The sequence below is a fragment of the Erythrolamprus reginae genome, chromosome 5, assembly GCF_031021105.1.
Source record: "Erythrolamprus reginae isolate rEryReg1 chromosome 5, rEryReg1.hap1, whole genome shotgun sequence".
In the NCBI taxonomy this organism is placed as follows: Eukaryota; Metazoa; Chordata; class Lepidosauria; order Squamata; family Dipsadidae; genus Erythrolamprus; species Erythrolamprus reginae.
The window spans coordinates 50,632,504-50,920,861 of NC_091954.1; the positions used below are offsets into that span (position 1 = coordinate 50,632,504).

Here is a 288,358-nt window from a genome sequence, read left to right on the forward strand (position 1 = left end):
CTTTTGTTCAATAGAATGTGTGCCAAAATGTATCTTACTCTTTACTAGGATCCACAGCTCTGTTTATAGTTCCATTTTTCTCCACAAGTCAAACTGGCATGTTATCTGATCCACATACCTCTTTATAAAAGAATTCTGTGCTTCAGTTCAGGTGAAAGCATTTGTGTTTTATAAGTTTGTGTTGGCTGTTTGAGCTGGGGGATTCTTCCAGGAAACAAAACAAAAGACTGGTTCAGACTGGGTCTATTTTCACGGATCCATCTGAAAACATTTTCATAGCATCACTGTTTTGTATAGCAAATTTTACTGATACAGTGCTTGATTTCTCTAGGCACGGGAATAAATATTGATAAATGTAGCGATCTATAATACAGGTCTACAAAAAAATATTTTTGTAATCATCGCAGTTGACCTTGTACTTTTCTGATTCATTTTTTTGTTCTGGTTTCAAAAATGTATATAGTTTTTCTGTAGCAGGTATAGTTTCCATGGATCAGCACCCTTATTATAAGGCAGTGATGGCAAATCTTTTTTGGCTCAGGTGCCAAAAGGGTTTGTGTGTGATAGTGTGTGGGCAAGTTCCCACACTCATAATGTAATGCCCCATCCCTGCACATGCACACAGCGCCCACGCTCCCCCCAAGTGCATGTGCACAGGTTTCATTGAAGCCTCCAGACTTTCAGTTGGCCCGTTGGGCTGTTTTTCACTCTCCGCAGGGTTTAAGAAAGCCTCCTGAAGCCTGAAGGAGTGAAAAATGGCCCAACTGGCCAACCGTAGGTTTGTTTCTGAACTTCAGGAGGCTTTTCTGAACCCTGGGGAGAGTGAAAATGGCCAAAAAGGGCAAAAATCAACAGGCCAGCATGTGCATGCCCACCAAAACTGACTCAGGGCAATGCCTTGGGTGCCCTCACATATGGCTCCACATGCCACCTGTGGCATTTGGGCCATAGGTTCGCCATCACTGTTATAAGGTATAGGAAATATACTGGTGACATTAAGAAAACAGTAATTATCACATACATTGAAAATGTAGACATAATGTAATTACAAAAATCCTTCTATACAGGAAATGTGATAGAGCAAAATTAAGCATATTTTTGGAAACAGCACATCAAACTCCATAAAGCAGACATATTAACTCTGCTGATGAATTTTTTTTTGGTGTTGACTAGTGTAATCTTTTTATTCTGTTTTTGAGTTGCAACACTAAGAAAAGGATGACCAGTAGGGTTTTTTAAAGGAAGAAATATTGACTCTCTGAAAACTCAGTTTACTTTTGTTCAAAGACAGAACTTCACAAATTTCAGACAGGTAGTAACTCTGCATTGCTTTATTGCAAACAAGAATGTTGTCATATATATGCAGTACACAGAATTAGCATACTCTGTGTCTCCAGGTTTTAAATCTCCTCTTTCTTCTTCCGTTTTGAGTTAATGGAGTCTTCCGTTCTCTCTTCTCCTCTGATAGAGACAATTCCTCCAAGATTATACCACCATTCTTTGTGGCCTGAGAAATTTTGGTTCCTGTCCTATTAGCTTTAATTCTTACATGCAAGGTTCTTTAATTGTGATCCCCACCCCCTCAGACTATAACAAATGATAGTTAAGAGGAACATGAAGCTCTTTCATAATTTATTGGGTGATGAGATCACTGGATGAAAGATCAAACTCATGCTGTGCTAAAAATTATCTCTGGAGTTTATGCAGTCATTTTAATTCAATTTTTATGGTAAAGAAAATGACCTTGATTTTTTTTTTTAAAGGTAGAATTTTGGTGAAAACATAAGTGGTATTCAGATTCTCATATTTATTTACCTAGGTTATGCAATGGCCCAGATGTGGTTTGAGTGTTCTGTCTGGTATTGTCAATCATTTTTCTACTGGTTTTAAGTTTCCCTGGTCCCAAATTTCAAATTAAATTTCCAAAGAAAAATAATGAATGATTTATTTTTTATTTTATTTTTTTTATCAGTGAAGGCTTTGCTTTTTTTCAAAATGGATAAATTGATTCAGGAAATGAGATATGGTAACAATGAAAATCTAAATATTAGGAAAGTGTAACACTCTTCTCCATTTTGCAAATAAAATACGGTTGGAAAACCCCTAAAAAAAATAATGGAAACACATTGAGGGAAAGACAACTTTGAGGAAACTGCAGTTGATTTTCAGCAGCATTAAGTAATTAAATATTACACAATGGTATGCATTTGTTTTATCTTTCAATATTCTCTTACCAAAGTATTATGGCTTGTTGACAAAACAAATAAATACTTGACAAAACAAACAAATAAATAAAAATAAAATAAATAAAGTTTTATAATATTCTAGATTAGCAAACCCAGTTAATCTTTTAGCATGGGCAAGGAATGAGTAATGCCAAAAATTTTATTTACATTGGTTACAAGTATTACATACACATTCTTGCAATATTAGAATTGGTTCTTTAAAAGAATTACCTCCTTTATCCATTTCCTCAGAAATAATAGGATTAACGTTTTTCCAGTTAACCAAGGCTATTCTTATTGTTTCCTGTTCCTGTTTAGTCCAATACCAAACAAATCCAAGCTACTTTCTTCTACAGATGCCTAGAATATTTTTAACAGAGGCAAATAGATGGTTCTAAGAACCATACTTCCTAACAACAAATGGGTTACCTGAAAAAGGTTTGCTGGATGGTTCTCTGTTGACAAGCTTAAAAAGCAGATAAATAACTATGTTTTTTCTTCTCTTATCACCACAAGTTGGTCAGGCAGTGTCATATAGAATTATCTGCTTCGAGAGTGCTTTGGAAAACTAAGAAGCTCCCTCTTCTTGTCCTGCCCCCTAGGATTGATGCACCAGTCAAAATTAATCCATTTATTTATTCATTTATTCATTCATTTGTCCAATACACAAATACATAGGAAGAAAAATAGACATGTGGTAATTAACATTTATAAGGGTAAAAGTGAACTTAGAGGAGAGGATATATGAAAGGAAGAGAATATATATGATAGGTGAAAGAATGGAATTGGACAGGGGACGAAAGGCACACCAGTGCACTTATGCATGCCCCTTACTGGCCTCTTAGGAATCTGGAGAGGTCAATCGTGGAGAGTCTAAGGGAGAAATGTTGGGGGTTAGGGGTTGACACAATTGAGTCCGGTAATGAGTTCCACGCTTCGATAACTCGATTGTTGAAATCATATTTTTTACAGTCAAGTTTGGAGCGGTTTGTATTAAGTTTGAATCTGTTGCGTGCTCTTGTATTGTTGCAGTTGAAGCTGAAGTAGTCATTGACCGGTAGGTCAATTACAATTACATCTCCTCCACCATTCAGTCAAAAAGGTTGAAGCTTCTTGGATGAGAATTGAATTGACTTCAGGAAAAAAAACAAAGAAAGTCCAATCGCTTTTAGAAAAATCACCTTTGGGACAACCATGACCTGGATGACTGAGGACCTTCACAGACAGATTGATGTACCATGCAATGCTTCACAGAGCAATCTGATCTCAGGTCTTTATCATTTACTCATTCAATTCCCAAAATGCTACATGCCTATGGAGTAACCAGGAGTCAATCTTAAGTCAGGAGATGCTAAACTGTCAGTTTAAAATTTGTGATACATTAATGAAGATCAGTGGTTGGGGAGTTGAAGTCTAAAGAATCTTATTCTGAAGAAATAGTTTTGCAAATATTGGCTTTCAGAAGAGGGCAACAAATCATTCTGATTTCAGGTTCACCATTACTCTTGGTTTAGTACAGCAATAAGCAAAGTTGGCACTTCTATAACATGTGGACTTCGACTCCCAGAATTCCTGAGCTAGCATGATTGGCTCAGGAATTCTGGGAACTAAAGTCCACAAGTCATAGAAGAGTCAACTTTGCCTACCCCTGATTTAGTACATTAGACAAAGTCTTCTCTCATGTTGAATGAAGCTTATTAGAAAGGATGCTGAGGGGTTGGTATTAATATGTTGCAGAAAGAAACAGTTGTCTGAAAGAAAGAGCCACTTGTCTGAAATGGCATAAGATCTCTTGCTTGGGCATGGGGTTGGACTAGAAGACCTCCAAGGACTCTTCCATCTCTATTCTGATTGATTGATTGATTGATTGATTGATTGATTGATTGATTTTGAAGGAGAAAAGTTTTCAGACTAGATTGAATTAAGAATGAATCTAGGATAAGGCTTTATAGTAGATCTGAAATAAATATTCTTGATCTTCGAACCTGGTGCTATTAAATCATTAGAATATCCTCTTCTGACATATAACAAAAAGGGAAGGCATGACTACTACATCATGTTTCTAGACCATCCTTTCACCACGTCTGCTAGAAATTAAACTTTAAGAACATATTTTTCTATTAGAAACCAAACTATGCAAGCTACCTTTTGTTCTTTACTTTGGCAAAGCACTGTATATACATATACCATACTGTTTTCATAGACTAACTCAAAACAATTATTTCTAATTGATTTTCAGGCTTTGTAATGTTGGATCTTATGCAAGTCTCCTGTTTCCAATAATAAGAAAATCCTGTCAGTCTTAAGAATAAGAACAAGAAAATGAAAGGCAATATAAAGAATTGGAAAAATGCTACACTTAAGGTCTTTTACATAATACAATGCATAGCATAATTAAAAGAGTAGTAAAGAGTATTAGTTTCCACCAATCCCTAATACAGTGTTCCCTCGATTTTTGTGGGGGATGCGTTCTGAGACCGCCCGCGAAAATCGAATTTCCGCGAAGTAGGGATGCAGAAGTAAATACACTATTTTTGGCTATGAACAGTATCACAAGCCTTCCCTTAACACTTTAAACCCCTAAACTGCAATTTCTCATTCCCTTAGCAACCATTTAGATTATTATTCACCATGTTTATTTATTAAAGTTTATTAAAAAATTTTTTATTAAAAGCGGATGAAAGTTTGGCGATGACGTATGATGTCATCGGGCTGGAAAAACTGTGGTATAGGGGAAAAAACGCAAAGTATTTTTTAATTAATATTTTTGAAAAACCGTGGTATAGCTGTTTCGCGAAGTTCGAACCTGCGAAAATCGAGGGAACACTGTATATCTTTTTGGAGTTTGAAGCCATTTTTGAATTAAAACACTTATTATTAGATGTTTGGTCTGGTTTCTTTGAACTGAACTGTGATCAGGGAGATAAATGCATAGTTTAGATTTTATCCAAAGTAAAATCTCTAAATCAATACCAATTCAGATTCACTTACAGTGAAATCAATTTGGTTTGCAGTAATGATCAACAGTAATGTTTAAGAAAAGGACAGGGATTCATATATTTCTGTTGCAACAGATTGACAGATGCACAAAAAAGGTGAAAAACACTACAAACTTCATTTTCTGACAGTGACACCAGCAAGCAAGATTACTGAGAAAAGTAAGCTTTACCTCATTCCTTCCCAACAAAAGCATTTTACTATCCAGTTTTGGCTGCCGCAATGTAAAAAAGATGTTGAGATTCTAGAAAGAGTACAGAGAAGAGGAACAAAGATGATAAGGGACTGGAGGCTAAAACACATAAAGAGTTGGAAATGGTTATGTCTAGTTTGATGAAAAGGACTAGGGGAGACATGATAGCAGTTTTCCAATATCTCATGAGCTGACATAAACAAGAGGGAGTCAAGTTATTCTCTAAAGCATCTGAGGGCACCAGAAGAAGCAATGGATGGAAACCAGTCAAGGAGAGAAGCAACCTAGAATTAAGAATAAATTTTCTGACAGTTAGAACAATTAATCAGTGGAACAACTTGCCTCCCGAAGTTGTAAATGCTCCAACACTGGAAGTTTTTAAGAAGATATTGGATTACCACTTGTATGAAGTGGTATAAGGTTTTCTGTCTAAGCAGTGGGTTGGACTAGAACACCTCCAATATCCCTTCCAACTCTGTTATTCTATTCTATTCTAGTCTAGTCTAGTCTAGTCTAGTCTATTCTATTCTAGTCTAGTCTAGTCTTGTGTATTCTAATATTGAAATAAAAGTACTGTAACTGATAAAAGTACTGATAACAGCTGATAAAAGTACTGATAACAGCTATTAACATTCATCTATCTCCAAAAATGGAATTAAGAAGGCACATGTGTAAGAGTGTGTGATGAGGGGGAGGGAGGGGGGAGATGACCAGTGTGAGTGATGGGGACTGCAACAAACAAAGTCAAGCCTAAAGGAGAATATTTGTAATTCATGATTGAAATGAAGGGTACACACTTTATTACCCTAATGGTAATGTTAGGGTAATGAAACATCTACAAGAAAACAAGCAAGCTCAGAGAGCACCAAGGACCCCTCAAGTTCAACATTGTCATCCAGTACCCTATGCTTCCCAAAACCATCAAGAGATGAGAAAAAGATGCTTAGTCATAGAATTGTAAAAAAAAAAAAAAAGTATAGCTTTTACTATTGCCTGAATATATCCATGGTGGCACTTGTGTTGTTATTTTTCCTTTATTTCTTTTTCCATTACAACACTGGTTAATTAAAGGTGGAATAAAAATTTACTTTAGAGTGGGTGAGTAAATGAGATAGTGCTAGCTTGGTGTAATGGCTAGAGGCACTAGTTTAGAAACTGGGAGTCTGTGAGTTTTATTCCTCCTTAAGGCACTAAAGCATCTGGGTGACTCTTTCTCAGCCCTGCCAAGAAAGCAAAGACAAAGGCAAACCACCTCTGGCAAACCATGTCTGGCACCCTGATAAATCAGGCATCAATAGACACATTCACAACATCTTTAGACTATGCAAAAAAGACAATCAAGCCAAAGGCAAACAAAAGACTCCATCACCTCTCCACCAGTAATCAGCCACTAGATCAGCATAGATTAACTCTAAAGTTAACTTCAGACCAACAATCAAGTAAACAATACTCCAATCAAGAAACTACCAAAGAGCCACCAATAAATAGCCCAACCAAAGAATGGTTTAGGCCACTTCAGCCCACACAGAGAAGCAAGTCACCAGAACATAAACTGGCAGCAAACAACATTGCTTACTAGCATTGATGATGTTACCTAGTTAGGGTAATGAAAGTCTGCAAGAAAACAAGCAAGCTCAGAAACAGCAAGGACTCCTCATATTTATTTATTTATTTAATTTATGGGGGTTTTAGTGGGGATATATATATATATATATATATATATATATATATATATATATATATATATATATATATATACACACACACACACACACACACACACACACACACACATATATATACATGCACACACACACATAGTAAAATACATGATGAAGGTTATAAGAGGAGATACTCAAAGTAAAATATATCTATGAAGGAATAGAATAGAAGTTATAGGAATAGAACATATCAATGAAAGAATAGAAGAAGAGATATAGAAATAGAAGATAGGTATAGGAGATATAGGAGAGCAATAGGACAGGGGACGGAAGGCACTCTAGTGCACTTGTACTCGCCCCTTACTGACCTCTTAGGAATCTGGATAGGTCAACCATAGATAATCTAAGGGTAAATTGTTGGCGGTTTGGGGATCACACAATGGAATATGTCATATATATCATATCACTTTGAAATATGTTGCCAAGGAAACTGTATGGATTTTCCACCAAGAATCAAAACTAAACCACAAATTACCATGCCATATTTTAGTTTATTGCATTATATGAACTTGCCCTGTCTGGCTAGTTTGTGGTTCAATATCATAAAATCCTTGGTGCTCACTGAGCTTAATTATTTGCCTGGAGATTTTCATTCTTGACTAAGTAACATCATCAGTCCAACGAATCTCAACTTGGTTGCATATTGTCATATTTTCTTCTAATGATTCAGTATACTGCGTGACCGTGACCATGATTGAAATAGTTGTTGATGTACAATTTATACAAACACAGTCAGGACATCACAAAGGACATAGACCAGGGATATAAAACTCACAACAACATGTTGTCATCACATGACACATCACAACTCCCCCTCTTCGCTAAACTGCGGGTGGCATGGCCAATGCATGACGCATTCGACCCATGGGCTGCAGGTTTGATGCCCTTGACATAGACCATAAAATCTGGATTTTAAAATGTATTAATGGCTCCTTTGCCTTCTCTGATGACTATCATTGACACCTTTTTCCCTCTTACTCAACTGATCATCATATAATAGAAAAGCTAGTATTTACCTCTTGACCAAGTATATCGTATTAACTGGCTATTTTAGAAATTTAAATACATTTATTCTGAAAGGCTGCGTAGGCTGCTTATGTAGGCTAACTATTTTATTATCAGTATCTGTTTTGTTCTGTTTTTGATCTGCAACACAAAGAAAAAAAATGGCGTTCTTTTGGTTGATGGTATTATTCTTTTTTTAATTAAAAAAACAACACTTTAAAAATATTATTATTATCTTTATTGTTTCAATGTCATACTTACAAAGATGTATTTATGCTCCTTGTTTCTATATACTTCTCCCATCCTTAAAGCTTTTTTCATTTATGTACCACAATAGGTTTTAAAGTTTTTTTTCTTGATATTAATTATTAAGGCAGATATTCATTGCTTTCCTCTGGATCTGCTTCTGCTTGTATATATGTTATTTATTTTTTTAAATAAATATTTCACTATGTTTATTTATATCTCGCCTTTGTTGCTTTTATACATTTCTAAATTTAGTTTTTTAAATCTGTCCCAAGAAATTATGCACCCTATTAAACTTCATTTTGCAGAATTCCTTAAACTGAAAATAGTCCTGGAAACTCTCCAAAGTTAATTATCAATTAAATAAGAGAAAGATGAATAGTGGGTGGTTACATCTTGATAATGCTGAAATAATGGAAAGGGAGACAAGTTTGAAGAAATGGAGAATTTAAGGAGAGCAAAGAACATTGGAAGATTGAAAGACAAAATTACATAAGCATTTCACCCTGGTTTAACTGTACTAGATGTAATCAGGAAGTACTGTTTTTAAGAGCTGAAAATGCCAGAAATAAAACAACAACAACACTTTTTGCGTAGGAACTGCTAGAATACAAATGTCTAACTTATGAACTGTGGAAAAGGTATTTATAAATTTATTGTTTTGACTCATGTGATGAGAGTGGGAAATCAAGAACAGTTATTTAGTAAAGCTGTTTCTGCTACATTGATATCCTCCCTCCCTCCCTCCCTTTCTTCTTTCTTTCCTTCCTTCCTTCCCCCTCCTTCTCTCTCTCCCTATTTCTATGTATATGCAATGCATGCATGATCAAATCAAGACTAATAAAGACATCCCAGGTTACAATTAGATGAGGACATCAGACTAACATTCTTTTCATATGGCTGCAGGACGGAAGAATAAAGACCTCCATGAAAAAACAGAACTGACTGCAATTGTTGCTAAAAGAATTTGTTGAATGCATTTTGAAAGGCAATTGGATCATATTTCAGCTTTGGAGTTCTGACACATGTTGTGACAGCCTGTGGCAGATACGCCAAGAGCTTGTTCTATAAATCACATTTCGAGAAATGGAGGTAGCAGCAGTGGTGGCAGTTGGTGGCTTTTTTTCTTGGCCATTTCTCCTGGATGGCGTAGCCACTTAACCTGGCATCAGTAGAAGTTAAGGAGAAACCATGTGGCTTGTGAAAATTCCAGCTCTCCTCTTTCTTGTTAACTAAGGCTCAGTGCTTGTGAAGGCCTCCTTAAAAAAGAAAGAGAATTCCTGTGGTACTATGCACGATGCAAATATGGGGATTTAATGGAATGCTGTTTTCATTTAGTTTTCTGGCAGCGTTTTTAATATCTTTCTTTTTTTTTGCCTCCCAGATCAGGATGAAAATAGCACCAGTTTAAAAGAGGGGGGAAGCAAATATGATGAGAACATTAGCCTTATCATCTCAGATGCTTTTTTGCTGCAAGCATTTTGACAGATATGAGAGGAATAATATATTCACTGATATGTCTTTGTATGTCTAGCAATTTTGGGTCTGTCCAAGGGGAGAGGTTTTAAGATATTTCTATTGTTCTCTGGAAGGCTAGTTGCAGGACAAAGTTACAGGCAAGAAGAGGGATTGCTCCTCCTGTTACCTTCAGCTTATCGTTAAAGTTTTTCAAAGATGGCATAGATTTGGTTTTAATTAATTTTTTAAATTTAATTCATTTATTTTAAATAACCCTCTATGCATACAAAACATGCACTTCCGACACAAACCACAGAGGCTGGTAATGTATTCCAGGCATTGACCGCTCTATTGCTGAAGTCGTATTTTCTGCAATCAAGTTTGGAGCGGTTCATTTTAAGCTTGTATCTATTGTTGTGGTTGAAGCTGAAGTAGTCACTGACAGATAGGATATTGTAATGTTATGAACTACACCGAAGGCAGCGTAGTTCTAAGTTGTCAAAGCCCAGAATTTCAAATATGGTGGTATAGGGTATTCTGTTGCAAGCAGAGGAGTGGACTCTGGACACATTCAATTGTATTAATGCTGATATGCAGTGTGGGTTCCAGACAGATGAGTTGCATTTGAGAATTGATTTAGCAAATATTGGATATAGTCTGGTTAGTAGTGTAATATTACTGAAGAAAAAGATATGTAACATTTTTAATGCCTTTTTTTGTGATGTTGGTCCAGTGGGGTCAGGTCCACTCAGCTTGTATTTTGTGTTCTGATTCTTTTTGCCAATGTGTAAAATGGAGCATTTATTGGTTGAGGTTTGGAGTGACAGAAAGTCAAGGTCTTTTTGAAGATTAGCAGTATTCTCAGTGGTGCTAAATAGCCTTACACCACAATTGCTTATATTATGATTGCAAAGGTCAGTTATGCAGTTTATAAAGAGTGTTGGTCCTAGAACACTGCTTTGGGGGACACTCAGTGATGGGCTCCTATGGGAACGGTCAGGATCGCAGTTCCAGTAGCAAAATTTGGAGCTCCATCCCAGAGCACCCAATTTGCACTGAAAGATGTTGAAACAAAATGCATAAGCCACGCCCATAGTGTGGTAGTAAAAAATTTGGTAGCCCATCACTCGGGACACTGCTGTTAACATGTACACAATTTGATAAAATGCTTTCTATTTCACCACTTATTGTCTGCTTGACAGGACTGCAGTTATCCAATTATGTAGGGGTCCAGAGATGCCATAGGATTTTAGTTCTGTAGCTTGTCATGTACCACTGAATCAATATGGTTTTCAACCATAGATTGCCCTAAAACAAATTGCTGGAGAGATAGTAGGAGCACACAAAAGGATTGGTTTTACTAGAATTATTATCAGTACATTAAAGGAGAATATTTGTAGCTCAGGATTGAAATGAGGGGTTCTTGGTGCTCTCTGAGCTTGCTTGTTTTTTTGCAGACATTAGGTAACATCAGCAGTGCTACAAGAGAAGGGGATTTGTGGAGTGGAGGAGAAGGAGAAAGGGAGAAGAAGGGGGGAGGAAGAGGATGATTGTGGGGTACTTGGTACTCTTTGAGCTTGATTGTTTTCTTATAGAAGTTTCCTTACCCAAACTAGGTAACACCATCAGCTAGCACTGATGATGTTATCTAGTTTGAATAAGGAAATGTCTGCAAGAAAATAACCAAGCTCAGAAAGCACCAAAGACTCTTCATGTTCATAATTGTCTGCCAAAACTTTGGAACAAAAAGGCTGGATGAATTATCACCCTGTGTTGAATATAAGTGAAGGAAAGAATAGACCATCTCAGCAAGTATCTTTCCACTGAAAGTTTTATTCAGTCACAACAGCTCACTCAAAAATATTTTCCATTTCCTAATCCAGGAAAGATCAATATGTGTTACTTCAAATAATTAAATGAATGTGTGTCTTTATAAAAAGTAATAAAGTTAATATGTGTGAGATTAGATGTGATTTAAAACAGATTTATGATTGTCACCAAAACCGTGAACATTTAAGTATTTCAGACAAGGTATCTTCATCATTAATCTAACTGGCCCAAGATCCAAGGTTGTGGGCTTTTCACATTATCTCTGTTTTATTAGGCAAAAAGATTGGTCACATATTATATAAGATAGTTGAACAAAGAGATGAAGTTTCTATAGATCGTATTGTTTTATTAGCTCCCTTTACACATGAGCCATCAAAGAAAGAAAAAAAGAAAGGACAAAAGAAATTTAGTTACCATTATGTATTCCACAAATGGGAAATGGAGTTGCTATTATTGATTACTTCAAAAAATGCTTAGTAACAATCTTATGCAGGTTGGGGTCAGTAAATTAGTATGTACTTTTTCCTCTTCCTTCTCCTCCTCCTTGACAAAATGTTATAGTTATCATGAGCGATGATAGTAAGATACTGAGTCCATCTCCTGCTCTATGACTCATAGCATAGATAATTACCCAAGGTGATAATTTTTGCATGTCCTGGGAATAATTGCAAAATAATTTGTAACTGTTTCTGAGTCAAGGATCCAGCTTTGGATTGCTGCTGCTGATAATCCTTGTGTAAAACAACGAAGTCTGGGTTTTTTGGATGCACAACGGCATTATTTGAGATAGAAGAATGGGTATTTGGGTCACAATTGCAACTGGTAACCACTGAGTTAAATCATTAAAAGCTTGTAAGATCCAGGTCACCACGTAACAATCCAAACATTTGAATAAAATGTGCCTGAGCTCCAGCTTTATCATAAACCTCTGCCATTGAAAGGATTCCCTTTGTGGAAGAACCTTAGATCCCTGAAAATTAAATGAGTAACAGTTTTTCAGATTATAGAAAAGTGAAGCCTTTGTCTCACATATGAGGTGTTTAGGCTCTCTGAACCTTCAAGGCATGCAGTGAGTTAACTTTGCCTTGTGATACCATTTTCTGAGTTACAAGTCTGTGCCTCTGCCTCTCTGTATGAATGCCACCCACACAAAAGGGGAACGATTGTCAAGCCGCAACTTGCAGAAGGTAGTGTAAGACACACCTATGCAATCACTGCTTTGCTACTCTAGCAAACTCTTCTGTTCCCGAAGTCTCTGCATGAACAAATACAGGCCAGGTACTATTGAAGCTTCATTCTTTTTTGAATTGTACTTATATGGTTTTCTTTCTTTCTTTTTTTACGGCTGGATATATGGGAATACTGGGAGGGTATTTTAATCAATGAATTCTCTCTGTGTTCTTTGGATGGATTGAGCGGAAAAAGGACCCACGTGTTTATTAGGAACAACACGGCTACTGGCAAGGGTTGGAGTGGCTGATGCCTCTCTGTTTGTTATTTTCAAGACAAAATACTGCTACATTTTGTTTTGTGATTTGTTTTATTTGCAAGGATGTGGGCAGTGCAAGGATCATGTGAATTTCTTAGTGAGTTGTTGCTTGGGTAAGATACAGAGGAAAAATTGTCTGTAGCTCACAGAGCACTTTAGATGTGAAACCGTGAACAAAGCATTGACTAATTTTCATCCTAGCTTCCTTTGTAGCTTGTCCCATCTATAAATGTCCCTTCTATAAAATGTTTTTTGTTTGTGTGTGTGTGCATTTGTATGGGAACAAACAGTGGTGGGTACCACCAGAATAAATCAAATCTAATTGAAAACAGTGAAACAAGGCACAGACAGATAATGGCAAACATTCACTCGCTGTCAGTTACAAGCAAAGTTGTGTTATTTATAACATTTAGGGGAGGGAATCTTCAATAAGCATGCAACAACAAGAAAATATATCTGATTGCACATGCATGTACATATTTGTAAATGTGAACAAATTTATTTTTCAACTCTATTCTTTTCCATTGAATTAGATAGTTCAGCATTAACTATGGTAAGATAAATAAGAATCCATGCACGTTTTATGACAATGGGTTTTCTGGTATACAAATTTCACAGAGCTCCTTATCTGCTTTTTATGTTTGTTTATATTAGACAAGGGTGCAAAGACATTGTACGCTTTAGATATTTGTTAGGTCTAGCTTAATTGTTAGCATTTTCGGTTAGCAGTTGGAAGATCTTTATTTTAGATCTGCGACATATTCAAGTGCATTACTACTGGTTTAATCTAGGGCTGATAATGCAATGAGAAGGATTGGGAAACACTTAAAGTTAAATCAAAGTTGTCATCTTAGCAAAGAACCGGTATGTCTTCACTAGCCCTTTCTGAAAAGAATTTAAATGGTGTTGTTTAATGTTTATGTTTAAAACCTTGTGGATTAGCAGACCTAAGATTAGCCCTTAAAGGAATACCTGCTTTTGTATCTACCTGCCTGCCTTATTTTTTATCATCAGAGAATTTCCTTTAGGTATCCTTGCAATTTGATATAAAATTCCCCATAAATGCCTGGAGAAAAACAAGTTTTTCATTTGCAGAAGCCTGACTACAAAACACCAATGGGACCAAGATTCTTTCAACACTTTTTATCCTCCTGCACAAGTTCATTTAATGCTCTAACATGCTTTTATTTATTTATCAAATTTAGTTACTGCCCATCTTTCAGATGTTACTCTTAGATATGTTCAGGATTGTACAGTCAGTCCTGTTCTTTAAACTGAAAATGTAAATGCACAAATAATTCATGAAACTGCTGTTGTGTTATCTTTTCATCCAGCTGCAAACATTGAACGGTACTTTGTAAGGCTGTTGTGCTACATTTCTGCTTGTGTATCATTATTTTTGTAACTGCAACATGATACTGAAAGTGTGTAGCTCTTGTCTTGAAATATTTTATGAATTTGAACCAGGGGTGAAATGCTCTCGGTTTGCTCGAGCCTGTCAGTCATTGCAGAGCCGGTCACGAAGGGAATGCAAGGATCCGCCCACCCATCTGGACGTCACTATTTGGGTTCTTTTACCCTCTGCTCATTTACAGAATGCTTTGTGCATGCACAGAAGGTAAAAGAACCCCAATGGTGGTGTCTGGGCAAGGTGGGCGGAGCCTCACGCTTCTTTTGTGATTGGTTCTCCGATGACTGATAGGAACAAGCAAACCGGGAGCATTTTATCCCTGATTTGAACTGAAGAGTGGGTTCTAAGTGGACGAAATACATTGAGGTAGTCCTTGGCTTACAACAGTGGATTTAATGACTGTTTGAAGTTACAATGGCAATGAAAAATGTGACTTATGAACATTTCTCACACGTCCATTACAGCATTCCCTATGGCAGTGTTTCCCAACCTTGGCAACTTGAAGATATTTGGACTTCAACTCCCAGAATTCCCCAGCCAGCATTTGCTGGCTGGGGAATTCTGGGAGTTGAAGTCCAAATATCTTCAAGTTGCCAAGGTTGGGAAACACTGCCCTATGGTAACATTATTTACATTTGAATGCTTGGCAACTGTTTCGTATTTATGACAATCACAGTGCTCTGGAGTCATGTGATAACCTTCTGACAAGCAAAGTCAATTAGAAAGCCAGATTCACTTAACAACCGTGTTACTAACTGAACAGTTGCTGTGATTGACTTAAAAGAATGTGGCAAGAACAGTTGCAAAATGAGGCAAAACCTACTTAACAAATATTTCTCTTAGCAACATAAATTTTGGGCTCAATTGTGGTAATAGGTTGAGGACTACCCGTAGTTATAATTAATAACCGGGAAACCTATCTTCTTGCTCTATCTCTTCAGTGCATTCCTTCTTCTTCAAGAATTTTCCATCTGATTTTCATAAGCATCCTGCCTAATACAATTTCAGATAAATTACAGGGAAGACTATCAGGTATAGTATAAAGTCAAAAAGGAAGCAAATGAGCCATGTGCCGAGAAGGTCTCAAAGATAAATTTCACCCAAGGAAAAGGTAATGAGCAAAAAAAAACCCAAAACCTCATAGAGAAGGCTTATCTGTTCATTATAGAATACATTAGTCACACACCTCAACTTTGTGATTTTAGGTCATTCAACATACATACATACATACATACATACATACATACATACATACATACATTATATCATTTGAGAAAAGACAAGATTAGAACTAAGACGCCTTAAACAAGATCTAAGTATTGCCCACAAGATCATATGCTGCAACGTCCTGCCTGTCGGCGACTTTCAGCTTCAACCACAACAACACAAGAGCACACAACAGACTTAAACTTAATATTAACCGCTCCAAACCTGACTGTAAAAAATATGACTTCAGTAACCGAGTTGTCGAAGCGTGGAACTCATTACCGGACTCCATAGTGTCATCCCCAAACCCCCAACACTTTATCCTTAGATTATTTATGGTTGACCTATCCAGATTCCTAAGAGGTCAGTAAGGGGCGAGTACAAGTGCACTAGAGTACCTTCCGTCGCCTGTCCTATTGCTCTTCTATATCTCCTATACCTTTCTTCTATTCCTATATCTCTTCTTTTCTATTATTTCTTAGATATATTTTACCATGGGTATCTCCTCTATAACCTTCATCATGTATTTTACTATATGTATATAGATATACTAAAACCCTCATTGTGTATTGGACAAAATAAATAAATAAATGATAATTTAAAAAAGATCCTTATTTGAGATCCTCAGTTCTGGATGGGTAGGATAGGGTACTCTTCTATGATATATGGACTTGAGATTGTCCAACTTTGACATGACAGCTTTGAAACCATCTGTTCAGAGAGTCTAGGAAAACAAAGGTTGCTTGTTTACAGTAGTAACATATTAAAAATACTCACAATTTTTATGACTCACTAAGCTGAATATACCCATTAGCAATGTACTGTGCTTTGATTCCTACTTTTAAAGCACTGTATAGTCTCTTGCTGTAGCCTGTCTTCCATTAGATCTTTTATGTCAATGGAAGGAGCTTTTGCTTTCAATCTATGGGGTATTCATTTTCTTCCCTTCTCTCGTCATCCCTTGAAATGGGAGAAAAATCGTTTCTTGGAAAACTCCTCCCTCCGCTGACTTATGAAATGAAGCCAGCAAAACAGCAGTAATTTGACAGGGGAATGAGAACTCCTGTCTACATCAGGAGCTATTTCCCTGGCATAGCAATATATAAGAACATAGACATGAGATTAGCAGAAGATTTACACATAAAACTTGGACAGGTAAAACTAATTTTATTGCAGGCACCAAGGAAACTTAATTACAATGAAGAACCACTTTCAATTACAAGGAAGATCTACTGACCTAAGAATCTAGTTTTCTGTCTACATAAGATCCAATGTTTAAATACTGTGGGAAGAAATATTCTTCTGCGTTCAATTCCAAGTGGGGAGAAAAACACTGGAAATATGGAGAATGTAGTGGTTGTTTGGAAAGAGGGCTATAATGTTGGAAAGGATCACATGCCTTGAAGTTGTTGGGTGAAAGAAAAAAAGGGAAGAGATGCCAAGAGTGGCTGAGTTTTATACTCTCTCTGGGCTTTTGAATTTGAGCTTGTATTCTGATTGGTTGTCAGACTTCCATAGGGCCATGCAAGGGCAACCCTATAGGGTGTTCTGAGTCCCAAGCTTGGTTGAGCATGCTGGGTGATGTAATCTTCCCAGGTGCCATGTGGTGAGTTCTGTTGCTAGATGGGTAGAGGGTTATCCCTAACTTTGTTGGATCTTTGGTGAGGGCATTTGCCTAGGAATAGACCTTTCTATCCCTTTAAGTATAGACATCTGCTGTGGGCTATTGAGGATGGTGGAGACTATTAAAAGTGAGTCTGTTTCCTGTCTAAAATCTTATTTCTCCATTTTCCCATCCAGGGAAATATAATATTCTGCCTTTTTAATATTTCCTAGAATATTTCATTCTTCTTGTAGGGGCACTAGCTTCCTACAATAGTGAGTTTCTTTTTACTTTTGTTGTGAAGGAATAATTGTCTCTCATTTTTCACCAGGGCCCATAGATGGTATCCAGCTTGTTTTTTCACAAAACATTTTGGTTTTGTGGGTCTATACTCCCACTGTCCTATATCAGCCTGCCAGCTCAGACTTCAAGGTTTTAACATTTGACATCTTACATCTGAACAAAAACCTGCAGGTTTCAATCTGATGACTGAGGCAACCTTTGGCGAAAACTTGTAATGTGTTGTTTCCTCAAGCACTGACTGTTTCTTTAAAGTAGACATAAAAGGCAGGATTTATTTTATTGTGATCATATTTTCCTACTGGAAAAATGTCACGTATTTAAGTATTTGATGAACATCATATAATTTATAAAATCTCATAAGGCACATGCATTAGTTCCATTTCTGGGAAACCAGTAAAGAATCCCAGACCTAAAGGTTTGGCAGGGAAATAAATATTCTGGAAGTTGTGGCAAAATAATTCTGGGCTGCTGCCATATTGTTATATAGAGATGCCCATTAAAAATTCCAGAAGCTCCATTTAAAGTTAACTTTATTTATGTATTTATTCATTAATTAAATTTATATTCTTCCCATCTTGTCCAGAGATGACTTTGAATGGTTTACAAATATTAAAGTATACATTAAAATAATAAAGCAAACAATAAGAATAGTAATACAAATCAAATAAGTAAGTAAGTAAGTAAGTAAGTAAGTAAGTAAGTAAGTAAGTAAGTAAGTAAGTAAACAAACAAACAAACAAACAAACAAACAAACAAATAATATTATTAACATTTTTATTTCCAGAGATTGATAGTCTGGTGGAGAAAATGCTCGTCCGAGGTATCAGTATTACCAGCTGGCTCAGGCAGATTCTATTGAAGTTTGGTTTGTAACCAAATCTGATCTTCCAATTGGGACAGATGAGAGAGACTAAAAAAATGGAGGCTAAGAGGTTGAGAAGTGTCAGCAAGAGAACTGTTCTTACTTGTCAAGGGAATTAATGTTGGGAAGGCAAATTTTGCATCTTATGACATCATGAGTGAAAACGTGCACTTCCATCACAGTGTGGACTGATGGGGAAGGTAACTAGAACCCACCTCTGGTAGGCATCTTTAGGTATTCCATAAATCCCTGGGCAAAATGAGATGATAAGAGTGACCTTTTTCAATCTGCTGGAATGTTTGAGATTTGCCTATTTCTATGCTCAGTCTTTCAAGAAAGGTTAATAGCACAAAACTTTAAGTAGCCTCCGGGGATTGTACTGCAAAGTCATTGATGTTACACATCAAGAAGATCTCACTATACTAAGTGCTGGAGGGAACATAATTGTATTCTAAACCTACAACAGAACAAAATAATTTTGTGTGGACTTGTATCTCTGAATAATTAGCATTTTTTTCTAATGGGATTGCCTGTACTGTTGCAGATGGTAAAGGATTTGTCTTTCAATCTTTCCAATTAGACATGATTTTTTTTTATGCTGGGGCAGCTAGTTAAATGGGCAGACCACCTTACTGTTTTTTAAAGATACTTTGAGATCTAAAATTAACTTATTTTCTTTAATTAAAAATAAGCAGACACTGGAATTATCAGCAACCTAGTTAGTATACATCTGGAGGAGGGTGGTCCTATTTTTTTTGGTTTTCAATGTACTATGCATATTCCAAAATATTAAAGAGTTAGTAGCTATAAAATAACACTTTTAAGTGAAGTTTAGGTACTGTTCAAGCATGCAAACTGATTTGCAGTTTGGCTTTATCACCATAAGCTTACCTCTATTTATATTATAGAGGAACATTTTAGCAAGTGAAAATGAAGTGAAGACATTACACAAGTTGGTTAGAAGTGTTAGAATAGCCTTTAAAAAAAGACTAAAAAGAACTGTGTATATGTCTCTCTCTGTGTGTGTGTTAAAGTGTGCTGATGAGTAGACCTTTCTGGCTTTCTTATAAAGAGGAATCCCTGAGAAATTATTTATTTTACTTGTAGAAAATATGGCATAGTTTAATTCCACTGTAGGATTGGCTTCACTCCAAAAGCAAGCAGGATGTGGGTTTTATAAGTCTTTTAACGGAGAGTCTACTGTTTAGAATGGATTTGGATTTCGACTTCATGTTATCATTTGCTAGTGTTTGTTTATGAAATATACTATCTGAATTTCCGTGGTGGGATCTGGAGGCACTATAATTTCAGTTCAGCCTAAACATAAAGTTTAGCCTAAAGAAAAGATTGCAGAACTCTGGAATATTTTGAACAGAAAGAATAATATAATCAGCTGCTTTGGTTACTGCTTTGGATTAGTACGTTGTATGAACCCAGCTATTGAAGATAACTCAACAATTTGAGCCGCTTGGCTAAATCAAGTCATTGCTAAATATAATGTGGGCTAATTAGCCTGAATTTGGAATGCAATTGTAAGACTGCAGTGATGAAATCTTCCACTGAAAATTTTCTCCCAGGTTGCTATCCTGATTTATCATGAGCTAGATTTTCTCCTTGCAATAGACCAGTGAAAGAGAATTTTGATTTAATTCATGACTTACTTTTGGAACAACATTCTGACAGGATGTATTTCTGAAACTTGGGCCAGGGAGCATGATGTGGTTTAACAGAAAAGTTCCTTCCAAATTATGCATTGATGGATCAGCAAAAAGTTAAGGTTGGTTGTAATCATTTTCTCAGCCTTCTTACCAGACCTTACCATGCACCTGCATTTACAGTTGTCAATCCAAGACAAAACAAGGAGTCAATGAACATGCTGTTTAATCTGCCTAAACTGATGAATCTCTGGATCAATTAAAGAAAATGATTGTGTAGAATCTAACCAGTTTTGAAATGGTGCTGTTTTTGTCACTTTGAGGATCAGTTCATTGGAATCTCTTGGATACTTTATCAATGACTAAGATAATAGTTGTTGTTTTGATGGAATGGGGATTGGCAGAACTGTCTGAATTAATTGCGTTTATCCCTGACTGAGAGGGTTCAGAAAAAAATGGTACTTACACTGCTGATTTTCCCTCTACAGTGCTCCATGTTGATCTTATGTAATATTTCTATACAAAACTGCTAGGTGACCAGCATTTGAGACTAGATCTTAAGGGAGGGAGGAAAGCCATTGGAAAGATTGTAATTTAAAGATTAGTGAGCAATAAAAATTGTTTAGCAGCCTATCTTCACAATCCTCTGCTCCACACAAACTTTTTTTCATGGCCATGTTTTGTGATTAAAAAGAGCTTTTGTGAAAAAGAAATCCATAAATTATCCAATTAATTATATCATACTTAAGATTTAGATTTTCTCTAAATTTCCAAAGCTATGTTATCAGTTATCTGGATTGGAAGAAAGGGATGGTTCCAGAATGCAGTTGTAAAAGAGTCATTGCTGTAGCTTGGAGGCAGATGTATTGATTGGTATCAAATTCTTGCAATTAGATTTGAATACATTGCAGCTTCATACTGTCGCCATTCTTTGTTCACCTCACATAAGAAATGACCATTGTCTCAGCTATAGATAAGATGAGTATGGAAAAGAAAAGAATGTCATCAAGACAAGTTGAATTCCAATTACAGGAATTCCTGATGGCAGTTTTCCTGACAACACTATGAAAGTGGTTAACCATTGCATTTTGAGAGTTGCTTTTTAAGTTTTCACTGCAGCCTACAGCTGCTAATTATGTCCTATGTTACTTCAAAACACAGAGAGTTTAGAAAAAGACCTATTTGACTCTTTTTTCTATTTTTGTACAACGAAAAGGTTTGTCCGCCAATGGGTTTTGCACATTAATCAATGATGTTCTTTTATTTGGGTTTGCTTGTATTTGGTTTATTCAGGTCAGTTTGCATGTTTCTTTTCTTTCTAAAAGTATTAGGAGTATCAATCATTGGTTGATAGTTATCTCCAGGAATTTATGTCCCCCATTATAACCATTGGGATATGAAATCTGTGATTATATCTGCACTGGGCAAAAAAAATTTAAAAGATGAAATTTCAGTGGTCAAAAAGGAACACCCCCTATGAAAAAGTGCAAAGGTTGTAGCCCACCAGCATGTTTTTTTATAGTCACCTTTCTAACTGACCGGGTAATAAAGAAAACAAAAAAATATGGAGGGGCTTGTACTTTCAATTTTTTAAAGTGTAAAATGGATGCTTTAAACCTTGGTGCAAAACATAGAACATCCATTTCACTTATTAAAACAGCGGAACCCTCTAAAACATAACCCTCCCTGCACTTCGCAAAGCACTTTTAAAAATGCTGTGCAAACTTGGTGTTGCTCTTGAGTCAACGGAAGTTGCATTCCTCTGCAATATTGCAATGTACACCTGCACTGCAAGTGGAATTTGTGCAGTTGTAGAAGTTAAGGAGATGTGTCATTGTGAAGGTTATGTGTCATTTCCCTCTTTTGAAAAAATATTTTTCCTCATGCCGTCACTGTTGATTGAAGGGCCTATTAGAGTACTGGTCTAATATGCTAAGCATAGCTAATTTTCCAAGGCATATCTTGCAAATAAATTTTAAGAACACATGCAATTAATTCTTGGCCTTCCTCCACTTCAAAACTTGATATAGCATCATGAAAGATAGCCTAGTAAGCATTCTTCCCTTTTCATCTCTTCTGGTGATACAGACAACACTATGGCATTCAATGGGTGACTGGAATGGTGGGCAGGGAGTTGGTTTGAGCCAGGATGTGGTTTATTTAGTTGGCTTAAACAATGTGAGACAATTAAAGTTAGTCATTAAGTATTCCATATGTAAGCTTATCCTTCATTTTGCATCCTGAAACTCCATTACTGTGGACATATTGAATCAAATGTTGTATTCACATCAGGGGCTTCCAGTTTGCTTATGCCTATTAGTTGTCAGAGAACTGGTGAAGGGAAATTTAGATTTAGATTTGCCCACCTGCTTTGCCCACCTGCCCGGACGTCCCCATTTGGGTTCTTCTATCCTCTGCTCATGCACAGAATGCTTTGCACATGTGCAGAGGGTCAAATAACCCAAATGGTGGGCGGGTGGACCCTTGTGCTCCCTTTGCAACTGATTTGCCGATGACCGAGAGGCATGAGCGAATCAGGATCATTTCACCTTGATTAACATTGACAACATATTTCCATGTTTTAAATAATCAGAATAATTTAACCTTCTAAGTAGAACACATAGACAAAAAAAAAATGAAGGCAGAGGCTGCCATAGAATGATAAGAGCCCTCCCCCTTTTTACAGGCAATGCTCATAAATGGAGGAAACCTTTGATCATTTATTATAGTTGCCATCTTGACTGTTTGAAACATTGGAGAACATCCATTGTAACCCAGCTTTTGGAACTTTTCTACCACCTATCTATTTTAGTAGCTTTTTCAAAGAAAAATTCAAAATTTAGTATCTCTATTCTACTCTAAAGCATGTTAATGAAACATTTTACATCCTTTATGTCAAGGGTCTCAAACTGACAGCCCATGAGTCAGATGTGTCTCTTGCTGGCCACCCCACCTCCATTTTAGTGAAGGGGGGTAAAGTCACAAAACATCATGTGATAGCAACGTGACACTGTGAGTTTGACCCTCCCCTGCGTTATGTACTCTGCTTAAGGTTTTTATTTATTTTTGGTTGCATAATGAAGAATACTTCATTCTAATGAATGTCTCATGTATCCAGCAACCAGTCAGGTCCGTCAGAGTTGGCCTTCTACAGGTCCCGTCAGCCAGGCAATGCCATCTGGTGAGGCCTAGGGGAAGAGCCTTCTCTGTGATAGCTGTGGCCCTTTGGAATCAACTCCTTCCAGGGATTTGTACCACCCCCACCCTCCTGGCCTCCCGCAAGGCTCTAAAAACTCACCTTTGCTGGCAGGATTGGGGCTGTTGAGTGCTACATCTAGCTCTGGCTGATGATTAGGATGTATATGGGATAAATGTAGATATCTGTTTTAAAATGAACTGGGGTTTTAGGTTATATTTTAGTTTAGTTTTTTTATATATTCTATTTTTTTGTATTTATCTCTATTGTGAGCTACCCTGAGTCTGTGGAGAAGGGCGGCATAGAAATCAATCAATCGATCAATCAATCAATCAATCAATCAATCAATCAATCAATCAATCAATCAGACAGACAGACAGACAAACACACACACACAAATAAACAAACAAATAACAGTAATAATGAAACCTGGATGCGCATTGTCTACATAATGTATAAGTTCATTACAATTTTCACTCACTTTCTTAGCCTCCATCTCTTCACCAGATTTAAGAATATCAAAAAAGACATTGGTATATGATAGATAATCTTGATGGTAAAATTAAGTGATACACCACACAAATATGACCAAGGTACTTGGTGAATTTATAAACCTTAAAAATAAGATAGGAAAGGGGCAGGATTTTTTTTTAAAGATTCTCACGCTATTTTCTGTCTAGAGGAAAATCCTGTCCCAAGCTATTATTATGTAATTTTTGCTACCAAACATGTGATTTTTCAATCATATTGAAAAAAAATTGTTTAACTCCTTCCATTCAGGGCAACACTCTCATTTGATGCTAAGGCATCTGCAGTTGTTTTTAATTTACCCCACATATACACACACACCCATAAACATACACACACCCATAAACACATGCACAGCATGAACATAGAGCTATATGCACCAATAGTCCATTACAAATTCCACATATTGTATCTATCATGGATCTCCAATATCATGTCTTATTTGGCTTAAGGATGTTACATACTGTTGGGATCATTCAAAAAAGAGTAGTGAAAGAGAAATAAATCAACTATTTGTTCTGGCTTCAATCTAATAATATTTTCTTGTTATCAGTAGGCAATATTTATCAAATGTTATGCTGTTACTCTGATTTTTAGGGTGTTGGCATAAATACCATGAAAACACAATTGGAGTTACAACAGAGAACATATGTGCTATGGGTGCTTGAAGATTTCTTAACTATGGAAAGTGGATGAAGGAGATAGTGAGATTTACCGATAATGAACATGTCCTAGTTGCAAACTGCAGGTGATCCAATAAGGAAAGTGTTTTCTTTTGTCTGATTGTTCTCTTACATCCAAAACACCAATAATTTGTTCCTTGTTTTGATTGGGTTGGAAGGAAGGAAAAAGGAAGGAAGGAAGGAAGGAAGGAAGGACGGAGGAAGGAAGGAAGGAGGGAAGGAAAGAAGGAAAGAAAGAAAGAAGGAAGGAAGGAAGGAAGGAAAGAAAGAAAGAAAGAATAGAGAGAGGCAGAGAGACACACACAGAGAGACAGACAGAAAGACAGAGACAGAGAAGTATTTGAAGTATAGTGGTGTATACACACATTCCAATATGAGACAATATTATATGTAAAGACTAGCTTGTTTTTGCTGACTGAATTCACACAACATGGTTAGCTATAATATGGCTTATATGGTTTGGCTTAATGTGAGATCTCAGTCATTTTGGCTTGCCAAATAAATACAGTATGTGTGAACCATTATTTACCTCACAGAAGTTTATTTTTCCTAGAATCACTTCATTAATTTTTATATACAAATGTTTAGATGTTTTACATGTAGGCGTAATATTGAACTAAAAACAGAACGTGGACTTGAAAGTATAAAACTAGATCATAGGAAGTTGTGGAGAATAACTCTGGAATATAAAATGAGGTTTCATTCATTAGTGCCAGGTGTATCTAGCATGTTCAATGTAATGCATATGGTTGCCTCCAATTTACCTCAAAGTACTCTGAGGGACATTGGACAGAAAAAGAATTATGGAACGAAATCACACAGGGAGTTTCAATGGCGAAGGGTGACAGATGTGTTTCAAGTATTTCAAGGCTTGGTATGAAGGCACCTGATACAGCGGTGGGATGCTGAAACTAAGCACCAGCAATATTTTAGGCTTCTGGCTACAATTCAGAATATTGTTTTTGACCTTTAAAACCTTATAATATGCTTGGCTCCTAGGTATTTTCAGGACCATTTTCTATAGTCTGAATTGTCCTATACTCCCATCATGAGTGAGAATGTTGTGGGTTTTCATTCCCGGTGAAGTGAGGTCAATGGGGCTTTGGTAGTGGCTCCCAACACATAGAATATTCTCCTATCTCTTGTTTGCGGTCAGATCAGCAACAACTCTAGTTTAACTTAAGAAGGGAATAACGCTAGAGTTGCTACCAAGGGCTTTGACAGCTGAGATGGCTTATGTGGGCCTGTGTTATAATTTTCATAGAGGTTTTTATTTGCATTTTATTTACACTTTTATTGTTACACTTGGGATTCTGGTGGCATAGGGATGTGAATGACAACTTAAAAAAATATGTGAAACAACAATATAGGAATTTGTGGGCTTCTAATTTTTTTGTGGGGGATGTCAACAACTCCCTTTAGCCCATATAATTGGCCATGGTGGTTTATGGGAACTAGAGACCAGTATCACTTAGAGCAGTGATGACGAACCTATGGCACGGGTGCCAGAGGTGGCACGCGGAACCATATCTGCTGGCACGTGAGCCGTTGCCCTAGCTCAGCTCCAACATGCATGTGTGTGCTGGTCAGCCGATTTTTGGATCACACAGAGCATCTTGGAGGGCATTTTTGGCTTCCAGAGAGGGGATGGGAGGGCATTTTTATCGTCCCCTACCTCCAGGAAAGCCTTTGGAACCTGGGGAGGGTGAAAGAGGAGCCTACTGGGCCCACCAGAAGTTTGGAAACAGGCTGTTTCTGGCATCCAGAGGGCCTCCAGGGGGTGGGGGAAGTTGTTTTTGCCCTTCTCAAGCATTGAATGATGAGTGTGGGCACTCAGGCATGCATGATAGTGCACACACACACACACACACACACATACACATACACACTATTTCGGCACCTGAGGAAAAAAAGGTTCGCCATCATTGACTTAGAGCATCACAAGCTTCCTGCCTGCTAGTTCAGACCGAAATTAGATGGATGCAAACTAACTAGTTTCATGGCAAAAATAAAATAATCATGTAAATGCATTTGTGAACGGTGATCTTGTTAATTATTCTTTATTTCAATCCCTAAGCATAATATAAGCAAAATATAAGTCTAAATGCTAATAAATCACATGAAAAATGGCATACAAATTTCCAGAAGCAGTTTCAAAACCTTGTCTCCCCTATTGCTCATTAGTTGCAAGGGTCTCACATAATCTTGGCAATGTATAATATTGCCATCATTTGTATTGGGTGGAGGACTTGCATAGAGGCTGGAACACAATTTTCTTATTCAGTAATCTCTGTCCAGTGTATGTGCGGTATTAGGTAGTTCCAACTGTAAGAATCAATTTGTTTACAGATAATGTCAACGTAGCTGCTTCCAATTCTCTTACTCTTGACTCCCCAAACCTCTTTTCTTAGTAGACAATATCAATATCAACTTTATTTGATTAGTCAATCAACCATATCAAAGCAAGGAAAAGGACCACATCGGTCGTCATAAAACTGTGACTGGTTAAAATACAATAAAATTGGCTAAAATAGAGGGAATTTGAATAAATAATAAGTTAAAATGCAGTGTAATATGCTAAAATTGAGTAGTAAAACATGAGAATATAATCCTTTGCATGAATTATATTCTCATGTTTTACTACTCTTAGTAGACATTATCTGAGCTCCTTAAGGCTTTGAATATAACAAATACATTTATATGAGGAATAGAGAGCCAGCATAATATATGTACCATGGATTGTGCATCCAAATCCAGCAGATGATTTTGACCGTCCTAGAGCCCTATAACATAATCCTTGGGGAGAAAATAATATTTAACACCCAGACACGTCCTTCTTAGTAGATAAGATGAATTAAATACAACACTGATCAAAATGCTTTATTGCATATTCTTCATTCCCAGAGCCTTGGGCTCTATAAGGCAAGGACATTCATCTAATGGTTATCTAAATTGCCTACATCAGATCTGCCCCCACACGCTTGGAATATGTTTGTTCTGTCTGATTTAGCAATCTCTTTGAAGAATTGGAAGAGGTTATCTATGTTCTCACCAGCAAACACAGGGTGTGCCCAATGATGAAGGGTGTGTGACAGCATAGTTGAATTACAGTGGAATTTATCCCAGAGGCCATAATTGCCTTTGTACTTGGTCTGGGTATCAACAAAGAGAATAACTGGATAAGAATCCAAAAACTTTAATGAGCAGAGAGTGAAAACTAGCTACCTTTTACCACAACAGTAGCACCATTAGAAACAAGAGGTTTTTTAACTTTATTATGAAAGACATTTCCTAGAGAACTATAGGGACAGTAACTCTTGAGTGACAGTATTGTACAGTGCCAAACTTCCTTGTAAACATGAATTGCACATTTGATCTTATCTTGTAAAAATGTTGATCTTCATGGTCTTTTCCATCTTAGCTACCTGAATAGATACAAGGCTCAGAAGGCAACTAAATGAATAGCTCAGCAAGCTATAGTTTCTATAAAGTTGTCTAATTGCCGCACAGGTCCATCTGTTCTTTTTTTCTTTTTGATGCAATTCCTACTAGCACTGATCTAATGATATTTCTCTGTTCAGGTGTAACATGTAGGAACAATTTCTGGTTTGGGAATAGATTGGGATGAACCAGTCACAGGTGATTGCCATAAGATGCAAATCAAATAATATTATTGAGCTGGCTCTGGAGAGATGGATTTTCCATTACTCCTTGAGAGGCATATAAACCAACCAACCAGACCGATCGATCAATCAATCAATCAATCAGTCAATCAGTCAATCAACAAACAAATAGCCTGGAGTGAAAAAAAAGTCTCTTTACTCCAGCATCGCTTTTCTTGTTATTTCAGTGGTACAACCTGTGTAAGGAGAATGCACTAACTTCCTATCTTATGGACAAACCTGAATTTTGAAAGGAATCACATTACAAGCGACTGCATTCTCTTCACTGATGATGTAAAAATCTTCAACACCACTGACAACACTGTTACTTTCCAAAAAGACCTTGACTCTGTGTCAGAATAGTCAAACATCTGGCAACTCCAAATCTCAACCAACAAATGCTCTGTCCTGCACATTGACAAAAAGAATCAGAACACGAATATGAATAAACAAGACCTTGCAGATGACCCTCACTCTGTCAAAGACCTTGGAATACTCATATCAAATGACTTAAGTGCCAAAGCCCACTGCAACTACATCATCAAAAAGGCTTCAAGAGTTGTTAACCTAATCTTATGTAGCTTCTTCTCCAGTAATATCACACTACTAGCCAGAGCATACAAACATTCACCAGACCAATCCTTGAATACAGCTCATCTGTCTGGACCTCATACTGCATATTTGATATATATATATTAGAAAGTGTCCAGAGATACTTTACCAGAAGAGCCCTCCACCCCTCTACTCACAACAGAATACCTGAAATCCTGGGCTTAGAAAGCTTAGAACTATGTTGCCTTTGGCATGACCCAAACATAGCTCATAAAATTATCTGCTATAACATCCTTCCTGTTTACGGCTTTTTCACCTACAACCACAACAATACATGAGCACAAAACAATACAAACTCAAAGTGAACCATTCCAAACCTGACTGTAGAAAATATGACTTTAGCGAGAGGGTTGTTAATGCCCCGAACTTACTAACTGACTCTGTGGTTTCCTCACCTAGCCCCCAAAACCTAGCCCCCTTGGACTGTCCACTGTTGACCTCACCCAATTCCTAAGAGGTCAGTAAGGGGCGTGCATAAGCACACCAGCGTGCCTACCTAATGCTCCCTCTTATCAGTACCCATCTTAGGCTACATCTATGTATATTACCAATATGTACTTGACAAACAAACAAACAAGGCAGGAGAAAGAGAAGGAAAGAAGCTGGAGGGAAAGATTGGGAAGGAAGGGAGGGAAAAGGAAGGAAGAGTTCAAATGCTCTCTGCCAGCTTTCCACAAGGGAACTCATTGCAAAAATCAACAGGAAATCACTATCTCACTATTTTTTTTGCCTACCTATGGTTATTCTTTGTTAGACCGGGAAATATCTTTGAAATGATGACCAAAAGCATCATGGTACTCTAGTGATGCTGGCTGGCATTTTGTCAATTTGGATGGCCAAATCTGGTTCTGGATTCTGACTCAGCTTCTAATATGCAACCAAGTGAGAAAAATGGCTTACATTTACTTTTATAGTTAGCGCAACAAAGAATTTTAGAGCAAAAGTTTATTGATTTATTTTATTTATTAGTTAAACATGTATAGGATAGTAGTAGTTTGTATAAACATGACATAAGTAAAAAGTAACAATAAAAGAGGACAGTAGGACAGGGACAGTAGGCACAGAGGTGCACTTATGCATGCCCCTTACAGACCTCTTAGAAATGGGGAGAGGTCAACTGTAAACAGTCTAAGGTTAAAGTTTTTGGGGTTTGGGGAAGTTGATTGGTTTAGAAATGGTCAGCCGTCCAGTCACATCACACAAATTAAAGCATTTCAATAAATGTGAGCATAGCCATTGAAAAGCGCATTATATTATGAGTAAAAGTAAAAGAAACATTTCAAAATCGATATGGGTAAGATACATTCTCAGCACTGCCCAAGGGGGAGCTTCAGTAGTGAGTTCTAAATCCTGAGGCTACCAGTTTGATGCTTCCACGCATGCGCAGAAGCATCCTGGGTGGATGGGCAGAGCCTATCAATAACAAAGGTCCCCAAGCATCAGTCTGTGGACCGGTATTGGACTCTAGCATGCCAGACATCTGGCCACACAAACAGGCAAAGCCTCATTCCCCATAGGGAAGCAGGCAGCATGCAAAATCAAGCCCCCTCCAGTCGTAGAAAAATCCCCGCTCTCCATGGAACAGGTCCCTGGTGAAAGAAGGAGAGGATTCTTAAAGCTTAAGGCATGTTGCAAATTATTAGCAATATAGATAGTCCTCGATTTACAACAGTTTACTTAGTGACCATTCAAAATTACAAACATATAGAAAAAGTGTGCAGCATCCTCATGGTAATGTAATTTACATTTGGAAGCTTGACAACTTATTCACTTTTATGACAGTTGCAATGTTCCAGGGTCATGTGATCACCTTTTGCAACCTTCTGACAAGCAAAATCAATGGGGAAAACAGATTCATTTAACAATGGTGTTACTAATTTAATAATTGCAGTGATTCACTTAACAAATGTCGCAATAAAACTCATAAAATGGGGCAAAATGCCTTAACAAATTTCTCACTTGGTAACCTAAATTTTGGGCTCAGTTTTGGTGGTACATTGAGGACTACATGCCCTGTACGTTTTAAACAGCAAATTCAAAACACAACAAAATCCATGTTGGTTAGACAGTGCAACAGGACTACAAAAACCATATTGCAAGTATTGCAAAGTCCCTCCTGTGTAGCCCTCACTAGTTTTAAACTAAAACTAGCTTGCTCTTAAACTGCCCCTTCTTAAAATGTGGCCAGTCTTAAGTCTTACATCTAGATGTAATTAATTACAATTTAGGCTTCTGGCAGCAAACTGTGAGTAATTGAAATAAAAAATGAAATGTTTGACATTTCTCCTTGTGGTTGGACTGGGAACAGGAGTGGAACAGAGGGGATGCCCAAGGACTGAAGGAGGAATGAAATGTATAAAAGTATAAATAAACCACAGCTTATAACTGTGCCAGACTAGTTAAATGAGTGGTGATTGTGGCTAAATAACTTTTTGCATAGCTAGCAACATTTTTAACTCTGAAATTTACCCAGATTGCTAGGCCAGACTCATATAAAAATTTAATTCCATTTACTCCCAGTAATATATTACTCATTTCCTGCTGCCATTAATAGTGGGAAAACAAAGTTCAACTTTCCACCAGTCAGTTGTGTGAGAGTAGCATGCAATGAAAGCCCACTGATTCCTTTTTACTAGGAACCATCCAGTGCAGAAAGTGGGAAAAATATTAATAACTGTGGTGCAAATAGGAGCTTTACTTCACAATAAAAATGGCCCAGTCAGAAAACAAGCTAAAAATACAGGAATTAACATAGTTGAGAGCTTCAGATATATCCAGTCTAGACATATACCTATTCTAATTTCTTTATTTTGCATTTGATGTGGTTGGAAAGAAACAAAAGCTTAAGTATGAGGATTTTTTTAAAAAAATCTCTACAGTCCGCAAAGAACATACCCTTGACTATTATTGTATACCTTAATCTGATTTTTCTAATCTCCAAGAAAAAAGAAAAGTTACAATAATTGAAAGCCTTCTAATTCCCATGAAATAGAGATTTATGAAATGCAATAGAGAAGATTTCTTAAAAATATTTCAATAATGAACAATCTTCAGAAGAATAGAACCACAATGGTTGCTCAAGAGATACCGTATTTTTCGGACTATAATATCCACCGGAGTATAAGATGCATCTTAGCTTTTGAGGAGAAAAATAGGGAAAAATACCTGTCTACCAGATATTCAACTGGCTAGCATCCTTAGTCTGATCAGCTTCAGCACATTTTTTTATTTCCTGATTAGGGCTTAAAAAAAACCTTATTCAGAGAGAGTAACAATGAAAGAACTTGCAAGTAAGAGCTGGGAACATCGTTAGCATCTGGTTAGGGTTGGAAAAGAAACATTCTGAGCAATAAGAACAATGAAAAAAACTGCAAAGACTTAGGGCTTGAAAAACATTCTTTACAAAGAGAAACAATGAAAGAGCCTGCAAGGTAAGAACTGGGAGCAGTTAGTTAGGCTGAAAAAACAAGCTTCCCCCCCTCCAAAAAAAGCTATATTCAGATTATAAGGTGCACCCACATTTTTAGACTCTTTTAGGGAGGAAAAAGGTGCATCTTAAATATGGTACACTTTTAGTTAGCCAAACATTTTTAGAGTAGCAGTAGCTTTGGTCTGCTGCAGCAAAATAAAATAAAGGAACTGACATATTTAGGTTTTTTCTCCCTGTTCAGGTAGAGCATTAGCTACTCATCCTCGAGTTGTCAGGAAACCACCTGCTGCACTGTTGAGCCTAAACTGCCTCTCTTGCTTCTCTCCCAGTGGTAGGTTTCTGCCAGTTCAGATCGACCCATACATATGGCAGAAATTTGCCGCTGCTCGCTGAACTGGCAGCGATGACCTCTTGACCATGTCCCTAAACCTGTTTTCTAGTCACCGCTCCTTGAAAGCGGCAGGCAAAGAACCCTCTGCGCATGTGCAGAGGCTTGTATGCATGCTCAGAGAGTCATGTGCATGATTGATGCATATGTGTGTGTGCTTGCTTCACTCGTACATGCAAAACACATACTTCTAACATGATGTGAACTGATAAGGAAAGTATGTAGAACCCATCCCTATTCTTCTGTCCTTGTATTTGTTGGTCCTCCCAGCTAAACCAGATAGGGAACAAATCAGCTAATTCTACTTTATTGTAAAGCTATATTAGCAGAAACTTGTAAGTCTACTTTCCCAATGTCAACAGCCTGATCAATTGGGGTGGGTCCTTCCTAAGTTTCTCTCTGATCATTGAACAACTCCAGGCTCCTCCCTTTTCTGGTCTGCAGCTCTTTTCCTCCTGCCTCAAGGTCACTCCCATATGCCATTACATCATTATGTGACAAATCTTAACAGATTTTACCCACCTCACAGCTGCCTTGGGTGGTGCCAGAAAAATGAGAAAAACACTATTTGCCCAACAGTCACATACCACTTAAAGTTGTTTTGGCAAAGATACTAGCTATATAAAATTAAAACAAATAAATTTAAAGCAGTCATGGGTTGGGGATAAGATGAAAGTAATATCCTGGGCACAATAAAAATAAATAAATATTGCCAGGATATGACTATGGCTAAGATGCATACAGAATTATCTTGAGCAAGTATGGACAGTCATGTATTGTGTTGAAGTTAGAAAGAAGAGAAACAGAAGTGACACAGGAGTTTCTGAATTGATAAGCAGATTAGTACATAAGGATGCTGATTTCTGCTTAAGACATGGATAATATTATGGGAGCTCCTTTTTAAAGATACAGATAAAGGATTCCAATCTTCTATTCGAAGTTAATATGTTACAGTGAAGAAAGTTACATAGTTTACACTATCTAGTTAGGTAGTACAGTACTCAATACCGATACACTACTTTTTAAATAGTTAGTCCATCAGGAGAGGGGCGGCTTATAAATTTGAAAAATAAATAAAATTAAAATAAATTATTCCTGTTGTTTTGAATATTCATTTTGAAACTTTTTTAATTAAAAAAAGTCAGCTCAGAAAACATTAGAGAAAAATGTCCATGCTCATGTTTAGATGGTGCAAATCTAAAGTATAAAATAAGGTAAAATGCTTTCCACTATCATGAGGCATGGTAGAATGGTTTTATGAATAGGCCTTGCATTTCTGGCACACTCTGCTTCTCTGAATTTGAAAACCATAGCAAGAGGAACCTCAAGGCATCAGATGAAAAGAAGATGCTAGGAAAGTGTTCCAAAGTGTCCAAAACCTGGAACAGAATTGAGTCAGTGAGAGCCAAGGCCATCAGGAAGTTCTCTAAACTACTGCCTGTGGCTTACAGATCAGAGGGCAAAACCCAATAATTTAGACAAATAAATTGACCACAGTTTCACCACTGGAACCTCTCCCACATCCTTTTGGAGATACCTAAAAGTGTTCACTTTCTCTCCGTATCTTTCTTCCACACCCACTCAATATAAATGAATTCTATATTTACAAACAAGATTATTGACACTCTGGGGATTGGGCGTGGGTGGGTGGATCTACTGAGACAAAGCTATTAACAAGGCTATTGGCAACACATGAACTATAAACAAAATGTTCAGAAAAGTTCACCCCATTTGCTATACCAAGCTATTAATTCATCCAGAGAACTTTCCTTATTGAGTGGAATGGAAGTTATATATAATAACATCTTTGGTTACAATTTTGGAACATGAGGTTCCTCTAACTCAGTGTTTCTTAAATAGTGGGGCGGGCCCCCCTGGGTGTGTGTGTAGCAATGCCAGGGAGGGCGTGTGACTTCAGGGAACATGCTTTTTTTACTGCAAGGAATAAGGGGTTTTTGCACCGCACAATAGCACACAGCACAGAGCAGGATATATGAAGTGCATATAACAAACCCTTAACAGACACTGTGAAAAAAGATTTAACAGGCATGAAAAGAATGGAGAAGAGAGATGGAGGTAATGAGACAAATGTAAGGCTCCCGAAAGCTAAGGCGAAGAAATATGATGTGGACCCACATGTAGTACTTGGCTTCAATATGACTATGGTGGGAGACAACAAGGAAAGACCGGTATGTTTACTGTGTCTAAAAGTGTTGGCAGCAGATAGCATGAAGCCAAATAAATTAAGGTGTCACTTAAACACCATACACCCCAATCATGCCAATGAGCCACTTGAGATTTTTCAGTGAAAACATGCTGAATATTGCAAACAATATTTAGCGCACCCCACGGGGGACTTGGGGGGGGCGCTAAATGTTTTCTAGGGAGGGCATAACAGAAAATAATTGAGAAGAACTGCTCTAACTTGACGTGGGTTTACTGTAATTCTAATTACAAATCATAAAGTACAGTAATTGAGTGATTTTTATTGACAAAAATAGTGAAACTAAGTCTGTACCTTCGTTGAATTTAAGCATTTATTCATTTGGCTATTTTGCACTAAAAAATTCAAGCAATTTCTGGACAACACTTTTTCAATATCTCAGACTCATGAAAATCAAATTAGAAGCTTATCCATTAATTGCATGTTTTTAATCTTGTATCCCTCCATCCCTCCATCCCTCCTTCCATCCATCCATCCATCCATCCATCTATCTATCTATCTATCTATCTATCATCTATCTGCATGTATGTATGTATGTATGTATGCATGCATAGACACACACACACGGAATATTCTAATTCTATTTATAATGTATAAATATATGGAATATTGTAATTCTATTTATAGTGACTATTGGGGAGTGGGCATCAAATCAAGTGAATATAAATGCCCTTTATATATATTAAGATACTAAAAGTATCATTAAAAATATCTACTTCCATAAAATGAGCACATGTGAGTTCATAGTAGCAAACGTGACTTTTTAAAATTCACAGTATATTTTTAACTTCAACAGCAAAAACTGCCTATGTAAGCCCCAGAAAATGTACAGCTAGTTGGAATGGCTTGCAATAAGACCCCTTCAAGAATATTTGCTTTTTCAAGGATGAGGTGTAACTATCCATGAATGTAAACCAGTCCTTGCTTGCCCAGAATATTTATTTTATCCAGAATTTAAGACAGCAAAGGCTCCAGCTTGCCTGGAGGGCGACACAGTCAAAGTGCATTCACAATTAATCAAGAAGCACAGAACAAGGCCTTCAAAATGTTAGACTGGATCGTTTCCAAAGTTAGAAGTGCCCTTGATTTCTGACACAGATGTGAACACAATATAGCAGCAAACTTAAAATCTTTGCTTGGAATAATTTGATTGCTGTGAGTTCATAATTATTACCTTTGTGTGGGTTACAAATTTAATAATCTTGTTGGAAACTCTTTATAGTCTTGACAAGAAGTCACTTGTTTGGTGACTCCAAGAAGTTGGTAATAATTGGTAATGAATTTCAAAAGTCCTTAACTTGCTCAATTTATTTATCACTGATTTGCAATTACAAAAAAATGATTGAAAACTTTTTGAGTCAAAAGTTGGTTTAGTTAATTTCTAGGTTTTCCCTGGCCCAGTAGGATCCTACTATTTTTAAATATCAGTGGAGGCCAGCTTGGAATATTAGCAGGCATATTCTTGAGATCTTTCTAAGATTGGAAGTGTGATAAAATATTTTCAATAAAATAATTATTAAAAGGAAGTGAAAGGAAATTGTTGATGGTTTTACTGTAGAGATAGCAATTATAAAGTGATATTTTTAAAAATTAAGAAATGCAACAAAATTAGGTCTTTTACAAATACTCCAATTGGAGATTGATTAAAAGTTCTGAATTTGAAACTGCCAACCACTCAGGCATGGGGTCGGAAATCAGAAAGTTTATGCTATCATTGTTGAATGACAAAGAAAATTTGTAACAGTTGTAGGTTGTCCAGGTCCCTGGAAGAATTTGATTATTAGAATAGGAAGTGGGGTTGCTAGAATATCTAGATCAGCGGTCCCCAAACTACGGCCCGCGGGCCGGATGCGGCCCGCTGAGGTCATTTACCCGGCCCGCGGCAGCGTACGAGATTTTACCATCTATAATATATTAAGTTCCCAAATCTCATCTTCACTCTGCTGCCGAGCGTCTGGCGGCGGCAAGGAAGAGGAAAGCCAGGGGGCGGGGAGGAAAGCACCCTATGGCAGAGCAGCAACAGTTCCTCTCCCTAAAGGCGAGAAAGAAATTGGCTAATTGCTTTCCTCCCCGCCCCCTGGCTTTCCGCCTCCTCCTCCTCCAGACGCTCAGCAGCAGACCGTCTTTGTCCCTCCAGTGCCGCTTTTTTGCTTTTTTTTTTTTTTGCACCGGTGAGGTTTGCGCGCGCTTGGGTACTTTTGGCATGGGGGGTTCTGCTGCGGAGAGGGAGAGAGAGAGAGAGAAAAGGGAGACAGAAAGGGAGTGTGAGAGAGAAATAACGCAAGAAAGAGAGGGAGAGAGAGAGTGGGAGAGTGCTGCTTTTTTGCTTCGCTGCCCGTGGGGAGCCTGGAAGCCCTGCAAGAGCGTCTGGAGGGGGCAGTAAACAAGACCGGCTCTTGGTCCCTTGAGCCTGCCGCCTCCGTTCAGGCGAAGGGATCTCCTTGGTGGAGAAAGGAAGGAAGCCAAAGGAAGCTCAGCTCAACGAGGACCGGCTGTTGGTCCCTTGAAGCTGCCGCCGCCGCCCACCAAGGAGATCCCTTCGCCTGAACGGAGGTGGCGGCGGGGGGCTCAACGGACCAACAGCCGGTCTTTCTCGGTTCTGAATTGTTGCAGCCTCTGAGGCCGCCTTCGCCAAGGGACCAACAGCCGGTCCTTTTCGGACCGAGGCCGCCCACCGAGGAGATCCCTTCGCCCGGAGGCGGAGGCGGCCTCAGAAGCTGCAACAATTTAGCGCCGAGAAAGACCTGCTCTTGGTCCCTTGAGCTTGCCGCCGCTGCCTCCGTTCGGGCGAAGGGATGTTCTTGGTGAGCGGTGGCAGCTTCAAGGGACCAACACCCGGTCCTCGTTGAGCTGAGCTTCCTTTGGCTTCCTTCGAGGCGGCAGGTGAACTTTGCAGCTTTGCATCGAAGGAAGCCAAAGGAAGCTCAGCTTGGGGGCGGGCCTGAAGCAGCCACCGCCGCCTACTCCGCCCTGGGCTTCGGCTGCACTGGGCAACTCTGGTGGGCACGGGGCAGCAGGGCAAGCCGCGAAGGTGGCGCCACCAAATGTGGGTTGAGCGGGAGGGCACTGAGCAGTAGCTGTAAGGTGGCGGTGGGGCAGTTGGCTGCAAGGCACCGGCGGCGGCGGCAGCTTGGTGTGTTGCAGGACGCCGTACATTGCTGGCGGTGCACTGGGCATGGGGCTGGCACCTCCGTCCCGGCCCAGCCAGCGAGCCAGTTCCGGCCCTGTGCCCATGCCCAGCGCAGCGCCAGCAATGTACTGCGACCCGACGTCGGTGCCACTGTCTTGGAGCTTCTGCTTGCAGCTGACTGCCTCACGGCGCGTTGCAGCACAGGAAAAAAAAGAGAGGAAGGAAGAGAGAAGAAAAGGAGAGAGAGAGAAAGAAAGAAAGCATGAGAGAGAGGGAGAGAAAACAAGTGAGAGGGGGAGGGAATGTGAGAGAGAAAAAGAAAAATGAGAAAATGATGGAGGGAAAGAACGAGAGAGGGGGGAAACAAAACAAATGAGAAAGAAGGGAAAAAAGGGAGACGGAAGAGAGAAGTGGAAAGGAGGGAAGGAGGGAGGGAAAGAAGAAGAAATGGAGGGAACAAGGAAGGAAGAATGAAATAAATTGAGGGGTGGAGGAAGGAAGGACTTTTTTTTGGGGGGGGGGTAAATTTTTTTAAATTTTTCTCTCAACATACATTCAAACAATACAATGTACCATCTAATTTTCCCTGAATAAAATGCAGTGTTTTGTCAGTAACTAATATCAATCATCAAAAAAGTTGCAAAAGTTTTTTTTTCTAATGTTGTGATCCAGGTACATACTTTTCTTTTAATTAAATTCCCTCCTTAATGTTCTTTCAAAAAGTACACCAATTATATTTCTAACTTAACCATTATGCCAAAGTGCTTTCTTCTTTCTTTATATATTTTTCTATAAATATTTTTATATATTTTTCTATAAACCAAGAAAACCTTGTATAGCCAATCAGATGTTAACAAAAGAAAATTAAAAACAAAACATAAACATGTATGAATTTCAGACTTCTCCCCCCCCCTCTTAATAGTAAATCCCCTTTTTGTTTTTTTACGTTAAAATAAGGTATGTGCATTGTGCATAGGGATTTGTTCATAGTTTTTTTTTATAGTCCGGCCCTCCAACAGTCAGAGGGACAGTGAACTGGCCCCCTGTGTAAAAAGTTTGGGGACCCCTGATCTAGATCCTGTGTTAGACTAATTATAAATACTGACATGCTTTGAACTGTATTTTTACATGATGTACATACTTTAAATATATGATTGTCCTTGCACATATGGGTAATTTGATCTTATATGAAAAAAGTACAGTTCTTATGACATTGCTAATATAGATATAGTTGCTTTAAAAATGTATTTGCTTTGTATGTAGTGAATTCAATTCATCACAAAAAGACAGCAAGGGGAACCTAGCTAGGCTATGCAAGAAAAACCCCATGTGATTGTGAGAGGATGGATGATCAAATGGTTAAAATGGTTTTTATGATGGGGAAGGGAAAGGAGAGTTGCGCTGGGAAGAGGGGGAGGGATATGAAAAGGGGATGTGTTCATTGTGAGCAGAATTATCAAAAAGCATAAAAAATATGGCTGAACCCATTTGATAACCAATGCATTACTTGAAAACAAATTTTCTTTTGCTTTGTAAAACATGCATAACTCTGGCCTGTCTTCTTCCAAGGTGTTTTTTTTTTGTTTATTTTCAAGAGGCAACTGGACTTTCTGGTTTTTCTTTGAAGACCTTTTGCCTCCTGAAAAATAAGGGAAATGTCTTCAAAGAAAACCAGAAAATCAAGTTGCCTGTTGAAAAAGCAATTTTGGGACAACGGTGACCTGGATGACTGAGAATCTCCATCGACATCTGGCCTGCCTTGATAACTCCCTCAGCAGTTATGCTGGTTGAAAAGTTTTCTAGGATCTTATTTTATTTATTTTATTTTATTTATTTATTTTGTCCAATACACAATGAGGGTTTTAGTGGGTATATATCTATATACACATAGTAAAATACATGATAAAGGTTATTGAGGAGATACTCATAGTAAAATATATCTAAGAAATAATAGAAAAGAAGGTATAGTAATAGAACATATCAATGAAAGAATAGAAGAAGAGATATAGGAATAGAAGAAAGGTATAGGAGATATAGGAGAGCAATAGGACAGGGGACGGAAGGCACTCTAGTGCACTTGTACTCGCCCCTTACTGACCTCTTAGGAATCTGGATAGGTCAACCGTAGATAATCTAAGGGTAAAGTGTTGGGGGTTTGGGGATGACACTATGGAGTCCGGTAATGAGTTCCACACTTTGACAACTCTGTTACTGAAGTCATATTTTTTACAGTCAAGTTTCGAGCGGTTAATATTAAGTTTAAATCTGTTGTGTTCTCTTGTGTTGTTGTGGTTGAAGCTGAAGTAGTCGCCGACAGGCAGGACGTTGCAGCATATGATCTTGTGGGCAATACTTAGATCTTGTTTAAGGCGTCTTAGTTCTAAACTTTCTAGGCCCAGGATTGAAAGTCTAGTCTCATAGGGTATTCTATTTCGAGGGGAGGAGTGAAGGGCTCTTCTGGTGAAGTATCTTTGGACATTTTCAAGGGTGTTAATGTCTGAGATGCAATATGGGTTCCAAACAGATGAGCTGTATTCGAGGATGGGTCTGGTAAAGGTTTTGTAAGCTCTGGTAAGTAGTGTGAGATTGCCAGAGCAGAAGCTACGTAGGATTAGGTTTACAACTCTTGAAGCCTTCTTGGCTATATTGTTGCAGTGGGCTTTGGCAATTAAATCTTTTGTTATTAGTATACCAAGGTCTTTAACCGAGTGGGGATTATCTGTGATAATTTGATTATTCAGTTCGTATTTGGAGTTCAGATTCTTCTTCCCAATGTGTAGGACGGAGCATTTGCTAGTTGAGATTTGGAGTTCTCAGACTGACTTAAACTTGTCAGAAATCGAATGCGGGACCATTTCAATGTGAGCCTGAGAAGTGATAATCTTTTTCTTCTTGCAGTTTCTGTTGCTTGTGGTAATTTCAGAGGTAAACAAACAAAAATAAATCTATTAATCTGTTTTTGCTTTGTGCTTTGCTTTCCTATTTTAGTTTTCTTTTTTAAATTGTGCTTTCCTGTCCCTTTTAAAGAATTTATCATCTCTGTTCTTCTCCACTCCCTTGTGGAATGCAAGCAATTTTTACAAAGTTATGTCAGCTTCTCTTTTTAAAAATGTACCGTAATTGGCAGCTTGTTTCTACATGCTGAGTAGGTGGGAAAATTGGATTGCTGAAGATAAAGCTTCAGGGAATGTAATTCGCAAGCAAGAAATTGTCCTTTTCTCGGCAACAGCTTCTCAAATGAAAAACTAAATGATTAGTGTGCCCTTTCCTATTATTCTCTTTTCTGAAGAGTAATTGGTGAAAAATAGCAATACATCAAGTATATTTTTTTAAATCTATTTTTAAAAACATATTGTGACTAGTTTAATTTACTTCTTTTTGGCCTCAGAATAGTAGCAGAAATAGTTTACAAGCCCCGTGGCATTTTTATTAAAGAAAATGGATTTGTATTTTTTTGTGAAATGTTCAGAATCTTAATAAATGTCTTTGATAAAATACACAAATACATAAAAGGTAAAGTTTCCCCAGTCTGGTCATGTCCGGCTCTAGGGGGCGCTGCATATTTCTCTTTCTTAGCTGCAGGAATCAGCATTATCCAAAGACATTTCCATGGTCATGTGGCTGGCATGATTATATACCAGTGATGGCAAACCTCTTTTTCCTTGGGTACCAAAAGAGCGTGTGCACCTACTATCGTGCATACACAAGTGCCCACACCCATAATTTAATGCCTGTGGAGGGTGAAAACAGTTTCCCTCCCCAACGGAGGCCAGAAACAGCTTGTTTCCCAACTTCTGGTGGGATCAGTTGGCTCGTGTTTTGCCCTCCTCAGGCTCCAAAGGCTTCCCTGGAGCCGAGGAAGGATAAAAATGCCCTCCCCCACCCACCTGAAGGCTCTCTGGAAGCTAAAATGCCCTCCCAGAGCCTCTGTGTTTACCAAAAATCAGCTGGTAGGCACACACATCCACATTGGAGTGGGGCTAGGGCAATGGCTCACGTGCCAGCAGATATGGCTCCACGTGCCACTTGTACCACCCATGCCATAGGTTTGCCATCACTGCTATATGTCAAAGGCATCCTGAACATGGTTACTTTCCCAGTGAAATGGTACTTATTTATCTACATTCAATTGCATGCTTTAGGACTACTTGGGTGGATAGGAGCTGCAACAAGTAATGGGAATTCAACTCATCATGCGGTGCTCGGGTCCAAAACCCAGGCTGTCAGCTTTCCAGGTCACAAGCTCAGTGTCTTTAACTGCTGAGCCATTGCATCTCCTTGTTTGGGATTGAGAAACTATTTAAAAATTATACATTCTGTCATAGATTCAATATTTGCTTCCGGAAGAAGAGTTACCCTTCTTCATTGATTTCATAGCAAAGTATTTGGGGGACATGAATCCAGCTTAAAATCACGATTTTGGCTAGCAATCTTATTGTTCGGGCGGTACTTAAGAGAAGGATGTACGAGTGTACTTCCATACTGGAAGAGCCAATTTGGTGTGGTGGTTGAACTATCAGGCTAGAAACTAAGAACACATGAGTTCTAATCCAACTTTAAGCACAATGCCCGCTGTGTGCCTTTGGGCCTGTCACTCTCTTGTAGACCTAAGAAGCAAGGAATGACAAACCACCTTGGAAATCCTGCCAAGAAACCTGTAAGGAATTATTCAGACAATCATCAGAAGTCAACACTGGCAGGTTCAAGGTGAAAAAAGGTTGGGGTAGTGATGGGCTTCTATGGGTGCAATCAGGTACACGGAACTAGTAGAAAGATTTTGGTCAGGTACACAGATCCAGTAGAAAAATTTTGAATTATTTTCTTTTTCCTCCTTCTGGGCTCTGGGTATGTTTTTCCTATCGCTGTATATAAGATTGAATGTGTATAATTTTAGAAGAGCTGTGCGTGCCTGTGGGTGTGTACATACACATACAGTTTATTTAGTAGATAATGACAGAGCCAGGGTGGTGCAGCAGGTAAAGGGCTGTACTGCAGGCCACTGAAGCTGACTGCTAGATCTGTAAGCCCTTTTCTTTTCTTCTTCCCGCAGACACACCCCCCGAATTTTTGACAATTCTCAACCGGCTCATTAAACTATGGTGGGGGGTGGAGAAAGTGAAATAGTCAATATCCTATCCTGTCTGGAATAACATAACCACTCTATAAAAAGTCCAGAGATACTTTACTGGAAGAGCGCTCCACTCCTCCACTCGTAACAGAATACCCTAGGCTGGCAATCCTAGGTTCAGAAAATGTAGAACTACCTGGCCTTAAACAGGACTTAAGCATAGCCCATAAAATCATCCACTACAACATCCTTCCTGTCAATGGAAAGAGCCGGGGTGGCGCAGCAGGTAGAGTGCTGTACTGCAGGCCACTGAAGCTGACTGTAGATCTATAGGTCAGCGGTTCAAATCTCATCACCGGCTCATGGTTGACTCAGCCTTCCATCCTTCCGAGGTGGATAAAATGAGTACCCGGATTGTGGGGGCAATATGCTGGCTCTGTTAAAAAGTGCTATTGCTAACATGTTGTAAGCCGCCCTGATTCTAAGGAGAAGGGCGGCATAAAAATCAAATGAATGAATGAATGAATGAATGAATGAATGAATGAATGAATAAATAAATAAATAAATAAATAAAGAAATAAATAAATAAAGAAAGTATATTTTTGTGTGCCTGTGTGCAGGGCCGCCGATAGGGGGGTATTACTGGTAGTGGTGTACCGGGCCCGGCCATGAGGGGGGCCCAGTTTTGCCCGCCGTCGCACATGCGCGGTACCGGCCCTCTCTTGCCGGCTGCCTGTCTCACCAACGAAAAAGGCGGGCCCTCTGGCCCTCGCGAGGCAGGACTGGAAGAAGCCCCGACGGAGCCTTAGGCAGCGCGGTCCTCCAGTCCCAGAGCGTGCGGCGAAGGTAGGAGCCCCTTCGGGGTGGCGGTTGCAACTTGCGCTTGTGTTAAATTTTGTTTCTTTCCTAAGCATCCTTCTGTGTAAAAAAATCCATTTGGGAACGAGTCGTTCCCAAATGGATTTTTTTATACAGAAAGCTGCTTAGGAAAGAAACAAAATTTAACACAAGCGCAAGTTGTAGGCTTCGCAAGCGTGCACCAGCGTCCCCCAAAAGGCCCCCCCGGACCCTTTTCCAAGGGCGCGCCGCGCGCACGAAGCTGCGGCCGCCCCCGCCTGCCGCCTCCCCCGCGCCTCTAGCCCCCTCGCGCCCCCGTGGCTACTCGCCGCTGCCCTCGCCCGCCCGTCCGCTCCGCCTCTCTTCCCTGCAGGCATTCTCACAGCAGGGGCCACCGCACTCTCTCCATCTCCCTGCTAGCCTGCCCGGAGCATTCAAAGTAAGAGCGGTTTTTCTTACTTTGAATTTTCCGGGCAGCAGGGGGGTGGAGAGAGCGCGCGTCAGCCCACGCGCCCGACATTCCAGGCGCCGCCGTCCCGACCCCGGTTTCCTGGATTCCTGGTGGCAGCGAACGAGCCCTGCGGCGGGAACGAAGCGAGTGGGGCGCTCCCCGCCCGGCTGCGGCTCTTGTAACTCGGCCCGGGATGGGTGTGACTCTACGGGCTGCCCTTGTCGGGGAAAGAGAGGAGAGGGGAAGAGAGGGCCAGGAGGACACAGAAGGGAAGGAAGGAAGGAAAAATAGGGAGGGAAGGAAGGGAAAGACGGAGGGGAAGGAAGGGGAAGAGGGAGGAGAAGGAAACAGGAAGAAGAGATAGGTTGGTTGGAATGAAGGAAGAAGGGAAAGAAGGAGAAAGGGGAAGGGAAGGAAGGAAAGGAAAAGAGGGAGGGGGGAAAGGAAGGAAGGAGAGATAGGTTGATTGTAATTGAAAATTACAATTGAAAGTAATTGAAAATTACTTTTGCCAGCCTACGGAGAACGAGAGAGAGTGAGAGCCATGACAGAACAAGATAGAGAGAAAGTGAGAGAGAGAGAGAGAGAGAGAAATAGGGGGAGAGAAAGAGATAGCAAGAGAAAGAGAACAAGAGAGAGAAAGAGTGTGAGAGAGAAAGCAAGAGAGAGAGAGAGAAAACAAGAGAGGGAAAGTGAGAAAAAGAGAGAGAGAGAAAAAGGGGGAGAGATAGAGAAAGAGAGAGAAAGAAAAGAGAGAGAGATCAGAGAGGAAGGAAGAGTGAGAGAGAGGAAGAAAGCAAGATAGAGAAAGAGAGAGAGAAAGAGAGAGAGAGAGAGATGAGAGAGGAAGGAAGAGAGTGAGAGAGGAAGAAAGCAAGATAGAGAAAGAAAGAAAGAGATGAGAGAGGAAGGGAGTGAGAGAAAGAGAAAGAAAGAAAGAGATGAGAGAGGAAGGAAGAGAGTGAAAGAGAGGAAGAAAGAGAGAGAGAGAAGAGTGGAAGGAAGCGAGAGAGATATGATAGAAAAAAGGGGAGAAAAAAAGAGAAATGAGAAAATGATTGAGGCAGAGAATGACAGAAAAAAGAGAGAAACAGAGAGAGAAGTGATTCTTGATTTAAAGCATATGGTAAAAGCACTTAAATAATAACAGAGAAAAAAACCCAGCCCTCACCTGTTTTTATTAATAGTTTTGCTGGTTGTTTTAGTTTTAATAGTAATGGATTTTGGGTTTTTTAAATTATTATTGACAAAATTGAATGGGTCCAAAGACGGGCTACAAGAATGGTGGAAGGTCTTAAGCATAAAACGTATCAGGAAAGACTTCATGAACTCAATCTGTATAGTCTGGAGGACAGAAGGAAAAGGGAGGACATGATCGAAACATTTAAATATGTTAAAGGGTTAAATAAGGTCCAGGAGAGAAGTGTTTTTAATAGGAAAGTGAACGCAAGGACAAGGGGACATAATCTGAAGTTAGTTGGGGGAAAGATCAAAAGCAACCTGAGAAAACATTATTTCACTGAAAGAGTAGTAGATGCTTGGAACAAACTTCCAGCAGACGTGGTTGGTAAATCCACAGTATCTGAATTTAAACATGCCTGGGATAAACATATATCCATCCTAAGATAAAATACAGGAAATAGTATAAGGGCAGACTAGATGGAACATGAGGTCTTTTTCTGCCATCAGTCTTCTATGTTTCTATGTTTCTATTAATTTCTTTTAATAAAAAAGAAGGGATTTATTTATTTATTTATTTATTATTTCTATGTCGCCCAGTCCCAAGTTTTTCCTTATTTCCAGATTGCATTTCTTCTTGGTGAGGTTCCGCCCATTGCTTCTTGTACTACCTTCAGGTGGCATGGAGAATAAATAGATGCCATCTGCTTTGTGGCAGCCCTTTAAGGATTGGGAAACTACTATTATATTCCCCCCTCAGTTTTCTATTTATTGAGCTAAACATACTCATTTTCTTAGCCCTTGTTCATAGGATTTAGCCTCTAGGCCAGGGGTGTCAAACTCAATTTCATTGAGGGCCACATCAGGGCTGTGTTTGACCTCAGAGGGCCGGGGGAGGGCTTGCCCAGGGTGTGTGGCCATGGTGGGCATGGCACCGGATTTGGGGGGCAGTAGTTTTAAAATGGCCGGGGGGGGGCAGACACTTAGGCTGTATGGGGCCCCAAAATTTCTGATGGCGGCCCTGCCTGTGTGTACACATATGGAATTATATATAGAATTACAGTATATTTTGTATATTCAGTAAAGTAAATGGATAGGGAAATTGTATCTCTTTGAGGCGAGGAGAGGCCAGTACCCTAAACCTAACTCAAACCCATGACGTGAGTGACGTCAAGTTGGCCATCTTTAGGCCAGTCACATGACCTTTAAGCCACACCCTGATCACATGATCATCAAGCCACTCTCACCTGGTCACATGGCCGCTAGCCACCCCCACAAAATAAGCCATGCTTATTAAAAATTTAAAAATTTAATTTTTGTAGCCCTTCTTTGTTGTCAAAACAGGGAGACAAAATTTAAGGCAATTGGACATTTTTACATTATCAAAGTCCTTCTCTTTCAAAATATATGTTAGTACTTCATGCATGTGAAAAATAAGAAGAGGCTTCAGTTTTGTCCACTATTTGGATTTCTTTGAACTCTTTCTGCAGATGCTGCTGTCACACATGATGAATCATGCATGGGGAGTGGATTGCATTCAGGTTTCTTGTTTTTTGTAGGGAAAGCATACATGTAATGAACTGAAGGGCTCTATGGCTGTATTCTAGCATAGTAACAAATTGCAAAACAGAATGAGTTTTAGCCTTCCAATCTTTCAAATCTAACATATTTACTCAAAATTGAGTCAACTAATGTTTAGCAGGAAAAAAAAATGGTGACAATGTATTCAATGAAGGGCTGCAAAAATTTTTACCACACTGTGAGCATGGCTTATTTTGTGGGTGTGGCTTGCAAGCCATGTGACCAGATGGGAGTGGCTTGACAATTATATGACTTAGGTGGCTTAAAAGTCATGTGACTGGCTTAAAGGTGGCCAACTTGACGTCACTCACGTCAAGGATTTGGGTTATGGTTAGGGTGCCTGGCCTCTCCTCTCCTCAAAGAGATACAATTTCCCTATCTATTTACTATTACTAAACATCCAAAATATACTGTTTATTTCTATGTATATGTATATGTGTCACATGTGTACACACAGGCACACAAAAATATACATTATCTACTATATAAACTGTATGTATGTGTATGTACACACACGCACGCACAGCTCTTCTAAAATTATACACATTCAACCTTATTTACTGTGATAGAAAAAACCTACCCAGAGCCCAGAAGGGGGAAAAAAAGGGGGGGGGGAATCAAAAAATTTCTAATGGTTCCGGGTACCTGACCGTACCAGTAGGAGCGCATCACTGTATGTATTCCACTTTCATTTTTAAAAATAATTGCAGCTGATGATGCCAATATTCAGTCTCTAAATGTTTTGTGTTGCAGATTGATCACACTTCCACCTCATACAACTGGATCTTTCTTTACAAATGGAGTCATCATAATTTTTGGAAATGGTTACATGATGTTACGTAGAATAAAATAATAGAGTTGGAAGGGACCTTGCAGGTTTTCTAGTCCAACCCCCTATTCAGGCAGGAAACCTAAACCATTTCAGACAAAAGGTTTTCCAATATCTTCTTAAAACATCTTCTTAATATACATCTTCTTCTTAAAATATCTTCTTAAAACAGGCAAGTTGTTCCACTGGTTCTGTCAGGAAATTTCTTCTTAGTCCTAGCTTGCTTCTCTCCTTGATTAGTTTTCACCCATTGCTTCTTATCTTGTCTTCAGGGGCTTTGACTCCCTCTTCTTTATGGCGCCTCCTCAGGTATTGGAATACTGCTATCATGTCACCCTCTAGTCTTCTTTTCATTAAACTAGATACTGTATATCCAATTCCAGCAACCGTTCTTTATAAGTTTTATCCTCCAGTCTCCTAATCATCTTTGTTGCTCTTCTCTGCACTCTTTATTGGCTGCACACTATCTTATCATACCATATGGTTTAGAGTCCAATCTATGAAAGAATAAAGTCACAGGCTATGCAGCAGGAGGTTTTACATTGCACATTTTACAATACATTTTATACGCACAATACATTTTACATTAAGACTAACATAACACATTCAAGCTTAAAAAGAGGTAACCCACTTAAAGAATCGCACATAGTTTTCCAACCTCTATTTTTTTATCATAGACCCCTATTTTTCCCCTGAATTGAAAGATGCCAGATCTGAGAATCTTTTAATATCAGGCTGTGGCATGGAACCAAACCTCTTATGTTATCTTGATTGTATTGATCTTATCTTAGTTGCACTGTTAAAATACAGTTGGAGATCCTAAATAATAATGGTGTTTTGGTGGAAGATGAAATTTTAAGAAATATATAAAGCTGCCAGTAGACTTGCTGAATCTATAAAATACATATTAAATTTAAGAGACACAAAAAACATTGTGCCTAGGTAGTTTTCAATATCTAAATACTTTATAGGATACAGACATTTTCCTGCAGGTTTTTGTCATGTACAATATTCAAATGTTATTCCCATAATCCAGTTACCATTTAGCAACCTAAAATTTAAGTCAAAGACAAAGATGTTTGAGCAGAACTTGAGTGCTGTCTGATCTGATAAGTCTTTTATTTGACTCCCCTCCAATATCCCAATGTTTATTTTTTATCTACTCAACCAGAGTTGAAAAGTAAGTCCACTTGGCCATAGTTTTCCCCTGAATTGAAAGATGCCAGATCTGAGAATCTTTTAATATCAGGCTGTGGCATGGAACCAAACCTCTTATGTTATCTTGATTGTATTGATCTTATCTTGGACTACTGTTGCTTCATTCTATGCTGGGCGCCTTGCCATTTGTAGCTACTGGAAAAAAGAACAATTAATGTAAGCTGATGTAAACATTCTGCATGGCTCGCAAATCTATTGTATGATCAGGGCATGACTCTTTCTAGTGAAATGCCAAGAATTTACTGCTGAGAATTCCTTATGGTTGTCCAAAACCCTCCAGGAGTGGGGGAAAAACAAACATTTTAACTACATTAACTACATTCATTTCCAAAGGGTACATTTAGAATACAAAGGCTTTTTTGTAGATTATTTTTTTACAAAGTGGCAGTGTCAGATCTTTGTGAGCTGTGATGACCTTAAAAGCTTATTGTGTAAACTTGCCCCCAGTGAATTTTGTGGAATTTAAAATAGTTGTCAGATATCACTTGTACCCAGTTCTGGCTATCAGCCCTTCACTTTTAGACTGTTTAACAGGCTAAGTTAAACCCTAAGGTGGTTTATTTCTTTTTGTCTTATTGTAGCAAGTTATCTATTACAGTTAGATAACTATGAATATCTATGAACTGTTGTAAACTATGAATTAAAGCTAAGTATATTTCATAATTCCAGGCAATTTGGATTTATTCAACAAATCATGATTAATTAAACCATAATAGTCATGGTCTAAGATGATATACATGTATTGAAGACATCTACTCTTTCATGAATCTTCACTACTTCCATTTACAAAGGAAAGCAGTTTAACCTCTTTATTATGCACAAATTGAAAACACTGTTTTTTGAAGTACTGTACTGCAGCCTTTTGTATGATTGCCCTGGTTTTCTATCTAGTCACAATTTTTAGAACCAGATTTTCACTAAGTTGTGCATATTTGCATTTGTAAAAGCAGCTGTAAGTAAGTAGGTGGAGAAGGTAATTGCATCACTAGAAATAAATGTTATTTCCTTGCTTGAATGCATCAGCTGACAAACGGCATCTTTATCATGGTTGCAATACTACTTTTGCCTACAAAATCTCATGCTAGCATCCAAGATAGATTATGTATTGCAATGGCAATACAGTATATAGATTCTTTCAAATTATAATTGTGGTGGGTATACACATGAATTCCAGCAGAAAGATTTAAAATAAATCCAGCATGAAAGGACAAATATGAACCGGCACTGATTTGGGTTCTGGGTTTCATGTTGGGGGATTACAGATGCACCATTTCCCTTATCATGTTTGCATGTGGATGTGAAGTTAATATTCAATCCTGCTCTGGCAGGATATTCTATTTCATAAAGGAAGGCAGGAAAGAGGCAAATTGATTGACCAAGTAAATCGATGCATTTAAAAACTTCTGGAGAAGGAAGGTGAGTTTTCTTCCCCATCTCTGTTTTTTTCCATCCTGCTTTTGAATGTTAGGGTGCAAAGAGGTATTCAGATCCCAATTTCCCTTATTCTCTATTGATGTATCATTACCAGATTTGGGGGAAAGATGTCTTGGGGGCTGCTTAAGCAGCTACTCAAGACATTTTAGAAAGGGGGAAGAAGCAGAAAGATAATAGTGCTCAGCTGGGGGGAGAAGGTTTCTGAATACATGCTTTGTCTGTCCTTTCTTTGGCTAGAAACCAGAAGCTGTTGTCCCTGTTTCAGTTCAAACTGTCCCCTTTAGCTCTTGATGGCTTTACTGCCCTTGCTGCTGAACCTCAACAGATTGGGCTTATTTACCTATTCACACTCTACTGTGGAACCTCATTAATAGGCTTATTAGCCACACTATTCATGTGCAGGAGAACTAAAAAAAAGAAAGAAAGAAAAAGATTGTGGCCACTTTTTAGAAGAAGTTGAAAATGATGGTGATAGTGGTGATGATTAAAGAAATGTAAAGAGGTTATTCTTTTATTCAGCAACGGCAGGAAAAAGTTTTCTGAGAACACTAGAAATATGATAAAGGTTGTTTTATTAAAACAAAAAACAAAAAAAAACCTGTTTCTGCTTTTCTTCAACTGAGAGGCCTGTGGTGACCCAACCTGAAAATCAGCTCATTACAATGAATGATCAACAGAGAAAATTGCTTCTAGGTGACATGGAAAAAAAGCTTGTATTTTCTCAAATTTTATGGAATACAGTATTTCTTTTTGGAAAGAGGCAAACATATTGAATTGAGAAAAGTTACTGTTTCTTTTTGCATTTGTTTTAAACTGGGAATGTTTTAACAATGTTTCTAATGAATAAGAAAAAAGAGGTTTGAAGGTAAAACTGGGATCTTGTTCCTAGACAACCACACACCCCCATCCACCCCCCCACAAGGTGGGCTACTGCCCAGAGGGGGGGGGATGCAGTGGAGTAGCGAAAATGGATCTCCACCCCAGAGCACCCAATTTGCACTGAAAGAGGTTGAAAAATAATGCATAAGCCACACCCACAGTGTGATAGCAAAAATTTTGGTAGCCCTTCACTGCATATACTGTGTATTTGTGTGTGTGGCAACTGTAAGAATAGAAAACCAAGGACAAAGTATCTTAGCTTTAATTCAATTATAAGCAAAGTAAGTTTGTTTTAATTATAATAATGTAACTACACAAAAGTATATGCATATTCCTTATAAGTGAACTGAAACAAAAAAAGAATAAATTTTGTTGAGAGTGCTACTTTTAACATAGAAATTGTACATTTGTACTAACTAAGCTTAGTTTATTTTACTTGATCCTTGACCAATATTGACATTTTTGTCATTTATATTGCAGTATTTACCCAGACATTTTATGGCTCTAATGAAATTTAGAATATATTGCTGGTATTTTAATCAGATAATAGCTTTCAAGCAATAGTAGAATCTAAGATGGTAATGACAAGATTATAAAGGCTTTTTAAAAAAAAAGAATATTTCCTTTCATTTCTTACTTTCATTTCAATACAAGAAGTATTTTCTGAATAATCAAGCCATTCAAGGCACCAGCTATTTTTAATTTTCCTACCTGTGTTTATTTTATTTCACATTCATTCAGCTTCGTTGCTGGATTGATATTTCAAGGTAAGAAGCAATGCCAATGCATTAGAAGACTACAAGCAGCAAGAGATCACTAATCGGTATTTTAATATTGTTCTAAAAGACCAACAATATCAGCAAAGCAAATGAAGTCATTGTTCCTAATTGGAAAACAGCTCCTGTTTGGAACAGCAATGTTTATGTGAGAAAGAATAGTTCGTAGTTCAGCTCATGGGCCTTTTAATTTGGAAACATTTCAGATCAGGATGGGAAGAAGAATTAATAGCTCCCGTATTACTACTCTGGGATAGGAATTGGCTTCATATTATCCTCTGCAGATTGACTGTTTTTTTTAAAAAAATATCTTCATGATTATTGTCAGGAGTTCTCATATTCTTATGTAGTGTGAACAGGTTCAAAATGAGTACATTCTGTTTCCAAATGCTAAACACTCATGTGGCAATAAACATAGAGCTTACAGCTCTCCATGCAATTGAAACATATAATTGTAGAAAAGTAGATAAATTTCATTAGGATAGTATTGTTTTTCCCCTTCTTTTCAATTGTCTACCCTTCTCTTCCCTTATCCCATTTTTTTCTTCCATCAATTTTAAATGTTAGCTTGTGTGACTTCTTTACGATTTACTTGTGCAAATTGTTTGAGTAATAGGCACAAATTCCGCTTCGCTGTTTTATTTCCATTTTATTTAAGATTGTGAATAAAATATATAAAATTATATATATAATTAATCTCAGCAATGCAATCTGGACCTTAGTAAAAAAAAAAAGAATGGGTGAAGGTCAAGAACATAGAGAGTTGAGAATAGGAAGGTCACCCAATTATAGCTGGAGCTCCCCGTGCCTTCGACTGGATGTATAAATAGGGCTTTTCCTATTCAGGCTTACCCTATGTGGAATAGCACATTATTACTGCTTTCTGAAATATTCCCTGATCATGTTTTCCCTCTATGAGGGAGGTTATAGCAGAAAGGCAGGCTGAGCAATGTGATGGAAACACGTCATCAGTTTAGAGCAGTGATGGCAAACCTTTTTTTGCTTGGGATGCAAGAGTGTTTGCATGCACAATACTGCACACACATGTGCCCATACCCATAAAGCAATGCCCTCACCCCACACATGCATGCACAGCCCTGTGGGCTGCCCCACCGCACATGAGTGCAGGCCTCACTAAAAACTCTGGACCTCTGTTCAGCCATCGGCGATTAGGTCCCACAGAGTTGGCCTTCTCCGGGTCCCGTCGACTAAACAATGTAATCTAGCGAGGCCTAGGGGGAGCCTTCTCTGTGGCAGCCCCGCCCTCTGGAATCAACTCTTCCCAGAGATTCGAACTGCCTCCACCCTCCTCGCCTTCTGCAAGACCCTAAAGACCTATCTATGTCGCCAGGCATGGGGCAATTAATGTATCCCCTTTTCTGACCATTAAGAGTTATGTGTGGTGGTGACTATATTGTATTGATTGTTTTTAATGATAGCGGGTTTTTAGTCATTGTTTTTAATAATTAGATTTGTATTATATTACATTGTTCTTTTGCTGTTGTGAGCCGCTCCAAGTTTTCGGAGAGGGGTGGCATACAAATCTAATAAATATTATTATTATTATTATTATTATTATTATTATTATTATTATTATTATTATTATTATTTGTTCTGTCAAGTTCTCTGGCAGAATCCTCCTGAAAATTCAGATACAAATTTCAGACACACACACGTTTGAAAATTCAAAACAATGTTCTTTATAATGAAAATTCACTTAAACTAAGCCCTCTTTTTGTATAGCAAAGAGCACTCATCTCCAAACAAACTGGTAATTGGTACAAGTCCCTTATCAGTTCTGAGATACTTAGCTTGCAGCTGTGAGGCAATTCATAGTCCTTCTTCTTTCACAAAGTGAAACACACTTTGCTCTGCTTTAGTTTCAAAGCGGGGGAGGGGGGAAAGCAACACACCAAGGTCTAAGTCAACAAGGCAGGCACGAAACACAATGATCAGATAATCCTCCACAATGGCCAAACCCACACGCTGCTCTTTATAGCAGCCTCACTAATTACCACAGCCCCATCCAACCACAGGCGGCATCATTTTCTTTGATAATAATCTCTCAGTTGTTGCTGCCTATGCATCGCTCTCCGCATGCGTGGCTGTAATATTAACTCTTGTTCTGAATCCAAGGAGGAGAGAGATAATTCATCTCCTTCTGAGCTGTCTGCCACACTCTCCTCCTCCCTGTCACTCATGTCTTCTTGGTCAGAGGAGCCTTCATCAGCAGATTCCACCGGGAGCAAAACAGGCCTGCAGCATGAGGATGTATCCCCCACATCTACAGTCCTTGGGGCAGGAGCTGGGCCAGAGCTAACCACAACAATTATTATTATTATTTATTAGATTTGTATGCTGCCCCTCTCTGAAGACTAATTCAAGACAGACTAATGCAGCCTCTCTTGTTCTAACCCTAGCTATGTCTTCTTTAATCTATTCTTATTTTTTTCCTCTTCTCTAATTAAGAATTAGATTCTTCTGGCTGAGAATTGTCCATGCAACATCTTGAAACAAATGAGTCACACAATTTTGTTGATTTATAGTTCATAAGAATAGGAGGTGATCACTGGTTTGAACACATGATTGTGAAATTTGTTTTCTGAACTTGTTGATGCCTTGCATATGTTGATCAGTAGTGGTGGAAGGGAGGAATAGTAAGAGCTGAGTGTAGGTGTAGGAGAACTAGAATCTTCTTAAGGATTGCACATTAAGAATAGGATGGTGGGAGCCCTCAACAGAACAGACTCTTCTCTCTGTTGGTCAGATTCATGTCCTGTGGGCTCCTTCAGGAAGCAGGGTAAGGTGTGTTTGTGGTTGGATTTGTGAAGTGATAGAACATTATTTGAGGGAAGTCAATGATTTTTTGAAAGAGGAGGTAGTACATCCTGTCTTGAAAAAAAAGCTAACTCCTAATCCTGAAGTTTTGAAAAGATCCACTTTGTCTTAGGACACATTCAGACAATGTTTGACCATGGTCATAGGAGAGTAACATTGCTGCATTAAATGATATTACATTAATTTGATTTGGACACCAAGAGGATGTCCTTTCTGGTTGTCTAGAATTTATCAATGGCTTAAAACAAACATTGATCATGGTATTCTTCTGGTCTGGCTGAAAGCTTTGAGAGTTAGAGACACTGTAGTACACTGTAGTTGATTGAATTGGAAATGTTGTAGATGTCTGGAGCCTATTAAAATCTAGGTGGATAGAAACCCAAACCTAAGAAGATAAAGTTTACCATCTCAATAATAAATTATCTATTTATATTTAGCTAACTAAATTTCAGCCCAATCTAGGAATAAATAAATCATCAACATCTGGTAAAACAAAATGCTAATTTGTCTTCTTTTTTAAATAAAAATAAAATGCCTTTTGTATATCCATAAAATGTTGCATTGATTTTTTGTGACATTTGTGTCCTCTTTCTGTTTGATAATAATTTATCAGAACAAAAATGTTTTTGGTTTTACACATTTAAAAAAATCTGAATTTCTTTACAGAGAGGGCCACACAAATCCATAATTGCCCCAAGGCCTTCCTTGTGCCGTTTTTTGAATGTTGTTCCTGAGTTCATTGTTGTTTTCCCTAGACAGGATAGAAATGAATCGAAAGTCAATAATGTTGGGTGTGAACCTACCATGCGATAGAGTGAGTCAAGCACATAGGCAAGAATTACAGAAGAAAATTGGCAATTTCTCCTGAGCTTACCCAACCCCAGCTGTTCTGCTTTTGTTTGGTGAAATAAAACTATGAATGCCAATCAGCCTTCTACCCCTAATGTTGTCTTCAGATGGAGAAGAACATGCAGAATACAGTGGTACATCTACTTAAGAACTTAATTTGTTCCGTGACCAGGTCCTTAAGCAGAAACGTTCTTAAGTAGCAACATTTTTTTTCATAGGAATCAATGTAAAAGCAAATAATGTGTGCAAACCCATTAGGAAAGAAATAAAAGCTCGGAATTTGGGTCGGAGGAGGAAAAAGAGGAGGAAGAGAATTGCTGCTGAAGGAGGAAGGTGAGGTGAGGGGTATCAAAAAAATCCAAAACTTTAAGGCTTAAAAAAAAAGAGGGACTCTGAGGCAGTGAGGAGGAGCACTCGCCTCCAATACACCCAGTGCGAGGCTGCCTCCCATACACTGCCTCCCATACACTGGCTGCTGCTGTTACCTGCTGCCTCTTCCTTGCCATGCTGAAGAGCTCCTCTCTCCTCTCGCTTGCTCGCTCTGTAGTCGGCGCCTTTCCTTCACTGTGGTGACTCCTTGGCTGCCCAGAGCAAAGGGAGTGTTTCTTTTCTCTGGGTGCTGGCAGAGATTTATTCCCTGTCCAAGCGCCCAGAGAAAGGAAAATGTTTCATTCACTCTGGACTGCCAAAGTCTCCTTAAGCACCACCAAAAGGCTCTTCTGGCAGCCCAGATGGCCAGGATTAAAGCGGGAATGGCAGGAAAATGGCCGGGCCTTCGTGCCACTCTTAAATTTCCTGGAAATTTTTTCCAGGCTCGGTTCTTAAGTAGAAAATGGTTCTTAAGTAGAGGCAAAAAAATCTTGAACACCTGGTTCAAGGAAAGTTCTTAAGTAGAAGCATTCTTAAGTAAAAGTACCACCATATTTAAATTGATTGTGTTGCTAGTCCATGTAACTTTTGAACATGCAGTGGAGGAAAACCTTTTTGACTCTTGCAGTTTGGGCCATCTTTATGTTAACATTACTGATACTATTGTGCGTTCATAATTTTCCTCTGCCAGTATTTTAGCAATGTGGAGAGAGACAGATAATAAAAGTTTCATTTTTACTGATTTTTGTCAGCTTGCTTCCTCTCATTTCAGTTAGTTGCAGTCAGAATCAGAGAAAGGAAAACTTACAAAAGGTGGAACATCTCCCTTAATATGTCTTCAGTGACCTTTGTGCTTGCTATCGCCACTTACTAAAAAGGGTTCAGATCATACTTCCCAAAATATGGGGTTGAACTTGAGACCCCTTCTGCAAGGCTTTGCCTCACAAATAATTGGAAGCAATTTCAAGCTACCAGGCAGCATTTACTAAATGCTCTTTCCTTTTCCGTTAGCTAGCCAATATGGATTCCCGCACCCCAATCATGGAGAGTTTTTAAAAGAAAAGAGAATTATCAAATAGATAGCCTTCACAAAAACAGATTGTATTCGGAAGAATACAAAGCCAGCTTCATCATGACTGGAAACCCTGCGGGAAGTGACAAGATATCCCTTTGCCTTTTCCTTTAAAAAAGAGGGGGGGGAGAGTCAAGATGAGTTAGGAGCCAATGGGAAACTGACAACCACCTCATTCTGGAGGAAAAGTATGAAAATATCTGTAATGGTATGTGGGAATGACCTTGGGAAACAGAGAGAAGACTTGCAATCCTCTGATAACAAAATAAGAACCTGAATGAGTAGTGGACAGCATAGAAAGCATCTCAAAAGAGACTCACCTAGCTTTTTGGAGCATAAAAATAAGATGTGGAAGAGGTACTTTCAGAATTGCAAGATTTTGTTGAAGTAATCTTACACTAAAGATAGAGTTGGTATTCATGATTGTGCTTCTTGCCGGGGCTATCTTGAATGTTACTTCCAATCTCGCCCCCCCCATCTCCTCCCCCTTCTAGCTAACTTCTGGAGTGAAGTGATCCAGTTTGCAAAGGCCACTAGAAGTCCCTAATATCATGGAAATATACATGTTCCATGCCACATGTGCATATTCTGTATACAAAGCCCAGAAGCACATTCTACTGAGGTTCTCAATGTGAAAATGATAGAGATAGGATTGGGCCTTACAATCAGAAAAATCTGCATAAGAATTTGATTTCTTCTGGCGTGCCTATTTTTCCATAAGAAAACTGTAGAAATAATGTGGTAGAATAGCTAGCTAAGAACTTTGTCCGGGGACAGGGTTCCATTAGTTTTCTTTATGTAAATATTTATAGAATTTTTATTGATCATGTGCCATCAAGTTATTATTGACTCTTAGTTACCACGCAGAATGTCACACTCAGAATGCTGGACTCAATGGGCTTTGGCCTGATTCAGCATGGCTCTTTTTATGTTCTTATGTTCCCTGTGACTTTATGTCCCTAACCCAGTCTTTCAGATCTTCTATCAGGGTATTCACCAACATTATAACTGTGTCCATCCAACTTGCTGCTGGTCATTCTCTTCTTCACTTTCCTTCCATTTTTTTTTTTGAGGATTAAAGCCCTCTCAAGACAGCTAGGTCTTAACCTAATGTCTCTGGAGTAGAATAATTTTTGCCTGATCATTTGTGCCTTGAATGAGAACTCTAGGTTGATTTGTTTAATTTCCTTTTTTTCTCCATGGCTGTCTATGGTATTCTTTTTTCTGACACCGAAATTCAAAAGCTCCCTATTCTACTTTTTCAAAGTCTTCAACATACACTTCCAGGGAATACCATGGTTTTCATGATTCTGAAGTTTCTAGCTCTTTTATAAAACACAAATATTTTCTCTTGTTTTAGGTAATAATGAAACTGCCTAAAATGACAGAAAGACTGATTTCAAATTTTTCCTCCAGTTCCTATGACAGATTGGTCTAGGGGTATCAAAGTTGCGGGATCACATTATTGCCATTTGATGTATCCCGACTTTCCTGCGGAGACTGCGGGCTCCATGTTTAACATCCATGGACTAATCCTTCATTTACCAGCTGTGTATGACTGACATAGGGAATGTTGTCTAATATTTGACTTAAAAGTTCCAGTTTTGTTTATGGGAGATTGACAGGGCAACCAGAATAAATTACCCAGACTGACTACTCTTGCAAATATCCCCTGCTGAAACCAAACATAGTCTTAAACAAAAATGGAATCATAATAATCAATTCTATGTAGTAACTAAGAGTCAATAATAACTTGATGGCACATGATTAATAAAAATTCTATAAATATTCACACAAAGCAAACTAATGGAACCCTGTCCCCGGACAAAGTTCTTAGCTAGCTATTCTACCACATTGTTTCTACAGTTTTCTTATGGAAAAATAGGTGTGCAAGAGGAAATAAAATTCTTATGCAGATTTTTCTGATTGTAAGGCCCAATCCTACCCAAAAAGTGTTTTTTTTAACTCAAAAGGCAGCTGGATTTTATTTATCCTCGAAGACGTTTCGCCTCTCATCCAAGAAGCTTCTGAAGTTCAGATTGAACGTCTCATTCATGAAGCTTCTTCAGTCAGAACCGAAGAAGTTTCTTGGAGGAGAAGCGATAGGTCTTCAAGGAAAAAACAAAGCCAATTGCCTTTTGGAAAGAAGAAAAAAAGAAGAAAAAAATACCTTGGAGACACCTATGACTGAGAATCCCCTATAGACAAATCATCGAAATTATTCCATGTTTATTTTATTTATTTGTTTGTTTGTTTTGTCAAGTATACGGTGGTATACAAAGATATAATAATATTTATATACATGATACTAGTAAGAGAGAAACATTAGGACAGGGGATGGTAGGCACTCTGATGCACTTATGCATGCCCCTTACTGATCTCTTAGGAATCGGGAGAAGTCAACAGTGGATAGTCTAGGGCAGGGATGGCGAACCTATGGCACGCATGCTCCAGGTGGTAGGCAGAGCCACATGGGCTGGCACGCAAGCTGTTGTCCTAGCTCAGCTCCAATGTGTGGATGTGTGTGCTGGCCAGCTGATTTTTGGTTTCCAGAGAGCCTCCAGGGGGCTGGGGGAGGGCATTTTTACCTTCCCCCGTCTCCAGGTAATCCTTTGGAGCCTGGGGAGGGCAAAACACGAACCTACTGGGTCCATCAGAAGCTGGAAAGCAGGCCGTTTCTGGTTTCCATGGGGCCTCTTGGAGGGCAGGGGAAGCTGTTTTTGCCCTCTCCAGGCATTGAATTACGAGTGTGGGCATTCACGCATGTTCGGCACCCAAGGGAAAAAAAGGTTTGCCATCTCTGGTCTAGGGGTAAAGTTTTGGGGTTAGGTGATGATACCACAGAGTTTGGTAGTGAGTTCCATGTATCAACTACTCGTATTTCCTGCAGTCAAGTTTAGAGCAGTTTACTTAAAGTTTGTATCTGTTGTGTTGCTTGTGTGTTGTTGTGGTTGGGGCTGAACTGGTCATTGACAAGAAGGATATTGTAGCAGATGATTTTATGGGCTATGCTTAAGCCCTATTTAAGACCAGGTAGTTCTAAGTTTTCTAAACCTAGGATTGCAAGTCTAGTTGCCTAGGGTATTCTGTGGTGAGTGGAGGAGTGGAGGGCTCTTCCAGTAAAGTATCTCTGGACATTTTCTAGAGTGTTTATGTTATTCCAGACAGGATAGAATATTGACTATTCCACTTTCTCCACCCCCCACCATAGTTTAGTGAGCCGGTTGAGAATCGTCAAAAATTCGGGGCGTGTGTCTGCGGGAGGAAGAAAAGAAAAGAAAAGGGCCTTTTCTTTGGCACGGCTGTTTCTACAGTGCCGCTTGGAGGCGTTTTCCCCACGGTGCGCGCGCGCGCGCGCGCTCCTTTAAAGTCGCGGGGAGAAAGCGCGAGGCGAACCCCACTTCTCTCCAACGTAGACGAAGCGCGTAGTAGGGGAATCGCTGCCCCGCTCGTGATTGGCAGAAGACCCGTCCAGGAAACGGCTCGGGTTTCAACTTCGGTGGGGGAGTGACCAAAGCAAAGGAGGGGAGGAGAGGGAGAAAAAGGGGTTTGTTGTAGAGTTGATAAAGCTCTTGAGAGTTTGGCGGCGAGAGGATTCTGAATGGATCCCGAATGATCGGGATTCTAAACATCTCTATTAATTCGTGCTTTTTTGGGGAAAGAGACAGAAAGAGAGAGAGAGAGAGAAAAGTTTTGGGAACGACCGTAGTTTTTCTCCATCTGGATCCTGGAGCGAAGCGCTGAGAACAGCACAAAAAAAGTTTTGGGTGGTTTTTTTTGGATACTTTGATTTTCGTGCCTCTCTCGTTACTCTTTTAAATTTAATTCTTTTTTCCCCGTCTTTTTTTTTAATTGAACGCTTCTACGCTCCATTCCCTCTCCTCCGCCGTCTGCCCCAAGAAGAGGTGTTTTGTTTTAGTTTTGGAGTGGAAGGGAGAAACAGAGGAAAAGGTTTTGAGGCGCGGGGATGGAGATGGTCGCCGCCGAAGCCCCCCCGCCTGGGTTCGTTGGGACTTCGGACCGACGTCTTTGAGCGCCCGAGCGTGGAATAAAAATCGGAGGCGATTATTGCGATTTATTTTATTTTTTTTTTATTTTGCGAAGCTTGCTTCAGTTTCCCTCTTTCTCCTCCGGAGGACAGCCTGCCCGTCCGGTAACGCGCGCCTGGGCGAGGGAATCAATCGGCAGATCGTTTTGTCGGAGCCTTTTCATATAAGGTAATTGGACCGGGCTTGGCTTGGAGATGAGAGGCGCACAGCGGCCGGGGGAAGGAGAGGCGGAGAAAAGAGGACGGGCGCTGTGTGTGTGTGAGTGAGTGTGTTTGCGTGCGTGCGCGTGTGTGTGTAGAATTCGGCTGGCCAAGACGGGCGTAATCCCCCGTTTTCCAAGCTCGCAAAGAGCGCGGATCCCTCCAACTCTTTCCTGCTAAGCTATCCCCGCGCTCGGGGGACAGAAGAATTCTGACGTACGGGTTGCCGGTCAGAATTTTGCAAGCTGGTACATAGTTGTACTTTTTGTTCTTCCCAGGGCGGGGAGGGAAGGCGGCGTGTGTGTGTGTGAGCATCCGGAGTGGGGTCATTCCAAAGTTTGGCAGCTTTGTCAAGTTTTATTTTATTGCATTTTTTTTAAAAAAAGCGAACTGTAGTCGCTTAAGGTGGGTGGAATTGGTTAAACCAGGTGCAGCCCTACCTACCCAGGTGGGGACCCTTGGGTGGGTTGAGCTGCCGTGCCTCTTCCCCCAGTTGCGATCCGTCTGGCGTGATGGAGTGGAGGGGGCCGCTTCTTTGGAAGAGCCGCCTGCGGTTTCTGACAGGTTCCTTCTTCTCTCGCTCTCCCTCCGCCTAGTGAACCTTTTTCGATCCCTTTTCTGAGCGGCGCTTGTCACGAAGATCTCACGATCTGGTGGTTTACGTGGAAGGGGTTCCGAGGAAATTAAAAATAAAAATAAATGCCAGGCGTACTGAGTTCGACTTAGGGTGGGGAAGGAACGTCTGGGCTGCGCGCTCTTCGCTGCCTCCCCGGTTCCTATACAAGCAAATCGATCTAGAATCTTTCCTGGTCCTCTGGTTCTGCAGGATGGATCTTTCGCCTTTGCCTTAGCAGCCCTTGAATCTGGAAAGCCCCATTATGTGAGCTCCTGATCTCCATAAGTGTTAAGGGCGGTCCCTTCGTCCAAGTTTATCTCTAAAACCTATTGTGGTAATACCTTAATTACTACAACAGGCTTAATTAAATCCCCATAGCTCTTTTCCAACGCTGGTTTAACAAAGCACATTGGAAGTCCAAGTAAACATTTTAGCCTATGCCAAGTTCTTCCCTCCCCCCCCCCCCCCCAAATTTATGAGTTGGCCCCAAGGGAGAGAATCTCAAGTTCTCCCTGGAAGAATTTTACACTGAGGTTTTTAGCTCCACAGCATCATTGTTTTTAAAATGCTGAAGACCCATCCTGATCCCTCCAGATAATGAAATATGCACGGCATGTTGTAGTAAAAAAACAACAAAAAACGTTGCCAATTATCATGGTTGAAACAGGATCCGAATTGTAGAGCTCCAATTTGCTTGGCATAACGTTGAAAGGACTTTGATTTGAAGAGAAGGGATTTTCAGAGGAAGAAGTGGCTGTGGCTTCAGGGGAACAAGTGGCAGCCTCAAGTTACACTGAGCTCTCGGCGGCGTATGTCATACCTACATGTTTGCAAATTCTTTTGCTTATTGCGCCAAAGACCCAGCTAGGAGAAACCATAACACATGGAATCCTTTAGCGAATGCTATACAGCAGTATGTGTATCAAAAGCAAAGATTTATAAGGGCTTAATAGAAACGTGCTGTAGTACTAATGCAAACCAAAAGTAGAGGAATTTAGCCTTCTTTACTATTTTAGGTCTCTTCCCTTCTCAGGGTTCAGAATTTAAAGAGAGTGAGGGAGCACGGAGAGGCAGACACAGAGAGATAGAAGGGGAAAGGAGAGAGAAAGAAGGAGAGAAAATGAAGGAGAGAGAGAGGAGGGAGATAGAGACTCTCTTACACCCAATTGCTGATATTTTAATATATTAAAATGTCCTTTCAAATAATGGCCCATTATTTGGTTGGTATGAAGCACCCTTCGACATTTCAAACCTCATTGTCTTCCTTGTACAAATCCCTGTAAATCTTCTACTTGCCTTTACTCATTTTCATTTGAAAAGCCTGTTTGGTTTGAATAGGCTGCAATAAGCAGCCCCAGTACTCTTTTGGAATGTCAATTAAAATGCAGATTTCTTTCTCTGATCCATAGAGGTCTTGGGAGACACACAGGCTAGTCCTGAGGGTGGAGGTGGGAAAGTGACTGAAAAGAATTTGGACAATGCAAAACTGTTGAAGCTGCTGGGCTGTTTTCCCAAATAACCTTCCAGAATTAATGTTTAATAGTTGATCACTTTGAAGATTATAAGGCAGAAAGAGAGAGGGGACCCTGGTCTCCTTTGGCAATCAGCTCCAGTGTGCCATCAATTCATTGCTACCCAGTTAATTGCTTATAGGGCAGCTGATACGATCAATGCACATATTTTTATTGCATTATTTAATGCCCAATAGGACAGACAGGCTGGCATATTGATTTAGACAACATACAGGCAACAAATTCCAACCAGTCTGGGGACTGATAAACATCACGCACATAACAAAGGGATGAGGTTAAAACGAATACTTTGGCTTCAATTTAATTACTGCCAATCTAGAACAAGTACTACTTGTTTGCTTGTTCTTAAAAAGAGAGAGAGAGAGAGAAAGGGGGGGATTGCAGAGCTTGCAGCTTGAAAAAATTTATTTTTGGCTCCCAATTCTGGGCTGTTTCCCCACCACCTCCACCAATACCTGTCACTTTGGAAGGACACTTTGGGCAGGTATGCGAGGAGGTGAAAATTGACTTGATGAGCGGGGTGACAAGGTGAGCCATCAATCATGGGTGGCTGACAGCTCCGCCCAGTATAAGGCTGAGAGGAGAGACAGAGTTCCCTTTCAGAGAGAAAAATAAACACCATGTGATGCTTTCGCTCAGCCTGAGACTCCAAAAAGGATTATGCTATTGCAGTCAGGAAGCCAGAATTGTGAGGGCCAAAAAAGCATGCTGAAGGTTGTATTCCAAACATTGGGATGGAGGGGGGTCCGTAATGACTCAGCACAGGCAGTCTCACTTATAAGATCATTTAGTAGCAGTGCCAGCAAACTGTGTTGGATAAATAGTTTAGTTTGGTTTTGTCACCTGTGTGCACAGTCATGGGCTGCTCCTCCCATTGGGGGGGGGGAAGAAATGCAGTGAGGTAGCAAAACTGGAGCTGAGGGAAGGGAAGAAGGGAAGGGAGGGAGGGGAGGAATGGAACAGGGGAAAAGAAAGAAAAGAGAAGGAGAAAGGAAGGGAGGGAATAGAAGGAAAGGAAAGGAGAAAGGAAAGGAAAGCAAATGTGTTGCATGCTTTTTAAATGATGTGGTTTTAGATGCTTTTTTTAAAATATTAGATTTGTTTACATTGTCACACTGTTTTATTGTTGTTGTGAGCCGCCCCGAGTCTTCGGAGAGGGGCAGCATACAAATCTAATTAATAATAATAACAATAAAAGAAATGACAGCAAAGCAAAGGAAACATGATCGTCAAGCCACTCCCACCTGATCACATGGCCAGAAAGCCATTCCTACCCAGTCACATGGTTGACAAGCCACTCCTGCCCAGTCACATAACCATCAAGCCACATTCACAAAATAACCCACGCCCACAGTGTGGTAGTAAATTTTTTTGTCGCCCTTCACTGCCTGTGCACCTTCTTTAGGGAGATACTAACATGTGTTGGAAGAAGAGGTTAAATCTAGCTTTGGTATGAATTTCAGAAGGCATGGTTGCTTCCAGTGTCTGGGAGAATGAAAATCTGCTTTTGTTAAGAGAAAAAAAGAATAATTGAAATTGGGTTCATCGGCCCTTGTCTTAGTTGATACTGGCTCTGCTATGTGATGCTTGTAGAACTCCTGAATTCAGAGTTGGAAAGGACTGTTTACATCAGGGGTTCCCAAACTTGACAACTTTAAAACTTGTGGACTTCAACTTCCAGAATTCTCCAGTCAGCTATTGCTGTGGACTTGTGAACTCTGCAAGTCCACAAGCTATGCTGGCTGGAGAATTCTGGGAGTTGAAGTCCACAGGTCTTAAAGTTGTCAAGTTTGAAGGCCTCTGGTTTTAGACCATCCCCCCCCTGTTATGGACAGCAATCCAAATCAAAGTATTTCTGACAGATGGCTCTCCAACCTTATTTCAAATTGCTCTAATTGATAGGGGATTATTTCTAGCATTCAAACAGAATCTGCCTACCTGTAATTTAATTCAGTATCTTTCACTATCTGTTTGCATGTACTTTAGGAAAAAGGTGTTAATTTTTTTCTATATTTCCAGGAACTTGAAGTATCCTATTAGAATTATTTCTTCCATTTATATTAGATTCCATCTTTCTATTTTGACAAGTACTTAAGTCAAGTAACATATGCAGGCATTACCCTTGCGTCTTTTCAAAGCTAAACATGCGTAGGCCGACTCTGTGGGACCTAACCGGATGCTGGGATTCATGTGGCAGGAGGCAGTCCCACAAGTAATCTGGTCCGATGCCATGTAGGGCTTTATAGGTCATAACCAAGACTTTGAATCATGTCTGGAAAACAATTGGCAGCCAATGCAATCCGTGCAGTGCTGAAGAAATTGGGCATTCTTCACAATTTGTAGTTTCCGAACACTCTTTAAAGGTAGCCCCATGTAGAGAGCATTGCAGTAGTTGATTCTTGAGGTGATTAGGGCATCAGTGACTGTGGGCAGAGACTCCCTGTCCAGATAGGGCTGCAACTGGTACACCAGGCAAACCTGTAATTCCTCCAGTACTTCTCTTCATAGGATATGGCTGCCCTGAATATTGCTTTCTTTGTCCTTCATTGCATTCCCTGAATTTGTCCAAGTTCATTTCAGCCCTTCTTAGAGTGCCCAGAACTGGACAAATTACTTACGGTAAGGTTTTACCCAGAGTAAACTCACCCATGTTTCAAGTTCTGCAGAACATATAATATGTAAGACACTCATTTTTGCAATGACTTGCACTCTTGATTTCCACTGAATTCAATATCTTGTTTCTTCTTAGGAAGAGCATGCTAAAGATTGCAGTGCTGGAAGCATTTAGAAATTTTTTACACAAAACACAACTCTGCATGTCAATTGCTATCTATAACCAATATACAACTGCAGAGGTTAAATTGCATCCTATATCCCTTTTTTGGTGCAATACATATTTCCTAAGTTTCCTTATGCTGAGAAAAACTCAGCATAAACTCTCACCAGGCTAAAAAGAAAGAAGACTTGAGTTCTAGTTTTGGGCCAATCACTCTCCCTCAGCTCAACCCACCTCAAAGCCTAGGACAGTGATGGCGAACCTATGGCACGCATGCCACAGATGGCACGCAGAGCCATATCGGAAGACACGCAAGGTGTTGCCCTATGTCCGCTCCAGTGTGCACACACATGCTAGCCAGCTGATTTTTGGCCTTGGGAAGGCCGTTTCGCCCTCCAGAAGTTTCAGAGAAACTTCCCTGAAGCTCCAGAATATGAGAATCTGCCCAACAGGCAAACCAGAAGTTTGGAAAAATGGACTTCCGGTTTGCCTGTTGTGCTGTTTTGCTCACTCCGCGTCTTCAGGAAGTTTCCCCGAAGCCTCTGGAGTACAAAAAACAGTACAACGGGCAAACCAGAAGTCCATTTTTCCAAACTTCCTGTTTGCCCATTTGGCTGTTTTTTCACCATCCAAGGCTTCAGTGAAGCTGTGCGCATGCACAGGAGCAGAGGGATTGTACACATGCGCAGGGAGAAGCACGGGGATGCGCATGCATAGGAGGAAATGTGTGTGGGCACATGCATGCGTTTTAGTACATGTGCACACATCCTTTTGGCCCCCGAACCAAAAAAGCTTTGCCATCACTGGCCTAGGAGGAGGAAAGAGTCTTAGGTATGTTCAACATTCTGAGTTATTTATAACAATAATAAAGGCTTAATATAAAATAAAATAAATGAATGAATAAATAAGAACATTCATGAAAAAGAATCCGGTCCTATCTCTGTTTACCCAAGCATATTATTGGGAAAGATAAAAAGAAGAATGGAATGTGTACACTGCTTCTGAATTATGAAGATCCACTTGCAGTATTCAAGACTGAATGTTTTTATTTTGTTGCGAATATAACATACCTTTCCCCCAACTTTGCAATTGCAACTCTTATCATCTGTAGCCAAACAAAGTGAATGGCTTTTATTGGCAACATCCTTCAATACATCTGTAGACATTAAGTTGAGGAAGATTTGAAAAAAAACAACCCACCCAACAATCTGATAATATAGTTTTGACCAATGTGTGACAAAATTCAACAAAATTTTGTTTCTATTTCTTTGTTCTTTCTTCTGCTCCTTTGTATATAATTGATGAAAGCCACATGATACTTGAGTGCTTTCCTTGTGTGCCCAGAATTATTTCACAAGTGTGTCTCATTTGTAGTGTAAAAAATATTGAAAGAGAAAAAAGAGGCAAGATGAAAAAACATTGAATGAATGCTTGCAAACCTGGAGGAAAATAAGCGAGACCCTTATTTTAATCTTCCTGGCAGCTCTCTCTCTCTCTCTCTCTCTCTCTCTCTCTCTCTCTCTCTCTCTCTCTCTCTCTCTGTGTGTGTATGTGTGAATGAAATACTGTGGATGATAAGATGTTAATTGCAATACAACTGTGAGGAAGATTATCTTGAAAGTCTATGGCCAAGCAAAGATTTGAAGTACAGTGGTATATCTACTTACAAATGTAATTCGTTCTGTGACTAGGTTCTTAAGTAGAAAAGTTTGTAAGAAGAAGCAATTTTTCCCATAGGAATAAATGTAAAAGCAAATAATTTGTGCAATTGGGGAAACCACAGGGAGCTTGGAGGCCCTGTTTCCTAGAGGGTCCCACGGAGACTTCTCCCTGCCTTTTCTGGCCCTGTTTCTTCCCAGGAGATTCCTAGAGAGGCCTCACAGAAGCTTGTCCCTGTCTTTTCCGGCCTTGTTTCCTCCCAGGAGATTCCTAGAGAGACCCCACGGAGCTTCTCCCTGCCTTTTCCGTTACAGTTTCAGAGGCTTGGGTTTGTAAGTGGAAAATTGTTCTTGAGAAGAGGCCAAAAAATCTTGAACACCTGGTTCTTATCTTATCTAGAAAAGTTCGTAAGTAGAGGTGTTTGTAGATAGAGGTACCACCTTATTGCTTTAGTCCAATGTTAATCTTGTTCCCTAAGTCCTTTATATACATCAGCTCAAATAATAGTTAAGATTGTCTTGTAGGTTAGGCCAATACAGGCAGTCCTCCACTTACAACAATTCGTTTAATGACCATTCAAAGTTACAACCACACCGAAAAAGTGACTTATGACCATTTTTCATACCTACAACTGTTACAGCACCTCCATGGTCATGCAATCAAAATTCAGATGCTTTACAACTGGCTCATATTTATGATTGTTGCAGTGTCCCGAGGTCATGTGAACTCCTTTTATGATAAGCAAAGTCAATGGGGAAGCCAGAGTCACTTAACAATTAACAATACTTTAAGATCTTCAGTGATTCACTTAATTGTGGTAAGAATGGTTGTAAAATAGGACAAAAACTCACTTAACAAATGTCTCACTTAGCAATATAAATGGGCTCCGTTGTGGTCATAAGTCAAGGACTACCTGTATTTTGATTTCCATTATGCAGGCTGGGACTGAGATGGCAAGAAGTATATTAAGATCAAACACTGAGTTCAAGGATGAATCACAATCAAGCGATTGATTTTACAGCTGTTTATATCATCTGGTCTTGGTATGGAGGTAGAAGAATCCCTCTACACTTGTCCAGTCAACTTGATTTGCCATACTTAAATGGAAATATAAACTTACTAGGCAAGGATTTCATTCCATGTATGGTCTGAGCAACATCTACCTTGCTGAACAAGAATAGATATAAACGTCATTGTAGCTAATCCCAAGTTCCTGATTTCAGGAGTACTGCTTGTATATACAAATGGACATTCCTATCCACAAATCATGAACACAAGAAACAGTCTGTCAAGTAATAACTTGCTCCAGAGGAGAATCCTCAGATAAGTTTGCAGACGTAATTGCCTGAGAGGACACTTTATAATATACTTCCAACCAAGTAAGGCCACCGTCCCTGAACTGAACATGGAGTTGCTCTATCTTTTATCTTGCAGTGTATGAAGGCATGCACCTTGATAAAGAGAGTCTGCTCTAATTGATTCTTGGCCCCCAGCCACGCAAATTCACAGAAGGGCTGCACACTGTAAAAATAGAGTGCAGTAATTTTGCAAAACGACACACGATAAGGCTGTGCACTTCGACAGTTATATTATTTGCTAAATACAAAATTGTTTTTTTAATACTGTACTTTAACCAACAATCAAAAATCGAAAAGGAAAACCCTAGAGAAATCAAATCTCCTTCAGCTTGACTTTTGATGATTAAATGGATTTTGTTTCCTTTTGTGTGTGTCTGTGTGTGCGTGCAACAAATCTGTGCAGTTTTCTTGGCAAGTTTTCCAAAGTGGTTTGGCCATTGCCTCATTTCTAAGGCTAAGAAATAGTGAATGGCTGAAAGTCACTTCATTGACTTCATGTCTAACGTGAGATTAGAACTCGGAGACGGGCGGCATATAAATCAAATCAAATCAATCAATCAACTCATAATCTTCTCATTTCTAGCTTAGTGTATAACTACAACATAAAGTAGTTTTTAATGGATGTACAGTACTACAGTAGTCCCTCGCTATACCGCGCTTCACCTACTGCGGCTTCACTTCATCGCGGGTTTCTGAGGAAGTCGATCAGCAGATTTAAACAGCCCGCCGAACTCAATCGGCAGGTTTAAAAAAAAAAATATCTAAAATTGTAAATACTGTATTTAAATACTGTATCTAAAATAAATACTGTGTGGGAAGGGTTTATAAACACTTAAAAGAATGAAAACTTACCAAACAATTACAATATAAATACTTAAATAAGTACTATCAGTCGATAAATTCCCCATCGTGGATTTCACCTATCGCGGCCAGGTCTGGAACGTAACACCAGCGATAGGTGAGGGACTACTGTATATGTATAGAGTATCCTTAGTAAAATACATAATTCGCTTGCCATTTTTTTCTTCATTCATTCAATTATCCTATAGGCTTGTGTTTAGTGAGATACTAAACAGGTCTAAGTGTGGTTTGTCTTTTTAGATCAGCTAAGGTCAGCTAAGTGTTGCCATCTGGCCATCTGATTGGTTATCTAAAAGCACACAGAACCTTAGTGAACTCTAGTGAAACCACACATTCCATTTATTTTCCTTATCTGGAGACCATCTTCTAGTCCAGCAATCACTGCTAGTACTTTATATTGCTTGTTTCTGTTTATTTATTTTCAGTCTTGTATTTCTAATCGAAAGAGTCTGGACTTGGTAAAGTAAAATATCAACATAAAACAAGCATCCCACATTATCAGTATATCATTTGCTCATTATTTAAACATAACAGAAATTGCTAAAAAATAATCACAACAATAATCCCCAAACAATAATTATTGAATGTTTTTTTGTGCCTTTCTAAACATTATGGGTGATGTTTCTTTCTTTAGCTTATTACCAGGTGTGACATATTTCCAGAATTTTCAGACAGGACCGTTCAAATTTTCCATTAAAAGATCTGAAAACATGAATAAACTGATAAAAAAGGAATAAACTAAGTCATTGTGGCTGCAATATATTTTGTGTCTCATTAATTGAGTAATTGAGTAATAAAAATCCTTGATTCCAAAAATATTTGCATATCGGATATAGGATTACTTTGTACCTATGGAACATATATTCTAAGCTGTATTTTAGGGTGAAGATGGTTAACTGTTTAAAGCAACATCCATAATTTCATCACAGATAGAAAGCTAGCATATCAGTAGAAAAGGCCAGGTTAAAACTATTTATTTATTTATTACACTTTTACGCTACCCATTCCATTGATACAATGGTATATTTGCTATCTATCTGCGGGGGAGGTTTTATTCCGCCCCTCTCCAGTATTTGGGGAATTAAATATTTCAATACAATCTAAAGTTCTGTACTGTACTATACGTTACTATAGTGGCTTAACCTTGGCTCAGTGATTCACCTTGGGAAGCAGAATTTAAGTTCAAGTATCCCAGGATAGTGCTTGTCTTTATCAATATAATATGGTATTTAACAATTGTATCTATCTTTCTTAAGACCATTTGAAAATTAATCAGAAGTTTTATTATGTGTAATCTGCTGAAATTTTTGATGGACTGAAGACCTTTGAGAGGAGAAGACTATCTTAGTCAATATTAAATTGATACTTCTTGAACTGTTTGCATTTATTTCTGTTTTGCTCTCATTATTTAAATTGCCATCTCATTTCATGACTTTATATTGGAGTTTAAATAAAATTGGAACCGGACAGTAGTTGTTTAAAGTGATGATGATTAAGGATATATATGGGGGTGTTCCATTGGAATGCAATGTTGTCATTGTGGTGATCATTTTAACTCACATTTTCTCCTTTTCTGTTTAGGAGAATTGGTAGAAGCTGGGAATAAGAAGATATTTACCAAGGCTTAAGTGCTGCTTTCAGCCCATGTTTGTTTAGAAGAGCTCAGATGGGATTAAAGTCCACATGGAGTTATGGAAGACAACCACAGACTGGCACTGAGAAGATGTTCAGTTGGGATTTGTATTGCCGTATCTGCCTGGTGATGATCACCATGGCTGGATTTTCCTTGGCTAGGCCATCAGACAGTCTAGTTGGTGAAGAAACTACTTTAGAACCTGGAGGTGAGTCCATTTTTCTGTTTTGTTCTGAACATGATCATAGTGATGGGACATTCAGATCACACAGAAGCAACTATATGTATCTAGCTCTCAAGTGATTTCCCCCCCCCCAAGATAACTATTTATAGCAAGCTCATCAAATTTCATAAGTAAACTAGGAATGAATATGTATTATAGAATAATATTTTAGGATCCAATCTGGGCTGGTCAGCAGGACTAGAGGTTTAGTCCAAGCTTTTGGACTTATGCTGGAGCCCACTTTCAGGAAATTTCTCTCTACCCTAGCATATTCGAAAGCTTGGAAGACAAAACCTTTGGTCCTGGTTATTGACACAGATTGAATCCTGCTAAGTAAACTATTTTTGTTAAGATGCACCATCATAATTGTTAGTTAGTATTGAGTAAAACAACGATCACTCACTCACTCATTCACTCACTCACTCACTCACTTACTCACTCACTCACTCTGTCTATCTATCTATCTATCTATCTATCTATCTATCTATCTATCTATCTATCTATCTATCTATCTATCTATCTATCCATCCTTCCTTCCTTCCTTCCTTCCTTCCTTCCTTCCTTCCTTCCTTCCATCCATCCATCCATCCATCCATCCATCATCTACCATATCACCTATCTATTTGAGTTTCAGTAGTATGTTTAGGGATCCAGGACAGAAGACATTATACAGAAGAATGATTCAAACAAATGTTAACTGTAGATATAACTCTTGGACTACTATTTGTGATAATTCTTCATGGTGGCATTTTCAAATCTGTAGATAGTAATATTTTACTACTACAAACCTGTAGTACTTTAAGAAACCTGTAGTACTTTAAGAAACCTTGACTTTTTAGTTAGCGCCATGGTGGTGCAGTGCTTAGAGTGGGTAAAATGAGGACTTAGATTGTTGGGGGCAATATGCTGACTCTGTAAACTGCTTAAAACACTGTAAAGTGGTATATAAGGCTGTTGCTCTTGCTATCAAGGAGATTTGAAGGTCTAATTACTACTGATCTACTTACACCATTGTTCGCTTTGTCTGGCTTAAATTAGTCATTTTACTTTAAATGATGTGATCTATCACACTTATAAATTATTTGCTAAAGGCATTCATTTTAAATCAAAACATTTGTCATATCTTTCAAAAAGCAAGAATGATTTCTCAACTGTAATAATAATATATGTTGGTATTTTACAATATGCTTAGCTTTGTATATTATTTTCTAAAAATAATATTAAACTTTGCATATTAAAAAAAAAGTATTTGAAAGAGAGGAAACTCATGTGTCCAGATTTTGGTTTATCTTTTATCCAAATTAATGTGTTTAGTTTAATGAAAATAAACCCATAACTCAAAATAGTTATAAATGCTATTTTATTTCTATTGAAATTATTAAAGACAAGTTTTTTCACAAAATATCTATTCACACTAGTTAAGGATTTCTTTGTTGATCCTTCTTATTCTGTTGGTCTAGGGCCCAGAAAATGCAGTTTGAGGAACTTTGTGGTGAGGAAAATATATATCCTCAAAAAAAGGCATACCAAGATTCTCACGTAGAATGGTTTATAACTATTGAGGTTTTCATTTTAAAAATCTGTGGACTACTGTTACTTGTTTCCCTTGGATGTAACATAGCTGCTATGTTGCACAGTCTTCAGTTGAAAACAAAATCAGATTGATGGGGGCTACATTTGGCCCATGGAAAAATGATCTTTCTGCTGGCTTTCTAGCAAGTTTTTCTTATTCCTTCAAAGCCACAGAAAAAGGCTGTGGTGCACATGCCACAGCATTTTGCTGAAATCTAAACAAAATCTCCATGCTTGTGCTTGCCAAAAAAAATATGGATGACTGACAATACTTGATATTGTTGTAATATTTTGTATGAAGAAAGATTTTTATGGCCATAATTATTCCGAACTCACAGTTTGACAATTGTTCTGTTTTCCTGTGTTCCCCAAACTGTAGTATTTATGGAATGTGAAGATGATGTTTTTGATTATGGTGTACTTATTGAATGCACATATGTTTTTATTATTCTATGCATAATCAACGCGCCCCCCCTCCACACCTCCAAATCTTCTGAGACTCTCAGGGGATCGGTGCATTTTTAATATAGTTGTTGTTATCTTGTAGTACAGTAAGCTAACACATTTATATTAACTGACCTGTCAAATAATCTTGTCAGGGTAATGTTTATGAAATGTACCCTTTCCCAGATGTTTTACGCAGGAGATGAGGCCTCTGCTTATCATAACATTTCTTGGCGTCCCCCCTGCCTTTTTTTCCTGCTCAGTTCATTAGAATGCAAGTATGATTGGAGTTTTTCCTTCTCATATATAAAATTAGACTTTCCCGACATTTAGAATTAATTCTCACAGTTATTTAAATGCGGGGTTTTTTGGGGCGGAATATGCTTTTCTAGAAAAAGAATATTAATGTAGTATAGAAATTATGCAGGACCCCAATAAAACAGTGGGGGTTTTGTGGACTTTTTAAGCATGTAGGTTTGCTATGTTTTATGTCATTTGCCTGCTTGTGGTTTACAAATGTAAGAAGGTATATCAGGTGAATCTCATAATTGCTTGCTTGGAGATTATAGCAGATCTCCACATCTTAAAGTAGACCTGTTTTTCCAATGAAGGTTTAGACTTGGTATCATTTGTGCCCAAAGACTGTGCTTTTCTACTCAGCCACAGCTCTTCCTGTTTCCTACAATCTGTCAGACTTCAGAATCGTCATTTATTTCTTCACATTTACTGTACCTAGCATTTAATAAAGCTCTGTATATTTTTCCTTATATGCTTATATTCCCTCAGCTAGAGTGAGACAGTGGGAAAAAATAGTGGAACTCAAATGGAAATTAATCTAGCAAAAACTGTGTAGAATTATTTTGATGTCCTTTGGAAAGGGACAAAAATCTAAGCCAAATATCTATTTGAGATGTTTTATGATTGATTGGAAATAATAATATCCTGTCTGAAGAACACTTTAGAACAGTGATGGTGAACCTTTTTCCCCTTGGGTGCTGAAAGAGCATGGGCAGCTGCTATCATGCATGCGCAAGTACCTACACTGAAAACTACTGATGGGCCCAGTAGGCTCATATTTCACCATCCTCAGGCTCCAAAGGCTTCCCTGGAGCCGTGAGAGGTGAAAATGCCTTCCAAAAACACCTTCCCAGAGCCTCTGTGTGAGCCAAAAACCAGCTGGCCGGCACCCATACGCATGTTGGAGCTGAGATAGGGCAACAGCTCTCATGCTAGCAGATATGGCTTCGCGTGTCATAGGTAGGTTCGCCATCACTGGTCTAGAAGATCTACCATGACCAAGTTACCTTACCCATCATGTTGCCAAATTTTTCTTCAGGCTACAAGAGCAAGATAACAAAATATTGATACACAGCACTATATTTCATTATATGTTTATGGAGATTTCAGTCATCCAGGTCATGGTTGTCTCAAAGGTGCTTTTTCAAAAAGCAACTGGACTTTGTTTTATTTTGAAGAGATTTTACTTCTCATCCAAAAAACTTCAGATCTGATGTATTTAGTTGATTCCTTTAAAACGCTTGCCGCCCTTCCTTTCTTCCTCTCCAACTCATATAAATTATTTTGGCTGCCATCTTTAACATACCTTTTGAGCATGTGTGTATGTGTTTGCGTATACACATTTATTACATACACTTTTTATTTATTTAAAACAATTATATAGCCACTCATCTTCTAATCAACTCTATGTATGTATGTATATTGTACATACACATATTGGTCAAAGACCTTGTTTGTTTGTTTGTTTCATTTATTAAACTTTTATGGTCTCCATCTCACCTAGAGATGACCTATCTAGATAGTTTAGAAACCAATCTTTGGGAAGAGAATAAGAGAAGAATAGTCTAAGTATGGTTGGAGAAGCCACTGCATGTACTTGTGCATAGGTCAATGATGTGTTCTGGCTTTTTTTTGCCACTGTAAGGTCCAGCTCGACCTCTAGTTTCATATCAACAACTATCTAAATATATGTCTCTGTAGGTTTTTTCGGAGGGAGGTATATAGTTCTCATATTTTGATTGTATAGCATGATTTATTCATAAACTATTTCTATGCATCCTCACCACCATTAAAGCAGAATTCATGATATTGTAGAATACGACAAAGTATTTTAGTAAAAGGGGTAGAGGATCATTTGTTGGCATCACAGTGGGATTATACTATTAATGTCATTTCAGGGAAGATTTATCTTCTGTTCAGAGAGTGTGCTTTCAAAGTACATTGCCCCTGGAGTAGATATTCACTGTGCCAAATTGAGATCTTACAAGCATATGGAGTTACTGAGAAAACATCTGTTTCTTTTCCTGGGGCAGAACTTATATTTGCATATAGAAAACCATTTCAGATTGGGACAATGAAGAATTACTGGAGGAGAAAAAAATGTGTAATGAGATAATAAGAATGTTTATGTGGCAGACAGAATAGAGTTATTAGGGAGGGACAATGATAATGACATTTTGTAGAAGAGAGTATATTTTATTACACACACACACACACACACACACACACACACACACACACAGTCAAGCCCCTTAGCCCAATCACAATATGTTTTATTAATTAATACAGTACACTGCATACAAGTTACAGTGTACTGTATTATAGTATATAATACTATATGCATATATCATGTGCAGTATATGATATATGCATATATGCTCCTATATAAATATACATATTTACATAAACAAATACTTTTATTATTGCCATTTTGGGTTTTAAATGTAATAATCTGATGAAAAATATATTTATATGCTAGAGAATCTGAAAGACCTTTCAGCGTTTCTTAAACTATGTAATTCTGGAAGATTGGAGTTTCAGACTCAGTATTATTATAAAGCAGCTAATTTATTAAAAGACTTAATGGTGGAATCTGGTGCTTAGTCCACAGAAAGCATGTATGGGTTCATGCCAGAGAAATAGAATTTTACACAAGATTTAATTTTAACAGTCACAGTATTGTAATTCTTCTAAGATTATATTGGACTTGCATGCGCTTTAATCTAATAAACAGTTTTACCCGCTTAGCATCATTACATCTTTCTTATTTTTTACTTATTATTTTAATTCTTTCAACCGCCCAAGATCTGACAGATTTATTCTAATCAGTGGTTTTAAACATTGTATAACTACAAAAGAGCCAAAAACAAGATGAGCAATAAACAAGATCAAAAGCTCTGTGATTAAAACAAACACAAGCTAAACCCATATTGTTAAAAGGTCGTGTTAATAAATATCTGTTAATGCAACACATAATTTAGTTAGCGAGTGCTTAACAAGTTAAATAAGCTAATCCAAAGCTGTCAAACTCCCGGCTCATGGGCCGGATCCATCACCTACTGGCCACAGCCACATCCAGTTTAGCAAAGGGGGAAAAAGTCCCGATACATCATGTGACGCCACTGTGACAATGAGTTTGACACCCCTGAGCTAACCTATCTTGGAATTGAACTTAAATTGTAAATTCAAAATATAATAAGTGAAATTGAATGTTTAGACATTTGGTATTCTCCATCATGGGTGGAGCCATCATTCAGTATGGGTAATCCTCGTCCATTCATAGTGAGGACCGAGTCTTTCTCTTTTTTTGCTGGATCTGCCCACCTGGCACCCAGTTTCGACTCGATCCTCAGAGAGGAGTATTGTGGCTCCCTGGCTCCCTTCCTGAATCTGGCTTCATCCTGTGGATCAGAGACTTGTGAGTTAAAATTCAGTGGGATTTTTTTTCCTTTTTAAAAAAACGTTTCCATTTTCCTTTTTACCCTTTTTATTTCCTTTTTTTTTGAAATTGACTCTCTCTTTTTTTTTTTTACTTTGGATTGATTTCGTCTGATCAGCATGGAACTCAGGCAACTTATTTGAGTGCTCTGCAGTGGAGCTGAGGTTAACTTAATGTCAGTTTATAAAGTGCAAATATACCCAAGGTTAAAATAATTGCAAGCATCCTTTTCAGCTTGAGTTTAAACACATCCAGGGGGTGGGCTGCTGCCCTGACAGGGTGGAATGCAGTGGGGTAGCAAAAATAGAGCTCCACCCCATAGCACCCAATTTGCACTGAAAGATGTTGAAAGAAAATACAGGGTGTCCTGCATAAACTACATCCACAGTATGGTAGTAAAAAATTTAATAGCCCTTCACTGAAAATATCCCTAGAGTTTTGAGAAAACTTGAAAATTAGACTATCCGACTACATATATATTTTCATTCAGGAATAATTTATAGAGTCTAATTAATTCACTAAAATTGCAGATGTTGCTATATCTCAAACCTATCATGGCTAAAGATACTATGGGAGAATTTGAACTACCTTATCTGTTCTTTGCTTGCTTGTCTTCTTTCTTTCTTTCTTCATTTGCCTAGATTAGACATTGATGCTCTTGTTTCAAGAGCAGCCCTTGGGCACTGCTAGCATACACCTGATCAATCATGTTTGCACTGTAGTCCATGTTTGTTGGGAGCATGCCACTGCATTGTGTAGAGCTGAGTGTGTTGCTAGGTGTAGCCCACATACCCTTAGTGCTGTGATTACAGATTGCTCATTGTTCAAGAGCATTTTGTGGGTAGCATAAATAATTACCGAGACTGGTTACATGTCGTTGACAAATTCCCAGTTGTAGCTTTTATTTTATTTCCTGTTGATTTTATAGTATACCAACAATCATATTTTTCTTTTAAATTATATGCTTAATTAGTTTAATCTATTATCCCCCAATAGTCAGCTTGCCAAACTAACTTTGTGAATATTATAAAGCAAAGTATATGATGCAAGTCTCTTGTCAGAATTTTCCCAGATGTAATTAAATGAGTATTACGTTCGTATTTTGTGGATTGGAAAATAATTAGAAATAATTTTATGTCATCAATTCATTTGATACTATGTTACATTATGATGTTTAACAAGCTATCTGTAGCTGAACTGTAGTGATCTGATAATGAAGAATGTAGCAAGTAAATCATTGTATTAGATTTTCTCAGCTCAAAGTACAGATGGCAAGACCCTAATATTGCCAACTGCAAAATACAATGTGTTCTATTTATTTAGTTCAACAGAAGATAAATAACAACAACAACAACAACAACAATAATAATAATTTATTAGATTTGTATGCTGCCCCTCTCCGAAGACATTGTTTAGTCGAAGGGACCCGGAGAAGGCCAACTCTGTGGGGCCTTATATAGATATTATACTATTGGACATAGAACTATTGGACAACTTTAGGGCGCATTGGCTCAGTAGTTAAAGAGCTGGAAAGCTCAGAAGCTGTGTTCGAGACCCAAGCCCTACGAACTCCTGTTACTTGCCCAGCTCCTGCTTACCTAGCAGTTTGAAAGTATGCAAATGTGAGTAAATAAATAGGTATCACTTTGTTGGGCCAGTAACAGCATTCTGTTCACTGGTATATAGTCATGCTGGCTACATGATTATGGACATGTCTTCAGACAAGTTGACTCTTTTGACTAAGAAATGAGAGATTAGCACTACCACAAGAGTTGAACATGACTGGATAGGAAAAACCTTTATTATATTAGTATAATAATTTCTATAACTTTTCTTCAGTTTTGAATTCAAGTATTTTCTAAAATTATTACAGGAACTTGGAAGTCTCAAATCAAGCACTCACGTTCTGGAAGATAAAAAGTGAAGAGTTCGCCACATATATTTTTAAAAGTGTGTGATACATGGGTGTATACATTTAATAAATTAGAAAACAAATATGATAGCAAGTTATTCTCAATAAAATCCAGTCAGTGTTCTTCCCTATCCCCTCTTCTTACTATTGTAGTTGTTATAGTATACCATCATGTATATTTTTTCTTATATTTTTACACTTTTGACACACAGAGACATATTTTGAATAGAAAATTGGCTAGCATAGTCATTGAACTTAGGCCTAATATTGCTATCTGGGGATAGAATAGAGGCCAAGAGATTCCATTTCGTTGTTTCTCTTTTGCGTAAAGCATTGTTCTTTCTGAAACAACCTTTTAAAATTTATGGATTTTAGTATTAGATGTGATCACTGTTGATCAGATCACAGAGGCTAAATTTTGATTTTTGGCAGCTTTATGATTAGGAAAATCATCTTTTAGTATCTTATTTTTTTCTTAGAGGAAATGATACACACACACACACACATACACACATATAAAATCACTATTGCACTATTGTCTAGTATGTTTATGTGCCTCGTGACTCAGGAAGAGCTTCTTAAATTTGAGCCACATTCTTGCCATTAAGGGAATACTAATGAAGTTAAACCTTAATGATGGGAGCTTTTACTGAGGTTCCAGATTGAAAGGCAGCTGAGTTGAACTGAATAATTAGTTTGTACATATAGTTGATCACTGATGACCTTTTCTCACCCATGTTGTCTCTAAGAAAACCTGCTGAGCTAGTTAATTTGGTCTCTGTTTGGCATTTAGCTTCCTTTTTTCTTTACTGTTGATGTTCAGACTAACCATCCATCGGTTCTTAAATAATACAAACACTTTTTTGAATTCTTTCATTTTGTTAAAATGTCATTTAAAATCCTTTCCCTCAGGGACACCTTAAGCACTTAACTTTAGATTGAGTATTGACTAATTTCAAAAAGGTAGTATTCTGAACCAAAGCACCCAAAAGTTAATTGGTGATAATCCAGCGTGTCTTGTTTTATTATGAATGCGCAAAGAGTGAATCTGAATTGTTATACAGTGTTCCCTCGATTTTCGCGGGTTCGAACTTCGCGAAAAGTCTATACCACGGTTTTTCAAAAATATTAATTAAAAAATACTTCACGGTTTTTCCCCCTATACCACGGTTTTTCCCACCCAATGACGTCATATGTCACCGCCAAACTTTCGTCTGCTTTTAATAAATATTTTTTAAGATAAACTTTAATAAATAAACATGGTGAGTAATAATCTAAATGGTTGCTAAGGGAATGGAAAATTGCAATTTAGGGGTTTAAAGTGTTAAGGGAAGGTTTGTGATACTGTTCATAGCCCAAAATAGTGTATTTACTTCCGCATCTCTACTTCGCGGAAATTCGACTTTCGCGGACAGTCTCGGAACGCATCTCCCGCGAAAAACGAGGGAACACTGTATTGAAAAACTAAAACCAATTAATGACCGGGCTTTAAAAATAAACATTTGGAAATATCTTTTTCTCCCTGAAGAGTTTGAAAATACTATACAGGATTTTGGGGGACTCCTTTGTGTACTCATCAGATGCTGTTACAATTGAAGCATCTGTCTCTCCTTGCCCATTTTTTCCCTCCCTCCCTCCCTCCCTCCCTCCCTCCCTCCCTTCCTTCCTTCCTTCCTTTATCAGATTTGTATGCCACCCCTCTCCGTAGACTCGGTGTGGCTAACAACAATAATAAAAAACAGCATATAACAAATCTAAAATAACTAAAAATCCTTATTAAAAGCAAACATACACATAAACATACCATGCATAAATTGTATAGGCCTAGGGGGAAGGAATATCTCAATTCCCCCATGCCTGACGACAGAGGTGGGTCTTAAGGAGCTTACGAAAGGCGAAGAGGGTGGGGGCAATTCTGATCTCTGAGGGAAGCTGGTTCCAGAGGGTCGGGGCCGCCACAGAGAAGGCTCTTCCCCTGGGTCCCGCCAAATGACATTGTTTAGTTGACGGGACCTGGAGAAGGCCCACTCTGTGGGACCTAACTGGTCACTGGGATTTGTGCGGCAGAAGGCGGTCCCAGAGATATTCTGGTCTGATGCCATGAAGGGCTTTATAGGTCATAACCAACACTTTGAATTGTGACCGGAAACTGATCGACAACCAATGCAGACTGTGGAGTGTTGGTGTAACATGGGCATATTTAGGGAAGCCCATGATTGCTCTCGTAGCTGCATTCTGCACGATCTGAAGTTTCCGAACAATTTTCAAAGGTAGTCCCATGTAGAGAGCATTACAGTAGTCGAGCCTTGAGGTGATGAGGGCATGAGTCACTGTGAGCAGTGACACCCAGTCCAGATAGGGCCGCAACTGGTGCACCAGGCAAACCTGGGCAAACGCCCTCCTCGCCACAGCTGAAAGATGTTTCTCTAATGTGAGCTGTGAATCGAGAAGGACACCCAAGTTGTGGACCATCTCTGAGGGGGTCAATTATCCCTCCCCCAGGGTGATGGACAGATGGAATTGTCCTTGGGAGGCAAAACCCACAACCACTCCGTCTTGTCAGGGTTGAGTTTGAGTCTGTTGTCACCCATCCAGACCCTAACAGCCTCCAGGCACTGGCACATCACATCCACATGCTTCGTTTACTGGACATGGCGTGGGTATGTACAACTGGGTATCATCCGCATACTGATGATACCTCACCCCATGCCTTTGGATGATCTCACCCAGCGGTTTCATGTAGATATTAAATAGCAGGGGGGAGAGGACAGACCTCTGAGGCACTCCACAAGGGAGAAGCCTAGAGGTCGACCTCTGACCCCCCACTAACACTGACTGCGACCGACCGGAGAATTGGTTGCCAATTCAAGCCAGGGCCCAATTTAAACTGTTAGTGATGGTATTTAAGGACCTGCGCTCAAATACACGAAATTACTTGGCAGCCCATTTATCTTGGTATATACCATCAAGGGACCTATGTACAGCAGGGAAAGGTTTGTTGTCTGTTCTACAGACACACATAGCAACATCAAAACTGCAGGCCTTTCAAGATCTGGCCCCATATCTGTGGAACAGACTTCCCCTAGACTTTCGGGTAGAGGAGAATTTTCTCCACTTTGTAAGGCATTAGAAAACATTCCTCTTAGATTCACCAGATTGAAACATCCTTGTCTGGGGATCAGTAAGAGGAGAAGACACTGGAGAGGCTGGGAATGTTTAATAAGTTCATGGTTTTTATTAGCTGTGCTTTTGCTAATTGTATATATTACCTAATCAGTGTTACTTTCTGTCTTTATCAATTATATATGCCTTGTTGTTATGCCCTTTGCTAAAAGGGCATTATAAATAAACATCATCATCATCATTTTTATTATAAATATTTCTTAATTCCCAATGTCATTGTACTGGGTAAATATTCTTAAACTTAATAAGAATATTTCTCATAAGAAAGCATGATTTCTATGTTTCCTAAAATGACCTGTTTTCTCAGAATCATAAATAAAAATAAGTACAAAACAGCTGTTTAGCCAAGTTGAAGATTCTCTGCATGGACGGAAATTTAAAATGCAGGATCCTTAGTGCTCTCTGAACTTGGTTGTTTTCTTGCTGATGTTTTATTACCCAAACTAGCTAATATCATCAGGACTAGTACTGATGATGTTACCTAGTTTGTTTAATAAAATGACAGCAAGGAAACAACCAAGCTCAGAGAACACCAAGGACCACCCACACTGAGCTACAGATGTTCTCATTTATTGATACTCAGAATTCTGCTCATGGAGACAACAGATATGATTAACTGTAGAAATGTTCACTTTATTCTATGAGTTCCTATATATCTTATTGACTCATAATCCTTTGTTCTTCACAGCAATCTGTAATAAACTGTGGTGGCATTTGTATGGTGACACCATTGCAGAAATACCCTAATTACATATTTGTGTCATCGGATGCCAGTATATATATTATGGCATTTAAAAAGGGATGTCATTATATATGTCCTCATTTGCCTCATTGATACCCTAGGATTGTCACGAGTCTTTATGTATTCCTGTAGTTTTATCATGAAAATGTGGTCTGCTTATTGTAGTTTGGAAATGTGTGTTAGCTTTCAATAATGATTTGCAAGTAAATTTAAGCTACAGACACTGAAATATGCTTTCCATGAAAATTCTAGCAAGATAATGCTTTAAGAGAAGCTGTAGCTATATCAAAACTAGGCAAGAGAAAATTAAAATAGTCCAATAATGAGTGCAATACTACAGTATATTCTAGGCATTTGTTTTCAAAGTTTGCTAAAAATATTTTAATCTCCTTCCATTTTTAATATTGGATTTGACTTCAAAAGTATTAAATTCCTCTTTAAATATTTTGTTCAGAAATGCTTTTTGCAAAGAAATTACGTGTGTAGTTTATAATATAATAATGAATTAAATAATAATAGAATAAATAATAGAATAAAATATCTAGGAAATTGTTGTTTTGAAAAAGATCTTTAAAAGATTGTAAGCAATGTTTCTTTCTGATCTTGAAATAATGCCATGATACTATTTATGTGATCATAGGAAAGCATCCAACTTGTCCCAAAGCCAATTAATTAAACTATTTCCTTGTACTTACACTGATGTATTGAACAACATTTCAGAATAGTACAATAAAGGCCATGGTTCTGTGTACACATACTTGGGAATAACAACATTAAACTTAAAGGAACTGTCTGAGTAAATTAGCACTGAACGTCACTGTTCAAGGATAAACAATATGCATAAACACCCACAAATACAGTTTACATTTCGATAACCAGCATTGGCATTTCCTGAGTTGGATGAGGAGAGCCCATCTTTCTCCTTCTCTCCTGGCCACTTTTACAGAGGCACAATTGAGAGCATTTTAACAAACTATAACATTGTTTCGTTTGCTGGCAGCAGTGCCTCAGATAGAAAGTCCATACAGAGAGTGGTAAGGACAGCTGAGAAGATTATAGGAAGCTCACTTCCCATTATTCAGGATACTGCTTATAAGCACTATGTCAGTGGTGGGTTCTTACCGTTTAGGTCTGGAGCTCTGCACCGGTAGGAGCCCAGTGAAGATGTAATTCTCGGCAATTTTTTTAGATGGGTTTCCGCATTGAAAAAAGTTTGCCCGCCAGCCCTTGCATTAATGCCGACCTTTATTACTTCGTCTGAAGCACAGCTGAGAAACATAGCTCCTAAACATAGCTCCTCAGCTTGTGTTTAGGCTTATAATGTCATCCTGAGCATGCACAGAAGTAAAATCATGCAATGGGACTTGTGTGTATGCATGAATGTGCACTGGTAGAAAAATTTCACTGGAACTTGCCCCCGTGCTATGTGCTTACAACTTGAAACATTTTTAGACATCCCACCTGGTCACTTTACAGCCTGTTTCTGTTGCCCCATCCTGAGACAAGGTTTTGAAGTATTTATAGCAGGACTACTAAATTCTGTAACAACTGTGTCTTATGCCATCCGTCTTGTAAATTCACAGGATTCTTTTTTGTTTGTGTGTTGGGGGGGGGCATGTATATGTATACATTCAAATTAGACTAATGATGGCGAATCTTTTTTTCTTCGGGTGCCAAAAGACCATGGGCATGCACTATCATACATGTGTGAGTGCCCACACTCATAATTCAATGCCATGGGAGGATGAAAACAGCTTCCCCTGCCCTCCCCCCCAGAAGCCCTCTGAAGGCCAGAAACAGCCTGTTTCCCAACTTCTGGTGGGCCCAGTAGGCTCATGTTTCTCCCTCCCCAGGTTCCAAAGCCTTCCCTGGAGACAGGGGAGGGTAAAAACACCCTCCCCCATCCCCCTGGAGGCTCTCTGCAAGCCAAATACACCCTCCCAGAGCCTCTGTGCAAGCCAAAAATCAGCTGGCCGACACACACATGCATGTTGGAGCTGATCTAGGGCAACAGCTCGTGTGCCAGCAGATATGGCTCCGCGTGCCACCTGTGGCACCCGTGCCATAGGTTCGCCATCACTGAACTAGACTGGGATGTTTCTTTGCATCATATGCTTGTGTGTATGTTAGTCGGGGGGGGATACTTCTTACCTTCTCCTAACAGTATGCATTGCGATGTTTTGAGCACACACATTCCCTTGCACGATTTTACTTCCACGCATGCGCAGGACATTTTTATTTCCACGCATGCTCAGAAAACCCAAAATTGTGAAAAAATTATTTTAAAAAAGATGGTGGCACATACGGGCTAGCAAAGACAGCACCGAACCCGTCGTGCCAAAATTGCATAATCGGTGGGCCACTAATGGAGCGGCACACTGGACTGCACTGGTAGGGACCCACCACTGATGTGGCTATATGTATAATGCTTATCCTTTGAGAACTAAATACAACAAAATTTCATTTTAATGCATGCTAATTAGTGTACATTTAAAGGGACAATAAAGTTCTACTTTATTTTTAATGCAGAGGGACAAGTATGACTTATTTATTATTTATTTAATAGTTATTAGAACTATAAATTAAAATGCTTATTTTCATATCCAGCAATCAAATAAATTATTAATAGACATAGTTTTGAAGCTAAAACTATTTTCACCTAATCATTAACTATGCATTTTTGGGGGGCAAGTAGTGACTTGCAAGGCTTTAGGTAAATTTGATGAAGGCTTGCTTTTAACTTCAAATTCCTTAATTTGATACCATGACTAAGGAACAAGCCTGGGCATTTTTAATGTATTCATAATGAAACTAGCATCAGTTTACTACAAAAATATTTTCATATATGTTAAATAATATCTATTTTGTAACTATCTTCCCCTGCCCTATGCTCTTTCTTGGGTTATTGGCTTTTGCTCTGAGAGCTTTTCTGCTAACCATGGTGTGGACATGTCCACTACCCTTTTAAAGGACGCATTTATAATACCCTTGTGTCCAACAGTCCACTACTGAGGCAATCTAATTCTTCCTTTAGCTGTTCCAATTTAAATATACAGTGATACCTCTATTTATGAACTTAATTCATTCCGTGACCAGGTTCTTAAGTAGAAATGTTTGTAAGAAGCAATTTTTCCATAGGAATTAATGTAAAAGCAAATAATGTGTGTGATTGGGGAAACCTCAGGGAGTGTAGAGGACCTTTTTCCTAGAGAGGCCCCACGGAGACTTCTCCCCACCTTTTTTGGCCCTGTTTCCTTCCAGGACATTCCTAGAGAGGCCCCTGCCTTTTCTGGTTACAGTTTCGGAAGCTCGGGTTTGTAAGTGGAAAATGGTTCATGAGAAGAGACAAAAAACCCTTGAACACCCAGCTCTTATCTAGAAAAGTTCATAAGTAGAAGTGTTTGTAGGCAGAGATACAACTGTAGTATTTTAGGTTTTCTCCTGATGGGTTTGCCTTGGCATACAAATCATCTATAGTTCCTCATTCAAAACTTTCAGTGGCTGGCACCTGACCTGCTCTCATTGGTTGATTAAGGCTACTGTTGTCATGCCTGTCCCTCTGGTCTGCAGGCCTTCAGTCTATGGCCATTTTGGTTTAGGCTGCAGGATAAAATAGATCACAAGACATAGAATTCTTGATCTTATATCTGCCAACTCTCATTTGCTCATTAAGTGAGTTGTTTGAATGCCTGGTAGGCCAATCTTCTGGAAGACTTCTAGTTCGGTTATGAAACATTTATTCAGAAGTCTTTCTTGTAGACTTGTCTGATTAAAAAGGGGGGGGGAGGGGTATTGCTAATCAATTTCAACTGGGAAAAATGCTATCCATTATCCAAACAATGAACAGATGGAAATTCCACTCCTTCATGAGATGGAGTTATCTAGCTCTTTTCATTGAAAGATACGGGAGGAAGCAGGCAACTCTTGCCATCTTGAAACTCTTTAGGTGTCTCTTTTGAAGTAGAAGAATTTTTGGAATTTCTCAGTTGTCTTACATTCTGACACACACACACACACACACAACAAAGCTTGTCCCATGATTGTGAGGAACAAAGACTGACATACTGATGGTTCTGTCCCAAATTAATATAGCATTTATTGAAGAGGTTTGGCAGGTTTAGGTTAAACTGACTAGAATTCTCCTGGTTTCTTCATGAGGTGACAGTAAATCTGTCTAATAGTTTTCTGGAAGACAGATCAGTGGAGTAAAGGACAGATTATGATGAATGGGAGGGAGGTGTGTCAACACTCTATGCACATTTCTTCCATCTTCACTCTCCATTCTTTTATCCAACTACAGGTAGTCCTCAAATTACACCAGTTCATTTAGTGACCATTCGAAGTTACAACGGCACTGAAAAAAGTGAGTTATGACCATTTTACATACTTACAACTGTTGCATCCTCCCCATAATCACACGATCAAAATTCAGCTGCTTAGCAATTGACTCCTATTTATTACATTATTTATTTGCATTGTTCTGGAGTCGTGTGATATCTTTTGCAAACTTCTGAGAAGCAAAGTCAATGGGGGAGCTAGATATACTCAAGAACCGTGTTACTAACGTATCAACTTTAGTAAGTCACTTAACAACGGTGGCAGGGAAAAGTCATAAAATGGGGCAAAATTCACTTAATAAAAGTCTCATTAGTAACAGAAATGTTGGGCTCAATTCTCAATTCAAGTCAAGGACTATCTTTGATTAGTGTTACTTTTAGAAACAGGACTGCTTCCAGTGTTGACAAATAGCCCAAATGACAGGTGACTTCTAGAGTATTTTAGAAATTGGTCCTTTTATTGCATTATTGCAGGTAGAATAGAATAGAATAGAATTTTATTGGCAAGTGTGATTGGACACACAAGGAATTCATCTTGTACACATGCTCTAAGTATACGTAAAAGAAAAGTTTGTCAAGAATCATAAATTTTAAAGATACAAGCAACAACAACTGTACAGTCATACAGTCATTAGCGAGAGTGGCAACAATGAGAATAACAATACTAGTGCAGAGTTGGTAAATAGTTTGACAGTGTTGATCTTTGTTATATTAGGATTTTAATTGTATTATTTTATTTCTGCTAAAATTATTAACAATCATCCCTCTTTATATACTGGCTGTGAATAAACACTGTGAATAAATAGGCCTGTCAAAATGTAACTGGGGAGCCACATGAAATGATGTAGTTGTATCTAGTCTGTTTAAACAGGTTTCGGTAAAAGAAGGATTGTATAATAATAGTTGCAACCTCCTTCTTCAAAACTAAGATGACCAGTTTGACAAGGGTTATATCTCATTTTTAAAAACATGTATAACCCATAGATCTTGACCACAGCTAGAATGGTGATGCCATTGAAATAATTTGTTCATGCTATCTCCAATTGAGTAATTTCTGTGTTGGCTAGGCATATTGTAATCCAGATATAGCTTTGGTGATATAAAATCTCTTTTTATTAGCACTATAGAGAAATCCAGCATCTTGTTGAAAGCCAACACATTGAGGTAGTTCACATGATAGACTAAATCCAGTTGGATGCAATGTCAAGTTCACCATTATCTATGGAAATTTAGTAGGGCAGGGGTTCCCAACTCCTGGTTCTTGGATTGGCACCAACATTTGGCATGCCAGAAACCAGGCTGCCCAAACAAATAAAGCCCCATCCGCAGGATGCAGGGAACATATGAAACAACACTTCTTCTGATCCATGGAAAAACCTTTCTCCATGGAACCTGTCCCCGGAACCCAAAAAGTTGGGGGCTGCTATAGTAGGGAATTATGGGCAATTTATTCTGGCCACTTGCTCAACCACCTTCATAGGATATTATGGAAGGGCGGTGTTGGTCAGAATATTATTTTTAGTTCTTGGGAGACATCTACATCAATAAAACAAGCAAGTACCAGGTGGCAGCAACTGGAAATCTTGTCCAAGTTCAGAAGCTAAGCAAGGCAAGTCTGATTAGCAGTTGAAAAGAAACTTGATTACATATTCTTTGTGTTGAGTAGCTATGTGAGTGCAATAAACCAACAAACAAAATTCTGAGCAAGTCCCAAGACTATACTGTAGACTGAAGTGCACTCTGTAAGCATTTCCTTCTCTTTGCTATGTGACTTGTGTGCTGAACACAAAGTTCAACCATAAGATAGAAATCTCTGTTCATGGTAGCTCAGCATGCATGCAACTTTTTCATACTGTGACTAAGAAAATTGTATGGGTATATTTAGGTAGTCACCATATGTTGAACTTGAGCCAGGAACATCATCACACTACCTCTAGTGTGGAAATGTTCCCTCTGGCACCAAATTCCATAAGTTAACGACATGCGGGATAATTAAATCCTTCCTTTTCTTTGTCTGGAATCTCCTGCCAAGAGATTTCATTGGATAATCATGCATTCTGGCATTGGGACGAAAATTTGTCCACATCGTACAGAGTTTCATTTACTTCATACATTTGTTCCTTGCCAATATATATGGGGTTATATTTTATTTGTACTCTTGCCCAGATTAGATAGCAAAGCACGCAGGCAAACCTGTGCAATCCCATAAAAATGTAGGTTGATATGTTTTGATTGTAGCCTTTCGCTCTCTCTGATATATGACTTGGCTAAGTTGAACTATGGGCAGAAATCCATAAGGTAGAAATCTCTATTCAAAATAGCACAGCGTGTTTAGTGGATGATATGTGTCCCCAATTTTGTTTCTGGTTCAGAAGAGAATGGTTTTTAAAGGCATATTTTAACTTGAAGCAACGTTTGCTTTATATGTTTATATATATATATATTTATATATTTTTATTTTTACTATAAATGAGTTACAGAAACCATGAACACCTGGAATAAATATAGCAAAAGCATATTCTTTTTTTTAATAACAAAAGAGTTGCCCCCCCCACTTATATTTGTATTTCTATAATACAATATTTCTTATATTCTATCTGTATCTAGAACAGAACAGTCTCCTATCAGATGCTGGGACTTTGTTACTGTACTCTGTTTTAGCTAGCACCTAACCAGAACTACAGTTAATGAATAGCTTTTGTTTCCAAACTCTTAGCCCGTCTGTATGATGTTCTTGAATTTTTTACATTTTTTTGTTTGTCTTTTATTTTTAACATGCCGTAACATACATACATACATACATACATACATACATACATACATGTGTGTGTGTGTGTGTGTATGTAATATTTTGTTTATGAGTTTAAAACTTTATATTTCTTTAATTTTCTTTCATAAAAACCTGGTTAAAAGTCCTCTGGCCACAAACTTTATGATAGATTTGCAGAGTATCATCAGCAAAATAGGGAAAAGTTCATTGTACATTGTAATTACATTGTAATTAATAATATGGAAAATAAAATTGAAAGCAAGCATATTAATTTGTTCCTCTCTGTGTTAGTAGCCATATTAGAAGAAAGAAGTACAGTACTCAAATTATTTAGTTTTAATAGCCATCCTGAAAGTAAAGTCCTAGCAGCCAGAATTCTGATGGACCAAGAATTTTGCTGTAATGTCTACATCTTTCAAATGTAGTTGCAAGGATATATTTCTTGCCAGTTTTATTTTTTAAAGAAGCAGCTACTGAGTTTTCAGTGCAAATCCATGTTTGTCTTCCAGGTTCAGTTGTACTGATGTCCAAAACGGCTTTAGAATTACAGCTTAAAACTGAACGTTGAACAAAATATAGACCAAAATTGTTTATCTTAATGAAAATTTTAAAAAAGAAAAAAAAGAGCATGTTGTTTGCATATACAAAATCCTGTCCTCAAGAATGTTCTTGTAGTGCTGTTTTATTTCCAAAACTTCCACAAAATCTAACAGGTCCTTTGTTTACATTTGTATTGTTGCCATCCGTCCACGGTATATAACAAAACAACTGCACATGCAAACTCACAAAAGCTAAGTTAGTGAAGGTTAAGTAAATAAATATCAGATTTTCTCCCTCCATATAAAAACTACTTTCTTGTTTAATGGATACATCCCTTTTTAATTTTATGCAAAGTGGGCTGCAGATTTGCTGAGCAGTCTTCACTGACGCTAGAAGAACAAGACTTATTTTGAATAATGTTTTGACGTTGGCATGATGTGTCTCGGCTTGAATTGATAAGCATAAGAATTAACTTTGTAAGGTGAGCTAGTGATGAATTCACTTCCATTACAATGCTGGACATACCCAGAATGGCACTGATGTCGGAAAGATTCATGTTACCTTTTTAGCCCACAGTATCTTCCCATTTTTAATTTGTAATTATTTGTTGCCATTCTGAGCATTCGATGATCCTGAATTAACTAAAGATCCCAATAATAATTCTGAGCAAGCATCCTGCTTACTACGAACTAGTACAGAAGGATTGTTGAGTTGTTGTTGCTTTTCTCTTTCTTAAAAATACAGTGCAATGCAAGCTATAAGGACATTTATATAAACTCTGAAAACATTAAATATTGATTGTTATATGCTACCCAGAGTAATTTCTGGTGAGAGGGTAGGCTGTACAAATTCTGACAAATACGTAAGTAAGCAAGCAAGCAAGCAAGCAAGCAAGCAAGCAAGCAAGCAAGCAAGCAAGCAAGCAAGCAAGCAAGCAAGCAAGCAAGCAAGCAAGCAAGCAAGCAAGCAAGCAAGCAAGCAAGCAAGCAAGCAAGCAAGCAAGCAAACAATCAAGAATGACAGCTTAAAAGAGAATAAAGAGCTATTGAAACAGAACTAAGATTTGCGGCTAAAAATAGACTTACATTTTTTTAAAAAATCCAGATGTTGAAACTTATTCCATAGGGATTCAATATGTATTGTGGGAGTGTAGAAACCCTAATTTGTTGCTTTGTTCCTAGAGCAGGGATGAAATACACACAGGGTATATGTTGGTCAGTAATGGAAATTTGCTGCATTACCTATATTTTCCAAGGGACCGATAAAATGGAAGTGACTTCCCTTTTCACTTACCCTGTTGGATAATAGGAAATGTGAAAACCAGGAGCCCATATTGGGGCTTTTCTCTGTCTTAAAAATACAGTATAATGCAAGGTATACTGTATTTAACACTTTGTAATGTGCAGTATGGATAGAAACATAGAAACATAGAAGACTGACGGCAGAAAAAGACCTCATGGTCCATCTAGTCTGCCCTTATACTATTTCCTGTATTTTATCTTACAATGGATATATGTTTATCCCAGGCATGTTTAAATTCAGTTACTGTGGATTTATCTACCATGTCTGCTGGAAGTTTGTTCCAAGGATCTACTACTCTTTCAGTAAAATAATATTTTCTCATGTTGCTTTTGATCTTTCCCCCAACTAACTCCAGTTTGTGTCCCCTTGTTCTTGTGTTCACTTTCCTATTAAAAACACTTCCCTCCTAGACCTTATTTAACCATTTAACATATTTAAATGTTTCAATCATGTCCCCCCTTTTCCTTCTGTCCTCCAGACTATACAGATTGAGTCCATTAAGTCTTTCCTGATACACTTTATGCTTAAGACCTTCCACCATTCTTGTAGCCCATCTTTGGACCTGTTCAATTTTGTCAATATCTTTTTGTAGGTGAGGTCTCCAGAACTGAACACAGTATTCCAAATGTGGTCTCACCAGCACTCTATATAGCGGGATCATAATCTCCCTCTTCCTGCTTGTTATATCTCTAGCTATGCAGCCAAGCATCCTACTTGCTTTCCCTACCGCCTGACTGCACTGTTCACCCATTTTGAGACTATCAGAAATCACTACCCCTAAATCCTTTTCTTCTGAAGTTTTTGCTAACACAGAATAGTTCTCAACTTGCAACAGTTCACTTAGTGACTGTTTAAGGTCACAACAGCACTGAAAAAAGTGACATGACCATTTTTCACACTTATGACCATGGCAGTATCTCCATGGCCATGTGATTTACATTTAGATGCTTGACAACTGGTTCAGTTTTATGGCAGTTGCTGTGGCTCTGAGTCATATGATCCCTTTTTGCAACCTTCTGACAAGCAAAGACAATAGGGAAGCCAGATTCACTTAACAACTGTGTTATTAATTTAACAACATCAATAATTCACTTAACAAATATGGCAAACAAGAGGCATAACAACTGGCTCTGCAGTAGAGAACAGGCAAGGTGGTGCGTTTTAGGCAGTGATGGGCTCCTACGGGTACGGTCAGGTCCCCAAACCCCCAAATCTTTAACCTCCGATTGTCTACAGTTGACCTCTCCCCGTTTCTATGAGGTCCGTAAGGGGCATGCATAAGCGCACCATAGTGCCTACCGTCCTTCTCCTTCTGTCCTATTGTCTTCTTTCATCATTACTTTCTACTTATGTTATGCTTATACAAACTACAAAAAATAAATAAATAAATAAATAAATAAATTTTGGATGTTCAGTAATAGTAAGGGAAATTGTATCTCTTTGTGGTTAGGAGAGGCCAGGTACCCTAACTCTAACCCAAACCCTTGACGTGAGTGACAGTCAAGTTGGCCACCTTTAAGGCAGTCACATGACCTTTAAGTCACCCACAGACACATGTTTGTCAAGCCACTCCCACCTGGTCACATGGCCAGCAAGCCACACCCACAAAATAAGCCACACCCACAATGTGTTAGTAAAACATTTTGCAGCCCTTCACTGATTTTAGGTTTGTGTCTGCTGTTTTGCAGTATTTTAATTACACTTAAAAAGTGTCAATCTACACTTTTTTTTGCGTGTGTGTGGGAGAAACATATCAAGTCTATAGTGTCTGATCTGCTTGATAAACATAGATCAAGAGAAGAGTCTCTGGGAAATCATGCTTGTCACATGGATTGAAGTGTCCCCTGCCAGGCCTGGCTGAAAGGCCATCTGGTTGCTGCTGGATAATATATGCCTGGAAAGAGCAGGCAGCCAAGCACTATATAGCTGAGTTCATTGCTTTTGTGCTAAATTTCATGTAAGTATTAAAAAGTATGTATTGGTTTAGCCCAAAGCATCACAGAGGGAGATGGACCAAATATGTAGAGCAATGTGGTTTCCAGGTTGCCTGGATCTCATTAGTATTTAAACCTGGAGGATTTTTCCTGTAAGAAAAAGGCGGGATAATGCTGCACTATCTCACCTGCACTCTTTTTGGTTTGGGCACGGAGTCAAAAGCGATGCGGAGAGAAGTTTTATTGACAAGGCTTATAAAAAGTGACAGGCTATAGCTGCTTCTAGGTTGGAATCTGGCAAAACAAACAGTTATGTCACGACTGTTCTTAATATTTTATGTTTCTCATGCTACAACAATTATTCTTACTATTTCTAATGTTTAAGTGTAAGGGTTGATGCTTGTATAGCCAACATGACCTCATCATTCAGGCACTGGAAGAAAGAATAAGAAAGCTTTGAAGAAACATAATTTAAAACAAAATTTAAAAATGAAAATAATACTAAAAAACAGCTTTGAAATTCAAAGCAAAGGAGTGAGTGTGAAAATATTGCAGTGAAAATTGGAAATGGAATATCCTTGAAGATATTATAACTGGATGGAATAAAGAACAAAAACATTTTTGCACTATAAAGGTGTTGGGTCTTTTTTGTAAATATAGCTGTGCCTTTATATCGATCTAAGACCTTTTCTTTTTTTTGAAAATCATTAGCATTTCTCCCCATTTATTATAAAATTGACCATAGCTTTTAAAAGCATTCAGTGGAACACAATTCATTTTGGAAAACCCATCCTTGTTCAACAAAGTCAAAGACTCATCCAGTTTTTGGATATAATGGAGATGGGGAGGTTGATCTCCCTGCTATGGCTGTAAATTTTGCCATACGTTGACCATGACTGTCAAAATATTACTATTTCATGCATCATCTCCATTTTTCTTGCTACCATTTTGATACACAAATGTAATCCTCTTTAAAGTACTGTATATCTGCCCGGTTTGCTAACAATGTTCTTAAAACACAGTTGGTTTCTGTTTGAAAATCCTTCATTAACATGACATCTTAGCTGATATTTAAATATTTCACAGAGTTATGGTTTAAATAAACTTTAAATCTAGTTAATTTACAAAGTTCTCTGAGCTGTTGATTAAATCTAAAGCCAATAAATCTATTGTTTGTGTTCTGAGTGAATAGAAGGGAAGACGAGTGGAGAAATTTGCATTGTGACATTGTGGTATATTTTCCCGATGTATTGTGGTATATGCTCTCAGACAATGTTACAATGCAAGCATGAAAGGACAAAGCTTGGTTTGTGATGTTGCAATTAATATTTGTAATTTTAGTATCAATGCTATTTAAAATGAATGCCTTGTGTAAAGAATAGTATTTAACTGTTTCAGAAAGTAAGCTAATCTTATTTGTAAACATCAGAAAACCTAATTATGGATTCTGGGCAATTTTTAATAACCCATTTTTAAATCATTTTATAAATCATAATATAAACTTTATAGTAGAGAGAAAACCATTTGCCACTTGGGATGTTTCCTTCCTTCCTTCCTTCCTTCCTTCCTTCCTTCCTTCCTTCCTTCCTTCCTTTTCCCTCCTTCTCATTTCCATTTCCCTCCCTCCTTCCTTCCCTCCTCCCTACCTCCCATGTAACCTATTAATGAAAAATGTCACAATAGATTAATGGAATCTATAATAGCCACTTTAGTTAATGCACTGTATTAGCATTTATTGAAGACTTCTTACTTCTAAATAATTTTTGGCTGTTGAATATGGAGACTCATTTTTTAAAACCATATGTGGGAACTGTTGCTCTTTCTATAGCAAGATTATTTAGATTAAGATCTAAAGTATTTCGTAATATCAGCCACCCATTTTATGACCTGAAAGTAAAAGCATTGCATTGTTTTAGGGCAGCAAAGCAAAAAGAAGGAATTTTTGCCATAGAAAAATAATCATTGTTTTTCATAGTGCTAATTTACAGAGATTGTGAGTCAGGATTAGCCAGTAGTTTTATAGGCTTGGACATTTATTATGTTCTTCCACATCATCTTTATACCTGCAGAAAGGTTAGGTTGTGTTATGTTTTCTTAGAGATTGGTGGAAAGTGATGACTGGTGCTCAGCCATTCAGATCAGTTATACCGTGAAGGAGAATAAAGACAAGTGAATTGGTTCTGTCTATCTCAGTGAATAGCAGTACTGTAGTCCTAATAGCAGGTTAGGGAGGCATCCTGTGATTTAGAGCAGTGTTTCTCAACCTTGGCAACTTGAAGATATCTGGACTTCAACTCCCAGAATTCCCCAGCCAGTTGCCAAGGTTGGGAAACACTGATTTAGAGAACCGATTTACTCTCTTTACTCTCTAATTTGACTTCTATGCCACCCACTCCCGAAGGATTCAGGGCGGCTTACAACAACAATGTAAATACAAAACAATAAAAAAGAAGTCAAATTTAAAATCTAAAAACTATAATTAAAAATTTTAAATCTAAAAAATCCCTAATTAAAAAACCCATAAATTAATCAATCACAACAGATGCATACTAAACATTCATACGATTTGGCCATGATAGTTGTTAATTCATGGCCTTCCCAGGCCTGCCAGCAAAGCCAGTAGGGCGGGAACATGGGGGAGGGGGGAGTTGATTACATGCACCTCAAACAGAGAAGGATCCCCATTGTGAACATTTGTCTTCAATTCATGATGAAGTTAGTGTGCTAACAGACCTATTCCTGCTTTCCCACATTGTGTTTTTGGCCAACCAAATATGCTGCTATCTACGTTGGCTGTGAGCATTAGCTAATGGCACAACATAAATGAAATTAAATAACCCATAAAGCAACATTTATTTATTAACCATCATTTGGCTGCTGCCTATTCTCAACATTCTCATTAAAGCACTAATGTTCCTGAAACATGCTAAATCATGCATAAAGAAGAACTGCAATAATATGGCTCAGAGCTGTGACCTCCAACATCTGGTAGAAGTCACTGTGCCACTGTGTGCACGTGTTGCGGTGCCGTTGTGTAAATGACTCAGATGATGTTATTTGTGCACTTTGCAGAATTCATTTTTGTGAGGATGACCGGACATGCATGTCATTGCTGGTCAGGGCCCCACCTGGCCCTCCTATCTCCCCTGCAAATACACACATGCCGGTGAGATTCTGTAAACAAAATCCATAGGGCATGCAGACTACAATGTTTAAGAGTTAGAGACTACTTATGGTCTTGGCTGTAGGATTGTATATTACCCAAAACTGCTTCAGAAGGACTTGTAAGAGATTTTTCATATTGCTGTACAGTGATGGCAAACCTTTTTCCCTTAGGTGCTGAAAGGTTGTGGGTGCATGCTTTCAAACATGCACGAGTGCTGACACCCAAATTCAATGCTCATGGAGGGCGAAAACAGCTTCCCCCACCTTCGGAGGCCCTCTGGAGACTGTTTTCCAACTTCTGGTGGGCCGAGTAGGCTTGTATTTCACCCTCCCCAGGTTCCAAAGGCTTCCCTGGAGCTGGGGGAGAGTAAAAACCCCCTCCCAGAGCCCCTGTGTGAGCCAAAAATCAGCTGCCGCCACATACATGCATGTTGGAGCTGACGTAGGGCAACAGCTCACGTGCCAACAGATATGGCTCTGCGTGGCACCTGCGCCATAGGTTCACCATCACTGTAATAAGATCTTGTAGTTGATTAGGTATAGTAAAGAGCTCTGTAGAAATAAATCTCATAGTCAATTAGACATAGAACAAAGAAAGGTACAGTATTTGTTCTTCTTGATGTGGAATGTACTGAGATTCAGCATCTTTCAGTACCTTTAACTGAATAGCAAAACCTTAAATTTTCAATATTCTTTTACTAGGATGCTTGTATGAGAAAGAGGCTTGCTCTTCTCATAATTGTCCTGAGAAAGGTATCTACTTCTTTTTTGAATCTAATTTTATCCCAGACCTCTTAGGATGGTATGCTGTTCTTCTTATCAGCTATCAACGATAAAGCACATTTTATCAGTGTTTCTAGCTTGGCTCAATATTATTGAAATGGCAGCTGGCAGAAGTGATGATGATGATAGTTTTAAAATCTGCACATACTTTGCTGGATCAAGTTCCTTCACTGACAACTGTTGGACATTTTGTTTCCCACTTCTGTTGCTTCCCCTCCCTTCTGTGCCCACCTATATTTCACTTCAGCAGAGCTACCCACCAAATATCAAATCTCTCAGCCTGACGTACGTTCTGTACTTCCGGGAGAAACGTTGACGTTGCGCTGTCAAGTGAATGAGGCCACCACCATCACTTGGACTAAAGACGGAAAACATTTGGTGCCCAATAATCGAACAGTCATTACTGGGGAAACTCTGTGGATTAAAGATACGACACCCAGAGATTCTGGCCTTTATGCTTGCACTGTTAGGATTGCAAACAGTGAAACTTTCTACTTCATAATAAATGTCACAGGTAAGCTTGTTGAGAGACATTTTCCAATGTATGTAAATAGCTAGTCTAAATTAATTCAGTATGGAGATACAACTTTACTCTTTACTAGGGTAAAAGAAAATATGCCACATAATATTCTAGTTATTCTTTTGCTACCCATCTGACCTGGCTTTTTTGATGATTTCCTTGATGACCTTTTCACCATAAGGTGGTACCTCTACCTAAGAACGCTCTACTTAAGAACTTTTCTAGATAAGAACCGGGTGTTCAAGATTATTTTTGCCTCTTCTCAAGAACCATTTTCTACTTAAGAACCCGAGTCCAGAAAAATTTCCCAGGAAATTTGAGAATGACACGAAGGTGTGGACAGTTTCCTGCCATTCCTCCTTTATCCTGGCCATCTCGGGCTTTTTTGGGCTGACAGAGGAGCCTTTCGGTGGTGCTTAAAGAGGCTTTGGCAGTGCAGAGCAAACATAGCATTTTCTTTTCTCTGGGTGCTTGGAGAGTAAATAAACCTCTGCCAGCTCCCACAGAAAAGAAATGCTCCCTTCGCTCTGGGCAACCTCGGGCTTTTCTGGGCTGCCAGGTGAGCCTTTCAGTGGTGCTTAAGGAGGCTTTGGCAGTCCAGAGTGAACAAAGCGTTTTCCTTTCTCTGGGCACTTGGAGAGAGAATAAACCAATTCGCTGTGGTAACTCCCTTGCGCTGTTTCCCATGTACCTGGCGTGAGGTTGCCTCCCAGAATGTCTGGGCACCAAAAGGCAAAAGGGAGCACTTCACCCCGGCTAGATCAACTCTGCTTCAGCCAAACCAAGGAGTTACCACAGCGAAGGAAAGGCGCAAACAACAAAGTGAGGGAGCGAGAGGAAAGCCCTTCAGCCCTTCGGAAGCTGAAAATGTCCTCTGTGTGAGCTGAAAATCAGCTGGCTAGTGTGCACATGTGTGTTGGAACTGAGCTAGGGCAACGGCTTGCATGCCGGAAGATATGGCTCCTTGTGCCACCTGTGGCACTCATGCCATAGGTTCGCCATCACTGGCGTAGGGTCTCCTCTTAGGGTGGGAGGTTGGAATAGATGACCTACGAAGTCCCCTCCACCTCTGTTAATCTGTAAATTGATGACAGTTATGTCTTGACCATCTGAATTTACAAACGATACTCTCCTCCAAAGCTACTTATAACCAAATTTCAAAGTTCCAAAGTTGCTTTCCTAGTCATGTGACTGCATTTTGCTTGGCAACTGGTCTGAACTTAGAACTGTTTGCGGCATCAACAGATTCAATAACGTGGTGGCCAGCTTTACAGATATCATGATTTACAATTGTAATTGCTAGGTTCGATTATGGCCATAATCAAAAAGCAGCTTTGTATATATGTGTTCACTACTTAGCAGCTTGCCTGTATACAGTATTAAAACTATGAAATCCTACAGAAGGGAGCCTTAAAAATATGTATTAGTGTGTACGCAGCCTCACTTTTTCAGAGCAACCGTGACTCATTCCAGAAGCATACTACTTCTGCTGTCTCCTCACGTGTGTGAATACCCATCTCTTTCTCTTTGCGTGCAGAAAGGTCCAGGAGTGTATTTTGAAGCCTAAAAAAATGACACAAGTACCTTAATGATTCACAAAGCAGTTTACTGTATATGCACTCCTCTGTGTTCTGAGTCATTTTCCCCCAAAAAGGATTCCTATAGATCTGGAATAAACCAGAAACTAAAAAATAGTGATTAATAGAGCCACCCAATATGTATGCATATTATATTATATTTATATAGTTATATTTATATAGTAATATTCTGTGGGGCTCACCTCAGAAATGGTCTTAAGGTCATATCCGGAGAAAAAAAGGATATTTAAATCATTTCCACTAATAATTATAGTCGGTGTATGTGTATTATAGTAATAACACAAACTATTTGAATACATGCATTTGCATTTTCAGTAGTGATAAAACTATTTTATATTACTTTATATTCAATACACAGTAGAGATATTATCTATTCCTTTAGACAAATATATCTATTTCTTAAGTCACAAATGCATTTTATTTTGCTTCTTATAAGAATAAACAAAATAATATTTTATTTAAGATTTTGATTCATGATCTATGTATGCATGGAGAGGACAGTAGTGCCTACTCATTGATGTTCTGAAACAGAAACCTAGTTTCACTGACTTACAACATATATTAATATGGTTAGTTGCGCAGTCAGCCAGATGTTTGGTCTGTATTTGATATTTTGTTCTATTTATCGAATCCTTCCAAGGATGATGATGATAAGTAAGACTTACTTTAGGTATTTTTCACTGGCTCAAGGTTGATCTAGCCTCACATTGTTTCAGCCAACATATTATTGGGGGCAATGGACTGACTCTGTAAACTTTTACAGCTTACATAGCTCTAACGCACTGTGAAGTGGTAAATAAGTCTAAGTATTATTGCTATTTTCAGAATCATCTCTCACATATGTATTGTTCTTGATATCCATACTTCAGAAAATGCATATTTGGTTACAATATCTAGCAGATAAATGATTTTTAAAATAATTTTTTGAAACTTCAGATGTTCTTTCATCTGGAGATGATGAAGATGACAATGATGCCTCTGAGGATTTTGTGAATGACAACAACCCAATCAGTAAGTAGATCCAATAGTTCAAGCTGTTTAGAAGATCCGTATTGAAATACATTGCTCTTGCTACCTTTTTCATTCTTGGAGTTCTTCATCCAAAACTCCCAGCTCGAATTTTGTGAAGATGAGCTTTTGTTTTACAGTGCTTTAATCCTTGGCTGCAAAGTGCATGAGCTTTAATCACAATAGTTGATCCCGCAGATTTTAAAAATATTTCTAGTATTTGTGACATGGATATGTTAGAATATTTTCCCCTGTTCATTTTTTTGAATATGTACCTATTTATTTCTGATAATGTGGCAATAACGTATAATAAAAACAACACCTTTAGGGGAGAGTTTTAAGATCAAGAAGCTATATTTTTTCCTAATGACTGTATGGCCTAATTCCAAAAACTTTAAGAAGAAAGTTGACAGTTGACACAGAGAGTGATTATCATATGTGTTAACACAGAACAGTATCAAAACAATTTGAAATTAAACATTGCTGGCATATTGTATTTTTAATAAATCAAGAGAAAATATATATAATAATAATAAACATATTGGCTATATTTAATAGTAATTAAAAGTAAATTTAAAATGAATGAATCCTATCTAGTTTTAATTTAAATTCAACAACTAATTTTTGGAGAATGGCCATGCGATCTCAGTCCAAGATTAAATGTGTTCCCTACCCCCCGGGGAAGGAGTTCACATGGAATTGTCCTTCATAATATATAATATTTGTTCTGTTACATTAACCTGGGACAGTTTGGATGGTATGTGTGAGTGCAAACATGGATAAAGTATATTTAAAACATGGTGGCAGAGTGGTTAGAATATGGTATTGCAGGCTAACTGCCCACGCACCAGGAGTTTGATTCAAATTGACTGAAGGTTGACTCAGTCTTCCATCCTTCTGAAGTTGGTAAAAATGAGGAGCCAGATTGTTGGAGGCAATATGCTGGCATTTGTAATCCAATCAAGAAAGGGGCGTAAAACTATGGAGTGTATATGAAGTCTACGTACTATTGCTATTTGATTATACATTTATATATGTGCACTTGTGTGTGTATGGATAGATAGCTGGATAGATATAATATTACATATGAATAATTTCAAATACTGTATAAGTTTTGAAAATATTTGTTACAGGGAATGTCAATATGATAGATATCCATGTGTATACATCAGTCTCTCTGTGAGTTTGCATATGAACGGTTTCCAACCTATGAGAGAAGAATAGCTGGGTTGATGCCAACCTGCAAACAGTTTTTATAACTATCATATTTTGTCAAAATGCTTTTTTTAAAACTAAGATATATAAAAGCAAGAGCATGTCTTGGCTATTCAGTGCAGTAACTACTACAAGTAGTTCTTTCAGATCCATCTCAAATTTGAATGTCGAATAGATATTGGATTTTATAGTGTATATGCTTTGACCAGCATTTTATATTAAGATACAACAAACCTCAGCATTTTACGTTAAGATACAATAAATCCCAACAGCTAGTAGGGATTAGGTTTAGGGTAATTGTGATAGATGATGATGTTATAATGCAATGATACTAATTATTGTAATAGTGAAAATTTACAATGCATATCAAATGCTTCATGTTTTACCTTGAAAACCTAGGATCTCCTTGTAGCTAGAAGAAATCGGTTTTAGTGATGGTCATTTTTCAAAGGTTATCTAATGCTACCAAGTCACCTAGCTACCTACACTAGACAAATATATTTATTACGGTTTTGAAAGCAGTCTAGAAACCATGAAAGCTAACCAGAACTTGGGGGACAGAGTGCACCATACTTGTTGTTGGTAAAATATAGATTGCTAATATTGTACAGTATGTCACAGAAATTAATAAATCATGACCATTTCAAGGCCAATGTGAGCTTAGTATGTATATGAATTCCTGTACTTAATGCTGATTCTCTTTAAGAACAATTTATCCTTTTTCCAGATTTTGGACTTTTCCCCAATAATGTTATTTGTTGTAAACTGCCAAAATATGTATTCATTATGCATAGATACTGTGTTTGTCCTAAAACATGACCCACCCACCCCCCAAAAGACCCATCACTGTTTTGTGCACCATGTGTTGAAATTCAGTCTTTCCACCAAAATTTGGCCCTATTTAAGCCCATGTGTGCCCAGGCTTGCTGGAATGGATGATGGCAGGCTTTATTTGTGTGGAGTGACTGTTACAGTTAGACAAGGTTGTGCAGGGCATGGGTCATGTCACTCGCTCTTTTTGGCCACATAAGAAACAGCCCGGTGGATGGGCAGGCCAACATGAGGGGCGCATGGGGTGCTCCTTTTGGCCGGGCGAGACATGTGGGGGGTGGGGAATTAAGACACTTGAAAAGAAGGCCTAGCTGTTTTTTCAGGGATCAAAAGAAAATAAGACCTGGTCATAATTTTCAAAGAAATACAGTGTTCCCTCGATTTTTGCGGGGACGCGTTCCGAGACCGCCCGCGAAAGTCAAATTTCCGCGAAGTAGAGATGCGGAAGTAAATACAGTACACCATTTTTGGCTATGGACAGTATCACAAGCCTTCCCTTAACACTTTAAACCACTTAATTACCATTTCCCATTCCCTTAACAACCATTTACTCACCATTATTACTGGTACTCACCATTGAACAAGACACTTAGTGATCCTGATATTTATAAACATAATTATTTATTAACAATAATTATTATTTTTGTTATTTATCCCGTCATCGGGCGGGAAAAACTGGTATTTTTGAAAAACCGTGGTATAGGCTATTCTCGAAGTTCGAACCCGTGAAAATCGAGGGAACACTATACATTATTTAGTAAGATTGTTGCTGGATGAGTGAAGTTTGTTTTTGTGTGTTTGTGTGTGCATTACAGACTTAACTGATTTATTTTGGTTGCCTAAATTCCTTTGTAGCAATATTGAAATTTAGTTTGTAGGATCTACGATATTTTAAGATTTCCTTCTTTTATACAGTTTTTGAAAAACTGAAATATTTTCTTAAGGTTATGTTTCTTTTTAACTTTAACTTTTTTAACTTTTAAGAAGGGAGCAGAACAGAACAGCACAATCAAATGTTGAACTGATTTTTCTAACTAATTAGTTTTAAAATCTCCACCCTGAAACAAAAGCAATCACACACAATGTTTAGAGTGCTTAATTTTTTTTAGATGTTTTCTTTGATAGGTCAGGTTGTTAAACAGTTTGTAGCTGAAATCTTCCCCAGCTGTGTTTTTATTTTGCTTGGTGACTGAAAGTAGGAGGGAAGATTCCGAATGTGTGTTGGTGGATTCAAAAACAGATGTATCTGAGCATTGGAAAGGTTTAGTTGTTATTTTCTGCTATGGTAATAAAGTAAATGCAGTTGGAGCAGGGATTGAAAGAAGAATGGTTATGTTTCTGAGCCCCTCTTGTCTTAAGTAATTCCATGTCAACTGATGAATTTCAGGAAGCATCTATTGTAAAATAATTAAATGACCCTGTTTTAAAATTATTTTAGTTTTAATTTTTAAATAGCTAAATGAATTAATAGAACTAAGTATAGTTATGACATTGACAGTAGGTAATTAGATTTCTCTTACCTGGAGGAAAAAACTAAAGGTATGTTAATTACACCCCAGGAAAGATAATGAAAATTAGTAATAGTTATGATTTAGCCAAATTACTATTTGCATAACAATGTGAAATCACAGCTGCCAGTTTAGCTTTACTTGGTGTGGGCTAACATTTGTATTGAATTCTTCTTAAGAAACTAGGATGTTGTAATGTATTGGCTTAGTATACGGGTAGATCCAAGCAGTACAGTGTTTTATAACTGGCAGATGGAAATTTTGTCAATGCCCTACATGGCATCAGACCAGAATATTTACGAGACCGCCTTCTGCTACATAAATCCCAGCAGCCGATAAGGTCCCACAGAGTTGGTTTTCTCCAGGTCCCATCAACCAAACAACTTTGTCTGGTGGGGCCTGGGGGAAGAGCCTTCTCTGTGGCAGCCCCTGCCCTCTGGAATAAACTCCCCCTCAGAGATTCGAACCGCTCCCACCCTCCTCGCCTTTCGCAAGAGTTGAAGATCTATCTATGTTGCCAGGCATAGGGCAACTAATGTATCCCCCTTTCTGTCCATTAAAGTTATGAGTGGGTATGATTGTGTAGTATCGACTGGTTTTAAGAAAATGGGTTTTAGCTACAATTTTAATTACTAGAGTTGTTTCTGTATTGTTTCATTGTTGTTGTGAGCCGCCCCAAACCTTTGGAGAGGGGCGGCATACAAATCTAATAAATTATTATTAATTATTACAGTGTTCCCCTGATTTTTGCGGGGGATGCGTTCCGAAACCACCCGTGAAAGTCAAATTTCCGCGAAGTAGAGATGCGGAAGTAAATACACTATTTTTGGCTATGAACAGTATCACAAGCCTTCCCTTAACACTTTAAACCCCTAAACTGCAATTTCTCATTCTCTTAGCAACCATTTAGATTACTATTCACCATGTTTATTTATTAAAGTTTATTAAAAAAATATTTATTAAAGGCGGATGAAAGTTTGGCAATGACGTATGATGTCATCGGACAGGAAAAACTATGGTATAGGAAAAAGCCCCGCAAAGTATTTTTTAATTAATATTTTTGAAAAAACGTGGTATAGCCGTTTCGCGAAGTTCGAACCCGCAAAAATCGAGGGACCATTGTTGTTGTGATTCAGCCTGAGGCTCCTCAGGGAATGGCTGGAACTCTGCCGGATCCATGCTCAGAGGGGGAGGACGATGAACAGGAGGGGGAGGACCAGGCAGAAGAGGAAGAGGAGGAGGGAGAGCAGCCTGAGACCCCCGGGGGGGGGGGCTCTCCCCAGCGAGTAGCCTGGATTCATTAGATGAAGACGCCCAGGCTATCATAGATATGAGGCAGAGAGACGGGCAGCCCAAAGAAGGGGCCAATTAGCAAGGTATTTCCATCCCTGAATTGGTAACAGCTGGGTTTGGGTGTGGTTCTCCTCAGCAGGGTTGAAAAGGCAGGCCCGCCCTTACTGTATTGTGGAGAGTTATCAATTGGGAGTCCTGTGACCTTGCTTCGATTCTTGGAGTCTCTGATCCTGGCTTGTGGCTTCGAAGGCTGAAGACTTGGGGGAGGCGTGGGTTTTATTACCTCCAGTGTTGTTTTTGCCAGCAAGAATCCTGTTTTATTGCCTGGCCGTCGTGAAACCTCTGTGAAGCTTCATAACGTTCCTGTCTGTAAGAACAGTTTTTGTTACCTGTGTTTGCTTTCAAATATAAACTGCCTTTGCTTTTTACCAGTGTGTCTGGATACTCTTTTTAGTTGGTGTTGGCGTCTGGGGGGACCCAGACAGAACAATTGTATATATATATTTAAGGTATTTCTTTCAAAACTTTATTTCTGAAGTAGTTTGCCTTTGCAGTCCACCATCAATACTTGACATTTAATAATATAACTTTGTCAAAATTTATAATGCTACTTTTATGTTTTTCCATAGATAGGTTTGTTTTTTAATACTAGATGCTAGTGTATATTACTGTGTAAAAGTAAAACGTAGAAGTTGTAATGTTGTTATTTTATTCAACTACACCATGGGTGTCAAACTCACAGCATCACGTTTCAGTCACATGATGTATCACAACAGTTTTTCCTTCCACAGAGCTGGGTGGGTATGGTCTGCATGTGACACATCCAACTTGTGGGCCACCAATATGAAACCCCTGTACTACACAGAAAGGAGTCAGAAGTCAATGCTTTTCTCTCTTTCCCCCCTTTCCCCTATATTTTCTCTCCTCTTTTTCTTTCTCTTCATTCTAATTTATTTCCATTTTCCATTGAATTTTATATTCTGATAAACTAACAAAAACAATGAATGGAAAAGTTAATAGTGAAGGGATCTTGAGAGGCTTTGACATTCCCAAACATATTTCCACCATAAGATACAAACAAATGGTGCCAATTTGAAAAATAAATGGTAAGGCAAGGCAAGGCAAGATGTGATTCATTAGGTATCCTAGGCCCTTAATTACTTGAAATAATGTAACTCCTTTGAAAAGTTTATAATTGCTTTGGAGAAAGAGAGAGAGTGTGTGTGCGAGAGAGCTTTAACCACTGTTTCAAATATTTCTGGTTTCTCCTAGAGATATTGTGCAGAGAGATAATAATCTGGGCTATGACTTAACATTCCCGGTATTAATTATTGTAAATACTTCTCTCCCCACTCCAATGTAATAAAGGGAAATATAGTCATTTTTACCAGGCATGAATGTAGCCTTTGGGTATACCATAGTATTTACCTGAGTTAATTGAATTTATTTTGTAACAACAGGAACACTAAATGAAGCTCATTAAGGTTCATTCCTGAAATTATGTTGGTGGAAATTCTATATAAAATATAGAAAAAGCAAGTGCTTTCTTTCTTCTCCCTTTCTTTCATCCTACCTAGATAGTCTCAGAATGATTTTTGAAGTATCAAATAACTCCTTTATGGTGTTTCCTCCAAAATCAGACCCTATCCTATATTTTTTGACTGCCAAAATATGGCCTTGGTCTTATTATTGGGGGGGTGGGGGTCCTTAATTTCAGGCATAACCATGAAGTGGGATTGGTGTGGCCAGTTCTTGCTCGCGACATTAAGAGGATCAGGTGAGAGCTGTTGCTCCCGACATCAGCAGGCACACTTTGGTGAACTGGACACACCCCTGCCGCTTGGGAGAAGAAGAAGAGAGAGGATATTCTTCTTCTCCCGGGTGGCGGCAGCACATTCAGCTCCCCAAATCTGGCCTGCCAATCTCTGGATGCATGGTGGCCACTCAGGAGAAGAAGAAGAGAGAGAGGCAGTGCTCACCCCTTGCATTCTGAGATTGGCAGGCGAGATTTAGGGAACCGACTTCCAGCTCCTGCTATGCCCAGTGAGTGAGAAGGGTCAGCAAGGGGAGTCCCACCTCACTCCATATGTCTCATTTCTCCACTGCCCCACCCCTCTCACCTGGTACTCCTTCTGACCGACCAAGATCAGCAGGCCAGATTCGGGAAGGTGACTTCCAGCTCCTGCCATGCCCGGTGAATGGGAGAAAACAGACAGCAAGGAGAATTCCACCTTGCTCTATGTGTCTGCTGCCCCACCTCTCTCCCCTCTATCCCCTTGCATTCCCTCTTGCTGGCTGAGATTTGGGGAGCTTAACGTGCTGCCGCCTGGGAAGAACATGAGAAATGGGCAGCACCTCCTGTTCTGCCAGGCTCTCTGATAGGAGCCTCCCGAAAATTCAAGGGTACAAATTTCAGACACACACATGTTTGAAAATTCAAAACAATGTTCTTTATCACAAAGTTCAAAATAAACAAAGCACTCTTTTTGTATTGCAAAGAGCACTCTTCCCAAAATAACCGGGTAGTCTGTACAATTTCCCTTAAGCAGTCATTGAGTACGTAGCTAGCAGCTATGAAGAAACTTCACACCCCTTTTTCTTCCAACGAAGTGAGATACACACACACGTTGCTCTGCTTTGGTTTCAAAGGCGTGAAAAAGCAACAAAGTCCAGCAACACACTATTCTTGACGAACTCCGATCAGATATTCTTCCACAATGGCCAAACCATTATTTATAGCAGCAGCCCTAATTACTGGAGCCCCACCCAAACACAGGTGGCCTCCCTTATTTCCTGTAATATGTTCTTATTTGGTCTCTTCTACGCATAATTCTGCGCTTGCGTGGGTCCAAACTGTCATCATCTGAATCAACGGAAGATAAGGGAGAGTAACTGCCTGGGCTGTGTGCCAAGCCCTCCTCTGCCAAGTCACTCCCACCTTCTTCTTCGTCCGAGGAAACTAAACTCTGAACTGATTCTGTCGGCAATAACACAGGCCTGTGACAGGTTGAATTTTCCCCTGCATCCACCTCTCCATTCCCTGGGACAGGAGCTGGGCCAGAGCCAACCACAACATCTCCTCTCTAATTTTTCCCCCTGAGTGGCAGTGGTGCGTCCGGCTCACTGAATCTGGCCTGCCGATCTCTGGATACACGGCTGCCATTCAGGAGAAGAAGAAGAAAGAAGAGGTGCTACAAGAGAGCCCATTACTCAGATTACTTTCCCGTGTGCAGCAGCTCTTTCAGAAGTTTTTCTTTATATTGGATTTCCCCGCAAAGACCAGCCGTGAGAGAGTAGTGGCAAAGAGAAGCTAGATGCTGGTATGATGTGCATCTCACGGCTGCCCCTCCTCATTCCCTGCCTCACCTGCCACCCCCAAATTGTGCCCAAACATCTTACCAGCATCTGGCAGCTTCACTGTTTCTCTTTCTCAGCTGGTCTTTGCAATATAAAAAAAAACTTCTTGCAAGTGGGATAATTTGTTAATTACTCACACTCAAAATAGCTTTTTCTTTACATTTCAAACTCAAAATAAACCCCAGCATGTTGCAGTTTAGAGTCACATATCAAGATTCAGAATCAGATATAGCAATATAAATATACAAAGATCAAAACAAGATATTGAAAATGGGGTTTTTTAAAGATGTTTCAACCAGGAACCCAATTGTCATGAAGAAGCTGCTAAGAGAGCATACTTTAATTTGGGACTACCATGGAGTAAACATTACTTAGTAATTAATTACTACAGTAATTATTTTTCCTAGAATTAAGTTGTGATGTTTTAAGAAGTTTTATGAAGGATATGTTTGTTTCTTCTCTCCAACCCACAAATTGTGGCTCAGAATTGGTTCTGGCCAGGTTGTGGAGGAAGTGGAAAGACCATCACTGCATACTGGGATGTTACACCTAACCAAGAGGGTACGGTGTTGGGTTGCCTAGAATTGGGCTGAAAAAAAGACTAAAATTATTTTTAAAAATTTGAAGGACTTTATTCGTACAACCCTTTTTACTATGGCACTTTTTAAAAGACATTATCTGAAGAAACATATTATGTGCATGTGGAATATTTATATAATACCATCCTGCTTCATTGTGGTATACAATTAAAATAATAACGAATAATAAATGTAAAATTATTGTAACGCAAACAATTATATAAGTCATATATCAAACCATTGAATTGAATAATCATTTGACTAATATACATCAATTTCAGGTCACAATTCAAAGTGTTGGTCATGACCTTTAAAGCCCTACATGGCATGAGACCAGATTACCTCCGGAACCGCCTGCTACCGCACAAATCCCAGCGACCGATAAGGTCCCACAGAGTTGGCCTTCTCCGGGTTCCGTCGACTAAACAATGTCGTTTGGCGGGCCCCAGGGGAAGAGCCTTCTCTGTGGCGGCCCTGGCCCTCTGGAACCAACTCCCCCCCGGGGATGAGAACTGCCCCCACCCTCCCTGTCTTTTGTAAACTACTCAAGACTCATTTATGCCACCAAGCATGGAGGAGTTAAGATATTCCTTCCCCCTAGGCCATTACAAGTTATGCATGGTATATTTGTGTGTATGTTTGGTTTTATTATAAGGGTTTTTAGTTTTTTTTATTAATTGAATTTCTACATGCTGTTTTTATCATTGTTGTTAGCCGGCCCGAGTTTGCAGAGAGGGGCAGAAATCAAATCAAATCAAATCAAATCAAATCACAAACAAACATTCTAATCAGTAATGGGTTTTAAAATCCTTTACTACTGGTTTGTGTGCGCACTAGCTTTTGTGCATATGCGAAACTTCCCGGGTGGGTGGGTGGATCCTTCCACTGTTGTCGCTACTGGTTCTAAGAACTAGTCCAAATCAGGAGCAACCCACCACTGATTCTAATGTAATTAAATATAAATAAATCCAGTTAATATTCCTGAATACCTTTCTAAATGTTTTTGTTTTCAAGGACTTCCTGCAATTTAGGCATAATGGTGCCAATATCCCAGTTTTAAGAGAATTTTTGTTTAATTTAAGTTTAAAGATGATGGATTTTTGAAAAGTTTCTGTCTTGAACTGTGTTTTAAGTGCCTTAAGGTATGAATCATAAGTAATGATTTAGCAGATATTAGCCAGATTTTTGTCTAGGTACATGCTGAAATTTCTGAGGTATTCAATATATTATGTGATTTGTCAGAGATAACTTAAATCAACAGTATAAAACGTCAGTGTGACTTCTTAAAATCTCATTGGAATGTCACCCATTTGGGAAGTTTCTGGCCTGAAATTTATATTCATTTAGAAATTGAATAATTTTTTTCTCCTTTCTCTCTTTTCTTCATTTTTTTTTTAAACAGAAGGACCTGTATGGACACACACTGACAAAATGGAGAAGCGCTTACATGCTGTTCCAGCAGCTAACACAGTCAAATTCCGTTGTCCAGCTATAGGAAATCCTCAACCAACCATGAGATGGTTAAAAAATGGGAAAGAATTTAAGCAAGAGCACCGGATTGGTGGATTTAGGGTAAGAAGTTTGTTTATGATAGTACCTTTTAAGACATTTTTTAATATTAGATATAGAAGAGAACTATGAAAATCTGACAGTGAAGAAATTGTGTGATTTGTATAATTCACAATTGAATTGGCTCATCATATGTGCATAAATCCTGACTGATCATATTCCAAAATTTGTAGTCTGACTTTAAGTCAGTCTGATGAAGGTCTGGCAAATTTAGATGTTCTCAAAGAGGATTTTTAGTTGTTTATGTCTTATAAAAATCTTGCCATTTATGAGGTTAAAAAATCCATGCATAAAACATTGCAGTTTGGTGGAAACTCAGATTCCATACCATTTAACTTGATCAAATGTTATTATTTTATGTTCTGTGTTCCAAGGGCAATCATTGGTATTTAGCTATCCTTGAAAGAAGGGCAATATCCAGTGATCACATACATATTTTATATGTAGAAAGGCTCTGTATTGTCCTAGTAGATGGCATTTCCACTTGTTTGGGGCATCTTAGAATATTGAGAGACTATAATGACTATTTACAAAATGGTTGCTCTAGTGCTTCTGCCCAATCATCAAAATACATAAATAATGCACTGGTTGTAGCCACCAATCATTTTACTTTTAATGACTGTCTCTGTGACGTCTGTGAAGCTCAGATACATTTGTTAGAAGTTCACGTTGTCCTTGGAGTAGATAATTTGCTTTGCAGATGGTTATCTGCAAATAGGGCAGAATGCATGATAGAAGCCAAGGAATATGTTGACTGGTATATTGTCTCCTCTGAGTAGTTCACAGGGGATCTGTTGTGTCTTATGCATCTTTCTGTGGGTGTTTGGTGTGGGTGTACATGTATGCAGGGGTGGGTACTGCCCGGATTGGGGGAGGGTAGACACAGTGGGGTAGCAAAAATGGAGCTCCACCCCAGAGCACCCAATTTGCACTGAAAGATGTTGAAAGAAATGCAGGGTGTCCTGCATAAGCCATGCCCACAGTGTGGTAGTTAAAATTTTGATAGCCCTTCACTGTATGTATGTGTATTGTTTTCTGATTTGACTCTACAATCTCTGGAAGTTGGGCAGAAGATAAATTTAATAAATATTAATGCTCCTGCTAATACTAATCCTGGTAGCATAGGAATGACCAATTTTTAAATATAAGAGTCGTTGCTGGTCAGTGCAAGCAACTAGATGGACCATAATTTCAGGGATGGACCATGAATTCAGTATATGACTGAATTCATTCACTGTACTTATTTTGTTGTGCTTACAACTGAACTCCAATCTTGCATTTCATTGTTGATGAGTCTCTCTTGGCTGGTAAACATAGTTAATTTATAGTTACATTTTGGAAGATGTAATTTATGTAGTAGATCAAGGGTGTCAAACTCATGTCATCACGATGGTGTCATGTGATGTATCAGGACTGTTTTATTGGGGAAAACTTTTATTGGGAACAGAGGTGAGGCAAGATTCATCAGACAGCAACATGCTTTACTTCAAATTCAGCATCACAGGCAGTAACAGGAGAAAGGAACAACAATGTGCAGGCTGACAGCTCCTTTTATACCAGAGCTGTCAAACTGGCAACCAATTAAGATGCCTCATTTTCCCGCTTGCTGGGTGCTCACGTCTTAACCAATCAGACTTGGTTTGCATCTGGCTAGGGTTTTGGCATTGTTGTAAATCTGAGGATTTTACAAGGACTCCCCCCCCTTTCAATAAACTGGGCATGGGCATGGCCAGTGCATGATGCATCTGGCCCATGGGTCGGGAGTTTGATCATCCTGTAGTAGATAGTAGATATTGTGTGCCTTCACCTGGAGCATTTTACTTGTTTTCTGTTTACGGATTTTGTAAAGCCAAATTATCAGAAATCCAAATTGATTGTAACTAGTGACTTTCTGGTTTTAAGAGTTTACTGATAAAGGAAAAAGGGGATAAAATAGAACTTGGCAGTAGCATTCGATAAAGTGTTCTTAACAGTTTGTACTTTTTTGCTCTGGCAATCAGGAATATTTCAATTTGGAGAGATAGAGTAGAGCAAAAACGTAGAGCTTGATGATTATAACACACAATAAAAGAGCAGGAAAACTATTTTAATGAATTTTATGGTCTGTGAAATTGATGTGGGAAACCAGGTTTTTAAGGGAAAGTAATCACAATTACTTAAGATACTTGCTTGAAATTTTCATAGCATCAGATTAGTCGTCTCTCTTTAATTTCTGAGTTACTGATTATAAAAATTAGCTGGACTGTCAAGAAAATGCAGGGTTAAACTGAGGTCAGGATTTTAAAAAAGTATTTAGTGAAATTGCTTTTCTTCCACTACTTTCATGTTGCCAGCATAAAAGGGAAAAAAAGAGCAAAGAATGTTCCCTAAAAATCCGTTTTAGTTACACAGGCTGTGCACGGGGTCAAGAGGAAGGCAAAGGATAAAAACAGCTTTATATTTCAATGCAAGCTCAAACCTCTTGTATGTACATTGTGATGCTACACATACATATGAAATGGTTGGACCTTCCACTGGGATAGCACAATACTCAAATTATTAAAATGGTATCAACTTTTGTTATTCTTATAAAGACAATAATTGTCCTTGTGACCTGTTCTCTTTGGTAACTAATCAGTAATCAGGAGAACTAAATACCAAATTGATTCAATACTATGCAGCTTGGCTGGCTGATATTGATTTACAAAAGAACAAGAACTCTTATTATTTTATTTTATTTATTTATTTATTTATTATTTAGATTTATATGCCGCCCCTCTCCGCAGACTCGGGGCGGCTCACAGCAAAATACAACAAATCATGACAAATCCAAATAAATTTAAAAGATTTTAAAAGATTTAAAAAGAACCCCATTTACTAACATACACACACACAAACATACCATGCATAAATTAGACATGCCCGGGGGAGGTGTTTCAATTCCCCCATGCCTGACGACAAAGGTGGGTTTTAAGGAGTTTATGGAAGGCGGGGAGAGTAGGGGCAGTTCTAATCTCTGGGGGGAGTTGTTTCCAGAGAGTCGGAGCCGCCACAGAGAAGGCTCTTCCCAGAGCTTCTGCCGGCTTCTCTGGGATTGGTCGCATTACTGCACTGGACACCTCAAGGCGCCTGTCTCCACCACTCTGGATTCAGGTATCTGAACCAGACTCCCTTATGACAGGCCAAGGGTGAAAGAGGCCATCGTCCATCCCTTCAGAATAGCACTCGCTTATCTCTCAGGACCGACTGTCCTGACTGTCAACTGCTGTACACATGGAACCCTTCTCCAGTTTGCCCTTCAAAGTTCTCGTTTGAACTTGCAAAGCATCCCTGACCTGCTCTCAAGTTGCCATAGACAAGTGGGGTGGGAAAGCAAACTTTGCAGCGGAATCAAGGAACTGGCATCTCAGTCAAATTAAGGACATTCCAACTGATATGCAGATGTCATCTCCATGGAAACCCACAGTGGTCGGAGGGGAGTGAATTCTATAATCCATGAAATTGCTTCATTGGGGAATGTGAGTGATGACACATTTGGGAGGGAGGGGCAAACAGGATCAAAAGCAAAATGTGAATGTACTAAGGTCAGGGTTGGCTCTACCTGGTCCATGGCAGCATGAAGCTCCTAATAAATGACTGGATTTCTTTTGAAGCTTGGCTTGAGGCTCATGAGTTCATTGGGCATTTGTCAGAAATCTGACAACTTGCATGTTTTCAGGACAGTACCTGCTGAAATTAGTTCATTGGCTGTTTCTGATGAAGAATGGGAGTTGGAATTGTGAACAGAGCCTGAAACTGATTTGGAGTTGTCTGGAAACTCCTTTGTTCTTCTGATATTAGAAGAAATGTCTGGTTAATGTAAGAGCCTTGATGGGGTTTTGGGTAATGAACTGTTATTGGAAATGGTGGGAATGAAGCATGTTATATCTTAGAAGGACCCTAATTTAAGGTGATAATTTAAGTCCCTGAGCTGAAATTGGTGTTGGAATTGAGAAATTACTTGAACCAGTAGGTGTGGAAGAGTCGCTAATTTATTTTACCCTTCTGCCTGGATCTTTGGTGCTTGGAACAATGTAGAATTATATGGTTGGAAAGGACCTTTCAGGTCTTCTAGTCCAACACTCTATATTGCTATTATGTCTTCCTCATGTTTCTCTCTGCTAAAATGAATATGGATGGATGGATGTCAGACGTTTCAAAGGGGATTGGACAAATTCTATCCTGCTCTGTGACCAAAACAGCAAATAGACAGATAGGTAGATAGGTGGGTGGGTCTTGGGTGGGTGGGTGGGTGGATGGATGGATGGATGGATGCAGGGGTGGACTCCTGCCCAGACTGGGGGGGGATGCAGTGGGGTAGCAAAAATGGAGCTCCACCCCAGAGCACCCAATTTGCACTGAAAGATGTTGAAAGAAAATGCAGGGCATCCTGCACAAGCCACGCCCACAGTGTGGTAGTAAAATTTTTGGTAACCTTTCACTGGATGGATGGATGGATGGATGGATAGATGAGAGATACTGTAGATAGATGGATAGATAGATAGATAGATAGATAGATAGATAGATAGATAGATAGATAGATAGATAGATAGGCAGGCAGGCAGACAGGCAAACAGACAGACAGACAGACAGACAGATAAAATAAACGCCATTAATGACATATGCTCTCTAAGGCAGATTTTTATCTGACTTATACCAAGACCAATAATTTAATTTCAGTTTAGTTTGCTTCCTAAGATGTGCAGCTTTTTTGCTCAATTCTGTTGTTCTGGTTGTTCATTTACTAAACCAGTTGCCCACAACCTTTTGAGCACTAGGGACCGGTTCCTTGGAGAGAGGTTTTCCTGCAGACAGGAGGGGCCATGGTTTTGTGTGCTGCCTGCATCCGCAGATGGTGCTTCATTTCAAAACATCCCAGTTTCTAGCATGCTGTGGAACAGTGCCAGTCCGTGGATCAGGGGCTGGGGGCTTCTAGTACTAAACTATTAGGCTACACCATTTAGTCTTTTTCTTGAGTATGATTTCATTGCTCTTATGCTTTGCCCTTTTCATTTGCCTTGAACTGAAGCCTTGGTTTCTTTGGGTTAACTCCCAAGAAATCTCTACCATTGTCAGGGTACAATGATTTCCTTATCCTCTCATATGTAGATGTATTAATAAAAGGAGAAGTTGTGAAAATCTATAGATCTGGTAAGGGATTTTTCAAACTCAGCTGCCAACTGCCCTTAAGGATTCTCAGTATATTCCAATATATATTTATACAAGAACATGAATATATTGTATCCGTTGATAGAATACAATAGCTAGTCATTTCACTTTTTTTCATGATTTCAGTACTAAAACATACCCCAATATATGAAGAAACTCTCAAGTTTGCCAGTTGCAAATGTAAAAGGAAATAGACTTTGCATCTTCTCCCCACTCCGTCTGGGGGCCAGATTTTAGCTTTTCCAGAGTGTGCAAATGATCCACATGAATATGAATTAATGAAATAGATATTTCTATATTTACATTTGCTTACATCATAAAGTATAAGAGGCCACCTGACAACAGCTTCTGTGTTTCCAAAGCATAAATGAATTGTTTACCATTCGGTGTTAGCCACTTGTCTTGGGGATAACAGGGTAAATACAAACCAGGAGTAAGATCTATTGGTCTTTACTTCTAATGAAGTGTTCTATTTTTAAGAGAGAAAATTGAGCAGATATTTTTCTTGAAAAAGAGGGATTATTTATTTATTTATTGGATTTGTATGCCATCTCTCTCCGCAGACTCAGGGCAGCTAACAACACCAATAAAACAGCATATAATAATAATACAATACTAAAACAGTTAAAAACCCTTATTATAAAACCAAACATATGTACAGACATACCATGCATAAAATTGTAAAGGCCTAGGGGGAAAGCGTATCTCAATTCCCCCATGCCTGGCGGCAGAGGTGGGTTTTAAGCAGCTTACGAAAGGCAAGGAGGGTGGGGGCAATTCTAATCTGTGAGGGGAGTTGGTTCCAGAGGGCCGGGGCCACCACAGAGAAGGCTCTTCCCCTGGGTCCCGCCAAGCGACATTGTTTAGTTGACGGGACCCGGAGAAGACCCATTCTGTGGGACCTTACTGTTCACTGGGATTCGTGCAGCAGAAGACGGTCCCTGAGATAATCTAGTCCGGTACCATGAAGGGCTTTATAGGTCATAACCAACACTTTAAATTAAGTATATAATATATACTTAATGTGCCCCTTGACTATAAATGTGTGTGTGTGTGTGTGTGTGTGTGTGTGTAAGTATATGTATAGGTATGTACGTTGCTTTCAAATGGAATATTAATATTATTAAACTTTAGAGGATAATGTTCTTCTGAAAATGTGGAAACATCATACTACTTCACCATATGCATTTTATTTTTAACTTATAAACTGCCTCAAGTCTTAGGAGCTGCATGTTATACAAAATGTAGACAAACATGCCTGTATACATTTCCATATGTATAAGCGTGTAAAGAATGAACAAATATTTTTCTTGGGTAAGGATTTATGGAATGAAAAAGTAATGAGCATGCTTTTATAGGTACAGTATATGACTTTTCTAGGAAATTTATAATGCCTATAAAAAGATACAGTGCATCTGAAGTTACAATGACTTATTGATACTACAACTCCTATTTCACTCCCCTCTCCCATTCTTCTCTTGAATATCCAGCTTTTTGCTTTGTCAAAGAAGGTGTGAGAAAACTTATAATTCCTTTGTTTGTTATGGTTGTTCCTGTCCCTCTAAAAGGCAGCATCATTTAAAACACGGTGGCCTCATAACGATAGATTTATTTGTTTGTTTGATTAATTTCTCTGCCATTTCAGGATGAAAAGTACAAATGACTGCTTCAGAGAAGTATTATTTTTTTCTGCAGAGAGCGACTATGCCTGTTATTTAAACATTTGGAAACTCTTAGATTTTCCACGAATATATGCCGAGGTCATATTTCAAAGGATCATTGCTTTCTTTTTTCCACAAGTTGAAGTGTGCAGTTCTGCCCACACCATTGCCTTACACCAGACTGCATGTCTGTTGGAGAATTTTTATGCTCCTTCCTCTCCCTGACCCCTTCCTCTTCCCCTCCCTCCTCTCCATCTACTTAGCAAGATAATATACAGGACTAAAAGTGAACTATTCTTTACACTTTCTCACCTCCCAGAAAGTAAATTTGGTCTATCAGTTTCTACTGAGGTATTAAAAGGGTGTTTGTTTCCACAGCTGTGTTTCGATAAGTTACATTACCACAACCTTTTTTGCCCACTAAACTTTAGCTTGGATAAATAACCTGATAGTTTTCAATATGTAGATAAAAATTTGCAAAAGCCACATAGTAACTGATCTTACTTTGCAGAAAGGAATAATATTCTCACAGTCAGTCCTGTAAGAAGATTCCTTTTATGTATACTGCACGCCTTGATTTTGGTTCTAATAATCTTTCATGCTGTGCCTGGGCAGAAAGTTACTTATTAAATCCAAGGTAAAGAGATAAAACATGATGAAAATGTGTACACAATATATGTGACAACTAGTATAATCCTATATATTGTCGCTAAGTCTCCTTAAATTCAGTTGGATCTACTGATGGAGTGCGGGGTTGGGTGGGAAATCTAATCTCATTTTACCCTATCTACAATATACCTGTAAGACCCTTTCATTCAACCATTTCTCTGTATGAAAAAATTCTTGTTCTGAACTTTCATCATTACAATCAGTATCGGGTTGCTACCGATATGGATAAGGATGGCGTACCGGTAGCGAAAATTGAGCTGTGCACATAGCTTTGCTTTCTGCTGCAGCCATTGGCCTCCCAGTGAGATTTTGCTTCTGCGCAAGAAGGCAAAATCTTGTGAGGGGACGTGAACGCGTGAGAGATTTGGCAATTTTTTGCTTCTGCACATGCGCAGAAGCAAAAAACCCACCGAAATCTCTCTTGCACGCACGTCCCCTCATGACTGCGCAGAAGCAGAAGCAAAATCTCGCTGGGACACACAGGTGCACCAGCAGCAGAGGTAAATCTGTGCATGCAGCATGCAGATAGCGGCGGAATTAGGAATCTGCCCCTGATTACATGTGCTCACAGTGGTATAAAACATCATTCAAACAGGAGTAAAATTTGATCTTTGCGTACTTTCATCAATCCTAATGACAATGCTATATAACCTAGTTTGATCTTAATCTAGACAGAGAGATAGGAGAAGAATGTGCCATCTCCACGTTTTTCCTGATTCTTACCATGATATAGCATTACAGAAAATCCTTGACTTACGAACACAACTGAAACCAAAATTTATGTTGTTAAGTGAGACATTTATTAAGTGAGTTTTGTCCCAGTCTATGATCTTTTTGCTACAGTTGTTAAGTGAATCACTGCAGTTGTTAAGCTAGTAACACAATTATTAAGTCCATCTGGCTTTCCCATGGACTTTGCTTGTAGGAAAGTCTCAATCCCATAACCATGGGACACTGCAACCGTCTTAAATATGAGTCAGTTGCCAAGCGACTCAACTTTGATTATGGTGAAAAATGTGAAAAATTGTTATAAGTCATGTACTTCAGGGCTTTTGTAACTTTGGCTGGTCACTAAATAAACTGTTGTAAGGTGAGGACTATCTGTACTTTACCTAATATTATTTTTTCAAGATTAGGTTTAATTAAGAAATTGAAAACAAGGATTGAAATTAGAACTAGTATTTTTAAGGAACCCTATTGAAAATCAACTTTGCAAATCTTTTTTGGATTGTTTTGAGCGGCCGTAATATGTACTTTTCTAGGAAAGTTGGGCTGATTTTATCCTAATTATTAAGCTCTGACATATTTTGGAGTCAGATAAAGGCAAGTAATAAGGAGCAATGTTGAGAAGTTCCTTGGAAATATGATACAATATTTTGCAAATGTAGAATAATATGCTCTTAGCTAGCTGAACAAGTTCTATTATCTGAAGTTCTAGTTATTCTAATATAATCTTACTCAGTGTACCAAGATGAACTGAGCTCAGGTCAAAATCAGATAAGGGGATCAGAGTATCCTCCTCCCCCCTCCCCCCTTTCCCCCTTTTAATTAAAACATTTGTCTGTTCTTCCAGTCTGTCAAGCAGAGGGCAAATGTCACAGTGTGATACAATATTGTTAGCTTTGTAAATAGGCTAATTGTCCTGTTGCGGCTCATGGTTTTGTCTCCAGCTGATTCAGATACATCTCTCAGCCTTAAATATTTCATTCTTTTTATGATATGTATTCTTAGTTCTATGCATGGTATGTTTGTATGTATGTTTGGTTTTATAAATAAGGGGTTTAAAGTTGTTTTAGTATTGGATTGTTACATGCTGTTTTTATCACTGTTGTTAGCCGCCCCGAATCCACAGAGGGGCGGCATACAAATCAAATCAAGTCAAATCAAGTCAAGTCAAATCAAGTCAAGTCAAGTCAAGTCAAATCCAATCCAATCCAATCCAATCCAATCTTAAACAGTTAAACAGTTAAACGATTAAACGATTAAACGATTAAACAAATAAATACTATATTTTTAAAAATTTAATAGGCATATATTAGGGTACTATAAAATCATAATGAAGAGGGTGATATCAATGCTAGATGCCAGGAACAGAATATTGACATAAGTTATATGTAAATATCAAAGCAGAACTTTATGTCCAGCTATCTGCCTTATTTTCTCTGTCCTGTTGCTGGTACTCTTCCTCTGAGGCTATTATTTGGTCAAGCTCTTCATTCTTGCCTGAAACATTTCCTCAACATTTGATGCAGCAATGATCAACTCTGAAAGGTATTTTTGGGAGCTTATATATTTGAATTTGAAAACAGAACCTTTCTCTTTTTAAAACACATATAGATACATTGAAACTTTGTGGATAATTTGGTCTCAAAAAAACATCTGTATTCTCAATACATCACGATCAATATGATCCATGGCCTGCAGCATGTGACACTGAATCTATTGACTTAAAAATTGTATGAAAATCCCCTCCCCTGTCAATCATCTATTGCATTTTGAGGGTTTTTTCAGATTGCAGTTTGCACCATCCACATTTAGTATTATGCTAAGGAAAGATTGATCTGATCAATGACACCCATATTTTCAATAAGTACCAGACTATTTTGACTTCCATTGTAATATCACAGATCATTTAATAAACTGAACTTTTTAGAAGAAAGTAGTGCAAAAGGATGAAAAGTAGAATTAATGCTGCTTAATCTTGGTGAAAGGCTGATCTTATTATGGTTGAAGATTGATTAACTGATTAACAGCTTAGTTCTGTACTAACATTCTTGTCAGTAGGAAAAAAAGATATATCTTGTTAAGGTTTTATCTTGACAATAAGGTGGCTAACTTGGGAAATTATAACGGTAATTTATTTATGGGCGTTGTACACATTTTGCAGGAAAATATTAGACAGGCTCAGGGGTAGCTTCTAAATTTTTTACTATTGGTTCTGTGAGCGTAGCTTATTTTGTGGATGTTGCTTTATGGTCATGTGATCGTTGGTGGGACTTTGTGGTCATATGATTGAATGGGATTGGTTTGTTTGTCATGTGACTGGGTGGGGGTAATCATGTGACTGGGTGGTCATATGACTAGGTAGGCGTCAAGGGTTAGAGTTAGGGTGCCTGGTCTCTCCTTGCCTCAAAGGCCTAACAAAATATAATTTACCTATCTATTTACTACTACTGAACATCTGAATCCTATGTATGTATGCCATATCACACACACACTCTTCTAAAACTATACACTTTCAACCTTACTTACTGCATTTGGAAAAGCACTCTCAGAGTCCATTTTCTACCACATTTAACCATAACTTTTGTATATTAGAACATTAGCACATGCTTTCAGATGTACTTCTCTAGCTTGTACATGACTGTTAGATACACATGATTGTAGCTAGACAGCTAGTTTCATTAATAGGCTGTAAGTAAAATTTCTACATTAACAAACTGTATACCTAAAGAACATAGTATCACAGCAAAAAATCATAGCAATAGTCTGATCTATGCTTTTCTTCTTCAAATGGAAGTTCTACCCATTTTAACTAGGCATTAAGACTCATTAGTTTGGAATATTAGTATGGCTTGCACTGAACCTTGACAGTACTTGTTTTCCTTACAAACTAGCTCAACTTTGTTTCCTTTAAATCTTGCTTTCATTTCACACCACCTGCTTTGACCAAGACCTCCGTTTTTAGGGAAAGAGAGTGGAGTGGAGGGGAGGGCACTACGGAAATAAAAGCATTGCAAGAGAGAAGGGAAAAAGCACGCTCTAAATTCTCCAAGCCTTCCCTGAGTTGGGAAGCCCTCCTCGTTCTCATTCTTCCCAATTCCTTCCTTCCCACTCCCGGATTTTTCTTCCCCAGCTTCTCCCACTCGCTTCCTTTTGCTTTCAGGGTGGGAGGGAAAACCAAATAAAAATGGGAAGGAGGCAAGGACAGAAAATGGTGCATGGCTGCGAAACTAGAAGAGGGCATTTTTTTCAGTCACTTTCTGGAACTGAAAAGTTGAGGAGACCCAAGCAGGGGTGGGCTCTAACTTACCTTGCTGCCAGTTTGCTTCCTCCTGCATTGCGTGGGCATGCCTCGTGGGCGCCCATGCATGTGCAGTGCCCAAGAAACCCCTGAAAAAGTTACTAATGGAAAAGAAGCCAAAAACAAGATGGCGACAGCATACGCAGTGCCAGAAACTCGGCTTTCACACATTCTCAGAGGAAAAAATAAATAAAACAACTCAAAATTTTTTCAAAAATAATTCAATAATAATAATAATATTATTTATTGTACATTGTTTATGATTGTTGTTAGCCGCCCCGAGTTTTCGGAGAGGGGCGGCATATAAATCCAATAAAACTTAAACTTAATAATAAAAAGATAGCGGGGCCAATGGATCAGTATCGACCAATCTGGTTTAATGACATCATTGTAACATCACCAGAAGGTCGCTACCGGTTTGGGAAAACTGGTTCAAACCGGAGGAATCCATCCCTGGACATGCTCGAGGTAGGTTGAACTTTTAATTCAAAGTAGAGCTAAAGTATCAATCTTATTGAGTAGTCTCAGTTTTCTCCTTCAACCAACAATCCATGGTATGCACAAGGCAAGTAAGTAATTATTCTTCCAAACTTGGAATAATTTCTTGCTCAGGCCCCAGCCTGTTTTCTTATTTTTATAGTAGCAAAGGAATCAGATTTTTTAGTAGCAAATAAATGAGATTTCTCTGCGGCATTAGTTATTTAAAAAGCTATCTTACAGGAGAAAATGCATTCTGGCACTATTCCTGAAAGAGGTGTGCAAAATATGACTAGACATGTTTAGCTGCTGATGCCAAAATATTTTGTTTGGATCACAGTTGAGACCTCTCTTTAGTTATAAATAGTTTGAGTAATCCAGCCATAGAAACTTTGGGATGCCTAGGTGAACTTTGCCTATTTTAGTAGTATGGCCAACAGCTCAAAATTGAGTTGTTGAAATCAACTGGAGGGCACCAGTTGCCAATTCCATATCCAGCCCAAGGAAAGCAATCTTATATAACGTTTGAATAATTATGATTTCTGCCCTGAAGTTATTAATTTTTTACTTGTTGATTCTGATCGGACATGTATTATAATTTATGAATGACTTTCTGATTAGTAACTTATTTATGTAGAGCATTTATGACCTATAAAGCCCTTCATGGCATCGGACCAGAATATCTCCGAGACCGCCTTCTGCCACACCAATCCCAGCGACCGGTTAGGTCCCACAAAGTTGGCCTTCTCCGAGTCCCATCGACTAAACAATGTCGTTTGGCGGGACCCAGGGGAAGAGCCTTCTCTGTGGCGACCCCAACCCTCTGGAACCAGCTCCCCCCAGAGATTAGAATTGCCCCTACCCTCCTTGCCTTTTGTAAACTTCTTAAAACCCACCTCTGCTGTCAGGCATGGGGGAATTGGGACATCTCCCCCGGGCCTATACAGTTTATGCATGGTATGTTTATGTGTATGTTTTTTGCTTTTTAATAAGGTTTTTTTTAGTGATTTTAAATTATTAGATTTGTTATACATTGTTTCATTGTTGTTGTGAGCTGCCCTGAGTCTACGGAGAAGGGCGGCATACAAATCTAATAAATAATAATAATAATAATAATAATAATAATAATAATAATAATAATTTATGTAGCATTCCCAGTCAAACTACTTCTTAAAACAGTCTTAGAGGTGAAGAACAAGATCCTATTTTACAAGGTCTCTCTATGGTTTCATATTTATATTGGGAAAAGTAGGAATTAGTTAACATTGCAGCCACCAACTCCTTTGATGTTCTCAATTAAATTGGGAGAATCTTAACCCACTCAGATTGTGTGTGTGTGTGGGGGGGGGAGGGATTTATAAAGGCTTATGATTTATAAATGGCTTATGGGAATAGGACTAGTGAGAATGTTTACAAATGCTTCATAATTCAAATTAAATGTTACTATATTGAAAGAAGATTTATAGATATTGAGCAACAAACATTGTGAAAGTATTAGATCTGTGAAACTTAAATTAATTTGCTTTTGGTTTATACAACATGCAGTGATGTGAGCAAGAATATACGGTACATATGCAACTAAAACTGTAGAATGAATCTTATTAGGAAAATTATTAAAATAAATATTACAATAAATATGAAGGGTATATCTGTCAAATTTCTTTGCAGAGCATACACTTAATCCGCAATGCAAAGAATATTACATTAAAGTATAAAATTAATATACTTTAGAAAATTTCTATTAAAATTGTATATCTTATACTTGCATAAATGATCAATACAATTTTTGGAATTTCCTGTAGTTAAAGCTTCCAAATACTTAAAAATGTAAAGCTTAATTTTGGGGAAGAAAGTTTTTAAAGCATTTATGGAAAATAAGATTTTTAATAGATACAGTTTGAATAAATGAATATGGCTACATTGAATAAATAAGGAAAGTAATGAAGGTCATGTGTACAATTATATTAATTGGATCAGGATTTCTTGCCTGAGCATGGGATTGATTAGAAGATCAGCAAGTTCCCTTCTAACTCTTTTTGTTCTTTTTGTTAAGTCTCATGATTGTATTGGCTTCTTACAAATGTTGGCTCCTTGGAGTGTGCAGTATTCATGGAAACAATAATAATGGTGTTAGATTGCATCAAACTTGCATCTTATTGAGCAGTCTCTATATAAGTAGCACACTGATTTTGGAAGGTTAATATATGACAGCACAGAATATAAAAACTAGCAATAATGAAGATATAGTGAGAAATAGTTGGCACTCACCTGAAATATTTTCAAGTATGCTTATGCTCCTATAGCTTTTGTGCCAGAATATTTGGATTTAGTGCATAGGGTAAGCTTGAGGATTGTGGTGGTGCAGTGGTTAGAATGCAGTATTGCCGGTTAATTCAGTTCATTGCCAGTAGTTCGATCTTGACCAGCTCAAGGTTGACTCAGCTTTCCATCCTTCTGAAGTCGGTAAAATGAGGACCTTTGAAGAATGTTCAGAAACTTCAGATCGTGCAGAATGCAGCTGCGAGAGCAGTCATGGGTTTTCCCAAATATGCCCATGTTACCCCAACACTCCGCAGTCTGCATTGGTTGCCGATCAGTTTCCGGTCACAATTCAAAGTGTTGGTTATGAACTATAAAGCCCTTCATGGCACCGGACCAGATTATCTCAGGGACCGCCTTCTGCTGCATGAATCCCAGCGACCAGTTAGGTCCCACAGAGTTGGCCTTCTCTGAGTCCCGTCAACTAAACAATGTCATTTGGTGGGACCCAGGGGAAGAGCCTTCTCTGTGGCGGCCCCAGCCCTTTGTAACCAACTCCCCCAGAGATTAGAATTGCCCCCACCCTCCTTGCCTTTCGGAACCTTCTTAAAACCCACCTCTGCCGTTAGGCATTGGGGAACTGAGATATTCTTTTCCCCTAGACCTTACAATTTACGCATGGTATGTTTGTATGTATGTTTGGTTTTATAATAAGGGATTTCTTAGTTGTTTAGTAAGAAACAAACCCAGAGTTGTCCTGCAGTGCCATCCCCGAGATAGTGACAGATCGGCCTATGCCGCCCTTTAACACCCCTGATCTAGTTAGTGCTTATTTCTATTCTTTCTTTTGAAATCATGGTCTCACCTGTTCTTTCATTATCTTGCAGTTTTCTGCATTATTCTTTCATTCTTGCTGCAGTAGGGAGTTGAGTGTGATAAGTTCAGCCACCAGTGTTTCATCCTGTGTATAATGCTGCATGTACCCAATGCACCTACAGTACGCCATCCAGATTTACTGCATATAGTGAATGCACTGCACCACTGGAGGGAATTACCCTAAATAATTGTTAGTGACTTGCCTTAAATTTCACATAGAAAGAATATATGAATGGTTTATGGACTCCTTATATCTATTATATCTTTCTTACTTGACTGTACATAAACTCTTTTACCTATTTGCTTTACATTTGTACAATGTGAGTCATAGAAGGAAAGAAAGACATGCTGCAACAATAGTGCTTATTAAAAACCAAGCCTTTGATTGCTCACTGACTATTTCCTGGTGCTTAATAAGAAGCTAAGATGTATAAAGTAAACCCAAAATTTTGTTATGAAGACAATCATTATCATTTATTCAGGGTCTGAGTAAAGGGTCATGACTATATTCATAAGTGTGAAAAAAAGATATGAAACAACTCTGAAACATATCTTTTCAGAGTCTTCAAGCTTCAAAGATTTTATGCATGGTGTTATATTATATTATAGTTAAGTTCCAACAGTATACAGTATATGTAAAAGAAGTTATATTTTAAAATTATATTATAGGGAAAATAGTAGGTAATAGAAATAATTGGGGTTGGGAAACACACAGAAATTTAATATTTGAATCTTGGCCTTATATTGAAGTTCGGGCACATTGGAGGACGATCCATGATGTTTTATGAGCACTTTTGGGAAGGATAAACTCTTTCTGCTTGGAAATTACTTGACTGATTGTTGTTTTATTCAAAACAGAAATAAGGCTTGTTCTAGAGAAAATAAGATGTTGAGAAACTAGATTCTGAATCAGTTATTTTACAGAAAGATTTTTTTATATGCAGCAGGAAGAGCTAGTCATAATTATTACATTAAATGCAGCAAATGCCAATTTAATGGCAAAATACAGTAAATTCTAATTTAATGGATTAATTGGTAGGAAGGAATGTGTATTATTGCTCAATGTTAAATCTGACATTTGAACAATAGTACCATTCCACAACATACATCATTTTGGTCAATAGTATGAATTTGTAATTACATAGCTGAGATAAATATATGGTATTTAGCAAAGTTATGTACATTGACTGGACTACTTTATATACTTGGTTATATTAATGACTCATTTTATTTAGCAAATTTATATAGCTGACTCTCTCACAAAGCATGACTTTAGTGATATACAGTGTCCCCAAACTTTAGAAACAACAAAATACCTAAACGTAAATTTTAAAAAAGCTGATAAACATAGCACTTAAAAACCCAAAAGAACAAGGAAACAATCTGATATCGCACAACTACCTTGCTGACTTCTCATCCCCGCTCCCAGTTGATTTTTTTTAAAAAAAGACTTTTTAATAGATTCTCTTTAAAATATTTTTTCTTTTAAAAAAATTATATTAGGTACGGATTCAGCACTGGAGTCTGATAATGGAGAGTGTTGTTCCATCAGACAAAGGAAATTATACGTGTATTGTTGAGAATATCCATGGATCCATCAATCACACATATCACCTTGATGTTGTTGGTAAGTAATGTACATTGCCTATAATATATTTTAAAGAAAGTAATATATATCTTAAAATGATTTGCTTTTGGAATCTAATGGTTTCATTATACCTACCTACCTACTTACCTAACTATGCATGCAACCATCCATCTGTCATTGATTATGCATCTGTCATTTGATAGAGTCATTAAAGCATAAGGCTAGAAATTAGGGGACCATAACTTTTAGTCCTACTTTAGTCACAAAGTCAGTTGGGTAATTTTGAGATAATCACTTTCTCTCAGGTGTAGGAAGGAGGCAATGGTAAACCACTTCTGAGAAACCATGGCAAGAAAATTGCAGGGACTTGTTCAGGCAGTCTCCAAAAATTTGATATTTAATGAAAGAAATATGTATAGGTGCGTGGATGTGTATATTGCTTAACTAGTTAATTAACTAGTTAATTGCTTAACTGGTTTACCAAATTCAGTTGCTTGTACTTTCTATAATGAAGGATATAGAATTTGGGATTCACAATACTTTCACCTAAGGTGAATCTGTCCCTTTTTGTTTTCATGTGAGTTTTCTCTCCTTCCCTCCCCCCCAATTTTATTAAGATGTATTATTTTGCGTAAACATTAACTTTATTGAAGAACACTTTTTTCTGAAAATTACGTGAGCCAAACAGAATATCAATTTAATACAGGAAACACAGTTTTAATTTTTGTAAGAGATACAACATACTTTTAAGAATAAATTCATAAAAAGTTCTTGGATAAGAAACCAAGTATTAATTTTAGATTTAAAAGAGTTAATGTTTTAGTACTATAAAATTATGAGTTTAATATGAAAGAGGTTTTAAATTAGGCTGAAATATATCACATGTTTATTAAAGATGCCATAGAAGATTGATGTATTATTTCTAGATCTATTTATAGTACTAAGAAGGATTAATGTTTTCTAAAAAATTATATTCTTAGTAATGTTGAAGTTAGAAAATGTGAAGACAAGACTGGAATATGGTTCTTTGTAAGTACTTAGAAGTAAATATAAAAATAGTAAGAACACATTGGAAATAATGGAATTGTTTAACTTCATCATTTTAATTAACACCATTTTAATGAAAACCAGCTTACTGATGCTTGGAAAACAAGAAATCAATCATGTGGAAGCTGTATATAATTCTAGGCTAAATTAAAAACCAACTGAAAAATAAACACTTTTCCGACATCATTTCAGCACAGTTAATCCACAATAGCACTAATAAATGGGCCATGCTCACTTCTGTCATAGCTCTATAATTCACTGTTCTCAGTTTATCATCTTATAAACTGGAATTCCTATTTGTTAAAATTGTTATAAATCTTTAACTGAGTTAAATATAACATTTTAAAAAGTATTTGGCTATTTTGGGGGGAAAGATGCATTCTTTCATTCATGAGCTTTTATGTAAATTATGTAAACCAACAAAGCAATTCCAAACAAATACCAAGAGGTTTCCCTCCTCAGTAATTTCCTCATAAAGGAAAGCAGAATTAAGGACACAGACACACAGAAACAGACACATAGAGACACACCATAAACACTATGCCCCTGCGGCCACCGTTGGGTGCAGAAATTCTAGGTGTTGTAAGAAGTCAGGGCTTGATCTCCATTTATCTCGCTTTCTTCCTGGTTCTATTTCTTTTAAATGAAGTTCCTGAAATCCACACCCTGGAACCGAAGGTCTTTTTCCTGTTTTATACTTGTGATGCACCTTCTGGCCTTCATGTCCTTTCATACACATGAAATTGAGTTGCTTTATTTCCCACTCTGCCCCTTTGTAACTTCTCTTTTTCTGTGCTCCAGCAGTGCTTCATTTTTGTAGTGGCCTCTCCTCTCAGGCTGTGTGCCATGGGTGCAGTTCCTTGTTCTTTCAGGCTGGTTGCATCTTGCAACAACATCTCTATACGGCACCTTGGCCTGATTACTTCAGCCTAGCAGTAGGCACCATGTTCTCTGAATCCTAGCCTACAATAACATTTTAAAATTGACTATTGAGAAACTTTTACCCCAGGGAAAAATTGCCTCATAATTGAGAATCAGAATATTAAACCCTGGTCACTGCTGATTCTATATTCTCGGTCACAATTCAAAGTGTTGGTTATGACCTATAAAGCCCTTCATGGCATCGGACCAGGATATCTGCAAGACCGCCTTCTGCCGCACGAATCCCAGCGACCGGTTAGGTCCCACAGAGTTGGCCTTCTACGGGTCCCGTCGACTAAACGATGTCGTCTGGAGGGACCCAGAGGAAGAACCTTCTCTGTGGCTCCGACCCTCTGTAACCAGTTCCCCCCAGAGATTAGGATTGCCCCCACCCTCCTTGCCTTTCGTACACTTCTTAAAACCCACCTCTGCCGTCAGGCATGGGGGAATTGAAACATCTCCCCCTTGCCCATGTAGTTTTTGTGTATGATTCGATTGTGTGTTGTTTTCTATATATTGGGGTTTCTTTTTTGGACTTTTTAATCTAAAACTGTAATTTAGATTTTTAAATATTAGATTTGTTACTATGTACTGTTCTTCACCATTGTTGTGAGCCGCCCCAAGTCTGCGGACAGGGGCGGCATATAAATCCAATAAATCTAATCTAAATCTAATCTATACCTTGTTTACATTTTTCTGTCTTTATCATGCCCTATTTTTTTTCTACACATGGGTATACAAAATACTAATACAAAACATTATACCTGTGATGGCAAACCTATGGCACACATGCCAGAAGTGGCACGCAGAGCCAATGCCTGTTGCTCTTCCGGTTCTGGTGCGCCGACCAGCTGGTTTTCTTGTACACCCGAACCCAGAAAAGCAGCCACCCATTGTGCATGTGTTATCCAGGAAGATGATCTTCCTGTTCCTAGTGTGTGAATTCCCATTGGCCACTTGATCTCCTGGCAATGACATTCTTCTGCAGCCCTGCAGTCAGAGAAGACTAGCAGCAGCGGAAGCTTCAGGGGCAAAGGGCAAGAACAGCAGGGCAGTATTTGCTGGCTGAGTAGCCAGCTGCCCTGCCCACTGCTCCTTCCCCAAGCCATGTTGGATTGCTACAAGCTGGAGATGCAGATAAATGTAAACAAATAGGGTAAGGAAGTGTGGTTGGGGGCATGAAAGTAGGGTTGGGAATCCTCGCGCATCCAGTAGTCATCCTCCTCCCTCTGCTTGAGTCTAGAATGCAAGGCTGGCAGTAGGAGCCGCCGTTGCTTCTGCGAAAGGAGGCCATTCACACCAGCAAAGGTTGATAAAAAACGGGGTGCAGGGAGCATGCACAGTGCAAGGCTCATAAATGAGGTGGGGGTGAATGCACGCAGGGGGAGGCACATGTGTTTGTGTGTGTATGCATGCACAGCATGCCAAATATTGCATTATGGGTGCTGGCATGCAGGAGTGCTGGACATGGCATCAAAAAGGTTCGTCATCGCTGCATTATATAGTACATATAAACCAGAGGTTGGTTGCCCCCTGGTTTGGACCAGTTCTTATCACCAGTAGCAGTGGTGGTTGGAGGCTGTGCCCATCTGCCAGGGATACTTCTGCGCATGCATAGAAGCATTCCACACATAAGAATAGAAAATTAATTCAGAACCCACTACTAATATAACCCTAATGAAAACCTTTCCTTCTAGTCTAGCCCAATCTTTTCCCCTCAGTCGCCAGATTTTTCTTCTTAGTTACATAACGTTTCAGGCCATTTAGAGCACAAATATTGGCTAAGCTAGCTGTCAATCTGCTTCCCTTGACATATTTGTTCCAATTGTGAATCTCAAAATCTGCATATGAAGTACAATTATCATTAGACATATATACGGTGGATATTTTACTAATATTTCTCTGCCAGAATACAAAATTCATTTTAATCAATTTGCTTATTCTGGAGGGAAGGCTGGAATAAGGAGTCCAAGGAAGTATAGGCTTTTGTAGAAATTTCAATACTAAGTTTTTTTTTAAATTAAGATAATTTGATGACTAATTCATTGTTGTTTGAGCACTTGTTTAACAATGTTTATTGAAGGTGCAGTTCCAACGCCTGCCAGGAATTATGGTAAATGGCATTCCATGTGACACTGCCTTGAGCAAGCCAGCTGTTGAGAAAGCACAGCTAAATTATGTTCACTGGCCAGGTGGTAGGTGTGTCTCCAATAACTAGTGGAGACACTTGGAGTATATACAACTGTTTCCAAAGAATACTTTTCCTCTTTGTGGGAACATTTAAAAAAGTGTGAGGGTATACGTATGAAAAGAATAAAACTATTTCTAAGGCTGTTCCAGACTGCCCTGTTTTACTTTTTTAAACTTTTCACTTATTTGGTGTAACCTGGGTAAATATTTATGTGGAGCCCCTTGCCTTTTCACAGTCTTTGAGGTTTTTCAATGCCTTGCATTCAAGAATATTTGGCCTTTTATTTTTCTTGGCAAAAAAATATCCGTGAACCCAGTGAATGAATGGAATGGTAATGGGAGTGATGTCATTTATTGCTATGTCTGCTACTTTAATAGAAAATCATAAAAGTAAAGAGTAAAGCCAAGATTTTCCACCATGATTACTGGTCGCTGTGTGGCATCATGAGGTCTGTGTTGTTGTTCTTGTCCCTTCCTCCTCTTCTCTCTATCCAGAAATTTGACCTTTTTTTTGAATTTGGGAACAAGTTTATTGCAACCGCTAAAAGTTCAAAGAGTAAGAACTTCCTTTCTTAAAATAACCAGGTACAATGACAAGATGATAATCTTGCACGGCAGAAATCCTAAATGAAAGCTTAACATCTTCATGGTAAGACCATGGTGTTACTATGCCCTTATTTGCTTTTGGTCATCTGCTTCAGGCACCAGAACGCATCCATGTACCTGCTGATTTAAGTGCTCTGACTTGGAAAATGCAGTCTATTATCCTTCCGGTCAGGGGTGGGCAGCAGGCAGGATGGGGTGGAACGCAGTTCCACCAGTGGAAATTTATTTATTTATTTATTGGATTTGTATGCCGCCCCTCTCCGAGGACTTGGGATGCCTCACAAAATAAATGAAGCTGTGTGCCCAGCTCCAACTGACCATCCCACCCTCCCATCCTCTTCCTCCTCCTCGGAAAGTGGCAGGGAAACCAGCACCGGCAAGAGTTGAGGGGGCCCATTTCCTCCCCCATCTTTTCTCAACAGCTGATTGGCACCCGTTCGCCTAGCTACCCAGCCTGAGGCAGGGAGTGACCCAGGAAGGAGAGCACGGGAAACACGAAGCAAATTGTCACCCCAGAGAGCAACATTGGTGAGGTTGTAAGTCGAGGACTTAACAGTTCACTAAAATAATTTAATTTAATTGATTTATATGCCGCTCAGCTCCAGTCCCACCCAGTCCTATGTTTCAGATGACCACGGAGAGGGGTGGCATACAAATCTAATAAATAATAATAATAATAAAAATCAGACTGAGAACTGCACCAATTATTTTTTAAAAGATGATTATGGAATACAAAACCACATTTTGATACCTAACAAGATATCATTCTTTTTTGAAATAATCTGAATCAGTGTTCTTTTTTCCTAAAAATTCTAGTTGAATGTAAAGGTCATGCTGCTGATAATTTTACCCTAATTTACCACAGAATAGCAATTTTAACATGATTAAAATTATCATTATTGCTTGGGGAGGGGGGAGTAATAATACCGTAAGCTAAACTGTTACAGGAAGGGAGATATATCTAACAGGTCATTTGGTGGGTTTTGGCATAGCTTTCAAAGCAAGAAGACAGAGAAATTATAGAATATTATGCCAAAACTCAGTGAAGAGAAATAGCTAGCATCCATTTCAATGTATGCTATGCAATACATTTCATATACTGCACAATTTTATGTTTGGAAATGAACAGACAACTTAATTATTTGTAAAAAGTATATCACTAGTTTAGGGGCTGATGATCTATGTTAGGTGGTTTAGCTTAAAGCATATACTGTTGCTATGGTTTAGTTTCATCTTCCTTCTACATGCCTTTTTATTTATTTATAATGACTGGCAGATGACATTAAATAATACACACCCACCATTTATGCTGCTTTTGGTACATTTTTCTTGGTTTTGTTTCTGGCTAAGCTTTTTCTATTCAAAATATTCAATAGTTTAACAGTGCCTCTTTTTAAAAATGAATTAGCTGCTTTTCAGAACAAATGTTTTTGATATTAACAATAAAGAACAGAATTCAAATATTGTCTGTCATTCTAATATTTCTTACTTCTTGCTATAGTGAAATCCCTTATGATATTACAGAATCTGAAATTTTTCCAGCTTTTGCCAAATATTGACCAAAGGCTAAATTGACAGTACACATTATTATTTTCCTGTAGTAACTTTTGAAAAGCCTCACTCCTTAATCTTCTGTGTATACCAATAGATAACATAAAGTTTCATTAGCAATATATATAGGATCATTTCCTGTTGTGGGTTTGGGCCTTGGATTTCTACAATTTGTGTGGCAGGTGCTATTGGAAGCTCCTAATTTAAAAAAAAAGAAGAAGAAGAAGGCAAATATTGAAAAAGCAATCCCTAGTATAGATCAACATGTAGAATTCTCTGCAGTGAAATTTCTTCCACAGAGCTGTGTTCCAATTTGCACATTTTTTGAGGGCCATAAATCAGTTGAATTTGCTTAGCAATTTAAAATCCAGCAAATTTGTGGTGATCTTTTGTTGTGGCTACAGAAATAAGAGGCAAATTTTAGCCAATGCACGTGATGTAATTTAGAAAAAAATGAGATCTGTGTAGTCCAGATTCTTGGTTCCTTTTCTGTATAAACATTTGTATTTCCCCAGCTTTACTGGAATATGTTTCACTTGGAGCTATTCTGGCACTTAAAAACTTTTAGAGATTTGTAGACATTAATTCTTTCTACTGTGGCTATCTTAAGAGTAGAGGTAGATTCTGTTAAAAAAAAAAAGAGCCTGGTTCTTGCTAGACAAAACTCTGTTGTTGCCAGTCGTCATTATTTTCAATTAGAAAATATATTTTGTTTAGAGCCTGATGTAAAGCGTTGGGCTTCAGTATTTGCTGAGCATTACAGGAATTGATCCAAAACACATGGAGGTACCAAACTGCTTTTAGAGGAAGGCTTGTTTTAAAATTTGTCTTGGTTTGATATATTGGATACTTAGAGTATTCCTAACATTTGCTTGTTTACCTTTACCAGTTCATTTCATGTTGCATATATTTGTTGTTCTTCTAAAGTTCTGGCACCAATTTAACTTTCAAGGTGGGTCTACAGTAATGGAAGTTATGACATGCCAAGGTTTACATGTCAGCTTGCTTTGCTTTTCACATCCAAATAACTTGATCTAGTTTCCACTTTAATTTGGCTATTTTGTATCCTGTCAGATGAGCATTGCCACAGATATTTATAGTCGTGTAGGCTCCACTAGCCAATCTGTTGCAAAATGTTGAGGTTTTATGTGCAATAGATGCTAGCTTTTCATTTTGAAGACTATGTGAAAGTATATATTTAAACTTTGAAAAGTTATGTCAATATAAGTCGATTTAACCTCACCTAACTATGTGGTGCCTAGTTTACCAAATGGTATCTTTGGGGACAAAAAAGCTGCCCAATCTTGAGATAGGCCCAAAGAATTATTTGTCCTGAGATTTTGACAAATGTCAACATAAATATACATGTATAGTGTATGTTTAAATATGCATAAAACCACTCTGATTCATTTCTTAATTTCTTAAAGTGGTACCATAAGAGGTGAAACTAAAAGAATGTGGGTAAATTTGCTAAACACACACACATTTTGAAAGAAAAGATTAATAAAAACATGATTCCTAGCTAGTGGGAAATTTTTTTTTGGACCATATCATCTTTTTGCAGATGATGTAAAACTCTTCAACACCACTGAAAACACAACTACTCTATAAAAAGACCTAGACTCAGTTTCTGACTGGTCCAACACATGGCAACTCCAAATCTCAACCAGCAAATGCTCTGTCCTACACATCGGCAAAAAGAATCAGAACTTCAAATACAAACTGAATAAACAAATTATCACAGATAATCCCCAATCAGTCAAGGACCTTGGAATACTAATAACTAAAAATCTAAGTGCCAAAGCCCACTGCAACAACATCGCCAAGAAGGCCTCAAGACTTATTAATCTAATCCTACGTAGCTTCTGCTCTGGAAATCTCACACTACTTACCAGAGCTTACAAAACTTTTGCTAGACCCATGCTAGAATCCTCATCTGTTTGGAACCCATAGCACATTTCTGACATTAACACCCTCGAAAATGTCCAAAGATACTTCACCAGAAGAGCCCTTCACTCTTCTACCCGAAACAGAATTCTCTACGAAACTAGACTTACAATCCTGGGTCTTGAAAGCTTGGAACTACGACGCCTTAAACATGATCTAAGTATTGCCCACAAGATCATATGCTGCAATGTCCTGCCTTTCAAAGACTACTTCAGCTTCAACCACAACAACACAAGAGCACACCACAGATTCAAGCTTAATATTAACCGCTCCAAACTTGACTGTAAAAAATACGACTTTAGTAATCGAGTTGTTGAAGCGTGGAACTCATTACTGGACTCTGTAGTATCATCCCCTAACCCCCAACATTTTACCCTTAGACTATCCACGGTTGACCTCTCCAGATTCCTAAGAGATCAGTAAGGGGCGTACATAAGCGCACTAGAGTGCCTTCCGTCCCCTGTCCTATAGTCTCTCCTATATCTCGTATTTCTTCTCTACTATATTCATTGTGTATTGTTGTGTATTGGACAAAAAATATTTTTTTAAAAAATGTGTTCTTGTTGTTAACATGCAGGACAAACTTTGCTTGATGGTATTTATTGTAACTAGTACTCACCAAAAAGATGTAATGAATTTTCCTCGTGATACCATTTCTTCATTGAGTAGGACACGTGGTACCAGATCTGCTGAACACATATTTGTTTTATTTCACTGCTTTCCCTGCCAGCTCCCATTTTATGTATATCACATGAAACTTTGCCTGTATCAATGTTTTGTTGGAATGGAAATAATTCAGGAAATTGAGTCTATGAGAATAGTTTGATGTATTTGTTTTAATAAGATATTCTATAGCTCAGATTAGTTTTTATAAACTTTGTATCATTTATCTCTTTGAAAGATCTTGAAAGGTCAGTCAGGAGCAAATTACTTCCCACACTCCTTGCTAACCATAGTTTGTTACAATGGTTGGACAAAAGTAGGTAATCTTGCCCTTTGCTCCCCTTATGTGTTGCTAAACATCTACTCCAGCATTATTTATCCTTACCCTGTTAGCTGATAAGTATTTGGAAGACTAGAGTAACAGAAGGGAAAAGTACTTCTCTTGGTGATCCCCCCCCCCCAATATTTTGTAAAAACATACCATACCATTAGGAGCATGTGAAGATAGCTGAGTGACCGCCTCTCTACTATGAGATCTTCCTACCAGATCAGGCAGAGGAGGGAATGCTGTAGGTCCTGTGGACTAGACCAGTGTTTCCCAACCTTGGCAACTTAAAGATATCTGGACTTCAACTCCCAGAATTCCCCAGCCAGCATTCGCCGGCTGGGGAATTCTGGGAGTTGAAGTCCAAATATCTTCAAGTTGCCAAGATTGGGAAACACTGTACTAGACAACAATATTTGGTAGGTTATAGGCATGTCTTTGGACAATGCTGACTCCCTAAGAAACAGAGATGAGCACTGACCCCTAGACTCAGGCATAACTGGACAGGGGAAACCTTTACCTTTTATGTATTTATTGTTTTTATTGATTGTGAGATTAATTGATTAACTTCCCAGAAGCACTTTTTATGAAATGGGCATCTATATGAACTTGATAGATAAGTAGATAGATAGATTAGATAGATAGATAGATAGATAGATAGATAGATAGATAGATAGATAGATAGATAGATAGATAGATAGATAGATTTTTAAAAATACTAATCAGGACTTGGTCAGGGGTTCTGTAAACTATGAAGCAGCTTACTGAGTAACTGTGATTTGGCCTTATTAGCTTTTTGGTAATATTGTTGTTCGCCTTGTTAAGAAATAGTTTAGAACAGGGCTGTCTAAGTTGAGTCGTCATGTCAGCAATATGTGACATCATGACTTTCCTCCTCTCTGCTAAACTGGGCATGGGCATGGCCAGCCTGTGACGCATCTGGCCTGCGGGCCATGTGTTTGATAGCTCTGGTCTAGAATAAAACATTCATAGGATCTTCTTATGAACATAATGTACTCATGAATAAGAAAGAATATATACATGCCACAATGAGGATTCAGTAAAAAAAATCTATCAAGGGAATGGAGAAAAGGGTGTTATATTAAAAAATATAGATGAGCAAAGGACACAGGTCAAATCCATTCCTAGACATTTACCCTGAATACACATGGGGCTGCATTTGCTGAAAACAAGCCCAGTTGTTCTAGATTTAGTAGAGTTACCAGACATCAGGCAAAAGTACGACATGTTCTTCTTTTTGTTATTTTGTCTTGTATTCATCAGGCATAGCCTTAAAAGCAAATAATGTCTGTGTTTTGGCATTTTTACCCTTTGGACTGTTATTAAAACAGTAGTCTTTCAAACTTTTGTGTATTATGATAATTGCAAATTGTCGTCTTCTTTTTTCTTCTTGTCTATCAACGTATTCAACAACATTATGTTCTTTATTTCCTATTTCCAGCAATTGGCTTCAATCCAATCCAAGTACTTCAAATTTGTGATTGTGTATGTAGTCTGTTGATCACATAACTGGTCATGGTGAAAGTTAAAAAATGTGTCATCATTGATTTGTGTTTTTCAGAAGAAAGATTGTTGGGAAAATATTTGTTGAAAAGAAAACCAGTCTTTCTGATGCTGGAAAAAAAAGTAATTTTATATACTTGTAGGCCTAAGTGTGTGTGTGTGTGTGTGGCATTTTTTCTGTTGTAATGCTTGTCATGGCTTCCAAGAAATTTAAAGTGTTAGTGTATCCCCTTTTCCTCCCATTTGTCTTCCTTTTCAATTGTCCATGTACTCCTTTGCCTCTTCAGATATCTTATAAACCTAGTTTAGTAAAGCAAAAACCAGAGAAATTAGTGAAGAGAAGATAAAAAGGAATTGGAGACAACTCAGGAGATTCTGGTTAGTTGAATATTGAACAGTGGGAAGCAGAAGGAGAAGCCTGCAGCATTGGCTGCCAAACACTGAGTTTCCAAAACACAATCTGCTTTTCAACTTAGATGGAAATATTTGTGGGGGGAATGTAGAAATGTAATGTATCCTTTAAATAAGACTGTAATGTTTCTGTTCTGTGGAAATGAGTGAATGGAGCAAGATCGTATTAAAGTTAATTTAAGATACCTACCTGGTAGACATGCATATACTTCAAAAACAATTTGCAAAAAGTGCTTTTTGAACCAGGTGCAATATTTCCGTGTAATTTTTTAAAAAGCTGCTCACTTTTTAAAGATTTCCATGCAAGGCTGAAATAAAGAATTTTCTATAAGTGTTAAAACACCAACATTTCTCTCCCCCTGCCCCCAGTCTTGCATGAAAAAGAAATGTGTTCCATTTAATGAATGCTAGGGTAAGGTGACCAGATGTCCCACTTTTGGTGGGACAGTCCCGCTTTTGAGCAATTTCTCCCATGTCCCATGACATTTTTAAAAGGTCCCAAATTTTTGGAGATTGCATTGGAGCCGGAAGAATCGGCTCTTTATCCTTTGATGCTGGGCGATGCCGTGGCTTGGAGAGATTGCCCGGCAAGCAGCTCAGCTTCCAACTGTTTGAAATCAGCTGATGCAAAGTGGGAAAGAAAAAGAATGAAGCAATGACCCGAAACTTTGATGCTATCGGCTATGGGTTGCTTTGCGCATGCCCGTATGCCCAATAGTGAGAGAGAGAGAGAGAGAGAGAGAGAGAGAGAGAGAGAGAGAGAGAGAGAGAGAGAGAGATCAGTGGGTTGGAGAAGAGACCGAGCACGCACCTCTCCAGCATTGGGGCAGAAGAGTAGGGAAACTGCTTTCTTTGAGATGAAGCCCCACCCTAACACTATTAAGTGGGAAAACAAATGCTGAGGTCAATGTTGTCCCGCTTTACCGAAGTTACAATCTGATCATCTTATGCTGGGGACATACTCTATTTGCATTTGAGTGGCTCAGAAATATTTTTTTCCAAACTGCATGAGTGCAGCTTTAATAATTAGATATGTATTTCTGCTTATGGATTTTTGAAATTAAATTACTTATTTCCTCCAATACCCTTCTTGGTATTAATTCCCTGGTTTCTTTACAGTAAACTCTTCCCTTTATTCTCATTCTTATTTAGATTTCTATCATTCATTATATTAATTTAGAATTTTAACAAAATATTAGTCTAATTTGATCTGACTTGGGTTTATTTTATTTTAAAAGAAATATTGGTTGCAGGATAGACATGTATTTTTGTTGATCCAAAAATGTAAAAGCAGCTTTGGTTACATAAGTCAGAGTTACGTACAGCCTAGCCTGTTGAGACTTGAATTCTGGCAGAGTGATTTGCTTTTGTTGCCTACCTCTTTACAGAAGCAAGAATAAACCTGACATGTTACCTTACTGGAAGGTTGAACATGCTGAGACAGGGGGTTGGGGCTGGCAGGCAGGAAAGCAGGCAAATATCCATGCATTTATCTATCCATCCACATTGGTGCTTGCCTCTAGGTATTTGGATAATCAGAGAATGAAAGAAATGTTCTTTCTTTCAAAGCCTGACTGCGGACTTCACACCTGGCATAGGCTTTTGACAATGCACATTAATAATGCTCATAGAGAAAGAGTGAAAAAGAGAATGCAGATAAATAATTAGAAGCAGAGGCTGTGGCTTTGCTTGTCATTGTTTATCAAAGGCTTGTCTAAACTAAAAGTGGGGAATCCAGGTGTTGTCATTTATTGGATGAATATTCCTTTGACATATTTAAGATTACACATTTGAACCACAGGTACTCTGATTTAGCTCTTACACTACAGTTTCTCACAAATTTGCTGTTTTCATAACTACCAATGTCTCCTCCTTACCAGTATCTCCTCCTTTCTCTTAGAACATAGAACACAGAAGACTGACGGCAGAAAAAGACCTCATGGTCCATCTAGTCTGCCCTTATACTATTTCCTGTATTTTATCTTACAATGGATATATGTTTATTGCCCAAACCCATAAATACAGAGTTCATTACAAAAGTATTAATGTATTTTGCACATTAATACTTTTAAAGTATTAATGTGCAAAAAGACTTAAGAGCAGGTTTGGTGTAATGGTTAAGGAATAAGAAAAAGGAAGATGCATGAAGACTCCTGGATGATCTTGGGCCAGTCACTTTTCTCAGCTCTAGGGAGAACCCAATGGCAAACCACTTAGGAAACATTGCCAAGAAAACTTGCAAGGACTTGTCCAAAGGCAAAACCAATGAAATCATGCTAGGGAACCTGCTGTATTGGACCATTCTGCTGTTATTCTCCTGCAGTGCTTCCTGCATGCCTGCCAGTCTCTAATCCATAGGTTTGAGACTCCCCCCCTAAACAAACTGCATACTTTTAAGGAACAATAATGTGTCATATGGACACTTCCATGCAGCTACAATTTGCATTCCAGAGTTTTCTCTTGCAGTACTCCACATACAAGTGAAGCAAAAATTCCTTGTAGAGCTTTGTGGCCGGGGTGAAAAGCTCCCAATTCACTCATGCCTGTCAGTCATCACATGGACAGAATGCTTTAGACATGCACAGAGGGCAAGAGAGCCCAAATGGCGGCATCTGGGCAGGTGAGTGGAGTCTCGCACTCCCTTCGCGACCGACTCTCCAATGGCTCACAGGCGCAGGTGAACCAGGAGCATTTCATCGCTGCTTGGTGGGGCTTTTTTTGTTACACTAACAACAATGTATCTGTGCAATTTGTGTTGCACATTGCAACTGAATCAGAAACTAGCCGAGCTGCAAACTCAGCCAATATTGTGAAACCAGTCAGGTCTGGAACTGCTTTTGAATTGGCGCAGATCCTCTTCATGCGTAGAAATGCCCTTGCTTTTTGTGCAGAAGGAAAGAGCCTCAAAGGCTTGTTCAGATTTCTTTTGCTTTCTCAGCCTGTCACGAGGAAAGCTGAGTGGCCTCTCACATCTGATTGCACTGATGACTTAAGCAAAGAGATGATCACAGCCCAATTGGTGCCTGCAGAGTTCTAGCCAACATGGCAGCGACTCTGGACAGAACTGACAATCATATGTTAAACCAATTTCTTTTGCTTAATATCTCCAACTCATCTTGGAGGATGAAGTGCTGCTGCTTGAATGCTGAAGTGAATATGAAAAGGTCTGGTACTCATTTACCCTTTCCAGTATATTATTACTTTATGACCTTTTCTTGGAAACTGAGAACATTTTAAAATGTGTACTTTAGGGATTAAGAACTGTGCAGTGCTGGTGTGCAAAGTTAAGCATATGGGGATGCTGTACAACACTCCTTTGTGGATTCTTTTATACTTAACAGAATAGAATCACAGAGTTGGAAGGGACCTTGGAGGTCTTCTAGTCCAACCTCCTGTTCAAGCAGGAGACTTTATACAATATCAGACAAATGTCTGTCCAATATCTTCTTAAAAACCTCAAGTGACAGAGCACCCGCATTGTGAAGGCAAGCTATTCCATTGATTAATTGTTCTAACAGTAGTAGATCCTTGGAACAAACTTCCAGCAGATGTGGTAGATAAATCCACAGTAACTGAATTTAAACATGCCTGGGATAAACATATATCCATCCTAAGATAAAATACAGAAAATAGTATAAGGGCAGACTAGATGGACCAGGAGGTCTTTTTCTGCCGTCAGACTTCTATGTTTCTATGTTTCTATGTTTCTAACTGTCAAGAAATTAATTCATTAGTTCTGGGTTCTAATCTCCTTGATTAATTACTACCCATTGTATACTATCCATTAATTACTACCCACTTCTGTCAGGTACATTGGAGAGTGGGCTAACCCCAGTAATGGGCTGCTGCTCTCACAGGGAAGGAGGAGGGGAGGGGACGCAGTGTGGCTAGGTTTATGCACCATTTATTGAATACTTAATAGTTTTTTTAATTGTCATTCCTTCTCTAGTACCTTACTATGATACTTAATTACTTTTAAAATGGGAAATAATTAAATAGTATGTTTTAGCCATAAATGCTTTAATCATTTTAATCATTATCTAGAACTGAACTTTTATAGCAATTAAAGAAAATTGAGCTACTTGAGTAATATGTTATCATACCGAACCTTGTGGGTTCAGTACAAAACCTTAAAATGTTACTGTTACGAGATCCAAGATGGTGGCTGCCATGTGTCCGGTGTCGTCCCGACCCTCCTGCAAAAGGCACCGGTGGGTAAGTCCGCTGGTGCTATTGCAGAAGAGACGGAGTAATGACACGGACACAAGAGCTGGATTTAAACTGGGTCATTTTTATTAAAATAAATTAGCATAATTCATTCAACTAAATTAGCATAAATTAACATATCTAACTATGACCCAACAATGGACCTGCAGGGTCAAACAATTGCTTCCGGGGCGGAAAATGACATCACATAAACTTCCTGGGCAACATATGGGCGTAGCTCCATGCTAGTCCAGGTGAGGGACCCCTCCCTCACCTGAGACCCTGCCATGCACTTGCATGAGGGGGGTCCCACCGGCTAACCCCTAACAGGGGACTTAAAGGTGCGGGACCCAAAGACAGGTTCCCCCCAACTGCTGAGGTCGCTTCCACCACAAGCTTGGAGAGAACCTGTCAATCATCCCCAAAGATGTCCAACGGAGAACACGCAGTTGTTAAACCACCACCCAGTTTACCGCCCCTAACCTGCCACGGAGTGGGGGTCAGATCTCTATCAGGACCAACTGGGCGCAGCAATGGGATGCTGCCCTCCCAGCACAGCTCTGGGTGCAGCAATGGGATGCCGCCCCTGGCACCGACTGGGCGCAGCAATGGGATGCTGCCCTCCCAGCACCAACTGGGCGCAGCAATGAGATGCCACCCTCCCAACACCACCTGGGCGCAGCAATGGGATGCCGCCCTCCCAGGACCAATTGGGGCGCAGCAATGGGATGCCGCCCTCCCAGCACCACCTGGGCGCAGCAATGGGATGCCGCCCTCCCAGCCATAGTGGTAGAAACACCCATCCCACTGCGCACCCTTTCTCCCCAGCCAGACAACAATGACTCAGCCGCCACGACAGCAGGGTCCCCCCCCCGGCGGTATCTTGTTGCTGAGTGGTCGGCGGGCGCTCCATGACCCAAAGCAACACCGCCGGTCGCGTCCTGGCGGGGTTGAATAGAAGGGGACCAAAGGGGAACCTGGCCTAAGATCTTACCCTGGACCCTCAACTGGCCGTTCGTACCCTAAAACAGGCCGCTGACCGCCAGCGGTCGACGTCCCTGAATCCTCCATATCGAGAACGCCGTTACCGCACTAGTGGCAGCACCGCTACGGAACGAGCGTTCCCTAATCGGCGGGATCCATACTTGGCCTGGCCAAACCCTGTACACTAGAACCCACCTAACGAAGGCAATGAAAAGGAAGGCACGGAATGACCTGGCAGCCTGCGATAAGGCCCTGGCCCAGCCTTCCCGCATCCTCACAATGCGAAGTCACCACAAATCAATAAACCGGCCCCCGCCTTAGACAAAAGGCGAGGCCGGCCAACCTGGACTTCAAAGTCCTAACTGAAAAGGCCGCGCTGCCTAAACTGGACACAAAGATGGCCAGGTACACAACTGGGGCGGCCAGCTATAGGGGTAACCCGTATCCTGCCTGATATCCCCGAACTCTTCACCTGCCTGCTGCTAAGCCCCCCAGAGTGCCAGGCACCACTGAGAGGGCCGTAGCCCAGCAGGCCACTACTCTCCACTGCCCAGGAGCCCACTCAGGCTCCAAAGGTGGTCGGGAAAAGCCTCTGGCGATGCAAGTGCCCACGGGGCCAGGGTCCGAAACCTGGACAACTGACCACGGGACAAGGCGTCAGCGACCCCGTTATCCAACCCGGGGACATGCCTAGCCAAAAAACAATGTGTTTAGGGACAAGGACCTGTGCACAAAATGGCGGACAAGCCGCATGACACTGTCACTCTTAGAGGACAGGGCGTTCACAACATGGACAACCGCTAGGTTGTCACACCAAAAATGCACAGTCTGCTCCCCAAACTGCTCACCCCAAAGCTCTAGGGCCACTATCAAGGGGAAGAACTCCAAAAAGTCAAATCCTTAACCAATGAAAAGGCACTCCATTCCGGAGGCCAAACCGACCAGCACCACTGGTCACCGAACACTACCCCAAAACCACAAGTCCCCGCGGCATCGGAGCATAGCTGCAACTCAGCTTCCAAAAGAAGCTCGTGCCTCCAAAAAGACAGCCCAGTAAATTGGTCTAAAAACTCCTGCCACACGCAGAGGTCAGCCCTGACCCCTGCGCATAAGCGGGTACGATGATGGGGCAAACGGAGCCCCTTCATCGCAGCGTATAACCTCCTAGAAAAGGCTCTGCCCGGCACAATGATCCGGCAGGCAAAATTAAGTATCCCAGCTAGTTCCTGGAGCTGCCGAAGAGTGACCTTCCTGCAGCCCAGAACCGCATCGAGCTTACCCCTGATTTTAATCAACTTGTCCAGGGGCAGTCTAAAAGATTGCTCCTCTGAGTCCAATTCAATACCAAGGAGGGTAATCTTGGTGGCGGGGCCTTTGGTCTCCTCAGAGGCGAAAGGCACCCCCAACTGAGCACAAAGGGCTTCAAAGTCCTGCATTAGAGCAAAGCATTGCTCCGAACGCGCAGGCCCCGCCATCAAGAAATCATCAAGGTAATGAACGACCGAGCCCAGACCACTGCGCCTCCTGAGCGCCCACTCCAAGAAGGTGTTAAAGCTCTCCAAAAGAGAGCATGAGACAGAGCACCCCATGGGTAAAGCCCTGTCCACATAAAAACCACCTTCGAAATGGAAGCCCAACAGCTCGAAGCCGTCTGGGTGTATGGAGAGGAGCCGGGATGCTGACTTAATGTCGCATTTATCCGCAAGGGCTCCAACCCCACACTCCCTTACCATGGCCACGGCCGCATCAAAGGATGCGTGCCGGACTGAACAAAGTTCGTCAGGAATGAAATCATTCACTGACTCCCCTTTAGGAAAAGACAAGTGGTGAATCAACCTAATTCACCACTCGCCTTTTTGGGGACCACCCTTCCTGGGGACACCCCAAAATTCGGGAAGGGCGGCTCCGGGAAGGGCCCCAGGACCCTCCCCTCGGCCACCTCCTTCGCTACTTTGGACCGAACAATGTCTTCGTGTCCTACAACCGACCTGAGGTTGTTGGACATGAAGGCTTGCCTAACCCCCATGTAAGGGATCCTGAATCCCTTTGAGAAACCTAGCAAGAGAGCAGCCGCTCTCTAGCGAGGGTGGTAGTCCCTCAACCAACCCTCAAGTGTTTTTAAATTAATTGGACTGGGCCCCCTTTCCCCCAGTAGGTGGGGGTTGTTCCCTGGACCCCCTCCCCTCCTAACCGTCCCATTTTAGGGGCAGGGGCACACCGAAGCGGCATGGGAACTCCCGCCTTCCCGCACGCATGGCTGTACTTACAAAAGGGGCGAAAACAAGCCCCTTTGCAGCAAACCCATGACATGCAGTGAACGGGTCCCACACTGTGGTGGCCCCCATACCTAATACCCCTGGCCCCGACGGGTAATCCGTCAAAAGGGGCAGAGGCACTACGGCCTGTGTTGGCGGGGTCCAACCCCCCGCCCCCGACACACCAGGCCCTAGCAGAAAAGCTGCCCCAGGGGCCTGTGCCCCTGCAGTAGGAGCCGGCGGGGGGCCAAACCTGGTTACAGGTTCCCCCCCGAAAACCCCCAAGAAACTGGGACCGGGTGGCACCAACCCCATTCCCTCCAGCAGGACCCCCCCGGAGCCCCCTTCCTGGTTAGCCCTGGCCGAGGGCCTCATCACCCCCCTAGGCACAGCTACCGGCTGGGCTACCAAAATATATTAAATAATTAATGCTTGACTATAAGATATATATAAAATATATTAATTAATTTTGACCATAATTATCAGTATTATCAGTCTTATTATTATTATTATTATTGTTTTACACCATGTTCTTAATTTTACACATTAATGAAACCGGGGCCGCCCAGGCCCCAAAAGAGGGCAGCAAATGGCCTCTGCCCAAACAGGCAGCGCAGCAGCAGGAAGCTGCCGCCAAGGGCCTAACTGCCCTCCGTACAGGGGCCACAAACCCGGGGGGGCTGCACACGCGAGCCCTCCGCCCGATCCCCCACATTCCTGAGGGGGCGACCAGAACGATCCCCTCCCCCGGACGAAATAGAGGGGGCAACAGCCGAAACGGCACAAGGCCCAGCCTTCCCGCCAGACCCGAAGCCCCCAGACCGTTCCACGAGCCTCCGATGAGGCTCTCAAAATGGCGACCGCAACACGCGGCCGCTTTTTACCAAGGGGGGGGGGCGGACTCCAACCTGGTTGCTGCCCGAGAGCTCCAGGTGGAAGAGGGGCAGACCGCAGGCCTCTGATGGGCTGAAGAGGGAAAATTAAGGGAGACTAGGATGAACAGTTGAAGAGACCTTGCAGTCCAGTCCCCCGCCGAAGCAGGAGACCTCTATTGCCAGCTGCTCGCAATGAGCTGCAGCCTCCACAAGCCTCCGACGAGGCTTCCAAAGAGACGGCCGACCATGCGGCCGCCGAAAGAGGCTCCCAGAGCAGACATCCGAATGTCTGCTCTGCTGACGTAGTCCGGGCGAACAGTCCGAACCCGGGCCTGCACGCCCTTTTATAGGTCTGGCAAGCCCCGCCCGGACACGTCAGCAATGAGGCCACCCTGGCCTGATTCTCGGCCAAAGTCTCGCAATCTCGCGAGACTTCAGCCGAGATCCAAGATGGCGGCTGCCATGTGTCCGGTGTCGTCCCGACCCTCCTGCAAAAGGCACTGGCGGGTAAGTCCGCCGGTGCTATTCTAAACATTCCCAATAGCTGGGTCTTCTAAACAAGCAGGTTGTGACATTGCTAGGAGAAACTTATTTTTTCTTTCCCAAGTTCCAGCTTTATCTGTGAGAAATTCGGTCTTTCATTTTACATTCCAGAGTACTAGTTCTGTTTTATCCTTTTTCAAAAACCTAATCCTTAAGTCACACTATTCATTGTTTTGTTTCACATTTTCTTCACCGAAGGGATGATTATTATTATTTTGCTCCCTCAGAAGTTCTAATACTTTGGATTTGCCTGTGCCACATTAGGGACCTCATTGATTAACTTGAAGATTAGTAGGATAGACGTTACAATCTTTACCACCACCACCCCAACCAGAAACACATTTTCTCCTCTAGGGAAGCTGATGGAATGCATACCACATCACTATAACAATAGCTTTGGTATTGGGTTCTTTCCCACTTCACAAAGGGCAGACTGGTATTAAAACCAACAGCCAGCGATGACAAGCAAGCACTTTAAAACAAGAACATTTATATCATCTTCTGCCAGTTTCTCACTGGCTGGTGATGAATTCTATTTCTTAAACCTCTTTAATGCGCTCACTAATAAAGAATGCATTTTCATGTTTATTTGATGAAATGCTGTTTAGAATATATTGTGGAAATTACTCTTTGCTTTACCAGCTTATAACAACTCTGTTTGAATAATAATGATTGGTGGGAGCTTTGTTTAAAGCATCATTTTTGCATTCAGGATTTGTCTTTAAAGGAATCTGAGTGGTGAAAAATCTAGTTAGCACCTTTTTTGATGGGTCAACATGTTTACTTCATACATTTCTGCTGGTTTTTGGAAATAGATAAAGAGCCGAGGTGGGGCAATGGTTAGAATACAGCAGTGCAAGCTACTTCAGCTAATTGCTAGCTGTAGTTCAGCAGTTCAAATCTCACCACCGGCTCAAGATTAACTCAGCCTTCCATCCTTCTGAGATGGGTAAAATGAGGATGCAGATTGTTGGGGGCAATAGGCTGATTCTGTAAACTGCCTAGAGAGGGCTGTAAAAGCACTATGAAGCGGTATATACAGTAAGCCTAATTGCTATTGCTATAGCGCTGGCTAGGTGACAAAGTAGATCAATCTTCTCAAATATGGTGCCTTTCAAATATGGTCCATTTAGCATAGCTTTTGGCCTTGTTTAAAAATTTGGAAAGCAAATTTGCAACATATGAGTTTTGTTCAATTCACGACTACAATTGAGACCTGAATTTTACCTGAATACCTCCGGGACCGTCTTCTGCCGCATGAATCCTAGCGGCCAATTAGGTCCCACAGAGTGGGCCTTCTCTGGGTCCTGTTGGCGGGGCCCAGGAGAAGAGCCATCTCTGTAGCGGCCCCAGCTCTCTGGAACCAACTTCCAGATGAGAACCGCCCCCATCCTCCTTGCCTTTCGTAAGTTGTTGAAAACTCACCTTTTCTGCCAGGCACGGGGAAATGACACCTCCCCTAACTACTGTTTTATGTATGGTTTGATTGGGTTGTGTGATTATTTTATTAATAAGGTTTTTTTAAAAAATTGTGTTTTAAGATATTAGATTTGTACTTTGTTATTATTTTGTGAGCCACCCCGAGTTCTCGGAGAGGGGCGGCATACAAATCTAATAAATAATAATAATAATAATAATAATTATTATTATTATTATTATTATTATTATTATTGTTATTGTTGTTGTTGTTGTTATTATTATTATTATTATTATTATTATTATTATTATTATTATTATTATTAATTGAGCACAGTGGTTAGTAAGAAAGATACCCACATGACTGCTTTGCTGAATGATCACAATCCTGGCTCCCTCTGTTGCAGTTGTTAATTGGCCATGCTGCTTATAAGCAGACTAAGAGAAAGAGCTGTCTGCCAAAGGAGGACAGGCAGTTCTCTTCTCTGCATAGAAGGGAAGTCCAGTAGCAAGTTGGAGAAAGAAAATGTAGATTTTTGTGGTCCAAGTTTTCTTTCTCCATTCCTAGGAGGAGCAGCCTTCCCCTCCATGCACGGAAGGAAAACTCAATGCTGTGCTGGAAAAAAAGAAGCTCAGATTTACATGACTTAACTTTTTTTTTCAAGCTCAGTGTAGAAGTTGCCCTTCTGTCTGTCTTTCATCATAACTTTTAACGGTTGCTAAACAACTGGCTGAAGTTGAAGATTATCTGGATTTTGCATTTGTGGAAATCTATTTCTAGGCAGATAGTAGCAGATAAAAACAATAAATACAAGAAAAGTGCCCATAAAGAGCACATACAGCATGTTTGATTTCTGAAAACCTTAGGTGCTTTAAGCCAGGGGTCCCCAAACTTGGCAACTTGAAGATTTGTGGACTTCAACTTCCAGAAGAAGCTATGCTGGCTGGAGAATTCTGGGAGTTAAAATCCATAAGTCTTCGAGTTGCCAAGTTTGAAGACCTCTGCTTTAAGCAGTAACAGCATGGTCTTTACTTATCTGCACAACCATGGTGTGATATGAGATCTCTTCATAGTTATGCTTTCCAAAATGTACAAAATTATACATTTTACTTCACATGAAACTGGAACAAAAAAACTTCAGAACTTGCACATCTAGAGCAATAACGGTCAAAGATAGGAACAGGCATGATAGTGACTAAAGATACAACCACAACACACAGTTGCTAGGTAAATTTCGCTTCCCTATTGACTTTGTTTATCAGAAGGTCGCAAAAGGTAAACCACATGTCCCTAGGACATTTGCAAATATCATAAATACAAGTCACTTTGTCAACCGTCTAAAGGTTGATCATGTGTCCATGCTGCAATGCTTCAATGGTTGCAAGTGTGAAAAATGGTCAGAGGTTTTTCAGTGTCATTGTAACTTCTAATGGACATTAAACGAGTGTTGTATTTTGAGGGCTATTGGAAATAATATGCCCACTGATAACTCATTTAGAACCTAAAGAAATCTGACATTTTGATTTTAATTTTAGAAAAGGCATGCTGAAAACCAAAACACCATCTTTTTAACATCACGTTTATTGTGACAGGATGTTTGGGCCCCAAAAAATCCCACTGGGATGTTAGAAAGTATACAGACAAGCTACTTTGTCTTCTGAAAAATGGATGTTTTGTCATTAGATATGCCCACTTTGGAAGCCATTTTAAGAATAACAACTCTCACATTGCAGCTACTCTGTATTTGCATCGATCATACGCTCTTAAAACTCTGGATGTAATTTTAACTACAACAGTTTCCTTGCCCTGATCAACTACAATCGAGTACAAGTGCACTAGAGTGCCTTCCGTCCCCTGTCCTATTGCTCTCCTATATCTCCTATACCTTTCTTCCATTCCTATATCTCTTCTTCTATTCTTTCATTGATATGTTCTATTAATATATCTTCTTTTCTATTCCTTCTTAGATATATTTTACTATGAGCATCTCCTCTATAACCTTCATCATGTATTTTATTATGTGTATATTTATATATATATACCCACTAAAACCCTCATTGTGTATTGGACAAAATAAATAAATAAATAAAAAACTACATTCTTGTAAAAAAGTAAGCACCATGGCTATCTTTAATTCAGTTAAATGATTAAATTAAATTAAATTGTAACAGCATATATACTAAGCAACTGAATCCAGTGAATTATATATTAAAATCGTTACGTCTTTTAATAAAGCATGTTGAAATCATAAAAGGATATCCAGAATTAGGTTTAGCAGAAACATTTACTTTCACTTTCTCTTTTTCATAACGAACTTGGACTAAAATGATAAGGATAACCTCTATTTAAAACTCCATTGCTTTACTAAATTGGAATTATCTATTTATTTGTTTTATTTTATTTTTATGCCACCCTTCTCCTTAGACTCAGGATTACGTTGTTATTAAAAGCTTTGCAGATACAGTGAGTGCTTATATAGAATATCTGTTGAACATTTGACTGAAGTACTAGCTCATAAACTTTCTGAACTCTAAAATAGTTGTTGTCAATCAGCTCCTGCCGACAATAATTTCTCATCAGTATTAAAATGAAGCTATAGTGTTTCACCATCCTTAAAGACTGTATCATAGTTGATTGCAAGAATTGTTTTATTAAAAAAATCCCGTACTTTTATTATAGGTGTCTTGCATTAGTCTGTGCTTCCAAAATGAGAATTGTTATAAGTCATGAATATATGTGACTTCAGTTTCAATCACTATTCAGTCATTCAATCAAAAATTTTTATGGATTCAGGTCAATAGCTGATGAAAATAAAACAATCTGATAGATTTAAAGGCAATAATTAAGATCATAGTTAACATAACTGTTTTGGGTGAGATCATCCAAGGGCATGGGATGAGTACACTGATGATACTCAGCTGTACATCTCCACCCCATGTCCACTCAGCGAAGCAGTGGAAGTAGTGTGCCAGTGTCTGGAGGCTGTCAGGGTCTGGATGGGTGCCAACAGACTCAGACTCAATCCAGACAAGACAGAGGACGGAGTGGCTGTGGGTTCTGCCTCCCAAGGACACATCCATCTGTCCATCCATCACCATGGGGGGGGGGAATTATTGACCCCCTCAGAGAGGGTTCGCAACTTGGGTGTCCTCCTCGATCCACAGCTGACATTAGAACACCATCTTTTGGCTGTGGTGAAGGGGATGTTTGCCCGGGTCCACCTGGTGCACCAGTTGCGGCCCTATTTGGACAGGGAGTCTTTGCTCATGATCACTCATGCCCTTATCACCTCGAGGTTCAACTACTGTAATGCTCTCTACATGGGGCTACCTTTGAAGAGTGTTCATAAATTTTAGCTCATCCAAAATGCAGCCGTGCGAGCAATTTTGGGCCTTCCGAGACATGTCCATATCTCGTCATCACTCCGCAGACAGCATTAGCTACCGATCTGTTTCCGGACACAATTCAAAGTGTTGGTTATGACCTATAAAGCCCTACATGGCATAGGATCAGACTGTCTCTGAGACCGCCTTCTGCCACACGAATCCCAGCAACTGGTGAGGTCCCACAGAGTTGGTCTCCTTAGGGTCTCATTGACCAAACAATGTCGGCTGGTGGGACCTTCTCTGGGGGGAGGGCGACCCTCTGGAATCAGCTCCCCCCAGAGATTCATACTGTCCCCAGCCTCCTTGTCTTCCAAAATTGTTTAAAAACTCATCTTTTTCGCCAGGCCTGGGGTTCCTTAGATCTTCCCCCCTGAACAATGAATGCTTTAGTTTGATATTGATAGTTTTTTAATTAGAATTTTAAGATTGTTTTTTAATTGGATTGTTATTATTGTTTCTTGTTTTTCTGTACATGCTGTGAGCCGCCCCGGGTTCTTGGAGAGGGGAGGCATACAAATTCAATTAAATCTAAATCTAAATTTTGTAAAGATGCAGATTCTTGAATCCTGCTAAGGGACCGCCTTCTGCCGCACGAATCCCAGCGACGGGTTAGGTCCCACAGAGTTGGCCTTCTCCGGGTCCCGTTGACTAAACAATGTCGTTTGGCAGGACCCAGGAGAAGAGCCTTCTCTGTGGTGGCCCTGACCCTCTGGAACCAGCTCCCCCCAGATATCAGAGTTGCCCCCACCCTCCTTGCCTTTCACAAGCTCCTTAAAACCCACCTCTGTCATCAGGCATGGGGGAATTGAAATTTTTCCTTCCCCCTTATAGAATTTATACATGGTATGCTTGTATGTATGATTAGTTCTTTAAATTGGGGTTTTTAAGATTATTTTTAATATTAGATTTGTTCACATTGTCTTTTTTATTGTTGTTAGCCGCCTCGAGTTTTCGGAGAGGGGCGGCATACAAATCTAATAAATACAAATACAAATTATACAAGTGATGAAACTGAATTGAACTGCTCAGCAGTTTCTTCTGTTGACATTGTTATCCTGGATGAAGTTGAATAGTATTTTTACAAGAGATTGTCATACTTAATTTTTTAATATAGCCATTATTTTTTACATTATTTACATCATTTTTTACATTCTATTTGATGATAAATACATTTGCTAGTTGAAAAAAATATTGAGTAGTGAGGATATTGGTTGGCTATTAACTATATAGCTACATTATTTTTTACATTCTATTTGATGATAAATAACTTGGAGTCTAATATGACGTTCTTACTCACTTGGAAAAACCAAATAGAAAAAGTGTTCTTGATGGAATTGTCCAATAGTCAAAAATACAATTAAAAGGCAGATTATGCTTTAAATGGGATGGGACAAAGGGTGGTCCTCCTGATGTTGTTGAATTCAGCTAGCCATTCAACTTGCCAGGTAATGAAAGCAGAATCGAAGGGCCACATATTAAGGCACCATTCATATACTGTGTATGGACATGAGACATTTATTGTTAGTATTTTTAGACCGCTGGGATTATTTTTTATTATCTTCTGTTTTTTATTATCTTCTGTTGTAAAATACCAAGTAGTTATTGTTACAAAAGCTGTCAGTCTTCACTCTGTGTGAACTGTATTTTTTTTCCAGATAAATAGCATACTAATTCATATATAACTCTAAATCAGTAAATAATTTTATTACCATAGCACTTGAGTAAGTCAACTAGGCATCTAATGAAGTGAGCTGTACTTCAACTAAAAATTATTACTTGGAAAAGGTACTAACTAGTTCTTTTAAAAAATTAATAAGCCAAATCATGCGTTGGGCATTAATTGTAATTTATTTAATAGATGTATGGTTAAGCAAACCACAATTTAGTGTCATGATTGACTCTATTCACCATATTTAATCTACCTTTTAAGTAATGTGGACAGAACAATTAATTATCAAAGACTTTACAGAGTTTAAGCTTCCTGTCGAAGAAATCATATGCCAGAAATGATGAAAAAGAGAGTTTTCCTTTTTCAATGAAAACTAATAAGCTCTCTATTAATTCTTGTCCAGTGTTTCTTCTATTAAAATTATGAGATAAGTCAATGCAAGGAAGTAGTCTTGGCTGCATATTTTAACTCAGCTTCTTTCTTTTGTTAATAAGGAGGTCTTTCAGTACATTGAAACTACAAATGTAAACAGTTGAGATCTTTTACTATTCCAGGAGTTTTGTAGACCTCAGTCTTTTCACAATATCTTGGCATACAAGATATTGCTGAAGTAACTTTGATCATTCTTTGTTGCCATCTAGAAAAGGTATCCAGTTGTTCAAATTTCAGATAGGTGTGCTTAATGTTGACATGATTCTTAAAATCTATTAACAAAAAGATTGCAGCTGTTCCTTGGTCTGCAATCTAGTAAGACTTTAGTTTCTATTTTCTTGTTGTAACAAGAAAACATTTTTTCTTGTTGAAAATTTTCTTAAATGTTATCACACTAAGTCATCCCAGTTATTTAAATAAATCTACTCCAAACATGACTAAGTGAGGGTTTAACTCAGCTGCCTAACTTAATACTAAAACAGGATACTGTTACATTTCAGATTATAGATCTTAAAAATTATATGGCTTTGTGGAAGTATAGTTATTGTCTGCTATTTAAAAGAAGATAAAATAACACTGGGCCTCTTCAGATGAAGCATTTAATTTAGAAAAGCTTCTTCATTTTGTTAAGTTAATAATAAAGCAGTCTTTAAAAAATAATTTGAACATTCTGTAGGCATTTATAGTTATTGACTTACTTCCTTGAACCAAAAAAACCCAGCCAATTTCAGCACAGTCTGATCCCTCCTGCAATTTGCCTTAGTGCAGCTTTAGTTTCACTTTCATTTTAGCATGTGGGCTTGCTAACAACTTCAATCAATCAGCAGAGTGTCAGGAGGCAGATAATCAGTGGCTTGTGCTAAACAGGCTCTGCTGCTGTTTGCTGCAAGGAAGTAAATTGCTGGTAGGCAGAGACCAAAGAGTGGGGGTGGATGGGTGGGGCTAAATTCTGTGTATAAGACACACCCAAGTTTTTACTCTCTTTTGGTGTGTGTGTGTGTGTGTGTGTGTGTGTGTAAAATACAGTAAACTGATTATATAGCAAATAACACTTCACCTTTAACATTTTGACTCATGATATGTTTCTCAGAATATGGATTGAAATATGATTTAAATTTTAATTTACTATACGATGCTATTTTTTGTGCAGATAAATCAAAAAGCTTCATTAGTTATACAATATTCATGTTGGAGATATTATGTAAAATTAAAGCCTGTCTTACTGATTTTACATTTAACATATTTTTACCATATCTTCTGATACAGCCCCAATCATATCTTATTAGCATAGATGTATTGCTTGTATTTGTTTAGTACCAAAGCAGCCTCTTATATATTTGAATTTATTTTAACATAGTACATGTTCATAATTCATTGTTAAATTTCTTTGTGTTAATGATACATAAAGATACAAGCATTTTGGATTATTGGCAAATATGCACTGCTACCAACTAAACCAAAGGTTTTGATCCTATGATCAATTTTAGGACTAGAAAAATATATATATACAGATGTTGGCATAGTCAGGAATCATCTAGTAATATGTAAAAGAAAATGTAAAATTTGATTCTAGTCATATAAAAATGATTATCCAGCATTGAAAAACTACCATCTTCCTTACTTAAACAGACCATTGATTCTATCACCATTTTTTAATATATGCCAGTTCTCATAAGTACCTCTACATTAATCAGTGAATGCTAGATTATATCCATAATTTAATTAGTAGTATGACATTTTAGTTTTTATATTGCATTTTGTTGTTACCCTTTTTCAAAACACCACCAAATATCCTTTCTTTATTAGAAGAGATGATGGTGGCATACGGTGCACAAAGGCAAAACTCTATGTCTTAACTAAAAAATGTGCTGGACGAGACTAGTCATGTAGCACACTAATGGCATAAAATTCAGACTTTTTTGCACTAAAATCAGGAATGTGTTGCTTATGTGTGAAAACTTTCCAAAACTCTGGGAAATCCAAGGAAGAAAGACACTTATGTGGGGACAAGTTAAGAAACTACCTGTACACATTGAAATAATGTGTGAAGTATTTGCCCGGCATACCGCTATCATAGAACTACCACAGATCTTTGCTATCTTTTTGAAATGCATGAGAAGATTGTGTGTGTGTGTGTGTGTTCACAGAGCTCCTTTGTGGATTTGGAGTCTTGCTCTGAAAGAGTCCCTTTTTACATTGAGAAATTCTCTTGTCTCTCCATCTTTTTCTAGTGTATCCTGAATGTTCAATTTACATAACCCATTCAATCCAAATGAATTGTATGTAGGAGTTGACCAGGCTGATCGCAAGTGAGGGACCAAATGTGTAATCAGTCTTCATGATCATAAAGGATCCAACTCCAGCCATCTTGAATTCTGTAGATAAGTTCATTTTATCTGCCACCAATTTGCATTTATTGTTAGTAGTTTGAATTCCCTGGACTCCGGATTTGCTGAGCGCGACATTGGATGAGGCCAAGTAGTTTTGCTAGGAGCCCATCATTGTATGATATCCATGCTTTCATGGCATGTTGAGAATCATCTGAATATCTATGGTAATAACATCAAACATACTGATATCACTTTTATAACAAGTTATATCTAATTAGTGTTGATTGGTTTCATGTTGGTCATTATCATTTGTTGTCCTGTTACCATGTTGTCATGTGCTCTTAATGCTTGATGAAGCTAAATAAACTTATATATGGGAACATTATGCAGAAAACCTGATACCCCTTGTATTGTAGCACGTGAGCATGAAATATAGTCTAAAAGTTATTATTTTATCAGATCGGAGATATTTATTGTTAAATGACTATTTGGAAAAGCATAATAATTTATATGCAAAATTTCCCACCTTTTATAAACAAGATCCAAGTTCATAACTCTTATCCTTCTTTGGTTAGAAAAATAATAAACCTTCTTTAACAGCATTCCACCTTCCTGAAACTATTACAATGGTCTACAGCAGCGTTTCCCAACCGGTGTGCCGCGGCACACTAGTGTGCCGCGAGACACCGCCAGGTGTGCCGCGGCTCCTGCCCGATGCCGCGGTTTCTGGCGCTCTCCTGCTGGGCCCCAAAGAAGGAAGGCAGGAAGAAGGAGAGCTTCATTCTTCACGCCTTTTTCCCGCCTTCCTTCTTTGGGGCCCAGCAGGAGAGCGCCAGAAACCGCGGCATCGAGCAGGAACCGGGAGGTCGGAGGCACCGGCACGGCAGCGCCCCACCCAGCTGGAGTTTCCCTGTCGTCGTCGGCACACCTGGCCGTGTCGTCGACGGCAAGTGTCCTTTGGGGCCCGGCGGGAGGGCACTGGCGGTGGGAGCGGGGGGGCGCTGCAGCGGCGCAGGCAGTCGCGGGGAGATGGCGGGGGGCTGGGGGTGGCTGCAGCGGCCCCAGGCACCGTTCCCTGTAGGCTTTTCCAGGGGCGCGCAGGGAGCCACGGCCACCCGCCCGCCTGCCAGATTTCCCTCCGCGCGGCTGGGGAGGTGGATTCGCCGCCCCCGCCAGCCCGATCTCCCTCCAGTGGCTGGTGACGCAGATCTACCACCCTCGCCAGCCTGATCTCCCTCTGTGGGGGGGGGTGGGGGGCGACGAACCGACGACCGGGGGCTGTCCGTCCATGTTGGGTGGTGCAGGGCAGGCACAGGCAGCCCCAGGGGAGAACAAGGGAGGGAGAGAAAGGAAAGAGAGAGAAAGGGAGGGAGAGAAAATTGAATGAAGGAGGGAGAGAAAGAAAGAAAGAGTAAGAAGTAGAAAGGATAGAGAAAAAGGAAGAGAAAGGGAGGGGGAGAAAGGAAAGAGGGAGGAAGGGGGGAGAGAAAGAAGATATGAAGGAGGGAGAAAAAGAAAGAGAGATAGGAAGGAAAGAGGGAGAGAAAAGAATGAGAGAGAAAGGGAGGGAGAGAAAGGGAATGAAAGGGGGAATGAAAGGGGAGAAGGGGTGAGAGATAGAAAGGATAGACAGAAAGGGAGAGAAAGGAAAGAGAGAAAGGGAGGGAGAGGAAGGAAAGAGAGATGAGAGAGGAAGGAGGAGACAGAAAGAGAGGAAGGAAGGAAGAGAGAAAGAAAGAGGGATGGAGAGAGAAAGGAAGGAAGAGAGAGAAAGAGGGAGGGAGAGAGAAATAGAGCGAAAGGGAGGAAGAGAGATTTTTTTTGTCCAAACTTTTTTTAGCGCCCCCCCCTCCATGTTCCCCAGGATTTTGAAAATATGAAAAATGTGCCGCGGCTCCAAAAAGGTTGGGAAACACTGGTCTACAGTACAAAAATGAAACCTTCGAGAGCCTTATTTAAAGTGTTAATAGAAAGTCAGGAAGCCTCATGTTTCATTTATCCGAATCAGGATTTGATTCTTTTAGCGACCTTTCTTCATTCCCTTATATAAAGAAGAACAATAAAGAAGGGTGAGGAATCTCCCCATATCTTAAGGATACACTCCTCAACCTTTATATTAAGTCTTAACTTTTAGTTCCATATACCAATGCAACTGAAATATTATAGCTGATCTAATGTTGAGTTCTTTGAAACTAAACTGTTTAATCACAGAAATATTGGCTAAAAGTGAACATAAATATTTTATACATTATTTCCACCACTGTAAAAAATAGTAATGTATACCTTACACCGCAATTTCCACTCTGTTTTTATACCATCTACTTCTACAGCTGATGAAACAGAACATTAGAAAGGTAAAACATGAAACATAAGAGCAAAATTTGGAAGGATGCCGTTTTATTTCTGGTATTTATTCAAAGCCAACAGTGGAAGTAGATCTAGGAACTCTTCACGTGGATCATTTCATGCAGAAATCGTGTGATTTGACTCCTGTTTTGGACCTAGAAGGAGTTTTCATTTAGCATCTGCCAATTTTGGGATCATTCACAGTCCTTTGCAATATGAAAAAAAGTAACTATATGACTAGTCCTTGCATTTATAATCTTTGCAGGCCTGAAGTAAAATCCTAAGCTCAGCCCAGAGTTACTAGTGACCGCTTTGCTTATCGATCAAATGCCAGTCTCAATTATGGTTGCTAAATTAGTTGTTTCCTCACTGGTCTCCAGTTTGCTCGCTCATCCTTAAATGGTTTTGATTTTATCTATTTCTCCCCCCCCCCAATGCCCACCCCAATTGTATTCTCAGGATATTATTGAACCTGTTTTGTGATTTAGGACAGCATGCTGATAGGTGGATATATATATTTAAAATACATTAAGAAAGACAAAAATGTTGCAAATAAGAATGGGATGTTTTGTGCAACATCTTTTAATGCTTCTTTAGTCCTCTCTCTAAACAAATACAGTGGTACCTCATCTTACGAACGCCTCTTCTAACGAACTTTTCAAGATACGAACCCGGTGTTTAAGATTTTTTTGCCTCTTCTTCTGAACTATTTTCACCTTACGAACCCAAGCCGCTGCTGCTGGGATAAGGGGTTTCTTTTCCTCCCCTTTTTTGAAGAAAGAAAAGGGAGGGGCGGCTTGGAGAGGGAAAAGACTCCATTTAAATAACTAGGAGAACAGGGTGTTTGCAAGCACTGAAAGGGTGTCTTTTGAAGAAAGAAAAGGGAGGGGCGGCTTGGAGGGGGAAAAGACTCCATTTAAATAACTAGGAGAACAGCGTGTTTGCAAGCACTGAAAGGGTGTCTTTTGAAGAAAGAAAAGGGAGGGATGCCCCCCTTGCCTTTCTTCCTTCCCACTCACCCTTTAGCCTAGCCTTGCTTCTTCCACCCGCCCCTTTAGCTGCTCCTCCCTGCCCTCTGTTCGCCTCCCTTCTAAAGTTTGGGATTTTCCTGAAGGATTTGCACGCATTATTTGCTCTTTTACATTGATTCCTATGGGAAACATTGTTTCATCTTACGAACTTTTCACCTTACGAACCTCCTGGAACCAATTAAGTTCATATCATGAGGTACCACTGTACAGAGAATTTGACCTGGAAATACCTGCTGAAAGCCAACAGATACAAAATGCATTACTACATTACATTTTTTATGTAATACATTATATACAAAACAGCATTTTTGTCTTCCATTCTCTGTTCCTATCTTCTTTCCAGTTGTATCTAAGATTTCACACTCATTGCTTATGGGCTTTAAGATTTGCCTTTGAGTCCTTTAGGGCAAAAACTGAGCTTAATTTTTAATGGAGATTCTTTCTAGTAGTCAGTGCTCGGCATGAAATTCTGCTTCCACGGAGTTAAGACCTAAGCACAATTACACATATAGCTGTGAAATCATTTAAAAACAAGCTTTGCCAGGAGCACAAGTAAAAGAAGACAGCTGCTTTGTACTGCAGTGCTATTGCTGTATCAGCAAATACATTCCCGGGAGGCATTCATGATGGGCCCGTCATATGAAAGATTTCATTGTATGGCAGTACTATTGCTTGCTATTTAAACTCGGGACTCTACTTTTGAGGGAACCCCTACAAAAGATTGTATAACATTTGGCATTTGGACACTGTTTAAATTGTTCTGTTAAATAGTTGTAGCATTAATAACTTAAATACAGTATTTTCATTTTTATAGATTGCCATAATCAGTTTTTTTAGAAAAAAAACTAGGAGACTTTCATTGGGAGTAAGAATGTTACAATTTCATCTTTATCATCTCAGTCCAAAGTTTTAAGGATAAGAAAGAAAAGAAAGAAAGAAAGAAAGAAAGAAAGAAATTTAGATTTTAAAAAGTCAGTTTGGTGTTCTCCCAAAAAAGTTTCTTGGAAAAACACCAACATATATCATGTTGTGACACTAGAAGATGGGTGTGAATAATCTATTCCTTTTACCCTGGGTACCCAGTCTTTGTAGCTCCAAACCACAGAATGATGTCATTTTGAAATTTGCAAAACCATATGTTGGCCTGATAATACCACAAAGAAGTAATAATAAGAATATTTATTGTTTGGAGTAATAGCACTCGGCCATGACTTAGAAGATTGTGTTATACAATAACTTAGGGCAATAAGTAATGACTTTTGTGCAGCTATCTTGCGAAAGCAGTCTAAGATTCTTAGAAAAGATTTTCCCCCTAAACTGATTATCTTTTAAATCATAAAGCATGGACTTTTACTGTTGAACATTTTGATCCTTGTTAAATTTTGTGCATATATATGCGTGTGTTTATAAAATATTTTGAAGCATTTCACAGCAGTTTTACAGTATTAAACTCAACTTTTGGATGAAAAAGTCAATGTATGCTTATAGCATTGACATTCTAATTTGTAATTAATATTGATAGAACATTTTTCTCTATTTTCAATCATCTAAATCAGGGGTCTCCAACCGCCGGTCCGCGGACCGGGACCGAGCCGTTGGGCGTTTTCAGCTGGTCCGCGGCGCCAGGGCCCCCTCGGCCTTTCCGCGCTGCCCACCGCCCGCCCGATTTGCCCCCTCTGCTCCTCTGCCACCTCCTGCCTTTCACCGCAGCTCCTCCCGCACCCGGAACGCACGCCCTGCCCGCCTCACATTTGCCGAGAGGACTTTCGCCCCGGGCTCTCAGCAAGGGGGCTGCATGAGAGGCGGGGCCGGCGGAAGGTGATATTCAATGTCGGGGGCACACGGGCGGTTTTGCGCGCGCTCCCTATCTCCCTGCTAGCCCACTCGGAATACTGTATTCAAAATAAGAAAAGCCTTCGCCGGCAAAGGCTTTTCTTATTTTGAATACGTATTCCGAGTGGGCTAGCAGGGAGATAGGGAGCCCGCGCAAAACCGCCCGTGCGCCCCCGACATTGAATATCACCTTCCGCCGGCCCCGCCTCTCATGCAAACCCCCTTGCTGAGAGCCCGGGGCGAAAGTCCTCTCGGCAAATGTGAGGCGGGCAGGGCGTGCGCGCGTCACCGCTGAGAAGAACGGAGAGAGAACGAGAGTGAGTGAAAGCAACAGACAGCAAGATAGAGAGAAAGTGAGAAAGAGAGAGTGAGAGAAAGGGGGGAGAGAAAGAGATAGCAAGAGAGAGAGAACAAGAGAGAGAAAGAGCGTGAGAAACAAAACAAGAGAGAAAGAGTGAGAGAGAGAGAAAGCAAAAGAGACAGAAAGAAAACAAGAGAGAGAAAGTGAGAAGAAGAGAGAGAAAGAGGGGGAGAGAGAGAGAAAGAGAGAGGGGGGAGAGAGAGAAAGAGAGGGAGAAAGAGAGGGAAAGGGGGGAGAGATAGCAAGAGAGGGAGAGAGAAAGAGAGAGGGAAAGGGGGAGAGAGGGGGGAGAGAAAGAGGAGATAAAGGAAGAGGAGAGAGAGAAAGGAAGAGAAAGAAAGAAAGAGGGATAGAAAGAGAGAGAGAGTGAGAGATGCTCAGTGAGCCTTTCTTTGAAGTTGCCTTTCTTTCTTTCTTTCTTTCTTTCTCTTTCTTTCTTTCTTTCTTTCTTGCTCTTTTTCTTTCTCTCTTTTACCTTTCCTTCCTCTATTTCTTTTCTTTCTCCTTCCTACCTTCTTCCCTCCCTCCCTCCAGTCCTTCCTCTCTTACTCTCCCCTTTCATAAGTTTCCTTGCTTCCTTCCTCTGTTCCTGTACCTTCCCTCTTTCCTTCTTTCTTCCTTCCTTCCTTTCCTCCCTTCCTTTCCTCCCTCCATTTCTTGCTTTCCTTTTCCTTCCTCCCTTCTTTCCTCCCTCATTCCCTTCTTTCACTCCTTCCTCTCTTACTCTCCCCTTTCACACCTTTCTTTGCTTCTTTGCACCCTTCTTCTGTTCCTGTACCTTCCCTCTTTCCTTCCTTCCTTCCCACCCTCCGTCCATTCATTCACCCATTCCTCTCTTGATCGCCCCTTTTACGGCGCCGCTGACAGCTAGCTCCCCCCCCCCCCACCGGGCCATGGAAAACTGGTCTAGCTGAAAGCCGGTCCCTGGTGCAAAAAAGGTTGGGGACCTCTGATCTAAATGATCTAAATATAAATTAAATAAATAAATAAATAAAATAAAGTAATGGAATGGAATGTAAATAATCTCCAATTAATATTTATAAACATCATTGTATTAAAATGATATGTTAAGGTTTATTAACTACATACTAACAAGAAATGGAAAAAAGAAGTTTTCCATAACCTGATCACTTTTTGATCTGAAACCGAAACATTTACTTACTTACTTACCTTGTTTGTTTCTTTGTCATTTGTTTGTTAGGATTTTTATGCTGCCCTTCTCCGCAGACTCAGGGCAGACTCAGAATTCATGGAGAATTCTGTGATGCAGAATTATTCCAGATTGAATAAAACTATCATGGACTTTACAGATAATTTTGTTTTGCTGTGATAGATTTGAAGTGATACTATGCTTGTCTACTTTGTACTCAGCAGAAACTTTGAGTCCTCGGAGAGGGGCGGCATACAAATCTAATTAATAATAATAATAATAATAATAATAATAATAATAATTATTATTATTATTATTATTATTATTATTATTATTATTAAATGATGGTCATCTTATTTTCCTTGAAACTATTAGCATATTAACATTAGTCTTCCTTCCTTCCTCCCTCCCTCCCTCCCTTTCTCCCTTCCACCCACTCACCCACCCACCCACCCATCCATCCATCATTCCGCATGTTGTATTGATACATTTGTGTCAATCTGTGTCAACTGTTGAACATAAAATGGGTTAAATGCTACTTAATCAGTGCACATTAAAACCTTCCATTTTTATTTAATAAGTGGTAAATACTGTACATCATCACTGGTAAAAAGCATTAAATCAAGTCTCAGTCACTAAAATGTTGTAATTTATGAGTTTTGCTCTATATTGCCTTGTGAAACTTCTTCCTTTGCTCCTTTCAGGATAATGTTTCAATAGTAGCCCAGCTGTAATTTTTAAACATCTTGAAAGTATAACTTTTGCTCTGTTTTGTTGTGATATTAAGGCAGCCTGTCTTGGTAACATTGATTAATTCTGCGTCTTTGTATGCTTATTTCTCTCTTTGGTATCTCCCCCCCACCCATCCCTTTCTTGATAGAGCGATCACCACACAGGCCTATCCTGCAAGCTGGTCTGCCAGCCAATACCTCTGCAGTTGTTGGAAGCGATGCTGAGTTTGTCTGCAAAGTCTACAGTGATGCCCAGCCACATATCCAATGGATAAAACATGTAGAAAAGAATGGAAGTAAATATGGAGCAGATGGACTACCACATTTGGAGGTTTTAAAGGTAAGTTTATTATTATTATTACGTATTATCATTAATGTACATTTTTGAGACAATAAGTAATCATTTTACAAATGTTACTGTGAAATGGAACTAAGGGATCAAATTCATTTGAATGAACTAGAACTTTTTCATTTTGCCTGTCCGTTATCTTTCGATGTCAGCTGGTGACTTGCAATATGGTCCACTCTTGACAGAAACAAAAGCAAACATTTGTTTGGCATGTTATCCTCTACACAATACTGTTTTTGAACCTCAGCAACTCTACGATGTATGGACAGGCATACTGGCTAGGGAATTCTGGGAGTTGAAGTCCACACAACTTAAAGTTGTCAAGGTTGAGAAACACTGCTCTAGAAATCCTTTTACAGTGTTCCCTCGATTTCCGCGGGGGATGCGTTCCAAGACCACCCGCAAAAGTCGAATTTCCGCGAAGTAGAGATGCGGACGTAAATACACCATTTTTGGCTATGGACAGTATCACAAGCTTTCCCTTAACACTTTCAACCCCTAAATTACCATTTCCCATTCCCTTAACAACCATTTACTCACCATTATTACTGGTACTCACCATTGAATAAGACACTTAGTGATCCTGATATTTATAAACATAATTATTTATTAACAATAATTATTTTTTGTGTTATTTATTTGCAAAAATTATTAGTTTGGCGATGACATATGACGTCATCGGGTGGGAAAAACCGTGGTATAGGAAAAAACCCACAAAGTATTTTTTAATTAATATTTTTTGAAAAACCGTGGTATAGGCTATTCGTGAAGTTCGAATCTGCGAAAATCGAGGGAACACTGTATTTACTAGGAAAATGATTTATTTTTCAGGTATCATTATTTATTAAGAGAATTGCCATATCCTTTTCTTAGTATCACAATTATTATTTTTTACGAAGAGTATACAAAACAAATAAAGAAAACTATACTCTGCCTTTAATATTCAATCCTAGGGTAACATTAAGTGGCCTTCTGAAATGGTCATATTTGCTGCCAAAGAATGTTGGCAGTGCTGGTTTTACCGAATATCAGAAATGCTGCAATGTCAAATTTTCACCACCCTGTTGTGAAACTTCTACTGGACAATGAACTTTAAGTTGGCAGCCACTGATTTCCTTACAAAATATTGTTCTGCTATGAAATAATAAGAGCCTAAGGAGTTGGCACCACTCAACAGTTGGTCTACTTAGGAGTTTTTCCATTCTATTCTTGATTTTTTAAAATAAAATAAGTATAATTTATCTAGTCATATGCTAATTGAAGACATCTTCAGTATTTTGGTGGTGGGACCATGGTGGTGTCTACATTTGGGGTGGCAGTTACATTGTTCTCCTGTGTTATTGGTCTATTTTAGCATTCGGGGATAAATAGCTCCAATGCTGAAGTGCTGAAACTGTACAATGTGACAGAGGAGGATGCTGGAGAATATATTTGTAAGGTCTCCAATTATATAGGGGAGGCCAACCAGTCTGCCTGGCTTGTGGTTCAGCCAGAGAAAGGTAAAAAAAATGTCTGTTAAAGAAAGCTGGATGTAGAAGCTCGAAAAAGTGGTGCTTTGGGATTCTGCAAGCAGCTTTTAGGATAACTCTATGATCTTGGTGCCTTTATAATCTTGTCTTGAAGATGCAACTGGTTTTACTCCAGTAGCCATGGAAAAATTCCCACAAACAGTATACATAACTTCTTAATTATCTGCTTCTTAAACCTTTTGTATTTTACTTCGAAACATTCAAATATATTTGTCTATATATATTTGTCTCAGCATACTCTGAAGGACTCTAACTTCTGACTTTACTTAGTTCCATTCTTTCACTGTGTCTAACCCACCCCTATATTTACTGAGACCAAATGTCCTTTATTTTAAAGGCACAGAACTTTGTTTCAGGAAAGTGCCCTTGATATTTCTTTAATAACTTAATTATTTATTTTCTTCGTTTTGCTCTTGAATTTTTTTTGGTAAGGCAACATTATAAACACAAACCTTTTTTATCTCTTTCATATTTCCCATTTTTTCAGGATTGTCCTTTCTCTTTTCCAAGAATATGTGATGACTATGCCTATACTATTAGTCACAACTAGTATTTGGGATAAACTTAAGGACTAAAGAGTAGTCCTGTGGGTAACATATACTAGACTTTTTTCCATGGTATCAGACCAAATCTGAATTTCTGTAGATTCAGTTCAGCATAAACTTATTTTCCTGGAAATCTAATTCTAACTATATTCTTTATTATCACATTATTTAAATATTTGAGCTCTACAAAGCTATATATTATCATGTGGCTCTTGTTAATAAAGTGGCAGATTTGGTAGCCATGTAAAAGCATCCTCCTCTGATGGTCAATGGACATGAATCCTCTATTGTTAATTCCATGATTCGTGTCCACAATAGAACAGTAAAGCTACCATGTCAATTGTTTTAGAACAGTTTAATTTGAGATTCTTTATTTTGCCCTTTGAGCAATCCTATTGTTTACCTTGAAACATTGGACAATAGAGTAGATTTAGAATGAAAAATGGCATTGTATCTCACTGTACTTGGTGTCCCTAGCAATAAGATCATTTCAGTGAGCACTGATTTGTACATGTTTACTATAATAGTGTCAACTCGTGAAACTTCCCTGACAAATAGTGAAGGTAGTCTAGGCACACCAAACAATCTTAGATTTGCTTCTCATCTCCATTTGACACATCGTTGTTCTGTTCTGTTATCTACTAGCATAACATTTAATGATTTTGTCTGAGAGGTTTTTAAAAAAAACAAGTTTGTCCTCTATCAGAATATAATGAACATACTTCTTTTTGATAACATTATGTCTTAGTTTTCAATTCTTCTTTCTATGTCTCTGATATTCCTCTTTAATTTTAAGAAGAATCTTTAAAAAAAATTTTTTTTCTTTTGTGCATTTTATACTTCTCATTTTTAAAAACTCAAAATGGTTTGTGGTCGAATATTTCCATGTTGGTTTGGTTGCATGCATAATTAGGTGATGAGTGTAGGTTTGGTGAAGGGTCTCTATGATTTATTCCTCTCTAAGGTGCGCTGGGATCTGTTGGTTAGCCTTTTGGTTGAGGATTTGTGGATGGGATCTCCCCATGGCGTTCCCGTGGTCTCATTTCCCATCCACAACAATTTCCTAAAATGTCTAGCTTTTCTCTTGCCTCCATTTTTTTCCTAGGCTGCCGGTGTTAACACCACGGACAAAGAAATTGAGGTTCTCTATATACGGAATGTAACTTTTGAGGATGCTGGGGAATATACATGCTTGGCGGGTAATTCTATTGGGATATCCTTTCATTCTGCATGGTTGACCGTCCTGCCAGGTATATACTGCTATCTTCCCATGGTTTTCTTCCTTTTCTTGCTTCATTTTTGATTGATACTATACAACACAGCTTCTGCTTCAACAAGAGCTTTTCAATTTCTTTCCCTCCAAAAATTCAATGACTGTCCAAAATTAATGAACTGGGATGGTTTTCAAATTCATTGGAATAATTCTAACTACTTTACCCCACTTCCACATTTTTTAAAAATGGAAGAATACTTTAAAGACAACCATAAACTTTTCCAGTTTAATGTTTTCTGGAAAGTTTAGATTTTAAAAGCAAGTTGGAGTGCGAATTTGGAGGAGCACTTTTGAAAAGCTACTAATGTCAATAAGGTGATATATATATATATATATATATATATATATATATCCATGAAAATTTGCTGTACAGAAGAGGGAATACAGAAGCGGTGTTTCTATAACTTTACAATCGATATGGTGTACTCTTTAAATGCTGCATGATCCAAGCAAATGGGCTACTACCGGTAGTCCTCAACTTAAGACCACAATTGAGCCCAAAATTTATGTTGTTAAGTGAAAAATTTAAATTTGTTCCATTTTATGACTTTTCTTGCCACATTTGTTAAGTGAATAATTGCAGTTGTTAAACAAGAAACATGGTTGTTAAATGAATCTGTGTACTCCATTGACTTCGCTTGTAAGAAGGTCATAAAACACCCCCTGAACACTGCAACTGTCATAAATATGAGTCAGTTGTTAAATATCTTAATATAAATGACCACATGGATGCTGCAAAGGTTGTGTGAAAAATGGTCATAAGTCACTCTTGTCAGTGCTGTTGTAACTTTGATTGGTCACTAAACGACCTGTTGTAAGTCGAGGACTATCTGTAATTTGCTTATTTGCAAAATGTGTCTTGTCTTGCTTGCAATGATGTTGCTTCTGTTTTTACCAGAAGTGCACAGTAATTTGCTTTTCTAGCGGAAAATGTCAATTAGAAAATAATGGACATCTAGATGAATAAAAACTGCTTGCTTTATAACCCGTGAAGCTATTTCCTTATTATTACAGAATTGTACATTGTGTTGTTGAAACTTGCAGTTAATAATCTGCTGCTTTGTGTATTTGTGTTTGTGTGTTTGTGTTTAAAGTTTTATATAAAGATCCCTGCATGCATGCATTGCTAATGCATATAATTTACAGTACATCGCGGTAATTTTTTCTCAAAGTTTCCAGAGTTCGTTCTTTCCTCTTAGTATAAGAAATGCCCACATTGTAATTTTTTTACCTTTTTACCTTTTGAAACGCCATGCTGCACCCTTCACTAAACAGGTGGTTATGATTTAAGTGGCTGTTACTTCTGTTTGCCTGATTACCTTCCTATTTGCAACTGTTCAGGCACAATTTGATCAATTTATGTGAAGGAGTATTAACATCAGATCAGTGGTGGGTTGTTCCCGGTTCGGCCTGGTTCGGTGAACTGGTAGCAGTGGCAGCGGGAGGCTCCGCCCAGCTGCCTAGCATGCTTCTGTGCATGCGCAGAAGTGTCATGCATGCGTGCATGAGCAAACCGGTAGCGACAGGATTTGCAACCCACTACTGCATCAGATAATAGCTTCTAATATGCATGGCTTTTATGCTGACCAGTTTTTTAATATTGAAATAAAACTATTAGGTACATATAACATAAACTGAGATACCTAATAGTGGTTTTTCATAGACGTAAATAAATAATGGAGAAAAATATACCCAAAAAGTTATAACCCAAAAGTCACTGAAGGCTAAAACACTGTTTGTCACATTTATTTTAATCTTGCATTATTTATTTTAATGACATGGATATCAGCAAATCATTATACTAACCAAAACAATTGGATATAAAATTGATCATCCCCTGGAAGTGTGGTTGTGATAGCTGAAGAAATATTGAAAGTTTGCTATTCAACACATCTTAAATATATCTGTTTGGAAAAGGTTGATCTGCAAAATAAACATAGGTAGATGGTAACTATAAACTAGAATTTTAATTGTCCAGTGCCCTTTATGGACTGGATCTAATATGAGCACAAATCCCCTTTGTATGCTTGCTTACATACCTTACTTGCCTACCTCGATATGCGAGTGTATTTATGCTGAAGATAATTTGTATCTAGGCATAATTCAAAGATTGAAAATTTTTTGAAATTGTGAATCATTATAGATTTAAAAGTTTTAAACTTCTTGCATTTGTTCTTAGGGCAAATATGTCCAACTAATTATGATATCATTTTCATTATTAAATAGGACAATAGATAATAATTGTAATAATTATAGAAAACAGAATCCTTGGGGAAAAATGTATGTTTTTTAAAAAAGTAATTATTAAAAATAATAATTTTCTTCCTGTTGGCCTTATAAAGACCTATATTAGATTTCATAAATTGTTCTGACAAAATGTTTCCATATAAGACTAAGGTTTAGGTCCTCTTAAAGACCATTAAAGTGAATAACATTAGTATAAGACACTGGATGGCAATGCTTTAATAGCTACAGTTTTCAAAGATCTAAAACTTTTATGCTTGGTTCCTTCTGACATTAAAAGCCCTGATCCTATACTTATATCTTAGAAACATATATCGCCTTGTTCACTGGATTTAGTCCCATATGAGATGCATAGAAAATAAAATTGATGAATGTTTGGTCTTGAACACAATTCTCATTCATGAATGAGAAAACTTAATTCCAAATAATTGATTTATAGTTCCTACCAACTTTCAGTAGAAGTACAGAAGGCCAAGCTAGTTGACGTCTAATCTTTGTTATGCTTTGTTCTCTCATAATCCTTGCTTTTCCACTAGCTTTCAGTCCTTGTTTGGCTTTCCTTGTGTGTTCAGGTGGCCCACAGAGTTAACTACAACGTTCCTTAAAATTATTTTACTAAACCTGTCATTTGCTTCAGGCCAAGAGAGTGGGATAAATGTTGATTCATCTGGAATGAATTATCTGCCTGTTTTCCTATCTAAAGAGCCTTGGCTTTAAAAAAAGAAAAATAGAGTGAGAAGAAAAGGTGATCAGTCACATAATTCCAATAATACGTAGTTTTATTTTCAAAGATAAATAGGCTGGCTAATAATTCCTATAATGATTATATTCACAAATTATTATGAAAAATTCATTTAATTTTTAAAAAAAAGCCACTTTAGTCACATTCTAAAATATTAGATGTGCTAAACATTGAAACATTAAAATATCCTGTCCTTTAAGTTGGGTCCACACTGTGGAAATATTAGGCATTTGGTGTCTTGTAAACTTGGTGCAGCAGTATAGGTAGTTCTCGACTTACAACTACAATTGAGCCCCAAATTTCTATTGTTAAGTGAGACATTTGTAAAGTGAGTTTTGCCATATTTTCGTGCCTCAGTTGTTAAGCAAATCACGTTATTAAGTTATTAGTAAGTTATTAACTTACTAACCCGATTGTTAAATGAATCAGGCTTCCCATTGATTTTATTTATTTATTTATTGGATTTGTATGCCGCCCCTCTCCACAGACTTGGGGCGGCTTCTCAAAAGGCCACAAAAGGAGATCATATGACTTTGGGACCAACAACGGTCATAAATATGAACCAGTTGCCAAGCATCTAAATGTTGATCATGTGATTGCGGGGATGCTGCAAAGGTTTTAGCTTTAAAAAACAGTCATAAGTAAGGGTGAAATTGACTTGGTGGCATGGCAGGGGAAGGATATTGCAAAATCTCCATTCCTACTCCACTCCAAGGGAAAGATACTGCAAAATCTCCATTCCCTTCCCACTCCTGGGGGAAGGATATTGCAAAATCTGTATTCCCATCCCACTCTGGGAACATCCAGAGGTGGTATTTATTGATTCTCCAAACTACTCAAAATTTCTACTACTGGTTCTCCAGAACCTGTCAGAACCTGCTGAATTTCACCGCAGTCATAAGTCATTTCCCAGAGCCATTGTAACTTTGAATGGTCACTGAATGTAAGTTGAGTACTACCTGTGCTTGAGGTCCATCTATGTACCTGTTTTTTCTCTTCAGCTTGACGTTTTTCTGTTTCCTAATTTGTTGTCCTGCCTGTTCCCCCTTCACACTTGCACTGTAGCTTCAGTCACAAATAGACCCTATCCAACATACCCAGACTACGTGGAGATTTCTATCTACTGCGCGGGAGTCTTCATCATTGTCTGTATGGTGGTAGCCGTCATCGTGTGTCGCATGAGATCTACAACCAAGAAATCAGACTTCAGCAGTCAACCAGCAGTACACAAACTGACCAAGCGCATTCCTTTGCGCAGACAGGTAACAGAAAGTAGATAAAGAGTTACAGAAACCTACTTCCCTTCCCTTAAGCCAGCAGATCCTTTGGGGGCAAAAGGATTCCAATTCAGGGAATGTCTAAAAGCTGAAAAAACCAGTAGTTCTATAAATTGAAAGTTTTTGGGGAACCCACAGCAAAGTCTGATTCCAAATATTTAAATCATGTTTAAATCACAAAAATGTAGTCAGGATTTAGGATAATAGGTCAGTTCTCTGCATAAGCTCTGAGAGTGTTCATCCAGGGTATAAACATGTAGGAGAGTTGTTATGTGTATAACTCTGATCCAAGGAATTCACATTGAGGTAGTGAATAATTTTCCATTTTGAGTGCACAAATTCAATTAGAGAACTGGTTTTCAAAGTGTTGTAAGTTATTTAATGTCAGGAAAGAAATGAGTTATGTTGAGAAAGAGAGATTAAGTTTCTAGGGGAAAAAGAAATATTTACCAAACTACAATAAATAGAAAAGATTTAGCGCAGGAGGAGAGGAAAACCAGCATGTCTAGATTTTTTTTTGGAAGGGGGGGGAGTGCAAATTCCATAGGCACTGAAGTCTTCATCTGAACAGCAATAATTATGCTTTACTATAGCATCTCAACACAGTAATATGTCCACACAGTGGAATGTGGTTTCTGATCCCTAAAAACACTGTTTTTGTTCCTACACCATAGAGAGATAAAAAGATTTGCATGTATGAAATTGTGCCTTTGTATCTGTGTATGTGTGTGTATGTGTGTGCAGATAGAAAAGAATATTTAAAAAGAAATTGAAATTGGTGATATGTATTGATATACAGTTGTTTCTAATGCTATATTTTATGTTAAGTTACCATAAATAATATTTTTGAAGCTCCAGATCACCTCATGTTTGTGATATTCATAGTAAACCTTCCATAAGATACAGTAATACCTCGTATTACGAACTTAATTGGTTCCGGAAGTAGGTTTCCGGGGTTCGGAATTTTTTTGCCTCTTCTTATGAACTTTTTTCGGCTTACAAACCCACCGCAGATCGCAAAATGGCGCTCTGCTGGGCGCCACTGCTCTGCTGTCACCTTCTGAAACAGCTGGGCGCTTCTCAGTGGCCTCCGGAACCTGAACCCAAGCCTGAACTTCCGGGTTCAGCGTTCGGGAGGACACCGAGAAGCCCCCAGGCTGTTTCAGAAGGTGACAGCCGGGCGGCAGCGCTTCTTGGCGGCCTCCTGAACCTGAACCCAAAAAGTTCAGGTTCAAGTTCGGGAGAACGCTGAGAAGCCCCCCGGCTGTTTTAAAAGGTGACAGCCAGGCGGCGGTGCCCAGCGGAGCGCCATTTTGCGATTTGCGGTGAGTTCATAAGCCGAAAAAAGTTCGTAAGAAGAGGCAAAAAATTTCCAAACCTCAAGTTCGTATCACGAGGGGTTCATATCACGAGGGGTTCGTATCATGAGGTACCACTGTTTTTTGGTGATCTACATCAGTTATGATTTTACATGTAACATCCATCACTGGAAATCAGTTTATCAAAATCCTTATAAAAAACTAAACTACCTGTGTTTCCTTGAAAATAAGACCCTGTCTTTTTTGCCACCAAAAAAGGCACCACATCTTATTTATTTTCGGAGGGGGGGATGTCATCCATTGAGTCACCTCACTTGTGCATGTAGCCTCAACCTCCTTTTCGCTGTCAGAGGCCTTCAGGAACCTGGAAAGGCTTCTCTGAAGGCTTCTGCAGCTGATAACAAAGTTCTGGATCGATCCGGTGCTTGTTATCAGCTACAGAGGCCTTCAGAAAAGTCTTTGTGACTGCAGAAGAAATGGACTGGCAAGGCAGGTGTCGGGATGTGCGATGTTTGGCTGCAGCTGTTTGAAGGTAAGTAGTAGGGAAGCTCCACCCCCCCCAATCCCACCCTAGCTTAATTTTTACCCATGTAGCCTGGAGTAGTCAGGGTCTTAGTTGGAACTTATTTTGGGGATAGAGTTTATATTGAGTGCATGTGTAAAAATCAAGCTAGGACCTGTTTTGGGGGAAGGTCATATTTTGGGGAAAATACGGTATTATGATTAAATCATTTCTCATTTACATGGCCATCATCTTGCCACTGAAATTAATATGAAATAAAAATTAACATAATATTTTTAAATATTTTAATTGGAAGTATTATTTCTTTATTTGCATGAGCCCTACTTTTAAATTTTATAGTCTCTGCAGAAGAATTTTGGCATGTTTTAAAGAATCAGACCATTTTGTATTCACCCTTTGTTTCAACTGCTTTGAAGCTCATAGAATTTGGTACTCAATGTATTTTGATGCAAAAAATTGTCCTGATACACATTGCTTGTTTGATACTCAGTTTTTTAATCTAAATGTTTTTCTATAGTAATCTGAACAACTATTCTGTCACTTAACTGAGGATAGCACTTGATTTGTTTGGTCAAATTAATGTGAGCATAACGTTTTGGCAGGTTTGAATTCATATTAAAATAATTCCCCCTTTGTTTTCTAATGTGATTATCCCTGTTGTTTAGTAACAGCATATTTTACATCAAGCTGTCGTCTATCATTTCTCACATGGCCCTAGGTTAAATTTGTTTTAATTTTGCTACCAGTTTCCATCACAATCTACTTTTTCTTCCCTCCCACCACAAATGCTGGTAAAATTCCAGAAAAAAATAAAAATGGTGAGCAATTATAAATATTTGAACATCTAAGACATGTCATTAAATAACTGCCATGGAGGATCTGTTTATTCCTCCTTCCCCTTCTCACCCCCTGCCAAAAAAAGAAGAAGAAATAATGGTGGACACAACCATCTCACAAAGCATAGCATTTACAACAGGCAAGCAGGGAGACGTATGGTGAGCTGATCCAATAAATGTGTGATTAACATACTTAAATATGTTTGAATATTTAGGAGAACAATTTGTTATTGATACTAAAACACAAAGCATTAGGTAAGGTATAGCATTAATTTTTCTCCTAGGCGAGTGATGGCGAACCTAGGGCACGGGTGGCATAGGTGGCATGCGGAGCCATATCTGCTGCCATGCAAGTTGTTGCCCTAGCTCAGCTCCAACATTCATGTGTGCTAGCCAGCTGATTTTTGGCTCACATAGAGGCTTTGGGAGGGTGTTTTTGGCTTCCAGAGACAATCCAGAGGGAATGTTTTTACCCAGGGAAGCTTTTGGAGCCTGGGAAAGGTGAAATACGAGCCTACTAGGCCCACCAGAAGTTGGGAAACAGGCCATTTCCAGCCTCCAGAGGGCATCCGTAGGGTGAGGGATGGTGTTTTTGCCCTCCCCAGAAATTGAGTTATGGGTGTGGACACTTGTGCATGTGCGATAGGGCACACACAGGCTCTTCTGGCACCCGAGAAAAAAAAGATTTGCCATTCCTGTTCTAGGTAGATGGCACTATTCAAAACAAAACACTGAACTTCATATTCTAAGAATTTCTATGAGAGATTCTTGTCAAGCAGGATCATGCTAGAGACCACTGTTTTATTTAACAGCATGTTCTAGTTTCACTTAGTGTCATGTCAGCTGGAATAAGGGAACTGAGACACCAAAAGAGGTATTTGTGGGACATGAGTTCTTACAGGTTATCTTTACTCTGGTATATATATTACAGGATTTGAAGAGAAAGGTTTCAAACTGTATATCCAGTTTATAAAATAAATATTGTTACTTAAACAGCTTGTAAATGAACATTAAATATTACTTTTGAATTGGGAATAAAAGATCTGTTCATTTAACAGTCATATCAAATCATAAATTAAAAGTGCGTTCAGTCAGACTTTATATTCCAGAATGATTCTCAGATTATGTTGCAAGAAATGATATTTATTTCCATATTTTGAACGGCAACTTTTCAGGGTCATAATCCAACAGTGTTTAAGTAAACAATTTTTCTTTGTTTGACTTTGGTTGAACGTTTAACATTGAATATGGGAAGACTTTATTTTTGCATGTATGAGAGTAAGACTGAAAAGTGAATGGATTGGGGTGTGCATCTGCATTTAATCACAATATATAGATGATCCAACTGATGTTACATCCAGACATAGCTAATGATAGAGTCACTAGGCTAGAAAGTAGGAAAGTGTTAATTCTAGTCCCGCCTAGCCATAAAAAACAGCTGTGTGACTGGCCCAGTTAGTCTATCTTAGCCCAACCTATCCCGCAGTTGTTGTTGTGGACACAATAGGAGAAGAAAGGTGAGTTGGATATTTTTGCAGTTTTGAGTGATATATAAAAATAAAATAATCCTAAATAAATAAAAACAAAATTAATTACTTTCATCATATAATATGGAAAAGGATGAATTTATATCAGTGTCACATTCATAAAGTGTATCCCTCTTGTAAATTATTGACAAGTCTCGTTCAAATTTAAGAAGCCTGAATAATTTTCTAAAATTGTATGAATGGATAGGAAAGTTAATCTGCTGAGCTTTATTTTCTTTTTTGAAAAGGAAGCGGAGAAGGGGGAGAAGGAGGGAGAGCATGAGGGGGTGGATAAGAACATAAGAAGCGCCATGCTGAATCAGGCCAAAGCCCATCAAGTCCAGCATTCTTGTCACACAGTGGCCCACCAATTGTACATGGGGATCTTGAGTAGAAAGAGAAGGCAAACCCCTCCCTTTCCCTTGACCCCCAACCATAGTTCCCTCTAAGCTGAGCAGTGAGCAATCGCTCACTTAAAAATCATCATCAACTCAGAGTTTTCCAAACCTGCCCAGAAGCCGAGAGGGAAAGAGTGAGAGGGAAGGAGAGAGAGAGGAAGAGAGGAAGAGAGAGAAACAGATAGAAAAAAGAGAGGAAGGAAAAGAGAAAGAAAAAGAATGGGAGTAAGGAAGAGAGAAAGAAAATCAAAATCTAGTTTGAAACTAGCTCCACTATTTAAGTGGCATTTTGATATTGATAGAGTTGCCCTGTTATGAGCTCACTGTTATAGACACACAGTACAGTATTTTATTTTGAAATTCTCTGAGGCAAAACAGGGTGGGTTTTTTATTTGTTTGTTTGTTTGTTTGTTTGTTTGTTTGTTTATTTAGTATTTCTGTGCCGCCCAGTCCCGAAGGGACTGCCGCTCAGGCACTATACTTTTCTGCCCACCCCCCAAAAAATTAGAGGGAACACTGCCCCCAACAAATGGTACTCAAGGGAATCCTGCCTGCCTCAACCAACATAGAGGCGGCACATGGACATCCGTTTCAATAACTATGTTGATAATCACAACATATTTTAAAAATATGTTTTGGCACAATAAGAATGAAAGATTGTCACAAATATAGTTAGTAAATAATATGAACATCCATTCAGAATTCAGTAAGGAAAGTCTGGATCTATAGTTAATTTAATATGAAGTTAATTAAAAGAAGTGTTTTAATAGTAAGATTCCCCCCAGGATATTACAATTGTCAGTAGGGAATTTACTCCCTTTCAGAAACCAATTAGTAACCATGAGCTGGCTGTTCTCCTTTCTAGTGCCAGTTTGCAACAGTTGGGCCCAGATTACATCTCCTTTTTGCATCTTGTATTAAAATAACAGGTGTCTGCAGAATCAAGCTCTTCTATGAACTCCAACACACCGTTGGTGAGAATTACTACTCGTCTTTCTTCCAATGCTGATGCTCCCATGTTGGCTGGAGTTTCTGAATATGAACTACCAGAAGACCCAAAATGGGAGTTCTCGAGAGATAAGTAAGTAATTATGAAAGAAAATGATATTTCAGTCTTTCAGTTGCCATATCCTTTATCCAGAAGAATTTTATATATTTACTAATGCTATGACAAAGAAGGGCAATAAACTGGTCATGGTATAGAGGGATTCCCCCGCCCCCCACTTTTCTATTGTATGTTATAAATGAAATAAATGTGGTCCTCACTTCAAACCAAACTCTGGTTGTCCTTCATTCTTAACCAAAGTTAAACATTTTGGATGCATGTAATCCAGTTTTTAGAATCCACCTCACATTGGGGTTTTTTTTCCAAACTTCAAACAACTTGTTTTCAAAATGTATCTCTGAACAGTTTGCTTTTTGGCATTTCATGTATATTTATGGAAATACTTGTAATTAGGTGAATGAAAGCTAGTGCCATACATTTCACTTGCCACCTGCAAGATTCTAGTCAACAGTGGGGGTTGTATGCATAACTCTGTCAGCCTTTCCCTGAGGGGAAACATTAATGCGGAAAATCTTAACGCATTAAACACTTAAAACAGCATTCAGCATAAATGCTGGTGCACCAGATTTGTAATGAAAGAAGCTCTTTAAACTGAAGTTTATTAGATTGGGGGCTGTAAGCTCACAAAGGCAACATTGTTTAAATTCATATAAGAAGCACAAGAACACATAAATTAGTCATTTTCCAATGCAAATGTTTGCTTTCTGCCAAGATCTTAAATTCAATTTTAGTTTCAGAACGAGCACAGCATGATCACAGCTAAGCATACAACCCTTTAGTCTTTGTCTATTGTCAAAGAAGCAGACATTTTCATAGCAGATATATTAGTGTTCATTAATATTAACATGGTTAAATCAAAAGCTTTTTCAGTTAAATCCTTCTTTTTAAAGAACATTTTACCTTAATTGTGTTTTTATGCCATGGACATTTAATTTTATATGAAAGAAAACATTGTGCATTCAGACTGGTTTGAAAATATACCAACAGTAGGTATTATTGTCTGCTACATGAGAATATATAAAAATAACCATTTGATACGTTGACATTCCATAACCCATAGTTATATTCCTGAGCTTGGGACAAAACGTTCTGTGCTTTTAAGATACAGAATCATTAAGTGACATTTTTCAGAATTCAAGCAAGCTATTAAATCCTCCTTTGGTACTTCCAAATGTATGAGAAAGTGTTGCCAATAAGTATTAATTACACACAGAATCCGTACTTCAAAAGCTGAATGGAGGAACGTGCCCAAACGCCTGGATGTATTTTAATACCCTTGTTAGTTCTTTGTAAGAAATGTCCCAGTCCAAATGGTTTGATGAAAGGTTCTTTTATGTTTCACTCTTATATTTCACCAATTTAAACCACTCATCAGATGCTTTGTGCTTATCCTTGATTTACATCCCAGGTTGACACTAGGGAAGCCTCTTGGGGAAGGATGCTTTGGTCAAGTTGTCATGGCAGAAGCAATGGGCATCGACAAAGAAAGGCCAAAAGAAGCAGTTAGTGTTGCAGTGAAAATGCTGAAAGGTAAAGAATCAAGTGTCAAGTTCTGCAATTCATGTTTCTTTCGTGGTCTCTGAACTCTTAAACTGTAGAAGCCCAAAATTCATTTAGTTCAGCAGTTTTCCTAGTAAAACAGTGCATTTGGCAGTATATTTAATTTTAGTAGTGGCTATTTACAAAGAGAGACTATTTGTATAGTCATCGATACACCTGACTGGAAAGCATAAAACAGTGAGTTCTACTCTGCCCCTGCACACACAGTCAGCTGAGTGACCAGTCACTCTCTTTCAGGAACAAAGCAATGGAAAACCATTTCTGAGAAATGCTGCCAAGAAAATTTTAGGGACTAATTCAAAGGCACACAGACATAAAAATTACAAACAAGGCAAATAAAGTTCATAGCTGATTCATTACTTGTTTTATGCTGTCATTGGTTTACATCATAGCATCATACCTAATAGACCATAGTCTGATTTCCTTGGGAAGGAAACAAGCTACTTTTAGCTCATCAAGGGGTTGGCCAGTATAAATCAAGGCAGGCAGTAAAGATTTGGTTTAGAATTGCCATTTTACTAGGTGGGTGGACTCTTCAATAATGGAAAAGTGAGTTGAGTTCGTACATTATTTAAAACTGCATGGCACTTGTTCTGTCTTTCATAGATGATGCCACAGAGAAAGATTTGTCTGATCTGGTGTCTGAGATGGAGATGATGAAGATGATTGGGAAACACAAAAATATCATCAATCTTCTGGGAGCATGCACTCAGGATGGTGAGTGTCATTTGGACGCTGCAGTCTAAAGTTGCTGAAACAATGTCATTTTATTGTGCAACGTGCAACTTTTTTTTTTCCCGCACAAGCTAAATTAAAATTGCAGACTGAGGGGCATTAGTGATTCTGATGAATAGCATACTTGTACTTCACTTGAAAAACAAAACATAACTCAGAAGTAGTGTGCTTGGACACAGATGTCACTTTCCACATCATTAATTCTGCCACGTAACTATATTACAGTATTAGGAATATTATTAAATCTCCCCATCCTTCTTTTCCTACCTTTGCACTGTAATTCCCTAGAACCCAGACATTGGAAAAATTATTAACTGAACTCACTCCATTGATGGATTTTCCTATTCTAAAGTCTGTGGGAAAGTTGCAGGAGAGCAAGTGCAGTACTTATGTGAAATACTAAACTGTACAACTAGTATGGATAGTTGCATAAAGACTCTGTTTTAATGAAAAGAGAGAAAAAAAAGATGCAGTGGAATAGTTTTGCTGTGCCTTGCTTTGCATTTAGATTCATTTTCTAATATCTAAATATACTTTTTGTATATATGGGGGTGGTTGTATTATAGATATATTGAATTTATATTCTGCGTATGAATCGCAAAAATATCTCATCATTCTGTACATTTGCTTATTTTAAAGGGCCTCTATATGTGCTTGTCGAATATGCTTCCAAAGGGAATTTGCGAGAATACTTGCGAGCCCGGCGTCCACCAGGAATGGAATATTCATTTGATATTAACAGGGTCCCTGAAGAGCAGATGACATTCAAAGACTTAGTCTCATGTACATACCAGTTGGCAAGAGGAATGGAATATTTAGCATCACAAAAGGTAAGTCAGTGCTCTTTTTAAAAAAGTTTTTCATTGCAGTTTGGTATTGTCATGTAAGGATGTTATTTTTCCAAAAGACTTTTACATTTAAAGAATTAAATCAGCATATGATACAAAAAAGTCTTTCTCATACAAAACATATGGACATATATGTAACAAAACAACTGATTAAATTTATGTGGTTGCAATAGGCCTATCACAACATAGTCATGGTATATAAACCTTCCAAATGAGAATGAAAATTCATACATTAAGATTTCTATGTATTGTTCATTCTTTTCCTTTTGAATATTTAGCAACCCATTACTATTCAAACACATGTTCATTTTTCTGGCAGATGGTATATCTCTACCTGGTCACGGAACAAATTAAGTTCTTAAGTAGAGGTACCACTGTATTATAAACTTCATTTTGTATTTAATTAAATTGGACATTTAGACATGTTTTTAAAAGGGATTACAGCATACATAATTGTGCAGTTCTGTTGACTTGAAGACTAACAGATTAATAATTTATTATTATTATTAATTTTTTTTGCAATCCAATCAAGAGTCCTGGGAGATCCCTGGAGCAAGATTGTCAAAATCTTAAATCAATTTTTTACAAATATAAAATTAGAATAATCATGAGTTAAAAGAAAAAGGTTGAATAAAAATAGATAAGTCTAATGTAATCCTAGTTTCTAAATGACTTCTTGAATGTTTTTAATAGAACCCAGTAACAAACATTAGTATGCATCTATTTTATTACTCCATGGTTCATTTTATTTTTTTAGCAATCTCCTAAAACATTGTTTTTGTTAGTGTATTGCTTTCCCTTAAAGTTATCTTTAAGACTTCGCTGATGTTTATTTTTGCGCCAACAAGAGAATCCTTATTGTTTGTGGATGTATTGGGCAAAGAAAAAATATCAGAAAATAACACCATATGAATTGGTGGATTTTCAACCTTTTGAATCCTGGGGAGTAAATATCTTATATGTTAATTATCCGAAGTGCTTTTTTATATTGATGTAAACGTCTCATGTAAGTATCTGTTTCAAGCAATAACATTCTTTTAAAAACTGAGAATCATGTTACAGATGGATTTTTCATTTCTTTGTATCTTATTTTATTGTATTATTTTTCAGTGCATCCATCGAGATTTAGCAGCGAGGAATGTTTTGGTTACTGAAAATAATGTCATGAAAATAGCTGACTTTGGGTTAGCAAGAGACATCAACAATATAGATTATTATAAAAAGACTACTAATGTAAGTGAATGACAGTCTTATCACTTGCTCTGCTATCTTTTTCTAGCGAACTTAAGTAAGGCAAATGCATTCTTAATGGACTTTTTGTACAGCAGCCTAACTTTTAATCAAAGAATGAAAATAATAGGCAAGTGTGTAAGGATTCCTAACTCCTTTTTACTAGGAAGGGAAGGTTATCTGCTTACATAGTCTGAAAGAGTACATGTTACATGATTCTTTATAGGGGAGAGATTTTAGTGGGTCTTTTTTTTAAATGGTGTCTGCTAAAACTGTAGAACATTATTTCACTCTCAGTTTGTGGCTCTGTTTAAGAGGGACAGAATTGTGGACTCATAAACAGATGCATGGCTATGCCACTTTGTGGAGGTTATTTTGTGGAACACATTATTTATGTAATTGATGGCATTTGATTTTAATTCTGTAAATATCTCTGATTAGCCATGTTTCAACTGGGCTTCATGGAATCTTGGTGGTGTTCTTGTCAATGAGCCTTGGTGGTGCAGTGGTTAGAGTGCACTATTGCAGGCTATTTCTGCTGACTGACTGCAATTTGGCAGTTCAAATCTCACCAGGCTCAAATTTGACTCAGCCTTCCATCTGTCCGAGATTAGCAAAACGAGGACTCATATTATTGGGGGCAATATGCTGACTCTGTAAACTGGGTAGAGAGGGCTATAAAGTACTGTGAAGCGGTATATAAGTGCTACTGCACTTAGACTTATATTCTCCTGGTTAAAGTATAAAGCATCATCATTTATATCATATTTATATAGACAGTTTTCATATTGTCAATCTCTTTATGAATGTGATAATCGGTCCTTGTCACAGGCAGCTACTTATATGAGACTTTTTAAAGGTATATTTGTTTAAAGCTGCATAAAGCTAAAGAGGCTGACAGTATGAAAACTGTATAGATAATATTAGAAAATTACTGTATTTCCCTAGGCCAATCCCTGAATGGATAGCCCGAATCATTACATTTTTCTTCTTGCTAAAATATAAATGCTTGTTTATTTTTACCATATTTGTGTCTCATCTTTTTATATAATTGACCAGAAACAGAATTGAGTGGATGGTTATCCATCCAGGGACTGTTTTCAGCTCTAGAACTGTTATGAGTGGAAATGAGTGCCATTAGCTAGATCTGGGCCATCTGGATTTTTTTATAAATTTAAATAATTAAGCAGAGAAGATTCTCTCATTGAAAAAGCATTTGCAAATGCTTGCAGGCTAGTTTACATATTCCTGCATTCATGGTCAAATAAAACCTGCGTATGAATTCTTTGGAAGGTTTAGAATCTTGTACAAGAGATAATAAAAGATAATGAACTTTTATCTTCTCTTCTTTTCAACCCTGGATCTTTTAGTGTTGAAATTCCAGGTCCATGGAAATTAACAATCATAAATTAAAGATGTGCGGTGCTCAGATCCAAAGCTGGCAAAAGTACTTAAGACCCAGCACCAGCACTTTCTCTGTACCTGTATTTAAAGGAGTTGTCCTGTTTCCTGATACTCTGTTATCACCTCCATGACGCTTCTTGAGTTCAGAAGAGTATATTCCTGAGCCCACCCATATATATAAGGCAAACCCAGAAAAGATGCTAATATTTTGTAGCTGCTGTTGAATATGAAACTCTATTGTCTGCTTCAATGTGAATACTTTACATATCTGTTCACAAGTCTCTGAATGAGTCACAAGATCTGTAAAGAAAGACTTTATTTTTGTATGTTGTACATATGAAAGTTGCTTTGGCATCTCCCTTCTTTTTAGTATAGCTTAAATGAACCTGTCTGCATTCACTGTGTGCCGCACTATTTGTTAATGCATTTGTTAATCTTTCATTTCTTATTAAATGCCCAGGGTCGATTGCCTGTGAAGTGGATGGCACCGGAAGCGCTATTTGATAGAGTTTACACACATCAAAGTGATGTGTAAGTAATTTTATCTTATAAACTTTTTTATCTTCTTGAAATGAATTTACAGCTACTTCCAAACAAACAGAATTGCATACAATAAAACACTTATTAAACCAATTTAATTATATCTTATATCATTTTTCCTTTCAGCCTTTGGACCATCATGGGAAATTACTTAACTCTAGCATAATTTTGATATATTTATACTATACTTCAGAAAATTTAGTGAGGTTTTCTCTCTCTCTCTTTAATGAATAAGAGAAGGCCTTTTCCTTCTTACCACATTAGATTGAAAAGCCAAAGAAAACAATTGATATTTTCAATTTCATTCCTGATGTGTGAACTCTTTCTTTAAGCAAGATTATTCTAAGTAGGTTTCTCTGCCCTAATTTTTCTGAAACTCTTGTTTGCTATTTCATTTCCCAGTTGTTGTTGTTGTTTTTTTTTAAAAAAAAAATGGCCTTAGACATTGCTCTGTTACTAATATGGTTAGCTTCAGAGCACATGAACAACAATCTGAGTTCTTCTCAATAGGTATAGGTTTCTTCCATTAAACCACTTTTTATATATGCACACTGCCCATGGATTGTTTTAAATTATTTCACTTGCAGTATATTCTCAACTAAGTAATTTGTGGCTTCCTATATCCTGAATAGTGCAGTACAAGATGACATTTGTCAGAAAATAATATTTTTATATATTTCTTATTTCTCTAAGGACTGACAAAAAAACTATGGAAAGAAGTAATAGCCTAGGTATCTGATCCTTATAACTGATTATTCTTTTTCAGCATGATCATATTTTTTCATATTATTATATACTATATTTCTCTTTATGGAAACTTTCATAATAGCTTAAAATAATAAAAAAACAATTTCCCAAATTCTGGAAGAGGGAAAGGTGAACATGTGGAGGAATTTATAATATAATATTGGGATTGACACTTGAAAATCAAAGAGCACTTTCAATCTGCAAACCCCTTTTCCCTTAATCTAATTTCAGCTTGTTCTCTCTCATCCACTCTCATCCATTACATTTAGATTACATTTAGATAATGTTCAAGGATACCAATTTGTATTTTATCAGCATAGCGATGCCACCCAAGTCAAAGCTATGAAATAAATAGTGCACTCAAGACCACCCAGAGGGATATCACATTTGATAATACAATCTCATCAAAAAGGTCGGCTAATCCATGAAGGTGACCAATCTTAGTACCATGCCATATCCTGGAGAAACCCCAATAGAAATGCAACCTGGTTATCAATTTTATCCAAATGCTTTGTCCTGGAGCTGGAAGGCCACTCTTTTATCAACAATCCTCCAAGAATGGAGTTTATAAATCTGAGTTATAATTATAGAGATTCCAGGCCAACAAAAAACAGTTCTGGGTTTCATTTAGGCAGGAGAACTTCTTCCATTGTCATTAGACCATGATAAAAATGTCTATAAGCAGTTTAATCTTTTGAACCAATCTCAACAAAACAATTCCTTTGGGTTTTTTTAATTGTATATTTTTAATTTTCAACCATAAGGAATTTCTCAGGATTTAGGTACATCTATACATTATTTTATGACCACTATGCCTTCTGCATTTTATTCTGTTCCAATTTATTTCTAAATTTAGTACGCTCAGGATATACTGCATGTTTGATGACATATAGAGATGTAATTATAGGATAAGATTTTAGAAACATAGAAACATAGAAGTCTGACAGCAGAAAAAGACCTCATGGTCCATCTAGTCTGCCCTTATACTATTTTCTGTATTTTATCTTAGGATGGATATATGTTTATCCCAGGCATGTTTAAATTCAGTTACTGTGGATTTATCTACCACGTCTGCTGGAAGTTTGTTCCAAGGATCTACTACTCTTTCAGTAAAATAATATTTTCTCATGTTGCTTTTGATCTTTCCCCCAACTAACTTCAAATTGTGTCCCCTTGTTCTTGTGTTCACTTTCCTATTAAAAAGGAAATCCTGGACCTTATTTAACCCTTTAATATATTTAAATGTTTCGATCATGTCCCCCCTTTTCCTTCTGTCCTCCAGACTATACAGATTGAGTTCATTAAGTCTTTCCTGATACGTTTTATGCTTAAGACCTTCCACCATTCTTGTAGCCCTTCTTTGGACCCGTTCAATTTTGTCAATATCTTTTTGAAGGTGAGGTCTCCAGAACTGAACACAGTATTCCAAATGTGGTCTCACCAGCATTCTATATAGCGGGATCATAATCTCCCTCTTCCTGCTTGTTATACCTCTAGCTATGCAGCCAAGCATCCAATTTTGCACTGATCTGATTCACACACCCTTTACTTCATTTTTTAATTTTTTTCAGGTGGTCATTTGGTGTTCTAATGTGGGAGATCTTCACTTTAGGTGGGTCACCATACCCAGGAATTCCAGTGGAAGAGCTTTTCAAATTGCTTAAAGAAGGACACAGAATGGATAAACCTGCCAATTGCACCAATGATCTGTAAGAGCTCTTTGGACATATATGTATGAAAGAGATTAACGCCCTTTTGTGATTTAATTCAGTTTTTTTTCTTTTATTCCTTAAATGCATGTGACATCAACACAGTGTATGGCTTCTTACCAGGACACAATTCACATTTTCTCTTGCAATTACTCAAATGGGTTAAAAAACTTAACTGACAATAAGTTGGTATTAATAACTATTGCATCATGACTATAAAAAAAATCTTTGTTTACCGTAATTCTCAAATTGTCTATTGTGAAAAACAGTTAAAATTTTATTTCCATGCAAACAGCATCCGGTTGTGCATTTCACCATTAAAGAAATACAAGTAGTCCTACAAATGTTGAATGCAACATTTCTGTTGTTAAGTGAGTTTTTCCATTTTTTCAACCCTTCTTACCACAGTTGTTAAGTGAATAACTGCAGTTGTTAGTAAGAGGAGTCTGGTTTCTCCATTGAACTTGTTTCTTAGAAGGTCGCAAAAGGGATCACATCATCCCGGGACCTCGCAACCATCATAAATATGAGTCAGTTGCCAAGCTTTTGAATTTTGATTTTGTGACCATGGGGAAGTTGCAATGGGCAAGTGTTAAAAACATCCATAAGTCACTTTTTTCAGCAACAAAGTGACCTTGAATGGTCACTAAGTGAATTGTTGTAAGTCAAGGATTCTACCTGTGAAGCATTTCTAAAAAATAAAGCCAAGGTCTTGCCATGATATCAGGAAGGTTGTTGGTGGTGGTGGTCACAAAGTGACTTTTTAATTGTGCCTATAGTGTTATGTGTGAGAGTATGTGTTTATTTATTTATTCATTTATTTATTTAATTTGACTTCTATGCCACCCAATACCAAAGGAATCAGGGCGGCACTCAACAGTATAAAATTACAATAACAATAGCAATAAAAAGAAGTCAAGGAAAAAATGAGCAATATCTAAAATTCTAATTAAAACTTAAAACACAATTCAATAACACACGTACCAGTCATACATACCATAGTGTGTTAAACATAGTGTGTTCAACTTCAGAAAAATTGAAGTCAAAATGACATTGGATAACAAAAAAGATATCTAAATTATTTTCACTATATGTACTATATGTATATAGTCCTCAAATTACAACAGTTGATTTAGTGGCCGTTCAAAGTTACAATGGTACTGAAAAAAGTGACATACGAGTAGGGGGCAGGCTACCAATTTCAGCCCTACTGGAACACACTGGGAGCATGCCCCTGTGCGCGCGCCCATGCAAAGATGTGCGTGTGCATGATTCACGGGGTTTTTGTGTTTCTGCGCATGTGCGGAAAGAAAAAAACTCAGAAATTGGAGACAAGAGCTGCTGGTCACGAGTGACTGGATAAATAAAGTAAGAGCTCTGCTGCTAGCCCCTGCCACGCATCCCCCCTGCCTGCTCCCATCCGCCCAACGCACTGCCAGCTGCTGCCATGCTCCCCCTTGATGCTGGCATGAGCGATGGGAGCTGTTGGCTCCCATCCGCCCACTATGTTGCCAGCCATTGCCATGGCACCCCTCGCCCCCTGATGCCACCACGAGCGGCCTGCCTACTCCACCGCACTGCGGCTCTTACCTTCAATCTCCTGGTCGATGGGTCATGGCACGGGGAGCAGGCAGGGTTCCCCCAAGCTCTATGCTCTCCCACATGTGCTGAGAGATGCCTGCAGGAGAGCAGAAAGCAGGCCACCCAGCCAGAGCTCGGATGGGTGGCTGTTGCTTGCTGGCCCCACCTGCTGCTCTAGGCGTCATAACGAGATTTGGCTGTTATGCATGTGCAGCAGCCGAAATCTCGTTGCGGCAGCGAGATTTGGGTAGAAATTGATGTTTCCTTACTTCTGCGCATGTGCAGAAGCAAAATACCGGTAATTTTTATCGGAATTATGCTGGCTGCACATGCACTGCACATGTGCACCCAGTGGCAACGGAGCAGGCCTACGCGCTCCATTACTGCTGCTGGAACGGCGTTCCTGCCATTCCAGGTAGTAGCCCACCACTGCATATGAGCCTTTTTCACACTTACGACCATTGCAGCATTCCCATAGTCATGTGATTAAAATTCAAGACACTTGATAGACTGATTCATGTTTATGACGGTTGCAGTGTCCTAGAGTCAGGTGTTCAGCTTTTATGACCGTCTTACAAGCAAAATCAACGTGGAAAGCTAGATTCACTTAACAATCTTGTTTCTAACTTAACAGCTGCAATGATTCAGTTAATCACCATGGCAAGAAAAGTTGTTAAAATGTGGGAAAACTCACTCAACAAATGCCTTGCTTAGGAACAGAAATTTTGAGCTCCATTATGGTCCTAAGTCGAGGACTATCTATTGGAGTGGGTTTTTGTGTTGCTTTCTCTTGGTTTTTTCTCTGGCTCCACTTTTTTCACAGAGTGAAACCTCATTTGGAGGAAGGCTGTGCTTTATTTCCAAAGGCCGCTCAAATTTGAAAATGCCACCCGGACTGATACCTTTTGTACTATTTTAAGTCATTTGTTTACAGAAATGAGATAAAATGTCGAATACAATGGGAGCATTATCTCTTGCATCTGAAGTCCATTGCATTAACACCCACTAAATTGAGATCACCCTGAATATGAAAGCAAAGTATTTTTAGGAAGGAAAAAACAACAACCAGAAATCATTATCTAGCTTGAATTAGGCAATAGTTTATTTTGTTTAAATAATTGTTCAGGAGCAGAACAGCATTTAAAGCTTTTACCTAGCTCACATGGTTATACCCCCCTCAGATTGCTTTCCTTGAACCTCTGCAGTCCTAGCATATGGTTCACAGATTTCTCATATAATCAGCAGTAAGCTTTCTGTCTTCTACTTACGTATGGAATTATAGTACAATCTGGACAGATTTCCAGACAATTAGAATAGCCTTTTCTCTTTAGTGCAGCATTAGGATTACCTGCAGCTGAATGCCATTAATGGTATATTCCATGCCCATTTAATTTACCTTCATTTATCTAGAGGGTGGATGATCACACACAGGGAGCAAGGAACAAAGTTAGCTGATTTACTGTTTCATTCCTTCCTGTGCTATACATAATTCAGGGTTTGGAATGGATGAGGACACTGTTGATAACCTCACTTCTTTTTCCTCTTAGAATATAAATACATTAAACAGTACAGTATAAGTAAGGAAGACTTGCTCAGCACGGCTCGCCTCTTCTTCCAAGCCTGAAGACTTTTAGCATAATATTTATTTTAGGCAAAGGAAGATTTCGACAGCCAGGAAAGGATCCAATTCCCAACAGCTCCAGCTTCTGTAGCCAAGCACCAGATATAATGGAACTTGCAATTCAACAACAATTGGAGTACAGTATTTCTTTTCAATAGAAATTATTGCTCTAAAGTCTAATAATGACATTAGTAAGGACAAATGCAGATAGCGAATGAGAGCCAATTTAACTTACTCCATCAATTCTCAAATTTGTAAGCAAGGAGGTTAGGAGGATAAATTTTTAAAATTCTGCAATGGGACAGGATGCCCTCATAGTATTAAATTGACCACCAGAAGGATTTCCTGCTGTTTTATTTAATGTAAGTGGAAAAATCATGGTGCTAATTTACAAAAATGTCACACTCACCCCTAAGAGTGGTCCACTATCTCTTTTCTGCTGATAGAATTTCTAATTGCAAATTGAACTAATTGCATAAAAATGATATTAAAACATATTGAATTATTTTGCCTAATAATAAATGTATATGCAATCCTCTGGACTACAGGTATGTTTCCTTAAAGAGAAAAATACTTAAAGACATGTAAAACATGAATACATGCTGACCTTTTGCTAAACAGCAGTGAGATATCATGAATATGCCATAGAGACATTAATTAACTTAATAAAATCCTGGTTTCCACAGCTACATGATGATGAGAGACTGTTGGCATGCAGTGCCTTCACAGAGACCTACTTTTAAACAGCTTGTGGAAGATTTAGATCGTATCCTCACACTTACAACTAATGAGGTGAGTTAAACGATTTCTCCATAAACATTCAGTAAAGAATGGCAATAAGAGTTGTTGAGGTAATCTTCATATAATAGTTCACTGGCAACCAACCTGTTAGAGAAAATCTAGATGTCTTAATTTGTACTCATGCAATAAAACAAAATCTGAGTGCAGATAATTATTTTGCGATCTAGAAAAACAGAGGTGGGGAACCTTTATGACTTTGGACTTCAACTCCCAGAATTCTTGAATTAGTAGTTTTAAAAGGGGTGGAGTTCTCCATCTCTGTAGTACAATAAAGTAACTTACAAGGTGTAAGGTAAAATAATTGGCCAAGAAATTTATTTCAGGATGAATGAGAGATACTTAAAGACGTATTTGTAACTTCTTCCCAACTTTACTATTTTAATTAATGTCTTATACAAATAGGAAACAGTAGGGTTGGATAAATTTATTTGTTTGTTTGTTTATATTTATTTATTTACTTATTTACTTATTTACTTACTTACTTACTTATTTACTTATTTACTTACTTACTTACTTACTTACTTACTTATTTACTTTTATTTACTTATTTACTTATTTACTTATTTACTTATTTACTTATTTACTTATATGATGCCCCTCTCCAAGGACTTGGGGGCGGCTTACGACATATAAAAAATAATGTGAACATTGTAATCCAATTAATTTTAAAACTACTTAATCTAAAACCCCAGTGGCGTTAAAATCAATCATTACCATTCACACAACAAACATACATTACATTTAGAAACATAGAAGATTGATGGTCCATTTAGTCTGTCCTTATACTATTTCCTGTATTTTATTTTAGGATGGATATATGTTTATCCCAGGCATGTTTAAATTCAGTTACTGTGGATTTACCAACCACGTCTTCTGGAAATTTGTTGGCCAGGGGGCTATAGTCTTAATAGCCCCAAGCCTAGTGGCATAGATGAGTCTTGAGACTCTTGCGGAAGACAAGGAGCATGGGGGCAGTGCGAATCTCTGGGGGGAGTTGATTCCAGAGGGCCAGAGCCCCCACAGGGAATGCTCTTCCCCTAGGCCCCACCAAATGACATTGTGTAGTTGACGGGACCTGGAGAAGGCTGACTCTGTGGCACCTGTCCCGTCGCTGGGACTCATGCAGCAGGAGGCAGTCCCGCAGGTAATCTGGTCCGAAGCCATGTAAATGGATTTATTTATATTGTAAATATATTCTCTTTCAAGGTCACAATAAATATTAGTTGAATATTTATTATACCACCCACATAATGCATTTATGGTGAAATAAAGGAACACTTTTATTTTGTACTGTGTTTTTAAGTTTTGTAGAGTCAAATAAATTGACACTTTGAAGAATCCTTACCTAGTGATAATGATAATAATACTTGACTCTAGATGGTTATGCCGTAGTAATTTGGATCTTCTAACTTTAGAGTGATGTGTATAATCTAAAAAACATGTCAATGTTTATTTGTTAATCTTAGCCCTAACCCTAAACCACTTTTTTTTTGTGTGTGTGTGTGTGTGTGTGTGTGTGTGTGTAACATATTTCTACTGATAATGAAATGGAAGGTAGACTACTATAGATCTATTTTGGGCTTATTTGCCTTCATCAGGTAGCCACACCCTTACTTCTTTAGTTTTGCTAATACAGGATGATACACTAGAATTTTAGTATTTGTACATAATATATAGTACATACATACATACATACATACATACATACATACATACATACATACTTACACACATGTGTATATGTATATAAAACATAATTTTGCTGATAATGAAAAGGAAGGGATTTTTATGATAAGGCTGAATATTGTACTACAATTTTAACTGGGGGGGGGGAATAAGGAGGAATATGTTATGGCTAAGATATGCAAGTTCTGAAACTTAGATTTAGTTTGAAATATAGTTTTTTCCAAAGAGTTTTTGGAAGCTATTAGGATGTAGGATACATTTGGATAATAACAAGGGAAAGATATTCTGGAATGTGACAGTAAAAATTACATTTGTGAGCCTATGCCAATGGCTACCCCCAAGTGTTGAAACTGAATAAGAGTTATTGCATAAATTGGTTGTAGGCCTGTATTGACCGCATAAATCTGTTGAATCTGCTGAAATCACATGCATGCAATCTTCTTCTAATAGCTTCCTCCTTCCATTTGTGCCAAAAGTGTTTTGCTCCATCTTATTTTTCAAAGCCCTCATTCCAATTTATATGAGAAAATTATTACTTTTTTGAAGTCAATGAGAGCTTGGCCATTGATGGCAGAGGCGCCACAGTTTAACCCTATATAGTCTGATGAAATTCATCTCTGGATAACATAGAGATAACAGACACCAGACATGAAAAAAATGCTTATGAGATATGGAAGTAACGATAGACCAAAAGCTCATTGCAATTTCTTTTTTACTATGTGTTTTGTTCTTATTTATTTTATAGTGAATTTATCATTACCATCTTAACTATTTTGACTTTTTAAATGGTGGACAGGAAAAGTGTTTGAAAACCTAGCTTTATACAATTGGTTTTTCTCATCTCAGAACCAAAATATGGTTTAGCAAATGAAAAGATTACATTTAAACGAAAACAGCTGTTCTGCAGAAGTTGAAAGAGAAAAGAAGCAATTCAAGGAGAAAAATAACTTTATTCTCCTGCCAGAACTGTTATTTCTAGAAATGTTTTAATCTAGCTTTCAATTTGGTTGATCCAATGGCTGGTTTTGCTTTCATTGAAATGCAGTGGGCACTGTTCAGCAATAGTTGTTCCTTTGCATCCATTCTTTTTAAAATTATGTATATAAATGACTTTTTTCAAGGAACACTCTCAATTTCTTGTGTGGTTTTGGCTGATTTCACTGATGCTTGCTTAAAAGAATGGCTCAGTTGATTGGGTCACACAATTATTCATGTAGCAAAAACAAAGCACATAAAAAAGTACATTGTACTGCAGCTCATTTACCCTCACTGAAATGTCAAGGTATTATAAAACAGTCAGTTTAGTTGAATGAAATGATCTTTCCTTCTGCAAATCATTTCCATGTGTTGGACAAAAATAGTTCTCTGTAGGGTGATTTTTTTTTTAATCATGGCAAAAAGTTTTGTTTGATGTGGTTAGTGTATGTGTTTCAAATAGTGTGGTTGAAGTTGATGTTGGAACATATACAGTACATATGCCTCAGAAATCCTTTTGCTGTTGTTTTGGTTTTCCTTTTTTGTATCTCCCTGAAAATACTTGGCTTTATTTATTTAGCTGGTATTTCATTTTTATCCTATACTATCCAATGGTGATTGAGGTATAGGATTTATCCTATCCTATACTTCCAATGGTGATTGAGAGCAGAGAAAAGGGGCCTTTTTCCTTCACCATTCTCTTATTGCCTTACTATTCCCGTGAGACCAGTGTATTGTTTATTTATGAATGCATTCAATAAAAGATTGTTAAAACCAAAGCCCACACAGGCAATTTTCGTATTGTATATATTTTTAAATCAACATAAATGTAAAACCATCTAAAATATAGCATCTATATAAAAATAATTTTAAAAAGCTATTTAAACTCACTTAAAGTTAAACAGCAGTTTACAGCACATTTTGTAGGATGAAATTCTGCAAAGAACTCTGAAAATACCCTCCTTCTTCCCAAATAATTTGAACTTAATGGTGAATACTTTTGCAAAGCTCATGCAGCCGTTCTTTTGGGCTTAAGCAGCTTTGTGTAGGTTTAGGTAGTGTCTACCAGTCTAAGCCTTGAGATCATAAGTAGCTCAAGATTATCCAGTAATTTTCATAAAGGGGATGTACATTGTAAAAAAGAGACACTTGTGACCAGTAACTAATGGGAAAGGCCTTCATTTGTTTGTTTTTACTTTGTGGTGTCTATTAAACCAGTGTTTCCCTGGCTGGGGAATTCTGGAAGTTGAAGTCCAAATATCTTCAAGTTGCCAAGGTTGGGAAACACTGTATTAAACCATATGAAGCATGGTATTATCTTAAGGCAATACAGATTGACTTGCTTGTTTATTTTTCATTTCAGGAATACCTAGACCTTAGTGGACCACTGGAACAGTATTCACCTAGCTATCCAGATACCAGGAGTTCCTGTTCTTCAGGGGACGATTCTGTTTTTTCTTCTGATCCCATGTCTTTTGAACCTTGCCTCCCTAAGTACCAACATATAAATGGAAGTGTCAAAACATGAAAAGAACTTCTGCCGATCCACAAGGGAAAGAAAGCAAAGCATCTATCTACCACATGAAAAAAAGTCTCTTGCTTTAGACTCACAATATTTTCTTGTACATAAGAAATATAAGGACCAAAGAAAAATCAAAATTGGCCTAATTATTTGGGGAAAAACACTAGCTTGGAATATCACCAAATATTATGAAGAGAAGAATGTTCATGGCCATTTGTGGACACCCATTAACAAGTTAGCTCTTTGGCCCTGAAGCCAAAACAGCCTTTCGAAAGTCAATGGACAAGTTGGACTTGAGGCAAACTTCAGACCAGCCTTCTTTGTTTATTTTGTAATATTTTGAGAAAATATATGTTGACACACACTTACAGAGCACAAATGCAATATATAAGTGCTGGATGTATGTAAATATAATCAAATATGTACAAATCTATATTATATATTTACAATGAACTATTTTTTGTATTGATTTAAAAATGCATCCCCCACTTCAAGGAAATTAATCTTTTTTTTAAAAAAAGAAACAGCTATTTGTAACTACTTTTCTTGCATAAGACTTTTCTTTCCAATCCTCCTCCTCCCCCTCCCCTCCCTCTTTCTCTCCTTCCCTTCTTCCCTCTTTCCTTCAAATCCAAAGGTGAAAAATATTTTACTTTCAGGGAAAATGGTATAGCATTAATTTATTAATTAATTGGTAATGTACAAAACAATTAATCTTTTATAGGGTTGTGTTATGTTGTAATTTAAATGGCATTTCTATGCAGACAGCACAAAGAACTAGTAGATATATTGCTCAAAAGTTACTAGTTGTCAATTTTTTTAAAGAGAGAAATATTTACAGTATATAACTAATTCTGGAAATTAAAGTTCTGATTAACTTGGGTTTCAAACTTTGAATGAGAAGCTGTTGCTTTAACTAAAACCAAAACTCTCAAAAATAAAAATGTGTCTTTTATCAACAAAGTATCCTTTTCTTACTCTCTTCAGTTCTTGCACTGTTACACTTCAAGACTATGACTCCTATACATAACTTTTAAAGAACAAAGCCGAAACAGCCATTTAGAAAAACATTCTTCTTAAGTTTTCCCAATTTATATCTAGGAAATTGTTTAACCGGATGAACACAAACAAGCAGTGAACAAATTTTAGACATACTTAAAATAAGAATGTATTATAACTTGTCTAAAATGTGCTACAATTTTTAAGTGTCCTCAGTCAGGTATTTGATTAGATACTACTGGTAGTCCTCAACTTATGAACACAACTGAGCCCCAAACTTCTCTAATTAAGTAAGACATTTGTTAAGTACGTTTTGCTCATTTTATGACCTTTCTGTAGTTGTTAAATTAGTAATAATGAATCTGGCGTTGATTTTATTTATTTATTTTATTTATTTTATTAATTGGATTTATATGCCACCCTCTCCAAAGATTTTGCTTGTCGGGTCGCAAAAGAGGATCATGTGACCCCCAAGACACTGCAAACATCATAAATGTTAGTCAGTTGCCAAGCATTAGAATTTTGATCACATGACCCATGGGGATGCTGCAAAGGTTAGAAGTGAAAAATTGTCACCAGTCACTTTTTCTGTGTTGTAACTTTGAATGGTCACTAAATGAACTGTTGTAAGTCAAAGACCACCTGTCTAGCATTGCTTCCTGGCTGTTTTGATGTAACTTTTTTTAAAAAAATATATTCATATTAAAGTAACAAAATTGAGAAAGTTGCAAGTAGCAATTTCAGAACTTCATTGGAATATTTTTCTGAATAGTTACTTAATAGTTACTTAATGTCTATTTATTATAAATAATTACAAATTACAAATTAAACATTGGTGTCTGGCCTGAAATACAGTATTAGATTCCTGTAACATGTTCATCTAGTTATAGTAAATTGGCTATGATATTTTGTTACCCATAGTTACTTGGTAATTGATTAGTATGTTAAAGCCTGAACACCTTAGGAAGAGTGCTGGCTGTTGGCAAGCTACCTTATTTTGGTGACCTTTGCATAAGGAAGAAATGAATTGGTTATGGAAATTAATGTAATTAAAATGTTAATTATAAGCTATGGAAAAAAAGAGCTTTATTGGCTAACTGTATCAAAATAATACAATGCTATGTGAAGAGCTGTATGTGATATGATATTTTATACGGTTACTCCAGAAATAATGCTTATTATTTTATATTGATGGACTCATGAAAGTTCTGCAAGGATTTTGCACAGATGCCCCTACTTTTGGAGAGTGCAGTGGCATTAAAAGAAAAAGAGAAATCTTACAGAAAGTCTTTAAGCTGCCAAGAATCACTTTTACATTTTGGAGAAGCCAGTGCCCAAGATGGACTATTTTGTCTAGACATTTATTCCTGGCATAGTTTAATAATTTAGATCCATATTCAGTAGAATATAGTACTCCTTCCACAGACTCTGTTGCCACAGAGATGTATAAACTGAAAAGTAAATATTACATTTGGGAATGTAAGCTCAATGCCAGCCCATGAGATGACCACACGGGTGTTGGAGTAAATATACTTAAGGCTGTCAGATGACTTAGCATTATCTTGTCCTGGAAACAGATTTGGTGGAGAGATGTACTTTTAAAGCACAACTTGTCCAGGTAGTTACCCCCTCCCCCAGATATAAATTAAAACCCTAATTTATAACCAGGATAATTTATACATAGCTACAATTAACAAGGAAAAAACAATTGTGAGAACACTCAGCACTATTTTTGGATTTACAACACCGAGGGAGAAAAGAAAAGGAAAAACAATGGAACAAAGACACAATTTAACTATTTTTCTTCTTCTGTTTTATAATAATCAGATTTTTTAATATTTTAATATTTTTTAATTTAAGGGTTAAAGCATCAGATTCTGCACAGTGAAATTTTTTTTTAAGTATTAGTGAGTCTTCTGGTGGGTTGGGTTGTTTCCAACATTGGGCTATCGCCATTCTAGTTGCGGTCAATATATGTACCATTAAATAATATTTCTTTTTATCTATTTTTTGATCTATAATTCCAAGAAGAAACACTTCAGGTCTTCTATTTATTTTAATTTGTAGTATATCCATTATCCACGTTTGTATTTTGATCCAAAATTTCTTTATTTTGGGGCAGGTCCACCAAATATGATAATAGGTCCCCATGTGTTCCTTACATCTCCAACATTGTGCATTTATCCCAGTATACATTTGTGCTAGTCTTGCCGGGGGGAGGTGCCATCTATAGTACATTTTGTACAGGTTTTCTCTGAATGCTGTTGATTTAGTTAATTTGTAATTTTTTGACCAGATTATATCACATTTATTTAGATTTACGCTGTAGCCAAAATTTCTGCACCAGCTATGTATATTGTTTTTAACTATATAACCCTCCATTTTATAGTTTAACAAGTATTTTTAAAGTTTAGAGATCATTTTCTTATCTTGTTTTAGAATTATTTTATCAAGTTCTACTTCTCCTTTTTGTATCCCATTTATTCTTTTATCTTCTTGATATCTTGATTTTATTTGGTTATATGGCCACCAACCCATTATTATCCCACTTTTTTCTAATTGCTCCCTTGTCTTCAATTTACCTCTTCCATTTAGTAACTGATAGTAATTGACCATTTTATTTAATTTTTTTGTGTTGGGATGCATTATCGCCTCCATGATAGAGAACCATTTCAGGGTTTGTGAATAATGTGCTCTTTTAATTCTGGTCCATACCTCATATATTAAATTTCTAATAATATGCTGCCTGAATTATTTATGAGTTTTATCTTTCCTATCCCAAAGAAAGGCATGCCACCCTAACATCAAATCATGCCCTTCTAATGATAATAACCTTTTGTTCTCTAATTTAATCCAGTCTCTTAACCAATCTATAATTGATGCATTGTAATATATTTCAAAATCGGGTAAACCAAAGTCTCCTTGTTTTATATTGTCCTGTAAGTACTGTATTTTAATCCTGGTTTTTTTCTCTGCCCAAATAAATTTTGTTATAATTCTATTAAGTTTTTGGAAGAAAGGGGTTTTTTTTAAGTAATTGGGATTGTTCTAAATAAATATAGTATTTTGGGTAGAGTGGAAATTTTAATTGCGGAGATTCTTCCAATAAGTGAAATCAGTAATTTGTTCCATTTTTCTAATTTTGTTTGAATTTCTTTCATCAAGACTGTATAATTATCCTCTTTAATTGTTATTGCCCTTGGTGACAGTTTTATACCTAAATATTTAAATCTTTTCACAATTTGTAATTCTAATTTATTTTCTAATATTTGCTTTTCTTTGCTTGTCAATTTTTTTGTCAATATTTTAGTTTTCTGTTTGTTCATTTTTAATCCTGCTACTTTCCCAAATTTAGCAATTTCATCTAATAGTTTTTCATCGGATTCAATGGGGTCTTCTATACTAAATACTAAATCATCGGCAAATGCCTGGTTCTTATATTCTTGTCCTTTTATTTTCAGTCCTTTAATGTCTTTATTGGATCGAATCTGTGTTAGTAGAATTTCTATAGCCAATACAAATATTAGTGGGGAGATAGGGCATCCTTGTTGAACACCTTTTTCAATGTTTATATTATCTGTTAAATCCCCATTAATAATAACTTTGGCTGATTGTTAGGAATAGATTGTCCGAATAGTTCTTATAAATTTTTATTTAAATTTCATCTTTAATTGATTTATAAAAAAAATCCAATTTAAATTATCGAATGCTTTTTCTGCATCTAAAAATATCAAAGCCAAATTTTTCCCAGGATTTACTTCGTAATACTCTAATATATTTATTATATTTCTCAAATTATTTTTAATATTCCTATTTGGTAGGAAACCATTTTGGTCTGGGTGTATTATTTCATTGATAATCGTTTTAAACTTTCTGCTAGTATTGATTCAAAGATTTTATAGTCAGAGTTCAAAATGCTATTGGTCTATATTGTTTAATTAAGTGTCTTTGATTTGGATCCTTAGGTATTAAGGTAATTAATCCCTCTTTCCATGATTGGGGGATTTTCCCTTTATTGAGCACTTCATTTAACATTACTAACATTAGCTTTTTTGTAGGTTCATGTATTTGTTTATAGAATTCCACGGGAATTCCATCTGCCCCGGGTGTTTTATTATTATTTTGTTTCTTGATCGCTCGCTCCAGTTCTATCATTGTTATGTCTTTCTCCATCCTATCTATATTAATTTCGGATATTTGTGGTAGTTCAGACTTATTTAAATATAATTCTATGTCTTCTTCTCCTATTTCATCTCTTTTATATAGCCCTTGAAAGTAATTTTTAATTATCTTTTCCTCCCCCTCTATATCAAATTGTTTCTCTCCCATTTCATTTTCTAATTGTTGGATATATTTCTTTTCAGTTTGCTTTTTTAATTTATATGATAGCCATCTTCCTGGCTTATTCGCTTGTTCAAAATGATTCTGTTTCACGGATTTAATCTTTTGGGCTATCTCCTCCTGTACCATCAGATTATTTTTATGTTTAATTATTTCCCTTTCTTCCTTTATTTCCACATTTTCTGGATCTTTTAACCACTTAATTTCCAATTCCTCTAGTTCCTTCTGGTTTTCCCACATTTGATTATTCTTATTTTTGTTCTTTTTGCTCGTATATGCTATTGTTAAACCTCTAACAAACGCCTTTGTTGTATCCCATATATTTTGAATCGATGTATCGTTATTCCAATTTTTTCCCCTCCCAACCTATCTTATAAAACATTTGGGGGACATTAGATGAAAGATCAGTTTGGTCTAGTGATTAAGGCACCAGGCTAGAAAGCAAGAGGCCATGAGTTCAAGCCCCACCTTAGCCATGAAAGCCAGCTGAGTGATGGGCCAGACATTCTCAGCCCAATCCACTTCACAAGATAGCCACGGGGACAAATAAAAGAAAGGTATGTTGGATATGTTTGTAAAAAATAACAAAAGCAGGATGCAAATAAATAATAAGTTGTCCACTATAAATTTAACAAATAATAAGTGACCAAAAAAGTCCCCAACCACTCCTTTCCTATTTTTTAAAATTGCTTAATTGATTCAGTATTCATAAATAATTACACAAAAACTGTCTGAACTGACAGTGTTTACCATTTAGCTTTGATGGCAATACTTCAAAAATTGACGTCCTTGGAAATATAAATAATAGAATATGTACCTTGTTTGTTTGTATTGCTTATTTCTCTACTCAGTGAGAAGCCAAGTCATTTACAAAATTGATGTCCAAATTCCATCTACTTAAAAAAACACAGAATGCCTCTAAAGCAGGATTTGGCCAGATCAGGTACATACCTGGCATAAATGTGCTGTAACTGAGAAGAAAGTAGGAGAGGGTAGTTGATTATTGTTTTGATAAGTTTTAAATGTGGAGCCATTAGAAAGATATATAAAGCAATGAAGAAATTTAATATGACTGAATTATTACTTTTAGCTTGGCTATTGGATAAATATGAATAAAAAAGAAAAAGAGGTGATAATGTAAAAACTGATGTGCAAAAGGAAGAGTAATTTATTTTTTTAAAGAGACTTTCGTACATTCTTCTAAGTTTGAACTTGTTTCAATAATGACTCAAGGTTCATTCCTTCCCTTCCCTTCCCTTCCCTTCCCTCCCATTCCTCCCCTCCCCTTCCTTTTTTTCAATTTTATCTCCTTTTTTCTTTTCTCGTCTTCAAATTTATTTGATTTGATAAAAGAGGAAAATATATTATTTACATGCTTTTTGGAAAAAATAAACCAATTACCTTCTTTGAGCAACAATGCACACATTGCTACATAAGAGTTGTGATGGTGTAGTTAGAATGCAGTAGTTCAGGCTATTTGAATTGCACCAGACTTAAGGTTGACTCAGCCTTTCATCCTTCCAAGGTCAGTCAAATTAGGACCCAAATTGTTGGGGGCAAAATGCTGACACTGTAAACTGCATAGAGAGGGCTGTAAAATACTGCAGAAGTGGAATACTCTTAAGTTCTGTTGCTATTCTGCATAAAATAGATTTAGTACCAGCCAATTCTTTACAGGTAGCACTCAAGGTACAGCAATTCATTTAGCAACTATTTGAAGTTACAACTGCATTGAAAAAAGTGGCTTATAACTTCTCCCCATTCTTACAAACATGAATGTGATCAAAATGGGGTGTTTTGGAGATGGCATGTATTTATAATGGTAGCAGGATCTTGGTGCATGTGATGTTACCTTCTCAGATAGCTTCTGACAAGGAAAGTCAATGGGAGAAGCTAGATTTGCTGAATGAGATGTGATAATGATTCACTTAACAACCATGGTAAAAAAAAAAGTCACAAAATCAGGCAAGACTCATTTAACAATTACCTTCTTAGAAAAGGAAATTGTGGTCACAATTATGGTTGTAAGTTTATGATTACATATATTGATTACTTCCCAACTTGATGGAATTTCAGGCGATCAGAAATTTAAAAAGCCATGAAACTATTTTAAAACCAATAACTAAAATAAAAAACCCACTTCATAAAATTGTTTCAACAAATGGTCAGCCAGGACATGTTCCACAAAATTCCAGCAGTAAAATGAGATCCAGAAATAAGTTTCTTGTAACTAACAACAAGATACTTTACTAAAAACGCTCAATTTTAATTTACTTCTAAATAATTGTGAGGCAGTACTCAAATCTCCCCCACAATAAATGAGAAATGGCTCAGATAATAATCATATTTCTCTCAAACCATCATGAGGTTTAGAAAAGTATGAAAGGATTTAACTCTGAAGGATAAATTCCAACATTTGAGAAGGAAATAAGAAAATGATACAATTCAGCCAAATTTAGAAAAGCAGGGGTTTTTTTCCCTTTCAGAAACCCCGTTGAAAACAGACAAGCCATCTTAAAGGTAAATGTAAAGGTTCCTCCACACATGTGTGCTAGTTGTTTCCGGCTCTAGGGGGCAGTGCTCATCTCCATTTGTAAGCCAAAGAGCCAGTGCTGTCCGAATATGGCTCTGTGGACATGTGGCCAGCATGACTAAATGCCAAAGCTGCACAGAGCGCCGTTACCTTCCCACCAAAGTGATCCCTACTTTTGTACTTCCATTTTTTATGTACTTTTGAACTGCTAGGTTGGCAGAAAGTGAGACAAGTAATGGGAGTTCACTCCATTATACAGCACTAGGGATTCGAACTACTGAACTGCCAACACTCTGATCGACAAGCTCCGTGTCTTAGCCACTGCGCCACCATGTCCCATTAAGCTTTCTTAGGCTTTAACTAAAGGTAGTATCACATTATGTGTGGCAGTATCATTCAGCTTTTAGATGGTGGAGAACACGTTCTCTTTCAAAGATAATGAATGTAGACTTGGAAGATTTTTGTCATGCATATGGAATGGGTTTTTTGTTTGGGATCTATGAAGGAATAAAAATGTGAGTTCATAGACATGGAACATTTTTACCACCAAAATTCACCTCAATAGCTTTCCCCCCACCAATTTTCTTTGGTACTAAATCTGTTTTAAATCTGATAGTGACTCTTTTTGGTGCAGGTGAAAGTCTTTTAAATAAATTAATAAACAATATGAAAGCAGACAATCCCCTATTTCATTCTGGTCATGCTGACTGATTGTAATGTCTTAAGAAAATGTCCAAGGAGATTCTTAGTCATCCAGGTCATGGCTGTCCCAAAGGTGCTTTTTTTAAAGAGGCAACTGGGTTTTTTTTGTTTTTCTTTGAAGTGGTTTCGCTTCTCATCCAAGAAGCTTCTTCAATCAAGATGAGATGTGAAATGTCTCCAAAGAAAAACCAAAAAGTCCAGTTGTCTCTTTTAAAAAAGCACCTTTGGGAAGTCTTAAGAATTTTGTTTTTTTCAGAATTGGTGGTGAACTAGGAAGCAAACTTCAAATTCAGGGCTTTGGAACTATTTGCCTACATCCTGGAAGCTAACTTCTGTGAAGCCTCAATATCTAGAAAGAGACTTTATACCACACATTCTGACTTGTTTAACTTTCTGGTGGATGGCAAGGATAGTCCTGTAATTTTGATTTTGGTAGACATGCATAACCCTTTTTTTGATATGAGGGACCATGGTAGAAGGAAAAATAAGTCAGAACATCAGCAAGTTCAATAATGCTACATTGAAGTTTGCATTTATGCTATTTGCTGGATTATGAACAAGAATTATATTGAAAAGCAACAGGTACTTGAGTGATATTTGTTACCTTGTAGCATAGCAGTTCTCAATTGACAATTTCTCTCTCTGATCCATATAGGTGGAACCACTATCTAATTGCCTGAAAGATTTCTCTGGCTGACCCAGATGTGGGCAATAAAACTGAAGAAAACTCTACCAAACTCCGATTTTTCAACTATATGAATACCTGCTGTTGTTCTTTTGAACTTCATAACCATCACATACTAGTGTATGCCAAGGCACATTCAGACCTGGTGAGCAAGCATCTAGACACAATCGTATAAGGAATTGTTCATGCCAGATTAGTGACAGGAAGGCTGCTGTCAACAGACAAATCTGTTTGGCATGCTGCAAAGCAAAGTATTTTGTGACTAGGCATGTCTCCAACATGCCAGCTATTCTACCTTGGGTCCTTAAAACTCTAAATGTGCTTCCAGCTCCAAAGATTTGTCCACTTGTGGAATATATAGTTAAGTATATATAAACATTTTTTACATGAGGGAGTTTATACAAACTTGACTCTCACAACAATTGTTGGTCCTGATGTGCAATCTATAGTTACTAAATGATAAAATTTGAACCACTCATGGATGGCATTAAATGCCAGAATGATGACATGGCAGTATTAGGGTAAGGGATTTCCTTCCTGCTGTATAAAAATGTTATCCACCATTCTGAATTATATAAACCTATACAGTGGCATAAAATTTGTTCCCCTTCCTCATTATTTCATCGCACACACACACCTACAATCAACATCATGAAACCCACCAATAATTCTTCTTAAATTGTCCCAGTATCAAAACAGGAAGGATTACACTGCCGATCGGTTTCTGTTGGTAATAACCTTTAAAGCCTTACATGGCATTGGGCCAGAATACATCCGGAACCGCCTTCTACCGCACGAATCCCAGCGGCCGATAAGGTCCCACAGAGTTGGCCTTCTCTGGGTCCCGTCAACCAAACAATGTCGTTTGGCGGGCCCCAGGGGAAGAGCCTTCTCTGTGGTAGCCCCGGCCCTCTGGAATCAACTCCCCCCAGAGATTAGAATGGCCCCCACCCTCCTTGCCTTTCGCAAATTACTCAAGACCCACCTTTGTCACCAGGCATGGGGGAGTTAGGATATTCCTTCCCCTAGGCCATTACAAGTTATGTATGGTATGTCTGTGTGTAATGTTTGGTTTTTATAATAAGGGTTTTTAGTTGTTTTATTAAATTGGATTGTTACATGTTGTTTTTTATCATTGTTGTTAGCCGCCCTGAGTCTGCGGAGAGGGGCGGGATACAAATCCAATAAATAATAATAATAATACACAAATCTGTATCCTAATTATAAGGGCAAACTAATATATGCATATTGTGACATTTATGTCAGCATATTACAGTAGCCGTGAGAAAGAGTTCACTAATATTTTTGGCTGTTTCTGGAACTCTGCTTTCTGGAAACCAGTATAATCGAAGCTGAATACCATTTCAAAAATAAATGTATATAAGAATTTCAAAAGCAACTGTCAGAAATCATTTTAATTAGGAACCCCCGCCATAGGAAGCAATACGCCACTTATGATCAGCTATCCACATCCCCTTGAATATTTATTAATTTAGGTTATATTTCATTTATTGGATTTATATGCCACCCCTCTCCGAAAACTCGGGGCGGCTAACAACAGTCATGAACAATGTACAGTAAAAATCCAATACTAAAAAAACTAACTTAAAACCCCTTAATATATAAAACCAGCATACGTACAAACATACCATACATACAGTTATATCAGCCTAGGGGGAGAAGAAGTCTTAATTCCCCCAGGCCTGGCGGCAGAGGTGGGTTTTGAGTAGCTTACGAAAGGCAAGGAGGGTAGGGGCAGTTCTAATCTCTGGGGGGGAGTTGGTTCCAGAGGGCCGGGGCCGCCACAGAGAAGGCTCTTCTCCTGGGTCCCGCCAAGTGGCATTGTTTCGTTGACGGGACCCGGAGAAGACCCACTCTGTGGGACCTAACTGGCCGCTGGGATTCGTGCGGCAGAAGGCGGTTCCTGAGATAATCTGGTCTGGTGCCATGAAGGGCTTTATAGGTCATAACCAACACTTTGAATTGTGACCAGAAACTGATCGGCAACCAATGCAGACTGCGGAGTGTTGGTGTGACATGGGCATATTTGGGAAAGCCCATGATTGCTCTCGCAGCTGCATTCTGCACGATCTGAAGTTTCCGAACACTTTTCAAAGGTAGCCCCATGTAGAGAGCGTTACAGTAGTCGAGCCTCGAGGTGATGAGGGCATGAGTGACTGTGAGCAGTGACTCCCGGTCCAAATAGGGTCGCAACTGATGCACCAGGCGAACCTGGGTGAACGCCCCCCTCGCCACAGCTGAAAGATGTTTCTCTAATGTGAGCTGTGGATCGAGGAGGACGCCCAAGTTGCGAACCCTCTCTGAGGGGGTCAATGTTTCTCCCCCCAGGGTAATGGACGGACAGATGGAATTGTCCTTGGGAGGCAAGACCCACAGCCACTCCGTCTTGTCTGGATTGAGTTTGAGTTTGTTGACACCCATCCAGGCCCCAACAGCCTCCAGGCACTGGCACATCACTTCCGCTGCTTCGTTGACTGGACATGGGGTGGAGATGTAAAGCTGGGTATCATCGGCGTATTGATGATACCTCACCCCATGCCCTTGGATGATCTCACCCAGCGGTTTCATGTAGATGTTAAATAGCAGGGGGGAGAGGACTGACCCCTGAGGCACCCCACAAGGGAGAAACCTAGAGGTCGACCTCTGAACCCCCACTAACCCCGACTGCGACCGACCGGAGAGGTAGGAGGAGAACCACTGGAGAACAGTGCCTCCCACTCCCAACCCCTCCAGCCGGCGCAGAAGGATACCATGGTCGATGGTATCGAAAGCCGCTGAGAGGTCAAGAAGCACCAGGACAGAGGACAAGCCCCTGTCCCGGGCCCGCCAGAGATCATCCATCAACGCGACCAAAGCAGTTTCCGTGCTGTAACCGGGCCTGAAACCCGACTGCTGGGAACCTAGATAATCGGCTTCTTCCAAGGACCGCTGGAGCTGGAGTGCCACCACCTCCTCGACAACCTTCCCCATGAAGGGAAGGTTGGAGACTGGATGGTAGTTGCTGAGTACGGCTGGGTCCAGGGAGGGCTTCTTGAGGAGGGGGCGCACGAGCGCTTCTTTATAGAGTGTTGGAAAAACTCCCCTCCCCAAGGAAGCTTTGGTAATCTCCTGGGCCCAGCTCCATGTCACCTCTCGACTGGCCGAAACCAACCAAGAGGGACACGGATCCAGTGAACAGGTGGCAGAACTCACAGCTCCAATGGCCTTGTCCACTTCATCATGTGTCACCAAGTCAAACTCCTCCCAAACGTCTCCCAGATGGACAAAGACGTTTAGCCCCAGTCACCTCGACTGACTCGTCGTCAGTCGACTCTGTTTTACAATTGGAGTCGAGATCGGCCAGGATCCGAGCGATTTTATCAGCGAAAAACGTGTTAAAGTCCTCGGCACTACTCTGTAAGGGCTCCCCAACTCCCCCCTGATTAAGAAGGGAGCGGGTTACCCTAAACAGAGCGGCCGGGCGGGATTCCGCTGATGCAATCAAGGCGGAATGATACGCGCATCTTGCCGCCTTGAGCGCCACTTTGTAAGTCTTAATAAAAGCTCTTACAAGTGTTCTATCGGATTCGGACTTACTCTTCCTCCATCGCTTCTCTAGACGTCTCTTCTGGCGCTTCAACTCCCGGAGCTCCTCGTTGAACCATGGAGCTCTACGGGGTCTAGCACCACGGAGAGGTCGCAGCGGCGCAATTCGGTCAAGGGCCTCCGCTGCAGCCTTGTTCCAGGCCTCAGCCAGAGACTCTGCCGGACTGCGGACGAGTGTATCTGGAAGAACCCCAAGCGCCTTCTGAAAACCTTCTGGATCCATCAGGCGTCTGGGGCGGAACATCTTAATTGGTTCCGCCTCCCTGCGGGGGAGGATTGGAGCCAGGAAGTCAAGCCGCAGTAGAAAATGGTCTGACCATGACAAAGGCAGCACTTCTAAGCCCCTTAGTCTCAGACCATTACTCAGTTGCTCAGAGAGGAATACTATGTCGGGTGAGTGCCCCCCCTCATGAGTCGGACCCTGAACTACTTGAGTCAGGTCCATGGCTGCCATGGTGGCCATGAACTCCTGTGCCAGTCCAGAGGATTCGCCGAGCGACGGCAGGTTGAGGTCCCCCAAGACAATAAGTCTAGGGAAACCCACCGCCAGCCCGGCTACCTCCTCGAGCAGCGCAGGCAGGGCTTGTGCCACGCAGCTGGGAGGCAGGTACATGAGAAACAAGCCCACCTGAACCCCTAAGTCCAACTTCACCAGGAGGGACTCGCAACCTGCAATCTCCGGAGCAACGAGTCTATGCAGGCAAAGGCTCTCCCTGGCTATAATAGCCACTCCTCCCCCCCTTCCCCGGGAACGAGGTTGGTGCCATATCTGAAACCCGGCTGGGCAAATTTCAGAGAGAGGAACTCCTCCCTCTGGGCCCAGCCAGGTTTCAGTTACACATGCCAGGTCGGCCTCCCCATCCAGGATCAGATCCCGGATGAGGAGAGCTTTATTTACCACCGGCCTGGCATTGAGTAGCAGCAACCTGATCCCAGGGCCAGATTTACACTCATCACCAGTATTCTGGGTTGAGCTCACGGAGCCGGAACAAGGGATCGTTATTAAGCAACGATCCCTCCTTCCCCTGGAACGGCTAGCTCCGTGGCTCCCGCCATATCTGCCTCTCCCCAGCAGCACTGAGATATCCTGACCCTCTGTCACCCCAGAGATAGCCGCCCCTCCCCCTCCTGCCTCTCCAGCGCCAGGTTGGCCAAGTATATTATTTACATCACTCTCATTCATCTCACCCATACTATGACCCCACCCATCCCACCCGTCCCATCCATACCAGTCAGTTGCTCCATACATCCTATGCCCACCCCAGTTATCCATCACTAACCCCCCCCCCAATAATTTAGTTAAAATATGAATCAATTTATAATTAAAAATACTAAAGGTTAAAATACTAATAAAAAAGAAATAAATACAAATAGAAAATGTAGAATATATAAAATATAGGTAATAGTGTAGCAATTCAGTTGATTAAAGTGAACCCAGTCAGCAGCAAATAACAACAGCAGTAAATAGCAACAGGTCTCAGATGGTAAAGTCACAAATTGCTCAGAGTCAAGAGTCATTCTATATCTCCCCCGCTCCTCAGAGAAGGGGCGGCAGAATGTCCTTATCCCGAGTATGCTGGTTATTGAATTAATTTCCCTGTCTCTCAGACTCCTTAATGACAATGATTTCAGATCTTCCTTCTCTCTTGTCCCATCCACTGGTTGGCCTTCCGTTGATTCCCAGTAGTTTTGCAGCAGTATCTCATTACTATAGTTCTCATAAATTGACATGTCCAGTTTGTTGTGTTCCCAGCAATAGCCAAAGTGGCATTCCAAACCTCCATACAGCCCCAGTATGTTCCTTTGATAGTCATAATAGTACTCTCCTCCTTGGCCTCTTTGTTTTCCCATAGCCCTCTGACTCCTCTTTCTCTCCTCCTGCAGTTCCCCACCTAGCTGGTCTCTTGACGCCGAACACCCCCACCATTCGGTGTTCCCGCGTCTCAGGATCGTTTAGTGGGTCTGGTGGGTCTGGCTGTTTCGATTTGGCTGGCTCAATAGCTCAGCTCAGCCTCTCAGTCTCTGAGGTCATAACTCAGTGAAGAAAAAAGAGGAAAGGGCTACAGGTAATTTCGATCTAATTGGCGGCCGCCATTTTCCGCGCCCCAGCTGATTCCTCAGCAGATTCCATGGCGATGACAGTCTAAAGCAGACGCCGCGGAGCTGGGGGCAACGGGATCTTCCTAGGCAAGGCACAGGCTGGGCACAGGTTCCTTCTGAAGCTCTAAGCCCCCCTATCCTCGACAAAGTCGCTGCGGCCAGAATGTTGCAAAATAAACGCCGTGGAGCAGGGGGGGGGAAACGGAAACGCCGTGGAACAGGAGGGCAGCAAAGACCCCCCTGAGCTGGGACGAGTCGACTCCTTTTGGGATTTCAAGTTCCCCTCTGTCCTCCAAAATAGGTAGTAGTAAGCAGAGGCAGGAAGCAGTACGTTGTAGGCAACAAACAACACGCTGCAGCGCCGGTGCAAAAAACAAGCAACTCAGCGCTGTTTTGTGGTCGCCATATTTCAGAGCCCGGCTAGCCAGTCCACAGATTCTGGGAGCAAGGAATATATATGGTACTTTATATATATGAACATTCATATTCAGTGTTGTAATATTTTGTACTTTTGTACCATGGTCTAAGGTGCCTAGAATTGTTTGACAATGAGATGTAATAAATAAAAATTTAATAAACCAGTAAAAAATAAATGTACTAATATTCAGGTCCTCAAAGCTCTCTTTCATAGGCAATATGTGGAAATATTGGATCCCTCTTTCCAACATTTAAATTCATAAAAGCCATATAATTATATTTGTTGTTGTCAGTTGCAAAGACATGTCCGACCCCATGGATAACAGGCCTTCTTGTTCTCTACCATCCTCTAGAGCAGTGTTTCCCAACCTTGGCATCTTGAAGATATCTGGACTTCAACTCCCAGAATTCCCCAGCCAGCATTCGCTGGCTGGCGAATTCTGGGAGTTGAAGTCCAGATATCTTCAAGTTGCCAAGATTGGGAAACACTGCTCTAGAGTCCATTTAAGCTCATGCCTACTGCTTCAATGACTCCATCCAGCCACCTCGTTCTCTGTCATCTCCTTCTTCTTTTATCTTTAATATTTTCCAGCATTAGGCTTTTCTGCACTGAATGATAATTATATTGCTTACAATTATTTAAGCATGAGCACTCTTTCATGAGCGTGCATAAAAGAGAAGATTGAAACTGATTTTTAAAAATAATTCTTTGGACTTTCCTTTTTCTTTGTGCAACTAATTTTGATTTTTATGGTAACCTTTTTTAGTAAAACGTGCTCCCTTTGCAAATGCTGAAAAGTATTCACTTATTTAATGTTTGGAACTGTTTTTTCTTGGTCAAAATGGGAGCAATCTCTGGAAAGATCTGGTAATCTTCTGTTGTCCACAAGGTACATGAATCTCAATTGCCTCAGCCTTGCCTCTTCTCAAGATGTTCATCATCTGTTCCACTTAGATTTGGCATTCACTCAGTTGTCTGTCATTCATCCCCTTAAAAACAACAACAACTTCATGTTTTTTATTTGTTGACCTGAACTCCAACTGTGCTTGCTGCTTTGTCTCCTTAATTTGTCATTTGTCTTGACCAAGATCAATCTGTAGGTTTCTGTCTATTGCATATTTTTTGTTTGTACCTTATTTGTACCTATCTAGTCCCAATTTACCCAATCTGAAAATTCAGCTGCTGACTTGGACCAGGTTATTTAACCATACTAATCAGTAAACATTACTGCAGTTCCATGTAGAGAACTTATTTTACTTATAAAGTATGTTGATGTCAATAAGAAAGCATCCTTCCATGTATTTTTAAATAAACCAAAATCAAGTGATAGTAGCTTTTTAAAACCTGAGCTCACAGCACTCTCTCTTCTGAGTCCTGAGAAAGGTTTTAAAGGGAAGTTCATTACCCAGACAGTCACTGCTACACCTTAAAATTTCTAGAATTACCTTAATTTACAGTTCATTATAAGGCTAGGGCTGATTACCAGAAGTAGAAAACAGTTTATTAGTCTAAAATGTTGTTGTTTTCTTATATGAAAGAAAATGTGGCCAGGGGTGCTCATAAAACCACAATTGTCAGTGAGTTACATTTGACAATTTCTGTATGCATAGTTTGTAGAGGTGGGTTCCTCCCACCAGTTCTATAGAGCTAGTCGTAAACCATTGGTGACGTTACTGAGCTGATTCTGTCAGTTTTGTCACCATCTTTTTTTGGAGGGGTGGGTGGGTTAATTGAGGGAGGATTTTTTTGCTGATTTTTTTTCTTCTGTGCATATGCAGAAGCCGAATTTCCAGTCCTGCACATGCATTCCCATCTTGTTTTTAGCTTTTTGTTCTTGGATTTTTTTTGTGTGTAAATTTTTGGAACTGTGCATGCGTACAGTTAGAACCCATCCCTGATAGTTTGTTAATGGCAAACCATGTTTAGTACTATTGCTGCAGATCACTGTAGTTTAGCGCTGTGTTCTGCAAACTTGGCAACGTTAAGATCTGTGGCCTTCAACTCCTAAAATTCTAAGAGTTGAGGTTCAAACATCTTAAAGTTACCAAGTTTGAAAAACACTGGGCCAGCCATTTACACACAAACTCTACGGTTGAAATAACTGCATTGGTTGATTTGTTATTGGGCCTTCTGTAAAGTTTTGGTATTTCCAAATATCTTGCTTCAGCAATGTGAAACCCAGACTAGCTACGAGGATACTTTCCCCATAGAAGTCTGCCAATTTGTGTCGTTATCCTTTGACTTCAGCCTGAAGTATTTCTTTTCTGTAGTGGTTCCTATTCTGAGCACCTTGCCATTAGAGATGAATGGCACTTTAGACATGAAATCTTTTTTCATCTTTATAGGCACATGTTAATATTGTGGTTTATCTGGACACACTGTTCCACTATGTACAGTCATTGATTTTAATATGCTTTCACTTTACCCAATAACTTTAATTATTCTACATACTTTGGTTAACTTTTAAATGTATAAAGTTTATTTTCAACCATTGCAACACCGTGAGAAATAAATTGAGATATAGGGAATAAAAGCATTTTAAATGTAGAAATCTTCATACAAATGCAATGCTCATGAAAATTAAAAATATTGTATACAGTACTGGAATTGCCATCACCAGCCTAGTTTCTTTTTTTTAAATATTTTTTTATTAATTTATATACATTAAAAATGACACAAAAATGCATATGTTACATACAATACATACAAAAATAAAAAATAACACAAGAGAAAAAAATTACATCCTAGTATTAATTAATACATTCACCTTATTCTATATACCACTTAGGATTCTTCTACAGCAATTCATATCGACAAATTAACTAATATGGTTATATACCTTGTATGTTTCCCTATTTATTATTTTTTCCAACTTGGTAATATCTTTCCTTAAATAAGTCCATTAATACAAATAATACTACAAATTAAATATCACTATATCAAATTTGTTAGTCAACTATTTCACCATATAGTTAGTGCACCATCCTAGTTTTAATAGTCTCTTGTGGTCATTCTGACAGATTCTTTTTCTGGTTTTCTCTTACGTTCTCTCTTTTCTTTCCACCCTGTTTGCCTTTTCTCAGTCCTTCTTGCTTGCAAAGCTGTCCTTTCTTTTCCTTTTCCTTCAAACATTTATAAAAACTTGTATGCCGTAAGGCAAAATTGCAGTTACATCCAGTATCTCAATTCCTCTAACAGTCTTTGGATGCTTTGTTGACTGCTTTGAGATCAACTAGAGATTAGGTAATATAGTTTCCTTCATAACATGCCTGACTGCTTGGAAAAATATTTTTAAAGGCAAAAGAAAAGAGAAGTATTTCTACATACATAAAAAGAGAGAATCTTACAATGAAAGAAAGGAAGACCTGAATATTAAACTTTAGAGCTAATCAAGATTGGATTTGAAGCAAAAAGTACTTCAGATTGTGTTGGGTGCATTTGATTCAACTGACAGACAGAACATTCAAGCTTTCACATTCTCCAAATTAATTTTTGTTTTCAGATCTGAAGCACTGCACATATCTAGTAAGTGTGTGTGTGTGTGTTTATATTCTTATTTTTAGCATGACACATGAGATAATTTTGCCTTCCGTCTTCTTCATGGTAAATTTCTGCAAACCTGAGTTTATGAAAATTGATATCATTTTTGTGCTTAATATTGGGTGAACCATAGATGATGTAAATAATACTTATAATTTGATACAGCAACCATTGCACACTGACACTAAATTGTAGTGATCAAGTGAGAATTACTTTCAAATAAGTGTGCATAACATTCCATTGTACAATTTTCACAGAAAGTTTAAAACAGCCAAATATCAGAAGCAAACATGGCTGCTGTTTCACAGTACCAACTTTATTTATTGCTTGGTAACTTCCTTAATAATAATAATTTCCAAGGAGCTTAGCTGGGTGCACCATTGTAGATATAATGCCCATTAAATTAATACCTATTAAGATAGTCAATAAAGAGGCAGAAGAGCTTGGCAAAGCTCTTGTAGGAAATGTGGTAGTTTTGATAGTTTTCCCCCCTTCAAATTCCTTGTTCCCTGCCCTATAAAAAAATAATGATTTCTCTGTTTCAATTCCTATAACTATAGACTTTATAAACAGTTGGAGTACTTGGGAATCATTGATAACCTAAATAGTTGAATTTAAAACACAAAAAGAGTCAAACATGTCAAGAGATTCAAATTAGCCCATTATAAAAACTTGGAAAATCTCCTGTCTGTTAATCCAGACTATCATTCCTCACTAAGATATCCACATCTTCATTTTTGCAGGTGGATGGAAAATGATTTCTATATAAAAGTTTCTGTAATTAAAATGTATCCTTATTTCTCCCATGACTGTAAAGTTAACTTTTCTATTGCTGTTCATTGTCCAGCCTTGAAAATTATTCAACCTTGAAAATTACTGAGAAATACTCTGAAAAGCTTTGAATATTCAAATTATCACCCCGAGGCCAAATATTAGTATGTATACTATAATTTGGACAATCTGCTTACAAGTCTTCATCAAGATTCCCAGTCCTAAAAAACTTAATGAATTTTGCAGACATTAAAATGTTATGCCAAAGGATGCATACAAATGCCAGTGAAAAGATTTTATTTTTAGATGACCAGAAATGTTTCAATATTCCTAAACTAGCATATAAATTTACAGATAAAATGCTATTTTGGCAATTATGGGACTGTGATGAGCTGGAAGAAAGCTGAGGCCCCACATGCCGTATGTTAAATTTGCTTTTTATGCAACCACAATCCCAAGTGACTTCATTGGCACTTACACCTCTGAAGAATTGGAGGAATTTCAGTTTAGCTAGCACATTTAATTGCTTATTCATAAATTAAACTTAGAAGGTTTTGCATATGTCATTTGTAATTCAATATAGCTTCCTCCTACCCAAGGAACAGCAAGACTTACAAGTATTCTATTGCTCATTCTAGTGACATGGCAAATAGGAAGTAATCATAGTCTTAGTCCTATCCATAGGAGAAATGAAGATAAGGTACTTTGTACCTTCTGGTCTGTCAGTTATTCCCAGGTGTGTCCATTGTATCAGTGGTAACTGGCAAATAGTCTTCGTTAGAGAATATCTTGAATTGCAGGCTGACAGATACCATAAACAAGCAATAGAATCCTATGGGAGCTGCAGAAGAATGCAGGACATGAATTCTTTGACCCAGATAATAAGCAAACTAGGAGGGAAAAAAAGCCCTATATTTTAAAAGTTGGATTCTGATAGGACTCGGGCAGATTTCCTTAGCATTTCTAGGCAAAAGGTAGGGAAAGAAACATTGTTTTATTTTTAGTTCCTTTTCTACCAAATAACAAGTTAAGCCTGATTATGTTAGCCAAAGGGTCTGGAAATCATAAGTCTAAAAATTTATTTCCATGACATTATTTAGGGACATGGTTTAAGTTTAACTACTGGTATACTTGTAATCAAAGTATCCTCACTTAAAACCAATACACTTACTCAATAATAAGTATAGGGACTTTGATCTTAATAGTCAAATTCCATTAACAATAGTGGAATTAGTCTATTACTTTCCTAAACCACTAGTTAACTAATATGCAAAATGCAAAAGTCTGTTATATTAATATAATAATTCATTTTTACATTGATGTAATAATACAAATGCATATACAAGGAAATAAGTATGTATGTCAGCCTGATCAAAACAGTTATCTGCTCAGGAATGAGGAATAGTTTTAATCCACTTGAGGAATGTGCATATATGTCAAAGCCATTGGTCAGTTTAGAAGAGATGTAGTTTTCAATTAGCTGATGTTTGTTTATCGACATATGTTAAAGTAACTGTAATCTGTTATATTAATACAATAATTCATTTTTACATTGATGTAATAATACATTTGTTAGTCTTCAGCATTTTTTGCTTTCTCATCGCACTATGTCACCCTTGGTATGCTTTTTCCCTGTTCAAAGGGCAGGAAATTTATTTCTAGCCAGGAAGCTTTGTTGATTCATTGCAGAAAAATAATACAGAACTTTGTGGTATTTTGAAGCAGAACTATAAGTTCCAGATAGGAAGACCAGGAAAATAATAATGAATGAATTGTTTTACCACACAGCAGAGTTGACAAACTCTACTTACTGATGAAATTAGGAGGCTATGGAATGTTGCAACTATACCAAACTATACCAAACACTTGAAGAAGAAGAAGAAAAGGGGATTGCCGCACGAATCCCAGCAGCCGGTTAGGTCCCACAGAGTTGGCCTTCTCCGGGTCCTGTCGACTAAACAATGTTGGCCCTCTGGAACTAGCTCCTTAAAACCCACCTCTGCCCGTCAGGCATGGGAGAACTGAGATATCTCCCCTTACCTATGTAGTTTTATGTATGTTTGTGTGTATGCTCTTTAAATAATGGGATTTTAGACTTTTAATATTCGATTTGTTACTGTATATTGTTTTATTACTGCTGTGAGCCGCCCCGAGTCTGCAGAGAGGGGTGGCATACAAATCTAATAAATAATAAATCTAATAAATAATATGAAGGACAATGAAGATGATGCAACAAAGCTAGGGCATAATGAAGTCTTACTAAATACCAAAGGGGATAAATCAGTGGTTCCCAACCTGGGGGTTGGGACCCCTTTAGAAGTCAAACGACTATTTATCCGGGTCACCTAAGGTCATGTTAGGAACTAAATCTTTTATTCTGGTGGCTTAGAACATACTTCTACAATCTGACCAATCAGGCATTTACAGTGGGGGTGTCCCTCTGACCTTCCTGCCAATCAGCTTAAAGCTTTGTTGGGAGAACTGGCACTATACCTATGGTTGGAGGTCACCACAACATGAAGAACTGTATTAAGGGGTCACGACATTAGAAAGGTGGAAGCACTGAAACTGATCTAGGAGAAAGATGAAACCAAAAACAAGAAAGAGACATGGCAAAGCAAAGAATTACAGGGCCAGTACCTTATTTAAAAAATTTCAGGCAAAGCAGATAATGGCAAAACCTGGCAATTGCTAAGAGCATGAAAATCGAAGCACGGAAGAGATGGGGAAATTCTGTCTGCATGAGACTAAGCCGAACAAATGCATACAAACCATAGCAATAGGGTGCAAATGCTGCATGTACAAAAAAGCTGAAGAAACAGAGGATCACTTAGTTAGCTCCTGCAAGAAGATCACAAAGACTGATTACAAACAACAAAGTAGCGACAATAAAGCATTAGAATATATTTTCCCACAAGCAGGAATTGATAGGACTGCAAAATAAACAAAGTAATAGAAAATTAGGAAGCTAAAGTGCTCTGAGATTTTAGAATTTAAACAAACACGCACCTCATAGTTAATAGTCTGGAAGCACATCATAGAAGAGAAAGAACTGGAGAAGATAACAAAATACAAATAAATGTGCATTGAATGCAGTGAAAGAAAGCAAAGATATTGATATTAACCAATAAGCATCTTGAGTACAATTCTAAAATAACTGGACGTCCACTTGTACACCATGAGCTGAACTCATGATAACACGATCATGGAGACATTGCAACTGCTTCAACTAGGCGGAATGATCATTGGTTGCCATTGTTCAACACAATTACTTACTTACTTACTTACTTACTTACTTACTTACTTACTTACTTACTTACTTACTTATTTATTTATTTATTTATTTATTTATTTATTTATTTAGGGACTCTGAGCCACTAACAATTGGAATAAATACAATAACAATAAAAACAGTTAAAATCTAATAATAAAAATCAATAATAACAATAATATAAAAAATATACATACTTGTAATCAGCCCATTTCCAGGCCTGCCGGAAAAGCCAGGTCTTAACGGTTTTCCGGAAGACCAGTAGGGTGACAATAATGTGGACCTCTGGGGGTAGTTGATTCCAAAGGGACGGAGCCATAACAGAGAAGGCTCTTCCATGAGATCCCGCCAGCTGACATTTTTTGGCGGACGGGACCTGGAGAAGGCTGACTCTATGGGCCAGTGAGGTATGAGGGAGGAGGCAGCCCCATTAATAGTCTGGCCTTGAGCCATTTAGGGCTTTAAAGGTGATAACCAACACCTTGAATTGCATTCAGAGCGACTGGAAAACAATGCAGTGCGTGTAAACTTGGAGTAATATGGGCGTACCTTAGTACACCCGTTATTACATGCGCTACTGCATTCTGCACCAGCTAAAGTCTCCCAACGCTCTTCAAGGATAGCCCCATGTTGAGTGCATTGCAATAATCAAGATTATAACTTTGAATTATAATTTTGAATGGTCCCTGAACCCCATAACCCTGTTATGTTTGGCTTGCTGTGCAAACTGTGCTCGCAATCAGATATCAGCCATGAAAAGGAGGGGAAAAGGCATTGGAATGCAAGGGTACTATGGGGACAGTTAAAGGAGTGCAAGTGTGCCAACCTGGAACCAGAGACTGATGCAGCTGCCCAAGGTCATTGGCTGGGAAAGTTCAAGGTGGAAAGACCATTCCCAAAACAATGAGAGTGTTGTTGGCTAGACTAGGGGTGTCAAACTCATATCATCATGGGGTACCACATGCAGTGTTGAGACTTCCCTCTGCCCTTTGCAGATGTGGCCAACATGTGACACCTGGCATGTGGGCTAGGAGTTTGACAGCATTGGGCTAGACAGTAGACAGTGGGAGGACTCCGAGACAGGGGAAAGTTTTCCTATCACATTTGTGTAAATGTTAGAATTGGCTTTTCCAATTGGTATAAGAGGTTTGAGGAGTCTCCCTTGCTGTCTCAATAAATGGGACAGTTGACAATACCTGTAATTAATGCTTTATTTTATATGCATTCATTTGTTGGATTTGAAAAGAAAAAGGAAATCCATTGACTTTGTAAAAGTGTCTGTCTGCTGTAGCATCCTAGCTTTTAAACATTGGGTTGGTGCCAACATTTTTGCTTTTGATGCAAGGTGAAATTTAAGAAGCACAGAATGATTAATATAAAGTCCTCCATGGCATCGGACCAGAATATCTCCGGGACCGCCTTCTGCTGCATGAATCCCAGCGACCGGTTAGGTCCCACAGAGTTGGCCTTCTCCGGGTCCCGTCGACTAAGCAATGTCGTTTGGCGGGACCCAGGAGAAGAGTCTTCTCTGTGGTGGCCCCGACCCTCTGGAACCAGCTCCCCCCAGATATCAGAGTTGCCCCCACCCTCCTTGCCTTTCGCAAGCTCCTTAAAACCCTCCTCTGTCGTCAGGCATGGGGGAATTGAAATTTCCCTTCCCCCTAGGCTTATAGAATATGTCTTACATACATGGTATGCTTGTATGTATGAGTGGTTCTTTAAATTGGGTTTTTTTAGCTTGTTTTTAATATTAGATTTGTTTACATTGTCTTTTTATATTGTTGTTAGCCGCCCCAAGTCTTCGGAGAGGGGCGGCATACAAATCTAATAAAAATACAAGTACAATATTTTGTCTCTTATAAGAATCTGTTTCATTATTGCATTGTCTTATGGCTATGTTAATATTCAAAGTAATGTTTATTTTTGTTTTATTCTAGTTTTTTTCTGGAATATGTTCTATATTATTACATACCCTGAGATCCCTCTAGCAAGGAAGCTATAAATATTGGGAAATAAAAAATAAATGTTATGATGGAAATGGTATTATGAAATAGTTGCATGAATGAATAGTTCTGAATGTTCAAATGTCTTTTATTATGTCTAGGACTTAGACTGCATGAAATAAATTCCCTTCTCCTTAAAAAGAATTTAAGTATGGTTTATTTTTAACTATTGCTGAGCTACTGATTTTTGAGAATACATGTTCAATGTAGTAAACACTGGATATGTAAATATAACCTATAAAACCAGAGTGACTGCAAGTCCAAATCTTATACTTGGACCAAAGCAGGAGAAAATTAGAAGTATTGTAATTTTAGGACAGGGTGGTAGGGATGGGAATCTATTTGATGAACAAGTTAAAAAGAAAATATTTTGACTATTATCTGACTAGACTTTTAAAATTAACATTAAAAAAAATAAATATAGAAAAAGGAGGCACATGTTTCAGGCAAGGGAGATTTCCAGTAGCATTTAACATTGCTTGAAAAAGCACAAATGATTTGCAGGACATGGGGAGAAAGTCCATCAGCACATTGCTAATACTTGTTTGTTTTTTGTGCTTAATAGTCGACTGGCTGAAGTTAAGAAGGAATTATTTCCATCTAGATAGTCTGCTTGTATTGCAATGAAAATATATGGAGATTGATGGAATAATTCTGAAAAACCTGCATGTAATTATATCTTCTAGTTCTAAACAAAGGCTGTCTTTGACTACTGGTAGTTAATCCTGTAACCTTACATTTATTTACCTGATTGTCAGTCTTATTAAACCCAGGGGAAGCTTTCAGAATTGTACCATGAACATGTCAGAGTGGTAAAATGTGGGGGAGGGGGAGGGGTTTACTTACTCTTAAACTTTGGGGACAAACTGAATTTTAATTCATTTTGTTGGATGGATCTAAAGTCCTTTCCTGTAGCTGCTGGATCCCATCCATGAATTCCACTAGCTTTCTGAAGCATGACATTCCCTTTTAGGTTTTGCTTGTTATCTAATCAAAATTTTCTACATGATCTCTCTCATTTCATTTTACTTTATTAAAATAGGTTTTTTAATCCCGTTTATAACTACTGGAAGTTTAACAAATATACTTTTCTTGTGTACCTCTTCAATGCTTTGAAATGAATTATTCTTCCTTTTTAAAATATCTCTCAACTCAATGACCTCATATGGAGTTCATTGCAAAAATTTCCAAATATGCATTAGAAAGATCAAATTTCAGGAAGTTGGCTAAGGAACCAATTTCTTTTAATTTCATGTCTAGGACTATCTATAGCCCAAAGAATATATCCTCTATATATGCATGAAAAATCTTTTAACATACAACTCCAGGAGAAATCTTCAAGATACAGCTTAAAAAAAACAATACTATTGTCTTTTAAGAAGATAATATTCATCAAGATATGTTTGTCAATTAATGTTTACTTAAAGGGCTTGTCTTATATTACTATACACTAAATTTAAGCAATTTTCATGCAGTACCTTGATTCAGAACACAAGAATGAAATAAAATACATTATTGATTGTTGTGATTAGCTCTGGCCCAGCTCCTGCCCCAAGGACTGTGGGTGTGGGGGAGACATCCACATGCTGCAGGCCTGTTTTGCCACCCCCCCGGTGGAATCTGATGATGAAGGCTCCTCTGACCAAGAAGACAGGAGTGACAGGGAGGAGGAGAGTGTGGCAGACAGCTCAGAAGGAGATCAATTATCTAGCTCCTCCTTGGATTCAGAACAAGAGTTAATGATACAGCCACGCATGCGGAGAGTGATGCATAGGCAACAACAACTGAGAGACTATTATCAAAGAAAATGAGGCCACCTGTGGTTGGGTGGGGCTGTGGTAATTAGTGAGGCTGCTATAAAGAGCAGCCTGTTGGTTTGGCCATTGTGGAGGATTATCTGATCGTTGTGTTTCATGTCTGCTTTACTGACTTTGACTTTTTGTGTGCTGATTTTTCCCTGCTTTGAAACTAAACCAGAGCAAAGGGTGTTTCACTTTGTGAAAGAAGGACTTTGAATTGCCTCACAGCTGCAAGCTAAGTATCACAGGACTGATAAGGGACTTGTATAAATTACCAGTTTGTTTGGAGATGAGTGCTCTTTGCTATACCAAAAGAGGGCTTAGTTTAAGTGAATTTTCATTATAAAGAACATTGTTTTGAATTTTCAAACGTGTGTGTGTATGAAATTTGTACCTGTGAATTTTTGGGAAAATTTGACCAGAGAGCCAGACAGAACAATTGATTGGCTGTTTTATCCACTCACAATACAAAGATTAATAAAAGTATTCATTTTTATATTAGAAAACCACTTTTATTCAATTTGAACACATTTTATTTGTTCCTTGACTAGAAAATAAAGCAAGAATATCACAATTGATTAAGATAGGGGGAAAAAACCCACATTGTTCTAAAACATCTAAAAAGGATTAGAAAGATACTACAATGGACTCTACAACTATAGAACTTACTTGTGGTCAAAGAAGTGAAACCAGACCGTTCCGATAAAAACTTAAGATAAACACATTGGAACTACCAGGACGCTTACTTAGTAAGGAATGGTGATAATAATTTCTGGCAAATGGCTGTTCAGAGGAAACAATACAAAATAAGATGTATCATTGTTCAATTATTCCTTCACAGTCTCTATACCGGGTTTTGGACACAGTCTCTGTTCAAAATGGATCTTTCAGTATCTCTCTTCAGTAATTGGGAGGGCATTGAATCAGGACATTGATAAGACCCAGGGTATTCAGCTGGTTTGGACTGGTTCTGGAAAATCGGTAGTGGTTTTGAATAGTTTGGAGAACCGGCAAGTACCACCTCTGGCTGGCCCACCTCCACCTGTCCCACAGCTCATTTTTGCTCCCAGTGCAAGGAGGCTAACTAGGCCCAAAATGGGGCAAGTGGGGAGGTGTGGTTCAGCCCTCTGCTGCCCATTTTTGTTTGCAGGGAGATCTAGACTGTAAAGTTGGGCACCCAATCAATCTTTTCGCTGCCTCCCAACTAATCAGTATGGTTGGTCTATTGCTGCACAGATATTTCCAACCCTGGCAACTTTAAGTTGTATAGACTTCAACTCCCATGGCTGGCTGAGAAATTCTGGGAGTTGAAGGCTACAAGTCTTCAAGTTGGCAAGGTTGGTGATCTGTGCACGAGCAGATTTATTTATTATTAGATTTGTATGCCGCCCTTCTCCGTAGACTCAGGGTGGCTAGCAACAATAATTAACAGCATATAACAAATCTAACTCTTATTTAAAAGCAAACATACACACAAATATACCATGCATAAATTGTATAGGCCTGGGGGGAAGGAATAGTTCAATTCCCCCATGCCTGACGACAGAGGTGGGTTTTAAGGAGCTTACGAAAGGCAAGGAGGGTGGGGGCAATTCTGATCTTTGGATGGAGCTGGTTCCAGAGGGTTGGGTCCACCACAGAGAAGGCTCTTCCCCTGGGTCCCGCCAGACAACATTGTTTAGTTGACGGGACCCGGAGAAGGCCAACTGTGTGGGACCTAACCGGTCACTGGGATTCATGCGGCAGAAGGTGGTCCCGGAGATATTCTGGTTTGATGCCATGAAGGGCTTTATAGGTCATAACCAACACTTTGAATTGTGACTGGAAACTGATCGGCAACCAATGCAGACTGCGGAGTGTTGGTGTGACATGGGCATACTTAGAGAAGCCCATGATTGCTCTTGCAGCTGCATTCTGCACGATCTGAAGTTCCCGAACACTTTTCAAAGGCAGCCCCATGTAGAGAGCGTTACAGTAGTCGAGCCTCGAGGTGATGAGGTCATGAGTGACTGTGAGCAGTGACTCCCGGTCCAAATAGGGCCGCAACTGGTGCACCAGGCAAACCTGGGCAAATGCCCCCCTTGCCACAGCTGAAAGGTGTTTCTCTAATGTGAGCTGTGGATTGAGGAGGACGCCCAAGTTGCAGACCCTCTCTGAGGTAGTCAATGATCCCCCCCAGGGTAATGGACGGACAGATGGAATTGTCCTTGGGATGCAAAACCCAGAGCCACTCCGTCTTATCAGAGTTGAGTTTGAGTCTGTTGACACCCATCCAGACCCCAATAGCCTCCAGGCACCGGCACATCACATCCACCGCTTCATTGACTGGACATGGGGTGGAGATGTACAACTGGGTATCATCCGCATACTGATGATACCTCACCCCATGTCCTTGGATGATCTCGCCCAGATACCATCCATCCATCCATCCATCCACCCATCCACCCATAATTTTACTTCTGGAAACATAATGGATAATAAAAGTTATCTCCTTGTCCTAGGATCAGAACTGCTATCCCTCTTCCACTCCCATCAAAATTGCTGAACCTAAAACAGAAAGTTATAAGCACAACAACTTGTTCAAAAGTGTACAGCATACTGCTTTGCTATCTCTAACAAATCAGTAACTTGAAACTGGAAAAAATTATGATTGTCAAACGTAATTGATTTCTTGCTTTCCTACAGTCCTGTGCAGAAGGGTGAGGAATCTGCAACCATCCCAATTTTAATACATTACAATGTGTTGAAAGCACAACCAAAATGAAAAGGGATGCTGAGAGGTGTTGTCCAGCACTCTTGCTATAGCTTTTTGTGCTATATATTTTGCTTCACTTGTAACTAGATACAGGACCGTAGAAATGTAGAAATAATCTGCTAACTCAGATTTTCCATCTGATTGCCTTTCACTGCAAAATGTCGTAACTATGGGTGCTCTCTCCCTTCCTTCCCCATTTTCTAAATTAGTCGGAATGTTAAAAAGGTTTGCTTTCCATTAACTTTTTTTCTGACTGATGAATTTCTGCTTTATGACAAAATCAGTTAGAACCTGCACGCTACTGAGAAAAATCAAGAAAGACACTTGTTATAAATATCCAAACTCAGTTTCTCATTCAAGTCAGTTAGCAGGTAAGCCGGCCTGTTCTTAAAGTGCTCTTTGTTTTCTACTAAGCTTATCTTGAAGCACAAAACTATCTTAAGGCAACACATTGGCCCTTTTCAGGTTTCTCTTGCTGTACGCTGTAAAAAAAAATTCTGAGCTTACATGAAAAACTGAATGGTATATTATAAATGCTGGAATGGCAGCCTACATTATATTTAGGTTCAGTTTTATTTTTTTTAAAAAATAATCTTTCCTGAATATATAAATTAAAAAGAACATAAAATACATGGTATAACAATGATATAAATGTTTTAAAAAATAAATAAAGATAAGGTAAAGAATAGAGAAAATAAAGTGAGAAATTAAAAGAGAGGATAAAATTAGAGGGGAAAGAAGAAAGTGTTATTTATTTATTTATTTATTTATTTATTTATTTATTGGATTTGTATGCCGCCCCTCTCCAGAGACTCGGGGCGGCTAACAGCGACAATAAAACAGTGTACAACTATCTGGATGACATTTCAATCACAAACTACCTATAATTTCAATTTGTACAGTGGGTGTCCACTGAATCCACTAGATTCAGTTTTAATGGGCATGAGAGCCAGATTGCAAGCTGAGTTGAATCTTTTGTTGTTGTTGCTGTTGCTATTACAAATTCTATAGTGCTGGCTTCAAGTCACACCTAAGTAATGGGAAGGTTATATGTTGCCTTTATTTGATGAATGTCTTTCTAAGGGCAGTTACACCTTCTATTACAAATAAACCAAAGCCTTTAAAATCAACATGATGGTGTTTTATCTTTGAAGTTGTGAATGACGAACCCTGATAGCCAAGATTCAAATTCTTGGTTGGTTTGTTACATCTGTGTAACTGGGGGTTGTCTACCCCTCCCTATCAAAAACAAGCAACTTGTCAAATATCTCTTTTGAACCCTATCTGTGGGGAGCAAAAAGTCACTTGTCTGACAGCTTAAGGGACTAAGGAAAGAATGAAAGGATGGGAACTATTTAGAGAAAAGAAAAGTTATCTGATGTGTGTTAGAGCAGAGTGAAAAGATTTTTAGCTTTGGGAGATCAACTTTGCTTTATTTTACTTCCCAAATTCACAGCCTAACGCCCAATGCATAAAAAATTCAAGATTTAAAAATTCAAGAATTTCCAATTCAGAAGAATATGTAAATAGCAAAATTAAACAGAATTCTTATTTTCTTCAGCATAATTCAATTTCCTAATATTATCGATATGGGCAAGAAGATTTTGTTGCTGATTTTATTAAACAACTTCCCTTATTTATTACAAATCAAGCAATAAATACTAGTTACATTCTGCTCACTCCAGAGGTACATTCTTCCTGATTTGGACTGGTTTGCCCAAACTGGTACCAAACTGCTGGTGACTGCTGGTTTGGTCGATGCCGGTCCGTGGGTGCTACCATCTTTTAAATTTTTTAAAAAACTGATATATTTTTTCTGCTGAGCATGTGCAGAAGCTGATTATCATCTGAAAACTGTGTCAGTCTTGTTGGGTTGCAGAACCAAACCAGATGGTTATAGAGGTGCAGATGACAGACTCAATGATTCTTCTGTAAAACTGTATCAGCAGCTCCTTGGGCAGGTTGAGCTTCCTGAAGTGGTGCAGAAAGAACATTCTTTGTTGTGCTTTTTTGATGACATTGATGATGATATAAAAACAGTTAAAACCCCTGAATTAAAAGCATTCATATCTTCCTGGCTGGAGCAAGATGGTATACTCAACAGCCCCAGGCCTGCTGACAGAGCCAGGTTTTCAAGGGTTTTCGGAAGGCCAGAAGGGTGGGGACAGTGTGTATTTCCAGGGGCAGCTGGTTCCAGACAACCAGAGCCGCCACAGAGACGGCCTTCCCATGCGGTCCTGTCAATCGACATTGTTAGCTGACGGGACCCAGAGAAGGTCCACCCTGTGAGCCCTAATCAGTTGCTGCCAGGTATGTGGCAAAAGACGGTCCCGTAAGTAGTCTGGCCTTAAGCCATGAAGGGTACTTCCTCCTTCTTCCTTACATCTAATATTCATCTTGAATATGCTTATGCTTCAAAACCATTTTTAAAGAATGAAGATTAAGGAAGTAGTATTTCTTTTAAATTATATTGTATCTACTCAAAGCATAAACATGTTCATATGTTTAAAAAATGATGGGTAGAGTGAGAGTGAATGATAGCACTTGTGTGATGATATCACCAAATCCAAGTGTCTTCATTTACGAAAGTGCATTCCATAAAGACTTTATTCCTCGAAATTTTGGGTGCCAGAATTTGTGAAAGTGATGGAAAAACCAGTGGGCAAAATCCATGCAGAATCCCCGTTTTCTCCTTCATGACTATCTTCCTACAAGAAAGCTACATGAAAAGTTAAACTTCCCTTTGCATGAAGAAGACAGTATTATATAACTAGCATTGGGCCTTGGCTGGTTCTAATATTTTAATATAATTCTTAGTGTAGGTGAGAAATGTCATCACACATGACACTTTTTTTATGAACAAGGAAAAAAGAGGAAGGAGCAAATAGAAATACTGTAAGTCACCCATTTTCTTGCATCTCTTTTTTAGCAGCGGAGTGGAAATCTAGCACATTCAGCCAACAAGCAATTGAAATACAGTGATACCTCGTCTTACAAACCCCTCGTCATACAAACATTTTGAGATACAAACCCGAGGTCTAAGATTTTTTTGCCTCTTCTTCCAAACTATTTTCACCTTACAAACCCAAGCCGCCGCCACTGGGATGCCTCGCCTCTGGACTTCTGTTGCCAGCGAAGTGACAGATTTAGTAGATAAATTATAGCCCACGTGGACTACAATAAATCAAATCTGAGAGTCGATGGATTAAAGTAGAGAAACAGCTTTCAAACGGAGTTACTTTTATTTTTTTAAAAAATAAGAAAATATAACTAATGCCTGTTTCAGGCCACTGAGATGCGTGCTACATCTTTGAAGACAAAAGAAAGAAGATGGATTTTTCGGAGAAGAAAGGAAATGATGCATGTATGACAGACAGGATTTTACATCATAATGGGTGGAGCTAACAAACATACACAGTGTTAACTATTTAATTACTGAATGTCTCTGAATGTCTCTGGGGCTGGCAATACATAGTGTGACACGAAGCACCTGTTTTTACGCTGCTGGGATTCTCCTGAGGCTCCCCTCCATGGGAAACCCCACCTTTGGACTTCCGTGATTTTGCGATGCTGCAGGGGAATCCCAGCAGTGCAAAAACGGGTGCTTCGCTGGCAACGGAAGTCCGGAGGTAGGGTTTCCCAGCGAGGGGAGCCTCAGCGAAATCGCAGCATCACAAAAACATGGAAGTCTTTGGCTGGCAAAAGGGGTGATCTTGCACGCATTAATCACTTTTTCATTGATTCCTATGGGAAACATTGTTTCGTCTTACAAACTTTTCACCTTACAAACCTCGTCATGGAACCAATTAAGTTCGTAAGATGAGGTATCACTGTAAATGGAATACTGCATCTGTTCCTCACTGGTGTTCTTAGATGAGGTAAATTAACTGTTAAAATTCATGTGGTCTGAGCAGATTTTTCCAGGGAAGTGCATGAAAGGATCCAAATTCTGTCTGTTGGCTTTCTGGCACAGTTTCATAGTAATGTCTCTTTAATTGTATGGGGAGATGTGGGAAGACAGGAGGAAGCAGATCCTTGTCCAAAATGATATTATTTTCAGTTGCTTTGGTTTCTTTCTTCATTTTTAATGCTGTGTGAAGCAGTTTTAGGAAAAGAAGTATACACATGGCCCCTTAAAACCCAATGTATAAATAGAATGCAGAGTGCCTGGATCTTGCATTCCCCCCTATAATTCTGTTTGCTTTAATTAAACATTTAAAAAGAAACAGGAGAAAAAGAAAAAAAAGGAGAAACATAAATGCACACATGACATGATATTCACAAATATCATATAGTTGGATAAAATATAGTTGATATGTTGTAAACCACCTTCAGTCCTCCGAGAGGGGCGGCATAATAAATAAAATGGAATAAAGTACGTAAAACTGCAGTATCAGTTTACATAGTTAAATATTGAAAATCATTTTAGAACTGTAGGTCATTGTTAAAATCAAATGAATGTACAAATATCAACGACAGCAATCAGCACAGTAATATGAGGTATCAAGTGGGGGGGGGGGAAATCCCGTAATTTCTATCTAATCAATAAGTGGTTTATCAGATTATCCAAATGTTAAGTGCCAATGCAGCTTTTTAAATACACTACTGGTGTATTTTGTAGAAATGTAAGATCTGATGATTATTAATAGAAAGATGGCAAATGAACGTTTTTAGTTTTTCAGTTTTTAGGATTTGTTTCATTCCAATGTAAATAATTTTCCAAAATTTCCATGGAACATGAAACGATGGTATATCCTGTTTATTACATTTCCAACTTTTTTTTTTAAAAAAAAGGAATGATCAATTTTTAACCATTACCAATCCATATTTGGGAAACATTAGGTGAAAGATAATAATATCCCTAGAAGATGAATGGGAGCAGTAGTAATTAGTAAGAAGGGTGGCTAAGATAGAAAAGAAAAGAAAAGAAAAACTAACAGTTTCTAAGTCCAAAGTTTTAATAAAGCATCAATCTTTCACTCTATAGACTAATATTTTTCATGTCAGCTGAGGAATTCTAGGAGTTGAAGTCCACACATCTTCAAGCTTCAAAGCACCAGAGGGCCAGACAAGGAGCAATGAATGGAAGCTGACCAAGGAGAGATTCAACCTAGAAATAAGGAGGAACTTTCTGACGGTGAGAGCAATCAACTGGTAGAATGGCCTGCCTGCAGAGGTTATGAATGCCCCAACACTGGAGACCTTCAAGAAGAGACTGGACTGCCATATGTCTGAGATGGTACAGGGTCTCCTGTACCAGCAGGAGATTGGACTTGAAGATCCAGAGGCTCCTTTCCAACACAAACTATAAATAAATAAAAGCTACATAGGTTAAGAAATAGTTATGAACCCATCCCTGAATCTACATCAAGGACTTGTTGATCTTACATTTACTGACTTTACTGTACTTTACCATCTATCTATCTATCTATCTATCTATCTATCTATCTATCTATCTATCTATCTATCTATCTATCTATCTATCTACCTACCTACCTACCTATCTATCTATCTATCTATCTATCTATTGTACTGAGTGGTATGTATGTGTGTTGATTGGATTACTTGAGTTGTGGTTTTTTAACTGGGGTTTATAGTTTTAGATATTGTTGTAAACTGCCCTGAGTCCTTTGGGATTGGGCAGCATAGAAGTCAAATAAAACTAACTAACTAACTAACTAACTAACTAACTAACTAACTAACTAACTAACTAACTAACTAAAAATCAATCTATCTATCTATCCATCTATCCATCTATCCATCATCTATCCATCTATCCATCTATCCATCTATCCATCTATCCATCTATCCATCTATCCATCTATCCATCTATCCATCTATCCATCTATCCATCTATCCATCTATCCATCTATCCATCTATCCATCTATCCATCATCTATCCATCTATCCATCTATCCATCTATCCATCTATCCATCATCTATCCATCTATCCATCTATCTATTTGTATCTCATGTTTATTATTTATAAAAATAAGGTGGTGAAACTATCCAATGCACCTCCCCCCCCACAACAACCCCTGTGAGGTGAGTTCACTGGTCCAAGGTCACTCAGCTGGTTTTCATGGCTAAAGTGGATTATAACTCAGTCTCCAGCTTTCTAGCCTGGTGATTTAACCACTAGAACAAACTGTCTCTTTGTCCTCAAGGAATACCAATTTAGAATAGGGTTAATTCTCTGCACTCTCTATGTGTTCTTGATATTTTTGCTACTATTTTAAATATATTATTTATCTTCCCTGAAATCATGGAAAGAAATGTACAGAAATATCCCCACATCATCACTCTTTTTACTCCCCAATCTCTCCAAATCAATCTGAGAACAACTTGAAAGCATTTTTATTTCTTCCATTCTCGAAATACTAAGAACACAAATAGATCACTATAAACCTTTGCAAGGGACCAATAGGAGAATGCAAATACTGTTGTTTAGTTTGTTCCCAACTGCTTCCAATTGTTAATCTCTAATTTGCTCACTCTCACTACACTCATTATTATGGCAATAGAAAATTATATCTAAGACATCAGTTGTAAGTATCCAACTGCCTTGTTACTATTCCAACACTAAAAATCCCTGAAGCTATTAGGAGCAGCACAGGATTTTGTGTCCTCCAAAGACCTGTGTCAGCTAGTCTTTGATCTCAAAAATGCAGGAAACCATATGCTGGACTTTGTTTTCTAAAGGCAAAGAATTGATGAGTTGAAAATGGAAAAATCCTATTCTTATCACAAATACATTTGATCACTCTTATGCTGATATCTGCTAAAATGTGGTACAGATGAAAATATATGTATATATCTTTTCAGAAATGCCTTTTCTCTGGTAACATTGTAGTCCTAACTAGAGCATACAAAACATTTGCTAGACCAATTCTTAAATACATCTCATCTGTCTGTAAATCACACTACATATCGGACATTAATATAATTGAGAATGTCCAGAGATATTTCAACAGAAGAGTCCTCCATTCCCCTGTTCACAACATAATACCTTATGCAACCAAACTTGAAATCTTGGGTTTAGACAATTTAGAACTACATCGTATGTGTAGCACATAAAATTATCTACTACAATGTCCTACCTGTCAATGACTACTTCAGCTTCAACCACAACAATACACAAGCACACAATAGATACAAACTTAATGTAAACATCTCCAAACTTAACTTCAGCAACAGAGTATCAATGCCTGGAATGTATAACCTGACAATGTGGTTTCTTCTCCAAATTCCCAAAAATTTAATCTTAAGACTGTCTACAGTTGAACTCACCCCATTCCTAAGAGGTCTGTAAGGGGCATGCTTAACAGTAGTGGGTTGTAAATCTCATTGCTACTGGTTCACCTGTGTACATGTGCACATGAAATGCTTCTGCACATGCACAGAACTGTCCTGGGCATATTGGTGCCGCCTTTGCTATCAGTTTACTGAACTGGGCCAAACCAGGAGCAACCCACTACTGGTGCATAAGCATACCAACATGCCTACCATCCCTGTCCTAATGTCTCCATGTACAGTATTCTTAACCTTCTCGTGTATACATGACAATGTTTATATGTTTTACATATTCACAATCATGTTTATACTTTTCATGTAATTTAATAAACAAACAAACAAACAAACAAACCAATCAATCAATCAATCAATCAATCAATCCCTAACAAGCTAAATTACAGATAGATTGTGTATTAGTGTGCATGTTTGTGGGTTTCAGCTTCTGCATTTTATTTTAAAATGGCCAGCATTTATAAGTTTGCAAGATAATTGTTCATTAGTTTGAATAGAATTAGCCAATGTCAACCTGGAGCCCATAGTTATCAAAAAGTTTCTGGATACTTTCCCTTGTATCAGCCATGCTTTTTAATCAAGCTGATTTTAAAAAAAATCTAATAAAAAAGTAAATAAATGAGAAATTAAGAAAAAGGAAACTGGCAAGATACTAAACGAAATATAAGCCCCACAGGCATTGTTGGGTAATAAACATGGTGGAAAATATGCTTTGTTTGGAAGAATGACTGCTGCTGTTTAACTTTGAAGTATGTTTGGAGAAATTGTATTATTTTCCTCTGTAAGACCTTGAAATAGTGCTTGGGTTTCAGTGGACTTTCCTGGCATATATTTGGAGTTTTCTGATGACAGTGTAATTCATATTATTTTTAAAGAGAAATTTAAAGCCTCTAAATTGACATTATATTAAATGGAGAAATCTTTATAGTGACAAAATGCCTGCTTCTGTGCAATAAATTTTATTTTCATATTCTTAAAGGAATTCACCACATACCAAATGCTGTCTTGAGATCACAGGGGGTAAAATGTGAAGCATTTCTTTAAAATGGGGACAACATAAGGATGTTATCAAGCTGTGTGTGTTTATGCAGATACGAGTTTTCTACATCAGATTCATTTCAAAGTAACTTGCAACAGATAAATATTTATTCAACCAATACAATCGCTTTATAAAGTTTATGTAATGCAACAATAATAATACAAAACAAGGTCAATGGTAACATCATTACAACATCAAATAACTCTCTCTTAACATAAACTACATCAGCATGAAATATTCATTGTCACTTTGGAGACCCTCTTAAAAGATAACCCAGCCAGAGGGATGTATTACAAGCTGTTGGGATGTGCCTTGTAATAATACAAATTATACATATTGTACACACTTACAAAGGGAGCAAAGCTTGCTTGTGATGTCATGTATCTCCTTTGTTCTTTGTGAATGCACTAATAATGAAAAAGGCCTGCCCACAATGTATCTTCTGTAGCAAATAATTAAAAAGCAAATCTTAAGATTCAGAAAGATTCTAATGGATGAAAGCAATTCTCAAAATTTAGATCAGTAATTGTTAGTGCCAACCTAACAAGTCATATACACTAAAAATGCAAATGATGCTTATTAATAAATGGATTCCTTATGCCTCTGTAGGCATTCATCTAATCCTTGCCAACATAAACCCCTGTTACTGCCTGAAAGATTAGCCTCCATATGACTGTTCAATATCTAATTCATAATCTGTGTGGTGAATATTATCAAGGCTGAAAGGTAAAACAAATTTCTCATCACCCCTATTTTCACAGACGATTTCCCCCATCCTTTTAGTGAATGAAAGCAATCTTTATTATAAGGGCCAGTTTGGAGTCACCTGGAGGTTTTTAAAAAAAATTTAATTATTTTTTTTTGCATTTAGCGTTCTGTACCGCAGTACAGAACTGCAATGAAAATAACAACAAGAATAAATTAAATGTTAGCAGTGGCTGGTGAAATAATCCAGTTTTTATTTTGTTTCTCGTACATTAGATTTTGCTTTGAGGAGGCATGTACCAGGGAGAGCATGCTGAAAAGAGGCTTTGTATAGGAGCGGGAGTTCTATCCATCAGATTTGTCATTTCAGGAATGTGGCCAGATGTATTGACTTACTAGCAATTGTGCTGGTGCCATCTGGCCTGCTGGAAGCGCTATTAAAGATGGAAAAAACTGCGCAGAAGAAATGAAATTTGTTCATCATGCCATTGCCCCCACTGCTTATTTTAAAAAGAGGAAAAAATGTAACATCTTGGCAGGGGGCATGCTCTTTGAAAATATCAGGGTTGGAAGAACAAAAATCTCCCAACTCCAAACTAAACTATTATGTTTATACATAGGCTGGAGAGTTGCTTTCTGCTGTTGTAATTTTCTGTTGTCGAATAGTTTCATTATGAAAGGCCTTTTGCTACTACTGTTTTAAGAATCAGTAGGATTTTTCATTCCCTTAAAAAAAGAAAAAAGAAAGAAAAATCACTGAATCATTGTGGATTCATTTTTATTTCATTTTCCTTTCCTCAAAACTGTACCAGTCATTTGTAGCCTGATTACTTGAATGGTATTCTAGAATTCAAGTGGTAGCAATGGAAAACCTGGAAACAAGTTCATCACCCAACAGGAAGCTATAAAAACTTAAAAGTCAGAGCAGATACTGCTGAACGATATGGCTAAACATTCCCAATGGCACTTTTTCAAAAAGCAACTGGACTTTCTTGTTTTTCTATGAAGACATTTCATTTCTCATCCAAGAAGCTTCTTAAGCTCAAAAAGATTCTTGGGGGAGAAGAGAAATATCTTCAAAGAAAATCCAGAAAGTCCAGTTGCCAACTGGAAAAACACCTTTGGAACAACTATGACCTTGATGACTGAGAATCTCCATAGACATAGCTAAACAATTCAATTCAATTCAATTCAATTTATTAGATTTTTATGCCGCCCTTCTCCGAAGACTTGGGGCGGCTCACAACAACAATAAAAACAGTATAACAATGGAACAAATCTAATAATGGAACAATGTTGCTTAATATAAGATATATCGATGTAGCTAAGCTGTTGTGACAATATACTTTTGCAAGTGGTATGCAGAACTGAAGAGTACCTAAATACATATGAAAGGACAAGAAAGAACAAGAAACAGTGGATGGAAACTGAATCAAGGAGAGAACCAACCTAGTACCAAGGAGAAAAATTCTGACATACAATTGATCAGTGGAATGACTTACCTCCAGAAGTTGTGGATGATCCAACACTGGATGTTTTTAAGAAGAGATTGGACAACCATTTGTCTGAATAATATAGAGCAGGGGTCACCAACCTTTTGGATTTCAGGGACCATTAAATTCATAATTTTAAATTCCACAGACCACTAATATGATCTGCCTAACGACCGGCTGGGTAGGCGTGGCTAAGTGGTCATGTAACTGGGTGGGCATGGTCAACTCCATGTCACTCACATCAAGGAGCACTTTGCCAACCTCTACTAACCCCTCCCCTCCCAGCCACTCCTCGCTTGCCTACTCATGCTCCTTAGGGCTCCAATAGGAAGCAGTTGTTAGAGCTAAGCAGCCATCACAAGGAAGAGTTGGCAAAACAGCTCAGCTCAAATTGGATCTGACCAAGAAGGAGGCTCAGCAGAAGCAGCTCACTGAAGACTGCAAGCCTAAGCTTTCCAAGCAGAGGAAGACCTACAGGAGTGCAAGACCAGGTGCTGGTGCCTAAAAGCTCAGTGGGCTGAGATGATCAGCCACTTCTAGGCCAAGATGCAGTCCCACTGGAACAAGGCCCTCCAGCCCTTTTTCTCCAGTGGCACTTCCCTCCATCTTTTGCCCAAAACCCCAAGTTGGAATTTCTATCCTCTTCCAACACACACAAAAAGACCCCAAAGGGGGATATTTTCTGCAGCAACACAAATGTTCATTGCATGCTCAAGGTCCATAGTTTGAGGACCCCTGATTTAGTGCAATATAAAAAAATTCAAATAATTGTTCTGCGGACCACCAAAATTTTCTCATGGACCACCAATGGTCCATGTACCACCAGTTGGTGACCACTAGTAGAGAGTATCCTGCTTGAGCAGGAGGTTGTAACGGTCCCTTCCAATGCTGTTATTTTGTTACTCTATTAATTTTAATTATTTCTTGTATAAGTAAGATGCCCAGTAGGTGTTCTCCAAGGAGAGGTACATTGAGAAAGAAATAATGGGGGAAATGACATGTTAATTTTATCCAAAACAGATGAAACTAGCAAGTCAACTTTTCCCATCCTTCCTTTTTCAGTGTTATTTTCATCTGAGGACAAAGCAGTAAGATTTGAGTGCCTTTAAGTCCCACTCTCTATTTTATTTTCTTCTACTAGCTTTAAATTGGTGAGCCATTCCCTTTCATAAAATAGATATATGGTTCCTGTCAGAAACAGAGATGTAACACAATTTCAGATTGCTACAAATGAAAGTTCTGTTTTGAGGAATTACTTACAGCTGCTAGATGAGCACTTCTTGAGTTCCGACACACCTTTAATCTTTCAGTGTGCAACACTACATATCCTCATTGGATAATTCTCTTTTAAAAAGTTCATTTTGGCTTGATGTCTCACATCTTTAATTTTCTTTGTTAAACTTCCAGGATTCTGAAATTCCATGCAACACAGCTTCCCACCCAAGCATTGTCTTTTTCTTTGTCTGTCATTTTTGGGCACATAGTTCTTCACTGTGTTCCAAGACATGTCTTTTAAATTATTTTTCTAGTATAATTCCCTGTACAGGCCATGTAATTAATTTCAGTGCATCATACAAAAAGAATCAGTGGTAACCAGTGAAGCATGGCACTTCACTCAGCGATGAAATGTCTTCTCCAACTTTTAACTTCCAGACTAACAAATAGCTACACAATATTAACAGCTATTAAGCCATACTAGAGTCTAATAGAATAGAAAATAAGTAACTCAGGGTTAAACTCTGGAATCCTTAGTGCTTTCTGTACTTAGTTGTTTACTTGGAAATTCCTTGATTAGGGCATTGTTTTCTTCAGTGAAAACACTATGACAGCCATGACTTAGACCAGTGATTGTCAATCTGGGGGTCGGAACCCCTTTGGGGAGTCAAACGACCGTTTTACAGGGGTCACCAGGACCATGGGAAAAGACAAATTTCCCATGGTGTTAGGAACTAAAGGTTCTATTCTGGCGCCTTGGAACATATTTTTATAATCCGATCAATCAGGGTGTTTACAGTGTGGGTATCCCTCTGATCTTCCTGCCAATCAGCTTAAAGCTCTGTTGGGAGAATTGGCGCTAGACTTATGGTTGGGGGTCACCACAACATGAGGTCGTGGCATTAGAAGGTTGAGAACCACTGACAGACAAATAGAATACCAGTGAAGTGCATCCACGAATACTAATTAACATCAGTGGATACAATGAAGACTTCTTAATTTCACACCATTTAAATAGGCTGCAATAATGATCAATGCAGTATGAGACAGATTGTCCCATATTATTCATATATCCCACTTAGAAGCCAGGTGGGAGTGGATCCTTAAGCTACATAGAAACACATTCGAAATATGCCTAATGTTCAACTTAAAGATGACAGGAAAGGTCACATAAGTCATACAGTCACATTGAATTCTAGAGATAGATGGTTGGAAAGCTGGCATCATCCTGTAAAGAAGCAAAAAAGGATGTTCAGTGGCAAACGTACCAGTTGAATGAACTTTTCCCTCTTATTTTTAAAAAAACAAAGGTCTAAGGTTAAAGTTTTGTGGATTTGGGGAAGAAACCATAGTGCCAGGTAGTGCATTCCAAACATTGACCACTCTGTTGCTAAAGTCGTATTTTCTGCAATCAAGTTTGGAGCTTTTTACATTAAGTTTGTATCTATTGTGTGCTCATGTATAGTCCTGGTTGAAGCTGAAGTAGTCATTGACAGGTAGGACATTGTAGCAGATTATTTTATGTACTACATTTAGGTCAGACTGAAAGCGGCGTAGTTATAAGTAATCTTAACCCCAAATTTCAAGCCTGGTGATATGTTGTGAGCAGTGGAATGGAGTAGTCTTCTCATGAAATATTTCTGGACACATTCAATCCAGAGATTGATTGATTGATTGATTGATTGATTGATTCATTCATTCATTCATTCATTCATTCATTCATTCATTCATTCATTCATTCATTTATTTATTTATTTATTTATTTATTTATTAGATTTGTATGCCGCCCCTCTCCGAAGACTCGGGGCTGCTAACAACAATATAAAAAGACAATGTAAACAAATCTAATATTAAAAGACAATCTAAAAAACCCCAATTTAAAGAACCACTCATACATACTAGCATACCATATATAAATTCTATAAGCCTAGGGGGAAGGGAAATTTCAATTCCCCCATGCCTGACGACAGAGGAGGGTTTTAAGGAGCTTGCGAAAGGCAAGGAGGGTGGGGGCAACTCTGATATCTGGGGGGAGCTGGTTCCAGAGGGTCGGGGCCGCCACAGAGAAGGCTCTTCTCCTGGGTCCCGCCAAACGACATTGCTTAGTCAAAGGGACCCGGAGAAGGCCAACTCTGTGGGACCTAACCGGTCGCTGGGATTCGTGCGGCAGAAGGCGGTCCCGGAGGTATTCTGGTCGGATGCCATGAAGGGCTTTATAGGTCATCACCAACACTTTGAATTGTGACCAGAAATTGATCGGCAACCAATGCAGACTGCGGAGTGTTGGTGTAACATGGGCATGCCTTGGGAGGCCCATGATTGCTCACACAGCTGCATTCTGCACGATCTGAAGTTTCCGAACACTTTTCAAAGGTAGCCCCATGTAGAGAGCATTACAGTAGTCGAACCTCGAGGTGATGAGGGCTGCTGCCAGTTCAGACTAGTTCTATAGAATGAGTAGCATGAATTTTCCCCTGCTCACTGAACTGGCAGCAATAGCCAGTTGGCCATACTCTCAAACTGGCTCTCTCAGTGGCATCTTAGTCACTGTCTTGTTTTTTGCTTCTGTGCACTTGCAGAAGCTGTTTTTTTGTTTCTGTGCATGCGCAGAAGCAGGGTTTTTAACACTGCACATGCACACCCCCACACAGTGTACCCATGTAGCATACAATGTGCATGTCCACATAGTGCGTGAGGAAGCGAACCTTTTTGGCAATATAGTTACAGTAGGCTCTAGCACTTAGATCATTAGAGATGAGCATTCTATCAAGGTCCTTGATGGAGTTAGGCTCATCCACGAGTTTGTATCCATCCAGTTTATATTTTATGTTTTGATAATTTTTTTTGCCAATGTGTAAGACAGAGCATTTGTTGGTTGAGATTTGAAGTTGCTAATTGTTTGACCATTCTGACACATAGTCAAGGTCTTTTTGAAGAGTAGCAGCATTGTCAGTGATCTTGAATAGTTTTACATCTCAGCGAAGAGAATGCAGTTGCTTATAATATGATCACAAAGGTCATTTATGTGAAGTATAAAGATTGCTGGTCCTAAAACACTGCCTTGACGGAATATTAACAGGTATAGGAATTAATAGGGTGCTTCCTATTTTGACCACTTATTGCCTCTTTGACAAAAACACAGCTACCCAATTATGCAGTGGTCCAGAAATGCCATAAGATCTTAATTTTATAAGTAGTTTATCATGTACCACTGAGTCAAAGGCTTCACAGAAGTCTATGTCTATTGCTTTGCCCTGGTTCAGTTGTATAGTCCATATGTTTTTGCATTGTAAGACTTGCCGATTACAGGGCAAATTTTTTCTGAACCCAAATTATTTGTTAGAGAGTAGGTTGTTTGTTTCTACAAATTCTGTGGAATGAACCATAGAAACAAAATAGAACTGGAAGGAAGGGACCTTGGAGGTCTTCTAAGCCAGCCGCCTGCTCAAGCAGGAGTTTCTATACCATTTGAGACAAGTGGTTGTCCTGTCCCTTCTTAAAAGCCTCCAGTGATGCAAGCACCTACAACTTCTAAGGCAAGCCTGGTTCATTGTTCTAACTGTTAGGAAATTTCTCCTTAATTCCAGTTTATATACAATTCCCTTGGGTACACAATTTTACACAATTCTACGGTGTACAATTCTCCAGTGCAAGCCCCACCTATTTATTCCAGGGGTATTTTCTGCTCTTTAACTAGTTTTGCCTCCTTACCTATTACCTCCCCCCATATTATTTAGTTTGCTGCAACAACCTTGAAAGCAGATTCGATTTCTCCTCAATCTGTCTACATTTTTTCCACTCTGTCTTAAATCACCCCCTTCCACATCCATATTAATATTCTCAAAAAATATAAAAGGCTAGTGTGGCATGATTTTTACCCAGGACTTGAAACCAAGAATTGTTTTATTCCTTATCCTACAAGCATCATATCCTTTGCTTGGCTCAGGTTTCTCTCTAAGGCACATTTATAATTTCAGTGATTTTAACCTCTCCATTAGGTACATTGGATCTAGGTGAGCCAGCTTCCAAATTGCACCATGAATGATTAAACAGTCTTTCAACGTTGAAATGCCAGTGAATATTTCTTTAAGAAAGTATCTGAATTAACTGATAGGCTGGAATGATTGAGTAGCAAATAGAAACATAATATACCACTTGGAAGAGGCACAATTTCTTATCAGAAGCAATGTTCTATTGATGCCTCATTCGTTTAAAGGGCTTGTGCCCAATCTTTTTCAAAATTAATTGAGAAACAGTAACAGTCTGTCCCTGTTTTTTAAATTCCCTCAACACTAAAAACCTATTTGGATATTTTGCAGCCATTAGAATGAAAGAGTTATAGGTTGCAATTTACATTCCGCTATTATGCTTGCTACGAATAAAAGCAACTGGGGGACTTTGGGTCAGTCCCTCTATTGAGGTTCTGGGTACAAGGGCTGGTTTTTACCCATAAAACCCTTTTTGGCTTGGCATCTGGATACCTCTGGACCACCCACTTTGGTCTACTGGAGCACCAAGGCAGAAATTCTCCATGGTCCTACACATCAAATGGGAACCAAACTAGAAAATCCTGCATCTCAGTGATGGTGATGGTATTCCTGGGAGAGCAGTCTAATCTCTTCCTTGGTGACTCTCAACAGTTTATTAAAATTGAGTTTTTCAGAGATCATTCCAGGAATTTTTTCTAACTCCACCTTTTGCTTTTTATTTTTTTACTGTTTTGGGGAATTGTTGTTGCCCTTTTATTTTGTATGTTTTTTAATTCTTTGTTCTGTCTGGGTCCCCCAGACGCCAACACCAACCAAAAAGAGTAGCCAGACACACTGGTAAAAAGCAAAGGCAGTTTATATAATTCAAAGCAAACACAGGTGACAAAAACTGTTCTTACAGACAGGAACACTATGAAGCTTCACAGAGGTTTCACGAAGGCCAGGCAATAAAACAGGATTCTTGCTGGCAAAAACAACGCTGGAGATAAGAAAACCCACGCCTCCCCCAAGTCTTCCAGACTTCTAGGCCACAAGCCAAGATCAGAGACGCCAAGAATCGAAACAAGGTCACAGGACTCCCAATTGATAACTCTCCACAAGACTGTAAGGGCGGGCCTGCCTTTTCAACCCTGCTGAGGAGAACCACACCCAAACCCAGCTGTTGCCAATTCAGGGATGGAAATACCTTTCCAATTGGCCCCGTCTTTGAGCTGCTCGTCGCTGCCTCATGTCTATTATAGCCTGTGCGTCTTCATCCAATGAATCCAGGCTACTAGCTGGGGAGAGCCGCCCCCCCCGGGGTCTCAGACTGCTCTCCCTCCTCCTCTTCCTGACGTTCCTCTCCCCCGTCTGCCTGGTCCTCCCCCTCCTGTTCACTGTCCTCCTCCTCTGGGCATGGATCCGGCAGAGATCCAGCCGGTCCCTGAGGAGCCTCAGGCCGAATCACAACATTCTTTAGGTTGTTTTATATTAATGTTATGAATATCTTGTTTATTTGTTTTCGTTTCATAACTCATATATTGCTGAGCATTCCAGTATTGAAATTGAGTATACATTCAATAAAAAAATAATTTTGTACCTTATTTTTTTTACAATAGAAACATTATTTTCACACAGAGATCCTACTCTCACCATGCTGTTTACTTCTCCATTTTGCATTGATTGCTTTATTGTTCCAAAGAAAATGAAAATTCTGTTCACAAGTATCTTGTGGGATCAAAGAAATAGCATTTTTGCAATTGTGCACAACGTCACAGGACATTCAAAAGTGGTTGGAGATTTAGCCATCCTCATAATTTGGTAGCAGTTCTGTGTTGTGTTAAATTGAGTCATGTTATAAATTTATAATTAAGTCTAAATTGTTGAGAATCATCTGGATATAGTGAAAACAGTGCATTGTTTGTGGAGGGGGAGTTGAAAGCAGACAAAGGAAGCATGCTCAGCTACAGTTAATTTTGTCTGACAGAGTAATACAGGATTTGGCATTTACAATGCAAAAAACAGTTCTGAGGTTGTCATTAAATATAAAAATATAAAGTTTTTAAAGGGACTCAAAACTATAATATTAAATCACTTGGATATTTCTAGTTTGGCTGTAGTGATGAAGTAACTAGACGACCTTATTAGAGAAGGTTTAGAACCAATTACCTTTCAGCACATCTGTTTCAGAATTCTATATTTGCATCACCAAGCAGCATCTTTGATTAGGAATGCATGGGGAAAATATATGCAAGATATATTTGTTTCTTCTTCCTCTTCCTCTTCCTCTTCCTCTTCTTCTTCCTCCTCCTCCTCCTCCTCCTCCTCCTCCTCCTCCTCTTCTTCTTCTTCCTCTTCTTCCTCTTCTTCCTCTTCTTCCTCTTCTTCCTCTTCTTCCTCTTCTTCCTCTTCTTCCTCTTCTTCCTCTTCTTCCTCTTCTTCCTCTTCTTCCTCTTCTTCCTCTTCTTCCTCTTCTTCCTCTTCTTCCTCTTCTTCCTCTTCTTCCTCTTCTTCCTCTTCTTCCTCTTCTTCCTCTTCTTCCTCTTCTTCCTCCTCTTCCTCTTCCTCTTCTTCTTCTTCTTCTTCTTTCTCTTCTAAAAAACATAATGGTAATTAAAATGCTCCCATATTTGGCTTAGAAGATGTTTGAATAAAATACTTTTTTGTTCTTTACAGAGCAACAAAGCGGATGTTACAAATTTGGTAGTACTGAAGGTTCTTTTAAAATGGAAATGGAGCCCTGAAATTCCTCAAGTGGGACGTAAAATAGATGTGGCATTGATTGTTTTGATGCTTAATAAACTACTCTGATCTTGATACTTAAGGCAGAGACATCCACATTGTGCAATTAAGAGTATAATCAGTCTGCAGGATGGATGTCTGCATGCACCTGTGAATCAGAACACATCTATGCTCTGTGTTTCACTCACTGTTCCATCAATAATTCTAATGTTACAGACTCCGCACTCTATCTTCAGTTACCTCAAGTAGGTGATAATTGTGCATTTTAGTAAACATGATACAGGAAAGCAATTTTAGTAAACATGATACCTGAAAGCAATTTCTCAAGCTCTTTCCTTGTATTTGGATGCATAATAATCCAGTTAGATTATTTTTTTAATCCACTTTACAGTTCCTTCTTTTTTGTGTTAAACCTAAGAACTCTCTTACATCAGCTGCTCTGATTCTTCCTGGAGCGTAAGATTGCAAACCAATCAAGGTGATTTTTATTGGCTTTATTTAATGCAGTTGTTGGTTTTTCTTTTAAATTGGGGGGGGGGGGGGCACACAGATGCTTCTTGTTCTACAGCCATTTGGTTCAGAATATACAATATTAAGGTTATAGGCAGTTTGTGGTAGTTTCTCATTATATGAGGTAGATCTAATGTATGGATGTTGTTTTCAGCCTTATTCTTAAAACAACACTGGGAAATGTACCCCCACACACGCACACACACAGAGTGATATATATGTGTCTGTGTGTATTGCTGTGTGTAGACTTTCACAAACAACAGGCACAGAGAAAGTCTTCACATCCATCAGACTGGCATTCCCTTGGATTTCCTCCTACGCTTTTACCAAAGATGGATCAACCCAGGACTTGCCTATCTCTATTATGAGGAGTACATTTGGAAACCTGAATCAATATTTCTCTATTAAAGTTGGCAATTTTAAGACTTGTGGACTTCAACTAGAAGAACTTGAACGATTAAAGATAAATAAGGCAATGGGTCCAGATGGCATCCACCCCAGAGTTCTTTAAAGAACTCAGATCAGTGATTGCTACACCCCCCTCGACTGATTTGTTTAACCAATCCCTTTTAACAGGAGATGTTCCTGATGATTGGAAAATGGCCAGTGTTGTGCCTATCCACAAGAAGGGCAGTAGAGAAGAAGCTGGTAACCATAGGCCAGTTAGTTTGACATCAGTTATAGTTAAAATGATGGAGACTCTACTCAAAAAGAGGATAAATCAGCACCTAAAAAACAATAACTTATTGGACCCAAACCAGCATGGTTTTACTGAAGGCAAATCATATCAGACTAATCTCACTGATTTCTTTGACTATGTCACAAAGGTGTTGGATGAAGGTGGTGCCATGGATATTGCTTATCTGGACTTCAGCAAAGCCTTTGATACGGTTCCACATAAAGAGCTGATAGATAAATTAGTGAAGATTGGACTTAATCCCTGGATAGTTCAGTGGATCTGCAGCTGGCTGAAGCGTAGATATCAATGGCGAGTATGGTTACAAGTAGTGTGCCACAAGGGTCTCTTCTGGGTCCTATTCTTTTTAATCTGTTTGTGAGTGACATAGAGGAAGGTTTGCCTATTTGCTGATGACTCTAAAGTGTGCAATAGGCTTGATATTCCTGGAGGCGTCTGTAATATGGCAAATGATTTAGCTTTACTAGATAAGTGGTCAAAGCAATGGAAACTGCAGTTTAATGTTTCCAAATGTAAAATAATGCACTTGGGGAAAAGGAATCACCAATCTGAGTATTGTATTGCAGTTCTGTGTTAGCAAAAACTTCAGAAGAGAAGGATTTAGGGGTAGTGATTACCAACAGTCTCAAAATGAATGCACAGTGTGGTTAGGTTGTAGGGAAAGCAAGTAGAATGATTGGCTGCATAGCTAGAGGTATAACAAGACGAAAGAAGGAGATTTTGATCCTGCTGTATACAGCGCTGGTGAGACCACATTTGGAATACTGTGTTCAGTTCTGGAGACCTCACCTACAAAAAGATACTGATAAAATTGACCTCACCTACAAAAATATATTGATAAAATTGAACGGGTCCAAAGATGGGCTACAAAAATGGTGGAAGGTCTTAAGCATAAAACTTATCAGGAAAGACTTAATGAACTCTATCTGTATAGTCTGGAGGACAGAAGAGAAAGGGGGGACATGATCGAAACATTAAATATGTTAAAGGATTACATAAGATTCAGGAGGGAAAGTGAACACAAGAACAATCTGAGGTTAGTTGGGGGAAAGATCAGAAGCAACATGAGAAAATATTATTTTACTGAGAGTAGTCGATGCTTGGAACAAACTTCCAGCAGAAGTGGTTGCTAAATCCACAGTAATTGAATTTAAACATGCCTGGGATAAACATAGATCCATCCTAAGATAAAATACAAGAAATAGTATAAGGGCAGACTAGATAGACCATGAGGTCTTTTTCTGCCATCAATCTTCTATGTTTCTAACTCCCAGAATTCTCTAGCCTATTATGCTAGCTGGAGAATTCTGGGACTTGAGGACAACATTTTTATTTATTTCTTTTAACTCTGGGAGCTATGGAAGTTTGGAATAATAGTTTTGAATTCCCTTATTGGTCAACTGGAGGGAGAACTGCTTGATTCTGGACCAGCAGAATCCAGGTTTATCCAAGGTTTTGAAGTTAAATGATGGTGAATCGTAACCTTTATGTTGGATTTACATGAAAATGAATTGTGAAGCATTTGTCATCTAAAAACTGACTAAAAGCTAGGTATAAAAGTTTCAAATCAGAAATTTAATAGAAGCCCAAAGGCCAGAATATATAAGCATTTATACCATATATAAAGTTTATCACAGTCTGAAAGAAAAACCCTTCACTCTTGTATCATAATTATCAGAATAGCAGCTTACATATATTTTAAATGTTCTTCTTGATATTTGTTTCAATAGGCTCATCGTTTGCTTAATTGGAGTTCCTAAGGCTATCACTCAACTTTTTTGTGACTTTTCTTATTATTATATGATTCTCCTTTGTCTTATGGCTCAAAAATAAATAAAGATTTAGTCCCATTTTAACTCATGTTGACTCCCTCCATGGACTATAGAGAAAGGCGCTCAGGAATATTGAGCCAAAATAAGGGGCCTACTGTAAGAAGAAGGCCTGACTTTTTATTTTAAAAATGACTACATGCTGTCAGTAAGAATGAGGCAGGCCTATCAATCTGAAAGACACATTTATATGTTCCTGACATAAGGACCTTAGACTATGGGGAAAAAAAACTTTCTACAACTCCGCCAGAAAAATAATTGAAAGCATATTGAGCTCTAGGAACATGGAAAACTACAGGAATTCCATGAGCCTTTGTGGTTAGCTAAAGACAAATACTTAGAGACACTGAAACCAGAGTTTTCATGAGGCATAAGCTCCTGTCACTGGAACAGGAGTGAAAGATCTTTCACTGTAGCACCCTTTTGAAAAACAAAGTTCAAGGTTTTTTGGAATTGCTTGCTTGCGATGGAGATGGTTTCGCCCACACTGAAAATCTTTTCTTCAGGGAAGCATCATTTTAAAAGGAAGCACATGAGGGAATCTTAGAGGATTGGTTCCTTTTCTCTTCTGACCACACAGAAAAGAAATTTTTCAGTGTGGTAAATGCCGAATCCACAAAGAGGCCTCTCTAAGTGCTGCAACCAATGTGGACTTTCCAGACAAATGAGAACATCAGTAATGATCTGTATGTTATCTTTTTTTTAAAAATCAAAATAAGAGAGATTGTAAAATACCTGTCAACAGCAACGTTGAAAGCCAATTGACTGGAGCTAGATGACAGCTACTTTTCAGTCTGCAAAACTTTCAGTTTTCTGATCTCTTTCCCTAATTTTGAACAGCTCCAAATTCACGACGTACTTTCTGCTTGCTTTAAATCATGGCAAAATGATTTATGGTTTACTTTGCTGTGGAATGGGTAATTTATTCAGTATGAAATATAGTTTATTCCAAAGCATTTATTATTGCTACACTACGGCAAAATGTTATTTTGCTTTAGTTAATCCTAGGCATGAGAAATTGAATCTCCAACGTGTTCAATAGCATGAACTCACTGGATTAGTATTATTATTTTTTAAGAATAATATTTTAAAGGCTGCCTTTAAGATTATACTACTCTGTTTCAAGAGTTTTTCCTTAATTTTTTTCCTTTAGATACTGAAGACTACAGTTTCAATTAATCCTAGCCAGAATTAAGAATAGGAAACAAAGTGTCCTACAAAAATGTGCTTCTGAGGAAATATACCCTTCAAATACTTTAAAGTCTTAACCAAAGGTTCTTAAAATAGCAGAACCTTTTTCTACCAGTGTAATAGAGTATATGGTGATCATAGCTTAAAGATTTTTCAAGTTTAGATCATATAAATTGAGAAGAGAATTACCAAACGTAATGATAGTACTATGTGCATTCAGGCCATGCTTCTCATATAATTTTATCCTACTCTTTTTTTAGAAGACACCATTGTACAAAAATAGGCTTCAAGTGGCAGGACTTTATCATGTACTATTAAAGTAGGAAGTGTACTATTAAAGTAAGAAGGTGAGGGATAGATCAAAATCACAGCCACTTTTGATCTTTCAAATAAACTTCAACAAAGTTGAAATTTATTTGATCATATATCTTCTCCTCTACTTTTATATCTTTTCTTTATATATAATACTTCATGTCTATCCTCTTCAATATGTATTGTGTATTGGACAAAATAAATAAATAAATAAAATACTGTAAAGGCAATTTAGTAAACTCAGCTTCAGATTATTTACACCTTCAGGCTCATGAAGAACAGTCCTATAGCTTGAAAATAAGAAGCCCTCCGAGTCTTACAGGGTTATCTATCTATCTATCTATCTATCTATCTATCTATCTATCTATCTATCTATCTATCTATCATCTATCTATCTATCTATCTATCTATCTATCTTTCTTTCTTTCTATCTATCTATCTATCTTTCTATCTATCTTTCTATCTATCTATCTATCTATCTATCTATCTATTTATTTGTTTGTTTGTTTATTTATTTCAGCATTTCTAAATTGCTTTTCCTTTAAAAGAAAAAAATAAATTTCAAAAGCTCTTGCGAAGATGTTGAGCTCAATTTTATACATCTGAATTGTGGAAATTCTATTTCTATACAGAAAAAACAATCCACATAAATGTGTAAAATAAATGCCGAATGATAAGACCTGCACTGACAAGATTTTTATTAGGCCAACTGAAAATTTACAGAACAGTTGCAAGTGCTTAATCTTTCAAGAGTTTTTCATTAGATAAGATGAAGCTAGAAGAGAAAGAATGAAGAAAAAATGTGCCCAAAGCACATCAAGTGAAGTCTATGCCAGTTTACTTTTCCAGAAGGCTTGCAAAACAGGGTCTAGGTACAGCAAAATATTTCATATCAAAAAGTAAAAGAAGTTTAACTGCCGTGACTCAACCTCCAGACAGCTGTAGATCAATGTTTCTCAACTTTCACAACATTAGGGTTTGTGGATTGTAAGCCCCAGAATACCACTGAGGACTTCTGGGACTTGAATTCTGCACATCTACAAGTTGCCATGGTTGAGAACACTGCTGTAGACAGACATATATATTTTAACTTTTGAGGTGCAAAAGCTCAAGGGTCTGGAACTATGGCCCCTTTAATGACCTGTGGACTTCAACCTCCAAAATTCCTGAGTCAGCCATGCTGCCTCATAAGTTCTGGGAGTCACAGATTGTAAAAGGGCCATAATTCCCCACTCCTGCTATAGACAGTAAATAAATAAATAAACTAACTTTCCTTTTCTTTCTTTCCTTTTTCTTTGGACTACTCATATCTAATGACCTAAGTGCCAGAGTCCACTGTAACAACATTGCCAAAAAGGCACTAACTAACTAACCAGAGTGTACAAAACATTTACTAGACCAATGCTTGAATACAGCTCACCTGTCTGGAACCCGCACTGCATATCGGATATCAGTACAATCGAGAAAGTTCAAAAATATTTTATAAGAAGAGTCCTCCACTCCTCTTCTTGTAATAGACTACCTTATTCCACCGGACTTGAAATTTTGGGCTTAGTTAGCTAGACCTTTGCTGCTTTCGATCTGACCTAAATGTAGGTCATAAAATCATCTACGTACCACAATGTCTACCTGTCAATGATTTCTTCAGCTTCAACTGCAACAATACACAAGCACACAATCAATTCAAACTTAATGTAAACCGCTCCAAACTCGACTGCATTGTGCCTACCATCCCTGCCCCACTATCCTATTGCCTAATTTACCTGTACCTACTTTGCTAATGTTTATGTTTATACCAATACCTACTATCTTGTACATGTTTTACAAAATAAATAAATAAAATAAAATAAATAAATATTACTACGGTACTAGAAATGTGGATTCTGGTCTCTGTATTTTGGGTATCACTAAATATCCAGTTCCCAATGGCCTGTGGTCTGGAGGTTTTCATTCCTGCAATAGTTATTCACCTTATTTAAGACTCTGTCATGTGCTCACTCACTTGCTTCTGCGTGATGTCTTCTAAAAATGCTCTGATCAGAATTGTTTCCACAAAACAAATTGACAGAAGGCATCCTCAGGAGCCTTTTTTAAAAAAACCAAAAAAACCCCAGACTGCTACCTTCTACTTTGATCTGCTTAGTGCTTCTTATTTTTTAGGCAATCATATTATAAATGCCTTTGCTTTTAATGAGCCAGTGGTGACTTATTGATGCAGAAACCATTCTGGTTCTGAAAGACAGGCCTAAAGCATTTCCTGTAACAATTAAATTTAATACCTTTTTAAAAAGGCACACAAGGAACTTTACAAAGGAAATAAAGTGTATGTGCAAATCAAGATAAATATTATGACGGAACAAGGAAAGATCTGAAGGCAAGCTTGGGTTAGGTAGAATTGTAAATTCTCCTATAGCGTCCCAGCCAAGGGAACTTCTGTCCAGTTATTGCACAGAGTATTGTAATGGCACGCAGAGTGTGAGACTGCAGGGCTGACAAATGTTCACAATGGGTGACTGTACTTTGAAATAAAATATTATCTAATGTAGGCGTTAATTTCATGTAGTAGTGATTGCACTCCTTCCAATTTGTTTTATGAATCCAGCTTTTCTTACAGTATATGCTTTAATCTAATATAATGCTTTCTTTAAGCCGGAAAGCAGCAAAAGAATGTTTCTCCAGGACAATGGGAGACCTTCATTTAGCCTGACAGGTTGTGTTTTCTAGCTTATGCAACAAAGACAAAAGGAAGCAAACACCCTCATGCTGTAGACCTTATACTGTTCATAAGCAAAAATGAGTTGTTTTAAATTGCAAAACTTCTTCTCAGCTCTAGTTTTAGTGTTCTGACCCACCAGCCATTAATTGTGAAGAGGAACTATATGGGCATGCATTTCTTTGTGTTGTAGTGTAGGAAGACAATACTACCCTTACTTAAAATCAGCCTGATGGTGGAAGACCTTTTGACAATGTTTTCTTGTCACATGTTATTAGTATTTATTAAATTTGCACCTTGCACAGAGTTATTGAATGCCTGATAGGAGCCGGGGTGGCTCAGCAGTAGAGTGCTGTAATGCAGGCCACTGAAGCTGACTGTAGATCTGTAGGTCAGCGGTTCAAATCTCATCACCGGCTCAAGGTTGACTCAACCTTCCATCCTTCCGAGGTGGGTAAAATGAGGACCCGGGTTGTGGGGGCAATAGACTGGCTTGGTTAAAAAGTACTATTGCTAACATGTTGTAAGCCGCCCTGAGTCTAAGGAGAAGGGCGGCATAAAAATCAAATAAATAAATGAATGAATGAATGAATGAATGAATGAATGAATGAATGAATGGGATGTCAGAGAGAGGAGGGGATCACTTTATTCTCCAGGGCACCAGAGGGCCGGACGAGGAATAATGGCTGGAAGCTGACCAAGGAGAGATTCAACATGGAGATAAGGAGGAACTTCCTGATGGTCAGAGCAATCAACCAGTGGAACAGCCTACCAGCAGACGTTGTGAACTCCAACACTCTGGACATTTTTAAGAGAAGATTGAACTGCCACTTGATTGGGGTGCTATAGGGTTCCTGCTTGGGCAGGGGGTTGAACTTGATGGCCTTCTTCATGGTCATTTCAACTCTAACAATAAATAAATAAGTAAGTAAGTAAGTAAGTAAGTAAGTAAGTAAGTAAGTAAGTAAGTAAGTAAGTAAGTAAGTAAGTAAGTAAGTAAGTAAATAAATAAATAAATAAACAAATAGATAGATGGATGGATGGATGGATGGATGAATGAATGAATGAATAAAGTACAAATTTAAAACAACAACAGCAACACAGTTCTTGCAGTCTCAGTTGCTGTAATTAGGCAAATTGTGCACTATTGCAGCATCTAACAATCACCATTTGCAACTTCCTGCCAACTTGCTCATTGGCTTTGTTTGTTGTTGGAAGCTGGCAGTGAAGGTTTCAAATGATGATCATATCACCATGGGATGCTGCACCATCAGAATTGCAAGTTGGTTGTCAAGCACACAAATCACAATTGTGTGACTGTGGAAATATTGCAAAGCCACTAATACAAGAATCCATTATTACTCCCTCTCATTAGAGCATTGTCATAATTTTGAAAGGTCACTGAACAAATCAACATGAAATGAGGACTATTTGCACGATGACTGTAGGCTGAAATAATAACTAATAAGTGAATGGATAAAAGTAGTTTATTACAAACTTAGTTATAAATCCACATTCAGGACAGACCTTTAAAATGAGCGAATCTCAGTTTAGACACACGTAAGATCCCACTAAATATAGTATTTATAAAAATAATTTGAATATTTCAATTGCCTTGAAGCCTTTTCAGGTGTCCACACACTAGACTAGAAGCTTATTCAAGATTTCATAGCAAGTGCCCTCTTTTGTGAAGAATGCACAGATTGGTGAAAATCCAATTTTCTTTGCATTGTTGCTTTGGCAGATATATGTCTGGTCTGGTTAATGGCTTTTTAAATGGGATTGCTTTTGGAAATGGGCAAAGTAGCTATGAGCTCTCTCCTATAGTTTTGATAGCAATACAAGATTTTCCTCTGAAGCAGCATATCTGGAATGACCAAAGAACACAGAGAATTTTGCTATAAAAACTATCCCATAATATGAATTATTTGGTAACTTCCTACTCAGAGTTTTTTTTTAATGGAAAAGAAAAACACTAACTGGACTTGTGAGTATCCTGTGAGTATCCCTCTTGTTACAGTTGTATGATATAGAAAGGTCACAGCCAAACATATGTCAAGAGTGCCTATGTACCATTGGTGCTCCTCAAATTAATGTAATAAATAAATAAGCAAACAAATAAACAAATAATGTTTCCACAGATTGTCCACAAAACTAGACAGTTGAGGGGAAAAGACTTTAATATGCGCAACTATATGAGTTCTTAGTTCCATCTTAGATGGACAATGTGTCAACAAGTGTTTGACATATATCCAACTTAATTTGCCTCACTGTCTCTCTTTGCACACATCAATATTCTTAGTGTATACTTTATAAGGAGGCTAAAATAATTCGGCTTATTTCAATAAGATTTATAAGGGAATGTCTACTTCTTGTTCCCTGGGAAGCTAATTCAGACTTATCTACTTTGAGTCAAGTGTGCGTTTTGCTGAAATTTCATCTGCTTGATGACCTGCTCTTAAATTTTGATGTTTCATAACTTAATCAAATAAAATTCTATTCCTATTCCTTCACCACAAAATAATTAGGATTTAAAGGTAAAGATAAAATGATTCCCTGTTCAGTCATGTCCAGTTTTAAGATATAGTGCTCATTTCCATTTCATAACCAAGTTCTCCATAGACATTTTGTACATTTTGTGCCTTTCCCACAGAGTGGTACTTATTTATCTACTCATATTTCCATGCCTTCAAATTGCTGGGTGGGTAGGAGCTGGGCAAGTAATGGGAACTCACTCCATTGCATGGTCCTTGGGTCTTCAACTCAGACTGTCAGCTTTCCAGAGTCCAGCATCTTAATACCTTTCCATATAAGTCCAGCCATGATGGACTTACACTGGACTAAACAAATAGGCCTATTAGGATTGTTTATTAAAATGTATTGGTTTTATAAGTGTTAATCTATGTCAATGATGACGAACCTATGGCACGAGTACCACAGGAGGCATACAGAGCCATATCTGCTGGCATGTGAGCTGTTGCCCTAGCTCAGCTCCAACATGCATGTGTGCGCCAACCAGTTGATTTTTGGCTTACACAGAGGTTCTTGGAGGGCGCTTTTCGCTCCCAGAGAGACTCCAGGGTGTGGGGGAAGGTGTTTTTACCCACCCCCGGCTCCAGGGAAGCCTTTGGAACCTGAGGAAGGTGAAACACAAGCCACGGTCCACCAGAATTTGGGGAAAAGGCAATTTTTGGCCTCCAGAGGGGCTCCGGGTATGCGTGGGAAAGCTGTTTTTGACCTCTTCAGGCATTGAATTATGGGTGTGGGCACTTGCACATACACAACAGCGCGCACACACTCTCTTTTGGCGCCCGAGGAAAAAAAAAAAGGTTTGTCATCACTGATCTATGTGATACTGTACTGCTTTCTTTCTTTTATAGCATTCTAATTCCTCATTCCACTCCTTGGAAGCATAGAGTACTTTGCTTCAATGCATACAATTATTTCTTATTTCTACCCACTTCTATTTGCCCAGCAGCCTGCCTATGGTTATTAAAATGTAAAAAACATCCCACCACTTCAAAGTGATTTTCCAAAAATTAAGTGCCTGATTAAGATTTTTTCCCCCAAATCTGTTTGCGTGTGTACATGTTTCTGCAAATGTTATCTTTGGACTAGCTTACTCTAAAGGAGTAATTACTAGTTCTTTATTCAAACTGAAAGCAAAAAGTAACAAAGTACACAGAAAACATGGTAAAATGAGCATACATTCAGCATCCAAATTCTACAAAGTATATTTGTTATTTTGTACAAGTATGTTAACAAAGAATGCACATACAAATACAACTTCTATAAACACATGCAGATTTTTGTTGACCAGCAAAAAGTTTCAATTGCAGATTCTTTTTTTAAAAAAAAAAAAGATCGTATGTAGGAATTCTATTGAACTTTTCTCCCCAAAATAATTGTGCACAGATTCCACAGTAACACATTTCATATGTATTTTAACAGTTATCCAGTTTGGTTATTCTTACCAAAATTATCTGAACTACATAAGCTAATGCATGGAGCTCACTTAAGGCTGCTTATGGCTAGCTAACTTGCTGACTGAGAAATATGGGAGAGATTTAATGACATCTCCTGATGTTGATTATCCCTGCATGGGCTAAATTTAAGAAGTAAAAAGACTGAAAATGCCAAATCAAATATTCTAACTCTGCTGACCCAATTTGGAGAAAATATCTCTAAAGGCAGAGATGTATTTGTGTATATATTAACAAGATCAGCTATGATTATAAAGTTCCTTCCAAGAACAAAACAAAACAACAAAAACAAACACCCCACCCTAGTTTATTATTTAATAATTGATAGATTAAATCATACTATTTTTATCTGCTTCTGCATCCATTTGATTGGATAAAAATAGATGGATCATTTCAATGAAATAAAACCAGAGAATTTCATCAGCTAATCATTTTAAAATTTAATTTTCATTTTATCTTTTTTATAAAGTTAAAATACAAAAAAATTAAACTACCTTTTTGAAATTAAAAAAAAAAACATAGGATGTAGCTAATCGTTCATTTTAAATACTAATTTGCACCATCAGAAACACAGAAAATAATGTATTCCTATCACACTTCTGGTTAAACTGAAAGAACACCTAAAAAGCCACCCTCTTTGTTTTACTGGTATGTTGTATTCAATTAAATTGTCAAAATCTTGAGATAATAGTGGCAGGAAATTTTATGAAGATACATTCAATATGGTAACTGCAACTCATTCATTAGGACAGATTAAATTTCAAGTATAAATTTATTTAGCAAAACTATTTCATTTTATTACTTTGCCAAACCATATCTATACACAATGTATGTGTCTAGTGTGCATGTATGTATGTATGTATGTATGTATGTATGTATGTATGTATGTATGTATTTGTTTATTTATTTATTTATTTCTTAGACTTCTATGCCGGCCAGTCCCGAAAGACTCAGGGCGGCTTACAACAATAATATAAGTACAATAAAATAGATACAAAATATAAAAGAAGTTCAACATTTCTAAGACTAAAACATTATAAAACAAAAAAACCCATAAAAACATAAAAGGTAGTCACAGTCATACACATGCACACCATTCATAAAATTTGCCATCTAGGATGTGAAAATTTATGGTTCCCAAGCTTGCCAACACAACCAAGTCTTTGTGGCCTTATGAAAGGCTAGTAGGGTGGGATGGACATCGGGTGGAAGCTGGTTCCACACAACCAAGTCTTTGTGACCTTATGAAAGGCTAGTAGGGTGGGATGGACATCGGGTGGAAGCTGGTTCCATAGAGCCAGGGCAGCCACAGAGAAGGCCCTCCCCCATGGTCCTGCCAACTTACATTGCTTAGTCGACGGGATCCGGAGGAGGCCAACTCTGTGAGCTCTTATTGGTTTCAGGGAGGCATGCGGCAAGAGGCGGTCCCGTAAATAGCCTGGCCCTGAGCCATATATGCATGCATACATATATGCATGTATGTACAGTGTATGTATTGTGTGCATGCACATGTGGTCTCAAACATTTTCCTAGTCTGCAAAGGATGAAGTTTATTTGATCAGGGTGCTTTGTAAGTTCATATGGGTTTTCTTGAACTGCAAATATATTCTATAGAACTGTGTCATTCTGCCCAGCTTTTCTGTTTGTAGCCATGCCAAAGTTTATCACTGCTCACTTCTAGAGAGTGTTAATAATGCGATCACTTCCCGTCTGCAAAACAATTGTAACATTCATCAGATTTCTCCACATGCTCCAGAGAGGCCAGATATTTCTATCTAAAATGGACAAAAATGGGCAGAAAAGATATTAGTATTTATAAAGAATTTTTATATGATATGATAATTCCCACAGCCGACTTACCGGCCGGTGGGGGTTGCGGCGATCGGCGGGGGTATGGAGGCCGCCATGTTGGGGGGCGGAGTCACGGCACCCACGTAGGGTGCCGTGACCACGTGTTACGGTGCGTGGGCACCGATTGGCCGGGCGAGGGCAGGCAACCCTATATAAGGGGGCTGACTTGTGGCGCAGCAGTCTCGCCCGGAGATTCGTGAGGCGAGGCTGCTGCTGCCTTTCCCCCCCAGCGAGCTGCGTCACAGGCCCGGAGGCCGCGTACGCAGCCAAGAAGCGCCGGAGCGTCAGGCCTTCGAGGCCAGAAGAGCCGCGAGCGGCGGCTGGAGCCTTAGCTCGCTTCGGCGACACCCCCCACAGGGTTTGGAGGCGCAGTTTAACTGGGAGGCATGGCGGGGGGCGGACGAGGTCGCTCGGGGGCGCGGCGGCGGGCCTCGGGGGGGCAGGCCGGAGGGCCGGGGGCCCCTCCCACTGAGCCCCGCCGCACAGGGAGAAGGAGGGCGCCCAAGCGGGCGTGGAGTGAGGCCCCTAGGGAAGGGCCTGCCAGGAGGCAGGAGAGTGTAGAAGGCCCCAGGGGGGTGGCGACCCCCAGGGGGCGCTCAAGGGGCCGAAGGGGAGCGGCAGTGGGGGCGAGGGGGCCCCGCCCGGGCCGGGCCCCGCCCGTGGACCCACTGGTGGCCCCAGAGGAGTTTTCCAGCGCTGAGGAGGGGCCTCTCAGTGGCAGGGAATCGGGTTTCTCTGAAGCAGAGGCTTCTGCGTCACGGCCTGCCAGAAGGGGGCAGGGGGAGAGGGATTCGCTTTCTGTTTCCTCACGTATACTGTCTTCATTGCTCGAGAAACTGGAAGAGAGGCCAAAGAAGCGGGGCAGGTCTCGTCGGGGCCGGGCCACGCCAGCCGCTGGCGCGGATGGGGCGCGGAGCTCCTCGGAGTCGGCTGGGAGCCCGCAGAGATCCCACGAGGACCGGCATGCGCAGTCGAAGACCAAGCGGAGGAAGGCCAGCAGGATGGTATCCGGCTCGGAGGAGGCGGATGACGACTCCTCTCACTGGGGTGAGTGCCCTGTGCCTAGGCACCGGTGGTCCCTCCCAAGAGGGCCGCGTGGCCGGCTACGGGCTTCAAAACGCACGACACAGGGGGGTCACAGGACATGGCGCTCCCGCACAGCTGCGCAGGTCTGGAAGAGGGGGCGTAGAAAGACTGTGGCTAGGAAGCATAAAAGGAAGAGGGACACCTCTAAGGACAGCTCGGGGTCAACCACCTCGGGGTCTACTAGTACTTCCTTTGACAGCGATAATCCTTTCGCGCCGGGCCTACCGGACACGCCGCTCAGTATGCACATGTCCCAGTCCCTCAAACGTAAAATTTGGCGGGGTGCTTACGTGGACATGTTTCAGATTTTGCTACCGCCCAAGTCAAAGAAGGAGAAGGATAAGGAGGGCAAGAAGGGGTCGGAGGACCCAAAAGGTACCAAAATGAACAAGGGAATTCTGTCATGGGCGTATGCATTTTTGGCCTACCACTCTGTGGTGGTAGAAGATGATGTCCATAAGACACATGAGCTCATCTTGTACATGAACATGATTCTGAGAGCGTATCAGGAGTTTGGGGGCGAGGCTTGGAAGCGATATGACGAGGATTTTCGCAGGTTCGCCGCCCACAATAGGCACTGGCCGTGGGATATGCGGCATAACGATTTGTGGCTTCAGGCCACGCAGCAGGCGTCAACTCCGGCCAGTGGGCGGACGCCCACAGGTCATTTGCTTTTAACCACGGGCAAGGAGGCTACTCTTCCCCGCCCGGCGGTGGGGACGGCGACCCCGGCCTCCGGTCAACGCGGCACGGCGGGGCCGTCCTTTCGAGGTCAGCCGTACTGTTACGAGTACGGCGCTAGAGGGGCCTGTTCCAGGGCATATTGTCGTTTTCGCCACGCCTGCTCCTTGTGTAGTGGCAGACACCCGACCTCCGCTTGTTACAGGGGGCGCGGTGGGGCCGGCTCCAAGGACGCTGGGACCCCCGCCAAACCCCAACCTGGGGGGGCTCAAGGTAAGGGGCCCAACCCCCGTTAGATTGGACAGATTGCAGCATTGGCTCACCGGCTACCGCCCCAAGAAGGGCGCAGATTTCCTGCTCGCAGGGTTTACCGCGGGTTTTAGGATCCCGTACGGGGGGCCGCGCAGGGCATGCATGGCGGACAATTTAAGGTCTGTGGCGGGAATGGGCCACGTTGTGCGGGACAAAATTATGAAGGAGGTGCGTGAGGGCCGGGTTTTGGGCCCCTTTGCGGAGCCACCCCTGCCCTTCCTGCAGGTGTCCCCACTTGGTGTGGTGCCCAAGAGGGCTGCGGGTGAGTTTAGGCTTATACATCACCTGTCGTTCCCCCCTGGTGAATCGGTGAACGACCACATTCCCGAGGAGCTCTGCTCGGTGCGCTACACGCCATTCGAGACGGCGGTCGCGATGGTCCGGGCGTGCGGAGTGGGGGCGCTGATGGGGAAGTGTGATATCAAATCGGCCTTCCGGCTTTTGCCCATTCACCCGGGGGATTTCGACTTGTTGGGTTTCCAGTTCGAGGGCGGGTTCTTTGTTGATAGAGCCTTGCCAATGGGTTGTTCTATTTCCTGCTCGTTGTTTGAAAAGTTTAGTTCATTTTTGGAGTGGGCACATGTTAAGAATACGGGCCTTGCGTCTGTCGTACATTATTTGGATGATTTTCTATTCGCGGGGCCGGCGGGCTCTGACGATTGTCAACAGGGAATGATGGGTTTTCAGGCTTTATGCGCGGATTTAGGTGTACCTTTGGCTCACGAAAAGACCGAGGGGCCTTCAACCAAATTGACATTTTTAGGCATCGAGGTGGACTCCGTTGCACAAACGTGCAGGCTACCCGATGACAAACTGACTAGACTCAAGGAAGCGGTGAGGGCCATACGAGCCGCACGGAAGGTGACTTTGAAACAGGTGCAGGAGCTGGCCGGCCTGTTAAACTTTGCCTGTCGGGTGATCGCGCCAAGAAGGGCCTTTATGTTTAGATTGTACAGGGCAACGGTTGGAGTGTCAAAACCGCACCACAGGATCAGGTTATCAAAGAGTGTTAGGGAGGACCTCGTGGTGTGGCAAGGGTTTCTGGATGGATACAACGGTGTGTCATTGTGGAGGCAGGATATGCTGCTGAAAGCAGACTTCCAAGTGAAGTCCGATGCGGCGGGCACAACTGGCTTTGGAGTGGTGTGGCAAAGCAAATGGTTTCGGGCTGACTGGCCGCAGGAGTGGCTTGGTGGGGCTATCTGTAGGGATTTGACATTTTTGGAGTTATTCCCAATAGTCGTGGCCATTGAGTTGTGGGCATCCAGTTTTGCCGGTAGGACAGTCCACTTCTGGTGTGACAATATGGCGGTAGTGCATGTAGTGAACACGCTTTCATCTAGGAACGAGCGGGTTATGGGTTTGGTCCGGCATATGGTTAGGAGATGCTTGGCCAACAATATGCTTTTCCGGGCACATCATGTTCCGGGGGTAAGGAACGGGGTGGCTGACGCTCTGTCCAGGGGGCAGTTGGCTAGGTTCCGGCTGCTTGCCCCACAGGCCGAGGAGTACCCGGAAGCAGCCCCACAGCATCTGTGGCTGATTGGAGGGCCGACGTAAGCAAGGCCATGGATTTGTCCATAGCTCCCAGCACCAGGAGAGCGTACCAGCGGGCAGGTAGGGAATTTTGGGCTTTTCGTCATGATAGGAGATACGATCAGCTCTGGCCGGCCCCGGTCGAACACCTCCTTGAATTTTGCGCACTTGTCCGCCGCCGTGGGTTGTCTGCCCGGACGATTAGGGGCAAGTTGGCAGGCCTGGCCTTCGTCGCCAAGTCTCGGGGCTTTGCGGACACCACAGGGGATTTCAGGATTAGAAAGACATTAGAGGGTTGGATTAGGGAGAAAGGTCGGGCCCGGGGCGACAGCAGGCGTCCCCTCAAGCTCACCCACTTGATGGGGCTTTACGAGCTGTGGGGTCGGCTCTGCCGCTCTGCTTATGAGGCGTCATTGTACCACGCCGCGGCAGTGACCTTGTTTTTCGGGGCCTTTCGGGTCAGCGAGGTCCTAGCAGCCTCTAGAGCCGATAGTTCCGGCCAGGCGTTCACCACTAGGGATATCAAGTTAGGTCGTAGCTCGGTGTCCTTGAGGCTTCGGCGGTCCAAGACCGATCAGAGGGGTAGAGGTGTGACGGTCCAACTTTCCCGGGCTGCCAACCGGCGGGTGTGCCCGGTGGCTGCTCTGGTGGCGTATTGGGCCCACAGGGGTGTAGAGCCGGGTTTTTTGTTTTGTCACGCGTCCGGTGAACCCCTGACCAGGTACCAGTTCTGGGCTGTTACGTCCAAGGCGCTGGCTAGGCTGGGCCTGGATCCCAGACGTTACGGGACCCACTCATTCAGAATAGGTGCAGCGTCGTTGGCAGCAGTCGAAGGCTTCAGCAGGCTGGATATAAAGACAGTGGGCCGCTGGAGATCTGGGGCCTTCCGGACGTACATCCGCCCCTAGGTGAGTGGGGCGGGGCGGGGGGGGGAGGCGCCGGGCCGCCAGTCTGACGCTGCTCTGCTTCCTCCCTTTCTCCAGCCCGACGACTTGACCGGCGCCGCAGGATCCTGATATGTGGCCACAGCATGGTGTACTGGGCCGAGCGGAGGGCCCGTGTGACGATGCCCGGCACCAGTTTGGAGATCGATCGAGCGGTGGTGCAGTGGTTGGGCCGACGAGGCCTACGTTGGCGGGAAGTTCTTCCGCTGTTGTTCGACAGTGGAAGGGTGCGAGGGGTGCCGGGCTGTTTGGTATTGCACGTTGGTGGGAACGATCTCGGGGCGATGACAGGTGTAGAGTTGCTGTGGCACATGTGGGAGAGTTTGCAGGTTATCTGGGAGCGGTGGCCAGATACGTGTGTGTGGTGGTCCAACATCCTGCCCAGGAGGAGTTGGCGGCAGGCTAGAAGTCCTAGGGCAGTGGACAAGGCTAGAAAGAGGGTAAACAGAGCGGTTAGGAAGTGGGTGGTTCAGGCTGGGGGTGGAGTGATAGACCACCCAGACATCAGGGCATCCCTCACAGATTTGTACAGGCAGGACGGGGTTCATTTGACCGATAGTGGGAACGACAAGTTTATTGCCGACCTGCAGAGGTGCCTGCACATTTATGTGCAGGGGGGGGAGCAGGGGGAATAAATTAAAATTTCACCCCCTGCTGTGGCCGATTGGGGGCGGAAAATAAAATAAATAGCAACTGGTGAGCTCCTTTTGGGGCACCTCTACTGAGGTGAGGGGCGAGCTCCTTCTTGGATTACAGGGCTCGACCGGCTTGGGTCTGGGGAGTGAGTCGCTCCTGTGGCTCGCTGGCGGGAGTTTAACGTAGACCTGTAGCGAGCCATCCCACACGCCAGGTGTGGCGTAGTATGGGTGCAGGGGGTAGGTGTAGTTCAATATGACCCGCACCCAGTTTCAAGGAGTTTTCGCCCCAGGGTTGCTGTCTGAATTGGGCATGTTATTCCGCCCCCATTTGATCTTGCACCCTGCAGGTCATGTGGGGTTAAGGTTTTAAACAAGTTAATAAGTTAAGAATTAAAGTTGTTGAATAAAAGTGACCCCGTTATACCCACACACCTTGTGTCCGACTATTACTCCGCCTGCGCCGCAATTCCCACAGCCGACTTACCGGCCGGTGGGGGTTGCGGCGATCGGCGGGGGTATGGAGGCCGCCATGTTGGGGGGCGGAGTCACGGCACCCACGTAGGGTGCCGTGACCACGTGTTACGGTGCGTGGGCACCGATTGGCCGGGCGAGGGCAGGCAACCCTATATAAGGGGGCTGACTTGTGGCGCAGCAGTCTCGCCCGGAGATTCGTGAGGCACCCACCCACCCTCCCTCTGTTACATGGTGCATATGATGGGTCGCCCTCCGGGGGGCCGAGTAGGAATTTTTTGCAGTCGCAGCAGAATTGGACGAGCTGCGATTGTTTTTTCGCCTACTCCACTCTGTGCGTGGGAGTGTGGTTAGGGGGTGGCCCCACCATCTAGTGCCCCCCCCCCCTTAGGGTCACTGGGGGGGGAGGGGGGGGGGCCGATTGGGGGCGGAAAATAAAATAAATAGCAACTGGTGAGCTCCTTTTGGGGCACCTCTACTGAGGTGAGGGGCGAGCTCCTTCTTGGATTACAGGGCTCGACCGGCTTGGGTCTGGGGAGTGAGTCGCTCCTGTGGCTCGCTGGCGGGAGTTTAACGTAGACCTGTAGCGAGCCATCCCACACGCCAGGTGTGGCGTAGTATGGGTGCAGGGGGTAGGTGTAGTTCAATATGACCCGCACCCAGTTTCAAGGAGTTTTCGCCCCAGGGTTGCTGTCTGAATTGGGCATGTTATTCCGCCCCCATTTGATCTTGCACCCTGCAGGTCATGTGGGGTTAAGGTTTTAAACAAGTTAATAAGTTAAGAATTAAAGTTGTTGAATAAAAGTGACCCCGTTATACCCACACACCTTGTGTCCGACTATTACTCCGCCTGCGCCGCAATACATTTGCTGGAAGTTAATCACAATAGAAGGAAATTTATTTCAGCAAAAACAACTTTAAGCTGGTAATGGATCTTCTACCTTACAATTTCTGAAAATTTCAGAGAATCAAAATTTATCACTTACAACAGCATATTGTGTTCATTAGAAGACAGATGGACAAATAAACAGACTGACTGACAGATTCATTTCTAAATCTATACAAAGTACAAAATTAGAATAGACATCATGTCTACCAAAACATATGTTTAAACTTTAGAATACCATCTTTTTTTCTCCTAGTACAAAGCCTTTATGATAATATGGGATAAGACACTCAAAGTGTGTGGGAGGCAGCGCAAGGGAGTCACCACAGCAAAGTGAGTTTATTCTCTCTCCAAGCCCCCAGAGAAAGGAAAATGCTCCATTCGCTCTGGGCTGCCCAGAGTGAAGGGAGTGTTCCTTTTCTCTGGGCACTGGCAAAGATTTATTCCCTCTCCAAGCACCCAGAGAAGGAAAAATGCTTTGTTTGTTCTGGACTGCAAAAGCTTCCTTAAGCGCCACTGAAAGACTCCTCTGGCAGCCCAGAAAAGCCCGAGATGGCCAGGATTAAAGGGGGAATGGCAGGAAACTAGCTGGACCTTTGTGCCACTCTCAAATTTCCTGGAAAATTTTTCCAGGCTCGGGTTCTTAAGTAGAAAATGGTTCTTAAGAGAGGCAAAAATATCTTAAACACCCGGTTCTTATCTAGAAAAGTTCTTAAGTAGGTGCGTTCTTAAGTAGAGGCACTACTGTATTATGGTTTTTAGATAAATTTAGATTGTTTTAATTACTGGATTTCTTATATGTTTTTGTATTATTCCTGTTGTAAGCTGAGTCCATGGAGAAGGGTGGCATAGAAATATAAGTAATAAATAAATAAAATAAATAAATAAATAGTGGTTGGGTTCACACTATAATAAGACCAAAGCAAACATACATTATGTATTGTGCAACATTATGTGTTCACCAGGGGTGAAATATTCCCAGTTTGCTTGTTCCTGTCAGTCATCAGAAAGCTAGTCATGAAGGCAGCGCGAGGCTCTGCCCACCTGCCTGGATGCTGCCATTTGAGTTCTTTTACCCTCTGTGTATGCTCAAAGCGTTCTGCACATGTGCAGAGGGTAAAATAATCAAAATGGCAGTGTCTGGGTGGGTGGGTGGAGCCTCATGCTGCCTTTGCGACCTGCTCTCTGACGACCAACAGGCACAGGCAAGCTGGGAGCATTTTATCCCTGAACCACAGTAATATTTTCAAATTAAACAGAACTAAGTCTGATTTACACTGTAAGCACTGATAGCATCACGGCCATCTTCTAAAAAATGGGTGGCACTGGGATGGGATGTGATTGTCCTCCTTCTTCCTTCCCTGCCTCTTTTTTAGCAATTCACACAGCATCCTCTTCTGCTCTGCTGGCAGGATGTATAGAAAGAATGATATAGATATAGAATATAGAAAGGTGTAGATGTAGAAAAGATGTAGGTGTAAAAAGAAAGACATGACTTTCCTAGTCTAACCCCTTCCATCAGTGCACTTACTTAGGATTTCACCCTTAGAGGCAACACATGAGAGAAAATGGAAGAATTCCCAGGTCATGACTTGTACCCAGATTGAGTTGTTCCTAGGAGAGAATGAAGTACAGGTGTTACTGGATAGATGCCATGCTTTCAAATATAAGAGGAGAAAACAGGAGCTGGAAAACATACATGAGCACGGTTATCATTTCCACAATCTAAATCTTTCTTTCCAAGATATCATACATTTTAAAAAGAGAAAACCCAATTACTTTCCCAATGAGTAACATAGAACAAAACACATTTTGGCTGCAAGTGTGAATGAAGGATGTGAGCTTTTCCTATGCATTGTTCATTACAAATGCAAGAAAGGAACAAGTAAGAAAGGAGCACTTTGTTTTCCAGTGATTAGTTAAGCTTGTATATTTTTAATTTCCTTCCTGGGAGTATAAATTGCAGCTAGAAAAACAAGATGAAATCAGATGTATTTCCACTCCAGAGTTACTATATTGTTCCATGCCTTGGCTAGATCAGTTTTTCTTTTAAGTCAGTAGAGCAGTGTTTCCCAACCTTGGCCACTTGAAGATATCTGGACTTCAACTTCCATAATTCCCCAGCCAGCAAATGTTGGCTGGGGAATTCTGGGAGTTGAAGTCCAAATATCTTCAAGTGGCCAAGGTTGGGAAACACTGCTGTAGAGGATGTCTTCAATACAAGGTGTTCCAATGTCCTAACCCTGGATGCAAAACTTCTAGATAAGATTAAAATAAAGGTTAATTAGTAGTAAGACAAATGAACGTTCATTTTCAGTAGCCTTTTTTTTCTCTTCAGGAGCCATCATTTTTTGTGAACCAAAAAAGTTTACTTATAGCATTCTTGTACACCCTTCTTTCATATAGTGAAGGATTTATAACAGCAGCTGCAAATTTGCAAATAACAACCTAAAGCAACAAGCAGTTTGATACCATATGGTAATGCAATTTATGGATTTGTACAATAATTTTGTTTCTATTTAGACACCGACCACTTTCGCTTGCTTTAAGTGGTGATAGGTGTGAGATTAGGGGGGAAATATAGAAAAGGTATATGAGTTATCGATAAAGGGCAAATGCATTTCTCATGACAAAGCCAGAACCCATCCTTATTGAATTTAAATAATAAAATAATAATTTAGCATTTTATTCTAATGCATAAAATTTTTAAAAGTGCAAACTGGAAGAATTATTTTTGTAGAACTCTGAGATCATTTATGTAAATGTGCAAACAATTGAATGTTAATCATGTTTTTTATTACCCAGTCTTTTATAACTAGACAAGATATTTAACTCCTTAAACTATATTTGGAATATAATTTTCAAATCTGAATTAGTATTTCACATCTTCCATGAACATCAAATTAATTTTCTTCTTCTCTGTAAAACTAAAGAAAAAAACTATTGGAATATTTTTCACCAGATGTAAATTTTTTAAGTTTCAGAGTTATTTCTTATAGTATTCAGCTATCCACAGTTTTAAAAATCGTTAGAATATTAAGTTTCAATTCATGTTTCTTGTACAAATAATATTCTAAATCACTGAAGTTGCATGTTTATGTGAGTGTTTATATAACATTTATTTACTAATTCTTTCCTTTTTCCGAAACATAAATTAATTTAGAGCTATCAGATTTGGATTGGAATCATTCAGTGACCATTAGTTGTCAGCAAAGAGTTTAAGTTTTCTGTTTGTTATCTTTTAATGGTCATCTGGGAATATGCCTTTGGTGATCCCAGTTAATCAGCTGTCACACAGATGTTTCCACATGCATAAATCTAAGCTTCAATTTGTGCCTTGAGTGAGAATTCTAAGTTGATTTGTTTGTTGATCCATTTGTTTGTTTTCTTGGCTGTCTGATATTCTCAGGAATCTTCTTCAGCACCAAAGTTTAAAGGAATCAATACTCTTCCCATTCTTCTTTTTTAAAGTCCAACTTTCACCTCTATAGAGCGTTACAGGGAATACTGGTTGCTTGCACTATTCTACATTTTTTAGGTCTAAATACATCACAGCATCTTTTTCAAGATTTCCGTGGCTGCTTTACCAAGCACTACTGGTATGTTTCTTGATTTAGTCTTCAGTTGCTATTTTATCTATTAGCATATTTTATTTAATAATATTAAAATAATAAAAATACAAATTTTGAAAAAAGTGTAGTGCTACCCCTGAAGGATCAGTGGAGTCCAGGTTCTCCTGGCCTTCTTGGTATGGCTACCAGTTCACACCAGTCCCTAATTCAGGCACCTCTACTGGCTTGGATCATGTAATGTTATGGTGGTCAGTTTTACCCCCCAGCAGATGGGTCACGTGATGAGATGTTATTCATGTGACTGGCCTTCCTTCCTTCCTTCCTTCCTTCCTTCCTTCCTTCCTTCCTTCCTCCCTCCCTCCCTCCCTCCCTTCCTTCCTACCTTCCTCCCTCCCTCCCTCATTCCCTCCCTCCCTCCTTCCCTATCTCCTCATCTCTCTTTCCTTATCTCTTTTTCTCTTTTCTCTCTCTTGAATTCCCTGCTAGGCTCTCTTTCCACTGCCTCTGCTCCTTCACGGATTCCTCTGTTTGCCCCACAGAAGCCTCTCTTATTCTATACCCTTCTCTCCCTCAGGCTTGTCCCTCACAAATCCCTCTTATCTTTCCTATTGCCTTCACTCCTCTCCCTTTCCTTAGGCTTCTGTCTCCATTTCCTCTGCCTCTTTTCCTCTCCTCTCAGGCCTTCTTTTTTCCAGGCATCCCTTCCTATCTTTGCCCCCCAGATTTCCACCCCCCAAAAACCTCCTCCCTCCTTTCACACTCTCTCTGTCTCCTCCTCTTCCCATCAACACCTCTTCCTGTTATTCACTTCTTCCCAGGGGTGGGCTACTACCTGGATCGGGGGAAACACAATGGGGTAGTGAAAATGGAGCTCCACCCCAGAACACCCAATTTGCACTGAAAGATGTTGAAATAAAATGCAGGGCGTCCTGCATAAGCCACAGCCACAGTGTGGTAGTAAAAATTTTGGTAGCCCTTCACTGCTTCTTCCCCTCCATGCAACAGAAGGAAATATAGAAATGTAATGGGAAGAAAAGAGCAAGGAAATAAACAAAGAAGAAAAAGAAAAGAAATAACCAGGTAGCTTCCAATCTTAACTGTAGTTACAAGTACACTCTCTTTCTCTAAGGTTACATAATTTCTTCCCGATCCTTTCTATTTATCAAACCCTAAATAATAACTCAATTTTTTTCCCAGTAAAAAGTCCACAAGGGAACATTAGTGGTTAATAAAGGTGTCCCTTGTAGACTCTAATAGCAATGGTATTCCTAATAATAGTTCACTACCAATGGCATAATCCTCAAAATGACTCCTTCCTACCATGTCAAGGTGATGATAATCCCCTAAAAGTAGACATCTCACACAAATGGCTATAGAAATGCTATTTAAGATTTATAAATAAAGGACTACTTCAGCTTTAACAATACACAAACACACAATAGATACAAACTTAAAGTGGTCCGCTCCAAACTGCAGAAAATACCACTTCGGCAACAGAGTGGTCAATGTCTGGAATTTACTACCTGATTCCATGGTTTCATCTCCAAACCCCCAAAATTCTTAAGACTGTCTACTGTTGAACTCACCCTATTCCTAAGAGGTCTGTAAGGGGCATGCATAAGTGTATCTGCTAGCCTACTGCCCCTGCTCTAATGTTCCCTTTTACTTTTATCCATTTCATGTATTCAAATTTTATATATACTTACATGTAATATCTAATACAATATTAAATGAATGAATGAATAAAATGGAAACTAAATAAAGAAATCTGATGTATCTCTGAACTCAGAAATATATTCCATGGAATGCAATTGATCTCAATTTCAAGAAAATTCCCTTAACAATATTCTCAGGTACTGCTTATTCGCAAGGAAGTGATTTTTTTCACACCCAATAAATCTATGGCTGAAATTTTCTTTGACCTTTCATCGTCTAGTTTAGATTGAAATCTGCTAAACAAAGCTGCATTTATCAAAGTTACACAACAGCGAAACCACCTGCATGGTCATGTTTTGGAGATGTTTATGAAACAGTAATACAAGTAATAATACAACTGTTTTTAAAGAAATGACTAGAACATAGTAATTAAGAAGCAGATATTTGTTTTCGAGTCTGAAAGTCCTCTTTCAATAACTCATATTATTGGTTCTGTTTGTTGTCATTCCAAATAAACTCAGAACAATATACCTGGCTATAATACATCCTGGCACAGAAAAAAAAGCTTTGCTAAACATATTCATGAGGAAGAAATCCCTGAATTATGTGAATATTAATGTTCACATTAACTTTGAATTGTACAATTGTTTCAAAATTAGAATGGGCTTGGGGAAAATTAAAGAAAGGGATTGGGAAAGCTGAGAATTGAACAGGGATACCCCATCAAAAAAGTATTTCAGTGATTACTTTAGAAATTCACTCTTTCTCTTCCTTTCATCTCCTCCCTTATTTCTTCCATATCCATTAACATGTTCCTGGCAGGTTGTTTAAAATATAAAAATACATAGCTGCAGGCAGATGCTTGTACAAGGTGTGTGCTACTTGGCTAGAAAGAGGGAAATCTCATTATTTTATTTTATTTTTAGCAAGAAGCCAGCATCTTCAACTGAAACACCCTTTGGAATAAACATTGATATATTCCTATGGGGACCCAAGGCTATGATTGTACTATTTGGAAAAGTGGCTTTATTTTTCATCATGCCTGTTTTGCAACTGTTTAAATAAATAAGAATACATAATTGTAGGAAAGGCATAGTTAGTGGCTTTGATTATGGCTCAGATGCTATCAAACAAGGCAACAGTAGATTCATTTGGATATTATTGAATCTACTGTTTAGTAGATTCATTTGGCGATTATTGCCATTATTAGTCTTCAACTTCATGCATTTGTTTAATATCTCTCTGAAACTACTGAAACTGTATATGATCACTATATCCTATGCTGGAGAGTTGCCTTAGGAACCTGAAAAGATATAATGGTCTCAAATGGTTTTTTCCCCCCATGTGCCAAAATAGCTGAGTGTCATGGAGTCCAAAAAAATTTTTGTTATTGATTTAAACATCTGGACCAGACACATTTGCATCACAAAGAAAAAAGGTCAGAAACGTTAAACACTAGAACAGTGGTTCCCAACCTTTTTTTGGCCATGGCCCACCCAAGTATCTCTAAAATTCTGATGCCTTCCCTCCCATGACATTCTTACTATTCAAAAAGTGGACTCTACACATGCAGAGGAAGCCTAAAAGGCCATTAACTTGGTTTAAATAAGGCTCCAATTGCCTCCATTAAAAATCAAATTAGCCACTGTGTAGCATGGGCCCCGTGTTGGGAACCAGGACACTAGAGGAAGAGATGGTTTGGAGTTTGGAGTTGTTATGGCATAGGATCAGAAGTGGGTTTCAACAGGTTCTGATCAGTTCTGGAGAACCGGTAGTGGAAATTTTGAGTAGTTCGGAAAACCAGTAATGGACATTGTGAGTATTTTGGAGAGATAAATGCCACCTCTGACTGGCCCCACCCCTATCTATTCTCTACTTCCTAAGTCCCAGCTGATCTGGAAGAAATGGATTTTGCAGAAACCTTCCCCTGGAGTGGGCTGGGAATGGAGATTTTACAGTATCCTTTCCCTGCCATGGCCACCAAGCCACACCATACCCACCAAGCCACACCCACAGAACCAGTAGTAAACATTTTTGAATGTCACCACTGGATAGGAGGTCCTGAAGATTTGGTGTATATCAAGAAATGGGCAGGAAGAATCTGCAGTAGAAGACCCACCAGAAATGTACAGGATCAATGGACAGATCTTCTGAGCTAGTGAGCAGGACTGGGCTTTCAGAAGAAATAATAAAACTGGGTTTTGTTTAACCTTCTTTGTGTTCCCTGTGCATTCACCTTTGTTTAAATGATGCTGTTTGCTCTTGGATAGGACAGAGGACAAATTTCCTGTGGGGAAAAAAAGGGTATGACAAAATATTCATTTTCATTGGCATTTTCGCCATCCTTCAAGAGTGAACATCTATCAAGACGTGAACAGATTTCAATGATTCTGAATGCCATATTTTTAAAATCCTTACAAATTTAGAAATATGATGAAAACAGAGGGGAAGGAAAAAATAAAGACTATATTGATACGAGTACCCGTTATTCTTGTTTTAGAAAGGATATGGTTATCTTAAAGTATGAGTGAACAATTTATGTTCCTTTCCTTTTTCTTTCTTTCTGTCCTTTTGATGAATGAAATCTGTTTGGTTGAACAACCTCAAAAAATTCCCCCCTGGTGTAGATCCTCAACAACAGTAAAGTGAATTGCCAGTTGGGTCAATGCCCTGAGTCTAATTAGTCTATCTATCAAAGAGGCTAATTGTGTCAAAGGCTGAATTTATACTGATCTAGTGAAGCATCTTTAATGCTTGCATAATCCAAAATTTAGAAGGTGGAAAACAGACAGAAATGAGTTTTGTCAGAAAGCTGAACCAAAAATACTTTGTATGTGTTTTGACCCAATACAATATTTTGAGACATATTGTTAGTTTAGAAACAAAGCAAAGGAAAATTAAAACAAAAATGAGAGATATCCCTTTGGAACATTATCCTTCCAGAAATTAGACTGGCCCCCACTCTGATACTCTTTTGTAAGGCCTTGAAGATGTGATTTTGCCAGTGGGCTTGGAGAACCCAGACGTTGGGTGGAACTTATTAAATTACTGGTTTAAATGTGTGTTGTGGGGTGGGGTATATTCTTCTTCTTCTTCTTCTTGTTATTATTATTATTATTATTATTATTATTAACATCATCATCATCATCATTTTCTACATTGTGTTTGTAAGCCACCTAAAGTCACTTTGAGCAAGTAGGTAGCTATATAAATTTTCTAAAATGAATAAAAATCAATCAATAAATGTATCTTCACATTTGTTGAAGGAGCTTACTCAAGTAGACAACATTGAAAAATATGTCCGATCTTTTCCAGCTGCAAGAGTTATCTGGAAAGGCTACAAGGCATGTAGCTTTCACAGGGAATGTGGGTGGGAAAAGTTGGTATTACTATCGTGTAGCGGGAAGCCAGCGGAAGAGAATGAGCAGTGCCAGTGGTCAATAGATCATCGGCTGGCGTTGTGCTGAAGGTTAGAGATGAGCATCCTCATTTCGTTTCCCTCCAAGTGCAAAGTGTGTGCTGTAATATGCTACCTGAAGGCTAAGGAAAAGAATGCTGCTGCGATGGGTGCCCAAGATGTCAGTGCCACCCGAGAATTTCTTGACCATTTCAAAAAAGCTGAGGCTTTTCTCAACTGTATAGTGACAGGAGATAAAACTTGGGCTTATCACCATACTCCAGAGAGTAAACATCAATCAATGCAGTGGTGCCATACCCATTCTTCTTCAGCCAAAAAATTCAAAAGACAGCAATCAGCGAAAATAATCTTGAGCACCCATCGTGCACAAATCTTGGGCATCTATCAAAGCAGCGTTCATGCCCTTAGCATTAAAATATCGTATTATAGCACACACTTCGCACTTGGAGGGTAACGGAATGAGGATACTCATCTCTAACCTTCACCATTCTTATTCTCTTCCACTGGCTTCACATTACACAATAGTAATTCCAACTCAGTAGTGTCAACCCCTAACCCCCAACATTTTTCTCTTAGACTATCCACAATTGACCTCTCCAGGTTCCTTAGAGGTCAGTAAGGGGCATGCATAAGTGCACCAGTGTGCCTTCTGTCCCCTGTCCAATTGTCTCTCCTTATCTCATTTATCTTTTTTCTTTTCAAATAGGTTCACCTATACTTTTATATCTTTTCTTCTATCCTTTTCTTTATTTATATTATTACATATCTTTCTCTTCAATGTGCATTATGTATTGGACTAAATAAATGAATGAATGAATGAATGAATGAATGAATGAATGAATGAATAAATAAATAAATAAATAAATAAATAAATAAAAACATCCCCCACAAACATTCCCTGTGAGAGCTACGTGTCTTGTAACATTTACTTTCTGGATAACCCTCGTAGTATGACCTTTCATATGCCAACTGAGATCTATATTTTAAACATTTGGAAGGCTGGAGAAGTCCCAGTATCTCATTTCCTCTGTTTAAAAATAAAGTCAGAAATTAGCTAGCAAGATAATTTACCATTGACAATTGCTACCAGTTAAGATAGCTGTAGAAAAAACATTAGACAAAAAGTAGCTAAATATAATAGTATTTTCTTCATGCCCTGATCAAAAATAATTAAAAAGGTGCTTGCTATTCTTGAGGACGTTGTAATCCAACTGGGAAAACTACCAAACTTAACAAAGTACATAGACTGAGATTTTCAATTCTCCAATTAGGCAAGATATAGACAAGACATATACAGTATTAATGTATATATCAGTGATGATGAACCATTTCCCCCTCAGCTGAATGTGTGCCCACACTCTTAATTCAATGCCCAGGGAGGGCGAAAACAGCTTCCCCTGCTCCAGTTGTTTCCCAAATTCAGGTGGGTCCAGTAGGCTCATGTTTTGCCTCCCCAGGATCCAAAGGCTTCTCTGAAAGCCGAAAATGCCCACCCAGAGTCTGTGTGAACCAAAAATCAGCTGGTCGGCACACACATGTACATTGGAGCTGAACTAGGGCAACAGCTCGTGTGTCAACAGATATGGCTCCGTATGCCACCTCTGGCACCCATGCCATAGGTTCGCCATCAATATGGTTCCAAAGATACATTTTCTTCAAGTCAAGATAGGTTTCCTTAATGATTTCTGGACATGTGCAAACATAGTTCTTGGTAAAAGAATGATGTTGGTTTGCTATTACCATCTAGTGTTTTTTCTTCTTTTTAAATTTCCTAGTTTTAATTTCCTACTAAGAATTTCCTAATTCCCAGCAGTCATACATATTCCCATCCAGCCCAGATAAGATGCTTTTTCCTTCAAAATTGAAATTGAATACATACAGTATATATTAAACTTTGGTTTGATTTATTAAAATATAACAAAGATTTATTAAAATATTGTTATAAGGAGGGAAATAATTTGTTGGATTTTGGAATAATTTTGAGAGGTGATATTTATGAATACATGTAGAGAATGAAGGTATAAGATTAATCATGAATAAAAGGGCAAAAATGTATGTCAAATGAATGAATTGCATTATTTCAGTATTAGGGGTGCTTATTCTTTGTTGGTGACAGTTTCATGTTAAGCGCCAGTGAATGGTGACAATGTAAGAGTCAGAATTGTGCAACATTCTAAAGGCATGTAGCTTGTTTGTGTGTATGTGTATGGGGGGGGGGGGGTGATATTCCATTAGATGACATGAACAAATGGGTGAAAACAAGATGAGAAAGTGCAAAAGTGTGCATGCATAGACCATTTGAAGACCCAACAATAAACAACTGCGATCAGTGAATAGCTTCTTACCAATTGCTTTGTTGTTGTAAATGCAATATTTGAACATAAATCTAGGAAGATTATTTATTTTATTGTTTACAATGAGAGACTGAAACAATTAGTATATAAGCATGATACATGCTTAGTAAAATACATATGCATTATTTGGAATGTTGTATACGAAAAATATTAGAAGACAGACTGATCTTTAATGGAGAAAGTGAATGTGGAAAATGCTTGGGTCAGGGAAAAAAAGAATTATGTTACCAATGTCATGGAATTGTGGAGAGTTTGGCTAATAGGGAATGTGAAAAATTGTGCTTGGTAGAACAATAAAATGGCTGCGTATGTGGAAAATGTATGTAAGAGAAATTACTGCTACAAAGAATGTGACTGAAAAATATTGCATAATATTTACAGAGAGGAAAATAATTGTAAAGAATGTAGTAAAAATATCAGGAATCAGCTGACATTAAAAAAAAGGACAAGAAAATGTGGAGTGGGTGATTTCAATGTTTTTAAAAGATGTTTTGGAAGTAGGTAGAAAAGACTAAAAGAATGTGCCTCCAGCAGAGTGAATGGAATTTTAAAAAAAATGTTTGGGAAGAAATGGAAGCACAGGAGGGCTAGCAGTATTGCAGAAGAGACGGAGTAACGACACGGACACAAGAGCTGGATTTAAACTGGGTCATTTTTATTATTAATAAATTAGCATAATTTATGCAATTAAATTAGCATAAATTAACATACCTAACTATGACCCAAACAATGGACCTGCAGGGTCAAACAATTGCTTCCGGGGCGGAAAATGATGTCAGATAAACTTCCTGGGCAACTTATGGGCGTAGTTCCATGCTAGTCCAGGTGAGGGACCCCTCCCTCACCTGAGACCCTGCCATGCACTTGCATGAGGGGGGTCCCGCCGGCTAACCCCTAACAGGGGACTTAAAGGTGCGGGACCCAAAGACAGGTTCCCCCCAACTGCTCAGGTTGCTTCCACCACAAGCTTGGAGAGAACCTGTCAATCATCCCCAAAGATGCCCAAGGGAGAACACGCAGTTGCTAAACCACCACCCAGTTTTCCGCCCCTAACCTGCCACGGAGCGGGGGTCAGATCTCTATCTTAGCCCCCCGACTCCCCCCTCTAGCTGCGCCAGCTCACGCAGAGACCGCTGCAGATCCTGTAAGAAAATGGCATTCCCCTGTTCTGACAGGTGAACGCCGTCGGCCCGGTAAAGCCACGGCCGATCTACAGTGATGAGGGGATGGGCCACTACAACCCCACCTAATTCCCTGACTATCCTGCCCAGGGCCTTATTTACTCTACGCCTGACCCGGTGAATGGCCCTAAGGGAAATGGCGTCCCTCCACGTGATCCTCGGGAGGATCTCTGACCACACCACTTGCGTGTTGGGCCACACCGAGCGAAGCCGCCGCAGGTCATCGCTCACCTGGATGATCAATGGCAGACCCCCAAGCAGGCACAGGTCATTGCCACCGAGGTGCAAGACCAGCCATCTGGGCGCAGCAATGGGATGCCGCCCTCCCAGTCCAACATGGGCGCGGCCCTGGGAAGCCGCCCGCCCAGTACTGCCGGGTGCAGCCATGGGATGCTGTCCCCCCAGCAACGCCGGCAGGAGTCCCTCCCACCGCATACCTCTTCGGCCCATCCAAACGACCTTGACCCACCGTCCCAATGACAACTGGGTCCCGATGGCGCTTCTGGCTGCTGAGCGGCCGGCCCAAAATATCATGCTGTGGCCGCACAGCAGCGCCGTCGGTTTTGTATTGGCATGGGGACCTGGAAGAGGACACAGAGAGGTTACCTAGCCTAAGCCCTGCCCTGAATCCTCAGCGGGCCTAACATAACCCAAATATGCAGCTGACCGCCAGAAGCCGATCTCCCGAATCCTCTGGGCCGGGAAACCAGAAAGTGCCGTGCTAGTGGTGGCGCCGATACGGAATGAATGCGTTCCATAGCTGGCGGGATCCATGCCTACCTGAGCCATTGCTCTGGACACTAACACCCGGGTCAGCGGGGTACCGTCCTGATGTTTAAAAAGGTACCCTTGCCCTGACCTCCTCAAGCTACAAAAATGCTGTAAAGCTGCCACCAGGCACACAGACTGGTCGGTGGCCGCACTAAGCTCTATACTAACCCCTCTGTGCAGCTGATCTGTCTTGGAATGTCTCACCAAAAGGGAGACACCCCCCTGCCTAAAGGCTAGATCAGAGAACTGGAAGGCACGAAGCGACGTGTCAGCCTGCGAGGAGGCCATGGCCTCGCTGACCCTAAGGGCCCCAAAAAACATGACACAAGTAGCTGCCCTAAAAAGACGGGCCTCGTACAGAGAGGCACACAGACTGTCCAAAGCTTGATTAATAAGCGACAGCTGCTCAACCATCAGAGCTTGGCGAGTGTCAGAAGGGGTCCCCTGTCGCTCCCTCACCCAGCCTTCCAGCATCTTCCGAATGCGGAAGTCACCGTAGAAATCTGCAAACCCCCCCTGCCTTGGACAGAAAGGCAAGGCCGGCTAACCGGGACCTAATTGTCCTAACTGAAAGGCCACGCTGCCTAAGCTGGACACAAAATTCCACCAGGTGTTCTACTGGGGCAGGCCAACTATGGGGGTAACCCCATCTAGCCGGAAATCCCCAAACTCCTTACCTGCGTGCTGGTAAGCCCTCAGGGTGCCTGGTGCTACCGAGAGGGCGATAGCCCTGGAGGCCTCTTCTCTCCACTGCTCAGGAGCCCGCCCAGGCTCCAAATGTGGCTGGGGAATGCCTCTGGCGCCTCTAGGGCCCACGGGGCCAGGGTCCGAAACCTGGACAACTGACCACGGGACAGGGCGTCAGCCACCCCGTTATCTAACCCAGGGACGTGTCTGGCGAAAAACAACGCGTTTAGGGACAAGGACCTGTGCACAAAATGGCGGACAAGCCGCATGACCCTGTCACTCTTAGAGGACAGGGATTCACAACATGGACGACCGCTAGGTTGTCGCACCAAAAATGCACAGTCTTGTCCCTAAACTGCTCCCCCCAAAGCTCCAGGGCCACTATCAAGGGGAAGAGTTCCAAAAAAGTCAAATCCTTAACCAGTGTAGAGGCGCTCCATTCCGGAGGCCAAGCCGACCAGCACCACTGGTCACCTAACACTACCCCAAAACTGCAAGTCCCTGTGGCGTCTGAACAGAGTTGAAACTCAGCTTCCAAAAGAAGCTCGTGCCTCCAAAAAGACAGTCCATTGAATTGCTCCAAAAACTCCCGCCACACGCAGAGGTCAGCCCTGACCCCTGCGCATAAGCGGATACGATGATGGGGCAAACGGAGCCCCTTCATCGCAGTGTATAACCTCCTAGAAAAAGCCTTGCCCGGTACAATGACCCGGCAGGCAAAATTAAGGATCCCTGCTAACTCCTGGAGCTGCCGAAGGGTGACCTTCCTGCAGCCAAAGACGAGATCAAGCTTACCCCTGATTTTATTCAACTTGTCCAGGGGCAGCCTAGAAGACTGCTCCTCTGAGTCCAATTCAATACCAAGGAAGGTAATCTTGGTAGCGGGGCCTTCGGTCTTCTCAGAGGCCAAGGGCACCCCCAACTGAGCACAAAGGGCTTCGAAGTTCCGCATTAGAGCAAAGCATTGCTCTGAACGCGCAGGCCCCGCCATCAAGAAATCATCAAGGTAGTGAACGACCGAGCCCAGACCACTGCGCCTCCTGAGCGCCCACTCCAAGAAGGTGCTGAAGCTCTCAAACAGAGAGCACGAAACAGAGCAACCCATGGGTAAAGCTCTGTCCACATAAAAACCACCTTCAAAGTGGAAGCCCAACAGCTCGAAGTCATCTGGGTGTATGGGGAGGAGCCGGAATGCCGACTTAATGTCGCATTTACCCATAAAGGCTCCAACCCCACACTCCCTAACCATGGCCACAGCCGCATCAAAGGATGCGTACCGGACTGAACAAAGTTCATCAGGAATGAAATCATTCACTGACTCCCCTTTGGGAAAAGACAAATGGTGAATCAACCTAAACCACCTTTTTGGGGACCACCCCTAATGGGGATACCCTAAGATTCGGGAAGGGCGGCTCCGGGAAAGGCCCAAGGACCCTGCCCTCAGCCACCTCCTTCAGAATTTTTTCCCTAACGATGTCTTCATGTCCCACAACCGATCTAAGGTTGTCGGACATGAAGGCCTTCCTAACCCCCATGTAAGGGATCCTGAATCCCTTTGAGAAACCTAGCAAGAGAGCAGCCGCTTTCGAGCGAGGGTGGTAGTCAACCAACCAACCCTCAAGTGCTTTTAAATTAATTGGGCTGGGCCCCTTTTCCCCCAGTAGGTGGGGGTGGTTTTGCTGGACCCCCACCCTTCTTTTCCGCCCCCTTCTTGGGGCGGGGGCACACGGAAGAGGCATGGGTCCCCCCACAATTCCCGCATGCATGTTTGTACTTGCAAAAGGGACGAAAACATGCCCCTTTTGCAGCAAACTCATGACACGCAGGGGAGGCTCCCTTCCACGCTCCTTCCGTAGCCGCCTTGGCTGTTGTGGAAGCCACGGGCTCCTCCTCCATAAAATGACCGCTATCGGTCCTGTCGCACCCTTCCTTGCTGGACATATATGTGGCCTGGAACCATAGGTCCGGCACCACCATATCCCAGGGCAGGGAGGGGTCGTGACCCAGCCGCATCCTAAAACCTTTGTCGTAATGCCGCCAGATAGTACCTTTATACTCAAAATGAGCCCTAGCAATTAGGTCAATATATTTGAGCATGGAAGCGGCCCCAGCCGGCTGCCTTTGAATCACAACTGAGGCATAAGTCAGGAAAGCGTACAGCCATGAGCTGAAACACTTGGTGACTTTGGTCTTTTTAGGCTTTTCCCCGGGCACTACATCCTTGTCCTGCTTGGGGACCTCTCTGTTCAATAGGGAGAAGAGGTCCACATACTCCCCCCTCCAAATCGCCTCCTTCACTGACGGGTGGAGGTGGAACCCCAGGGGAGTGGCTGGTAACCCGCATGGGATGGCCCCAGTCTTGAGGCTGGCAAACGGGTCCCACACGGTGGAGGCCCCCATTCCCAACACCCCTAGCCCCGGTGGGTACACCAAAGGGGGCAGGGGCATAATAGTGGGCGCTGGAGGGGTCCAACCCCCCACCCCAGGCCCCGGTGGAAAAACTACCCCCGGTGCCACTGTCGGCGGAGCCGGCGAGGACCAAACCTGGCCGCATGTACCTGACAGGGGCCCCATAAAACTAGCCCCACTCCCCAAACCCGGCGGGTTAAGCCCTGAACCGGGTAAGGGAAGGAGCGAAGTGGAGGACATGTGTGGTGCAGCCTCACCTGTCCCGTACGGGGTTGAAGACATCCACGGGGGGCCCATCCGTGCAGGGCCCTGCAACGCCGCCATCTGCCCCAACTGGGCCATCTGCCCGGTCTGGGCTACCTCCTCCTCCGGATCTCTTCCCCAGGCCGCTGATGCAGGCAGAGGGGGCCCGCCCAGGCCCGATCCGGACCGCCAACGCTCCAACTCGTCCAACCTCTCCAGGACCCTGGCCCAAGAAAGGGAGGGAGAAACATCGGGGTGAGGGGCTGGGGGCATAAACCCCCCCCCCTCTGGTGGGACCACCCCAGGGGTCCCCTCCATGCTAGCCCGAGCCCGGGCAGAAGGCCTCAGAGCCCGCCTAGGCTGCACTGCTGGTTGGGCTGGGGGGGGCCAAGCTTGCCTCTTCTTTGGGGCCATATCTTGGTGCAACCCCTACCCAGAAAAAAACAAGGCCGACCAACAAGCCCACAGGCCCTGCCAGGGGAGGCCCGACGGCAGGCAAACCCCCAAAGCGGTGCAGGGAAACCCCACCGCCCTATCCCCTCACGGGGCCAAAATGAAGGCCCCACCCGGGGCGAATGAATGAGGGGAAAGTAATATGCGGAATGTGGCTTTATCCCCAGCCACAACCCCTTGCCAGTGTGAGCCCACATGCCGCTCCGCCGAAAAGGGCGCCCCCCCCCACGACCCCCGATCCCGGGGGAACCAGAGTGTGCAAACCGCAGGCGGAGACCAGCCGATGCCGGCTCCGCAAACCAAACGGCTCCCGCCGCGCTGAAAAGCTCTCTCCGCCGACCCTCAGAGCCAAAATGGCGGCCGCAACACGAGGCCGCCCAAAATGGCTGCCACAAGCAGGCACTCAGCCGAGTGTCTGCTCTGCTGCTGGGTCCGGGCGAAAAGGCCAAGCCCGGGCCTGCGCGCCCTTAAATAGGGCCGACAAGCCCCGCCCAGACACGTCAGCAGTCAGGCCATGTTGGCCTGACTCTCGGCCGAAGTCTCGCCTTGCCGAGACCGAGACCCAAGATGGCGGCCACCAGGAGTCCGGTGTCTGCCCGACCCTCCTGCAAATGTCGCCGGCGGGTAAGTCCGCTGGCGCTATTTTAGAGTCCTCTATGTTATTATAATGATTTGTGAAAGAGTGGCATTGAAATACTACAAATGTTAACATCCAAATAAAAATGTGAAAAGTTATACATCTTGTGTAACAGTTCAACATTACACTATATCAATCAATGCTGTACAGAACACACTGCCCTTCCAATTTGGACATTTAGAGGGAGCCTCTGAAGATATAACTGAGAGAACATGGCTGTGGGTTAGGTAGTAGGTTTTCTCTTTCCTCAAAGATACATAAAACCTTAAATTTATCACCCTTTCAGAAACAAATGAAAGTGGTTTTTCTTCAGCATGTTTTCAGCCCCAGTGTTTGTATGATGGCATATTTTACAGGAATTCATCCGGAATCTTATTTCAGGCTTATAATGAGGTTTTCTATTATTTATATTTTGGGTTTTATGTTTGCATTGCTTTGTATAACTTCCCGCAATCACAGCGCTTTGGGGGATTGTGCTGGGTTAGAAAAATATTAAGTAAATAGATGCTGAAAAACAGAGCTGAATATAAATGCTGCAACTGGAAAAAAATATTAATATTGCATGCATGTGTATTTTTATAATAGAGTAGAGTTAACGTCTATAAAGACTGCATCTGCATCTGTCATTAGAACACAATTGTTATTATTCCTCTATGCAAAAGAGCAGAGAGCAATACTGAATGCAAAAACTGCTAGGAATTTGTGTTCAAGAAGGTATTTGCAAATTCTAACTGAAAGAAGGCAAAAGTTTACAATGAAATATTAAATATTAATACCACGTAGATGTGTTAGGGTCAAGAAGAAATGGACAGCAAAGAAATGTGGATTGAATACAAAAAGAAATAATCAGTATGAAAGAGATCTGTTGATACGGGTGGCTTTACAGAATGAATGAATTAATATCAACCTGTGAAACAGATATCTGAGAGTGATTGGGTTGAGAAGAATGGGATAATTGAGAAAATGCTCATTTGATGGACTTAATGAGATTCTCAGACATAGAGATAAGAGGATTAAGCAACAAATGGCAATCTATGAAGTGATCTATGGAGATAGTAGAAGTAGGATCTTGTATGATTAGAAAGACATGAAAATGTATAATTGATAATGATGCTGTCAATTAGGTTCCCCCCTTTCTATTATTGCAAGCATTTTATTTTATTTTGGCTTACCATTGCTTTTTTTGTCTCTCTGTTCCACATAAATAAGCTCATACCAAAAGGAAAACACTTGATAGTTATATACAGTACATATGTATGCAAAAATACATATATCTACAGGCATTTGCACTTATTTTCTTCAGCAGTTCCATAATGCAAATTAATTTCTTGCAGACACAATGCAAAAGACACTAATCACTTTAAGTCATTTTCAAATCTGGCAAACAGATACAACATTCAGCACAGACACACTGGTGCCGAAACACAGAGAATAATAATAATAGGAGGGAAAATTCAGTGGATGTTTTGCAGACATTGCACTTGTAATGCAAAGCAACGTTGAAGTTACAACATCTATTTTAAAGCACATTTAGAAGAATGAAAAATAACTTGGCAAAGACACATAGAAGAACACTTACTTTAGAAACCATCTAGATGAAAGAAGGCAAAAGGAGATACCCCCCTTATTATTCCAACTTCATGCACGTATGTTGGCCATACTCAATAGCCTTCCTCCATTGCTTTTTGTAAATGATTCATTGAAGCAACAATATACTGTACAACATAACAAATTGAATAAAAAAATCACTGTTTTTTAAAAACTATATAGTAAATGTGGTTTAAGATGGAAATCATGATTGAAACTGAGCAATACATAGAATTTCTGTTTTTCCCCCATAGTAGGATAATAGTTCACTTCTGCCTCAGTTATTGAAACTTCTACTTAGTGTCAAAAAGTTCCCTGTGAAGAAAACAATTTCTTGGAGGAGTGGGAATATGTTAGCAAGATAGAAACATATAAGGAATGTGTTCTGATAGAGACAACCTTAAAGCTGGCAGTTCTAATTATGTTTCAATTCTACTATCAAAACTATGGCAATGTAACAGATATGTTTCTATCTTGCTAACATATTCCCACTCCTCCAAGGACTTGTTTCCTTCATATCTCCACATGTTTAAAAATGATAAGCTCAGAAATGATATCTAATTCTGAAATGAGAACTGAATTGGAGTTGTCCGGTATTCATTTTCTGGGATATCTCAGTGCAATATGAAAGAAAAGAATATGATCTGTATACTGTACTACTGAAACTCATCATCATAGGGCAAGACCTTTTAACCAAGGTACTTCAAATGGTCTGATTTATAGTATGTGTTCAAAATCTGTAACCCATGATTCCTATGGAATTGAAATTTGGCATATTTTATAAAATATTTTGTGACATGATTATGATAATGAACTCAATCTGTATACAGTAGTCCCTCACCTATCGCTGGTGTTACGTTCAAGACCTGGCCGCGATAGGTGAAATCCGCGATGGGGAATTTATTGACTGATAGTACTTATTTAAGTATTTATATTGTAATTGTTTGGTAAGTTTTCATTGTTTTAAGTGTTTATAAACCCTTCCCACACAGTATTTATTTTAGATACAGTATTTAAATACAGTATTTACAATTTTAGATATTTTTTTTTTTTGAAAAACTGCCGATCGAGTTCGGCGGGCTGTTTAAATCTGCCGATCGACTTCCTCAGAAACCCGCGAACCAGCGAAGATCCGCGAATGATTTTTCTCATTAATATTTCTTGAAAACCCGCGATGAAGTGAAGCCGCAGTAGGTGAAGCGCGGTATAGCGAGGGACTACTGTAGTCTGGAGGACAGAAGGGAAAGGGGGGACATGATCGAAATATATAAAATATGTTAAAGGGTTAAATAAGGTTCAGGAGGGAAGTGTTTTAAATAGAAAAGTGAACACAAGAACAAGGGGGCAAATTTGAGATTAGTTGGGGGAAAGATCAGAAGCAACATGAGAAAATATTATTTAACTGGAAGAGTAGTAGATGCTTGGAACAAACTTTCAGCAAATGTGGTTGGTAAATGCACAGTAACTGAATTAAACATGCCTGGGATAAACATATATCCATCCTAAGATAAAATACAGGAAATAGTATAAGGGCAGACCAGATGGACCATGAGGTCTTTTTCTGCCGTCAGTCTTCTATGTTTCTATAAAGCATTTTATGACATAATACAAAATGTCATAAAACATTTCCTGTGGTCAGCTGAAGTAAGTATCAGAATCTAATATAATTCCTACTCTTTCAGGACCTCTTGTAGATTTTATATATCTTTCAATTGTTGACAAAGGGAAGGAGGAATAGATCAGTAGGTGACAGAAAGGCATGCCAAAGAAACTTTGTTCTGCAAAGTCCCATATCTTCCTTTTATCCTTGAAACTCACTAAAGATTTTTATTCCATTGAAAAGTGTCCCACCTGTTTTAATTCTAGAAGTTCTTTGAACATATAAATTGGATTGATCTGTTTTTTGGGAGTAAACCACATTAGAATAATAGATCTGGTTCATAGTTAAATGAGTACTGGGTCACAGACAGGAGTGGGCAGCAGGCTGGACGGGGTGGAACACCATTCCAACAGCAGAAATGGAATTGCGTTTGCAGCTCCAGCTGACCAGCAGCACCGTGTATTTTTTAAAAAAAATAATAATTAAAAAAATTATTATTATTTTTTTTAATCATCTGCGCATGTGTTGTGCTAGCCATCAGGCTAGCTGGGATGAGGAAAGGGGAGGGCAAGGAGAAGGCTGTGTGGCTTAGAGAGAATCAAACAGACAGGTTGCAGGTAACCCAGAGCTTAGAATCCAGTGCGCCTCTTGATTGCACTCTCTCCCTTGTTCTGTCGAGCTCTCTGGTCGAATCCTCCCAAAAAGGCGCAGATACAATTTCAGACACACACACGTTTGAAAATTCAAAACAATGTTCTTTATACCAAAAATGCAAATAAACAGAGCACTCTTTTTGTATAGCAAAGACCACTTGTCTCCAAACAAATTGGTAATTTGTACAAGCCCTTATGAGTTCTGTGATACTTAGCTTGCAGCTGTGAGGCAATTCACAGTCCTTCTTCTTTCACAAAGTGAAACACACTTTGCTCTGGTTTAGTTTCAAAGCGGGGAAAAATCAGCACACAAAGGTCAAAGTCAGGAAAGCAGGCATGAAACACAACGATCAGATAATCCTCCACAATGGCCAAACCCACAGGCTGCTATTTATAGCAGCCTCACTAATTACCACAGCCCCACCCAACCACAGGTGGCCTCATTTTCTTTGATAATAATCTCTCAGTTGTTGCTGTCTATGCATCGCTCTCCGCATGCGTGGCTGTATCATTAACTCTTGTTCTGAATCCAAGGAGGAGAGAGATAATTGATCTCCTTCTGAGCTGTCTGCCACACTCTCCTCCTCCCTGTCACTCATGTCTTCTTGGTCAGAGGAGCCTTCATCATCAGATTCCACCGGGAGCAAAACAGGCCTGCAGCATGTGGATGTCTCCCCCACATCCACAGTCCTTGGGGCAGGAGCTGGGCCAGAGCTAACCACAACATCCCTGGACTGGGATAAGCTGTGCATAGGGGGATACAAGTAGCCTTCTCTTTCCTCATCAGCCCACCCCTCCATTTCTCTCTTTCTCTTTTTTTAATCCCCTCCCCATGCACCCTGCCACCAGTTAGGGTATGACAGCTAAGATAAGGCTTTGAAATGAAACAACCCTTTCCCCATACTCCCACCCCTTCTCAACCTCCAAATCTATGTATTCTTCCCACGGTGGGGCAAATGGGAGGCTGCTGTTTACAGAATCCGTGCAGTGCCACTCCTCCTCCTGGGTATAGGACAGAGGGTTACTAGAACTTAAATACTAAAAAAAAACCAATTTCCTGATGTGGTTGGCTCTGGGCCAGCTCCTGCCCCAAGGACTGTGGGGGTGGATGTGAGTCAATCCTCCCAGTGTCAAAGGCCTGTTTTACTGCCGACTGCATCGGACAGCGAAGTATCGTCGGAAGCAGGGAGTGATTATGAAATGAGACCCTCAAAGGGGATCATGGCAGACAGCCGATTAAGAAGCAATTCATCCTCCTCCTTATCTTCGCTGGACTCTGACAAAGAAGCAGTTATAGACGCACGCATGCGAAGGGCCATGAATAGAAGAGAACAGCTACATAAGTATTACAAGAGATAAGAGAGTTCACCTGTGGTTGGGTGTTGTTCAACGAATTAGGGCTGCTGTTAAATGGGCAGTGTGCCAGTCTCTCAGTGTGGAAGATTATCTGTTCGTGATAGTGGATGTGGCTTTACTCTATGGATTTTCCAAGGACTCTGCGCTTTGATATCAGGACTCTGAACTTAAATCATAGTAAAACGTGTGAGTTGGAAGGAGAGTAGCTGTGATGACTTCACAGCTACTTGTTAATTGCTTTGAGTTTGTTTTGTTTGTTTTTTCACTGCATTCAAATCTGTTTGCTTTGAAGGTGAACTTTTGACTACAAAAAGGGTGTTTTGCTTCTATTTTTCTGTGGATAAAGAAAGTATTTTTGACTTTTCACATGTGTGTGTCTGTTTTTGCTACCTTTGCATTTAATTAGAGGCTCGTGCAGAGAGCCGGCAGAACACTTCCGAGGTTGCTTTGGCAGAAGAGAAATTGGGCAGCATTCCCTCCCTCCTGGGTGACTGCAGCCTTGGAGCAACTCTCCAAAGACTTCACACCAGTGTCTTGCACTCACAAGTTTTTCTTCACTTTGTAAGGGCCAGATGTTGCTCTGAGGTTCCAGTTGCCCAAGGGGAGGGGGGAATGCTGCCCGATTTCTCCCTCCCAAAGCAACCTTGGAAGTTAAATGCCTCGATTCCTGGGAAATTTATGGCTTTTCCACATCCTATATCCTCAAGTGATCTATTTTTGGGAGTTTTTCCCCTCTCTCCCCCCCCCTTCCTCCATCATAATTTCAAAAATTTTCACCATAATTGAAAATGGAAGAGTCATGTGACTAAATTTGCGTAACTGATGTCAAGTTAGCAATGCCCACTCAGTCACATTACCAGCAAGCCACTCTTACCTGATCACATGACCAGCAAGCTACACCCACAAAATAAGCCACGGCCAGTGTGGTAGTAAAAACATTTGCAGCCCTTCACTGGTCACAAACAATTATTCCAGTAAAATAGTAGTTACATACATTAATAATGAAATATGAAGAGAATATCGCCGGCCGACTCACCGGCTTCCCGGCGCTTTTGCTGGAGGGCCGGCAGACTCGGGCCCTCCTGATGGCGGCCGCCATCTTGGTTTCGGCCGAAATCTCGCGAGGCGAGATTTCGGCCGAGAAGGCCCTGCCCACGTGGCTGGGCATGACGTCGGGTCCGGGCGTGGCCTGCTGGCCCTATTTAAGGGGCAGCAGGCCGGGAAGAGAGCCTTTTCGCCCGGACCTGGTGCCTGAGCAGACACTTCTTGGGTGCTGCTCGGCCGCCATTTTGGGTCTCCCTCGTGTCGCGGCCGCCATTTTGTGGCCTGCCGAGGGGGCGAAAAGTGCTTTGCTCGTTGGGTGGTCCCTGACCAGGGGGGGGTGGTCTCGTTGCCTCCTGCCCCTCAAGCTGATATTTCTCCTGCTTTGTCTTGGGCCAGGGTGTTGGAGAGGCTCGATGAGCTCGAGCAGTGGAGGAGCGGTGCAGTCCCCGGAGCGGCCAGCAACCAAGTGCCTGCAGCGTTGGGGAGGGAGCCGGCGGCGGCCCAGGCTGGGCAGCCGGCTCCGTTCGGGCGGCAGGCCCCGGCAGGGCCGATGGCGGCTTTCCCGGGCCCCGCACCAGTGGGCCCCCCGTGGATGTCTTCAACCCCGTACGGGGCAGGTGAGGCTGCACCACACAACACATCCCTGTCTTTTCTTCCTCCCCCCGCCCCGGGTTTTCCCCCGGCGGGGGTCGGGAGTGGGTCCAGCTTTTTGGGGTCCCCCGCGGGCACCTGTGGGCAGGTGTGGGCTCCGCCGGTACCTCCTCCGGGGCCGCCGGCGGCCAGCGCTGCTACGGTGTCTGGGACG

The 288,358-nt window shown here is 39.4% G+C and overlaps 1 protein-coding gene across 14 annotated transcripts; it reads left to right on the forward strand.

Moving 5' to 3' along the window:
* Positions 1-12,855: 12,855 nt before the first annotated feature.
* FGFR2 (fibroblast growth factor receptor 2) lies at positions 12,856-197,265 on the forward strand. Of its 14 annotated transcripts, none has more exons than XM_070752590.1 (19): positions 12,856-12,953; positions 72,070-72,329; positions 88,234-88,296; positions 99,015-99,278; positions 101,819-101,893; positions 112,075-112,244; positions 128,898-129,021; positions 165,866-166,056; positions 167,420-167,564; positions 173,464-173,660; positions 179,207-179,358; positions 180,752-180,873; positions 181,510-181,620; positions 182,278-182,468; positions 183,597-183,719; positions 185,581-185,651; positions 187,979-188,116; positions 192,005-192,110; positions 196,144-197,265. In XM_070752590.1, the coding sequence occupies exons 2-19, from the start codon at positions 72,155-72,157 to the stop codon at positions 196,306-196,308; spliced, it is 2,583 nt and encodes an 860-aa protein (XP_070608691.1). In that variant the 5' UTR covers positions 12,856-12,953; positions 72,070-72,154; the 3' UTR covers positions 196,309-197,265. The 14 variants fall into 14 exon arrangements, with proteins under 14 accessions (XP_070608691.1, XP_070608681.1, XP_070608685.1 ...); XM_070752580.1 differs by lacking the exon at positions 12,856-12,953 and adding an exon at positions 60,753-61,654 and having other exon boundaries at positions 173,464-173,666; XM_070752584.1 differs by lacking the exon at positions 12,856-12,953 and adding an exon at positions 60,753-61,654.
* Positions 197,266-288,358: the final 91,093 nt, after the last annotated feature.

Excerpts from the sequence above, each read along its gene's own strand:
- FGFR2 (XM_070752578.1), top strand. The coding sequence starts at position 72,155 with ATGGGATTAAAGTCCACATGGAGTTATGGAAGACAACCACAGACTGGC. Across the intron at positions 182,469-183,596 it reads AATATTTAGCATCACAAAAG|TGCATCCATCGAGATTTAGC; the intron begins GTAAGTCAGTGC and ends ATTATTTTTCAG. Across the intron at positions 185,652-187,978 it reads TACACACATCAAAGTGATGT|GTGGTCATTTGGTGTTCTAA; the intron begins GTAAGTAATTTT and ends AATTTTTTTCAG.